Source organism: Ranitomeya imitator, chromosome 3 (assembly GCF_032444005.1).
Source record: "Ranitomeya imitator isolate aRanImi1 chromosome 3, aRanImi1.pri, whole genome shotgun sequence".
NCBI classification, from domain to species: Eukaryota; Metazoa; Chordata; class Amphibia; order Anura; family Dendrobatidae; genus Ranitomeya; species Ranitomeya imitator.
The window spans coordinates 822,242,666-822,531,023 of NC_091284.1; the positions used below are offsets into that span (position 1 = coordinate 822,242,666).

At 43.6% G+C, this 288,358-nt stretch overlaps 1 protein-coding gene across 2 annotated transcripts; it reads left to right on the top strand.

Moving 5' to 3' along the window:
- The first annotated feature begins 10,129 nt into the window (after positions 1-10,129).
- WNT11 (Wnt family member 11) lies at positions 10,130-157,959 on the top strand. Of its 2 annotated transcripts, none has more exons than XM_069759387.1 (6): positions 10,130-10,344; positions 44,685-44,873; positions 85,369-85,604; positions 114,581-114,858; positions 115,004-115,296; positions 156,367-157,959. In XM_069759387.1, the coding sequence occupies exons 2-6, from the start codon at positions 44,797-44,799 to the stop codon at positions 156,539-156,541; spliced, it is 1,059 nt and encodes a 352-aa protein (XP_069615488.1). In that variant the 5' UTR covers positions 10,130-10,344; positions 44,685-44,796; the 3' UTR covers positions 156,542-157,959. The 2 variants fall into 2 exon arrangements, with proteins under 2 accessions (XP_069615488.1, XP_069615489.1); XM_069759388.1 differs by lacking the exon at positions 10,130-10,344 and adding an exon at positions 68,180-68,248 and having other exon boundaries at positions 44,690-44,873.
- Positions 157,960-288,358: the final 130,399 nt, after the last annotated feature.

Below are 288,358 nucleotides of genomic sequence, written 5' to 3' on the forward strand. Positions count from 1 at the left end.
CCAGCAGCAGTTTCCATATTGAGGCACCCATCACTTGGGTGTCCCAATATGGTGGTCGGTGAACTTCTGCCACTTGGAATTCTAGGATATGGTGACATCTGGACAGAACAGGAAATTAAAACATTACAAGGCAATTATATAAATAGATAAGGTGGTGGTGGTAGCAGAAGTAGTAGTGGTGATAGCAGTTGTAGTAGTGGTAGCAGTATTAGTGGTGGTTGTAGTGGTGATGGAGGTAGTAGTGATGGTGGTAGTAGTGGTGGTAGTAGTAGTGGTGATGGTGGTAGCAGTTGTGGTGGTGGTAGTGGTAGTAGTAGTGGTGGTGGTGGTAGTAGTAGTGGTAGTGGTAGTAGTGGTGGTAGCAGTAGTGATGGTGGTAGTAGTGGTGATGGTGGTAGCAGTAGTAGTGGTGGTGGTGGTGTTAGTAGTAGTAGTGATAGTGGTAGTAGTGGTGATGGTGGTAGTGATAGTAGTAGTAGTGGTGGTAGTAATGGTGGTAGTAGTAGTAGTGATGGTGGTAGTAGTAACTACCAGCACCATTACTACTACCATCACCACTACCACCATTACTACGTGGTAGTAGTAGTGGTAGTACTAGTGGTGATGGTGGTAGTAGTAGTAGTAGTAGTACTAGTGGTGATGGTGGTAGTAGTAGTAGTGGTAGTACTAGTGGTGATGGTGGTAGTAGTAGTAGTGGTAGTACTAGTGGTGATGATGGTAGTAGTAGTAGTAGTGGTAGTACTAGTGGTGGTGATAGTAGTAGTGGTAGTACTAGTGGTGATGGTAGTAGTAGTAATGGTAGTACTAGTGGTGGTGATGGCGGTAGTAGTAGTGGTAGTACTAGTGGTGGTGATGGTGGTAGTAGTAGTGGTAGTACTAGTGGTGGTGATAGTAGTAGTAATAGTGGTAGTACTAGTGGTGGTGATAGTAGTAGTAGTAGTGGTAGTACTAGTGGTGGTGATAGTAGCAGTGGTAGTACTAGTGGTGGTGATGGTGGTAGTAGTAGTGGTAGTACTAGTGGTGGTGATAGTAGTAGTAGTAGTGGTAGTACTAGTGGTGGTGATAGTAGTAGTAGTAGTGGTAGTACTAGTGGTGGTGATAGTAGTAGTGGTAGTACTAGTGGTGGTGATGGTGGTAGTAGTAGTGGTAGTACTAGTGGTGGTGATAGTAGTAGTAGTGGTAGTACTAGTGGTGGTGATGGTGGTAGTAGTAGTGGTAGTACTAGTGGTGGTGATGGTGGTAGTAGTAGTGGTAGTACTAGTGGTGGTGATGGTGGTAGTAGTAGTGGTAGTACTAGTGGTGGTGATAGTAGTAGTAGTAGTGGTAGTACTAGTGGTGATGATGGTAGTAGTAGTAGTGGTAGTACTAGTGGTGGTGATAGTAGTAGTAGTAGTGGTAGTACTAGTGGTGGTGATGGTGGTAGTAGTAGTGGTAGTACTAGTGGTGGTGATGGTGGTAGTAGTAGTGGTAGTACTAGTGGTGGTGATAGTAGTAGTAATAGTGGTAGTACTAGTGGTGATGATGGTAGTAGTAGTAGTGGTAGCACTAGTGGTGGTGATAGTAGTAGTGGTAGTACTAGTGGTGATGATGGTAGTAGTAGTAGTGGTAGTACTAGTGGTGGTGATAGTAGTAGTAGTAGTGGTAGTACTAGTGGTGGTGGTGATAGTAGTAGTAGTAGTGGTAGTACTAGTGGTGGTGATGGTGGTAGTAGTAGTGGTAGTACTAGTGGTGATGGTGGTAGTAGTAGTGGTAGTACTAGTGGTGGTGATAGTATTAGTAGTAGTGGTAGTACTAGTGGTGATGATGGTAGTAGTAGTAGTGGTAGTACTAGTGGTGGTGATAGTAGTAGTAGTAGTGGTAGTACTAGTGGTGATGATGGTAGTAGTAGTAGTGGTAGTACTAGTGGTGGTGGTGATAGTAGTAGTAGTAGTGGTAGTACTAGTGGTGGTGATGGTGGTAGTAGTAGTGGTAGTACTAGTGGTGATGGTGGTAGTAGTAGTGGTAGTACTAGTGGTGGTGATAGTAGTAGTAGTAGTGGTAGTACTAGTGGTGATGATGGTAGTAGTAGTAGTGGTAGTACTAGTGGTGATGATGGTAGTAGTAGTAGTGGTAGTACTAGTGGTGATGGTGGTAGTAGTAGTAGTGGTAGTACTAGTGGTGGTGATGGTGGTAGTAGTAGTGGTAGTACTAGTGGTGATGGTGGTAGTAGTAGTGGTAGTACTAGTGGTGGTGATAGTAGTAGTAGTAGTGGTAGTACTAGTGGTGATGATGGTAGTAGTAGTAGTGGTAGTACTAGTGGTGGTGATAGTAGTAGTAGTAGTGGTAGTACTAGTGGTGGTGATGGTGGTAGTAGTAGTGGTAGTACTAGTGGTGGTGATGGTGGTAGTAGTAGTGGTAGTACTAGTGGTGGTGATAGTAGTAGTAGTAGTAGTGGTAGTACTAGTGGTGATGATGGTAGTAGTAGTAGTGGTAGTACTAGTGGTGGTGATAGTAGTAGTAGTAGTGGTAGTACTAGTGGTGATGATGGTAGTAGTAGTAGTGGTAGTACTAGTGGTGGTGATAGTAGTAGTAGTAGTGGTAGTACTAGTGGTGGTGGTGATAGTAGTAGTAGTAGTGGTAGTACTAGTGGTGGTGATGGTGGTAGTAGTAGTGGTAGTACTAGTGGTGATGATGGTAGTAGTAGTAGTGGTAGTACTAGTGGTGGTGGTGATAGTAGTAGTAGTAGTAGTGGTAGTACTAGTGGTGGTGATGGTGGTAGTAGTAGTGGTAGTACTAGTGGTGATGGTGGTAGTAGTAGTGGTAGTACTAGTGGTGGTGATAGTAGTAGTAGTAGTGGTAGTACTAGTGGTGATGATGGTAGTAGTAGTAGTGGTAGTACTAGTGGTGATGATGGTAGTAGTAGTAGTGGTAGTACTAGTGGTGATGGTGGTAGTAGTAGTAGTGGTAGTACTAGTGGTGATGGTGGTAGTAGTAGTAGTGGTAGTACTAGTGGTGATGATGGTAGTAGTAGTAGTGGTGGTAGTACTAGTGGTGGTGATGGTGGTAGTAGTAGTGGTAGTACTAGTGGTGATGATGGTAGTAGTAGTAGTGGTAGTACTAGTGGTGATGATGGTAGTAGTAGTAGTGGTAGTACTAGTGGTGATGGTGGTAGTAGTAGTAGTGGTAGTACTAGTGGTGATGGTGGTAGTAGTAGTGGTAGTACTAGTGGTGGTGATAGTAGTAGTGGTAGTACTAGTGGTGATGGTGATAGTAGTAGTGGTAGTACTAGTGGTGGTGATAGTAGTAGTGGTAGTACTAGTGGTGGTGATGGTGGTAGTAGTAGTGGTATTACTAGTGGTGGTGATAGTAGTAGTGGTAGTACTAGTGGTGGTGATAGTAGTAGTGGTAGTACTAGTGGTGGTGATGGTGGTAGTAGTAGTGGTAGTACTAGTGGTGGTGATAGTAGTAGTGGTAGTACTAGTGGTGGTGATAGTAGTAGTAGTAGTGGTAGTACTAGTGGTGGTGATAGTAGTAGTGGTAGTACTAGTGGTGGTGATAGTAGTAGTAGTAGTGGTAGTACTAGTGGTGGTGATAGTAGTAGTAGTAGTAGTGGTAGTACTAGTGGTGATGATGGTAGTAGTAGTAGTGGTAGTACTAGTGGTGATGGTGGTAGTAGTAGTAGTGGTAGTACTAGTGGTGGTGATAGTAGTAGTAGTGGTAGTACTAGTGGTGGTGATGGTGGTAGTAGTAGTGGTAGTACTAGTGGTGGTGATGGTGGTAGTAGTAGTGGTAGTACTAGTGGTGGTGATAGTAGTAGTGGTAGTACTAGTGGTGGTGATGGTGGTAGTAGTAGTGGTAGTACTAGTGGTGGTGATAGTAGTAGTGGTAGTACTAGTGGTGGTGATAGTAGTAGTGGTAGTACTAGTGGTGGTGATAGTAGTAGTAGTAGTAGTGGTAGTACTAGTGGTGGTGATAGTAGTAGTAGTAGTGGTGATGATGGTAGTAGTAGTAGTGGTAGTACTAGTGGTGGTGGTGGTAGTAGTAGTAGTGGTAGTACTAGTGGTGATGATGGTAGTAGTAGTAGTGGTAGTACTAGTGGTGATGATGGTAGTAGTAGTAGTGGTAGTACTAGTGGTGATGGTGGTAGTAGTAGTAGTGGTAGTACTAGTGGTGGTGATAGTAGTAGTAGTGGTAGTACTAGTGGTGGTGATGGTGGTAGTAGTAGTGGTAGTACTAGTGGTGGTGATGGTGGTAGTAGTAGTGGTAGTACTAGTGGTGGTGATAGTAGTAGTGGTAGTACTAGTGGTGGTGATAGTAGTAATAGTAGTGGTAGTACTAGTGGTGGTGGTGGTGGTAGTAGTAGTGGTAGTACTAGTGGTGGTGATAGTAGTAGTGGTAGTACTAGTGGTGGTGATGGTGGTAGTAGTAGTGGTAGTACTAGTGGTGGTGATGGTGGTAGTAGTAGTGGTAGTACTAGTGGTGGTGATAGTAGTAGTGGTAGTACTAGTGGTGGTGATAGTAGTAATAGTAGTGGTAGTACTAGTGGTGGTGATGGTGGTAGTAGTAGTGGTAGTACTAGTGGTGGTGATAGTAGTAGTGGTAGTACTAGTGGTGGTGATAGTAGTAATAGTAGTGGTAGTACTAGTGGTGGTGATGGTGGTAGTAGTAGTGGTAGTACTAGTGGTGGTGATGGTGGTAGTAGTAGTGGTAGTACTAGTGGTGGTGATGGTGGTAGTAGTAGTGGTAGTACTAGTGGTGGTGATAGTAGTAGTGGTAGTACTAGTGGTGGTGATGGTGGTAGTAGTAGTGGTAGTACTAGTGGTGGTGATGGTGGTAGTAGTAGTGGTAGTACTAGTGGTGGTGATGGTGGTAGTAGTAGTGGTAGTACTAGTGGTGGTGATAGTAGTAGTGGTAGTACTAGTGGTGGTGATGGTGGTAGTAGTAGTGGTAGTACTAGTGGTGGTGATAGTAGTCGTGGTAGTACTAGTGGTGGTGATGGTGGTAATAGTAGTGGTAGTACTAGTGGTGGTGATAGTAGTAGTAGTAGTAGTGGTAGTACTAGTGGTGGTGATAGTAGTAGTAGTAGTGGTGATGATGGTAGTAGTAGTAGTGGTAGTACTAGTGGTGGTGGTGGTAGTAGTAGTAGTGGTAGTACTAGTGGTGATGATGGTAGTAGTAGTAGTGGTAGTACTAGTGGTGATGATGGTAGTAGTAGTAGTGGTAGTACTAGTGGTGATGGTGGTAGTAGTAGTAGTGGTAGTACTAGTGGTGGTGATAGTAGTAGTAGTGGTAGTACTAGTGGTGGTGATGGTGGTAGTAGTAGTGGTAGTACTAGTGGTGGTGATGGTGGTAGTAGTAGTGGTAGTACTAGTGGTGGTGATAGTAGTAGTGGTAGTACTAGTGGTGGTGATAGTAGTAATAGTAGTGGTAGTACTAGTGGTGGTGGTGGTGGTAGTAGTAGTGGTAGTACTAGTGGTGGTGATAGTAGTAGTGGTAGTACTAGTGGTGGTGATGGTGGTAGTAGTAGTGGTAGTACTAGTGGTGGTGATGGTGGTAGTAGTAGTGGTAGTACTAGTGGTGGTGATAGTAGTAGTGGTAGTACTAGTGGTGGTGATAGTAGTAATAGTAGTGGTAGTACTAGTGGTGGTGATGGTGGTAGTAGTAGTGGTAGTACTAGTGGTGGTGATAGTAGTAGTGGTAGTACTAGTGGTGGTGATAGTAGTAATAGTAGTGGTAGTACTAGTGGTGGTGATGGTGGTAGTAGTAGTGGTAGTACTAGTGGTGGTGATGGTGGTAGTAGTAGTGGTAGTACTAGTGGTGGTGATGGTGGTAGTAGTAGTGGTAGTACTAGTGGTGGTGATAGTAGTAGTGGTAGTACTAGTGGTGGTGATGGTGGTAGTAGTAGTGGTAGTACTAGTGGTGGTGATGGTGGTAGTAGTAGTGGTAGTACTAGTGGTGGTGATGGTGGTAGTAGTAGTGGTAGTACTAGTGGTGGTGATAGTAGTAGTGGTAGTACTAGTGGTGGTGATGGTGGTAGTAGTAGTGGTAGTACTAGTGGTGGTGATAGTAGTCGTGGTAGTACTAGTGGTGGTGATGGTGGTAATAGTAGTGGTAGTACTAGTGGTGGTGATAGTAGTAGTGGTAGTACTAGTGGTGGTGATAGTAGTAATAGTAGTGGTAGTACTAGTGGTGGTGATAGTAGTAATAGTAGTGGTAGTACTAGTGGTGGTGATAGTAGTAGTAGTAGTGGTAGTACTAGTGGTGATGATGGTAGTAGTAGTAGTGGTAGTACTAGTGGTGATGATGGTAGTAGTAGTAGTGGTAGTACTAGTGGTGATGGTGGTAGTAGTAGTAGTGGTAGTACTAGTGGTGATGGTGGTAGTAGTAGTAGTGGTAGTACTAGTGGTGATGATGGTAGTAGTAGTAGTGGTGGTAGTACTAGTGGTGGTGATGGTGGTAGTAGTAGTGGTAGTACTAGTGGTGATGATGGTAGTAGTAGTAGTGGTAGTACTAGTGGTGATGATGGTAGTAGTAGTAGTGGTAGTACTAGTGGTGATGGTGGTAGTAGTAGTAGTGGTAGTACTAGTGGTGATGGTGGTAGTAGTAGTGGTAGTACTAGTGGTGGTGATAGTAGTAGTGGTAGTACTAGTGGTGATGGTGATAGTAGTAGTGGTAGTACTAGTGGTGGTGATAGTAGTAGTGGTAGTACTAGTGGTGGTGATGGTGGTAGTAGTAGTGGTATTACTAGTGGTGGTGATAGTAGTAGTGGTAGTACTAGTGGTGGTGATAGTAGTAGTGGTAGTACTAGTGGTGGTGATGGTGGTAGTAGTAGTGGTAGTACTAGTGGTGGTGATAGTAGTAGTGGTAGTACTAGTGGTGGTGATAGTAGTAGTAGTAGTGGTAGTACTAGTGGTGGTGATAGTAGTAGTGGTAGTACTAGTGGTGGTGATAGTAGTAGTAGTAGTGGTAGTACTAGTGGTGGTGATAGTAGTAGTAGTAGTGGTAGTACTAGTGGTGATGATGGTAGTAGTAGTAGTGGTAGTACTAGTGGTGATGGTGGTAGTAGTAGTAGTGGTAGTACTAGTGGTGGTGATAGTAGTAGTAGTGGTAGTACTAGTGGTGGTGATGGTGGTAGTAGTAGTGGTAGTACTAGTGGTGGTGATGGTGGTAGTAGTAGTGGTAGTACTAGTGGTGGTGATAGTAGTAGTGGTAGTACTAGTGGTGGTGATGGTGGTAGTAGTAGTGGTAGTACTAGTGGTGGTGATAGTAGTAGTGGTAGTACTAGTGGTGGTGATAGTAGTAGTGGTAGTACTAGTGGTGGTGATAGTAGTAATGGTAGTACTAGTGGTGGTGATAGTAGTAGTAGTAGTGGTGATGATGGTAGTAGTAGTAGTGGTAGTACTAGTGGTGGTGGTGGTAGTAGTAGTAGTGGTAGTACTAGTGGTGATGATGGTAGTAGTAGTAGTGGTAGTACTAGTGGTGATGATGGTAGTAGTAGTAGTGGTAGTACTAGTGGTGATGGTGGTAGTAGTAGTGGTAGTACTAGTGGTGGTGATAGTAGTAGTGGTAGTACTAGTGGTGATGGTGATAGTAGTAGTGGTAGTACTAGTGGTGGTGATAGTAGTAGTGGTAGTACTAGTGGTGGTGATGGTGGTAGTAGTAGTGGTATTACTAGTGGTGGTGATAGTAGTAGTGGTAGTACTAGTGGTGGTGATAGTAGTAGTGGTAGTACTAGTGGTGGTGATGGTGGTAGTAGTAGTGGTAGTACTAGTGGTGGTGATAGTAGTAGTGGTAGTACTAGTGGTGGTGATAGTAGTAGTAGTAGTGGTAGTACTAGTGGTGGTGATAGTAGTAGTGGTAGTACTAGTGGTGGTGATAGTAGTAGTAGTAGTGGTAGTACTAGTGGTGGTGATAGTAGTAGTAGTAGTGGTAGTACTAGTGGTGATGATGGTAGTAGTAGTAGTGGTAGTACTAGTGGTGATGGTGGTAGTAGTAGTAGTGGTAGTACTAGTGGTGGTGATAGTAGTAGTAGTGGTAGTACTAGTGGTGGTGATGGTGGTAGTAGTAGTGGTAGTACTAGTGGTGGTGATGGTGGTAGTAGTAGTGGTAGTACTAGTGGTGGTGATAGTAGTAGTGGTAGTACTAGTGGTGGTGATGGTGGTAGTAGTAGTGGTAGTACTAGTGGTGGTGATAGTAGTATTGGTAGTACTAGTGGTGGTGATAGTAGTAGTAGTAGTGGTAGTACTAGTGGTGGTGATAGTAGTAGTAGTAGTGGTGATGATGGTAGTAGTAGTAGTGGTAGTACTAGTGGTGGTGGTGGTAGTAGTAGTAGTGGTAGTACTAGTGGTGATGATGGTAGTAGTAGTGGTAGTACTAGTGGTGATGATGGTAGTAGTAGTAGTGGTAGTACTAGTGGTGATGGTGGTAGTAGTAGTAGTGGTAGTACTAGTGGTGGTGATAGTAGTAGTAGTGGTAGTACTAGTGGTGGTGATGGTGGTAGTAGTAGTGGTAGTACTAGTGGTGGTGATAGTGGTAGTAGTAGTGGTAGTACTAGTGGTGGTGATAGTAGTAGTGGTAGTACTAGTGGTGGTGATAGTAGTAATAGTAGTGGTAGTACTAGTGGTGATGGTGGTGGTAGTAGTAGTTGTAGTACTAGTGGTGGTGATAGTAGTAGTGGTAGTACTAGTGGTGGTGATGGTGGTAGTAGTAGTGGTAGTACTAGTGGTGGTGATGGTGGTAGTAGTAGTGGTAGTACTAGTGGTGGTGATAGTAGTAATAGTAGTGGTAGTACTAGTGGTGGTGATGGTGGTAGTAGTAGTGGTAGTACTAGTGGTGGTGATGGTGGTAGTAGTAGTGGTAGTACTAGTGGTGGTGATGGTGGTAGTAGTAGTGGTAGTACTAGTGGTGGTGATAGTAGTAGTGGTAGTACTAGTGGTGGTGATAGTAGTAGTGGTAGTACTAGTGGTGGTGATGGTGGTAGTAGTAGTGGTAGTACTAGTGGTGGTGATGGTAGTAGTAGTAGTGGTAGTACTAGTGGTGGTGATAGTAGTAGTGGTAGTACTAGTGGTGGTGATGGTGGTAGTAGTAGTGGTAGTACTAGTGGTGGTGATAGTAGTAGTGGTAGTACTAGTGGTGGTGATAGTAGTAGTGGTAGTACTAGTGGTGGTGATGGTGGTAGTAGTAGTGGTAGTACTAGTGGTGGTGATAGTAGTAGTGGTAGTACTAGTGGTGGTGATAGTAGTAGTGGTAGTACTAGTGGTGGTGATAGTAGTAGTGGTAGTACTAGTGGTGGTGATGGTGGTAGTAGTAGTGGTAGTACTAGTGGTGGTGGTAGTAGTAGTGGTAGTACTAGTGGTGGTGATAGTAGTAGTGGTAGTACTATTGGTGATGTCTGATGGTGGTAGTAGTAGTGGTAGTACTAGTGGTGGTGATGGTGGTAGTAGTAGTGGTAGTACTAGTGGTGGTGATAGTAGTAATAGTAGTGGTAGTACTAGTGGTGATGTCTGATGGTGGTAGTAGTACGCCTCCTGTTCTTCTATGTCTCCTATCCTGTGGGATCTGTTCCTCAGTAGTCATACACATGATGCTGCCTGTGGATTTCCCCCAGAGTCAGCCTTTTGCCCCCAGTCACCGTGTCTCCTATAGATGGACCCAGAAGCCCCCAGTAGCCCTCAGCAGCTCCCCCTCCCCTGAGCCCCTCTGCAGCAGTTGCCTCTCCCCGCTGACCTGCAGCAGTTGCCTCTCCCCTCTCTGCTGCTGCAGATGCAGGCGGTGCGGAGGAATCTGCACTGAATACATCAAAGTCATTTGTTGCTGCAAATCCGGAGCCTTTGTTATGTTAATGCAGCCTGACATCACTGCTGTGATCAAAGCCAATGACGGCGCATATAAGCGGCTCCTGCCGGTAGCTGGCAGCACTGTGCGCCGGGACAGCGGAGCCGGGACTGAGCCTGCAGAGCGCCGGGAGTGCGGCAGGGAGCGGGGAGCAGGGTGGTGCGGGGAGCAGGGTGCTGGGTGCAGGGTGGTGCGGGGAGCAGGGTGCAGGGTGGTGCGGAGAGCAGGGTGCAGGGTGGTGCGGGGAGCAGGAGGGTGCGGGGTGCGGGGAGCAGGGTGGTGCGGGGAGCAGGGTGGTGCGGGGAGCAGGGTGCAGGGTGGTGCGGGGAGCAGGGTGGTGCGGGGCAGGGTGCAGGGTGGTGCGGGGCAGGGTGCGGGCTGCGCCTCTCGGACCTGGATCTACCCCACTGCCTGCTGCTGTCACCTCTGGCTGGGACTTCTTGCACAGTTCGGACGCTGCCTGGATCTGTGGAGGAGCCCGGGATTCTCTACACTCCCTGCACTGGCTCCTCTCTGGGGCTGCACAGCATGGTGAGTCCTCTGCTGGTTCTCTCTGAAAAACTTCTAAACACGTTTTGGGAACTTTTTGAGGTCAGATGAGATTGTTGGGACCTGAGAATATTAATGTTTCTAGAACTTATGGAGGAAGAGGAGAAAGTAATGGAGCAAAACCCGGAGATCAGAGGCAGCACAGAGAGGAAGGTGGAAAAACCGAGGAGTCCGATCACTGGGAGAAGAGAGAACATCAGAGCAGCTGTCTATGATCTATTATCTATTATCTATCATCTATTATCCATTATCTATCATCTATTATCCATTATCCATTATCCATTATCTTTCTATTATCTATTATCCATTATCTATTATCCATTATCTATCTATCTATCTACCTATCTATTATTTATCATCTATTATCTATCAATCATCTATCTATCTATTATCTATCTATCATCTATCTATCTATTATCTATCTATCTATCTATCATTTATCTATTATCTATCTATCTATCTATCATTTATCTATTATCTATCTATCTATCTATCTATCTATCTATCTATTTTCTATCTATTATCTATTATCCATCTAGCTATTATCTATCTATTATCTATCTATCTATTATCTATCTATTATCTATCTATCTATTATCTATCTATCTATCATCTATTATCTATCTATCTATCTATCTATTATCTATCTATCTATCTATCTATCTATCTATCTATCATCTATCTATCTATCTATCATTTATCTATTATCTATCTATCTATCTATCTATTATTTATCATCTATCTATCTATTATCTATCTATTATCTATCTATTATCTATTATCCATCTGTCTATTATCTATCTATTATTTATCATCTTATCTATCTAGTATCTATATATCTATCATTTTTCTATTATCCATCTGTCTATTCTCTATTTATCTAGCTATACTTCTATCTATCACTATCAGTTATACATTGAATGGTATTTCTTTCCCCGCAGTATTTCATCATTTTCATGTAGATGTGATATGAATATATATCAGCTATAGATGCAGGATCGGACGATATATGAGATAGAATTCGCTGTGATCTGCCTCCAGAGCCGTCGTCCCCTACACTCCATATTCTCTACTGCGCATTTAGTCCTGCAAATATCGCTTCTTTGAATTTGGTAGATTGATGGATTAATAAATGTGTTTTATTTGCATTTTAATGGAGAGCTGCCTTCTTGTATGATCCTATATAATGGAGGTCACTGGTATCTGACCTGGAGACTGGTCCCCAACACAGAATGGAACTGGTGATGCTTTATCCATCTGTTTTTATTCTTTCTGTTGGATAGTGGCAAAAAGATATGTGAATAAAGTCCTACTGACTTTTTCTTTGAAAAGTAGATAAAGAGATAATAGATAGAATGTCGGAAGGGCAGGGTCCTGCCCCCTGTACCAGTCTGTGATTGTTAGTTTACTGTATGTGATATCTGTAAGTTGTATGTAACCCCTTCTCATGTACAGCACGTGCTAGAGAAATAATAATAATAATAATGATAGATATATAGATAATAGATAGATAATAGATCAGTAGATAGTAGACAATGGATACATAGATAAATGATAGATAGATAATAGATGTATAGATAACAGATATATATATAGATAGATAGATAATAGATAGATAATAGATAATAGATAGATAGATAATAGATAATAGATAGATAATAGATAGATAATAGATAATAGATAGATAGATAATAGATAATAGATAGATAATAGATAATAGATAGATAGATAATAGATAAATAATAGATAATACATGATAGATAGATAATAGATAATAGATAGATAGATAGATAGATAATAGATAGATAATAGATAATAGATAGATAGATAATAGATAGATAGATGATAGATAGATAATAGATAATAGATAGATAATAGATAGATAATAGATAGATAAGAGATAGATAATAGATTATAGATAATAGATAGATAATAGATAGATAATAGATAATAGATGATAGATAGATAATAGATGATAGATAATAGATAATAGATGATAGATAATAGATGATAGATAATAGATAATAGATAGATAGATAATAGATAGATAGATAGATAGATAGATAATAGATAGATAATAGACAGATAATAGATAGATAATAAATAGATAATAGATAGATAATAAATAGATAGATAGATAATAGATAGATAATAGATAATAGATAGATAATAGATAGATGATAGATAATAGATAATAGATAGATAATAAATAGATAATAGATAGATAATAAATAGATAGATAGATAATAGATAGATAATAAATAGATGATAGATAATAGATAATAGATAGATAATAAATAGATAATAGATAGATAATAAATAGATAGATAGATAATAGATAGATAATAAATAGACAGCTGACATGGAGCAGGCGGTCTGTGATGGATCCGCATTGGGGAGAACACAGAAGGGGGATGGAAATAACAAAGTGGATGAGGCAGAGCAGTATCAGAGGCTGCAGATAATGGGGCAGAACAATGGGGACAATGTCGGGAGGGTGATGATTACTGGGGGCTGTGCTGGGGGAGATGCAGAGTGTGGGAATTAGCACTGTCCTCTGTATCAGGAGCTGCAGCATCCCAGGCTGTGTGCTGTGCAGCAGGAGGGTCCGCTGTGCTGGGGGGCTACTGGCCTAATGCCTCCATACATATATATCATATGAAATACTGTCTTCTAAACTACTGTATCTAATCCTCTCCTGTGTGATACTGTCTGCTGAGCCGTGTATCTAATCCTATCCCGTGTGATACTGTCTGCTGAGCCGTGTATCTAATCCTCTCCTGTGTGATACTGTCTGCTGAGCCGTGTATCTAATCCTCTCCTGTGTGATACTGTCTGCTGAGCCGTGTATCTAATCCTATCCCGTGTGATACTGTCTGCTGAGCCGTGTATCTAATCCTCTCCTGTGTGATACTGTCTGCTGAGCTGTGTATCTAATCCTATCCTGTGTGATACTGACTGCTGAGCTCTGTATCTAATCCTATCCTGTGTGATAATGTCTGCTGAGCCGTGTATCTAATCCTCTCCTGTGTGATACTGTCTGCTGAGCCGTGTATCTAATCCTCTCCTGTGTGATACTGTCTGCTGAGCCGTGTATCTAATCCTATCCTGTGTGATACTGACTGCTGAGCTGTGTATCTAATCCTATCCTGTGTGATACTGACTGCTGAGCTGTGTATCTAATCCTATCCTGTGTGATACTGTCTGCTGAGCCGTGTATCTAATCCTCTCCTGTGTGATACTGTCTGCTGAGCCGTGTATCTAATCCTCTCCTGTGTGATACTGACTGCTGAGCCGTGTATCTGATCCTATCCTGTGTGATACTGTCTGCTGAGCTGTGTATCTAATCCTCTCCTGTGTGATACTGTCTGCTGAGCCGTGTATCTAATCCTCTCCTGTGTGATACTGTCTGCTGAGCTGTGTATCTAATCCTCTCCTGTGTGATACTGGCTGCTGAGCTGTGTATCTAATCCTATCCTGTGTGATACTGACTGCTGAGCTGTGTATCTAATCCTCTCCTGTGTGATACTGTCTGCTGAGCTGTGTATCTAATCCTCTCCTGTGTGATACTGACTGCTGAGCCGTGTATCTGATCCTATCCTGTGTGATACTGTCTGCTGAGCTGTGTATCTAATCCTCTCCTGTGTGATACTGTCTGCTGAGCCGTGTATCTAATCCTCTCCTGTGTGATACTGTCTGCTGAGCTGTGTATCTAATCCTCTCCTGTGTGATACTGACTGCTGAGCTGTGTATCTAATCCTATCCTGTGTGATACTGACTGCTGAGCTGTGTATCTAATCCTATCCTGTGTGATACTGTCTGCTGAGCCGTGTATCTAATCCTCTCCTGTGTGATACTGTCTGCTGAGCTGTGTATCTGATCCTATCCTGTGTGATACTGTCTGCTGAGCTGTGTATCTAATCCTCTCCTGTGTGATACTGACTGCTGAGCTGTGTATCTAATCCTCTCCTGTGTGATACTGTCTGCTGAGCTGTGTATCTAATCCTCTCCTGTGTGATACTGTCTGCTGAGCTGTGTATCTGATCCTATCCTGTGTGATACTGTCTGCTGAGCTGTGTATCTAATCCTCTCCTGTGTGATACTGTCTGCTGAGCCGTGTATCTGATCCTATCCTGTGTGATACTGTCTGCTGAGCTGTGTATCTAATCCTCTCCTGTGTGATACTGACTGCTGAGCTGTGTATCTAATCCTCTCCTGTGTGATACTGACTGCTGAGCCGTGTATCTAATCCTCTCCTGTGTGATACTGTCTGCTGAGCCGTGTATCTAATCCTCTCCTGTGTGATACTGTCTGCTGAGCTGTGTATCTAATCCTCTCCTGTGTGATACTGGCTGCTGAGCTGTGTATCTAATCCTATCCTGTGTGATACTGACTGCTGAGCTGTGTATCTAATCCTCTCCTGTGTGATACTGTCTGCTGAGCTGTGTATCTAATCCTCTCCTGTGTGATACTGTCTGCTGAGCCGTGTATCTAATCCTATCCTGTGTGATACTGACGGCTGAGCCGTGTATCTAATCCTATCCTGTGTGATACTGACTGCTGAGCTGTGTATCTAATCCTATCCTGTGTGATACTGTCTGCTGAGCTGTGTATCTAATCCTCTCCTGTGTGATACTGACTGCTGAGCTGTGTATCTAATCCTATCCTGTGTGATACTGTCTGCTGAGCTGTGTATCTAATCCTCTCCTGTGTGATACTGTCTGCTGAGCTGTGTATCTAATCCTATCCTGTGTGATACTGTCTGCTGAGCTGTGTATCTAATCCTCTCCTGTGTGATACTGTCTGCTGAGCTGTGTATCTAATCCTCTCCTGTGTGATACTGACTGCTGAGCTGTGTATCTAATCCTCTCCTGTGTGATACTGTCTGCTGAGCTGTGTATCTAATCCTATCCTGTGTGATACTGTCTGCTGAGCTGTGTATCTAATCGTCTCCTGTGTGATACTGTCTGCTGAGCTGTGTATCTAATCCTCTCCTGTGTGATACTGTCTGCTGAGCTGTGTATCTAATCCTCTCCTGTGTGATACTGTCTGCTGAGCTGTGTATCTAATCCTATCCTGTGTGATACTGTCTGCTGAGCTGTGTATCTAATCGTCTCCTGTGTGATACTGTCTGCTGAGCTGTGTATCTAATCCTGTCCTGTGTGATACTGTCTGCTGAGCTGTGTATCTAATCCTATCCTGTGTGATACTGTCTGCTGAGCTGTGTATCTAATCGTCTCCTGTGTGATACTGTCTGCTGAGCTGTGTATCTAATCGTCTCCTGTGTGATACTGTCTGCTGAGCTGTGTATCTAATCGTCTCCTGTGTGATACTGTCTGCTGAGCTGTGTATCTAATCCTCTCCTGTGTGATACTGTCTGCTGAGCTGTGTATCTAATCCTATCCTGTGTGATACTGTCTGCTGAGCTGTGTATCTAATCCTATCCTGTGTGATACTATCTGCTGAGCTGTGTATCTAATCCTCTCCTGTGTGATACTGTCTGCTGAGCTGTGTATCTAATCCTATCCTGTGTGATACTATCTGCTGAGCTGTGTATCTAATCCTCTCCTGTGTGATACTGTCTGCTGAGCTGTGTATCTAATCCTATCCTGTGTGATACTGTCTGCTGATCTGTGTATCTAATCGTCTCCTGTGTGATACTGTCTGCTGAGCTGTGTATCTAATCGTCTCCTGTGTGATACTGTCTGCTGAGCTGTGTATCTAATCCTCTCCTGTGTGATACTGTCTGCTGAGCTGTGTATCTAATCCTATCCTGTGTGATACTGTCTGCTGAGCTGTGTATCTAATCGTCTCCTGTGTGATACTGTCTGCTGAGCCGTGTATCTAATCCTATCCTGTGTGATACTGTCTGCTGAGCTGTGTATCTAATCGTCTCCTGTGTGATACTGTCTGCTGAGCTGTGTATCTAATCCTATCCTGTGTGATACTATCTGCTGAGCTGTGTATCTAATCCTCTCCTGTGTGATACTGACTGCTGAGCTGTGTATCTAATCCTATCCTGTGTGATACTATCTGCTGAGCTGTGTATCTAATCCTCTCCTGTGTGATACTGTCTGCTGAGCTGTGTATCTAATCCTCTCCTGTGTGATACTGTCTGCTGAGCTGTGTATCTAATCCTCTCCTGTGTGATACTGTCTGCTGAGCTGTGTATCTAATCCTCTCCTGTGTGATACTGTCTGCTGAGCTGTGTATCTAATCCTCTCCTGTGTGATACTGTCTGCTGAGCTGTGTATCTAATCCTCTCCTGTGTGATACTGTCTGCTGAGCTGTGTATCTAATCCTCTCCTGTGTGATACTGTCTGCTGAGCTGTGTATCTAATCCTATCCTGTGTGATACTGTCTGCTGAGCTGTGTATCTAATCCTCTCCTGTGTGATACTGACTGCTGAGCCGTGTATCTAATCCTCTCCTGTGTGATACTGTCTGCTGAGCTGTGTATCTAATCCTCTCCTGTGTGATACTGTCTGCTGAGCTGTGTATCTAATCCTCTCCTGTGTGATACTGACTGCTGAGCCGTGTATCTAATCCTCTCCTGTGTGATACTGTCTGCTGAGCTGTGTATCTAATCCTCTCCTGTGTGATACTGTCTGCTGAGCTGTGTATCTAATCCTCTCCTGTGTGATACTGTCTGCTGAGCTGTGTATCTAATCCTATCCTGTGTGATACTGTCTGCTGAGCTGTGTATCTAATCCTCTCCTGTGTGATACTGACTGCTGAGCCGTGTATCTAATCCTCTCCTGTGTGATACTGTCTGCTGAGCTGTGTATCTAATCCTCTCCTGTGTGATACTGACTGCTGAGCTGTGTATCTAATCCTCTCCTGTGTGATACTGTCTGCTGAGCTGTGTATCTAATCCTCTCCTGTGTGATACTGTCTGCTGAGCTGTGTATCTAATCCTCTCCTGTGTGATACTGTCTGCTGAGCTGTGTATCTAATCCTATCCTGTGTGATACTGTCTGCTGAGCTGTGTATCTAATCCTCTCCTGTGTGATACTGACTGCTGAGCCGTGTATCTAATCCTATCCTGTGTGATACTGTCTGCTGAGCTGTGTATCTAATCCTATCCTGTGTGATACTGTCTGCTGAGCTGTGTATCTAATCCTATCCTGTGTGATACTGTCTGCTGAGCTGTGTATCTAATCCTCTCCTGTGTGATACTGACTGCTGAGCTGTGTATCTAATCCTCTCCTGTGTGATACTGTCTGCTGAGCTGTGTATCTAATCCTCTCCTGTGTGATACTGTCTGCTGAGCTGTGTATCTAATCCTACCCTGTGTGATACTGACTGCTGAGCTGTGTATCTAATCCTCTCCTGTGTGATACTGTCTGCTGAGCTGTGTATCTAATCCTCTCCTGTGTGATACTGTCTGCTGAGCTGTGTATCTAATCCTACCCTGTGTGATACTGACTGCTGAGCTGTGTATCTAATCCTCTCCTGTGTGATACTGTCTGCTGAGCTGTGTATCTAATCCTACCCTGTGTGATACTGACTGCTGAGCTGTGTATCTAATCCTCTCCTGTGTGATACTGTCTGCTGAGCTGTGTATCTAATCCTATCCTGTGTTATACTGGCTGCTGAGCTGTGTATCTAATCCTATCCTGTGTGATACTGGCTGCTGAGCTGTGTATCTAATCCTATCCTGTGTGATACTGTCTGCTGAGCTGTGTATCTAATCCTATCCTGTGTGATACTGTCTGCTGAGCTGTGTATATTATCCTATCCTGTGTGATACTGGCTGCTGAGCTGTGTATCTAATCCTATCCTGTGTGATACTGTCTGCTGAGCTGTGTATCTAATCCTATCCTGTGTGATACTGTCTGCTGAGCTGTGTATATTATCCTATCCTGTGCGATACTGACTGCTGAGCTGTGTATCTAATCCTCTCCTGTGTGATACTGGCTGCTGAGCTGTGTATCTAATCCTATCCTGTGTGATACTGTCTGCTGAGCTGTGTATCTAATCCTCTCCTGTGTGATACTGACTGCTGAGCTGTGTATCTAATCCTATCCTGTGTGATACTGTCTGCTGAGCTGTGTATCTAATCCTATCCTGTGTGATACTGTCTGCTGAGCTGTGTATATTATCCTATCCTGTGCGATACTGACTGCTGAGCTGTGTATCTAATCCTCTCCTGTGTGATACTGGCTGCTGAGCTGTGTATCTAATCCTATCCTGTGTGATACTGTCTGCTGAGCTGTGTATCTAATCCTCTCCTGTGTGATACTGACTGCTGAGCTGTGTATCTAATCCTATCCTGTGTGATACTGTCTGCTGAGCTGTGTATCTAATCCTATCCTGTGTGATACTGTCTGCTGAGCTGTGTATCTAATCCTCTCCTGTGTGATACTGACTGCTGAGCCGTGTATCTAATCCTCTCCTGTGTGATACTGTCTGCTGAGCTGTGTATCTAATCCTCTCCTGTGTGATACTGACTGCTGAGCTGTGTATCTAATCCTCTCCTGTGTGATACTGTCTGCTGAGCTGTGTATCTAATCCTCTCCTGTGTGATACTGTCTGCTGAGCTGTGTATCTAATCCTCTCCTGTGTGATACTGTCTGCTGAGCTGTGTATCTAATCCTATCCTGTGTGATACTGTCTGCTGAGCTGTGTATCTAATCCTCTCCTGTGTGATACTGACTGCTGAGCCGTGTATCTAATCCTATCCTGTGTGATACTGTCTGCTGAGCTGTGTATCTAATCCTATCCTGTGTGATACTGTCTGCTGAGCTGTGTATCTAATCCTATCCTGTGTGATACTGTCTGCTGAGCTGTGTATCTAATCCTCTCCTGTGTGATACTGACTGCTGAGCTGTGTATCTAATCCTCTCCTGTGTGATACTGTCTGCTGAGCTGTGTATCTAATCCTCTCCTGTGTGATACTGTCTGCTGAGCTGTGTATCTAATCCTACCCTGTGTGATACTGACTGCTGAGCTGTGTATCTAATCCTCTCCTGTGTGATACTGTCTGCTGAGCTGTGTATCTAATCCTCTCCTGTGTGATACTGTCTGCTGAGCTGTGTATCTAATCCTACCCTGTGTGATACTGACTGCTGAGCTGTGTATCTAATCCTCTCCTGTGTGATACTGTCTGCTGAGCTGTGTATCTAATCCTACCCTGTGTGATACTGACTGCTGAGCTGTGTATCTAATCCTCTCCTGTGTGATACTGTCTGCTGAGCTGTGTATCTAATCCTATCCTGTGTTATACTGGCTGCTGAGCTGTGTATCTAATCCTATCCTGTGTGATACTGGCTGCTGAGCTGTGTATCTAATCCTATCCTGTGTGATACTGTCTGCTGAGCTGTGTATCTAATCCTATCCTGTGTGATACTGTCTGCTGAGCTGTGTATATTATCCTATCCTGTGTGATACTGGCTGCTGAGCTGTGTATCTAATCCTATCCTGTGTGATACTGTCTGCTGAGCTGTGTATCTAATCCTATCCTGTGTGATACTGTCTGCTGAGCTGTGTATATTATCCTATCCTGTGTGATACTGGCTGCTGAGCTGTGTATCTAATCCTATCCTGTGTGATACTGTCTGCTGAGCTGTGTATCTAATCCTCTCCTGTGTGATACTGACTGCTGAGCTGTGTATCTAATCCTATCCTGTGTGATACTGTCTGCTGAGCTGTGTATCTAATCCTATCCTGTGTGATACTGTCTGCTGAGCTGTGTATCTAATCCTCTCCTGTGTGATACTGTCTGCTGAGCTGTGTATCTAATCCTATCCTGTGTGATACTGTCTGCTGAGCTGTGTATCTAATCCTCTCCTGTGTGATACTGACTGCTGAGCTGTGTATCTAATCCTCTCCTGTGTGATACTGTCTGCTGAGCTGTGTATCTAATCCTCTCCTGTGTGATACTGTCTGCTGAGCTGTGTATCTAATCCTACCCTGTGTGATACTGACTGCTGAGCTGTGTATCTAATCCTCTCCTGTGTGATACTGTCTGCTGAGCCGTGTATCTAATCCTCCCCTGTGATACTGTCTGCTGAGCTGCTGTACTGTAGACTTTTCCTCTGATTGTTGCACTCCTGGTTTTGGCACAATTACTGACCGTGTGAACGAGGCCTAATAACTCTTTTCCATTTTATACTGTTGCTTCCGAAATACGGACGTCACACAGATAACAATACGGAGGAAATCTTCCCCATTCCAGAATTCCAGATTATTTTTCATGCGCTCACAAGACCCCGGTCTACAGCTGAAATATTATTATTATTATACATTTTTATAGCGCCATTTATTCCATGGCGCTTTACATGTGAATACGCGGCAAATATAGACAAATACATTAAACATGAGCAGATAACACGGCACACGAGTACATAAGGAGGGAGGACCCTGCCCGCGAGGGCTCACAGTCTGCAGGGGGTGGGTGAGGATACACTAGGAGAGGGAAATATTCTGCGGATATCTGAGGGTCCTAAATTTTAAAGGCACATACACCCAATAATTAGCATTGCAGAGGAGGTTGCAGCCGATGGGGCACAGCGGTGACATTGTGGCTCCGGTATGAAGGGTATCCCCCATGGGGGGGGGGGGGGGGTTGGGGGGGAGGGGAGATTACACAGGGGATCTATTTTAATCACAACAGACATGTGAAGCCTCCACAAGTCCCACTGCGGGGAGGGGGCGACCCGGACATCACTGATAAACATGATGCCCAGCCCCCCCATATGTGTCCGAATAGGGCGAGAGCGGGGGGCTGCAGGGGCCGTCTATTATCTATCTATCTATCTATCTATCTATCTATCTATATCTATTATCTATATCTATTATCTATCTATTATCTATCTATTATCTATCTATTATCTATCTATCTATTATCTATATCTATTATCTATCTATCTATCATCTATATCTATTATCTATCTATTATCTATCTATCTATCTATCTATCTATATCTATTATCTATCTATCTATCTATTATCTATCTATCTATCTATCTATATCTATTATCTATCTATCTATTATCTATCTATTATCTATCTATCTATTATCTATCTATTATCTATCTATCTATATCTATTATCTATATCTATTATCTATCTATCTATTATCTATCTATTATCTATCTATCTATTATCTATCTATCTATCTATCATCTATATCTATTATCTATCTATTATCTATCTATTATCTATCTATCTATTATCTATCTATTATCTATCTATTATCTATCTATTATCTATCTATTATCTATCTATCTATTATCTATCTATTATCTATCTATCTATTATCTATCTATATCTATTATCTATCTATTATCTATCTATTATCTATCTATCTATTATCTATCTATTATCTATCTATATCTATCTATTATCTATATCTATTATCTATATCTATTATCTATCTATATCTATTATCTATACTTATTATCTATCTATTATCTATCTATTATCTATCTATCTATTATCTATCTATTATCTATCTATTATCTATCTATCTATTATCTATCTATTATCTATCTATCTATTATCTATCTATATCTATTATCTATCTATTATCTATCTATTATCTATCTATCTATTATCTATCTATTATCTATCTATATCTATCTATTATCTATATCTATTATCTATATCTATTATCTATCTATATCTATACCTATTATCTATCTATTATCTATCTATCTATCTATCTATCTATATCTATTATCTATCTATTATCGTACAGGTGCTTCTCAGTAAATTAGAATATCATCAAAAAGTGAATTTATTTCAGTTCTTCAATACATAAAGTGAATCTCATATATTATATAGAATCATTACACACAGAGTGATCTATTTCACATGTTTATTTCTGTTAATGTTGATGATTATGGCTTACAGCCAATGAAAACCCAAAAGTCATTATCTCAGTAAATTAGAATACTTTATAACACCAGCTTGAAAAATTGATTTTAACATCCGAATTGTTGTCCTCCTGAAATGTATGTTCAGTAAATGCACTCAATACTTGGTCGCGGCTCCTTTTGCATCAATTACTGCATCACTGCGGCGTGGCATGGAGGCGATCAGCCTGTGGCGCTGCTGAGGGGTTATGGAAGCCCAGGTTGCTTTGATAGCAGCCTTCAGCTCATCTGCATTGTGGGGTCTGGTGTCTCATCTTCCTCTTGACGATTCTCCGTAGATTCTCTATGGGGTTAAGGTCAGGTGACTTTGCTGCCAATCAATCCCAGTGATACTGTTGTTTGTAAACCAGGTATTGGTACTTTTGGCAGTGTGGACAGGGGCCGAGTCCTGCTGGAGAATGACATTTCCATCTCCAAAAAGCTTGTCGGCAGAGGGAAGCATGAAGTGCTCTAAGATGTCCTGGTAGACGGCTGCGCTGACTTTGGTCTTGATAAAACACAGTGGACCTACACCAGCAGATGACATGGCTCCCCAAACCATCACTGATTGTGGACACTTCACACCAGACCTCCAGCAGCTTGGATTGTGGCCTCTCCACTCTTCCTCCAGACTCTGGGACCTGGATTTTCCAAATGAAATGCAAAATTTACTTTCATCTGAACACAACACCTTGGACCCCTGACAACAGTCCGGGTCTTTTCTACTTGGCCCAGATAAGACGCTTCTGGCGTTGTCTATTGGTCATGAGTGGCCGGACACAAGGAATGCGACACTTGTAGCCCATGTCCTGGATACGTCTGTGTGTGGTGAAGCAATGACTCCAGCAGCGTCCGCTCCTTGTGAATCTCCCCCACATTACTGAATGGCCTTTTCTTAACAATCCTTTCCAGGCTGCGGTTATCCCGGTTGCTTGTGCACCTTTTTCTTACACTTTTTCCTTCCACTTTCCATTAATATTCTTGGATACAGCCGGCTTCTGTAGCAATGACCTATTGTGGCTTCTCCTCCTTGTGGAGTGTGTCAGTGACGCCTTCTGGACACCTGTCAGGTCAGCAGTCTTCCCCATGATTGTGGAGCTACTGAAACAGACTAAGGGACCTTTATAAACACTTAGGAGCCTTTACAGGTGTGTTTTCTTAATAATTTTAATTTACTGAGATAATGACTGTTGGGTTCTCATTGGCTGTAAGCCATAATCATCAACATTAACAGAAATAAACACGTGAAATAGATCACTCTGTGTGTAATGACTCTATATAATATAGGAGTTTCACTTTTTGTATAGAGGAACAGAAATAAATTCACCTTGTGATGATATTCGAATTTTGTGAGAAACTCCTGTATATATATATATATATATACAGTGGGGCAAAAAAGTATTTAGTCAGTCAGCAATAGTGCAAGTTCCACCACTTAAAAAGATGAGAGGCGTCTGTAATTTACATCATAGGTAGACCTCAACTATGGGAGACAAACTGAGAAAAAAAAATCCAGAAAATCACATTGTCTGTTTTTTTAACATTTTACTTGCATACTATGGTGGAAAATAAGTATTTGGTCAGAAACAAAATTTCATCTCAATACTTTGTAATATATCCTTTGTTGGCAATGACAGAGGTCAAACGTTTTCTGTAAGTCTTCACAAGGTTGCCACACACTGTTGTTGGTATGTTGGCCCATTCCTCCATGCAGATCTCCTCTAGAGCAGTGATGTTTTTGGCTTTTCGCTTGGCAACACGGACTTTCAACTCCCTCCAAAGGTTTTCTGTAGGGTTGAGATCTGGAGACTGGCTAGGCCACTCCAGGACCTTGAAATGCTTCTTACGAAGCCACTCCTTCGTTGCCCTGGCGGTGTGCTTTGGATCATTGTCATGTTGAAAGACCCAGCTACGTTTCATCTTCAATGCCCTTGCTGATGGAAGGAGGTTTGCACTCAAAATCTCACGATACATGGCCCCATTCATTCTTTCATGTACCCGGATCAGTCGTCCTGGCCCCTTTGCAGAGAAACAGCCCCAAAGCATGATGTTTCCACCACCATGCTTTACAGTAGGTATGGTGTTTGATGGATGCAACTCAGTATTCTTTTTCCTACAAACACGACAAGTGGTGTTTCTACCAAACAGTTCCAGTTTGGTTTCATCAGACCATAGGACATTCTCCCAAAACTCCTCTGGATCATCCAAATGCTCTCTAGCAAACTTCAGACGGGCCCGGACATGTACTGGCTTAAGCAGTGGGACACATCTGGCACTGCAGGATCTGAGTCCATGGTGGCGTAGTGTGTTACTTATGGTAGGCCTTGTTACATTGGTCCCAGCTCTCTGCAGTTCATTCACTAGGTCCCCCCGCGTGGTTCTGGGATTTTTGCTCACCGTTTTTGTGATCATTCTGACCCCACGGGGTGGGATTTTGCGTGGAGCCCCAGATCGAGGGAGATTATCAGTGGTCTTGTATGTCTTCCATTTTCTAATTATTGCTCCCACTGTTGATTTCTTCACTCCAAGCTGGTTGGTTATTGCAGATTCAGTCTTCCCAGCCTGGTGCAGGGCTACAATTTTGTTTCTGGTGTCCTTTGACAGCTCTTTGGTCTTCACCATAGTGGAGTTTGGAGTCAGACTGTTTGAGGGTGTGCACAGGTGTCTTTTTATACTGATAACAAGTTTAAACAGGTGCCATTACTACAGGTAATGAGTGGAGGAAAGAGGAGACTCTTAAAGAAGAAGTTACAGGTCTGTGAGAGCCAGAAATCTTGATTGTTTGTTTCTGACCAAATACTTATTTTCCACCATAATATGCAAAAAAAATGATAAAAAAACAGACAATGTGATTTTCTGGATTTTTTTTTCTCAGTTTGTCTCCCATAGTTGAGGCCTACGTATGATGTAAATTACAGACGCCTCTCATCTTTTTAAGTGGTGGAACTTGCACTATTGCTGACTGACTAAATACTTTTTTGCCTCACTGTATATATATTCTAGATTGTGGCCCAATTCTAATGCATCGGGTATTCTAGAATGCATGTCCCCGTAGTATATGGACAATGATGATTCCAGAATTCGCGGCAGACTGTGCCCGTCGCTGATTGGTCGAGGCAACCTTTATGACATCATCGTCGCCATGGCAACCATTATGACATCTACGTCGATACTGTGCCCGTTGCTGACGCGGGATGTCTACGTCCTTTATGACATCATCGTCGCTGTGCCCATCGTTAATTGGTCGAGGCCTGGCGGCCTCGACCAATCAGAGACGCGGGATTTCCAAGACAGACAGACAGACAGACGGAAAAACCCTTAGACAATTATATATATATAGATATATATATATACCCATCTTCTATCTATATCTATCTTTCTATCCCTTGGTTCACTATTTCTTATTTACTCCCTCCCTTCCTTCTTTCCTTTTCTTCCCTCCTTCCTTCCTCCCTTCCCTTCCTCTTTTCTTCCTTCGTTCCTTTCTCTTTCTTTTTTTCTTTTCTTCCTTTCTTTCTTTCTTTTCTTTCTTTTTCTTCCTTTCTCCTCCCTTCCTTCCTTCCTTCCCTCCCTCCTTCCTTCCTTCCTTCCTTCCATCCCTCCTTACTTCCTGCTTCCTCCCTTCCTTCCTTCCCTCTTTCCCTCCTTCCTTCCTTCACTCCTTCCTTCCTTCCCTCCTTCCTTCCTTCCTTACTTCCTGCTTCCTTCCTTCCTTCCCTCCTTTCCTCCTTCCTTCCATCCTTACTTCCTGCTTCCTCCCTTCCTTCCTTCCCTCTTTCCCTCCTTTCTTCCTTCCCTCCTTCCTTCCTTCCCTCCTTCCTTCCATCCTTGATTCTGACCTTTCATTCACCCCCCACATCCGATCACTGGCTCGCTCTTCTTACCTGCATCTCAAAAACATTTCTAGAATTCGCCCTTTTCTTACTTTCGACTCTGCAAAAACTCTTACTGTTTCACTTATTCATTCTCGTCTGGACTATTGTAACTCTCTACTAATCGGCCTCCCTCTTACCAAACTCTCCCCGCTCCAATCTGTCCTGAATGCTGCTGCCAGGATCATATTCCTCACCAACCGTTACACCGATGCCTCTACCTTGTGCCAGTCATTACACTGGTTACCCATCCACTCAAGAATCCAGTACAAAACTACTACCCTCATCCACAAAGCACTCCATGGCTCAGCACCACCCTACATCTCCTCTCTGGTCTCAGTCTACCACCCTACCCGTGCCCTCCGCTCCGCTGATGACCTCAGGTTAGCATCCTCAATAATCAGAACCTCCCACTCCCGTCTCCAAGACTTTACACGTGCTGCGCCGATTCTTTGGAATGCACTACCTAGGATAATACGATTAATCCCCAATCCCCACAGTTTTAAGCGTGCCCTAAAAACTCATTTGTTCAGACTGGCCTACCGCCTCAATGCATTAACCTAACGATCCCTGTGTGGCCTATATTAAAAAAAAAAAAAAAAATTAATTAACTGGTTCATGCAGCTTTACATGAACACCCAAGCCTTACACTATGGCTGGTCCGAATAACTATAGCAATTGTTACCATCCACCTCTCGTGTCTCCCCTTTTCCTCATAGTTTGTAAGCTTACGAGCAGGGCCCTCACTCCTCTTGGTATCTGTTTTGAACTGTATTTCTGTTATGCTGTAATGTCTATTGTATGTACAAGTCCCCTCTATAATTTGTAAAGCGCTGCGGAATATGTTGGCGCTATATAAATAAAAATTATTATTATTATTATTATTATTATTATCCTTACTTCCTGCTTCCTTCCTTCCTTCCCTCCTTCCCTCCCTCCTTCCTTCCATCCTTACTTCCTTCTTCCTTCCTTCCTTACTTCCTCCTTCCTTCCTTCCCTCCTTCCTTCCCTCCCTCCTTCCCTCCATCCTTACTTCCTGCTTCCTTCCTTCCTTACTTCCTTCCTTCCCTCCTTACTTCCTGCTTCCTTCCCTCCTTCCTTCCTACCATCCCTCCTTCCCTCCTTCCTATCTTCCTTCCATCCATTCCTCCTTACTTCCTGCTTCCTTCCTTCCTTCCATCCCTCCTTACTTCCTGCTTCCTTCCTTCCATCCCTCCTTACTTCCTGCTTCCTTCCCTCCTTCCTATCTTCCTTCCATCCATCCCTCCTTACTTCCTGCTTCCTTCCTTCCTTCCCTCCTTCCTTCCTTCCATCCCTCCTTCCTTCCTTCCCTCCTTCCTTCCTTCCTTCCTTCCTTCCTTCCTTCCTTCCTTCCTTCCTTCCTTCCTTCCTTCCTTCCATCCCTCCTTCCTTCCTTCCCTCCTTCCTTCCTTCCTTCCTTCCCTCCTTCCTTCCTTCCTTCCTTCCTTCCTTCCTCGCACAGAGGTTTTCTTTGAGGTGTTCAAAAAATTGACCACTGTTCTAGTGGAACACTCTGCAGGAAACGCTCCTCCATCTTTTGTGAAAACATTTTTTTAAGTGCTTTGGATGAATTTTTTGGGGAAACGTTTTGATTGGACGGCGCCTGGTTTGGAGCAGATTCCTCCAGGAGACACTTTTTTCTTTTCCCACCAGTTGTTTTTCAGAATGGAAAATGGAAAAAAAAATCACACAAAAGACTGAAAGCCGGAGCAGCTGAGGTCTCGGGAGTGAATGGGAAGAGTCTTTTTAGTATTTTTTAGTGATTTTTTTTAGGCCCTTTCTGGACTGGAGTAAGAATCTTCCATGTTCTCAGTGTGCACAGTGGTGACGTGTTTGCAGAGCAGTGAGGCCCAGAGAGGAGCTCTGCTGATGGTGCAGATGCAGCAGAGGGGAATTTGTTGTTTCCATTTCTGCTCAGTTGACCTGATGTAAGATGGCCTGCAGTCCTATGTAAAACCACATGGGACACATCTTGATATATGAGTTATAGCAAGTAACAAACTCCGCTCTGCTGCATCTGATGTAGCTGATATCATTAATGGAGAACGAATGAGCCGCGTAGAGACGAGCCGCAAGAATTAAAATGATTTCACTAAAATGGGAAATATTCTTCTATATTATTGCTCATGTAGGTCGGTGCATGTGGGACGACTGACAGCCAATGTATCTGACTGACTGAGCTCTGCTGCATCTGAACAAACCTCATCTCTGCCCCATCTGTGTGTTGAGGGATGGAGCTGTCATGTGCTGCACTCACAGCTGCACTGCCTTGTCCCGGAGGAGCCCACACTGGGGATCATCATCTCCCTATGCTACTATGTGCTAATATTTACTACCGCCATCTTGTGGGGCGCAGGAGGCTCATACACCCCGCTGCAGACTAATTCTGTACCGCTATTATATAGACTTCCTTATATATGGCACTATTACTTGTTCTATATATTTTGGTATCTTGTCCGGAGTTTATTATTGTATGTTCGTGTTTTGTAAGGACCATATGGCGGCATTATTCATTGGCTATTGTATGTTGGTATTATGTGTGCACTGTATGGAAGCATTATTCATTGGCTATTGTATGTTATTATTATGTGTGCACTGTATGACGACATTATTCATTGATCATTGTATGTTGGTATTATGTCTGCACTGTATGGCGGCATTATTCATTGGCTATTGTATGAACCAACCACAACTTAAGCACGGACAGCCAAAAAAGTGTACCCACACAGAGAATTACTGAAAAATATAAGCCTTTATTTATGGTGGCAATGGCACAATATTAAAAATAATAGTACGCGAGGACAATAAAAATTGTTTAAAAAATATATAGGATATTAATAAGTGACCTCTGGAAAAATTATTAATGGATATAAATATATTTTGTCACATGTGGTTACAGCCAAAAAAAATATATATATAAACAATATATAAAAAATAATAATCGAATGTATGTTATTATTATGTGTGCACTGTATGGCGACATTATTCATTGGTCATTGTATGTTGGTATTATGTCTGCACTGTATGGCGGCATTATTCATTGGCTATTGTATGTTGGTATTATGTCTGCACTGTATGGCGGCATTATTCATTCGTCATTGTATGTTATTATTATGTGTGCACTGTATGGCGGCATTATTCATTGGCTATTGTATGTTATTATTATGTGTGCACTATATGGCGACATTATTCATTGGTCATTGTATGTTGGTATTATGTCTGCACTGTATGGCAGCATTATTCATTGGCTATTGTATGTTGATATGTGTGCACTGTATGGCGGCATTATTCATTGGTCATTGTATGTTGGTATTATGTGTGCACTGCATGGTGGCATTATTCATTGGCTATTGTATTTTGGTATTATGTGTGCACTGTATGGCGGCATTATTCATTGGCTATTGTATGTTGATATTATGTGTGCACTGTATGGTGGTATTATTCATTGGTCATTGTTGGTATTATGTGTGCACTGTATGATGGCATTATTCATTGGCTATTGTATGTTGATATTATGTGTGCACTGTATGATGGCATTATTCATTGGCTATTGTATTTTGGTATTATGTGTGCACTGTATGGCAGCATTATTCATTGGCTATTGTATGTTGATATTATGTGTGCACTGTATGATGGCATTATTCATTGGCTATTGTATTTTGGTATTATGTGTGCACTGTATGGCGGCATTATTCATTGGTCATTGTATGTTGGTATTATGTGTGCACTGTATAGCAGCATTATTCATTGGCTATTGTATGTTGATATTATGTGTGCACTGTATGGCGGCATTATTCATTGGCTATTGTATGTTGGTATTATGTCTGCACTGTATGGCGGCATTATTCATTGGTCATTGTATGTTATTATTATGTGTGCACTGTATGGCGGCATTATTCATTGACCATTGTATGTTATTATGTGTGCACTGTATGGCGGCATTATTCATTGGCTATTGTATGATATTATGTGTGCACTATATGGCGACATTATTCATTGGTCATTGTATGTTGGTATTATGTCTGCACTGTATGGCAGCATTATTCATTGGCTATAGTATGTTGATATGTGTGCACTGTATGGCGGCATTATTCATTGGTCATTGTATGTTGGTATTATGTGTGCACTGCATGGTGGCATTATTCATTGGCTATTGTTTTTGGTATTATGTGTGCACTGTATGGCGGCATTATTCATTGGCTATTGTATGTTGATATTATGTGTGCACTGTATGGTGGCATTATTCATTGGTCATTGTTGGTATTATGTGTGCACTGTATGATGGCATTATTCATTGGCTATTGTATTTTGTTATTATGTGTGCACTGTATGGCAGCATTATTCATTGGCTATTGAATGTTGATATTATGTGTGCAGTGTATGATGGCATTATTCATTGGCTATTGTATGTTGGTATTATGTGTGCACTGTATGGCGGCATTATTCATTGACTATTGTTTGTTATTATTATGTGTGCACTGTATGGCGGCATTATTCATTGGCTGTTGTATGTTGGTATTATGTGTGCACTGTATGGCGGCATTATTCATTGGCTATTGTATGTTATTATTATGTGTGCACTGTATGGCGACATTATTCATTGGCCATTGTATGTTGGTATTATGTCTGCACTGTATGGCGGCATTATTCATTGGCTATTGTATGTTGGTATTATGTCTGCACTGTATGGCGGCATTATTCATTGGTCATTGTATGCTATTATTATGTGTGCACTGTATGGCGGCATTATTCATTGACTATTGTATGTTATTATGTGTGCACTGTATGGCGGCATTATTCATTGGCTATTGTATGTTATTATTATGTGTGCACTGTATGGCGACATTATTCATTGGTCATTGTATGTTTGTATTATGTCTGCACTGTATGGCAGCATTATTCATTGGCTATTGCATGTTGATATGTGTGCACTGTATGGCGGCATTATTCATTGGTCATTGTATGTTGGTATTATGTGTGCACTGCATGGCGGCATTATTCATTGGCTATTGTATTTTGGTATTATGTGTGCACTGTATGGCGGCATTATTCATTGACTATTGTATGTTGATATTATGTGTGCACTGTATGGTGGCATTATTCATTGGTCATTGTTAGTATTATGTGTGCACTGTATGATGGCATTATTCATTGGCTATTGTATTTTGTTATTATGTGTGTACTGTATGGCGGCATTATTCATTGGCTATTGTATGTTGATATTATGTGTGCACTGTATGATGGCATTATTCATTGGCTATTGTATTTTGGTATTATGTGTGCACTGTATAGCGGTATTATTCATTGGCTATTGTATGTTGATATTATGTGTGCACTGTATGGCGGCATTATTCATTGGTCATTGTATGTTGGTATTATGTGTGCACTGCATGGCGGCATTATTCATTTGTCATTGTATGTTGATATTATGTGTGCACTGTATGGCGGCATTATTCATTGGCTATTGTATGTTGATATTATGTGTGCACTGTATGGTGGCATTATTCATTGGCTATTGTATGTTGATATTATGTGTGCACTGTATGGCGGCATTATTCATTGGTCATTGTATGTTATTATGTGTGCACTGTATGGCGGCATTATTCATTGGTCATTATATGTTGTTATTATTATGTGTGCACTGTATGGCGGCATTATTCATTTGTCATTGTATGTTGATATTATGTGTGCACTGTATGGCGGCATTAGTCATTAGTCATTGTATGTTGGGATTATGTGTTTACTGTAGGGCAGTGTTATGTCAGCACTATGTGGTTGTATTATTTGCTATTTGCTATTATGAAAGCTATGTTTGGTGGCATTTTCTGTTTACTGTAAAGTGTCAGACATTGTGGTAATACATAGCTGAGCTGCAGTGTAAAGCACAGAGGAAAGACTGAGCAGCGTCAGAGATTGTGGTAATACGTAGCTGAGCTGCAGTGTAAAGCACAGAGGAAAGGCTGAGCAGCGTCAGAGATTGTGGTAATTCGTAGCTGAGCTGCAGTGTAAAGCACAGAGGAAAGGCTGAGCAGCATCAGAGATTGTGGTAATACGTAGCTGAGCTGCAGTGTAAAGCACAGAGAAAAGGCTGAGCAGCGTCATAGGGAGATAGATAGAATAAAAGCTGGTAATTCATCTGCCGGCTTCTGTAAAATTACTTCTGCAGGCGCTGACAGGATAGAAGAGATGGATTACCTACAGTAAATACATATAGAATAGGTAAATATATAGATGTCAGTGGCAACTACAATTAGTACAGTGTGTGTGCAAATTAGGGGACATGTATGTATTTAATAAAGGGTTATTTTACGTTAAAAAAAAAGGCGTGGGCTCCCGTGCAATTTTTAAAACCAGCAGATGGAAAGTCAGCAACTGGGGGCAGATGTTTATAGCCTGGGAAAGGGTAATACCTATGGAGCTTCTCAGGCTATTAATCAGCTCACAGCTGTATATTTAGCCTTTACTGGCTATTAAATTAGGGGACCCCCCAAAAAGTGACGTGAGGTCCCCTATAACTAATAACCAGAAAAGGCTATGCAGACAGCTGCGGGCTGATATTAATAGCCTAGGAAGGGGCCATGGATATTGGCCCCCTCTGGCTAAAAACATCAGCACTCAGCCATCCCAGAAAAAGTGCATCTCTAATATGTGCCAAGGCTCGCTCTTCCCACTTGCCCTGTAGCGGTGACAAGTGGGATAATAGTTGTGGGGTTGATGTCACCATCCTGGTTGAAAACTGTATATACCCCAGATATAGATTACGGCGTGGGACAGAACTATGGACAGGTATGGTATATTGTTGGTTTATTATTTTACTTTTATTACATGGGATCGAGGGCGTCACATGAATTAGGAGTAGCAATAAAATGGTAAAACTGTGTTGTGTTTTATTTAATTAAAAGTCTTTATTCTGGCTGTGTCTTTATTTAACATGTACCAACTATAGGATTAGTAATGGATAGGGGTTTTATTGACACTTTCCATTACTAAGCTGGGCTTGATGTCACCTTACAATACAAAGGTGACATCAACCCCACAACTATTATCCCACTTGACACCGCTACAGGGAAAGTGGGAAGAGTGAGGCTAAGTGCCCGAAGTGGTGCATCTTAGAGATGCACTTTTTCTGGGATGGCTGAGTGCTGATGTTTTTAGCCATAGGGGGCCAATATCCATGTCCTCTTCCTAGGCTATTAATATCAGCATGCAGCTGTCTGCATAGCCTTTGCTAGTTATTAATTATAGTGTGAGCCCACATCATTTTTTGGGGGGTTCCCCTATTTTAATAGCCAGTAAAGGATAAGTATACAGCTGTGAGCTGATATTAATAGCCTGGGAAGCTCCATGGGTATTACCCCCTTCCCAGGCTATAAACATCTGCCCCCAGTAGCTGGCTTTCCCTCTGCTGGTTTTGAAAATTGCGTGAGAGCCCATGCCATTTTTTACGTAAAATTACCATTTATTAATTACGTACATGTCCCCTAATTTGCACACACACTGCATTAATTGTGTTTGTCAATACCATCTATATATCTTTATAAAACAACCTTGGACTCCGATAGATAGAGCAGTTACGTTGCATCAGAGTAGACCTGCAGTGTAAAGCACAGTGGCGGACAGAGCAGCGTGTGAAAAGACAGTAACCGTAGACTCCAGCAGACAGTGCAGCTGCGGTCGGGTTTACACGGCTCGGAACGATCAGTGATAGAAAAGTATTGTCCTCGGCAGCACAGGTCCTGTTTACTGTGCATGATGTGCTGCCGAGAGCGAGGACTCATTGCACCACATGAATGAGCATTTTTCACCTTGGTGTGGTGATTGTGACTGACAACTGCCCCATCTCAGGCGGCATTCACATGTTGCGTTTTTTGGGGAATTTTCTAAAATTTTCTGTAAAATTTCCTTTACTCACAACTGACAGAACTTCTGGTTTATGGACGGCTGTAGAACACAAGGGGGCGCTGCCCGTGCTGGCATCTGTGTGGGGGTCGCCTGCTGTACAGGGGGACATGGAAGAGCGGCCCTTTACATGAGGGCGTGCAGGGTGGGGGGCTTCTATCCTACCTGGGGGTGTTGGGGTGGAGGACAGAGAAGACACCGGAAGCTTTATCATGGACGGAGGTGATGTGTCGGGATCCACCTTGGACAGTAGGATCGGCTGGGGCTGACGGGAACGTGTATCCACACCTAGGGGTGCAAGGGCTGAGCTATCTCGCTTAATACCGCCAAGTAGAACAAAATATCTACTGTTCCAAATTAGTTTTTATATAATCTCAATCTTTAATTTTTAATTAATCACACCCCATACTAAAAATTATTAATAAAAAAACCCAAATGAGCAGAGTGGTTATAGATCAGTGCAGACACATCACTAATCCTATATCAAAAGTACAAGAGTTCTGATAATCCCTCATCTTCATCATTAACTAGAAGCTTAACGAGGTAATTTATCAGTCAGCTGTAAGACAGACACTAACGATGCAGCTCAGACATCTCACATTGACCCTTAGTTCACTTACTTACCCCCATGGAAGCATCGATGCAGAAAACGAGATACATCTATACACACCAAGGGCCACTGTATAATCAGAGCGCTCTGCCCAGCAACCAGCACCCGGGCCCAATACATGACCTGAACTGCCGGGAGGCGGGTGACAGCATCCGTGTCCATGATGTAGGGACCTTAATGATTTCTAAATAAAGGGGGAAGACTCCTCTTACAGCCATAGAGTATCTAATCCTATCCTGTGTGATACTGACTGCTGAGTCGTGTATCTAATCCTATCCTGTGTGATACTGACTGCTGAGCTCTGTATCTAATCCTATCCTGTGTGATAATGTCTGCTGAGCCGTGTATCTAATCCTCTCCTGTGTGATACTGTCTGCTGAGCCGTGTATCTAATCCTCTCCTGGGTGATACTGTCTGCTGAGCTGTGTAACCAATCCTATGCTGTGTGATACTGTCTGCTGAGCTCTGTATCTAATCCTATCCTGTGTGATACTGTCTGCTGAGCCGTGTATCTAATCCTCTCCTGTGTGATACTGTCTGCTGAGCTGTGTATCTAATCCTATCCTGTGTGATACTGGCTGCTGAGCCGTGTATCTAATCCTATCCTGTGTGATACTGACTGCTGAGCCGTGTATCTAATCCTATCCTGTGTGATACTGTCTGCTGAGCCGTGTATCTAATCCTCTCCTGTGTGATACTGTCTGCTGAGCTGTGTATCCAATCCTATCCTGTGTGATACTGTCTGCTGAGCCGTGTATCTAATCCTATCCTGTGTGATACTGACTGCTGAGTCGTGTATCTAATCCTATCCTGTGTGATACTGTCTGCTGAGCCATGTATCTAATCTTAAGCCTGTGTGATACTGTCTGCTGAGCCGTGTATCTAATCCTAGCCTGTGTGATACTGACTGCTGAGTTGTGTATCTAATCCTATCCTGTGTGATACTGTCTGCTGAGCTGTGTATCTAATCCTATCCTGTGTGATACTGTCTGCTGAGCTGTGTATCTAATCCTATCCTGTGTGATACTGACTGCTGAGCTGTGTATCTAATCCTATCCTGTGATACTGTGTTCTGAGCTGTGTATCTAATCCTCTCCTGTGTGATACTGACTGCTGAGCCGTGTATCTAATCCCATCCTGTGTGATACTGTCTGCTGAGCTGTGTATCTAATCCTATCCTGTGTGATACTGGCTGCTGAGCCGTGTATCTAATCCCATCCTGTGTGATACTGACTGCTGAGCCGTGTATCTAATCCCATCCTGTGTGTGACACTTTCTCATAGATACAGGAAATACATTGACAACTAGAGAACTATCATATTAGTGTAGTTTTGCCTGCAGTCCTATGTAGCTGCATAGATTGCACATTGTGGTATCAGCTTCGCTTTCAGTTCTCCTCCTCGGCTCTGCCAGCTCCATACAGTGATCACCACCTCATTTACTAAAATGCCTGTGCAGCAATACAGTGCATTATCCAGTAGGGGGCGACAGTGATGCTAAGAGTGGCTGTACTTTCCCTTTAAATAAATTCCCATCTGTTAACTGACTAACAGTAAAGGGGGTCTCCAGAGCCTTATGATGGGAGGGTTGTGTGTTACCGCTGGTTCTCCAACACCTGGTGAGCAGCAGAATGAAGAACAGCGCCATACATATGAGTGTGGCAGTGAGCTATCTATTATCTATTTATTATCTATCTATTATCTATCTATTATCTATCTATTATCTATTTATTATCTATCTATTATCTATTTATTATCTATCTATTATCTATTTATTATCTATCTATTATCTATTTATTATCTATCTATTATCTATTTATTATCTATCTATTATCTATTTATTATCTATCTATTATCTATTTATTATCTATCTATCTATCTATCTATCTATCTATCTATTTATCTATATATTATCTATCTATCTATTATCTATCTATCTATCTATTGTCCAGAAAGATGAAGGCAGCACTCCAGTAGAAAAAATAAGAGTATTTTATTGGCCCATGTGCATACTCTTATTTTTTCTATTGGAGTGCTGCCTTCATCTTTCTGGACAATAGCATGAGGTTTGCTATATACCTGGAAGGATCTTTTGCACCCTCTGTCTTCTTTTGGTGCTGCTTTTTGTTTTCTTTTTCTATATCTATCTATCTATATACACCTCTGGCAAACATTGAGACCACTGAAAAGTGTTCAGTTTGTCTGATTTTTCTCTTTGTAGGTATATTTTTGAGTAAAATGTAAATTGTTCTTTTATTCTATAAACTACTGACGCATTGTCCTGCTGGAAAAAACACTTCTCAGAGGGAATCAACTGTTTTTCCAGGATAACCTTGTATGCGGCTTGATTCATATGTCCTTCACAAAGAACAACCTGCCCAATTCCAGCCTTGCTGAAGCCTCCCCAGATCCAATGTTGTCCTAAATGCCTAATGATGATAAATATGATCCACCTGTGTGTGATCAAGTCTCCGTATAAATGCACCTGCTCTGTGATAGCCTCAGGGTTCTGTGTGAAGCACAGAGAGCATCATGAAGACCAAGGAACACAACAGGCAGGTCCGTGATACTGTTGTGGAGAAGTTTAAAGCCGGATTTGGATACAAAATGATTTCCAAAACTTTAAACATTCCAAGGAGCACTGTACAAGCGATCGTATTGAAATGGAAGGAGTATCATACCACTGCAAATCTACAAAGACCCGGCCGTCCCTCTAAACTTTCATCTCAAACAAGGAGAAGACTGATCAGAGATGCAACCAAGAGGCCCATGATCACTCTGGATGATCTGCAGAGATCTACAGCTGAGGTGGGACAGTCTGTCCATAGGACAACAATCAGTCGTACACTGCACAAATCTGGTCTTTATGGAAGAGTGGCAAGAAGAAAGCCATTTCTCAAAGATATCCATAAAAAGTGTCGCTTAAAGTTTGCAACAAGCCACCTGGGAGACACCAAACATGTGGAAGAAGGTGCTCTGGTCAGATGAGACCAAAATCGGAACTTTTTGGCATCAATGCCAAACAATGTTGTTTGCCAAGGAAGAATGGGCAAGAATTTCAGTCTCTCGATGTACAAAACTGATGGAGACAAACCCCAAGAGACTGGTAATCGCAGCAAAAGGTGGCAGAACAAAGTATTAAGTTAAAGGGGCCGATCTATCTATTATCTATCTATTATCTATCATCTATCTATCTATCTATCTATCCCTTTATCTATTTCATATCTATCTGCAGGGCTTTCAAAAAGTCTTCCTACCCTGTGAACTTTTCCACATTTTTCACATTACACCCACAAACCCAAATGTGTTTTATTGGGATTTATTTGATGCCAACACAAATAACAGGTATTTATGAAGGGTAAGGGAAACAATTCGAGGTTTTCTAATTATTTAAAAAATATAAATCTGAACCTTGTTCCGTGCATTTGTGTTCAGCCCCTGAGTCAGTACTTTGTAGGACCACCTCTCGTTGCAGTCTTTTGGGGTCTGTCTCTTCCAGATTTGCTCATGTAGAGGTGACGTTTTGCCCCTTCTCCTTTGCACACTCGCTGTCGCTCAGTGAGATTGGATGGAGACGTCTATGAACTACACTATTATATTCTTGTCACAGATTCTCTGGGATTTGGGTCTGGACGATGACTGGGCCGTTCACACACAGGAATATGCTCTGAACTAAACCCTCCATTGTAGCTCCGGCAGGATGTTTAGGGTCGTTGTCCTGCTGGAAAGTGAACCTACGCCCCAGGCTCAAGTCTTTTGCAGCCTCTAACAGATTTTCCTCCAGAATTGCCCTGTATTTAGCTCCATTCATCGTCCATTCAACTCTGACCAGCTTCCCCCCCTGCTGAAAAGAAGCCTCCCCACAGCATGATGCTAGCACCACCACCATGTGTGACGGTGGGCATGGTGTTATCATAATCATGTGCAGTGTTAGCTTTGTGCCACACATCGTGTTTTGGAATTAGTACAAAAAGCTCTCCTTTGGCTTCAACTGACCAGAGCCTATTCTTCCACATGCTCACTGTGTCCGCTATATTAGTTTTTTTGCAAGCTGCAAACAGAACTTGTTATGGTTTTGAAAAATATCTTCTTGCTTATCTTCCATAAAGACAAGACTTGTGGAGTATATGACCATTAGTTGTCCTGTGGCAGATTCTCCCCCTGAACTGTTGATTTCTGCAGCTCCTCCAGATTGACCTTCGGCCTCTTGGCTGCTTCTCTGATTATTGCTCTCCATGCTTGAGATGTCAGTTTGGGTAAATGGCCATGTCTTGGTAGGTTTGCAGTTGAACCGTACTCCTTCCATTTTTGAAAGATGGATTAACAATGCGCCATGACTAGTGTTGAGCGATACCGTCCGATACTTGAAAGTATCGGTATCGGATAGTATCGGCCGATACCCGAAAAATATCGGATATCGCCGATACCGATATCCGATACCAATACAAGTCAATGGGACATCAAGTATCGGAAGGTATTCTCATGGTTCCCAGGGTCTGAAGGAGAGGAAACTCTCCTTCAGGCCCTGGGATCCATAGGGATGTGTAAAATAAAGAATTAAAATAAAAAATATTGATATGCTCACCTCTCCGGCGGCCCCTGGACTTCACACTGCTAACCGGGAGGCTTCTTTGTTTAAAAAGCGCGCCTTTCGGACTTGTGAATGACGTCCCGGCTTCTGATTGGTCGCGTGCCGCCCATGTGACCGGCACGCGACCAATCAGAGGCCGCGACGTCATTCGCAGGTCCTCAATTCCTATAATTAGCAGTTTTGTGAATGAGAATGACGTTGCGGCTTCTGATTGGCCGCGTGCCGGTCACATGGGCGGCACGCGACCAATCAGAAGCCGGGACGTCATTCACCGGTCCGAAAGGCGCGCTTTTTAAACAAAGAAGCCTCCCGGATAGCAGCGTGATGTCCAGGGGCCGCCGGAGAGGTGAGCATATCAATATTTTTTATTTTAATTCTTTATTTTCCACATCCCTATTGATTCGATACCGATACCCGATATCACAAAAATATCGGATCTCGGTATCGGAATTCCGATACCGCAAATATCGGCCGATACCCGATACTTGCGGTATCGGAATGCTCAACACTAGCCATGACATGTTCAGAGCTTGGTCTATTTTTTATAGACTAACCCTGCTTTGCTATTCTCCATGATTTTATCCCTGACCTGTCTGGTGAGCTTCTTGATTTTCATGATGCTGTTTGATCCCTAATGTTCTCAAACCTCTGAGGCCCTCACAGAACAGCCGTAGTTATGGAGCGCCCCCAGACACAGGGCCACAAGTCACTCGGTACCGGTCCCTTTCCTTCTGTTCTGCGGTTGTCACGGTGGCTGGACCCGGTCGTGACCCTGCTAAGGGGCGTCCAATGAAAATGGTAGTACAGTCTGTCAGTAGTTCGTGACGCCACCTGTGGTGTTCGGTAAGGGCGACCGACGCTGCTGTGGGGTCCACTGGGGTGATGGAATGGCAGCCAGATGGTATACCTTCCCACAGGTGAAGTATGTCCCCAGGGCTTCCCAGAGTGTAGATGGTGTATGGTGTCAGGTGCAGGCAATAACGAGGACACAGGGTTGCAGTCTCTTTACCTTTTACTGAAGGCTTCAGTACACTCAGTCCAGAGCACGTTCAACCGGGCTATCAGAGACCGGCCGGTCCGATGGGCACATCCAGAGTTTCCTTCGCAGATGGAAATCGTTGCCTACCAATAGCGCCTGTGTGTTGTAGTCCTACCCCGCTGAGCATTCGGAATAGTCCTCACAACTGCTGTTCTCCTTCGGTTCGTTCTCTACAGCTCTCTCTCTCTCTCTCTCTCTCGTTCTTTGGTTCCAGATGTTGCTAGTTTCTAACGTCCCCCAGATAAAGTATGGCTAGAACGCCACCCGTTTGACGGGAAGGCTTGGAGGTCTTCCGGGAACCTAGAGACGCCCCTCTCCCAATGTTGCCCCCTATGTCTTCGTAGGTGTAAAAGGTACACAGCCAACCTATAATCAACTGTCCAGCGGAATTTGAAGTAAGGCCTGAAGTCAGTTACTCCTACGGTGATCCGGCCACCGACTACGCGCCTCAGTAGGATGTTGTCTTCCTCTCTCGGCACGACTCTTACTGGCTCTCCTTTGTGCTGATCTCGTTTACACTGTTCCACAATATCCTTCCCCTCTCGTCTCTTTCTTAGGATACCGTCACGGGGTGTGCAGGCACGGTTCCGTAACGTTCTGCTCTGTTCGCTAGGCACCTGCCAGGTTCCCACGCCTGACAGGAACCCCCCTGTGTCTTCTCCCTGCAACACCCCCTGCCACGGGATGTTGCCTGGTTCCAACCCAGTCAGCTTCTGACTAACTTCCTCCCCAGCCCCTAGTTTTACCAGTGTGAGGAGTGGCCCAATAAATAAAGCCTTTTGCTCCCCCTAGTGGCCGGAGTGTGAAGTGTAATGTGTTCTGGTTATACCTGGTCAGGAGAACTCTTTAGTGCCATCGGTACCGCTACTCGCCTTGGGGCCATACTGCAACGACCAGGTCTCTGGGGCGCTGCACTTATACTGAGGATAAATCACACCCAGGTAGATTCAATGTACGAATTATGTGACTTCTATTCTTTTATCTTATTATATCTATCTTTTTTCCAAAAGAAGGCAGCACAATAGTTCCAGAAATAAAGTGTAACAAAACGTTATTCATGTGGCAAAATACATCAGAGCCGCTCTCATTCCCGATGTATTATGCTGCAGCAGCACCACATGGACCGAATAAAGTCCATAACACTTTGCTTTCTGCATTTGATGTGCTGCCTTCGTTTATGAGAAGTAGAATACATGACGAGATCCTGATGGAATCTTGGAATACTGGGCTTGTAACGAAGGTCCATATTTCTATCTATTATCTATTATCAATCTATTATCTATCTATTATTTGTCTATTATCTATCTATCTATCTATCTAGTATCTATCTATCATCTATCTATCATCTATCTATCTATCTATCTATCTATCTATCTATCTATCTATCTATCTATCTATCTATCTATTATCTATCTATCTATTATCTATCATCTATCTATCTATCTATTATCTATCTATTATTTATCTATTATCTATCTATTATCTATCTATTATTTATCTATTATCTATCTATTAACTATCTATTAACTATCTATTATCTATCTATTAACTATCTATCTATTATCTATCTATTAACTATCTATTATCTATCTATTAACTATATATCTATTGTCTATCTATTATTTATCTATTTATTATCTATCTATTATCTATCTATCTATCTATCATCTATGTATTATCTATCTATCTATTATCTATCTATCTATCTATCTATCATCTATCTATTATCTATCTATCTATCATCTATCTATTATCTATCTATCATCTATCTATTATCTATCTATCTATCTATCTATCTATCTATCTATCTATCTATCTATCTATCTATCTATCTATCATCTATCTATCTATCTATCTATCTAATATCTATCTATCTATCTATCTATCATCTTTCTATCTATCTATCTATCTATCTATCTATCTATCATCTATCTATTATCTATATATCTATTATCTATTATCTATCTAATATCTATCTCTCTACTATCTTTAGATCTATCATCTATTTATCAACTATCTATTATCTAATATCTATATATTATCTATCTATCTATCTATCTATTATTTATATTATCTGTCTATAATCTATATGTTATCTAGTATCTATCTGTCATCTATCTATTATCTATATATTATCTGTTATTTAAAACAAGTTTTTTTATTTAAAATAATTCAATATCCAATCCAAAGTGTCATTGTACTTGGTCTAAAAAATCCTCTGGCTTTATACGCTAGTAAATGAAAACAATTCTTGCTACAATCGGCCACCACTAGAGGGAGCTCACTGCATACAGGTCATACACAGACTTCTATAATAGCACAGTCTGCAGAGTGCTCCCTCTGGTGGTGGCTGATTGCAAGAAGAACTTTATATAGATATAAAATTTGTATGGACTTATCCAAGCCTTAATTGTAAAAGCATAGATATATATATATATAGAAGTTTGCGTTTATATAAAAAAGTCACTTTGTTATATCTATTAGAAAAAGTCCCCCTAAAGAATGTGAGAACATTTCCTTAATAGTGTGTAGACGCGCTGAGGAAGCATCGATCTGCTCAGCCTTGTATGTTTGTGTACCGGAGTAAGAAAGTAAATGAGGCGAAGAGAGAAGAGAAATTACCGTCACCTGATACCTTCCTATATATATTATCAGACACATGTCAACATCTGCTGAGGAGGAGGGATCCTAAATACTGAGCGGGTGCAAGAGGCCGGAGAGAGGGGGCGCCGCACCTCCCTCACCTCCACTGTACTGACAATCACTCACAGTGTGCTGGGATCAGGTCGGGGGTTTACATTTGATTTTTCCTTCTCTGGCATGCAACCCCATATACAGCATAAATAAACAGATATCTGAATCCAACCATATGTAGAAGAGCGAGCAATCAGCGGAGTAATCCAAGCCATACGTTGTCCTTATAGGCAAAGGGAAAGTCTTAAGGGGTATATAGATTTCTTTATGGGAGTGAAATCGAAAATTCACAAACATAAATTACATTACTGTTCCTGAGTTACATCCTGTATTATACTCCAGAGCTGCACTCACTATTCTGCTGGTGCAGTCACTGTGTACATACATTACATTACTGATCCTGAGTTACATCCTGTATTATACCCCAGAGCTGCACTCACTATTCTGCTGGTGCAGTCACTGTGTACATACATTACATTACTGATCCTGAATTACATCCTGTATTATACTCCAGAGCTGCACTCACTATTCTGCTGGTACAGTCACTGTGTACATACATTACATTACTGATCCTGAGTTACATCCTGTATTATACCCCAGAGCTGCACTCACTATTCTGCTGGTGCAGTCACTGTGTACATACATTACATCACTGATCCTGAGTTACATCCTGTATTATACCCCAGAGCTGCACTCACTATTCTGCTGGTGCGGTCACTGTGTACATACATTACATTACCGATCCTGAGTTACATCCTGTATTATACCCCAGAGCTGCACTCACTATTCTGCTGGTAGTCATTGTGTACATACATTACATTACCGATCCTGAGTTACATCCTGTATTATACCCCAGAGCTGCACTCACTATTCTGCTGGTGCGGTCACTGTGTACATACAATACATTACTGATCCTGAGTTACATCCTGTATTATACCCCAGAGCTGCACTCACTATTCTGCTGGTGCGGTCACTGTGTACATACATTACATTACTGATGCTGAGTTACATCCTGTGTTATACCCCAGAGCTGCACTCACTATTCTGCTGGTGCGGTCACTGTGTACATACATTACATTACTGATCCTGAGTTACATCCTGTATTATACCCCAGAGCTGCACTCACTATTCTGCTGGTGCAGTCACTGTGTACATACATTACATTACTGATCCTGAGTTACATCCTGTATTATACTCCAGAGCTGCACTCACTATTCTGCTGGTGCAGTCACTGTGTACATACATTACATTACTGATCCTGAGTTACATCCTGTATTATACTCCAGAGCTGCACTCACTATTCTGCTGGTGCAGTCAAAATGTTTGATGGAGCCCAACAATAAAAATGCATTTAGCCCCTTTAATTCCTGACCATTTTCAATCAGTAACTGAGTGCTGTAAACTGGACAGGAGCATCTGCATTCGGGGGGAGGGAGGGAGTAATTTATGTATTAATTTGATAAGCAGTTATATGACTTTTTTGAGGTCTGTGATGACCATGGAGTCAGAGGTCTATTTTTCACCCCATCCATTCTCCTATATTTGCCACTTACAGAGCAATATAGTCCTCTAGCAAAGTTAGATGTTTATTTGCACCCCCTTAAGTTCCAGGACCATTTGCCCCGCCTACGGTTACACCCCCGCTTAAATTTGTTGTTAAAAGGACATGCTATATTTTTTGCAAACTCTAGAATGACCCTTATGTGATTTATTTTAACCTCCTATACTCTTCCGTAGGTTCCCCTACTGATGCCCATAGTATAACAGCTATACCCCAGCGACATTTCTGGGAATCGTCATCCTTGGATTTTATCTATTTTCCTGCTTTGGATTTTTATTGCTCTTGAAAATGAAGATTCATCTTTTCGTTGGGACTGTATTAACGTTTATTCTTCATACACGGATTTGCCAGAGCATCAAATGGCTGTGAGTATCTCCTCGTACATTATAATGGTATTGTCCAGCTGACTGTCATTATGTAAAACATGGAGAATCTGCTCATATTTTCACAAGAGTCCACCTGTAGGTGAAATGGGTTACTGCAATCTTCTGTAGACTAAAAGAAAAGTGCTTCCCATCCCTCCTGTACCCCCAAATGATCAGCAGATGCTAACTTTCCCATATTAGGGGCTAAGAGAGCTTCTCCTGGGTACTAGGACTTCGAGAGCTTCCCCTGGGTAGTAGGGCTAAGATAGCTGTCTCTGGATAGTAGGGCTAAGAGCGCTGTCCCTGGGTTGGGTAGTAGGGCTAAGAGCGCTCTCCCTGGTAGTAGGGCTAAGAGAGCTGTCCCTGGGTAGTAGGGCTAAGAGAGCTGTCCCTGGGCAGTAGGGCTAAGAGCGCTGTCCCTGGGTAGTAGGGCTAAGAGAGCTGTCCCTGGATAGTAGGGCTAAGAGAGCTGCCCCTGGGTAGTAGGGTTAAGAAAGCTGCCCCTGGATAGTAGGGCTAAGAGAGCTTCCCCTGGGTAGTAGGGCTAAGAGAGCTGTCCCTGAGTAGTAGAGCTAAGATAGCTGTCCCTGTGTCGTATGGCTTAGAGAGCTTCCCCTGGGTAGTAGGGTTAAGATAGCTGTCTCTGGATAGCAGGGCTAAGAGAGCTGTCCCTGGATAGTAGGGCTAAGAGAGCTTCCCCTGGGGAGCAAAGCTAAGAAAGCTTCTCCTGGGTAGTAGGGCTAAGAGAGTTGTCCCTGGGTAGTAGGGCTAAGAGAGCTGTCCATGGTTAGTAGGGCTAAGAGAGCTGCCCCTGGGTAGTAGGGGTAAGAGAGCTGCCCCTGGGTAGTAGGGCTAAGAGACCTGTCCCTGAGTAGTAGGGTTTAGAGAGCTGTCCATGGGTAGTAGGGCTAAGAGAGCTGCCTCTGGGTAGTAGGGCTAAGAGAGCTGTCCCTGGGTAGTAGGGCTAAGACAGCTGTCCCTGGATAGTAGGGCTAAGAGAGCTGCCCCTGGGTAGTAGGGTTAAGAAAGCTGCCCCTGGATAGTAGGGCTAAGAGAGCTTCCCCTGGGTAGTAGGGCTAAGAGAGCTGTCCCTGAGTAGTAGAGCTAAGATAGCTGTCCCTGTGTCGTATGGCTTAGAGAGCTTCCCCTGGGTAGTAGGGTTAAGATAGCTGTCTCTGGATAGCAGGGCTAAGAGAGCTGTCCCTGGATAGTAGGGCTAAGAGAGCTTCCCCTGGGGAGCAAAGCTAAGAAAGCTTCTCCTGGGTAGTAGGGCTAAGAGAGTTGTCCCTGGGTAGTAGGGCTAAGAGAGCTGTCCATGGTTAGTAGGGCTAAGAGAGCTGCCCCTGGGTAGTAGGGGTAAGAGAGCTGCCCCTGGGTAGTAGGGCTAAGAGACCTGTCCCTGAGTAGTAGGGTTTAGAGAGCTGTCCATGGGTAGTAGGGCTAAGAGAGCTGCCTCTGGGTAGTAGGGGTAAGAGAGCTGCCCCTGGGTAGTAGGGCTAAGAGGGCTGTCCCAGGATACTAAGGCAAAAGAGAGCTGTCCCTGGGAACTAGGGCTAAGAGCTCTGGTCTTGGGTAGTAGGGCTAAGAGAGCTTTTCCTGGGTAGTAGGATTAAGATATATGTCACTGGGTAGCAGGGCTAAGAGTGCTGTCCCTTGGTAGTAGGGCTAAGAGCGCTGTCCCTGAGTAGTAGGACTAAGAGAGCAGCCCCTGGGAGGTAGGCCTAAGAGAGTTGTCCCTTGGTATTAGGGCTAAGAGTGCTGTCCCTGGGTAAAGAGACTAAGAGAGTTGTCCCTGGATAGTAGGGCTAAGTGAACTGTCCCTTGGTAGTAGGGCTAAGAGAGTTGTCCCTGGACAGTAGGGCTAAGACAGCTGTCCTAGGGTAGTAGGGCTAAGAGTGCTGTCCATGGGTAGTAGAGCTAAGAGATATACCCCTGGGTAGTAAGGCAATGAGAGCTGTCCCTGGGTAGTAGGTCTAAAAGCGCAGGCTGCCTGTGTTCACCGTTTGTGCTGGCTGACTGCATTCCATTCACCATTTGTGCAGGCTGACTGCGTTCACCATTTGTTTAGGCTGCCTGTGTTCACCATTTGTGCAGGCTGACTGCCTTCACCGTTTGTGCAGGATTCCTGCTGCGATGGTGGGATATGTTATGTGGTTATCATTTTGTGTATATTTATATTTTACTTTTTATCATGGTGTTCTCTTGTAGGAGGAGTTATTTGTAAATTGATGAATTGGTCCTGTACTGTTATCTCTCCACAGGGTCAGTGAAATCGAACCGAGTGAAATCGGCCGATCCTATAAAAAAGTCGGGGTCGGCCGAAACTCGAAACCCAATGCAGTGCATTGGGTTTCCAATGGTTCCCAGGGTCTGAAGGAGAGGAAACTCTCCTTCAGGCCCTGCGATCCATATTTAAGTGTAAAATAAAGAATTAAAATAAAAAATATCGCTGTACTCACCCTCGGACGCGCCCTGGTACTAACCGGGAACCTTCCTTCCTTCGAATCAGCGCTTGCAGGACCTTGCGGTGACGTCGCGGCTTGTGATTGGTCGCGTGACCGCCCATGTGATCGCTCGCGTGACCAATCACAAGCCGCGACGTCACCGCAAGGTCCTGCAAGCGCTGATTCGAAGGAAGAAAGGCTGCCGGTTAGTACCAGGGCGCGTCAGAGGGTGAGTATAGCGATATTTTTCATTTTAATTCTTTATTTTACACTTAATATGGATTCCGATACCGATTTCCGATATCGCAAACATATCGGAACTCGGGATCGGAATTCTGATACCAGATTCAGAAGATCGCCGACTTCATGGCCGACCCCACACAGGGGTCGGGTCGGGTTTCATGAAACCCGACTTTGCCAAGAGTCGGCGACTTCTGAAAATGGCCGATCCGTTTCGCTCAACCCTAGTATTCACTGTTTGTGCAGGCTGAGTGCATTCATTGTTTGTGTTGGCTGACTTCATTCACCGTTTGTGCAGGCTGACTATTCACTGTTTGTGCAGGCTGACTGCATTCATTGTTTGTGCAGTCTGACTGCTTTCACAGCTTGTGCTGGCTGACTGTGTTCACCACTTGTGCTGGCTGACTGCGCTCACTGTTTGTGCAGGCTGACTGCATTCATTGTTTGTGTTAGCTGATTGTATTCACTGTTTGTGCAAGCTGACTGCGTTCACCGTTTGTGCAGGCTGACTGCTTTTACTGTGTGTTCGGGCTGACTGTGTTCATCGTTTGTGCAGACTGACTGCGTTCACTGTGCAGGCTGACTGCGTTCACTGTTTGTGCATCCTGACTGCTTTCAGCTTTTGTGCTGGCTGACTGTGTTCACCATTTGTGCAGGCTGACTGCGTTCACTGTTTGTGCAGGCTGACTGCATCCATTGTTTGTGTTGGCTGACTATTCACTGTTTGTGCAGGCTGACTGCATTCATTGTTTGTGTTGGCTGACTGTATTCACTGTTTGTGTTGGCTGACTGCATTCACCGTTTGTGCAGGCTGACTGTATTCACCGTTTGTGCAGGCTGACTATTCACTGTTTGTGCAGGCTGACTGCATTCATTGTTTGTGCAGTCTGACTGCTTTCACCGCTTGTACTGGCTGACTGTGTTCACCACTTGTGCTGGCTGACTGCGTTCACCGATTGTGCAGGCTGGCTGCGTTCACTGTTTGTGCTGGCTAACTGCATTCATTGTTTGTGTTGGCTGACTGTATTCACTGTTTGTGCAGGCTGACTACATTCATTGTTTGTGTTGGCTGACTGCATTCACCGTTTGTGCAGGCTGACTGCATTCATTATTTGTGTTGGCTGACTGCATTCACCGTTTGTGCAGGCTGACTGTATTCACTGTTTGTGCAGGCTGACTGCATTCATTGCTTGTGCAGTCTGACTGCTTTCACCGCTTGTGCTGGCTGACTTTGTTCACCACTTGTGCTGGCTGACTGCATTCATTGTTTGTGCAGTCTGACTGCTTTCACCGCTTGTGCTGGCTGACTTTGTTCACCACTTGTGCTGGCTGACTGCGTTTACCGTTTGTGCATCCTGACTGCTTTCACCGTTTGTGCAGGCTGACTGTATTCACCATTTGTGGAGGCTGACTGCTTTCACTGTTTGTGCTGGCTAACTGTGTTCACCATTTGTGCAGGCTGACTGCGTTCACTGTTTGTGCTGGCTGACTGTGTTCACCATTTGTGCAGGCTGACTGCGTTCACTGTTTGTGCAGACTGACTGCATTCATTGTTTGTGTTGGCTGACTGTATTCACTGTTTGTGCAGGCTGACTGCATTCATTGATTGTGTTGGCTGACTGTATTCACTGTTTGTGCTGGCTGACTGCGTTCATCGTTTGTGCATCCTGACTGCTTTCACCGTTTGTGCTGGCTGTGTTCACCATTTGTGCAGGCTGACTGCATTCACTGTTTGAGCTGACTGACTGTGTTCACCATTCGTGCAGGCTGACTGCGTTCAGTGTTTGCGCTGGCTGACTGTGTTCACCATTTCTGCAGGCTGACTGCGTTCACTGTGCTGGCTGACTGTGTTCCCCATTTTTGCAGGCTGATTGCATTTATTGTGTTGGCTGTCTGCATTCACTGTTTGTGCAGGCTGACTGCGTTCACTGTTTGTGCAGGCTGACTGCATTCATAGTTTGTGTTGGCTGTCTGCATTCACTGTTTGTGCAGACTGACTGTATTCACTGTTTGTGCAGGCTGACTGCATTCATTGTTTGTGCTGGCTGACTGTGTTTACTGTTTGTGCAGGCTGACTGCGTTCATTGTTTGTGCTGGCTGACTGTGTTCACCATTTGTGCTGGCTGATTGCATTCACTGTTTGTGCTGGCTGACTGTGTTCCCCATTTTTGCAGGCTGATTGCATTTATTGTGTTGGCTGTCTGCATTCACTGTTTGTGCAGGCTGACTGCGTTCACTGTTTGTGCAGGCTGACTGCATTCATAGTTTGTGTTGGCTGTCTGCATTCACTGTTTGTGCAGACTGACTGTATTCACTGTTTGTGCAGGCTGACTGCATTCATTGTTTGTGCAGGCTGACTGCATTCATTGTTTGTGCTGGCTGACTGTGTTTACTGTTTGTGCAGGCTGACTGCGTTCATTGTTTGTGCTGGCTGACTGTGTTCACCATTTGTGCTGGCTGATTGCATTCACTGTTTGTGCTGGCTGACTGTGTTCACCATTTGTGCAGGCTGACTGCATTCACTGTTTGTGCAGGCTGACTGCATTCACTGTTTGTGCAGGCTGACTGCATTCATTGTTTATGTTGGCTGTCTGCATTCATTGTTTGCGCAGTCTGACTGCTTTCACCGCTTGTGCTGGCTGTGTTCACCACTTGTGCTGGCTGACTGCGTTCACCATTTGTGCAGGCCGACTGCGTTCACTGTGCAGGCTTACTGCATTCATTGTTTGTGTTGGCTGACTGCATTCATTGTTTGTGCAGTCTGACTGCTTTCATCGCTTGTGCTGGCTGACTGTGTTCACCACTTGTGCTGGCTGACTGCGTTCACCGTTTGTGCAGGCTGACTGCATTCACTGTTTGTGCTGGCTGACTGCATTCATTGTTTGTGTTGGCTGACTGTATTCACTGTTTGTGCAGGCTGATTGCATTCATTGTTTGTGTTGGCTGACTGTATTCACTGTTTGTGCAGGCTGACTGCATTCATTGTTTGTGTTGGCTGTCTGCATTCACTGTTTGTGCAGGCTGACTGCGTTCACCGTTTGTGCAGGCTGACTGCATTCACTGTTTGTGCAGGCTGACTGCATTCATTGTTTGTGTTGGCTGACTGTATTCACTGTTTGTGCAGGCTGACTGCTTTCACCGTTTGTGCTGGCTGACTGCATTCATTGTTTGTGATGGTTGACTGTATTCACTGTTTGTGCTGGCTGACTGCGTTCACCGTTTGTGCAGGCTGACTGCATTCATTGTTTGTGCTGGCTGACTGCGTTCACCGATTGTGCAGGCTGACTGCATTCATTGTTTCTGTTGGCTGACTGTATTCACTGTTTGTGTTGGCTGACTGTATTCTGTTATGATCTGGTGGTTTAGGAACAACATGAGACAAGCTCTGAAGGAGGTGGTATCTGTACTGACCGCAGACCCTGAACCTAGCAGCGCAACTAGAAATAGCCGTGGGGGGGTACCTGACGCTCCCTAGACCCCTCGGCACAGCCTAAGATCTAACTTGTTTAATGTATTTGTCTATATTTGCCCCGTATTCACATGTAAAGCGCCATGGAATAAATGGCGCTATAAAAATGTATAATAATAATAATAATAATAACTTCCCCTAAAGATGGAAACAGGAAACCTATCTTGCCTCAGAGAAAATCCCCAAAGGAAAGATAGCCCCCCCCACAAATATTGGCGGTGAGAGGAGGGGAAAATAACATACGCAGAGATGAAATCAGATTTTAGCATAGGAGGCCAGTCTAGCTTGATAGATAGGACAGGAAAGGATACTGTGCGGTCAGTATAAATACTACAAAACAATCCACACAGAGTTTACAAAATCTCCACACCTGACTAAAGGTGTGGAGGGTAAATCTGCTTCCCAGAGCTTCCAGCTAACAGAAAAAATCCATAATGACAAGCTGGACAAAAATAGAATGCACAGAACAATAAGTCCACAACATGTGGACTGAAATGAGCAAAGCCAGAACTTATCTTAGCAGAACTGGTCAGGAAACCAGGAGAATCCAAGCAGAGATGTGAATCCAGCCAGAGAACATTGACAAGTGGCATAGGCTGAAGACTAGAGCCAGGTTAAATAGCAGAGCCAGGAGAGACGATTAGTGAAAGCAGCTGCTAAAGCTAAACCCAAGGAGCAGCAGTTCCACTCAAAATCACCAGAGGGAGCCCAAGGGCAGAACTCACAAAAGTGCCATTTACAACCACCGGAGGGAGCCCAAGAACGGAATTCACAACAGTATTCACTGTTTGTGCAGGCTGACTGCATTCACTGTTTGTGCTGGCTGACTGCATTCATTGTTTGTGTTGGCTGTCTGCATTCACTGTTTGTGGTGGCTGACTGTATTCACTGTTTGTGCAGGCTGACTGCGTTCACCGTTTGTGCAGGCTGACTGCGTTCACCGTTTGTGCAGGCTGACTGCATTCATTGTTTGTGTTGGCTGACTGTATTCACTGCTTGTGCTGGCTGACTGCATTCATTGTTTGTGTTGGCTGACTGTATTCACTGTTTGTGCAGGCTGACTGCATTCACTGTTTGTTCTGGCTGACTGCATTCATTGTTTATGTTGGCTGTCTGCATTCACTGTTTGTGCTGGCTGACTGTGTTCACCTTTTGTGCTGGCTGACTGTATTCACTGTTTGTGCTGGCTGACTGTGTTCACTGTTTGTGCAGGCTGACTGCATTCACCGTTTGTGCTGGCTGACTGCGTTCACCGATTGTGCTGGCTGACTGCATTCATTGTTTGTGCAGGCTGACTGCTTTCACCGTGTGTACAGGCTGACTGCATTCACCATTTGTGCTGACTGACTGTATTCACTGTTTGAGCAGGCTGACTGCATTCACCATTTCTGCTGGCTGACTGTATTCACTGTTTGAGCAGGCTGACTGCATTCACCATTTGTGCTGGCTGACTGCATTCACCATTTGTGCTGGCTGACTGTATTCACCATTTGTGCAGGCTGACTGCATTCACTGTTTGTGCAGGCTGACTGCATTCACTGTTTGTGCAGGCTGACTGCATTCATTGTTTATGTTGGCTGTCTGCATTCATTGTTTGCGCAGTCTGACTGCTTTCACCGCTTGTGCTGGCTGACTGTGTTCACCACTTGTGCTGGCTGACTGCGTTCACCATTTGTGCAGGCCGACTGCGTTCACTGTGCAGGCTTACTGCATTCATTGTTTGTGTTGGCTGACTGCATTCATTGTTTGTGCAGTCTGACTGCTTTCATCGCTTGTGCTGGCTGACTGTGTTCACCACTTGTGCTGGCTGACTGCGTTCACCGTTTGTGCAGGCTGACTGCATTCACTGTTTGTGCTGGCTGACTGCATTCATTGTTTGTGTTGGCTGACTGTATTCACTGTTTGTGCAGGCTGATTGCATTCATTGTTTGTGTTGGCTGACTGTATTCACTGTTTGTGCAGGCTGACTGCATTCATTGTTTGTGTTGGCTGTCTGCATTCACTGTTTGTGCAGGCTGACTGCGTTCACCGTTTGTGCAGGCTGACTGCATTCACTGTTTGTGCAGGCTGACTGCATTCATTGTTTGTGTTGGCTGACTGTATTCACTGTTTGTGCAGGCTGACTGCTTTCACCGTTTGTGCTGGCTGACTGCATTCATTGTTTGTGATGGTTGACTGTATTCACTGTTTGTGCTGGCTGACTGCGTTCACCGTTTGTACAGGCTGACTGCATTCATTGTTTGTGCTGGCTGACTGCGTTCACCGATTGTGCAGGCTGACTGCATTCATTGTTTCTGTTGGCTGACTGTATTCACTGTTTGTGTTGGCTGACTGTATTCTGTTATGATCTGGTGGTTTAGGAACAACATGAGACAAGCTCTGAAGGAGGTGGTATCTGTACTGACCGCAGACCCTGAACCTAGCAGCGCAACTAGAAATAGCCGTGGGGGGGTACCTGACGCTCCCTAGACCCCTCGGCACAGCCTAAGATCTAACTTGTTTAATGTATTTGTCTATATTTGCCCCGTATTCACATGTAAAGCGCCATGGAATAAATGGCGCTATAAAAATGTATAATAATAATAATAATAATAACTTCCCCTAAAGATGGAAACAGGAAACCTATCTTGCCTCAGAGAAAATCCCCAAAGGAAAGATAGCCCCCCCCACAAATATTGGCGGTGAGAGGAGGGGAAAATAACATACGCAGAGATGAAATCAGATTTTAGCATAGGAGGCCAGTCTAGCTTGATAGATAGGACAGGAAAGGATACTGTGCGGTCAGTATAAATACTACAAAACAATCCACACAGAGTTTACAAAATCTCCACACCTGACTAAAGGTGTGGAGGGTAAATCTGCTTCCCAGAGCTTCCAGCTAACAGAAAAAATCCATAATGACAAGCTGGACAAAAATAGAATGCACAGAACAATAAGTCCACAACATGTGGACTGAAATGAGCAAAGCCAGAACTTATCTTAGCAGAACTGGTCAGGAAACCAGGAGAATCCAAGCAGAGATGTGAATCCAGCCAGAGAACATTGACAAGTGGCATAGGCTGAAGACTAGAGCCAGGTTAAATAGCAGAGCCAGGAGAGACGATTAGTGAAAGCAGCTGCTAAAGCTAAACCCAAGGAGCAGCAGTTCCACTCAAAATCACCAGAGGGAGCCCAAGGGCAGAACTCACAAAAGTGCCATTTACAACCACCGGAGGGAGCCCAAGAACGGAATTCACAACAGTATTCACTGTTTGTGCAGGCTGACTGCATTCACTGTTTGTGCTGGCTGACTGCATTCATTGTTTGTGTTGGCTGTCTGCATTCACTGTTTGTGGTGGCTGACTGTATTCACTGTTTGTGCAGGCTGACTGCGTTCACCGTTTGTGCAGGCTGACTGCGTTCACCGTTTGTGCAGGCTGACTGCATTCATTGTTTGTGTTGGCTGACTGTATTCACTGCTTGTGCTGGCTGACTGCATTCATTGTTTGTGTTGGCTGACTGTATTCACTGTTTGTGCAGGCTGACTGCATTCACTGTTTGTTCTGGCTGACTGCATTCATTGTTTATGTTGGCTGTCTGCATTCACTGTTTGTGCTGGCTGACTGAGTTCACCTTTTGTGCTGGCTGACTGTATTCACTGTTTGTGCTGGCTGACTGTGTTCACTGTTTGTGCAGGCTGACTGCATTCACCGTTTGTGCTGGCTGACTGCGTTCACCGATTGTGCTGGCTGACTGCATTCATTGTTTGTGCAGGCTGACTGCTTTCACCGTGTGTACAGGCTGACTGCATTCACCATTTGTGCTAACTGACTGTATTCACTGTTTGAGCAGGCTGACTGCATTCACCATTTCTGCTGGCTGACTGTATTCACTGTTTGAGCAGGCTGACTGCATTCACCATTTGTGCTGGCTGACTGCATTCACCATTTGTGCTGGCTGACTGTATTCACTGTTTGTGCAGGCTGACTGCATTTACCGTTTGTGCAGGCTGACTGCATTCATTGTTTGTGCTGGCTGACTGCTTTCACCGTGTGTGCAGGCTGACTGCATTCACCATTTGTGCTGGCTGACTGTATTCACTGTTTGTGCTGGCTGACTGTGTTCACTGTTTGTGCAGGCTGACTGCATTCACCGTTTGTGCTAGCTGACTGCGTTCACCGATTGTGCTGGCTGACTGCATTCATTGTTTGTGCAGGCTGACTGCTTTCACCGTGTGTACACGCTGACTGCATTCACCATTTGTGCTGGCTGACTGTATTCACTGTTTGAGCAGGCTGACTGCATTCACCATTTGTGCTGGCTGACTGTATTCACTGTTTGAGCAGGCTGACTGCATTCACCATTTGTGCTGGCTGACTGCATTCACCATTTGTGCTGGCTGACTGCGTTCACAGTTTGTGCTGGCTGACTGCTTTCACCGTTTGTGCTGGCTGACTGCTTTCACTGTTTGTGCAGGCTGACTGCTTTCACCGTTTGGGACCCAGAAGTGCCCACAAAGTAGTGTCACCGGAGTATGTCAGTATCACAATATATGACTTTACCCAAGTTACTTGCCCCAAGACTAGAGGTTGTAGCGGAGGCCACGAAGACCACGTGTGCCCTATGTTCACAATGCATCTAATCGGTTGTCCCAGCTGCCTTACGTGGTGCCCATTGAACAGGGTCAGCAGAATATCAATATACTGATCCTCAGACGCTTGTAACTTCTACCGAACAGCCACAAGTGAGTGTTATAATACCGCTCTGCTTTATTTCAGCGTCTATATAGAGGTACAGAACTAAATCTGAGACATTTGCCGTTCTCTATGAATATCTATTATTTTAATTTGTATACGGCCATAAAACACGTCCATCTGAACACGGCCTTATGCCAGTGCTCATCAGACAAGTTCGGATTGCTCGGTATTGATAGAGGAGATCAGTGGCCAAATCCCAAAACTTTTTGTCCCATGTTGAAAACTTTTTTTTTTTTTTTTTTAAACGTAAAAAGAAATAATTAAACATTTTTAATATGATTGATTCTATGTAACAATTCATTTAAAGGTGTTAATGTCAACAAGTTGTGGTCTCTCTTCATTTTATGGGGTAGGGAACTTTTTACATTCTTGCATTTTTGCTGAACTTTTCTTCATGCCCTCGGAGGGTCGGGGAGGGACCTTGTATTGTTGGAGGGGTGATGTTATTTGCGAGCCTCTCATTCAGCCTCAATGGGTACAAAAGACGCTTCATTCTGAGGGAGGAATTCAGCTGTGGATAAGCATTAAGCAGAATGATACGGGCGATCAACTCTGCACAAAGCTGCCCCGCCACTGCATTGTGAGCCGGCCGTATAGACAAATGTTACGGTTTTGAAAACATTGGCAGCGAACAATCGGGCATCACTCATGCACCTAATTATTGGAACATATCTGGGAGGCGAAAAAAGAAAAAAAAATAACCTTTTCCATCTTTACTTTCTAATTTGCGTCGTCTTGTTAGACGGATCGGCGTGATTATGGTTGTCTTTACACGTTTTCATAAAGGATCTTGTTCAGGAATTCACTGTTATTCCCGCCGGCTCCCTTTAAGCCACTGCACACAGTTTATGAAAGGCCGCTAATGATATTTGCCGTGCCCGTCGCATGCAAAAACTGGCAGCAATTAATTAACTTGACAGGCAAATGGCACGCCTTAGAACAGAGGATACCTTTGCACCAGAGAGATGTAGAAAAGATGAAATGGTCATTCCAAATTAGCTTGAATATTAAGGCAATTGCTTACAATACAGAGGCAATTGCATAGAGCATGCTGTGAGATATTTAATTTCCCGGGCCATGGGTCCAATATCCCTATAGGGCTGTCAAGTTTGGGCCATACTCCAAACGTGAATGTTGTACATGCGATCAAGTGGCTTTAATTTGACCTCCTCCATCAGTCATAACAGGTGAGTCAAGGCAAGGATCGGTAATCTGGAGGACCCAGCATATCCATTAAATCCAGTGCCTGACCACATGGGATGTGGTGGTTTTCTTACTGCAGGTTTACCCCACTAGTAATGGGGACGTGGCATAGCTAAAGGGGTTCTAAAGTCAAAGCCTCATTTTAAAGAGATTACCTCATCCCTGTGGATGTCGTAGAGTTGTGTCCTGGCCCAAGAAGTCCCAGCGGGCTGGACATGTCTGTAAATGACATGGTTTGCCATTCATGCATTCGGCCAATGCAAGGGAATTGTGTTTTAGATGTAGCAAGGCTGAACAGGTTGCAGTCAGGTAATTTTTTTCTCCTTTAAGGAGGGCCTGTCATGTGCTATAAATGCATAATTATTTTACCTGTTGTCATTCCCGCTGTTCTCCTGAATCTGGAGATGTTTTCCTTTTGTTTATGTGCCTCTCCATTCCTGAGATAAGGCCTTCTCTTCCCTGTATGTAAATCAAGTCTTGTTAGCTAAGGGGTGTGGTCCTGAAGAAAATGAAGAGTAGAAGAACACGCCCACTTTGATAAAAACACCAGATTTACATACAGAGAAGAGAGGCCGATATCTCATGAACGGAGAGGCGCAGGAACAAAAGAAAAACATCGCCGGATTCAGGAGAACAGCGGCATTTACACAAGTTAAAAAAGTACATATTTATGGCAAATGACAGGTTCTTGTGAGATGTCATAATTTGACCAGCAATCCGTTGTTAAAACACAGATTCAAGATACGGCGCTAATATAAATTGTGCCGGGTACCAGCTGTGCAACATCCAGCCCTTGAGGGGTTAATCAGCTTTAGTTGTGAGCGTTCGTGACAGATGAAAGTTTTGATTAGACTGCTATGTGACGTATGAGCTGCAGCCAGATGCACTTTTCCCGCACTCACACCTGTTGGATATTGGCTGGAAATGAATTCATAGACTCGATTTCATGAACTGGAAAAGTTCCCGCATGGGGAGCGGAGTAAAGCGAGATCCATCTGCCTATCCATATCCCGGGCCATTGGGTCCTGGTTTTATGGCATAATACTTTCCAGGCTGGAAATAGGTGGTCCACAGCAAAATTAGTTTATTATTCGTGGTCCAATATAGAGCGCTAGAGAAAGTTGCGTCAAACATAATAGGATGCGGAGCGCGTGCGTTAAGAACCATAATAGATATCTGCCTCTTCCTCCATCTCATATACTAGAAATGTCCATTTCATCTTCTTATTGGATATTATCTTAGGGGAGCGCAGAATCCATCAGCCCCCCACTGTCAAATGATCCAGGAGAACCAGTAACATCCACTGGAGAGCGGTGCAGCTTCTTCTTGGAGTGGCGTAAAGGTGGATCGCATGCCCACCCCGTGGCTAGCTAAAGCAGCCAGCCGCCACTTCCTTTTCATCTCAGTCGCTGCCACCAGTTTCTATGCAGAGCGCCACACTCAAGATGATTTTGTCATCGGCTGCTGTGCTCTGCATCGGCAGCGACTGAGAGGACAGGAGCTGAGCAGTTAATGTATTAAGTCAGCGCTGCACTCTGCTTTCCCGCAGAGCTCTTTACCTCTTCTCTTACTTGAAGTTTTGTGAGAGAAGAGACAGAGACCTGTTTGGTAAGGTGTCCCGAATTTAAAGGAGTTCTTTGTTAAAAAAAAAAAAAAGAAAAAAAGCCAATGCAAGTCAATGAGTGTGAAAAAAAAAATCGCACGGCACACGGACCATGCATGTGCTGTCCGATTTTTACGCACCCATCTGTTAGAAAACCTGACATTTCATCAGTCAAGTACAGTAAATTCACTTTGTTACCCATCAGAATAGGATAGGTAGAAAGATGTCAGTGACATTAGTGTAGTGCATGTGTAGTTTAATGTTCATGGATTTAACTAATAAATAAATGACTTAAAGAAAGAAATTACATGGGGTCCCCCAAAATTTTAATAACCAGCTGAGGGATAGCAGACAGCTGGAGGCTGATGTTTATAGCCTGGGAAGGGGTAATAAACAAGGAGCTTCTCAGGCTATTAATATCAACTCACAACTGTATGCTTAGCCTATACTGGTTAGTAAAATGGGGGGACCCTGTTATGATAGGCAATTCAGGAACACAATGTACATAGCGATCAGAGCACACACAGTGATCTGACAACAACCCAAAATAACAGAACGAGCTCTGAGACGTGGGAACTCTGCAGACCGCAATTCCTGATCCTCTCCAAACACAACTAGAGGCAGCTGTGGATTGCGCCTAACGATCCCTATGCAACTCGGCACAGCCTGAGAAACTAACTAGCCTGAAGATAGAAAAATAAGCCTACCTTGCCTAAGAGAAATACCCCAAAGGAAAGGCAGCCCCCCACATATAATGACTGTGCGTAAGATGAAAAGACAAACGTAGGGATGAAATAGATTCAGCAAAGTGAGGCCCGATATTCTAGACAGAACGAGGATAGGAAAGATAACTTTGCGGTCTACACAAAACCCTAAAGAAAACCACGCAAAGGGGGCAAAAAGACCCTCCGTACCGAACTAACGGCACGGAGGTACACCCCTTGCGTCCCAGAGCTTCCAGCAAAACAAATAGACAAGCTGGACAGAAAAAATAGCAACAAATAGCAAAGAAGCACTTAGCTATGCAGAGCAGCAGGCCACAGGAATGATCCAGAGAAACACAAGTCCAACACTGGAACATTGACAGGAAGCATGGATCAAAGCATTAGGTGGAGTTAAGTAGAGAAGCAGCTAACGACCTCACCAGATCACCTGAGGGAGGAAACTCAGAAGCTGCAGTACCACTTTCCTCCACAAACGGAAGCTCCGAGAGAATCAGCCGAAGTACCACTTGTGACCACAGGAGTGAACTCTGCCACAGAATTCACAACAGTACCCCCCCCCCTTGAGGAGGGGTCACCGAACCCTCACCAGAGCCCCCAGGCTGACCAGGATGAGCCACATGAAAGGCACGAACAAGATCGGGAGCATGGACATCAGAGGCAAAAACCCAGGAATTATCTTCCTGAGCATAACCCTTCCATTTAACCAGATACTGGAGTTTCCGTCTTGAAACACGAGAATCCAAAATCTTCTCCACAATATACTCCAATTCCCCCTCAACCAAAACCGGGGCAGGAGGCTCAACAGATGGAACCATAGGTGCCACGTATCTCCGCAACAATGACCTATGGAATACGTTATGTATGGAAAAAGAATCTGGGAGGGTCAGACGAAAAGACACAGGATTAAGAACCTCAGAAATCCTATACGGACCAATAAAACCAGGTTTAAACTTAGGAGAGGAAACCTTCATAGGAATATGACGAGAAGATAACCAAACCAGATCCCCAACACGAAGTCGGGGACCTACACGGCGTCTGCGATTAGCGAAAAGTTGAGCCTTCTCCTGGGACAAGGTCAAATTGTCCACTACCTGAGTCCAAATCTGCTGCAACCTGTCCACCACAGTATCTACACCAGGACAGTCCAAAGACTCAACCTGCCCTGAAGAGAAACGAGGATGGAACCCAGAATTGCAGAAAAACGGTGAAACCAGGGTAGCCGAGCTGGCCCGATTATTAACGGCGAACTCAGCCAAAGGCAAAAAGGACACCCAGTCATCCTGATCAGCAGAAACAAAGCATCTCAGATATGTTTCCAAGGTCTGATTGGTTAGTTCGGTCTGGCCATTAGTCTGAGGATGGAAAGCCGAGGAAAAAGACAAGTCAATGCCCAACCTACCACAAAAGGCTCGCCAAAACCTCGAAACAAACTGGGAACCTCTGTCAGAAACAATATTCTCTGGAATGCCATGTAAACGAACCACATGCTGGAAGAACAAAGGCACCAAATCAGAGGAGGAAGGCAATTTAGACAAGGGTACCAGATGGACCATCTTAGAAAAGCGATCACAGACCACCCAAATGACTGACATCTTTTGAGAAACGGGAAGGTCAGAAATAAAATCCATAGAGATATGTGTCCAAGGCCTCTTCGGGACCAGCAAGGGCAAAAGCAACCCACTGTCACGAGAACAGCAGGGCTTAGCCCGAGCACAAATCCCACAGGACTGCACAAAAGTACGCACATCCCGCGACAGAGACGGCCACCAAAAGGATCTAGCCACTAACTCTCTGGTACCAAAGATTCCAGGATGACCAGCCAACACCGAACAATGAAGTTCAGAGATAACTCTATTCGTCCACCTATCAGGGACAAACAGTTTCTCCGCTGGGCAACGATCAGGTTTATTAGCCTGAAATTTTTGCAGCACCCGCCGCAAATCAGGGGAGATGGCAGACACAATTACTCCTTCCTTGAGGATACCCGCCGGCTCAGATAAACCCGGAGAGTCGGGCACAAAACTCCTAGACAGAGCATCCGCCTTCACATTTTTAGAGCCCGGAAGGTACGAAATCACAAAGTCAAAACGGGCAAAAAACAACGACCAACGAGCTTGTCTAGGATTCAAGCGCTTGGCAGACTCGAGATAAGTCAAGTTCTTATGATCAGTCAATACCACCACGCGATGCTTAGCTCCTTCAAGCCAATGACGCCACTCCTCGAATGCCCACTTCATGGCCAGCAACTCTCGGTTGCCCACATCATAATTTCGCTCAGCAGGCGAAAACTTCCTGGAAAAGAAAGCGCATGGTTTCATCACTGAGCAATCAGAACCTCTCTGCGACAAAACAGCCCCTGCTCCAATCTCAGAAGCATCAACCTCGACCTGGAAAGGAAGAGAAACATCTGGTTGACACAACACAGGGGCAGAAGAAAAACGACGCTTCAACTCTTGAAAAGCTTCCACAGCAGCAGAAGACCAATTGACCAAATCAGCACCCTCCTTGGTCAAATCGGTCAATGGTTTAGCAATACTAGAGAAATTGCAGATGAAGCGACGATAAAAATTAGCAAAGCCCAGGAACTTTTGCAGACTTTTCAGAGATGTCGGCTGAGTCCAATCATGGATGGCCTGGACCTTAACAGGATCCATCTCGATAGTAGAAGGGGAAAAGATGAACCCCAAAAATGAAACCTTCTGCACACCAAAGAGACACTTTGATCCCTTCACAAACAAAGAATTAGCACGCAGGACCTGAAAAACCGTTCTGACCTGTTTCACATGAGACTCCCAATCATCCGAGAAGATCAAAATGTCATCCAAGTACACAATCAGGAATTTATCCAGGTACTCTCGGAAGATGTCATGCATAAAGGACTGAAACACTGATGGAGCATTGGCAAGTCCGAACGGCATCACTAGATACTCAAAATGACCCTCGGGCGTATTAAATGCAGTTTTCCATTCATCGCCTTGCTTAATTCGCACCAGATTATACGCACCACGAAGATCTATCTTAGTGAACCAACTAGCCCCCTTAATCCGAGCAAACAAGTCAGATAACAATGGCAAGGGGTACTGAAATTTAACCGTGATCTTATTAAGAAGGCGGTAATCTATACAAGGTCTCAGCGAACCATCCTTCTTGGCTACAAAAAAGAACCCTGCTCCTAATGGCGACGATGACGGGCGAATATGCCCCTTCTCCAGGGATTCCTTCACATAACTGCGCATAGCGGTGTGCTCAGGTACGGATAAATTAAACAATCGACCTTTTGGGAATTTACTACCAGGAATCAAATCGATAGCACAATCACAATCCCTATGCGGAGGTAGGGTATCGGACTTGGGCTCATCAAATACATCCCGGTAATCAGACAAGAACTCTGGGACCTCAGAAGGGGTGGATGACGAAATTGACAGAAATGGAACATCACCATGTACCCCCTGACAACCCCAGCTGGACACCGACATGGATTTCCAATCTAATACTGGATTATGGACTTGTAGCCATGGCAACCCCAACACGACCACATCATGCAGATTATGCAACACCAGAAAGCGAATATCCTCCTGATGTGCAGGAGCCATGCACATGGTCAGCTGGGTCCAGTACTGAGGCTTATTCTTGGCCAAAGGTGTAGCATCAATTCCTCTTAATGGAATAGGACACTGCTCCAAGAAACTGTGATATAGAAGATGCTAAGCACAGCCTAAATAGGGGAGGTGCACAGTCATAGGTGCCCAAACCTGAACGTATACAATATAAAGTGACTAGCACACTCCAGGGTGTTGTGATGCAAAAAAGTGGGGATTTATTACATACAGTAAATCACAAACGTTTCGGTCGATACTGGACCTTCATCAGTGTGCTACAAAAAAGGAATTATATACAGAACAAAAAACAATAAATGTGTTGTACATATGAAAGACAAAAACAAAACAGAAACAAAAGTATATACATCACGGAGACACAGGTCATAAAATGAGGAGAGAGAACAATGACCCTGGAGGACATTCAACTTGCGTGGATACAGGTGTATATATATATATACATACATAATTCTTTAAATCATAGGCTGCAAGTTCTAACATGGAAAAGCCGTTGGTACGCTGAGGACATAGGTCCAAGAGGGTGTGGGTGATGTATGGTATTGCCCCGCAGTACGTTGTTGCACTGATTGCAACTCAGGCACGGGAAGGTACCCGTTTTGGGGTTGGCTAGAAAACGCTGAGTTGGGCCAGAGTGTGTGGGGCCAATGTCTGCACGGACTAGGTTATCCTTGATATTACGCGGTCTTTTAAAGCATGGGAGAAAAGGATGTTGAAATTCTTGGATCGTGGGGTATGCTTCTTGAAGAATATGCCAATGTTGGCGAATGGTTCTGTGTAGTTTATAAGCTGCAGGATGGTACTGGTGTACAAATGGGATCCGTGACGTAGCGGATATCCTGTCTCTGGTAGTACTGTTGGCCTGGGCGGTATCAAGGATACGTGGTGGATAACCCCTTTCACGGAATTTTGACCTCATCTCAGTTGTTCTAAGGTCTTTGGTGGCAGGGTCTGAGACTATTTTTGATACCCTGTTTAGTTGTGATTTGGGAATAGATTTTATCATGTTTTTGGGGTGGGGTTTTTTTCCAGCATGTCTGATTGGTAGGTAGCCTTATTTAGCTCCACACACACTCGGCACCATTAGTGTCTGTGACCGTAACCCCGTTTTCTCATCTCTAGATGCAAATCCGAGTAGTCTATTGTTTTTGGGGCCATACAAGTATACAATTATACCTAGGTATGTGTTCACTGTACACCAACTCTCCCCTCGGCATATCACTTCACCACTCGTGTTCCACAAAGTAGTCCTCTCACACTCCCTCTTGGACCTATGTCCTCAGCGTACCAACGGCTTTTCCATGTTAGAACTTGCAGCCTATGATTTAAAGAATTATGTATGTATATATATATATACACCTGTATCCACGCAAGTTGAATGTCCTCCAGGGTCATTGTTCTCTCTCCTCATTTTATGACCTGTGTCTCCGTGATGTATATACTTTTGTTTCTGTTTTGTTTTTGTCTTTCATATGTACAACACATTTATTGTTTTTTGTTCTGTATATAATTCCTTTTTTGTAGCACACTGATGAAGGTCCAGTATCGACCGAAACGTTTGTGATTTACTGTATGTAATAAATCCCCACTTTTTTGCATCACAACACCCTGGAGTGTGCTAGTCACTTTATATTGTATACTGCTCCAAGAAAAACCCACAACGCTTAGCATAATCCAAGTCCATCAAATTCAGGGCAGCGCCCGAATCCACAAACGCCATGACAGAATATGATGACAAAGAGCATATCAAGGTAACGGACAGAAGAAATTTTGACTGTACTGTACCAATGGTGGCAGACCTAGCGAACCGCTTAGAGCGCTTAGGACAATCAGAGATGGCATGAGTGGAATCACCACAGTAGAAACACAGACCATTCAGACGTCTGTGTTCATGCCGTTCAACTCTGGACAAAGTCCTATCGCACTGCATAGGCTTAGGTTTAATCTCAGGTAATACTGCCAAATGGTGCACAGCTTTACGCTCACGCAAGCGTCGACCGATCTGAATGGCCAAAGACATAGATTCATTCAGACCATCAGGCATAGGAAATCCCACCATGACATCTTTAAGGGCTTCAGAGAGACCCTTTCTGAAAATCGCTGCGAGCGCAGCTTCATTCCATTGAGTGAGTACAGACCACTTTCTAAATTTCTGACTGTATACCTCTATCTCATCCTGACCCTGACACAAAGCCAGCAAATTTTTCTCTGCCTGATCCACTGAATTAGGCTCATCGTACAGCAATCCGAGCGCCAGGAAAAACGCATCAATATTACCCAATGCAGGATCTCCCGGCGCAAGGGAAAATGCCCAGTCTTGAGGGTCACCACGCAAAAAAGAAATAATAATTCTCACTTGTTGAGCTGGGTCACCAGAGGAGTGAGGTTTCAAGGCCAAAAACAGTTTGCAATTATTTTTGAAATTCATAAACTTGACTCTATCACCAAAAAACAAATCAGGAATAGGAATTTTTGGTGCTAACATAGGCTTCTGAACCACCAAGTCTTGAATCTTTTGTACATTTATAACGAGATTATCCATTGAAGAGCACAGACCCTGAATATCCATGTCCACACCTGTGTCCTGAACCACCCAAATGTCTAGGGAAAAAAAAGACAAAACACAGTGCAAAGGAAAAAAAAAAATTGTCTCAGAACTTCTTTTTTCCCTCTATTGAGAAACATTAGTACTTTTGGCTTCCTGTACTGTTATGATAGGCAATTCAGGAACACAATGTACATAGCGATCAGAGCACACACAGTGATCTGACAACAACCCAAAATAACAGAACGAGCTCTGAGACGTGGGAACTCTGTAGACCGCAATTCCTAATCCTCTCCAAACACAACTAGAGGCAGCTGTGGATTGCGCCTAATGCTCCCTATGCAACTCGGCACAGCCTGAGAAACTAACTAGCCTGAAGATAGAAAAATAAGCCTACCTTGCCTCAGAGAAATGCCCCAAAGGAAAGGCAGCCCCCCACATATAATGACTGTGAGTAAGATGAAAAGACAAACGTAGGGATGAAATAGATTCAGCAAAGTGAGGCCCGATATTCTAGACAGAACGAGGATAGGAAAGATAACTTTGCGGTCTACACAAAACCCTAAAGAAAACCACGCAAAGGGGGCAAAAAGACCCTCCGTACCGAACTAACGGCACGGAGGTACACCCCTTGCGTCCCAGAGCTTCCAGCAAAACAAATAGACAAGCTGGACAGAAAAAATAGCAACAAATAGCAAAGAAGCACTTAGCTATGCAGAGCAGTAGGCCACAGGAATGATCCAGAGAAACACAAGTCCAACACTGGAACATTGACAGGAAGCATGGATCAAAGCATTAGGTGGAGTTAAGTAGAGAAGCAGCTAACGACCTCACCAGATCACCTGAGGGAGGAAACTCAGAAGCTGCAGTACCACTTTCCTCCACAAACGGAAGCTCCCAGAGAGAATCAGCCGAAGTACCACTTGTGACCACAGGAGTGAACTCTGCCACAGAATTCACAACAGGACCCCCCAAAACATGATGTGGTGCTTCTCTATATATAATAACCAGCAAAGGCTAGGCAGACAGCTTCGGGATGATGGTAATAGGCTAGGAAGGGGCCATGCATATTGCCCCCTCCCAAACTAAGAACATCAGCTCTCAGCCGCATCAGAAATGGTGCATCCATAAGATGCGCCAATTCTGGCACTTAGCCCCGCTCTTCCCACTTGGCCTGGTTTCTGGTAAGTGGGGTAATAGTATTGGGGTTTATGTCATCTTTGTATTGGCAGTTGACATCAAGTCCAGGGGTTAGTAATGGAGAGGCGTCTATAAGATGCCCCCATTACTAATCCCATAGTCATTCCTCAACTCTTTTGTACTCATTTATTTTAAAAAATGAAAAATGAAAAAGCAAAGTTAAACTCATCTGTCCGACAAGAAGATAATAAGCTGATGCCCATGTCCCCTGTAAAAGACAAAAAATAATAAAATACCATAATCCTCACCTGTCCAACGATAAGACAGTGCATTTGTCCCTTGCCATGCTGAACATTGGCATGATGTGAGTGTTCAGCCTGGCATCAAGGAGAGACACTGAGCTGCACTTGATAGCGCAGAATATCTTCCCTCTCCTAGTGTATCCTCACCCACCACCTGCAGACTGTGAGCCCTCGCGGGCAGGGTCCTCCCTCCTTATGTACTCGTGTGCCTTGTTATCTGCTCATGTTTAATGTATTTGTCTATATTTGCCGCGTATTCACATGTAAAGCGCCATGGAATAAATGGCGCTATAAAAAAATGTATAATAATAATAATAGCGCAGAATAAGTGTCTCGCAGTGACGTGAATAAAGTGAGCAGAGTTCATAGCCGATGAACTCCGTTCACCCCACTGACGTCACCACTAGCGGTGTGAGAACTTTTTTTTTTTTTTTAAGTTATTTATGATTTAAAATACAATATGCTTGGGAAGATAAGAGGTTCAACGCTGGACTGATAGAAGGGATTCAGGGTGAGGGGTGCAAAATACTTACCTTGACCCCGGTGCTGATGTCCTCCACCACTTCACTGTCTAATGGGCATGTAACAAGATATTCCCTATTAAATCTTATGGGTGGGCAGCCATAATTAGAGTATTTTTCTCCAGGACATTCTGATTCTCCTTCAGGCTTTCAAACAAATTGTTCATGATTAGAATGAGCGGACCCGTAGAGGTTCCAATTCGGGTGCCCGACCCGAACTTTAGTCCAAAGTTTGGTTTGGGTATCAAAACTGAACCAGAACTCCATTTAAAACAATGGAACTCCGAACACTGCAACAGACTACCGTGAGAAGTCCATGTCCAGCGTTTAACACCAGACACTAACTGTGCCGTACGAACCCCGAACTTTTAACACTAACAGCTGGGCTGTTCACATCAGATTTTGCCGTCTTACCGAGTGGTCCATGCAGAATCTCGGAGACAAGTCAGATATTGAGAAATAAGAAAAAAAAACAGCCTCACAACTCGAATCTTCCGTGAAATAAAAAACCTTTGTCCTTTATTTCATTTGCACAATGTGGACAAGGTTATAAGGGAGAGACGTTAGGAGAACATGCAGAAAAAACAAAAGAGGACTACGGCCGTTTCGCGTCTTGCACGCTTCAACGTGTCCTATATGGTCCTATTCTCCCTTCTAACCTTGTCCACATTGTGCAAATGAAATAGGTTTTTTATTTCACGGAAGATTCTAGTTGTGCGGCTGTTTTTTTCTTATTTCTGGATTACTTCACATGTGTTTTTCAGGAAGCACCTCCACCCACCGTGAATATACCGTGAAGGGTGTCGTTGATTCAGAGACCATCATCTCCACCAGTAAGTCGATATTTTTTGTCTTTATGCCATTCAATTTTTTCTTTTTTTCATTGTGAGGTCAGATATTGATCCAAGTGTCAGATCAAAATAAGCAAAGCAAGTCCAGAGACGTAACTACACTAGGTGCAAGGGTTGCAATCGCACCCGAGCTCTGGGCTTAGGGGGCCCCAAAAGTCCCTTTGTCCTACATGAACAGACCAGTGCTATTACAGACTTGCAATAATTGGGGGCTCTGTTGGAGCTTTTAATTGAGGCCCATGAGCTTCAAGTTACACCAGTGTGCAAGTTTATGGGACTGTGAAAAAAATCGGACAGCAGTTTGATCCGTGTGCTGTCCGTCTTTGCTGGCTGATAGAAGAAGCTGGAGAAACTTTTTTTTTTCTCATCAGTGAAAAAAAAACTGATGAAACTCTGACCTGGACCTGTCGAGGATGAGTAAAGAATAGTTATGTTGTTTTTTTTTTTCTCAACAAACTGTAACTTGGAAAGGGGTTTTCTGAAACAAATGAGTAAAAATACAAAACTTTTTATTTTCTGAAATGTCTTTGCATAAATTTTACTTTTCATAGTAATGAGAGTTGCCCTTTAAATAGTGTAAGGCTTAGTATCCATCCATCCCCTCCGTCAAGAGAATGTCAAATGTTCCGTCTCGGAATGAGCGACATCTCTTGTATCTTCTTACAAAACACGGCGGCTCTTGAAACCGAACGCCCTAAGAGGTTTCACAGATAGGTGCACGGTAATGATCTGATGAAGGAGTATGATCCATGGGAAAGCGTCACCTTTGTTCTCATGAAAAGGGCAATGACATCCGATACCCGGCACCTTGACATGTGAATGGATAGGTGAGGACCCGGTCTATCCAAATATATCACCCACATCCATCTCAGGAGATCCTTCTGCAGCCTGGACCTGACTCATTATCACCTCCCTGCTTCAAAGGCTAAGACCCCGATTAATAACTGGAACACTTCAACGTATCCCAATAATTCTGAGATTATTTTTTCGTGGCACATTGTACTTTATGTTATTTGGTAAATTTAGGATGATATTGTTTATGTTCATTTATGGAAATATAAATATGGTGAACATTTCTCAATCTCCAAATTTTTAATTTGTAGGCCCTTAAGCCATTTCCCATATGTCTACTTTACTCTACATAATTTTTTTAAACATATTTTTTTCTTTAGGAAGTTAGAAGGGTTAAAAGTTGATCAAAATGTTCTAATTTGTCCAACAAAATTTACAAAAATCACTTTTTAGGAACCACCTCCCAATCGAATTGACTTTGAGATGGGGCCTTTATGACATAAAATACTCCAAAGTGACACCATTCTAAAAACTGAACCCCTCAATCTGCTCAAAACGACATTTAAGAAGGTTAGTAACCCTTCAAGTGCTTCATATGAATTAAGGTAATGTGGAAGGAAAAAATGAAAATTTTACTTTTTTTTCACAAAAATTTTACTTTAGCCCCAAATTTAGTATTTTCACAAGGATAACAGGAGAAATGCACCATAACTTTTTTTTTTTTGCAATTTCTCTTGAGTACATCAATACCCATATGTGCTACTGTTTGGATGCACAGCAGGGCTCAGAAGGGAGTAAGCACAATTTGACTTTTGGAGCACAAAATTGTCTGAAATTGATAGCGGACACCATGTCGCCTTTGGAGAGCCGATAATGTGCCTAAAGAGTAGAAACCCCACCAAAATAAGCCATTTTAAAAATTAGACACCTCAAAAAATTTATCTAGATGTGTGGGGAGGAACCTTGAAGGACCCCTAAGTGCTTCACACAATTTTAGCAGACTGAGTCATTAAAATAAAAACTCACATTTTTCCACAAAAAATAATTTATCTAGATGTGTGGTCAGCACCTTGAACCCACAGATGCTTCACAGAATCTGACAACTTCGAACTGTAAAAATGAAAACATTTGATTCTTCCAACAAAAAATGTTGCTTTAGCCCCAAGTTTTTTCATTTTCACAAGTGTGGCAAGAGAAACTGGACCAAACATTTGTTGTGCAATTTCCACTGAGTACACAGATACTCTATATGTGGTGGAAAACTACTGTTTGGGCGCACGGCAGGGCTCGGAGTGGAATGAGTGACGTTTTGGAGCACAGACTTTGATAGTATGGTCTGCCGGCACCATGTTGTGTTTGGAGAGCCCCTAATGTGCCTCAACAGTGGAAATCCCCCACAAGTGACCCCATTTTTGGACACTACATCCCTCAAGAAATGTATATAGAGGCATTATTCTAGTAATTTTAATAATGGTTTTGGTTTTACCGATGTGTGAATTTTAAATGTGGTGTTATGTGTACTTGCAGAGTACATCAGATTATAAACATGTGTTGTGTCAACAGGGTAAAACCAAGAGTTATTAATTTGTGAACGTGTGGTACACTTGGAAGCAATCCTTAAAGCTAAGACCAGGTTTCTCAGGGCAGGTGTCACAATGGTAAATTGTGTCTTTTCGGATTCCCCTCTTGGAGCATACTCTGCACGGTTTTTGTGATCATCCTTTCTTCGCTGTTTGGGGAAAATGTTGATCTGGGATGATACAGGCACTATCAGTTTCAGAAGTGATCCTGGGACCCTCACATTCCTGAGTGCCAAACATTAGGGCCTTGATGACTACCTCCTGAAACTGAAGGAAGGTTCCGTATTGAAACAGCAGAAAAGCATTGTACAGTGCCATCTTCAATGTGCATTGCCAATTTTTTGTACCATACTTTAGGTTTTCGCATGGCACTGTATGTTTTGAGGACCTGATCGGAGAGATCTGCACCCCCCCATGTACTTATTATAATCCAAGATACAATCTGGCTTTCGGACTTGTTGTGTGGTACCTCAGGCAGTGACATGGGAGCTGTTATCACGGTGTATGGTGGTAAAGATAAGAACTTCCCTCTTGTTCTTGTACTTGAATACCAGCATGTTGTCGCTACATTGGGCTCTGCTGTCGCCCTTTCTGAGCAGTTAGCCGCTTAGGGAGTCCTTTCTGCTTTCACACGGTCTTGCATGCGACTGTACCTCTGGCAGAGGGTCTTAAAAAGTGTGCTGCTGGTTTAAAAGTATAGCGGTGATAACCCTGATCCAGCAGTGGGTGCAGCAATTCCCACACAATTTTCCCACTCACTCCCAGGTCAGGAGGATATTCAGGGGGCCAATCTTGGTTTCCTTACCCTTGTAGACCGTGAATCTGTGGGTGTACCTTGAGGTACTCTCGCACAACTTGTACAGTGTAATTCCATACATCGCCCTCTTACTTTGAAATTAACCAGAGATTCATCTATAGTGAAGTCCATTTGGGGGTCTTAGGCCTCAGCCAATATTCTGCTGAAGTGGCCAACTCCCGGCCGAATTTTATATAGATGATCAAAGTTGGGATAGTGTTGGGGAGAACACTGCGCAGTATCACTGCAAAGCAAACAATGTTGGATCGCTTAAAATTGTGTCCTTCTCATGGCCTTATGGAATACTGGTGTACTGTAGTGCATATATCAGTTCTCCAGTATTGCCGAATCTCTGGTTTTCTGACTATGGCCATGTGCAGCACAATGCCCCAAAATCTCATAATTTCTTCTGCATTTACAGGGGTCTATCTGGCATATGATGATGTTGCATTTTGGGTGTATAATTGATGGGTATACAGGTTTGTCTGGGCCACCATAGCATTTATTAATTCCTTGCAGACATTTTTTAAAAAAAAGTCAATTTCAGTGAGGCCTGTAATATCAGACTGGATTCCTGAGCTGCCGATGAAATCCAGAATAACAGGCTGATAATTTTCGTGGGGTGGAGTCCATATGGGATCAATTGCTGTAGGGGTTGCCTCGGTCTTTGGGGATCCCTCCTTACTAGATGAGGAGGAGGAAGAGGAATAGAAGAAAGTGGGATCTTCCTCGCTAGAGATGGGCAAACCCGAACAGTAAAGTTTGGCGTCCGTACCGAACACCTACTGTTCAGGCACGGACACCGAACACGGAGTTCACCGGGAAGCCTAAAAATAGCAGTCCACAGCCACCAAGAAAGGCACATCTATTAGCGCTTTGCCCGGATCTTCCCACTTGCCCTGTAGCGGTGGCAAGTAGGGTTAATATTTGTGGGGTTGATGCCACTTTTGTATTGTCAGGTGACATCGAGCCCACAGCTTAGTAATGGAGAGGCATCTGTAAGACACCTATACATTACTAATCCTATAGTTACATGGTAAATAAAGACACAGCCAGAAAAAAGTCCTTTATTAGAAATAAAACTAAACACAAGTTTCCTTTTTTATTTAAAAATTAAAAAATAATAAACACAGTTATACTCACCAAATGCCTATTCCACCGAAGCCCTTGTTCTTCTGTAATAAAACTAAAATGAAAAAACAACAATATCCCTCACCTCTCCGTCATTCTGTCCCACGCCGTAATCCATGTCTGGGGGAAAAACAGTTTTCAACCTGGACGGTGCCAAGATGTTACCGTCCAGGCTGAGAACCACTGGTGAAAGAGCGCAGCCTCAATGACTGGCGGTGACGTCATAGAGGTTACCTCCGGTCACTGAGGCTCCACTCCCAGCCGGGCTGGACTGCCGTGACCTCAGTGACATCCCTTCTAGCACTGTGAGAAACGTATTTAAATAATTAAAGAATACGGCATTGGGACCCCTCTATTCTTATTAGCCAGCCTTGCTGAAGCTGACAGCTAAGAGTTACAGCTTCCAGCTGTGAGTTTTGCCTGGCTGGTTAACAAAAATACACGCCATATTTTTTTAAATTATTTATTTACAGCGCAGGAGCACCTGATGAATACTCCCATCCGCGGCTCCAGCTCTCGCTGTTAGCAGCGGCAGCAGATGACGGATAACGGGAGCAGTTGTCCCATTAGTTGATACCAGTGACCAGAGGTAAACTTTATACCTCCGATCACAGCGGAGCGCTTACGCTGTCTTTTGACAGCGTGGGAACCGTGGCTCGCTGACCGGCAGGGTTGATTTCACCGGTGATCAGAAGCGGTGTTTGCCACGCTGTCATGTCATTTTTGTATAAAAAAAATAGCGATGTTTATGTGCAAAGGTCACTGTGAAGTGAGGGGGAGGAGGTGAGCTGTGACATCGCCTATTGTGATTGGTGGATCCTGTGTTATCAGCTGAGTATGGAGGCGATATCAGTCAATGTAATCCTGTGTCTGATGGATGGTAATGAGGCAGCTCATTCTGTTCATTGCTGTTAATAAACATGTTCAGTTCCTGAAGCAATACTGTAGAATGTAAAAAATAGCAGGGAGAAAGTTGCTAGCAAGAAGATTTCTATTTTTCATTTATAGTGGTATATACAAAGAAAAAAAAAATTGCCAAAATGAATACCGTAAGTCATTCTCCGTTGACACATTCCATTTAAGGGTCTATTGCCAGAGCCCCCGTAGATTGCAGCAGGGTTGGCGTCACCACCCGGAGCACCTGGGCAAGTACCAGGGCCCTGACAAACGGCTGTCCGGGCATCAGCCCTTCCCCTCAAATACTCACCTCTCCCCATTCCCAGCTGCTCCCGTTTATTCAGTGTCTTCTGACTCTGTGACATCTGAGGACAGAGGTCAGGATGATGTCACTACAGCGCAACCTCTGCCCAGCACTGCAGAGTCAGAAGACGCTGAAGAGACCGGAGCAGCGGGGAAGGAGAAAGATGAATATTTCTTTTTTTATGTATGGAGCATTATATGGGGCCCATTATACTACATGGATCATTATATAGGGCCATTATATATGGTACCCATTATACTATATAGATCATTATATAGGGCCATTATATACTGTATGGAGCACTATATGGGGCCCTTTATACTGTATGGAGCACTTTATGATGCCATTATACTGTATGGAGCAAAATATGGGGTTATTATACTGTATGGGGCACTTTATAATGTCTTTATACTCTATGAAGTAATATATGGGGCCATTATGTACTGTATGGAGCAATATATGGGTCCATTATACTGTTTGGTGCAATATATGAGGCAATTTTATACTGTATAGAGCAATATATGTGGCCCACCATACTGGCCATTATATACTGAATGAAGCATTATATGGGGCCCATTATATACTGTATAGAGTAATATATGGAGCCATTATACTATATAAAGCAAAATATGTGGCCATTCTACTGTATGGAGCAATATATGAGACCATTATATACTGTATGTTGCATTATATGGGGCCCATCATACTGTATAGAGCAATATATGGGGCCATTGTATACTGTATAGAGCAATATATGGGGCTCATTATACTGTATAGAGCAATATATGGGGCCATTATATACTGTATGGAGGACTATGTGGTGTCCATAATACTGTATGGAGCAATACATGGGGCACATTATTCTGTATGGAGGACTATGTTGTGCCCATAATAGTGTATGGTGTACTCTGTGGTGCCCATAATACTGTATAGAGGACTACGTGGTGCCCATAGTACTGTATGGAGGACTATGTGGTGCCCATAATACTGTATGGAGGACTATGTGTTGCCCATAATACTGTATGGAGGACTATGTGGTGCCCATAATACTGTATGGAGGACTATGTGGTGCCCATAATACTGTATGGAGGACTATGTCGTGCCCATAATACTGTATGGAGGACTATGTGGTGCCCATAATACTGTATGGAGGACTATGTGGTGCCCATAAGACTGTATGGAGGACTATGTGGTGCCCATAATATTCTATGGAAAATTATGTGGTGCCCATAATACTGTATGGAGGACTATGTGGTGCCCATAATACTGTATGGAGGACTATGTGGTGACCATAATACTGTGCGAAGGACTATACTGTCCAGTGTAAAATGATAAGTCTGCAGTCACTCTGTGCACTGTGCGATGCGAAGATTCACCGGTTTCTGAGCTATTGTAGAATTTACATTAGTTATTACTAGTGTTGAGCATTCCGATACCGCAAGTATCGGGTATCGGCCGATACTTGCGGTATCGGAATTCCGATACCGAGATCCGATACTTTTGTGGTATCGGGTATCGGTATCGGATACATAGAGATGTGAAAAATAAAGAATTAAAATAAAAAATATTGATATATTTACCTCTCTGGCGGCCCCTGGACTCAGCGCGGGTAACCGGCAGGCTTCGTTGTTCAAAATCAGCGCTTTTAGGACCTGAGAATCACGTCCCGGCTTCTGATTGGTCGCGGGCCGCCCATGTGACCGCCACGCGACCAATCACAAGCCGCGACGTCACCGCAAGCTATTAACGCGCTCATTTTTAAAAATGAGCGCGTTAATGGCTTTCAAAGACGTAGCGGCTTGTGATTGGTCACGTGGCCGCGACCAATCACAAGCCGCGACGTCACCGCAAGCTATTAACGCGCTCATTTTTAAAAAAAATGAGCGCGTTAATGGCTTTCAAAGACGTAGCGGCTTGTGATTGGTCACGTGGCCGCGACCAATCACAAGCCGCGACGTCACCGCAAGCTATTAACGCGCTCATTTTTAAAAATGAGCGCGTTAAAGGCTTTCAAAGACGTAGCGGCTTGTGATTGGTCGCGTGGCCGCGACCAATCACAAGCCGCGACGTCACCGCAAGCTATTAACGCGCTCATTTTTAAAAATGAGCGCGTTAATGACTTTCAAAGACGTAGCGGCTTGTGATTGGTCGCGGCCACGCGACCAATCACAAGCCGCGACATCACCGCAAGCTATTAACGCGCTCATTTTTAAAAATGAGCGCGTTAATGGCTTTCAAAGACGTAGCGGCTTGTGATTGGTCACGTGGCCGCGACCAATCACAAGCCGCGACGTCACCGCAAGCTATTAACGCGCTCATTTTTAAAAAAAATGAGCGCGTTAATGGCTTTCAAAGACGTAGCGGCTTGTGATTGGTCACGTGGCCGCGACCAATCACAAGCCGCGACGTCACCGCAAGCTATTAACGCGCTCATTTTTAAAAATGAGCGCGTTAATGACTTTCAAAGACGCAGCGGCTTGTGATTGGTCGCGGCCACGCGACCAATCACAAGCCGCGACGTCACCGCAAGCTATTAACGCGCTCATTTTTAAAAATGAGCGCGTTAATGGCTTTCAAAGACGTAGCGGCTTGTGATTGGTCGCGTGGCCGCGACCAATCACAAGCCGCGACGTCACCGCAAGCTATTAACGCGCTCATTTTTAAAAATGAGCGCGTTAATGACTTTCAAAGACGTAGCGGCTTGTGATTGGTCGCGGCCACGCGACCAATCACAAGCCGCGACGTCACCGCAAGCTATTAACGCGCTCATTTTTAAAAATGAGCGCGTTAATGGCTTTCAAAGACGTAGCGGCTTGTGATTGGTCGCGGCCATGCGACCAATCACAAGCCGCGACGTCACCGCAAGCTATTAACGCGCTCATTTTTAAAAATGAGCGCGTTAATGGCTTTCAAAGACGTAGCGGCTTGTGATTGGTCGCGTGGCCGCGACCAATCACAAGCCGCGACGTCACCGCAAGCTATTAACGCGCTCATTTTTAAAAATGAGCGCGTTAATGGCTTTCAAAGACGTAGCGGCTTGTGATTGGTCGCGGCCATGCGACCAATCACAAGCCGCGACGTCACCGCAAGCTATTAACGCGCTCATTTTTAAAAATGAGCGCGTTAATGACTTTCAAAGACATAGCGGCTTGTGATTGGTCGCGGCCACGCGACCAATCACAAGCCGCGACGTCACCGCAAGCTATTAACGCGCTCATTTTTAAAAATGAGCGCGTTAATGGCTTTCAAAGACGTAGCGGCTTGTGATTGGTCGCGTGGCCGCGACCAATCACAAGCCGCGACGTCACCGCAAGCTATTAACGCGCTCATTTTTAAAAATGAGCGCGTTAATGACTTTCAAAGACGTAGCGGCTTGTGATTGGTCGCGTGGCCGCGACCAATCACAAGCCGCGACGTCACCGCAAGCTATTAACGCGCTCATTTTTAAAAATGAGCGCGTTAATGACTTTCAAAGACGTAGCGGCTTGTGATTGGTCGCGGCCACGCGACCAATCACAAGCCGCGACGTCACCGCAAGCTATTAACGCGCTCATTTTTAAAAATGAGCGCGTTAATGGCTTTCAAAGACGTAGCGGCTTGTGATTGGTCGCGTGGCCGCGACCAATCACAAGCCGCGACGTCACCGCAAGCTATTAACGCGCTCATTTTTAAAAATGAGCGCGTTAATGACTTTCAAAGACGTAGCGGCTTGTGATTGGTCGCGTGGCCGCGACCAATCACAAGCCGCGACGTCACCGCAAGCTATTAACGCGCTCATTTTTAAAAATGAGCGCGTTAATGACTTTCAAAGACGTAGCGGCTTGTGATTGGTCGCGGCCACGCGACCAATCACAAGCCGCTACGTCTTTGAAAGTCATTAACGCGCTCATTTTTAAAAATGAGCGCGTTAATAGCTTGCGGTGACGTCGCGGCTTGTGATTGGTCGCGTGGCGGTCACATGGGCGGCCCGCGACCAATCAGAAGACGGGACGTGATTCTCAGATCCTAAAAGCGCTGATTTTGAACAAAGAAGCCTGCCGGTTACCCGCGCTGAGTTCAGGGGCCGCCGGAGAGGTAAATATATCAATATTTTTTATTTTAATTCTTTATTTTACACATCCCTATGGATCCCAGGGCCTGAAGGAGAGTTTCCTCTCCTTCAGACCCTGGGAACCATGAGAATACCTTCCGATACTTGATGTCCCATTGACTTGTATTGGTATCGGATATCGGTATCGGCGATATCCGATACTTTTCGGGTATCGGCCGATACTATCCGATACCGATACTTTCAAGTATCGGACGGTATCGCTCAACACTAGTTATTACTCATGTAATGTAAGAAGTGGAATCTTTGACATTGTGCTATACCTTTATTTATCTGCCGTTTCTGTGCATCATGAATCGTGGTATGTGTTAAAGGGGCCACTGCCAATGAAAACCTGGAGCCGGCCAACCATAATTATCTTCCATAATTTCTACACAAGTCGCAGTCGCTCTACTATCTGCCGGGTCCCCTAAAATGAATGATGTTCATCCTGAGCTTTCTGGTGCATGGATTCAACTACAGTTAGAATATGAGTGCCCACATACCCTACTTTACCAAGAATGGTGTTGACGCAATAGGGACGCACGCAGCCGGAAACGCTCCCTTATCCTCCCACCCATGATGGGCCATTTTTGATTGAGGTTTATATTCGTTTTTGGGGGCCTTAATAGGAGCTCATTATATTTTTTTATATCCTGCAGGACTAGAATATTGCAGTGTATAGTACAAGCAATTGCAGGGTCAAGATTCCTGAGGGGGCCTAATTAAAAATATTATGTTTTAACCACCCTCTCTCCTTTTGAAGCTAACCCCCCCCAAAAAAAACATACACAAACTATAAATGCTTATCTTCTATAGATATAATATCGCTGCTTCATCAAAAAAGTCCAACCTGGCAAAAGATAAAGATAATTAAGCCATAAGATAAAAAATAAAAACGTCAGAATTGCAATTTTTCAGAGACTGGAACTTTAAAAAAAAAGTGACCAGAAAGTTATTTGTACCCCAAAATTGGTATTAATAAAACCGCCAGCTCGCCCCACACGAACTAATCCCTCTGACAACTCTTTAAGCGGAAAACTAAAAAAGTTACGGGTCTCAGAAAATGGCGACACAAATCCGGATTTTTTTTTTTTTTACAAAGCTCTGAATTTTTTTTTAACAACTAAAATTAAAAAAACAAAAACTGTACAAGTTTGGTATCAGCTTAATCGAAATGATCTGGAGAATCGTATAACCAGGATGTTTTTACCGCACCATAAGTGACGTAAAAAGAAAACCCATAAAACAATGGCTGACCTAAATTCTTTACTCACTATTTCATTTTTGTTCCCAGTACATTATATGGTTACTAAAAATACGGTTATTCAAAACTATGACTCGTCCCGCAAAAAAAAAAAAAAAGAAGGGACTCATACGGCTATATGGAAAAAAAAAAAAAACAATAATGGAGAGAAAAAAATAGAGCCAAAATTTAAAAAAAATTACTCTGTCATGAAGGAGTTAATGATGTGTGTCACAACTTTGGTGAACAGTAAGGCCGCCGTCACACATGCGAGTTTTACGGACGTAAGAGCGCAGAATCTACGTCCGTAAAACTCGCAAAAAATACGGCACAATTATTCTCTATGCCCCTGCTCCTATTTGCCGTATTTTACTGATCAGTATTATACGGCTTTCTACGGCCGTACAAAATCGCAGCATGCTGCGTTTGTCACCGTACTGCGCAAGAAATACGCCAATGAAAGTCTATGGAAGCGTGAAAAATACGGATTACACACGGACAAGCAGTGTGACTTGCGAGAAATACGCAGCGCTGTTAGAGAGAAAAGCCGGTAATTCAGTGCGGTGTACAGTAAAATCACACTGACAGCTTACAGTAGAATAGGTAGAATAAATGTGTACACATAGAATAGGTATATATATATATATATATATGTCAGTGAGACACATATATGTATATATATTAATATTTATTCCAGCGCTAGACAGCTTGAAAGCCGGTAATTCAATTACCGGCTTTTTCCTTCTCCTTCCTAAAACCCGACATGATTTGAGACATGGTTTACATACAGTAAACCATGTCTTCTCTCCATTTTTTTTGCAGATTCCACACTACTAATGTCAGTAGTGTGTATCTGCAAAATTTGGCCGTTCTAGCTCTTAAAATAAAGGGTTAAATGGCGGAAAAAATTGGCGTGGGCTCCCGCGCAATTTTCTCCGCCAGAGTAGTAAAGCCAGTGACTGAGGGCAGATATTAATAGCCTGGAGAGGGTCCACGGTTATTGGCCCCCCCCTGGCTAAAAATATCTGCCCCCAGCCACCCCAGAAAAGGCACATCTGGAAGATGCGCCTATTCTGGCACTTGGCCACTCTCTTCCCATTCCCGTGTAGCGGTGGGATATGGGGTAATGAAGGGTTAATGCCACCTTGCTATTGTAAGGTGACATTAAGCCTAATTAATAATGGAGAGGCGTCAATTATGACACCTATCCATTATTAATCCAATTGTAGTGAAGGGTTAAATAAAACACAAACACATTATTTAAAATTATTTTAATGAAATAAAAACAATGGTTGTTGCAGTATTTTATTCAACGCCCAATCCAGTCACTGAAGACCCTCGTTCTGTGAGTAAAAAAACATAATAAACCAACAATATACTTACCCTCCGCAGATCTGTAACGTCCAACGATGTAAATCCTTCTGAAGGGGTTAAAACATTTTGCAGCAAGGAGCTGTGCTAATGCAGGCTGCTCCTCGCTGCAAAACCCCAGGGAATGAGGCTAAAAATAGATCAATGATCTATATTTAGCTTCATTTGCGGTGAGGCGCCCTCTGCTGGCTGTTCATAGATCGTGGGAAATTACTTAGAAAGCTCCCAGGCTTTCTAGGTAAGTTCCCACGATCTATGAACAGCCAGCAGAGGGCGCCTCACCGCAAATGAAGCTAAATATAGATCATTGATCTATTTTTAGCCTCATTCCCTGGGGTTTTGCAGCGAGGAGCAGCCTGCATTAGCACAGCTCCTTGCTGCAAAATGTTTTAACCCCTTCAGAAGGATTTACATCGTTGGACGTTACAGATCTGCGGAGGGTAAGTATATTGTTGGTTTATTATGTTTTTTTACTCACAGAACGAGGGTCTTCAGTGACTGGATTGGGCGTTGAATAAAATACTGCAACAACCATTGTTTTTATTTCATTAAAATAATTTTAAATAATGTGTTTGTGTTTTATTTAACCCTTCACTACAATTGGATTAATAATGGATAGGTGTCATAATTGACGCCTCTCCATTATTAATTAGGCTTAATGTCACCTTACAATAGCAAGGTGGCATTAACCCTTCATTACCCCATATCCCACCGCTACACGGGAATGGGAAGAGAGTGGCCAAGTGCCAGAATAGGCGCATCTTCCAGATGTGCCTTTTCTGGGGTGGCTGGGGGCAGGTGTTTTTAGCCAGGGGGGGGCCAATAACCATGGACCCTCTCCAGGCTATTAATATCTGCCCTCAGTCACTGGCTTTACTACTCTGGCGGAGAAAATTGCGCGGGAGCCCACGCCAATTTTTTCCGCCATTTAACCCTTTATTTTAAGAGCTAGAACGGCCAAATTTTGCAGATACACACTACTGACATTAGTAGTGTGGAATCTGCAAAAAAAATGGAGAGAAGACATGGTTTACTGTATGTAAACCATGTCTCAAATCATGTCGGGTTTTAGGAAGGAGAAAGAAAAAGCCGGTAATTGAATTACCGGCTTTCAAGCTGTCTAGCGCTGGAATAAATATTAATATATATACATATATGTGTCTCACTGACATATATATATATATATATACCTATTCTATGTGTACACATTTATTCTACCTATTCTACTGTAAGCTGTCAGTGTGATTTTACTGTACACCGCACTGAATTACCGGCTTTTCTCTCTAATATATGTGTCTACTGACATATATATATATATATATATATATATATATATATATATATATATATATATATATATATATATAGACAGTATATATATATATTTTCTTTTCTTTTTGGGACACATGGATCACTTCTATAGCGGTATGTTGGTTTTGCTAGCCTGCGAGAAAACCACGCAGTACGGATGCCATACGGATTACATACGGAGGATGCCATGCGCAAAAAACGCTGACACACCCTGCCTACGGAGGAGCTACGGACCACTTTTTTCGGGACTTTTCAGCGTATTACGGCCGTAATATACGGACCGTATTGTTTTACGCTGTGTGTGACGCCGGCCTAAGAAGTGACGCGAGAAAGTAATAATAAATTTCCCTCAATGTTTTAATAGAATGGGGCAGATTGGTGAAAACTGAAAGGAAAACGGTGTGTGTTGCCCATAGCAACCAATCACAGTGCAGCTTTCATGTTACCAGAGCAGAATATGAAATGAAAGCTGCTCTGTGATTGGTTGCTATGAACAACATTTTGCACCATGGCTTGCAGAACTGTTTACATACTATAGACATTTATCGACCTAAATACTTGAATGTATAGGGGTACGACCTCTGCGGCCCCTGACGATATAGAGCCTGGTGGTGGTTCTTCAGCAAGGTGAATGAAAGATGTGGACACAGAAGAATGAGTGACCATAGAAGCAGACGTGTACATAGAAATCATGGGGCCCCATAACCTCACCCCTTCTACACCACCTACAACAATACTGTATATATATATATATATATATATACATATATATATATATATATATATTTGGCTAAGTAAGCAGGGTGACAGCGCAGTGGAGCATGCCAACCTACTCTCAAGGACAAGGATAGGGACATGTACTTTGACATGGATACAGTATTTTGTGCTCCTGATGAAGTTCCTTAGTGTTCTTGCCCAACAGAATACCTTTTATAGAGTGTAATGTCCCCCAAAAATGCATCCAACGCAAAGTATGATGTCCCCCACAGTGCCCTCCACTAACACATACAGTATGATAACCCCACAGTGTCTGCAACACATTATGATGCCCCCTCACTGCATCAGGACCACATAGTGCCGCCACACACAGTATGAAGACTTCGTAGCACCCCTCACACAGGATGAGGACCCCACAGTACTCCACACACTGTATCGTGGCCCACAAAACTCCTACCACAGTATGACCCCCTGACTGCCCCTATACACAGAATGATGGCCCTCACAGCTTCCACACACAGCATCAAAGCCACTGCACACACTACTACAGCCCTTTACAGATTGTGAGGCCCCCGACAACCCCCACACACACATAGTATCATGGCCCCAGGGCTCCTGACACATAATAATGCCCTCCACACAGAATTATGGTCCTACACAATATAATTGCCACCACACACAGTATCACAGCCCCCACACACAGTATCATGGCCTCCATACTCAATATGATGCCCCCACAGTTTTCTGAGGATGCAGATACTGTTGAAGTTGAGATGCTGGGGTTGCAGTGCCGCTCACATTAGGCCATAGCTGCCACATAATCTGTCGCTATTAGTGGTTCACCACTACATGCAAGTCACCTTCCATGAACAAATGGAATCGGCATCTCTGTCATTTAGATGTGATTAAATTATGTTCTGCAGAACCTCATAAAATACATCCATTCTGCTGCAGAACCTCAGGATACACATCCTGACTGCTGCAGAAACTCATGATACATATCATGACTGCTGCAGAACCTCATGATACACATCTTGACTGCTGCAGAACCTCATGATACACATCTTGACTGCTGAAGAAACTCATGATACACATCCTGACTGCTGCAGAACTTCATGATACACATCTTGACTGCTGCAGAAACTCACGATATACATCTTGACTGCTGCAGAACCTCATGATACACATCCTGACTGCTGCAGAAACTCATGATACACATCCTGACTTCTGCAGAAACTCATGATACACATCCTGAGTGCTGCAGAACCTCATGATACACATCTTGACTGCTGCAGAACCTCATGATATACATCTTGACTGCTGCAGAACCTCATGATATACATCTTGACTGCTGCAGAACCTCGTGATATACATTTTGACTGCTGAACAACAGTTGTCGCAGTGTGTATGGTTAGAGCCTCTCTGGTTGTTATAACCTGCTACAATATGATGCATATCCAGACAGTAGCTTTTGGCAACATTTCTGAGGAATCATAGCCCATTCCTCTCAAGGAATGGCCCCAGGTCAGCATTATTTTTTTGTGCTGCAGTAGCCTTCACATCCCACCACATCGTTTCTGTGGGGCTTTGGGGTTCAAGCCAGGCGATTATGACGGACACGTCAGAATTTTCCAGGACTTTTTCTGAAAGCAAGTCTTGATAGAATATGAGATATACTTGGGATCATTGTCCTGTAGGAAGGTCCGATGATGCCCGAACTTCAACTTCCTTACAGAAGACATGATGTTTTCTCCAAGGAATTCCTGATACTTGTTTGAATCCATCTTTCCCTCCATAGTTTACAGGTTTCCAGTGTCAAAGGAAGCAAAGCAGCCAGATAGCATCAAAAGCAATCAGCATACTTCACTGTGAGCATTAGAGCAATCAACATATTTCACTGTAGGCATCAGTGTCATTGGATTACTTCAGTGTAGGCATCACCAAGCCACTGCCATGGTTCACTATAGATGTCACCGCGCTACCGCCATGCTTTACTGAAGTCTTCACTTAGCTACCACCATGCTTTACTTTAGTCATCTCCATGCCTCTACCATGCTTCACTGTAGGCATCTCTGAACCACCACCGTGCTTCATTGCATGTGCGAGACTGTGCAGACTGAAACCTCAGTACCTAGTGCCACCAAATCTCGCTGCAGGTGTTTTGCATTACCACGAGGGGTTTTGACCACCTGCTTTCTTAGGAATCTGGTGGTAGCCAGTGACAGCTTCCTCTTTCTAGCACATCCAGGTAGTGTAGCCAGTGTTCCTATCATTCAGAAGTTGTGACCTCCACAGCTTCCTGCTGCATCTCTATGAACATTTAATACCTTTGTATCTTCTTGCATCCTTTTCCTTGTTTCTGCAAGGCACTGATCTCTTCTCATAACTTTTTTGGACCACTCTGACCACTTATTTTAACATCCAATAAAGTAGCACAGTCAGCAAACCCCCAGTAAAACCTGGTGTCTGATGTGTGTAATCTCAGGCACACCTAATTAAGTAATGAATCCCTTGATTATTGCATCCGGTGCTGGAGACAAATGTGCACTCGCCTGGGGGATACTATTTCTGGGTTGAATAATCCTGACACTGCAGTAGTCAGTAATATTGGCATTTTGTAATATATTTGGAGAAACCTCTTGTTATATTAGTTGTGGTGAATTATTTGCATTGTTCTTGTTTGATTGGTTAATTGCAAACAGCAGAAAGTTTGTAAACTTTGCTAATAAACCAAATTTACGGTGCAGGTTGATTCTTTTTAATTGCAGCTACACATCCTGACTGCTGCAGAACCTAATTATATATATCCTGAATGTGGCAGAACTTCGGATTGCATGTTAATTGAGATGCTCTGTGTTCTTTTCTTGCAGAGCATTGTCCAAGACATCTGCCTCCATGGCCTTGAATCAGACCCAGCACTGTAAACAGCTGGATGGTTTGGTCTCTTCCCAGATGCAGCTCTGCCGAAGTAACCTGGAACTGATGCAGACAATCATCCAGGCAGCAAAAGAGGTCAAGAAAACCTGCATCAAAGCCTTCTCCGATATGAGGTGGAACTGTTCGTCCATAGAGCTGGCTCCAAACTTCAATCAGGATTTAGAAAGAGGTAAGATCATGCAATAACTTATAGAAGTGTCCTTATACCCTGATATGTTTGCATAGGAATTACTCATCACCCTATATAAAAGATTCAAGATTCAAGATTCAAAGAAGCTTTATTGGCAGGACCAAATACACATCAGTTTTGCCAAAGCAAGTGTATAGAGGCAATAGGGATAGGGACTGAGGGGATGTTGGGTAGGAGCTGTGGGGGGAGGTGGATGGGGCAGATCCAGGTTGGGGGCTATAGTCCATGGCATAGGGGAGGTGGATGGGGCAGATCCAGGTTGGGGGCTATTGTCCATGGCATAGGGGAGGTGGATGGGGCAGGTTCAGGTTGGGGGCTATAGTCCATGGCATAGGGGAGGTGGATGGGGCAGGTCCATTGTGGGGGCTATAGTCCATGGCATAGGGGAGGTGGATGGGGCAGGTCCAGGTTGGGGGCTATAGTCCATGGCATCATAGTTCTCTTTCTCGCAGTCTATGACATTCGAGAAAGAGAACTATGATGCCATGGACTATAGCCCCCCAAAAGTCACTACTATACTATACTATACTATACTATACTATACTATACTACTATAAAAGTCACTACTATCTTATAGTAAACCCTTTGTTTATGAGCAGCTCTATACTCAGATGTTCAGTGAAGCAGTTCTCACCCCCTCTCACAGCAGGAAGTCCCAGCATGATCTCTAGTGCCAGTTAGCAGATGGATTACAACCAGCCTCATGTAATCAGACTCTTATTTTTCTGTAAAGGTGGAGAAAGTCATCACCACCCACACTCAGCAGTCAGCAAATTCTTCTGTTCTGGCAAGGGTTTTGATTGACAGAAGGCTAGGCTTCTCTATAGCTACAGTGCCACTGAAAGCAGTCAGTTCCACTGCACCCTCTGTAGCCGAGCCTGTACCATGTTAGGACATGAAGTGAGTTTTCTTAGATTGGGCACCTGGTTCTGTGAAAAAAAAAAAATTGATTTCCGAATAAGCCCATTGACTAGTACGATTCTATATACCATTGTGGACTGAGAACGAGTGAATACCAGAACCAAAGAAGTGAACAAATAGAAGATGAAATATCAGTCTTTATTGATCAAATATCAAACTACAAAGATTAAAATCGGATAAAAGGTACTTCACATATACAAGGACACAGAGGAATGACCTGGTAGGAATAGCTACATGACCAAGATTAACTTATCTTTAGGAGGGACTAAGTCAACATAGTAGAGTGGAAAAAATCAACACTCTAGGGTGGTGTTAAATCAACACTGTAGGGTGGGGTCAAATCAACACTGTATGGTGGGGTCAAATCAGCACCGTAGGGTGGGGTCAAATCAGCCCTGTAGGGTGGACCCAAATAAACACTCTAGGGTGGGGTCAAATCAGCTCTGTAGGGTGGGGTCAAATCAGCTCTGTAGGGTAGACCCAAATAAACACTCTAGGGTGGGGTCAAATCATCTTTGTAGGGTGGGGTCAAATCAGCATTGTGGGGTGGACCCAAATGAACACTCTGGGGTGGGGTCAAATAAGCACTGTAGGCTAAACCCAAATAAACACACTGGGCTGAGGTCAAATCTGCATTGTAAGGTGGACCCAAATAAACACTCTAGGGTGGGGTCAAATCAGCTCTGTAGGGTGGGGTCAAATCATCTCTGAAGGGTGGGGTCAAATCAGCTCTGTAGGGTGGACCAAAATAATTACTCTAGGGTGGGTTCAAATCATCTCTGTAGGGTGGGGTCAAACCAGCCCTATAGGGTGGACCCAAATAAACACTCTGGGCTGGGGTCAAATCAGCATTGTGGGGTGGACCCAAATGAACACTCTGGGGTGGGGTCAAATAAGCACTGTAGGCTAAACCCAAATAAACACACTGGGATGAGGTCAAATCTGCATTGTAAGGTGGACCCAAATAAACACTCTAGGGTGGGGTCAAATCAGCTCTGTAGGGTGGGGTCAAATCAGCTCTGTAGGGTGGACCCAAATAATTACTCTAGGGTGGGGTCAAATCATCTCTGTAGGGTGGGGTCAAATCAGCCCTGTAGGGTGGACTCAAATAAACACTCTGGGCTGGGGTCAAATCAGCATTGTGGGGTCGACCCAAATGAACACTCTGGGGTGGGGTCAACTAAGCACTGTAGGCTAAACCCAAATAAACACACTGGGATGGGGTCAGATCTCCAATGTAAGGTGGACCTAAATAAACACTCTAGGGTTGGGTTACATCTGCATTGTAGGGTGGACCCAAATAAGCACTCTGGGGTGGGGTCAAATCAGCACTGTGGGGTAAACCCAAAATAAACTATCTGCGGTGTGGCCAAATGTACTAATGTATGTTTCTAATACTTCTACATGTGGCATATAGTAGAACTCTATTACATAGGGAACAATGGGTCATTGGACTTTGTTACCACCATCCATGTTCAGCAAAACAAGTCAAATTCTGATTAGGAACCTAGAAGTTGCTACATCAAAACTAGAGGAAGGCCGTGTAGATTTCCTTGTTTTGGCTACAAGCAAATGATGCCATCCATCATGATCAGTGATTGTCTGCAACTATAGCTGTGGAGACAGTGACGGACTGAGGAGGGCAATCAGAGATTTATCACTATTTTGAGGTTCGAAACCTCCTCTAAGCTCAGACTTTATTCAGCAATTTTTAATTTTTGCTTAAAAAATATTCAAAAAAGTATCGATCAGGCAGAGTAATTGGTGGCAAAAAGGGCATGCCGTAGGTTTTGGGCTATACTGGACTGGATTATAGGTTGAAGCCTCACTGAGTGAGAGTAAAGGGAGAAAAAAATAAATCTAATGACTGACAGGCTAGGAGGAAGCTGGAGATGGAAAGAAATACGGGAGAAAAACAAAAATGAGATTAAAAGATAAAGAGGGGTGAGCAAGAGGTAGGCACCAAAAACAAAATGAGTCTAGGAGTCATACGTAGATAAAAATAACAAAATTAATATAAATGTCCACAATAAGGAAAAGGTAAAATACAACTTTTTTAATTTGATATGAAATAAAACCTAAAATAAATACTTAAATAAAAGTAAGATTATTTAGAAACCAAAAACTATTAATTTTCTGATGGGATGTAATAAAAACATAAACAAAAAATTGATAAAAATGAAAGGCCAATCATTTTAACCCTAAGGGGAAAATGAAACATGTGTTAAACTATGAGATTAAATAAAGAAAATAATAAAAAAAAGAATAATTTTTTATGAAAGGATGTAAGTGCTATATAAAATGATAAAGAAAATAATAAAAAAAAAGAATATTATTTTATGAAAGGATGTAAGTGCTATAAAAAAAGATTCAAAACTATAAAAATAAAAAAATGCATGCTAAAAAGTTAGCAGATTTCTAGCACGGGTGATCTAGTTCCTGGCCGTGGTTGGGCAAATTTCCATCCAAAGCGTACAGCATCTAAGGAATCTATGATGTTAGTTTGGGCGCATTGGACCCATGATCAGGCCAGAATTTGTGGCCATAATACGGGTGCAAAAACCCTAAAATATTGCAATAGTCTAATATTCTGATGCTGCCCTGTAATGATAAGTCTAAGGAAGGCCACATATTGATCCAGTTCATCATTCTTTCCGCCTTTTTTATTGGAGAAAAAGTTTGTTTTTTAGGCATTTTTATTCTCAAACAAAATTCATTATGGCTTTTGCACCATTTTTATATTACTTTTCTTTCGGTCTTTGTCATTGTTTTTGTATTTGCTGATCAATGTAGACACGGTTTTCATTACCCTGATTTTTTTGGTTACTTGTTTTTGTTTTTACCCTAGTGGAGTACAAAATCTGTTTAATTTAATGTTTATGCAGATGAATACTAAAATGCAACATGTGAAAACTTATTATTATTATTATTTATTATTATAGTGCCATTTATTCCATGGCGCTTTAGGGTATGTGCACACGTATTCTGGAGGACTGCGGATTTTTCCGCAGCGGATTTGGAAAAACCGCAGTGCAAAACCGCTGCGGTTTTTCCTGCAGATTTATCGCGGTTTCTACTGCGGATTCCGCTGCGGCTTTACACCTGCAGTTTTCTATTGGAGCAGGTGTAAAACCGCAGTGGAATCCACACAAAGAATTGACATGTTGCGGAAAATAAACCGCTGCGTTTCCGTGCGTTTTTTTCCGCAGCATGTGCACTGCGGATTTTGTTTCCCATAGGTTAACATGGTACTGTAAACTCATGGGAAACCGCTGCAGAAACGCTGCGGATCCGCAGCTAAATCCGCAGCGTGTGCACATACCCTTACATGTGAGGAGGGGTATACATAATAAAAACAAGAACAATAATCTTGAACAATACAAGTCACAACTGGTACAGGAGGAGAGAGGACCATGACCGCGAGGGCTCACAATCTACAAGGGATGGGTGAGGATACAGTAGGTGAGGGTAGAGCTGGTCATGCAGCGGTTTGGTCGATCGGTGGTTACTGCAGGTTGTAGGCTTGTGGGAAGAGGTGGGTCTTCAGGTTCTTTTTGAAGGTTTCGATGGTAGGCGAGAGTCTGATATGTTGTGGTAGAGGGTTCCAGAATAGGGGTGATGTGCGAGAGAAATCTTGTATGTGATTGTGGGAAGAGGAGATAAGAGGCGAGTAGAGAAGGAGATCTTGTGAGGATCGGAGGTTGCGTGCAGGAAAGTACCGGGAGACGAGGTCACAGATGTATGGAGGAGACAGGTTGTGGATGGCTTTGTATGTCATGGTTAGGGTTTTGTACTGGAGTCTCAGGGTAATGGGGAGCCAGTGACGGGATTGACAGAGGGGAGAGGCCAGGAAAAAGCGGGGGGACAGGTGGATTAGTCGGGCAGCAGAGTTTAGAATAGATTGTAGGGGTGCGAGAGTGTTAGAGGGGAGGCCACAGAGCAGGAGGTTGCAGTAGTTGAGGCGGGAGATGATGAGGGCATGGACTAGGGTTTTTGCAGATTCTTGGTTTAGGAATGTACGGATCCGTGAAATATTTTTGGGTTGAAGTCGGCAGGAAGTGGAAAGGGCTTGGATATGTGGTTTGAAGGAGAGATCAGTGTCAAGGATTACCCCGAGGCAGCGGGCTTGTGGGACTGGGGAGAGTGGGCAGCCGTTTACTGTAATGGATAAGTCCGTTGGGGGGTCGCGTGAGATGGGGGAAAGATGATGAATTCTGTTTTGTCCATGTTAAGTTTTAGAAATCTAGCAGTGGAGAAGGATGAAATAGCGGACAGACATTGAGGGATTCTGGTTAGTAGGGAGGTGATATCTGGTCCAGAGATGTAGATCTGTGTGGTCCTCAGCATAGAGGTGATACTGAAAGCCATGAGATTCTATGAGCTGTCCCAGGCCAAAGGTGTAAATGGAGAAGAGCAGGGGCCCTAGAACTGAACCTTGTGGGACTCCGACAGATAGGGGGCGAGGTGAGGAGGTGGTGTGTGAGTGGGAGACGCTGAATGTCCGGTCTGTTAGGTATGATGAGATCCAGGATAGGGCCAAGTCTGTGATGCCAAGGGATGAGAGGGTTTGTAATAATAGGGAATGGCCCACTGTGTCAAAGGCAGAGGACAGGTCCTGGAGGAGGAGGAGGAGGATAGAGTAGTGTCCCTTGCTCTTGGCGGTTAATAGGTCATTGGTGACCTTAGTTAGGGCAGTTTCAGTGGAGTGGTGTGACCGGAAGCCAGATTGTAAGCGGTCAAAGAGGGAGCAGGAAGAGAGATGGGAGGACAGTTCAAGATGGACGTGTTATTGAAAGGATCATACAACATTTTAGTCTAAAAGGTCACACAAAAAAAGGCAGAAAAGAAAAACAGAAAAAGAAAAACAAGTGAAGTCGAATTCATATACAAATCTACACGACTGGTCTACACAAATGTGTGTGGTGGCTTTTTTTGGACGAAGACAAGATTATCTAAGAACAAATCAAAAAGTAAAAACTTTCCCAAAGTAAAATCTATGTTTTCGTTTTACTTCCCTTCCAAATATAATCTTTGTGCAATTACTGTGAAAAGGATCAGAATGAAGACATAGCCAGTATCGGGTCACTCATGCTTGTTTTGGCCACATGGAAAATCACAGACCTTGGTGTGAACTCTCGACCTTGTGTAGAAATTGCACAAAAAACAAGGGAGTTCCTTTTAAAACCACACTTTGATGACAAGAAAGGGCAGAAAAAAAGACCCGAGCAATGAAGGAATGAATGTGGGGGGTAAAATGCAAAAGGTTAAATAAAAAAAGTAAGAGATATAAGAGGATGAAGGTGTATATCAGCCATTTTTAATTTTGCATTTTTGTCATCAATTTTTCTCTTTTTTTTCTCAAGGAGAGAGGAAGGCAAATACTTCTTAGCTTTTTTTCCCAATCCCATAACATGCATGATATTGATTTGGATTTTTATGTACATCCAGATAATAAATTAAATGAAGAAAAAAAAGGTAACAAAATGTGAAAAAGGGATATTTTTAACAATTAATTAGAAAATCATAAGAGAGGAGAGCAGATACTGATTAAAAAGGATAACACAGCTCTGTGTTTTAGTGATACTCTTAAATATGTGAAAAAAACTGAATCTGCAACTCTCCAAGGATCTGGTATCATATTGTAAAAGTGGAAACTAAAGTACACAATGCAAATTAAATTTAAGTCCTAGAGGATCATTTTAATACTTCCAGGGACGTTTAAGCTCAGTAGAGACGTGTAAGTAGCAAAAAGTACTGACCTTGTACAACAGAATATCCCTTCACAACCAACCATGAGACCGTTCATGTAATACTACCCCTATTATGGAACATGTTCTACTTCAACATTGCTCCCCATGTACACAAATATATGTACTGAAGTCAGGAGTGAGAGGCGTAGCTAGAGGTTCAGCTTTGGGGGCGAGAAACATTTAAATGGGTCCTAACCAGGTAAGTCTGTGTTACACCAATGCCGACGTCCCTGCATGCTCCCTCTACTACCTCCCAGCAGGGACGCCGACATACTTACCGCCTCCACTGGCTCCCTGATTTTTAAAAGGGGCAGCATGCGCACTTGGGAAATGTTCCCAGTCAATGGCTGGGAGGCATCAAGTATATAAGGCACGCTCCCCAGTAGGGAGGGGCCTGAGCAATATTCTCCATTCAGTGGTTTTGTGCAGTGGTTTTAGTGAGTTGCCAGGTCCCTGTGTCCCTTACTGTTTTAGTCTGAACCTTATCCTATAACCCGTTTTGTTTAGCCCTAAATCCTGAAGCCACTTCGGCGGTATCTGTGCCTTGAAGCCGCACCTGTGGTACCTGAATCATAACATCGCACTTGCTTTTCCCGATGATGAAGCTGAACCCACGGTACCTGAACCCTGATTCTGCTCCCTGTGGTACCTGAGCCTGAATCTGCACCGCAATATCTGAACCTTGATGCCACTCCTTCAGTACCTGAGCCTTACACCGCTCCCAAGGTACCTGAGCCTAAATCTGCACCCGCGATACCTGAACCTTGATGTCACTCCTTCTGTACCTGAGCCTTACACCGCTCCCAAGGTACCTGAGCCTGAATCTGCACCCGCGATACCTGAACCTTGATGTCACTCCTTCAGTACCTGAGCCATACACCGCTCCCAAGGTACCTGAGCCTGAAGCCGCACCCATGGTACCTGAACCATGATGTCACTCCTTCAGTACCTGAGCCTTATACCGCTCCCAAGGTACCTGAGCCTGAAGCCGCACCCATGGTACCTGAACCATGATGTCACTTCTTCAGTACCTGAGCCATAAACCGCTCCCAAGGTACCTGAGCCTGAAGCCGCACCCATGGTACCTGAACCATGATGTCACTCCTTCAGTACCTGAGCCTTACACCGCTCCCAAGGTACCTGAGCCTGAAGCCGCACCCATGATACCTGAACCATGATGTCACTTCTTCAGTACCTGAGCCATACACCGCTCCCACGGTACCTGAGCCTGAAGCTGCACCCATGGTACCTGAACCATGATGTCACTTCTTCAGTACCTGAGCCATACACCGCTCCCAAGGTACCTGAGCCTGAAGCCGCACCCATGGTACCTGAACCATGATGTCACTCCTTCAGTACCTGAGCCTTACACCGCTCCCAAGGTACCTGAGCCTGAAGCCGCACCCATGATACCTGAACCATGATGTCACTTCTTCAGTACCTGAGCCATACACCGCTCCCAAGGTACCTGAGCCTGAAGCCGCACCCATGGTACCTGAACCATGATGTCACTTCTTCAGTACCTGAGCCATACACCGCTCCCAAGGTACCTGAGCCTGAAGCCGCACCCATGGTACCTGAACCATGATGTCACTCCTTCAGTACCTGAGCCTTATACCGCTCCCACGGTACCTGAGCCTGAAGCTGCACCCATGGTACCTGAACCATGATGTCACTTCTTCAGTACCTGAGCCATACACCGCTCCCAAGGTACCTGAGCCTGAAGCCGCACCCATGGTACCTGAACCATGATGCCACTCCTTCAGTACCTGAGCCTTACACCGCTCCCACGGTACCTGAGCCTGAAGCTTCACCCATGGTACCTGAACACTGATTCCGCTCACTGTGGTACCTGAGCCTGAATCTGCATCCGCGATACCTGAACCTTGATGCCACTCCTTCGGTACCTGAGCCTGAAGCCGCACCCATGGTACCTGAACCATGATGTCACTCCTTCAGTACCTGAGCCTTATACCGCTCCCACGGTACCTGAGCCTGAAGCTGCACCCATGGTACCTGAACCATGATGTCACTCCTTCAGTACCTGAGCCTTATACCGCTCCCACGGTACCTGAGCCTGAAGCTGCACCCATGGTACCTGAACACTGATTCTGCTCATTGTGGTACCTGAGCCTGAATCTGCACCCGCGATACCTGAACCATGATGTCACTCCTTCAGTACCTGAGCCTTATACCGCTCCCACGGTACCTGAGCCTGAATCTGCACCCGCGATACCTGAACCTTGATGTCACTCCTTCTGTACCTGAGCCTTACACCGCTCCCAAGGTACCTGAGCCTGAAGCCGCACCCATGGTACCTGAACCATGATGTCACTTCTTCAGTACCTGAGCCATACACCGCTCCCAAGGTACCTGAGCCTGAAGCCGCACCCATGATACCTGAACCTTGATGCCACTCCTTCAGTACCTGAGCCTTACACCGCTCCCAAGGTACCTGAGCCTGAAGCTGCACCCATGGTACCTGAACACTGATTCCGCTCACTGTGGTACCTGAGCCTGAATCTGCACCCGCGATACCTGAACCGTGATGCCACTCCTTCAGTACCTGAGCCTTATACCGCTCCCAAGGTACCTGAGCCTGAAGCTGCACCCATGATACCTGAACCATGATGTCACTTCTTCAGTACCTGAGCCATACACCGCTCCCAAGGTACCTGAGCCTGAAGCCGCACCCATGGTACCTGAACCATGATGTCACTCCTTCAGTACCTGAGCCTTACACCGCTCCCAAGGTACCTGAGCCTGAAGCCGCACCCATGATACCTGAACCATGATGTCACTTCTTCAGTACCTGAGCCATACACCGCTCCCACGGTACCTGAGCCTGAAGCTGCACCCATGGTACCTGAACCATGATGTCACTCCTTCAGTACCTGAGCCATACACCGCTCCCAAGGTACCTGAGCCTGAAGCCGCACCCATGATACCTGAACCATGATGTCACTTCTTCAGTACCTGAGCCATACACCGCTCCCAAGGTACCTGAGCCTGAAGCCGCACCCATGGTACCTGAACCATGATGTCACTCCTTCAGTACCTGAGCCATACACCGCTCCCAAGGTACCTGAGCCTGAAGCCGCACCCATGGTACCTGAACCATGATGTCACTTCTTCAGTACCTGAGCCATACACCGCTCCCAAGGTACCTGAGCCTGAAGCCGCACCCATGGTACCTGAACCATGATGTCACTCCTTCAGTACCTGAGCCTTATACCGCTCCCACGGTACCTGAGCCTGAAGCTGCACCCATGGTACCTGAACCATGATGTCACTCCTTCAGTACCTGAGCCTTACACCGCTCCCACGGTACCTGAGCCTGAAGCTTCACCCATGGTACCTGAACACTGATTCCGCTCACTGTGGTACCTGAGCCTGAATCTGCACCCGCGATACCTGAACCATGATGTCACTCCTTCAGTACCTGAGCCTTACACCGCTCCCACGGTACCTGAGCCTGAAGCTGCACCCATGGTACCTGAACACTGATTCCGCTCACTGTGGTACCTGAGCCTGAATCTGCACCCGCGATACCTGAACCTTGATGCCACTCCTTCGGTACCTGAGCCTGAAGCCGCACCCATGGTACCTGAACCATGATGTCACTCCTTCAGTACCTGAGCCTTATACCGCTCCCACGGTACCTGAGCCTGAAGCTGCACCCATGGTACCTGAACACTGATTCTGCTCATTGTGGTACCTGAGCCTGAATCTGCACCCGCGATACCTGAACCATGATGTCACTCCTTCAGTACCTGAGCCTTACACCGCTCCCACGGTACCTGAGCCTGAAGCTGCACCCATGGTACCTGAACACTGATTCCGCTCACTGTGGTACCTGAGCCTGAATCTGCACCGCCATACCTGAACCTTGATGCCACTCCTTCGGTACCTGAGCCTGAAGCCGCACTCGCGGTGCTTGAACTCTGACACAGCTCCTGCGGTTCCTGAACCTGAAGCCACTCCAGCGGCACCAGAACCTGTAACCATTCCTGCCGTACTTGAACCAGCACCAGTGTCTATCCTGTTTAGCGTTCCTGTGTCTGTACAGTCGGAACCTATTCCAGTATTTGAATCCCGTCCTACACAGTGACCTAGAACCCGTGCTGTCTGAACAGTGCCCGAATCGGGCTCTGCCAGTGACTCCAAGTACTTGTCTGCGATTTTGACCCCAGGTGTCAGCTGCTGCAGTTGCAGGGAATTCCCTGGAGTGATACTTGGTGGCTCCCTGCAGCTCAAATCTAACTCCACCATCAGGAGCTCTAGCGAACACCGGGTAGCCACTTCACTACGCCCCTCTTAGGTAAGGCCGGTCCCATGGCACAGTGGGTCCACGAACCACATGTGTTACACCCTGATTGCAACTACAGTGTCGTGCCCTATTATAGGGGAACCTCGCCAGATGACCGCACTGTTACTGAAAACCATATAAAGACCAACACTGTTGTTACCGCCATACGATGACTATATACTGATAGATACCTGTCCTGCAGAATATATAAGAGCTCACAGCACAGTTACAGATGATGACTTACAGCTGACTTTCTTTCCGGTGGAGTCGTTCATTTTTTCCGTTTTTTCCAACTGGCCGAGACCGACATGACGACTTCTCCAGCCAGGACTCGGCTGCAGAGATTACAACAAAGACAAATCTTACTTCTTCAGCCCCATCTCCATCTATTCCCAACCTGCACTAACGCCTCATCCTGCTGATACCCCAATACTGAGCCGCTGCTGTATGTGTCCTTCTTACTGCACCTACTGGTGGTACAAACTGCCCCACATTATACTGCCCACCACTGAGCCCCTTACAAAATAAAATGCCTTTTTTGTGCCCTCTAGAGGTCAAAATTGACCCCTAGAAAAATAGAAAATATTAATGCCCTGTACAAATGCTCTAGAAAACAATGTCTACATTTTGCCTATAACAATAATGTTTCTTAAGAGCCTATTTAATATTCAATAATGTCCCTTGAGTTCTCCTCTATTCATAGTATAATGGACTTACAGCTCTCCTATAACTACTATAATACTGCCCCTGTGTACAATTATATTACTACTATAATACAGCTCATATGTACAAGAATATAACTACTATAATACTGCTCACTATGTACAAGACTATAACTACTATAATACTGCTCCTATATACAAGAATATAACTACTATAATACTGCTCCTATGTACAATTAAATTACTACTATAATACAGCTCATATGTACAAGAATATAACTACTATAATACTGCTCACTATGTACAAGACTATAACTACTATAATACTGCCCCTGTGTACAATTATATTACTACTATAATACAGCTCATATGTACAAGAATATAACTACTATAATACTGCTCACTATGTACAAGACTATAACTACTATAATACTGCCCCTGTGTACAATTATATTACTACTATAATACAGCTCATATGTACAAGAATATAACTACTATAATACTGCTCACTATGTACAAGACTATAACTACTATAATACTGCCCCCTGTGTACAAGAATAAATCTACTATAATACTGCCCCTATGTACAAGAATATAACTACTATAATACTGCCCCTATGTACAAGAATATAACTACTATAATACTGCCCCTATGTGCAGGAATATAACTACTATAATACTGCCCCCCAAGTACAAGACTATAACTACTATAATACTGCCCCCTGTGTACAAGAATATAACTACTATAATACTGCCCCTATGTACAAGAATATAACTACTATAATACTGCTGTTATGTACAAGAATATAACTACTATAATACTGCTCCTATGTACAAGAATATAACTACTATAATACTGCCCCCTATGTACAAGAATATAACTACTATAATACTGCCCCCTATGTACAAGAATATAACTACTATAATACTGCCCCCTATGTACAAGAATATAACTAATATAATACTGCTCCTATGTACAAGAATATAACAACTATAATACTGCTCCTATGTACAAGAATATAACTACTATAATACTGCCCCCTATGTACAAGAATATAACTACTATAATACTGCCCCTATGTACAAGAATATAACTACTATAATACTGCCCCTATGTACAAGAATATACCTAGTATAAAACGAATAAAAGAGAAAAAATAGCATATGGACGGCACTACCCCAACTAAATCCATAATCTTCAGGAAAGCCGGTACTAAAAAGCTATATCATGTCAGCAACAGCCATGGCGAAAAAGATATCGGGTGCAAAACCATGAAATAACATATGTGTCCCAGGTAGCAAAAGAAAAAAGCAGGATGCACTCACCAATCTTCAAAGTAGCAAATTTTATTGAGTCTTCACAATTATAACTTCATGGCCGGGGGAGAAGAAAAGGAGCTCGTGCGAGCAGGGAAGACGACGGCCGTTTCGCGCGGTCCTTGCGCTTCAACGGGTCTGCATGAGTGAGGGCAGAGTGGTGGATGGGATATGGTGGCCAATAAGCCCACCCCCAACATGAACCCACCCACACACCTTCTACCTCACTCATGTCAAGAAATACAAACTAAAAACATGCAGTCGGGTGACATCCGAGTGCAGCCTGAATAAAAACAAGATAAGTTATATACTATTAATCCACATAAATTATGTTTAGGGAAAGAAGAAAAGTTTTTACAAAAAACAGCAGCGATATAAACAATTGTGAGATATCCTACAGTCGGTATTTTAAGCATTATGCAAAAAAGATTTTTTTTTTTTTTTATGCAAAAAAGATTTTTTTATATAAATATATGCTCACTCTTTAAAATAATATACCTAGTATAATACTGCTCCTATGTACAAGAATATAACTACTATAATACTGCTCCCTATCTACAAGAATATAAATACTATAATACTGCCCCCTATATGCAAGAATATAACTACTATAATACTGCTCCTATGTACAAGAATATAACTACTATAATACTGCTCCTATGTACAAGAATATAACTACTATAATACTGCTCCTATGTACAAGAATATAACTACTATAATACTGCTCCTATGTACAAGAATATAACTACTATAATACTGCTCCCTACATAGAATATAACTACTATAATACTGCCCCCTATGTACAAGAATATAACTACTGTAATACTGCTCCTATGTACAAGAATATAACTACTATAATACTGCCCCTATGTACAAGAATATAACTACTATAATACTGCCCCTATGTACAGGAATGTAACTACTATAATACTCCTATGTACAGGAATATAACTACTATAATAATGCTCCTATGTACAAGAATATAACTACTATAATACTATCCCTATGTACAAGAATATAACTACTATAATACTGCCCCTATGTACAGGAATGTAACTACTATAATACTCCTATGTACAGGAATATAACTACTATAATAATGCTCCTATGTACAAGAATATAACTACTATAATACTATCCCTATGTACAAGAATATAACTACTATAATACTGCTCCTTATGTACAAGAATATAACTACTATAATACTGCCCCTATGTACAAGAATATAACTACTATAATACTGCCCCTATGTACAGGAATGTAACTACTATAATACTCCTATGTACAGGAATATAACTACTATAATAATGCTCCTATGTACAAGAATATAACTACTAGAATACTGCCACTATGTATAAGAATATAACTCCTATAATACTGCTCCTATGTACAAGAATATAGCTACTATAATGCTGCCCCTATGTACAAGAATATAACTACTATAATACTGCCCCTATGTATAAGAATATAACTACTATAATACTGCTCCTATGTACAAGAATATAACTACTATAATACTGCTCCTATGTACAAGAATATAACTACTATAATACTGCCCCTATGTACAGGAATGTAACTACTATAATACTCCTATGTACAGGAATATAACTACTATAATAATGCTCCTATGTACAAGAATATAACTACTATAATACTATCCCTATGTACAAGAATATAACTACTATAATACTGCCCCTATGTACAGGAATGTAACTACTATAATACTCCTATGTACAGGAATATAACTACTATAATAATGCTCCTATGTACAAGAATATAACTACTATAATACTATCCCTATGTACAAGAATATAACTACTATAATACTGCTCCTTATGTACAAGAATATAACTACTATAATACTGCCCCTATGTACAAGAATATAACTACTATAATACTGCCCCTATGTACAGGAATGTAACTACTATAATACTCCTATGTACAGGAATATAACTACTATAATAATGCTCCTATGTACAAGAATATAACTACTAGAATACTGCCACTATGTATAAGAATATAACTCCTATAATACTGCTCCTATGTACAAGAATATAGCTACTATAATGCTGCCCCTATGTACAAGAATATAACTACTATAATACTGCCCCTATGTATAAGAATATAACTACTATAATACTGCTCCTATGTACAAGAATATAACTACTATAATACTGCTCCTATGTACAAGAATATAACTACTATAATACTGCTCCTATGTACAAGAATATAACTACTATAATATTGCTCCTATGTACAAGAATATAACTACTATAATACTGCCCCTATGTACAAGAATATAACTACTATAATACTGCCCATATGTACAAGAATATAACTACTATAATACTGCTCCTATGTACAAGAATATAACTACTATAATACTGCCCCTATGTACAAGAATATAACTACTATAATACTGCCCCTATGTACAAGAATATAACTACTATAATACTGCCCCTATGTACAAGAATATAACTACTATAATACTGCCCCTATGTACAAGAATATACCTAGTATAAAACGAATAAAAGAGAAAAAATAGCATATGGACGGCACTACCCCAACTAAATCCATAATCTTCAGGAAAGCCGGTACTAAAAAGCTATATCATGTCAGCAACAGCCATGGCGAAAAAGATATCGGGTGCAAAACCATGAAATAACATATGTGTCCCAGGTAGCAAAAGAAAAAAGCAGGATGCACTCACCAATCTTCAAAGTAGCAAATTTTATTGAGTCTTCACAATTATAACTTCATGGCCGGGGGAGAAGAAAAGGAGCTCGTGCGAGCAGGGAAGACGACGGCCGTTTCGCGCGGTCCTTGCGCTTCAACGGGTCTGCATGAGTGAGGGCAGAGTGGTGGATGGGATATGGTGGCCAATAAGCCCACCCCCAACATGAACCCACCCACACACCTTCTACCTCACTCATGTCAAGAAATACAAACTAAAAACATGCAGTCGGGTGACATCCGAGTGCAGCCTGAATAAAAACAAGATAAGTTATATACTATTAATCCACATAAATTATGTTTAGGGAAAGAAGAAAAGTTTTTACAAAAAACAGCAGCGATATAAACAATTGTGAGATATCCTACAGTCGGTATTTTAAGCATTATGCAAAAAAGATTTTTTTTTTTTTTTATGCAAAAAAGATTTTTTTATATAAATATATGCTCACTCTTTAAAATAATATACCTAGTATAATACTGCTCCTATGTACAAGAATATAACTACTATAATACTGCTCCCTATCTACAAGAATATAAATACTATAATACTGCCCCCTATATGCAAGAATATAACTACTATAATACTGCTCCTATGTACAAGAATATAACTACTATAATACTGCTCCTATGTACAAGAATATAACTACTATAATACTGCTCCTATGTACAAGAATATAACTACTATAATACTGCTCCTATGTACAAGAATATAACTACTATAATACTGCTCCCTACATAGAATATAACTACTATAATACTGCCCCCTATGTACAAGAATATAACTACTGTAATACTGCTCCTATGTACAAGAATATAACTACTATAATACTGCCCCTATGTACAAGAATATAACTACTATAATACTGCCCCTATGTACAGGAATGTAACTACTATAATACTCCTATGTACAGGAATATAACTACTATAATAATGCTCCTATGTACAAGAATATAACTACTATAATACTATCCCTATGTACAAGAATATAACTACTATAATACTGCCCCTATGTACAGGAATGTAACTACTATAATACTCCTATGTACAGGAATATAACTACTATAATAATGCTCCTATGTACAAGAATATAACTACTATAATACTATCCCTATGTACAAGAATATAACTACTATAATACTGCTCCTTATGTACAAGAATATAACTACTATAATACTGCCCCTATGTACAAGAATATAACTACTATAATACTGCCCCTATGTACAGGAATGTAACTACTATAATACTCCTATGTACAGGAATATAACTACTATAATAATGCTCCTATGTACAAGAATATAACTACTAGAATACTGCCACTATGTATAAGAATATAACTCCTATAATACTGCTCCTATGTACAAGAATATAGCTACTATAATGCTGCCCCTATGTACAAGAATATAACTACTATAATACTGCCCCTATGTATAAGAATATAACTACTATAATACTGCTCCTATGTACAAGAATATAACTACTATAATACTGCTCCTATGTACAAGAATATAACTACTATAATACTGCTCCTATGTACAAGAATATAACTACTATAATATTGCTCCTATGTACAAGAATATAACTACTATAATACTGCCCCTATGTACAAGAATATAACTACTATAATACTGCCCATATGTACAAGAATATAACTACTATAATACTGCTCCTATGTACAAGAATATAACTACTATAATACTGCCCCTATGTACAAGAATATAACTACTATAATACTGCCCCCTATGTGCAAGAATATAACTACTATAATACTGTCCCTATATACAAGAATATAACTACTATAATACTGCTCCTGTGTACAAGAATATAACTACTATAATATTGCTCCTATGTACAAGAATATAACTACTATAATACTGCCCCTATGTACAAGAATATAACTACTATAATACTGCCCCTATGTACAGGAATGTAACTACTATAATACTCCTATGTACAGGAATATAACTACTATAATAATGCTCCTATGTACAAGAATATAACTACTAGAATACTGCCACTATGTATAAGAATATAACTCCTATAATACTGCTCCTATGTACAAGAATATAGCTACTATAATGCTGCCCCTATGTACAAGAATATAACTACTATAATACTGCCCCTATGTATAAGAATATAACTACTATAATACTGCCCCCTATATACAAGAATATAACTACTATAATACTGTCCCTATATACAAGAATATAACTACTATAATACTGCTCCTGTGTACAAGAATATAACTACTATAATATTGCTCCTATGTACAAGAATATAACTACTATAATACTGCCCCTATGTATAAGAATATAACTCCTATAATACTGCTCCTATGTACAAGAATATAACTACTATAATACTGCCCCTATGTACAAGAATATAACTACTATAATTCTGTCCCTATATACAAGAATATAACTACTATAATACTGCCCCTATGTATAAGAATATAACTCCTATAATACTGCTCCTATGTACAAGAATATAACTCCTATAATACTGCTCCTATGTACAAGAATATAACTACTATAATACTGCTCCTATGTACAAGAAAATAACTACTATAATACTGCCCCTATGTACAAGAATATAACTACTATAATACTGCCCCTATGTATAAGAATATAACTCCTATAATACTGCTCCTATGTACAAGAATATAACTCCTATAATACTGCTCCTATGTACAAGAATATAACTACTATAATACTGCTCCTATGTACAAGAATATAACTACTATAATATTGCTCCTATGTACAAGAATATAACTACTATAATACTGCCCCTATGTATAAGAATATAACTCCTATAATACTGCCCCTATGTACAAGAATATAACTACTATAATACTGCTCCTATGTAGAAGGATGTAACTATTATAATACTGCTCCTATGTACAAGAATATAACTACTATAATACTGCTCCTATGTAGAAGGATATAACTATTATAATACTGCTCCTATGTACAGGAATATAACTACTATAATACTGCTCCCTATGTACAAGAATATAACTACTATAATACTGCTCCTATGTACAAGAATATAACTACTATAATATTGCTCCTATGTACAAGAATATAACTACTATAATACTGCCCCTATGTATAAGAATATAACTCCTATAATACTGCCCCTATGTACAAGAATATAACTACTATAATACTGCTCCTATGTAGAAGGATGTAACTATTATAATACTGCTCCTATGTACAAGAATATAACTATTATAATACTGCCCCTATGTAGAAGGATATAACTATTATAATACTGCCCCTGTGTAGAAGGATATAACCGCTCACTGATGCACAATATGTCACCATTATAATAATGTGACCTGCATGGTTACATGTATCTTTCTGTATTTGTTAGCTGTCCAGTCTGTTCTGCGGTTGTATGTCTCTCGCGTGTGTTGCAGAGATCAGCGTGACATACTTTAGGTGGAATGGACTCGGTGAATGTCTTAGATGAGATGCCAAACTGTAAAACTCCTGGACAGCAGTCAAGTGTCCCTCACATTCGGCTAGATGACAGAGGTGGCACATGGTCAAACGATTCTAAGGATTCCGTCACTCTCCTAGATACAGATGCCATTTCCAATTCTTCCAATTAAAGGGGTTTTGCATTTTCAGAAAAGTTGTGTCCACAGGCGCAATTTGTTGTTAAAAACAAACAAAAAAACCCTTTGTTCTTCTACCTCTCCACTAGTCTTCACTGGTGTCTGTCAATAGCTCTGCAGCTAATCAGTGAGTCCAAGGGCTTGTGGCATCTACATGGGCATTGCCTTTGAGCTCAGTGATTGGCTGCAGCATTGTCAAAGCGAAGACAACATCAGATACCAAGAGCAGCAGTGTGGACCTGGGGATGGTGAGTAAAACTTTTTTTTTTCTACAACAAACTGCTCCTGGTGAGAGATTTCCTGTAAACTGAACCCCCCTACAATATATGTCAGCGTTACTGTTGCCGTTAACCTTCCTCAAGTTAAGCCCTGATTCAGATTTTTCTGCTGTACGTTATCTTTCTGCTCTTTGCCTGCCATGGTTTGCTGAGAGTTGTAGTTCCTCAGCAGTAGGGGTGTCCTTGCTCTACAGTGAATAAACCCTTCTATTCCATTTCTAATTTCAGACCTGGATTTAGGGCTTTATAGGTTTTCTGTTAACTCTCAGGTTGTAGACTCCCTCACTGCTACTTCCCATCCACAGACTGAATGCCTCTGTAGGGAATATATTTGATGCAACACACTAGACATTGTTTCTTTCTTTGATACTTTGTGATTCGTACAAGGGGCTTCTCACTAAATTAGAATATCATCAAAAAGTTCATTTATTTCAGTTCTTCAATACAAAAAGTGAATCTCATATATTCTATAGAGTCATTACAGACAGAGTGATCTATCTCACTTGTTTATTTCTGTTAATGTTGATGATTATGGCTTACAGCCAATGAAAACCCAAAAGTCATTATCTCAGTAAATTAGAATACTTTATAACACCAGCTTGAAAAAAATGATTTTAAAATCTGAAATGTTGTCCTACTGAAATGTATGATCAGTACATGCCCTCAATACTTGGTCGGGGCTCCTTTTGCATCAATTACTGCATCAATGCGGCGTGGCATGGAGGCGATCAGCCTCTATCATGCATACCAGGATATGGATACCAGGGATGAGGAGGTTATGTATACAGGGATGGGGATGAGGTGACCATGCATACAAGGACAGGGATGTGGAGCCATGCATACAAGGATAGGGATGAGAAGCCATGCATACCAGAATAGGGGATGAGGAGCCATGCATACCAAGATAGGGATGAGGAGGCCATACATACCAGGATAGGGATGAGGAGGCCATACATACCAGGATAGGGATGAGGAGGCCATACATACCAGGATAGGGATGCGGAGCCAATCATGTATACCAGGATAGGGATGAGGAGGCCATACATACCAGGATAGGGATGAGGAGTGTTATGATCTGGTGGCCTAGGACCAGCATGAGACGGACTCTGGAGAAGGTGGTCCCTGTACTGACCGCAAACCCTGAACCTAGCAGCGCAACTAGAAGTAGCCGTGGGGGGTACCTAACACTCCCTAGACCCCTCGGCACAGCCTAAGATCTAACTTCCCCTAAAGACAGAAACAGGAAACCTATCTTATCTTAGAGAAAATCCCCAAAGGATAGATAGCCCCCCACAAATATTGACTGTGAGAAGAGAGGGGAATAACATACGCAGATATGAAATCAGATTTTAGCATAGGAGGCCATACTAGCTAAAAAGAAAGAATAGAACAGAGTACTATGCGGTCAGTATAAAAACACTAGAAATATCCACCACAGAATATACGAAACACCACATCTGACTAAAGACATGGGGGGTATATCTGCATCTCCAGAGACACAGCTTGGCTGCAAAAAATCCTTCACAGACTAAGCTGGACAAGACAAAAACATGAATATGCACAGAACTATAAGGTCCAAAGCAGGTGGACAGCAAAAACAAAGCCAGGACTTATCTTTGTAGAAAAGCACAGCAAACTGGAGAGACCAGCAGGGAAGTGAATCCTCCAAAAACAATGGACAACTGGCAGGGACTAAAGAGTCCTGCAAAGCTATATACCCCAGTCAGTTTTGCAATTAGCAGATACACCTGTCCACTCCTGCAGTCCAGGCACAACTGCATTACCCTCTACAACCACCGGAGGGAGCCCAAAAGCCGAATTCACAACAGTACCCCCCCCCCTTGAGGAGGGGTCACCGAACCCTCACCAGAGCCCCCAGGCCGATCAGGATGAGCCCGATGAAAGGCACGAACCAAATCAACGGCATGGACATCAGAGGCAGAAACTCAAGAATTATCCTCCTGGCCATAACCCTTCCACTTGACAAGGTACTGAAGCTTCCGCCTCGAAAAACGAGAATCCAAAATCTTCTCAAAAACATATTCCAACGCCCCATCGACCAACACAGGGGATGGAGGATCAACAGAGGGAACAACGGGCTTCACATATTTCCGCAACAAAGATCTATGGAAGACATTATGAATTGCAAAAGAGGCCGGAAGCGCCAGGCGAAAGGACACCGGATTAATAATCTCAGAAATCCTATAAGGACCAATAAATCGAGGCTTAAACTTAGGGGAAGAAACCTTCATAGGAACATGACGGGAAGATAACCAAACCAGATCCCCAACCCGAAGCCGGGAACCAACACACCGACGACGGTTAGCAAAATGTTGAGCCTCCTCCTGAGACAGCACCAAATTGTCCACCACATAAGCCCAAATCTGCTGCAACCTGTCGACCACAGAATCCACACCAGGAAGGTCAGAAGGCTCAACCTGCCCAGAAGAAAAACGAGGATGAAAACTAAAATTACAAAAAAAAGGCGAAACCAAAGTAGCCGAACTAGCCCGATTATTAAGGGCAAACTCGGCCAATGGCAAAAAAGCCACCCAATCATCCTGATCAGCAGACACAAAGCATCTCAAATAGGTCTCCAAGGTCTGATTAGTTCGCTCAGTCTAGCCATTTGTCTGAGGATGAAATGCCGAAGAAAAAGACAAATCAATGCCCAGCTTGGCACAAAAGGCCCGCCAAAACCTAGAAACAAACTGGGAACCTCTGTCGGACACAATATTCTCCGGAATACCATGCAAACGTACCACATGCTGAAAAAACAACGGAACCAAATCGGAAGAAGGCAATTTAGGCAAAGGCACCAAATGAACCATCTTAGAAAATCGGTCACAGACAACCCAGATAACCGACATTCGTTGGGAAACAGGAAGATCAGAAATAAAATCCATAGAAATATGTGTCCAGGGCCTCTCGGGGACCGGCAATGGCAAAAGCAACTCACTAGCGCTGGAACAGCAAGGCTTAGCCCGCGCACAAATCCCATCCGCCTTAAAATTCTTAGTACCAGGAGTGTACGAGACCACAAAATCAAAGCGGGAGAAAAACAGGGACCATCGAGCCTGTCTAGGACTCAGCCGTTTGGCAGACTCGAGGTAAATCAGATTCTTATGATCGGTCAGGACCACAATACAGTGCTTGGCCCCCTCAAGCCAATGTCACCACTCCTCAAATGCCCACTTCATAGCCAACAACTCCCGATTGCCGACATCATAATTGCGTTCCGCAGGCGAAAACTTCCGAGAAAAGAAGGCACACGGTTTCAAGGAACCATCAGAATTCCTCTGAGACAAAACGGCCCCTGCCCCAATCTCAGACGCGTCAACCTCAACCTGAAATGGAAGAGAAACATCCGGCTGACGCAACACAGGGGCAGAAGTAAATCGGCGTTTAAGCTCCTGAAAGGCAGAAACAGCTGCGGAGGACCAATTCGTCACATCAGCGCCTTTCTTGGTCAAATCGGTCAGAGGTTTAACCACACTGGAGAAGTTGGCAATGAAACGACGATAAAAATTAGCAAAGCCCAAGAATTTCTGAAGGCTCTTCACAGATGTGGGCTGAATCCAATCATGAATGGCCTGAACCTTAACCGGATCCATTTCTATAGATGAGGGAGAAAAAATGAAACCCAAAAAAGAAACCTTTTGCACTCCAAAGAGGCACTTTGACCCCTTCACAAATAAAACATTATTACGGAGGATCTGAAATACCATTCTGACCTGTTTCACATGAGACTCCCAATCATTGGAAAAAAATCAAAATATCATCCAAATATACAACCATGAATTTATCAAGATAACTCCGAAAGATATCATGCATGAAGGATTGGAACACAGATGGGGCATTAGAGAGTCCGAATGGCATCACAAGGTATTCAAAATGGCCTTCGGGCGTATTAAATGCAGTTTTCCATTCGTCACCCTGCTTGATACGAATAAGATTATATGCCCCTCGAAGGTCAATCTTAGTAAACCAGCTAGACACCTTAATCCTAGCAAACAAATCAGTAAGCAAAGGCAAGGGGTATTGAAATTTGACCGTGATCTTATTCAAGAGGCGATAATCAATACAGGGTCTCAAGGAGCCATCCTTCTTGGCAACAAAAAAGAACCCCGCTCCCAACGGTGAAGAAGATGGCCGAATATGCCCTTTCTCCAAAGACTCCTTAATATTGCTCCGCATGGCGGTATGTTCAGGCACAGACAGGTTGAAAAGTCGGCCCTTGGGGAACTTACAACCTGGAATCAAGTCAATGGCACAATCACAGTCCCTATGCGGTGGAAGGGAACTGGATTTGGGCTCATCAAATACATCCTGGAAGTCTGACAAAAACTCAGGAACTTCAGAAGAGGGGGAAGAGGAAATTGACATCAAAGGAACCTGATCATGAACCCCCTGACAACCCCAACTAGTCACAGACATGGATTTCCAATCTAACACCAGATTATGTAGCTGCAACCATGGAAAACCCAGCACAATATCATCATGCAAATTATGCAACACCAGAAAACGACAATCTTCCTGATGGGCTGGCGTCATGCGCATGGTCAGCTGTGTCCAAAACTGAGGTTTATTTTTAGCCAACGGTGTAGCATCAATGCCCCTCAACGGAATAGGGTTCTGCAAAGGCTGCAAGGGAAAACCACAACGTCTGGCAAATTCTAAGTCCATTAAGTTCAGAGCGGCGCCTGAATCCACAAATGCCATGACAGAAAATGATGATAATGAGCAGATCAAGGTCACAGATAACAGAAATTTAGGTTGTATAGTACTGATGGCAACAGAACTAGCGATTCTCTTTGTACGCTTAGGGCAATCAGAAATAACATGAGCAGAATCGCCGCAGTAAAAACACAACCTATTCTGACGCCTGAATGTTTGACGTTCAGCTCTAGACAAAATCCTATCACACTGCATAGGCTCAGGGCTCCGTTCAGAGGACAACGCCACAGTGTGCACAACTCTGCGCTCGCTCAAGCGCCGATCAATCTGAATGGCCAGAGACATAGAATCACTCAGACCAGCAGGCGTGGGGAACCCCACCATAACATCTTTAACGGATTCAGAAAGACCCTTTCTGAAAATTGCCGCCAAGGCATCCTCATTCCATTTAGTCAGTACAGACCATTTTCTAAATTTCTGGCAATACGATTCTGCCGCTTCTTGACCTTGACACAGAGCTAACAAGATTTTCTCAGCCTGATCCACAGAATTAGGCTCATCATACAACAACCCCAATGCCTGAAAGAACGAATCAACATTAAGCAAAGCAGGATTGCCAGTTTCCAGGGAAAATGCCCAATCCTGTGGGTCACCACGCAGCAGAGATATGATGATTTTAACCTGCTGAATAGGATCACCAGAAGACCGGGGTCTTAATGCAAAAAACAGTTTACAGTTATTTTTGAAACTCAAAAATTTGGATCTGTCACCAAAGAATAAATCAGGAGTGGGAATCTTAGGTTCTAAGGCAGGAGTCTGAACAATAAAATCTGAAATACCCTGTACCATAGCAGCAAGCTGATCCACCCGAGAAACTAACTCCTGAACATTCATGTTAATACTAGATTCCGTAGCCACCCAGAGATAAAGAGGGAGGATAATACCAAACAGGCTAAGGAAAAAAAAATGGCTCAAAAGCTTCCCTCCCTTCTTCTGAGATGCAATTAACTCATTGTTGGCCAGTTGTACTGTTATGATCTTGTGGCCTAGGAGCAGTATGAGATGGACTCTAGAGAAGGTGGTCCCTGTACTGACCGCAAACCCTGAACCTAGCAGCGCAACTAGAAGTAGCCGTGGGGGGTACCTAACACTCCCTAGACCCCTCGGCACAGCCTAAGATCTAACTTCCCCTAAAGACAGAAACAGGAAACCTATCTTATCTTAGAGAAAATCCCCAAAGGATAGATAGCCCCCCACAAATATTGACTGTGAGAGGAGAGGGGAATAACATACGCAGATATGAAATCAGATTTTAGCATAGGAGGCCATACTAGCTAAAAAGAAAGAATAGAACAGAGTACTATGCGGTCAGTATAAAAACACTAGAAATATCCACCACAGAAAATACGAAACACCACATCTGACTAAAGACATGGGGGGTATATCTGCATCTACAGAGACACAGCTTGGCTGCAAAAAATCCTTCACAGACGAAGCTGGACAAGACAAAAACATGAATATGCACAGAACTATAAGGTCCACAGCAGGTGGACAGCAAAAACAAAGCCAGGACTTATCTTTGTAGAAAAGCACAGCAAACTGGAGAGGCCAGCAGGGAAGTGAATCCTCCAAAAACAATGGACAACTGGCAGGGACTAAAGAGTCCTGCAAAGCTATATACCCCAGTCAGTTTTGCAATTAGCAGATACACCTGTCCACTCCTGCAGTCCAGGCTCAACTGCATTACCCTCTACAACCACCGGAGGGAGCCCAAAAGCCGAATTCACAACAGAGGAGGCCATACATACCAGGATAGGGATGAGGAGCCAATCATGTATACCAGGATAGGGATGAGGAGGCCATACATACCAGAATAGGGATGAGGAGGCCATACATACCAGGATAGGGATGAGGAGCCAATCATGTATACCAGGATAGGGATGAGGAGGCCATACATACCAGGATAGGGATGAGGAGGCCATGCATACCAGGATAGGGATGAGGAGCCAATCATGTATACCAGGATAGGGATGAGGAGCCAATCATGTATACCAGGATCGGGATGAGGAGGCCATGCATACGAGGATAGGGATGAGGAGCCAATCATGTATACCAGGATAGGGATGAGGAGCCAATCATGTATACCAGGATAGGGATGAGGAGCCAATCATGTATACCAGGATAGGGATGAGGAGCCAATCATGTATACCAGGATAGGGATGAGGAGACAAGGCATACAAGAATGGAGATGAGGGGATAATGCAAAATTGTTTATCATATTCCAATTTAGTGAGAAGCACTTGTATGTATATATACAGAAATAGTATATGCTAGAAAATAGCGCCAATCTTTTAATTCCTGTATTTTTGAAGTGTAGTCATAAAGAGCGAAAAAACCTTCTAGTGAATTGTGGCACATCATGTTCTCCATGTTTTGCAGAGTCTACAATAATTTGCTAAATGTACTTAGTAAATCTGCCCCACTGTCTCAAGACAAAAACATTAAATATTTCTTTGGGCAAGTTTCACGATTCTTTCAGAAATGTTCTTGCTTACCATTAACACATTTAGGGTGCGGTTCACTCTTGCATTTGCACCTATCTTATTCCAAATTTTTTGGTGTTTTTTGCCTTGTTTTTCATTTGTGCCTTATTTTAATTTACACCTTTTTTAAAGTCTATTTTATGTGTTCATCTTTTTTTAATTTTTTTTATTTTTAGTTATTGTGGATGATGTCTGGGGTTTCTAATAGTTTTCAGCAGATTCATCAATTGCAACTTTTTAAAAAAGTTACAAAATTTTGGTGGAAATGTGCTCCAGTCTCCCCGAATTGATTTTATGTACAATTTTTTGGTGCTAATTTTGGTACATTTTATAGGAACATGTGACTTTTTTTTGCATTAAAAACTGTTAAAGACAAAAATAGATTATGCTTCAAATTCATGAACCCCATGGGCCAATTCGAAAAAATTTGATGAAAAAAACATTAATTCCACAAAGCAAAATAAAAAAAAAGAGAAAGTGACTTACAAAAACCCTCATAAGATGAATAGGGCCCGTTGTGCTCCCTTCACAGTGTTTTCAGTTTTGTACGCAGTCAGTTTGGTAAAATTTGACTAATTTATAAAAATTAGTGTAAGTGTGCTGGAATTTACTGCGCCGGCCTATTAAAAAATGTCTCAATCGAGACATTTTTGGGATCTTTTCCATGATCCTACTGAATTATTCCATTAGTTTTTCATTTCAACATTTTCTTTAATTTCTTTTACATTTTATTTTATTTTTTACTTTTGTTTTTTACAAATTTTTTTTGATGCTTGTTAAATCTTGTTGGGTTTTTTTGCTTGCTTTTTAAATTCTTAATCATTCATTTTGCGGCATTTATTTAATTACTATGTAACAAGTGAATAAATACCCTTCCCCCAAAAATGAAGGCAGTTTGTACTCTCTCCTCATCAGTTCTCAGGAAATTCATAAAAGTGTTCCCCTTTTCCTCCGTAACATTAGCCATCAGAAAGTCATAGACCGTGGCGATCCATCAAGGGTTAGGGGAACTCCTCTTGTGTGAGAAAGCTGCTCTTCATTAGTATTAACGAGTCAAAACCTCTGACTACGAGCATCGTGTTATTCTTTTTCATTATGTGGTTTACAGAAGCTAAACACCGCCAGGAAATGACAACTTTCCTTCACCGAGTACAGAAATATTCGGCACCTCACTTTTTGAGAGCAGCGTTAATAATCTGAGAGTTACTTGTAGTTTGGAGACGATGAAAATGACCAATAAAATGTTCATTTCCGCATTTTTGCCGTCCATTAACTGTGATTAAGTTGGTGTTGGGTCATTGAGTGGCTTCATGACATAAACATTGTTATTTCTGGGATATTCCTTATGAAAATTTCTAGTATTTTTAATTTTTTTTCCTTTTCTCATATTTTTGTTTATTTTTTTTTATAAATCAAAATTAAAGATTTGACCATTTACCCAAATATGTAAGTTGTCCATTCGGTGGTCCTAACTTTGAGAAAACGGTGTAAACATCCTCGAATTTTATGTTTAAAGTGGCCTTCCACCTCTCCCGTGACATCTTCACCATCAGGTACGTTAGGTGTGACCATGCCCAATTGTATTTTTTCTGCGGCAATGATACCAGTGCCAGAGAGGTCTATTATGGCCAATATTTTCCGCAGTCAGCTCATGTCCATAAGGGCTCATGCAGATATCTATTCAAATTAGTCCGATCTTGGACCGCAATCTACGGACTGGCCGGAGGTCTCTTGACCGGAGCAGAAGAGCTTAATATATTTCTATGGGGCTGTGGTGCTCAGGTCAAAAAAAGCCACAACCAGTCCGTGCATTGCAGGCTGAGATAAGACCAATTGGCATGGATGAAACCTTTATAGGTGAAATATGAAACTTGTAGACTTCTTTGAGACTTTGCTGTACCTCCATATTATGGACTGATCGTAGGGTTTTAATACCTATGTTATAAAGGGCACCAAGTGGCGGCAGCGGGAGGGAGTTAGTATTGCTTATTGCATTGACCACATTGGAGAACATTTGTTGAGTTGCTTATAGAGAATGTTTAAAGCCCAACCATGTCCCATGTAGGATCTACAAGTCATGTCTGGTGAGATGATTGGTCAGCTTGACTGAAATACAAGGAATTGATGAATATTTTATTTTTTTTAGGTACAAGAGAATCAGCTTTTTTGTACGCTCTGTCTGCTGCTTCTATAAGCCATACGATTGCCCGGGCTTGCACCGTCGGGGACCTTCCAGGTTGTTCTTGCGGCCCCATACCTGGGGAGCCACTGGACCAAGGTTCTCGTTGGGGAGGATGTGCCGACAACGTGAACTATGGTCTTATGATGGGCTCTAAGTTCTCCGATGCCCCAATGAAGATGAAGAAGTCAGGATCTCAAGCCAATAAGCTAATGCATCTCCACAACAGCGAAGTGGGGAGACAGGTGAGTAGATTCTCCAAGATGGACATACATGTTGGAAACATATTCCTAAAATTAAAAATCTCTGACTTAGTTTTAGGGATGTAAACGTTTATATACTTGTGTCTGTAGATGTTCGAGTTTTTCTAAAAAATTTTTTTTTATTTAGGTGCTGAAATCCTCATTGGAGCTGAAATGTAAATGTCATGGAGTCTCAGGGTCCTGCTCTATTAAGACCTGTTGGAAAGGATTGCTGGAACTTCGAGAGATCGCCTTGGATCTTAAAACCAAGTATCTATCAGCAACAAAGGTAGTTCATCGACCAATGGGTACACGGAAACAGCTGGTGCCAAAAGACCTGGATATTCGGCCGGTGCGGGAGACGGAACTTATATATCTTCAAAGTTCTCCGGATTATTGTCTAAAGAATGAAAAGTTAGGATCTCATGGAACACAAGACCGGTGAGTATGGCTTCAAGCGCAAGCAAAAAAAGTTTTGTAAGAACTCCTCTACAGTTGGTAGACGCCATTGAATTTGGGCCTTCATAGTATGGTGTCCATAGATCTACTGCTCTTTAATAGTTTGGCAAACAATACCCTAACACAATGACCCTGTTTCATCAAGACTAGCATTTCATATGCCAGTCATAATGATGGACCCGCTGGAATAAGATGTACAAGCCACTTAATGAATTCGGTGCATTTTATCAGTGGCATGCGCTTCCATGCACCTTGTTAGAAATGTTACTCTAGTCATAGACTCGAGTAACATTTCTAGTGTAATGTTTGCTGCCACTTTTGATGAATTTGATGGGTGGGCACAGCCAGGTCCTCTCCCGTTCCAGTTCCTCTCCAGGTCCTCCCACTTTGGCGGAGCTGCCCGAAGCTAACGTGAACATATGGATAGTCGCAACATTTTGTGCAACTCTGCATTGCACAAAAATTTTGCAACTTTACAAAGTGTTTTGTATTGGTTTTCTGGTATAAACACTTTGATGTATCGGGGCTATTGTCTTCCAACTATGGTTGATTTCTCACTTTGGTTCGTCCTCTTTCATCCAGAACTAGAGATGAACTAATCGATTTAAGCCGTGTCTTCCGGTGGCTTGCCTCCTCTCTACATCTCCAGTCTTCTCTTCCATCTTCACCCTCGGTGCTGACTAAGCCTCAAGTGATGTCATGACGTCACGGAAGGTCATGCCAACCCTGGAGGTGCCAAGGAGTGAAGAAGAAAGCTGAAGCTAGAGAGGATCCAGTCGAAGTTCAGAGAGAGAGCTGCATCACCAGGACAGGTGATGGGCGAGGTGGATATAATATATTTTTTATTTTTTAACTCCTCCGTTTATTATTCTATGTGATCTGGAGAGACCCTCAGAATATAAATAAAATGGCCGTTACCTACAATTCAATACCCATAGAATAAATTTGGCACAAATCAAATGTTCCAATCAAATTTTAGCGAATCCGATTAATCCAATTTCGGCAGATATGTGGAGTGACTGTCCCAGAGAGAGTTGCAGATTCAAGCCTCATATGTCATCTAGCACTGTTTATGGTGGAGGTCACGGCATGGAAGATGCTTGGCCGGGAGAAGTTTCCACAGGCAATATCCACAGTTTCTCGGGGGGTGAGGTCATCCGCGTAAAAGTCAATGTCTTTCAGAAAGGAGACGCTCTTCTCTACCCATCAATGATGAAAACATTTGCATTTGATGAATTTGATGGGTGGGCACAGCCTGGTCCTCTCCTGTTCCAGTTCCTCTCCAGGTCCTCCCACTTTGGCGGAGCTGCCCAAAGCTAACGTGACCATATGAATAGTCGCAACATTTTGTGCAACTCCGCGTTGCACAAAAATTTTGCAACTTTACAAAGTGTTTTGTATTGGTTTTCTGGTATAAACACTTATGTATCGGGGCTATTGTCTTCCAACTATGGTTGATTTCTCACTTTGGTTCGTCCTCTTTCATCCAGAACTAGAGATTAACTAATCATCACTTTGGCACAAATCAAATGTTCCAACCAAATTTTAGCGAATCCGATGAATCCAATTTCGGCAGATTTGTGGAGTGACTGTCCCGGAGAGAGTTGCAGATTCAAGCCTCATATGTCATCTAGCACTGTTTATGGTGGAGGTCACGGCATGGAAGATGCTTGGCCGGGAGAAGTTTCCACAGGCAATATCCACAGTTTCTCGGGGGGTGAGGTCATCCGCGTAAAAGTCAATGTCTTTCAGAAAGGAGACGCTCTTCTCTACCCATCAATGATGAAAAAATTGCAACAGGATGTATGATTTGTTCATTACATTTTGCAAAACATCTGATTTTTAAAGATGACATTTTTTTTGTAAAAAATTTCAAAATGGTAAAAAAAAATTATAAAATAAAAATATAACAATTTAGGACTTAAAACATGTTCTTTTCAATAATTCAAAAATACATTTTAGTTTTGTTTGTTTTTTTCTCGCATGGAAGAAAACCTATCAAATCGAAAATATGACGTAGATGTAGTTTTTTTTGCTCCTTTAAAGTGTTCAGCATTTATTTTTTGTACATGGACCCCTATTAGCACCGGCTTCAAAAATAAGTTAAAAAAAAATCAGAATTTTTGTCATCAGTCACTGTAGATTTATGTAAAGTACATATAATTGTATAAGATTGCAAAACACTGGATCTGTCAGACATAACAACTTGCCCGCGGTTCTGTAACAACTGGTTTGTGTGTGACTCAAGGTAGACACAGAATTTTTCTGCTGTCTGAACCTCTTAAGTTGCGTCTCACATATTCTCCACACATGATTTGTGTCTGCATATTATGATAATGAAAGGTCCTTACCCACTGTTGAAAGCTGCGGATTCACGGCACGGGTGATGACTCACGACTGCATCAATGGGGTTTGTACAAAATCTGCAGGAAAAAAAATCTGGAGTTTTGGGAAAAAGAGGTTTTAATTAAAAGTGAATCAGAATCTCCAAATCTGTAAATTTATATTGTATCAAAAGTAAAAGCAATAGCCGGCACTCAGGTCTTCTTAAAAAAATTGTTCCATTGATCCAGTAAGATAAAAAGACACAAAAAATGGTTGAAAATAACAACTCAAAAATTAAAAAGGCAGAAAATAAATCCACTACGCTCCCAGGCAACATGTTTCAGACCTGCACGGACCTTTGTTAGACTTGAGAAAGGGACATTTAAGTCTGAAACATGTTGCCTGGGAGCATAGCGGATATTTCTTTTCTGCCTTTTTAATTTTTGTGCTGTTGTGTTCAATGTTAATGTGCATACATTACATTTCTGATCCTGAGTTACATCCTGTATTATACTCCAGAGCTGCACTCACTATTCTGCTGGTGCAGTCACTGTGTACATACATTACATTACTGATCCTGAGTTACCTCATGTATTATACCCCAGAGCTGCACTCACTATTCTGCTGGTGCAGTCACTGTGTACATACATTACATTTCTGATCCTGAGTTACATCCTGTATTATACTCCAGAGCTGCACTCACTATTCTGCTGGTGCAGTCACTGTGTACATACATTACATTACTGATCCTGAGTTACCTCATGTATTATACCCCAGAGCTGCACTCACTATTCTGCTGGTGCAGTCACTGTGTACATACATTACATTTCTGATCCTGAGTTACATCCTGTATTATACTCCAGAGCTGCACTCACTATTCTGCTGGTGCAGTCACTGTGTACATACATTACATTACTGATCCTGAGTTACCTCATGTATTATACCCCAGAGCTGCACTCAGTATTCTGCTGGTGCAGTCACTATGTACATACATTGCATTACTGATCCTGGATTACATCCTGTATTATACTCCAGAGTTGCACTCACTATTCTGCTTGTGCAGTCACTGTGTACATACATTACATTACTGATCCTGAGTTACATCCTGTATTATACCCCAGAGCTGCACTCACTATTCTGCTGGTGCAGTCACTATGTACATACATTACATTACTGATCCTGAGTTACCCCCTGTATTATTCCCCAGAGCTGCACTCACTCTTCTGCTGGTGCAGTCACTGTGTACATACATTACATTACTGATCCTGAGTTACATCCTGTATTATACCCCAGAGCTGCACTCACTATTCTGCTGGTGCAGTCACTGTGTACATACATTACTGATCCTGAGGTACATCCTGTATTATACCCCAGAGCTGCACTCACTATTCTGCTGGTGCAGTCACTGTATACATACATTACATTACTGATCCTGAGTTACATCGTGTATTATACCCCAGAGCTGCACTCACTATTCTGCTGGTGCAGTCACTGTGTGCATACATTACATTACTGATCCTGAGTTACATCCTGTATTATGCCCCAGAGCTGCACTCACTATTCTGCTGGTGCAGTCACTGTTTACATACATTACATTACTGATCCTGAGTTACATCCTGTATTATACCCCAGAGCTGCACTCACTATTCTGCTGGTGCAGTCACTGTGTACATACATTACATTACTGATCCTGAGTTACATCCTGTATTATACTCCAGACCTGCACTGTTATGATGCGGTGGTCTAGGAGCAACATGGAACGAGCTCTGAGGGAAGTGGTAACTGTACTGACCGCAGTCCCTAAGCTCAACACAACACTAGAAGTAGCCGTGGAATGCTCCTAACTCTCCCTAGGCATCTCGTCACAGCCTAACAGCTAACTACCCCTAAAGACAGAAGCAGGAAAACTATCTTGCCTCAGAGAAAATCCCCAAAGGATAGATTAGCCCCCCACAAATAATGAATGTGAGTGGAGAGGAAAAAGACATACACAGAATGAAACCAGGATGAGCACAGGAGGCCAGTCTAGCTTGATAGATAGGACAGGATGGAATACTGTGCGGTCAGTATAAAACACTACAAAAATCCACGCAGAGTTTACAAAAAAATCTCCACACCTGACTAAAGGTGTGGAGGGTAAATCTGCTTCCCAGAGCTTCCAGCAAGACAGAATTAATTCATACTGATTACACTGGACAAACATAGAAAGCATGGAACGGATAAGTCCACAATCTGTGAACAGAAAAGCGCAAGCAAAAACTTAGCTTTGCAGAACGGGTCAGGATAACAGGGAAATCCAAAGAGATGTGAATCCAATCAGGAACCATTTACAAGTGGCACTGACTGAAGGAACCGCCAGGCCTAAATAGCCAGCAGAAGAGACGATAAGTGGAGGCAGCTGATGACAGCTAACTCCAAGGAGCAGCCATACCACTTGAAACCACAAGAGGGAGCCCAAGAGCAGAACTCACAAAAGTGCCACTTACAACCACCGCAGGGAGCCCAAGAGAGGAATTCACAACAGTACCCCTCCCTTGAGGAGGGGTCACCGAACCCTCACCAGAGCCCCAGGCCGATCAGGACGAGCCAAATGAAAAGCACGAACCAAATCGGTGGCATGGACATCGGAGGCAACAACCCAAGAATTATCCTCCTGGCCATAACCCTTCCACTTGACAAGATACTGAAGCCTCCGCCTCGAAAAACGAGAATCCAAAATCTTCTCAACCTCATATTCCAACTCTCCCTCAACCAACACCGGGGCAGGAGGGTCAACCGGGAACAACGGGCACCACATATCTTCGCAACAAAGATCTATGGAAAACATTATGAATGGCAAAAGAGGCTGGAAGAGCCAAACGTAAAGACACCGGATTAATAATTTCAGAAATTTTATAAGGACCAATAAACCGAGGCTTAAACTTAGGGGAAGAAACCTTCATAGGAAAATGACGAGAAGACAACCAAACCAAATCCCCCACACGAAGCCGGGGACCAACACACCGACGGCGGTTAGCAAAACGTTGAGCCCTTTCCTGAGACAACGTCAAATTGTCCACCACATGAGTCCAAATCTGCTGCAGCCTGTCCACCACAGAATCAACACCAGGACAATCAGAAGGCTCAACCTGCCCAGAAGAAAAACGAGGATGAAAACCAAAATTACAAAAGAAAGGTGAAACCAAAGTAGCCGAACTAGCCCGATTATTAAGGGCAAACTCGGCTAACGGCAAGAAAGACACCCAATCATCCTGATCAGCAGACACAAAGCATCTCAAATAGGTCTCCAAGGTCTGATTAGTTCGCTCAGTTTGGCCATTAGTCTGAGGATGAAACGCCGAAGAAAAAGACAAATCAATGCCCATCCTAGCACAAAAGGCCCGCCAAAATCTAGAGACAAACTGAGAACCTCTGTCAGAGACAATATTCTCCGGAATGCCATGCAAATGAACCACATGCTGAAAAAATAATGGAACCAGATCTGAGAAGGAAGGCAACTTAGGCAAAGTTACCAGATGGGCCATTTTAGAGAACCGGTCACAAACAACCCAGATAACAGACATCTTCTGGGAAACAGGAAGATCCGAAATAAAATCCATGGAAATATGCGTCCAGGGCCTCTCAGGGACCGGCAAAGGCAAAAGCAACCCACTAGCGCGGGAACAGCAAGGCTTGGCCCGGGCGCAAGTCCCACAGAACTGCACAAAAGCACGCACATCGCGCGACAAGGAAGGCCACCAAAAGGACCTAGCAACCAAATCTCTGGTACCAAAAATCCCAGGATGACCAGCCAACACTGAACAATGAACCTCAGAAATAACCTTACTTGTCCATCTATCAGGAACAAACAGCTTCCCCACTGGACAGCGGTCAGGCCTATCAGCCTGAAATTCCTGAAGCACCCGCCGCAAATCAGGGGAGATAGCAGAAAGAATCACCCCCTCCTTAAGAATGTCAACCGGCTCAAAGACTCCAGGAGAATCATCTATCCATCTATCAGGAACAAACAGCTTCCCCACTGGACAGCGGTCAGGCCTATCAGCCTGAAATTCCTGAAGCACCCGCCGCAAATCAGGGGAGATAGCAGAAAGAATCACCCCCTCCTTAAGAATGTCAACCGGCTCAAAGACTCCAGGAGAATCAGGCGAAAAACTCCTAGAGAGGGCATCAGCCTTAACATTCTTAGATCCCGGAAGATACGAGACCACAAAATCAAAACGGGAGAAAAACAGGGACCATCGAGCCTGTCTAGGATTCAGCCGCTTGGCCGACTCGAGGTAAATCAGATTCTTATGATCGGTCAGGACCACAACGCGGTGTTTAGCTCCCTCAAGCCAATGTCGCCACTCCTCAAACGCCCACTTCATAGCCAACAACTCCCGATTGCCGACATCATAATTGCGTTCCGCAGGCGAAAACTTTCTGGAAAAAATGCACACGGTTTCATCAAAGAACCATCAGACTCCCTCTGAGACAAAACGGCCCCTGCCCCAATCTCAGAAGCGTCGACCTCAACCTGAAAAGGAAGAGAAACATCCGGCTGACGCAACACAGGGGCAGAAGTAAATCGGCGTTTAAGCTCCTGAAAGGCCTCAACAGCCTCAGAGGACCAATTCGTCACATCAGCGCCTTTCTTCGTCAAATAAGTAAGGGGCTTAACCACACTGGAAAAATTGGCAATGAAACGGCGATAGAAATTAGCAAAGCCCAAAAATTTTTGAAGGCCCTTCACAGATGTGGGTTGGATCCAGTCATGAATAGCTTGGACCTTAACAGGATCCATCTCTATAGACGAGGGAGAAAAAATAAAACCCAAAAAAGAGACCTTCTGAACTCCGAATAGGCACTTAGACCCCTTCACAAATAAAGCATTATCACGAAGGATCTGGAACACCATCCTGACCTGCTTCACATGAGACTTCCAATCATCGGAAAAAAATCAAAATATCATCCAAATATACGACCATGAATTTATCAAGATAATTGCGGAAAATATCATGCATTAAAGACTGGAACACAGATGGAGCATTAGAGAGCCCAAATGGCATCACAAGATATTCAAAATGGCCTTCGGGCGTATTAAATGCAGTTTTCCATTCGTCACCCTGTTTAATATGAACAAGATTATATGCCCCTCGGAGGTCAATCTTAGTAAACCAACTAGCCCCCTTAATCTGAGCAAACAAATCAGTAAGCAAAGGCAAGGGGTATTGGAATTTGACCATGATCTTATTAAGAAGACGATAATCAATACAGGGTCTCAAGGAGCCATCCTTCTTAGCAACAAAAAAGAAACCCGCTCCCAATGGTGACGAAGACGGCCGAATATGCCCCTTCTCCAAAGACTCCTTAGGCTACGTTCACATTAGCGTTGCGCCGCCGTTGCGTCGGCGACGCAGCGGCGACGCGCCCCTATGTTTAACATAGGGGACGCGTGCGTTGTTTTGGTGGCGTTTTTCGCCACGTGCGTCGTTTCCGACGCTAGCGTCGGACGCAAGAAAACGCTACATGTAGCATTTTCTGTGCGTCCGATTTTCGTCAAAAACGACGCACGCGTCGCAAAACGCGCGCGTTTTTGCGCGCGTTTGCGCGCGTTTTTACGTGCGTCGCGCGTTGCGTCGCCGACGCAGGGCGGCGCAACGCTAGTGTGAACCTAGCCTTAACATAACTCCGCATGGCGGCATGCTCTGGCACAGACAGATTGAAAAGTCGGCCCTTAGGGAACTTGCAACCAGGAATCAAGTTAATAGCACAATCACAGTCCCTGTGCGGAGGAAGGGATCTGGACTTGGGCTCATCAAATACATCCTGGAAATCCGACAAAAACTCAGGGACCTCAGAAGAGGGGGAAGAGGAAATTGACATCAAAGGAACGTCACTATGTACCCCTTGACAACCTCAACTAGTCACCGACATAGTTTTTCAATCCAGCACCGGATTATGTTCTGTAACCATGGAAAACCCAGTACAACAACATCATGCAGGTTATGCAACACCAGAAAACGGCAATCTTCCTGATGTGCTGGAGCCAAGTACATAGTCATCTGTGTCCAGTACTGAGGTTTATCCTTGGCCAAGGGTGTAGCATCAATACCCCTCAAAGGAATAGGGCTCTGCAAAGGCTGCAAGGAAAAACCACAGCACCTGGCGAATTCTAAGTCCATTAAGTTCAGGGCAGCGCCTGAATCCACAAATGCCATGACAGAAAAGGACGACAATGAGCAAATCAGGGTCACAGATAAGAGAAATTTAGGCTGTATAGTACTAATGGTAACAGACCTAGCGACTCTCTTAGTACGCTTAGGGCAATCAGAGATAATATGAGCAGAATCACCACAGTAAAAACACAGCCTATTCTGACGTCTGAATTCCTGCCGTTCTGTTCTAGTCAAAATCCTATCACATTGCATAGGTTCTGGACTCTGCTCAGAGGATACTGCCATATGGTGCACAGCTTTGCGCTCGCGCAGACGCCAATCGATCTGAATGGCTAGAGACATAGATTCGCTCAAACCGGCAGGCGTAGGAAAGCCCACCATAACATCTTTAAGGGCTTCAGAAAGACCTTTTCTGAAAATAGCAGCCAGAGCCTCTTCATTCCATTTAGTGAGCACAGACCATTTTCTAAATTTCTGGCAGTATAACTCTGCTGCTTCCTGACCTTGACACAAGGCCAACAGGGTTTTTTCTGCATGATCCACAGAATTTGGTTCGTCATACAATAATCCGAGCGCTTGAAAAAATGCATCTACATTCAATAATGCCGGATCCCCTGTTTCAAGAGAAAAAGCCCAGTCTTGAGGGTCACCACGTAGCAAGGATATGATGATTTTTACTTGCTGAATGAGATCACCAGAAGAACGGGGTTTCAAAGCAAAAAACAATCTGCAGTTATTTTTAAAGTTCAAAAACTTGGATCTGTCCCCAAAAAACAAATCAGGAGTAGGAATTCTAGGCTCTAAAGCCGGAGTCTGGACAACATAGTCCTGGATACTCTGTACTCTTGCAGCAAGTTGATCCACACGAGAAAACAAACCCTGAACATCCATGCCAAAGCATATATCCTGAACCACCCAGATATCAAGAGGAAAAAAAAGACAAACTAGAGCACAGAAAAAAAAATGGTTCAAAACTTTCTTTTCCTTCTTTTGAGATGCATTTAATTCATTTTTGGCCACATGTACTGTTATGATGCGGTGGTCTAGGAGCAACATGGAACGAGCTCTGAGGGAAGTGGTAACTGTACTGACCGCAGTCCCTAAGCTCAACACAACACTAGAAGTAGCCGTGGAATGCTCCAAACTCTCCCTAGGCATCTCGTCACAGCCTAAGAGCTAACTACAGCTAAAGACAGAAGCAGGAAAACTATCTTGCCTCAGAGAAAATCCCCAAAGGATAGATTAGCCCCCCACAAATAATGAATGTGAGTGGAGAGGAAAAAGACATACACAGAATGAAACCAGGATGAGCACAGGAGGCCAGTCTAGCTAGATAGATAGGACAGGATGGAATACTGTGCGGTCAGTATAAAACAATACAAAAATCCACGCAGAGTTTACAAAAAAATCTCCACACCTGACTAAAGGTGTGGAGGGTAAATCTGCTTCCCAGAGCTTCCAGCAAGACAGAATTAATTCATACTGATTACACTGGACAAACATAGAAAGCACGGAACGGATAAGTCCACAATCTGTGAACAGAAAAGCGCAAGCAAAAACTTAGCTTTGCAGAACGGGTCAGGATAACAGAGAAATCCAAAGAGATGTGAATCCAAGCAGGAACCATTTACAAGTGGCACTGGCTGAAGGAACTGTCAGGCCTAAATAGCCAGCAGAAGAGACGATAAGTGGAGGCAGCTGATGACAGCTAACTCCAAGGAGCAGCCATACCACTTGAAACCACAAGAGGGAGCCCAAGAGCAGAACTCACAAAAGTGCCACTTACAACCACCGGAGGGAGCCCAAGAGCGGAATTCACAACAGTGCACTCACTAATCTGCTGGTGCAGTCAATGTGTACATACATTCCTGATCCTGAGTTACATCCTGTATTAAGCCCCAAAGCTGCACTCACTATTCTGCTGGTGCAGTCACTGTGTACATACATTACATTACTGATCCTGAGTTACATCCTGTATTATACCCCAGACCTGCACTCACTATTCTGCTGGTGCAGTCACTGTGTGCATACATTACATTACTGATCCTGAGTTACATCCTGTATTATACCCCAGAGCTGCACTCACTATTCTGCTGGTACAGTCACTGTGTACATACATTACATTACTGATCCTGAGTTACATCCGGTATTATACTCCAGAGCTGCACTCACTATTCTGCTGGTGCAGTCACTGTGTGCATACATTACATTACTGATCCTGAGTTATATCCTGTATTATACCCCAGAGCTGCACTCACTATTCTGCTGGTGCAGTAACTGATCTTGAGTTACATCCTGTATTATACTCCAGAGCTGCGCTCACTATTCTGCTGGTGCAGTCACTGTGTACATATATTACTGATCCTGAGTTACATCCTGTATTATACTCGAGAGCTGCACTCACTATTCTGCTGGTGCAGTCACTGTGTACATACATTACATTACTGATCCTGAGTTACATCCTGTATTATACCCCAGAGCTGCACTCACTATTCTGCTGGTGCAGTCACTGTGTACATACATTACATTACTGATCCTGAGTTACATCCGGTATTATACCCCAGAGCTGCACTCACTATTCTGCTGGTGCAGTCACTGTGTGCATACATTACATTACTGATCCTGAGTTACATCCTGTATTATACCCCAGAGCTGCACTCACTATTCTGCTGGTGCAGTCACTGTGTACATACATTACATTACTGATCCTGAGTTACATCCGGTATTATACTCCAGAGCTGCACTCACTATTCTGCTGGTGCAGTCACTGTGTACGTACATTACATTACTGATCCTGAGTTATATCCTGTATTATACCCCAGAGCTGCACTCACTATTCTGCTGGTGCAGTAACTGATCCTGAGTTACATCCTGTATTATACTCCAGAGCTGCGCTCACTATTCTGCTGGTGCAGTCACTGTGTACATACATTACTGATCCTGAGTTACCTCCTATATTATACCCCAGAGCTGCACTCACTATTCTGCTGGTGCAGTCACGGTGTACATTCTTGGAACCATGCTGATGATGCCCAGTACTGTACGAGACTTTATTTCTTTATTTATTAGTCTTCAGGTTCAGATCGCAGCAGAATTAAATCTTGTTTCAATAGAACTGTAGAACGTTATTAATATCCAGTGGTTCAGAATACTTGTTAGTTCACAGCCGCGCTCCGGACTATTGGACTTTTACCCATTACAATCTCTTTCCTTGACATCTCGTCCTCGCTGCTTTTCTCTCTGGTTACACTACGCCAGCGTTTACGAGCACGTTTTGTTCTGTCCTCGATTACTTTCTTGTGCTGAAAATTGATCTCGAGTTGAATACCCAGAGGATCAAAAAAACATAAAACAATCCCCTGAATTTATGACAGTCAATAAGGAGAGAAAATCCGATCACAGAAAGGGGACGTTGTTTTTCCTTAGCGTTTCAGTCGTCTTGTAGGAACGCACCCTATTAGTTTCCTCTAATGAGGTCTTACCCAGTCCTGGAAAACCCATTATCAGACGTCCGACTGCAGTCATGATGTCAGCAAAATATTGGTAAATACAAACCGTGTCCTGATTGGGGGGATCCGGCCGGGGGTCTGCGCTATCGTCCGCACTCAGTGGGGGAAATATTTCTGTAATAAACATACTTATAATAGAAACCAGGCTTTCCCTGCCGACATCTGCTCGCTTTCTGCTTTTTAAAGAGTCAATACGCTAAAACTTGTTTGCCTCTATATAATCATCACGCGATAAATTATTACTGAACATCTTATACAAATATGTTTTTCATTATAAATATTTAATATATATTTTTTTTAATATAACTGTGCGCATTTAATACTTTTTGAACTATTGCAGTTCTCACACTGGCCACTAGAGCACACATAATAGTCTGACACTTCCTGCAGCTTAATTGTCAGCTTTGCTGTATAGACTGGGACTGAATGAGCAGAGTCATCTCATTATCAGTAGAGGGCAGAGGAGTTAATGATGCTCTAAAGTACTGATGGAGACCTAGAGGATCAGCCGGATGGTAAAACTAGGCTCTGCACGTAACTCCCTTGTATGTTGCAAGATATAGATTGTGGCAAGGAATGTTCATTACTCTCCAAGTTGATGATGGCTGTCTCCATGGGTTTATACATTTTTTAACATCCTACCATCCTGGGGCAGGAGATTGGTTGCCCTCTTCACCCTCACCCGCAGGCTGATTCACTCAATTTCATTAAATTCAGTGCAAATCAAATTGGGTGAGGTTTAAAGGGTAACATCTCTCATTGTGGAGAATGACACGCCGGTGTAAGGAGACTTATAGGCCATGCAATGGGAATGTGAAATTGAACTCTAGTGCCATCTATTGGATTTAGCAATCAATCCTAAATACCAATATTAACCCCTTAAACAGGTTGTCCACTGCTAGGATAACCCCTTCTTGATCTAAATGTTTGGCCCTGATAAGATAAAAAAGCCTATGCTCACCTCCCGCGGTGTCGGCACTTGCGCTTTCGGTGCTCTCGAGCAGTTGTTACGACATGTGTTGCCCGGCTCCCAATCAGCGCTGGCGTCACTGTCTCCGCCTTTGTAGGAATTGAACATTAGGAGGAAGTCCGGGCTGCGGCCACTCTTTAGAGGGTTGATATTGACTTTTAGGATTGCTCTATCCAATAAGTGGCTCTAGAATTTTAGTCCTCTTCCTTCTCCCCGTCTTGTTGCAATGTCACCCATCCTTGTCCCCCTCTTGTAGCATTGTCACCCATCATTTTTCCCATCATGTAGTAATGTCCACATCCTGGTCCTCCTTTTGAAGCAATGTTCCCCATACTTGTCCCCAATCTTGTAGCAATATCCCCTACCCTGGTCCTGCTCTTGTCATAATATTGCCCATCCTGGTCCCCTTCTTGTAACAGTGCCTCCCATCCTTGTCCCACTTTTGTAGCAATGTCCCCATCCATGTAGCTATCTTGTAGCCATGTCTCCCATCCTGGCACCCCTCTTCTAGCAATGCTCCCATCCTCGTCCCCATTTTGTGGTAAATTCAATCAAGTAAATAAGGCAGCACACTGCAGCGCCAAAACATGCAAACATGAAACACGAAAATTGAACTGCATTACTGCACTAGAAATATGAAAAATGAGAGCGTTTAGCGCATAAAAATGGCCAATTTTAAGTGTACTTGGTAGCCACTTTAGGGCATCTCTCGTATACCAGGTCCTACACTTTCCTTCCTCGTTGAGAATAAACGTCTCCATCTGAATGGGTACCTGTGAAAACCTCTTCGTAGACTAAAATTCTCTCTCTCTGTGGAGGGGTAATGGACCTGCTGCGATTAAAACACCTGTGGCTAAGAGGCGGAGTGCTCGGTCAGAAGGCTAAATAATACATTTGAAAAAACTGACCGTCACAAGGATGTAACGGTCAGTTTTTTCAAATGTACATTTTGTGGTACAGTTACCCATCCTTGTCCTCCTCTTGTAGTCATATCCTTCATTCTTGTTCCCAATTTTGTAACAAAGTCTCCTGTTGTGAATTCTGTTGTCGAACTCCCTCTTGTGGTCATGAATGGTACTTCGGACTTCGGCGAGTTCTGTCTATGGGCTCCCTCTGGTGGCTGTGAGTGAAGCTGCTGCTTCTGAGGTTCCTTGCACAGGTGACGTGGTTTATCCTTTGGTTGACTGCTCTATTTAACTCCTCTCAGATCGTTACTCCATGCCAGCTGTCAATGTTTTTGCATTGGTTCAGTTCGCTCCTGGATCTCTCTGGTGACCTGCCTTCTCCTGCAGAAGCTAAGTTCCTGATAGTCATTATTTGTTCACTGTTTTCTTGTCCAGCTGGTTTTCATGATTTTGTCTTGCTAGCTGGAAGCTCTGGGATGCAGAGTGGCCCCTCCGCACCGTGAGTCGGTGCGGAGGTCTTTTTGCACACTCTGCGTGATCTTTTGTAGGTTTTTGTGCTGATCGCAAAGTTACCTTTCCTATCCTCTGTCTATTTAGTAAGTCTGGCCTCCCTTTGCTGAAACCTGTTTCATTGCTGCGTTTGTGACTTTCATCTTTACTCACAGTCAATATATGTGGGGGGCTTCCTTTACCTTTGGGGAATTTCTCTGAGGCAAGGTAGGCTTTATTTTCTATCTCTAGGGCTAGATAGTTCTTAGGCTGTGATGAGGCGCCTAGGTCTGATCAGGAGTGCTCCACGGCTATTTCTAGTGTGTGTGATAGGATTAGGGCTTGCGGTCAGCAGAGCTCCCACATCCCAGAGCTCGTCCTGTATGACGTTTAACTATCAGGTCATTCCGGGTGCTCCTAACCACTAGGTCATAACAGTCTCCCATCCCGGTCCTCAACCTGTAGCAATGTCCCCCATCCGGGTAACCATCTTGTAGCAATTTCCCCCATCCTGGTCTCCCTCTTGTAGTAATGTCCCCCATCCTTGTCTCCCTCTTGTAGTAATGTCCTCATCCTTGTCCCCATCTTATAGTAATGTCCCCTATCCTCGTTCCCCTCTTGTAGTAATGTCCTCATCCTTGTCCCCATCTTGTAGTAATGGCCCTTTCCTGGTATCCTCCTCTTGTAGCAAGGTCCCCCATCCTTGTATCTCCCTCTTGTAGTAATGTCCCCATCCTCGTTTCTCTCTTGTAGTAATGTCCTCATCCTTGTCCCCATCTTGTAGCAAGGTCCTCAATTCTACCGCTCTTCCCATACACATTAATACACATGCTCGCTCTGGGCACACCAACATCAGTAGTCAGCGTCTGATTGGCCGGTTCTGGGTATTTCTGTGCAGAGAGCTGGTCTCTGCGCCACAATATATTTCAATTGAATGGTCATCCAAGAATGCACACTCAGCTGAAAAGAATCGCTGGTGTTAGCGGTCCCCTTGACCAGGCATCGAACACGAGAGTTCCCGTGCTCCTGGCCCGCAGGATGCAGTCTCAGGAGCTGTGTGTTTGAGACCCCTGGGCTAGGACTTCCACTGGGCATCATTGCTAACTTGGCCCCAAGCTGTCACGTGAGTCAAGAAGGACATCATTGACATCCTTTAGGCTTCTCGCAACCACGACACATGATATTGACTTGCTTTGTGCCTCATGTGACTACTCAATGTCTCGTCAGCGGCCCTGCCTGATGGAAGACCAGAAGGGAGCATTTGACCAAAGAGGTGACGATTGGAAGACTGGGCAGGGAGTGGTTCAGCAGCAGTGGGACAGGTACAGGGAGGGCTATGGAAAGGTGAATATAAGAGTTTGGTGTCGTTTTTTAACCCCCTCTCGTCCTTCAGGTGGAAACACAATGGGAAGATCCACCAGTTTCCAAAGCCAGGGGTCTGAAGACCCCTTGTGTTCTCACCACTGAGTTATTCCTTGGGACTGGTGAAGTCCATCGACCGGCTTAGATTCCTACGTATTGTCTATCACTGGAGAAAGTAGTTTCACTTGGACTCAGTCGTTTTCCTAGTAAATGACTGAAAACTGTCAGGTCTCATAGAAGTTTTAGCACAAAAGTCATCAGCATTAATTTCGGCAATTACACATATTTTTATTGCTGGGGTTAGTGCTGCCAGATGGCACCCCGTTCAGTTTACGATTGGAAGAACTGGCCGGACGTTAATGTACTTGGGCTGAGAGTCATTCCGAAGTCTAAGTGCATTAATATGTTCTTATAAATCATCATGACTTCAAAAATAAACACGTAAAAATGGTAACAATTGTATCCTGATTTACCCTTTTGCCACAAGATATTAGAGCTACATTTTTTAGCTTCAAAATGTAGAAGCTATACTTATAGGGAAGCAATTATCAGAAAACGACCTATTGTTTAAATCACGCTGTGTTAAATATATTTCGTTTTACGTATTTATTAAGGTTTTTCTTTATATACAATCTATATTAAAAATCAAAATCTTGCAATTCCAACACCGACCACTGGGGCCTTTTTAGAGTCTAACTTCCTGTTGTTTCAGGAAATGCACATGTACATTAGCTGCAATAAACAAGCCCCGCCCCTATTTTCTATACTGAAGCATCAACTGAGCGTGTACAAAGATCATAGTCAAAGGAGGGAGAGCTGTGACTTCGCCAGTTGTGACTGATGAATCCTGTGTTATCAGATGTGTATAGAGGGGATATCACTCATTGTAATCCTGCCTCTGATGATAAGGAGCCTGCTGAAAACTCTTCCCTGAAAAGAAATTAATAAAATGCCATTGGGAATGAGACTGACTCTCCATTGGTAAAAGATCTTTTTCTTCATTGTCAGATATGGTCAATTTTACGCTTCTTCTAGGGATAGCTTGTATTCCAGGAGATTGAAGTCAAACTTTTTCAATCTTTTCTCCACTCCACTCCCTGCCATCATCTGTCAGGGAAGAATCAGTAGGACTCCACACACATGTGATGTTTGACCGCTGCTACCGAAGACAATGAGTTCGGCCAATGTTTCTCTCTATTTTGTATCGGTCCCTTATATCTATAATGAGAAGTGTACCTGCAGTGTCCGGGCAGCGTGACCCAGTGTATAAAGCAAAGCCCAAAGTAACCAAACATACAGTAAAAATGTTGTAAAATACCATTATTTGTAACTACATGATCCAGTTTCTCACAATCCAGCAATAATTCTGTTACAGGACTGAAAAATAACCAAAAGATAAAACAGATCAATTACATGGATATAACTGCAAAAATATTTCTTCTTATGCACAACAAGACAATAACTACTATAATACTGCTCGCTATGTGCAAGAATATAACTACTATAATACTGCCCCTATGTACAAGAATATAACTACTATAATACTGCCCCTATGTACAAGAATATAACTACTATAATACTGCCCCTATGTACAAGAATATAACTACTATAATACTGCTCCTATGTACAAGAATATAACTACTATAATACTTCTCCTATGTACAAGAATATAACTCCTATAATACTGCCCCTATGTACAAGAATATAACTACTATAATACTGCCCCTATGTACAAGAATATAACTACTATAATACTTCTCCTATGTACAAGAATATAACTACTATAATACTGCCCCCTATGTACAAGAATATAACTACTATAATACTGCCCCAATGTACAAGAATATAACTACTATAATACTGCCCCCTATGTACAGGAATATAACTACTATAATACTGCCCCTATGTACAGGAATATAACTACTATAATACTGCACCTATGTACAAGAATATAGCTATTATAATACTGCTCCTATGTACAAGAATATAACTACTATAATACTGCACCTATGTACAAGAATATAACTACTATAATACTGCTCCTATGTACAAGAATATAACTACTATAATACTGCACCTATGTACAAGAATATAACTACTATAATACTGTTCCTATGTACAAGAATATAACTACTATAATACTGCTCCTATGTACAAGAATACAACTACTATAATACTGCCCCTATGTACAAGAATATAACTACTATAATACTGCCCCTATGTACCAGAATATAACTACTATAATACTGTTCCTATGTACAAGAATATAACAACTATAATACTGCTCCTATGTACAAGAATACAACTACTATAATACTGCCCCTATGTACAAGAATATAACTACTATAATACTGCCCCTATGTACAAGAATATAACTACTATAATACTGCCCCTATGTACAAGAATATAACTACTATAATACTGCCCCTTATGTACAGGAATATAACTACTATAATACTGCCCCTATGTACAAGGATATAACTACTATAATACTGCCCCTATGTACAAGAATATAACTACTATAATACTGCCCCCTATCTACAGGAATATAACTACTATGATACTGCTCCTATGTACAGGAATATAACTACTATAATACTGCCCCTTATGTACAGGAATATAACTACTATAATACTGCCCCTATGTACAAGGATATAACTACTATAGTACTGCCCCTATGTACAAGAATATAACTACTATAATACTGCCCCCTATGTACAAGAATATAACTACTATAATACTGCCCCTATGTACAAGAATATAACTACTATAATACTGCACCTATGTACAAGAATATAACTACTATAATACTTCTCCTATGTACAAGAATATAACTACTATAATACTGCCCCCTATGTACAAGAATATAACTACTATAATACTGCCCCTATGTACAAGAATATAACTACTATAATACTGCCCCCTATGTACAGGAATATAACTACTATAATACTGCCCCCTATGTACAGGAATATAACTACTATAATACTGCACCTATGTACAAGAATATAGCTATTATAATACTGCTCCTATGTACAAGAATATAACTACTATAATACTGCACCTATGTACAAGAATATAACTCCTATAATACTGCTCCTATGTACAAGAATATAACTACTATAATACTGCACCTATGTACAAGAATATAACTACTATAATACTGTTCCTATGTACAAGAATATAACTACTATAATACTGCTCCTATGTACAAGAATACAACTACTATAATACTGCCCCTATGTACAAGAATATAACTACTATAATATTGCCCCTATGTACAAGAATATAACTACAATAATACTGCTCCTATGTACAAGAATATAACTACTATAATACTGTTCCTCTGTACAAGCATATAACAACTATAATACTGCTCCTATGTACAAGAATACAACTACTATAATACTGCCCCTATGTACAAGAATATAACTACTATAATACTGCCCCTATGTACAAGAATATAACTACTATAATACTGCCCCTATGTACAAGAATATAACTACTATAATACTGCCCCTTATGTACAGGAATATAACTACTATAATACTGCCCCTATGTACAAGGATATAACTACTATAATACTGCCCCTATGTACAAGAATATAACTACTATAATACTGCCCCCTATGTACAGGAATATAACTACTATAATACTGCACCTATGCACAAGAATATAGCTATTATAATACTGCTCCTATGTACAAGAATATAACTACTATAATACTGCACCTATGTACAAGAATATAACTACTATAATACTGCCCCTATGTACAAGAATATAACTACTATAATACTGCCCCCTATGTACAGGAATATAACTACTATAATACTGCCCCCTATGTACAGGAATATAACTACTATAATACTGCACCTATGTACAAGAATATAGCTATTATAATACTGCTCCTATGTACAAGAATATAACTACTATAATACTGCACCTTTGTACAAGAATATAACTACTATAATACTGCTCCTATGTACAAGAATACAACTACTATAATACTGCCCCTATGTACAAGAATATAACTACTATAATACTGCCCCTATGTACCAGAATATAACTACTATAATACTGCTCCTATGTACAAGAATATAACTACTATAATACTGTTCCTATGTACAAGAATATAACAACTATAATACTGCTCCTATGTACAAGAATACAACTACTATAATACTGCCCCTATGTACAAGAATATAACTACTATAATACTGCCCCTATGTACAAGAATATAACTACTATAATACTGCCCCTATGTACAAGAATATAACTACTATAATACTGCCCCTTATGTACAGGAATATAACTACTATAATACTGCCCCTATGTACAAGGATATAACTACTATAATACTGCCCCTATGTACAAGAATATAACTACTATAATACTGCCCCCTATGTACAGGAATATAACTACTATGATACTGCTCCTATGTACAGGAATATAACTACTATAATACTGCCCCTTATGTACAGGAATATAACTACTATAATACTGCCCCTATGTACAAGGATATAACTACTATAGTACTGCCCCTATGTACAAGAATATAACTACTATAATAGTGCCCCCTATGTACAAGAATATAACTACTATAATACTGCCCCTATGTACAAGAATATAACTACTATAATACTGCCCCTATGTACAAGAATATAACTACTATAATACTTCTCCTATGTACAAGAATATAACTACTATAATACTGCCCCCTATGTACAAGAATATAACTACTATAATACTGCCCCTATGTACAAGAATATAACTACTATAATACTGCCCCCTATGTACAGGAATATAACTACTATAATACTGCCCCCTATGTACAGGAATATAACTACTATAATACTGCACCTATGTACAAGAATATAGCTATTATAATACTGCTCCTATGTACAAGAATATAACTACTATAATACTGCACCTATGTACAAGAATATAACTCCTATAATACTGCTCCTATGTACAAGAATATAACTACTATAATACTGCACCTATGTACAAGAATATAACTACTATAATACTGTTCCTATGTACAAGAATATAACTACTATAATACTGCTCCTATGTACAAGAATACAACTACTATAATACTGCCCCTATGTACAAGAATATAACTACTATAATACTGCCCCTATGTACAAGAATATAACTACTATAATACTGCTCCTATGTACAAGAATATAACTACTATAATACTGTTCCTATGTACAAGAATATAACAACTATAATACTGCTCCTATGTACAAGAATACAACTACTATAATACTGCCCCTATGTACAAGAATATAACTACTATAATACTGCCCCTATGTACAAGAATATAACTACTATAATACTGCCCCTATGTACAAGAATATAACTACTATAATACTGCCCCTTATGTACAGGAATATAACTACTATAATACTGCCCCTATGTACAAGGATATAACTACTATAATACTGCCCCTATGTACAAGAATATAACTACTATAATACTGCCCCCTATGTACAGGAATATAACTACTATGATACTGCTCCTATGTACAGGAATATAACTACTATGATACTGCCCCTTATGTACAGGAATATAACTACTATAATACTGCCCCTATGTACAAGGATATAACTTCTATAATACTGCCCCTATGTACAAGAATATAACTACTATAATACTGCCCCCTATGTACAAGAATATAACTACTATAATACTGCCCCTATGTACAAGAATATAACTACTATAATACTGCCCCTATGTACAGGAATATAACTACTATAATACTGTCCCCTATGTACAGGAATATAACTACTATAATACTGCACCTATGCACAAGAATATAGCTATTATAATACTGCTCCTATGTACAAGAATATAACTACTATAATACTGCTCCTATGTACAAGAATATAACTACTATAATACTGCCCCCTATGTACAAGAATATAACTACTATAATACTGCCCCCTATGTACAGGAATATAACTACTATAATACTGCCCCTATGTACAAGAATATAACTACTATAATACTGCCCCCTATGTACAAGAATATAACTACTATAATACTGCCCCTATGTACAAGAATATAACTACTATAATACTGTCCCCTATGTACAGGAATATAACTACTATAATACTGCCCCTATGTACAAGAATATAACTACTATAATACTGCCCCCTATGTACAAGAATATAACTACTATAATACTGCCCCTATGTACAAGAATATAACTACTATAATACTGCCCCTATGTACAGGAATATAACTACTATAATACTGTCCCCTATGTACAGGAATATAACTACTATAATACTGCACCTATGCACAAGAATATAGCTATTATAATACTGCACCTATGTACAAGAATATAACTACTATAATACTGCCCCCTATGTACAAGAATATAACTACTATAATACTGCCCCTATGTACAAGAATATAACTACTATAATACTGCCCCTATGTACAAGAATATAACTACTATAATACTTCTCCTATGTACAAGAATATAACTACTATAATACTGCCCCCTATGTACAAGAATATAACTACTATAATACTGCCCCTATGTACAAGAATATAACTACTATAATACTGCCCCCTATGTACAGGAATATAACTACTATAATACTGCCCCCTATGTACAGGAATATAACTACTATAATACTGCACCTATGTACAAGAATATAGCTATTATAATACTGCTCCTATGTACAAGAATATAACTACTATAATACTGCACCTATGTACAAGAATATAACTCCTATAATACTGCTCCTATGTTCAAGAATATAACTACTATAATACTGCACCTATGTACAAGAATATAACTACTATAATACTGTTCCTATGTACAAGAATATAACTACTATAATACTGCTCCTATGTACAAGAATACAACTACTATAATACTGCCCCTATGTACAAGAATATAACTACTATAATACTGCCCCTATGTACAAGAATATAACTACTATAATACTGCTCCTATGTACAAGAATATAACTACTATAATACTGTTCCTATGTACAAGAATATAACAACTATAATACTGCTCCTATGTACAAGAATAAAACTACTATAATACTGCCCCTATGTACAAGAATATAACTACTATAATACTGCCCCTATGTACAAGAATATAACTACTATAATACTGCCCCTATGTACAAGAATATAACTACTATAATACTGCCCCTTATGTACAGGAATATAACTACTATAATACTGCCCCTATGTACAAGGATATAACTACTATAATACTGCCCCTATGTACAAGAATATAACTACTATAATACTGCCCCCTATGTACAGGAATATAACTACTATGATACTGCTCCTATGTACAGGAATATAACTACTATGATACTGCCCCTTATGTACAGGAATATAACTACTATAATACTGCCCCTATGTACAAGGATATAACTTCTATAATACTGCCCCTATGTACAAGAATATAACTACTATAATACTGCCCCCTATGTACAAGAATATAACTACTATAATACTGCCCCTATGTACAAGAATATAACTACTATAATACTGCCCCTATGTACAGGAATATAACTACTATAATACTGTCCCCTATGTACAGGAATATAACTACTATAATACTGCACCTATGCACAAGAATATAGCTATTATAATACTGCTCCTATGTACAAGAATATAACTACTATAATACTGCACCTATGTACAAGAATATAACTACTATAATACTGCCCCTATGTAGAAGAATATAACTACTATAATACTGCCCCTATGTACAGGAATATAACTACTATAATACTGCCCCCTATGTACAGGAATATAACTACTATAATACTGCACCTATGTACAAGAATATAGCTATTATAATACTGCTCCTATGTACAAGAATATAACTACTATAATACTGCACCTATGTACAAGAATATAACTACTATAATACTGCTCCTATGTACAAGAATATAACTACTATAATACTGCACCTTTGTACAAGAATATAACTACTATAATACTGCACCTATGTACAAGAATATAACTACTATAATACTGCTCCTATGTACAAGAATATAACTACTATAATACTGTTCCTATGTACAAGAATATAACTACTATAATACTGCCCCTATGTACAAGAATACAACTACTATAATACTGCCCCTATGTACAAGAATATAACTACTATAATACTGCCCCTATGTACAAGAATATAACTACTATAATACTGCTCCTATGTACAAGAATATAACTACTATAATACTGCTCCTATGTACAAGAATATAACTACTATAATACTGCCCCCCTATGTACAGGAATATAACTACTATAATACTGCCCCTATGTACAAGAATATAACTACTATAATACTGCCCCCTATGTACAGGAATATAACTACTATAATACTGCCCCCTATGTACAGGAATATAACTACTATAATACTGCACCTATGTACAAGAATATAGCTATTATAATACTGCTCCTATGTACAAGAATATAACTACTATAATACTGCACCTATGTACAAGAATATAACTCCTATAATACTGCTCCTATGTTCAAGAATATAACTACTATAATACTGCACCTATGTACAAGAATATAACTACTATAATACTGTTCCTATGTACAAGAATATAACTACTATAATACTGCTCCTATGTACAAGAATACAACTACTATAATACTGCCCCTATGTACAAGAATATAACTACTATAATACTGCCCCTATGTACAAGAATATAACTACTATAATACTGCTCCTATGTACAAGAATATAACTACTATAATACTGTTCCTATGTACAAGAATATAACAACTATAATACTGCTCCTATGTACAAGAATAAAACTACTATAATACTGCCCCTATGTACAAGAATATAACTACTATAATACTGCCCCTATGTACAAGAATATAACTACTATAATACTGCCCCTATGTACAAGAATATAACTACTATAATACTGCCCCTTATGTACAGGAATATAACTACTATAATACTGCCCCTATGTACAAGGATATAACTACTATAATACTGCCCCTATGTACAAGAATATAACTACTATAATACTGCCCCTATGTACAAGAATATAACTACTATAATACTGCCCCTATGTACAAGAATATAACTACTATAATACTGCTCCTATGTACAAGAATATAACTACTATAATACTGTTCCTATGTACAAGAATATAACTACTATAATACTGCCCCTATGTACAAGAATACAACTACTATAATACTGCCCCTATGTACAAGAATATAACTACTATAATACTGCACCTATGTACAAGAATATAACTACTATAATACTGCTCCTATGTACAAGAATATAACTACTATAATACTGTTCCTATGTACAAGAATATAACTACTATAATACTGCCCCTATGTACAAGAATACAACTACTATAATACTGCCCCTATGTACAAGAATATAACTACTATAATACTGCCCCTATGTACAAGAATATAACTACTATAATACTGCTCCTATGTACAAGAATATAACTACTATAATACTGCTCCTATGTACAAGAATATAACTACTATAATACTGCCCCCCTATGTACAGGAATATAACTACTATAATACTGCCCCTATGTACAAGAATATAACTACTATAATACTGCACCTATGTACAAGAATATAACTACTATAATACTGCCCCTATATACAAGAATATAACTACTATAATACTGCCCCTATGTACAAGAATATAACTACTATAATACTGCTCCTATGTACAAGAATATAACTACTATAATACTGCCCCTATATACAAGAATATAACTACTATAATACTGCCCCTATGTACAAGAATATAACTACTATAATACTGCTCCTATGTACAAGAATATAACTATTATAATACTGCCCCCTATGTACAAGAATATAACTACTATAATACTGCTCCTATGTACAAGAATATAACTACTATAATACTGCCCCTATGTACAAGAATATAACTACTATAATACTGCCCCTATGTACAAGAATATAACTACTATAATACTGCTCCTATGTACAAGAATATAACTATTATAATACTGCCCCCTATGTACAAGAATATAACTACTATAATACTGCTCCTATGTACAAGAATATAACTACTATAATACTGCCCCTATGTACAAGAATATAACTACTATAATACTGCCCCTTATGTACAGGAATATAACTACTATAATACTGCCCCTATGTACAAGGATATAACTACTATAATACTGCCCCTATGTACAAGAATATAACTACTATAATACTGCCCCCTATGTACAGGAATATAACTACTATGATACTTCTCCTATGTACAGGAATATAACTACTATAATACTGCCCCTTATGTACAGGAATATAACTACTATAATACTGCCCCTATGTACAAGGATATAACTACTATAATACTGCCCCTATGTACAAGAATATAACTACTATAATACTGCCCCCTATGTACAAGAATATAACTACTATAATACTGCCCCTATGTACAAGAATATAACTACTATAATACTGCCCCCTATGTACAGGAATATAACTACTATAATACTGCCCCCTATGTACAGGAATATAACTACTATAATACTGCACCTATGTACAAGAATATAGCTATTATAATACTGCTCCTATGTACAAGAATATAACTACTATAATACTGCACCTATGTACAAGAATATAACTACAATAATACTGCACCTATGTACAAGAATATAACTACTATAATACTGCTCCTATGTACAAGAATATAACTACTATAATACTGTTCCTATGTACAAGAATATAACTACTATAATACTGCTCCTATGTACAAGAATACAACTACTATAATACTGCCCCTATGTACAAGAATATAACTACTATAATACTGCCCCTATGTACAAGAATATAACTACTATAATACTGCCCCTATGTACAAGAATATAACTACTATAATACTGCTCCTATGTACAAGAATATAACTACTATAATACTGCCCCTAAGTACAAGAATATAACTACTATAATACTGCCCCTATGTACAAGAATATAACTACTATAATACTGCCCCTATGTACAAGAATATAACTACTATAATACTGCCCCTATGTACAAGAATATAACTACTATAATACTGCTCCTATGTACAAGAATATAACTACTATAATACTGCCCCTATGTACAAGAGTATAACTACTATAATACTGTTCCTATGTACAAGAATATAACTACTATAATACTGCTCCTATGTACAAGAATACAACTACTATAATACTGCCCCTATGTACAAGAATATAACTACTATAATACTGCCCCTATGTATAAGAATATAACTACTATAATACTGCCCCTATGTACAAGAATATAACTACTATAATACTGCCCCTTATGTACAGGAATATAACTACTATAATACTGCCCCTATGTACAAGGATATAACTACTATAATACTGCCCCTATGTACAAGAATATAAATACTATAATACTGCCCCCTATGTACAGGAATATAACTACTATAATACTGCTCCTATGTACAGGAATATAACTACTATAATACTGCCCCTTATGTACAGGAATATAACTTCTATAATACTGCCCCTATGTACAAGGATATAACTACTATAATACTGCCCCTATGTACAAGAATATAACTACTATAATACTGCCCCCTATGTACAAGAATATAACTACTATAATACTGCCCCTATGTATAAGAATATAACTACTATAATACTGCCCCTATGTACAAGAATATAACTACTATAATACTGCCCCCCTATGTACAGGAATATAACTACTATAGTACTGCCCCTATGTACAAGAATATAACTACTATAATACTGCCCCTATGTACAAGAATATAACTACTATAATACTGCCCCTATGTACAAGAATATAACTGCTATAATACTGCCCCTATGTACAAGAATATAACTGCTATAATACTGCCCCTATGTACAAGAATATAACTACTATAATACTGCCCCTATGTACAAGAATATAACTACGATAATACTGCCCCTATGTACAAGAATATAACTACTATAATACTGCCCCTATGTACAAGAATATAACTACTATAATACTTCTCCTATGTACAAGGATATAACTACTATAATACTGCCCGTATGTACAAGAATATAACTACTATAATACTGCCCCTATGTACAAGAATATAACTGCTATAATACTGCCCCTATGTACAAGAATATAACTGCTATAATACTGCCCCTATGTACAAGAATATAACTACTATAATACTGCCCCTATGTACAAGAATATAACTACGATAATACTGCCCCTATGTACAAGAATATAACTACTATAATACTGCCCCTATGTACAAGAATATAACTACTATAATACTGCCCCTATGTACAAGAATATAACTACTATAATACTGCCCCTATATACAAGAATATAACTACTATAATACTGCCCCTATGTACAAGAATATAACTACTATAATACTGCTCCTATGTACAAGGATATAACTACTATAATACTGCCCCTATGTACAAGAATATAACTACTATAATACTGCCCCCTATGTACAAGAATATAACTACTATAATACTGCCCCTATGTACAAGAATATAACTACTATAATACTGCCCCTATGTACAAGAATATAACTACTATAATACTGCCCCCCTATGTACAGGAATATAACTACTATAATACTGCCCCTATGTACAAGAATATAACTACTATAATACTGCACCTATGTACAAGAATATAACTACTATAATACTGCCCCTATATACAAGAATATAACTACTATAATACTGCCCCTATGTACAAGAATATAACTACTATAATACTGCTCCTATGTACAAGAATATAACTATTATAATACTGCCCCCTATGTACAAGAATATAACTACTATAATACTGCTCCTATGTACAAGAATATAACTACTATAATACTGCCCCTATGTACAAGAATATAACTACTATAATACTGCCCCTATGTACAAGAATATAACTACTATAATACTGCCCCTATGTACAAGAATATAACTACTATAATACTGCTCCTTTTACAAGAATATAACTACTATAATACTGCCCCTATGTACAAGAATATAACTACTATGATACTGCTCCTTTGTAGATACATGTTACTGATATAAAGCTATCCCTCATAGATAATATGTAAGTGAAGCCTGTATAAATGAAGAAGAGATTCATGGGTACATATAATGGAGGTTATACCTGGGCTGTCCCTGGAGGGTTTTAATGATTTCATCGTTTTCAGGAAGGTAGTGAGGTTACATTGTGTCAGCGGATCTGTGCAGTGTTGCGTTGACCCCCGTGACTCCGCTTCCCGTACGTTCCAGCTTCTCACATAGCCTCTTGGTATTCGCTGATGTTATCATTGACCTGGGCGTCCACACCCTGATATCTGGCCTCAACAATCTCCTCAGTCTGACACGTTGGAGCCGTGCAATGTACATGAACTGTAAATCTCGTGTAGTTTTATTCTGTTTTCCATCGTCCATGGGCTTTGAATTGACAGACATATATATATTTTTATGACCCTCGGTATATTACACAGGAGACGTATGAGCGGTGAAGAACAATATGATTAACTTTACCATAAAATACACATATTGTGCTTGTCAGGATCTGCACGGCTTTTGGTCCTTAATTTATTTTATTTTCTTTAAACGTTCTCAAAAAATCTAAGAAATCTTTAGGATTTTAAAAAATGTCAAGCAAACTGATTTAAAGGAGTATTCCCATCTCAAAGATCCTATTCCAAATAGTAGTAGGTGTAATAATAATAATATTAGCAAATATCTCCTATTAGAAATTTTGTATAGTTTTTCTGATTCGCTACGTCTTATTCCTCATGTGCAGGCGTTGCAGCACCTTAGGTATCCATGGTTACGACCACTGCTATAGTGACAGCTTGTTGCTAGTGGTCGTATCCATGGATACCTAAGCTTCTGCATTCCCGCACATGAGGAAAGAAACATAGCGAACCAGGAAAACTACAGGTCCTTCTCAAAAAATTAGCATATAGTGTTAAATTTCATTATTTACCATAATGTAATGATTACAATTAAACTTTCATATATTATAGATTCATTATCCACCAACTGAAATTTGTCAGGTCTTTTATTGTTTTAATACTGATGATTTTGGCATACAACTCCTGATAAACCAAAAAACCTGTCTCAATAAATTAGCATATTTCACCCATCCAATCAAATAAAAGTGTTTTTTAATAACAAACAAAAAAACCATCAAATAATAATGTTCAGTTATGCACTCAATACTTGGTCGGGAATCCTTTGGCAGAAATGACTGCTTCAATGCGGCGTGGCATGGAGGCAATCAGCCTGTGACACTGCTGAGATGTTATGGAGGCCCAGGATGCTTCAATAGCGGCCTTAAGCTCATCCAGAGTGTTGGGTCTTGCGTCTCTCAACTTTCTCTTCACAATATCCCACAGATTCTCTATGGGGTTCAGGTCAGGAGAGTTGGCAGGCCAATTGAGCACAGTAATACCATGGTCAGTAAACCATTTACCAGTGGTTTTGGCACTGTGAGCAGGTGCCAGGTCGTGCTGAAAAATGAAATCTTCATCTCCATAAAGCATTTCAGCCGATGGAAGCATGAAGTGCTCCAAAATCTCCTGATAGCTAGCTGCATTGACCCTGCCCTTGATGAAACACAGTGGACCAACACCAGCAGCTGACATGGCACCCCACACCATCACTGACTGTGGGTACTTGACACTGGACTTCAGGCATTTTGGCATTTCCTTCTCCCCAGTCTTCCTCCAGACTCTGGCACCTTGATTTCCGAATGACATGCAAAATTTGCTTTCATCAGAAAAAAGTACTTGGGACCACTTAGCAACAGTCCAGTGCTGCTTCTCTGTAGCCCAGGTCAGGCGCCTCTGCCGCTGTTTATGGTTCAAAAGTGGCTTTACCTGGGGAATGCGGCACCTGTAGCCCATTTCCTGCACACGCCTGTGCACGGTGGCTCTGGATGTTTCCACACCAGACTCAGTCCACTGCTTCCTCAGGTTCCCCAAGGTCTGGAATCGGTCCTTCTCCACAATCTTCCTCAGGGTCCGGTCTCCTCTTCTCGTTGTACAGCGTTTTCTGCCACATTGTTTCCTTCCAACAGACTTACCATTGAGGTGCCTTGATACAGCACTCTGGGAACAGCCTATTTGTTGAGAAATTTCTTTCTGGGTCTTACCCTCTTGCTTGAGGGTGTCAATGATGGCCTTCTTGACATCTGTCAGGTCGCTAGTCTTACCCATGATGGGGGTTTTGAGTAATGAACCAGGCAGGGAGTTTATAAAAGCCTCAGGTATCTTTTGCATGTGTTTAGAGTTAATTAGTTGATTCAGAAGATTAGGGTAATAGGTCGTTTAGAGAACCTTTTCTTGATATGCTAATTTATTGAGACAGGTTTTTTGGGTTATCAGGAGTTGTATGCCAAAATCATCAGTATTAAAACAATAAAAGACCTGACAAATTTCAGTTGGTGGATAATGAATCTATAATATATGAAAGTTTAATTGTAATCATTACATTATGGTAAATAATGAAATTTAACACTATATGCTAATTTTTTGAGAAGGACCTGTATACTATATTTTTAATTGGAGGAATTTGCGAATATTATTATTATTACCCCTACTATATATTGGAATAGGATCTTGGAGATGGGAATACCCCTTTAAAGAAACTTTCCGGGCAAAACTGATATAAGGAGGTATTCCATGTACAGAGTCAGGGAATGACACCAGGATATTCTCTGTGGTGGTCATCCTAGGTTTGCCACTTCGTATGCATTTTGCACACTGGGTTCCTTTAAGGCCTCGTTCACACGGTCAGTATTCGGTCAGTATTTTACATCCGTGTTTGTAGCCAAAACCAGGAGTGGAACAATCAGAGGAAAAGTATAATAGAAACATACGCATCACTTCTGCATTTATCACCCACTCCTGGTTTTGACTACAAATACTGATGTATAATACTGACCAAATACTGAACTTGTGAACGAGGCCTAAGTAGAACCTTCACCTTCTTAGTATTTATACATCATACTGGCCAACTTTCACGCACACTCCCCTTTGGTAGACTGTCAACTGTGGTGCATAAAGCATGACGTTAACTTTTTTTTGACCATGCCTTCTTTAGTAGGCTAGGTTCTCACCACGCTAATTCCATGCCCCTCTTACCTGCCCCTTGAATATGAACTTCAAGGGTCATTCTGTTGATGGAGCATCCCAACATCACACACACATGAAAACTTGCTTTCCAGGATGTTTTTGTATCATTATGATGATTTACTGAAGCTTCTGGCAGTCTGTGAAGTCTTTAGTTTTTAAGAACGTTCCATGAGATGTTCAATGGATGTTCCATGAGAGGATGCGAGTAAACTCATCAAAGGTTTAACTTGAAGCTCCTGAGACACAATATAAAATCTAAACTTCTCACGATAATTGGGTGGTCTGCTACAGATTACTGGTCTCTTCATATGGGCTTCAGAGCTCATCATGCCCCATACTTCAACATCTCCAATCATAGGTAGGTCTTTCTCTTGGGCTAGGACATCACATTTGCTACTTACAATTGTGCTCCCGGGATGGGTGTAGACCATAATTATCAACTCTTTCAGGTTTTGTTGAAGCCTGTCCAAACCCTCTAGAAACCAGCTCTTCTAGAAGTTTCTTTCGCGTGACACATTGGGAGCTGGACATATATGACGTGGTGAACAGCAATGGATTTTACAAAGGCGGCATGACCCTGGGTCAAAGTTTCCAGCACCAATTGTACCCGTAGTAGTGTCTATGTCCCAGAGCTGCAGTTTAAAGACTGGGTCCACATATGTCCGGCTCTGGAAACTAATAACGGAACTGGGAAACTAACGAAGGAACTGATCCTATTGTTTGGAATGGGATCATTTCCACCGTTCCGGCACATCAGTTAGTTCCAGGACAGTTGCAGGTGCCTTCACAGGGGCAGGATAACAACATTTCATGTCATTTTGGGATTTGGCCCCAGGCTAGCTCTTTTATTATTATTATTATTATTTATTTATATAGCACCATTGATTCCATGGTGCCGTACATGAGAAGGGGTTACATACAAATTACAGATATCACATACAGTAAACAAACTAACAATGACGGACTGATACAGAGGGGCGAGGACCCTGCCCTTGTGGGCTTACATTCTACAGGATGGTGGGGAAGGAGACAGTAGGTTGAGGGTTGCAGGAGCTCCGGTGTTGGTGAGGCGGTAGCTCCGGTGTTGGTGAGGCGGTAGCTCCGGTGTTGGTGAGGCGGTAGCTCCGGTGTTGGTGAGGCGGTAGCTCCGGTGTTGGTGAGGCGGTAGCTCCGGTGTTGGTGAGGCGGTAGCTCCGGTGTTGGTGAGGCGGTAGCTTCGATAGTGATGAGGCGGCAGCGGTGTCAGTGCAGGCTGTAGGCTTTCCTGAAGAGATGAGTTTTCAGGTTCCGTCTGAAGGATCCGACTGTGGTTGATAGTCGGATAGTCGATAGCTCTTGGGCATAAGTGGTAAAAAAAAAATGCCTGAAGCCAAGTGATGCATTTTTTGGGTTAGGGTTATAAGATTGGAGGTGCATCAGCTTCGAAAAACCAAACCTAATGCAAAAGATGTTTGTAGACCCAGCCTAAACGTTAGCAGGTATGGTCTCCACAATGTTATGTTACCACTTTTTTCCGCTTTCCCCATACCAGTTTCAATGTAACATTCCTAGTGTTTATTCTACACTTTTATTGTCCAGACTTAGTTCAGCTCTGGCTGTGACTGTATAGGACCTGATACCGAGCGGCCACTTCTGTCATGTCCTCTGCAGTTTAGGACGGGGGTGATGGACTTTGGGAAACAGAATATCTTGGCCGTCTCTGTATCTGTGGCTACTTTGTGCATTCTCTCTTTCCTCCATTACTCCTCTTATCATCTCCCCATTGTCTCAGCCTCTCCTTCCCACCGGACACGATGCAACGTTCCTTCTTTTCTTACTTCCAGCCTGATTGTTGAGCTGCACAGATCAATTTCCAGGACCTTCTCCTGTGTATGGCGGATTCTGTCAGGCTCCATTCTTCCTTTTGTCTTCTCACTTAATGTTCTGCACAATTAAATCCTCCGGTGACCCCGGAGAGGTTCACAAACACATATGTCATCTGCCAGGGACCTGAACTGGTTCTGTTAATGCCGCTTATCTCCAGAAAGTACCATTGTATCGTTATTGTTATTATGGTTAATAATATTTATTGTTGTTGCTAGTATTATTACTTACTTGAGTATTTTATATAATAATGCAAAATAAATAAATAAATATATGTATTATATCTTTATCATTAATGATTAGTGATGAGTGAATATATTCGTCACTCGAGATTTCTCGTGCATGCTCGGGGGTCCTTCGAGTATTTTTTTGTGCTCGGAGATTTAGTTTTTATTGCCGCAGATGAATGATTTACATCTGTTAGCCAGCTTGAATACATGTGGGGATTCCCTAGCAACCAGGCAACCCCCACATGTACTTATGCTGGCTAACAGATGTAAATCATTCAGCTGTGGCAATAAAAACTAAATTTCCGAGCACTAAGAAATACTCGGAGGACCCCCGAGCATGCTCGAGAAATCTCGAGTAACGAGTATATTCGCTCATCACTATTAATGGTATAAAATAATATGGATTTTATAATATTTATTATTACTTTTGTGCCATTTTATAAATACTAGTATCAATATGTACATCTAGCTGTGTTTTATAGATTGTTATAAGCTTTTACACATTAGTATTATTTTATATTGTGTAGATTTTTTGGAATTAGTAATATTAGTAGCATTTTATAATATTATAAATTCTATTAGATTTTAGCATTTTTTTTTAACGGGAACTTGCCAGATGATTAAACCCCCCACCCCTCATCAGTGTCATCCATGTGTCCGTCTTTATCATCAGTGTCATCCGTGTGTCCGATTTTATCATCAGTGTCATCCGTGTGTCCGTTTTTATCATCAGTGTCACAAGTGTGTCTGTTTTTATTATCAGTGTCGTTCGTGTTTCCGTTTTTATCATCAGTGTCATCCGTGTGTCCGTTTTTATCATCAGTGTCATCCGTGTATCCGTTTTTATCAACACTGTCATCCATGTGTCCGTTTTTATCATCAGTGTCACCCGTGTGTGCGTTTTTATCATCAGTGTCATCCGTGTGTCCGTCTTTATCATCAGTGTCATCCGTGTGTCCGATTTTATCATCAGTGTCATCCGTGTGTCCGTTTTTATCATCAGTGTCATCCGTGTCTCCGTTTTTATCATCAGTGTCATCCGTGTGTCCGTCTTAATCATCAGTGTCATCCGTGTGTCCGATTTTATCATCAATGTCATCCGTGTGTCCGTTTTTATCATCAGTGTCATCCGTGTATCCGTTTTTATCATCAGTGTCATCCGTGTGTCCGTTTTTTATCATCAGCGTCATCCGTGTGTCCGTTTTTATCATCAGTGTCATCCATGTGTCCGTCTTTATCATCAGTGTCATCCGTGTCCGATTTTATCATCAGTGTCATCCGTGTGTCCGTTTTTATCATCAGTGTCATCCGTGTCTCCGTTTTTATCAGTGTCATCCGTGTGTCCGTCTTTATCATCAGTGTCATCCGTGTGTCCGATTTTATCATCAGTGTCATCCGTGTGTCCGTTTTTATCATCAGTGTCATCCGTGTCTCCGTTTTTATCATCAGTGTCATCCGTGTGTCCGTCTTAATCATCAGTGTCATCCGTGTGTCCGATTTTATCATCAGTGTCATCCGTGTGTCCGTTTTTATCATCAGTGTCATCCGTGTATCCGTTTTTATCATCAGTGTCATCCGTGTGTCCGTTTTTTATCATCAGCGTCATCCGTGTGTCCGTTTTTATCATCAGTGTCATCCATGTGTCCGTCTTTATCATCAGTGTCATCCGTGTCCGATTTTATCATCAGTGTCATCCGTGTGTCCGTTTTTATCATCAGTGTCATCCGTGTCTCCGTTTTTATCAGTGTCATCCGTGTATCCGTCTTTATCATCAGTGTCATCCGTGTGTCCGATTTTATCATCAGTGTCATCCGTGTGTCCGTTTTTATCATCAGTGTCATCCGTGTCCGTTTTTATCATCAGTGTCATCCGTGTGTCCGTTTTTATCATCAGTGTCATCCGTGTGTCCGTCTTTATCATCAGTGTCATCCGTGTGTCCGATTTTATCATCAGTGTCATCCGTGTGTCCGTTTTTATCATCAGTGTCATCCGTGTCTCCGTTTTTATCATCAGTGTCATCCGTGTGTCCGTCTTAATCATCAGTGTCATCCGTGTGTCCGATTTTATCATCAGTGTCATCCGTGTGTCCGTTTTTATCATCAGTGTCATCCGTGTCCGTTTTTATCATCAGTGTCATCCGTGTGTCCGTTTTTATCATCAGTGTCATCCGTGTGTCTGTTTTTTATCATCAGTGTCATCCGTGTTTTTCACTGATTGATAAATAAAGAATTAAAGTACGAAGCTTCTCTAATAATTTGCTATGTCATTCATGGACTGAACACGGACTGACCGCTGACGCCATCCATGTACTGTACGTGTTTTTAATATACCCATAGGCTTGTATTGGTTAAGCAGTGGTTAACAATAATACAGTATTTTTATCTATTAATAACAGCTTATTACTTATATTTTTATTAGAACTAGTAGCAGTTCTAGTCTATAAGAATTGTTATTATTACTAGTATCTTAAGTTACCGTATGTTTATTATTATTAGAAGTTTATTATGGGGCCAAACCTCGCCAGTGTCTTCATCCCAACCCTAACCCATCTCTTCAACCTATCACTAACAACTGGTGTTTTCCCCTCAAGCTTTATACATGCCTCCATCACACCTATCCTCAAAAAGCCCTCTCTTGACCCATCCTCTGTATCTAGCTATCGCCCTATGTCACTTTTCCCCTATGCCTCAAAACTACTGGAACAACACGTCCATCTTGAACTGTCCTCCCATCTATCTTCCTCTTTGACCGCTTACAATCTGGCTTCCGGTCACACCACTCCACTGAAACTGCCCTAACTAAGGTCACCAACGACCTCTTAACCGCCAAGAGCAAGCGACACTACTCTGTCCTCCTCCTCCTGGACCTGTCGGCTGCCTTTGACACAGTGGACCATTCCCTATTACTACAGACCCTCTCATCCCTTGGCATCACAGACTTGGCCCTATCCTGGATCTCATCATACCTAACAGACTGGACATTCAGTGTCTCCCACTCACACACCACCTCCTCACCTCGCCCCTATCTGTCGGAGTCCCGCTAGGTTCAGTTCTAGGCCCCCTGCTCTTCTCCATTTACACCTTTGGCCTGGGACAGCTCATAGATTCTCACGGTTTTCAGTATCATCTCTATGCTGATGACACACAGATCTACATCTCTGGACCAGATATCACCTCCCTACTAACCAGAATCCCTCAATGTCTGTCCGCTAATTCATCCTTCTTCTCCGCTAGATTTCTGAAACTTAACATGGACAAAACAGAATTCATCATCTTTCCCCCATCTCACACGACCTCCCCAACGAACCTATCCATTACAGTAAACGGCTGCCCATTCTCCCCAGTCCCACAAGCTCACTGTAATCCTTGACGCTGATCTCTCCTTCAAACCACATATCCAAACCCTTTCCACTTCGTGCCGCCTTCAACTCAAAAATATTTCACGGATCCGTATATTCCTAAACCAAGAATCTGCAAAAACCCTAGTTTATGCCCTCATCATCTCCCGCCTCGACTACTGTAACCTCCTGCTCTGTGGCCTCTCCTCGAACACTCTCGCACCCCTCCAATCTATTCTAAACTCTGCTGCCCGACTAATCCACCTGTCCCCCCGCTATTCCCCGGCCTCTCCCCTCTGTCAATCCCTTCACTGGCTCCCCATCACCCAGAGACTCCAGTACAAAACCCTAACCATGACATACAAAGCCCTCCACAACCTGTCTCCTCCATACATCTGTGACCTCGTCTCCCGGTACTTTCCTACACGCAACCTCCGATCCTCACAAGATCTCCTTCTCTACTCCCCTCTTATCTCCTCTTCCCACAATCGTATACAAGATTTCTCTCGCACATCACCCCGTCTCTGGAACTCTCTACCACAACATATCAGACTCTCGCCTACCATCGAAACCTTCAAAAAGAACCTGAAGACCCACCTCTTCCGACAAGCCTACAACCTGCAGTAACCACCGATCGACCAGCTCTATCCTCACCTACTGTATCCTCACCCATCCCTTGTAGATTGTGAGCCCTCGCGGGCAGGGTCCTCTCTCCTCCTGTACCAGTTGTGACTTGTATTGTTCAAGATTATTGTACTTGTTTATTATGTATACCCCTCCTCACATGTAAAGCGCCATGGAATAAATGGTGCTATAACAATAAATAATAATAATAATAATTTATAGAATAGGTGGGCTAATTGCTGGGACCCCTACTAATTATAAGAACATGGGTCCTGTGTCACTCGTGTGCATGGAGTGAAGGTGCACATGCATCACCTCTGCTCCATTCACCATCCATGAGAGAGGTGGTCACTGGTCACACATTCTCATTACACACTCTGCCGCAGAGAGGTGGTCACACCTGCTCATTACTATAAAGAGGTGGTCACTCATGCCCATTACCGCAGAGAGGTCGTCACACATGCCCATTACCACAGAGAGTTGGTCAATCATGCCCATTACCGCAGAGAGGTGGTCACACATCTCCATTACCTTAAAGAGGTGGTCACACTTGCCCATTACCACAGAGAGGTGGTCACACATGCCCATTACCGCAGATAGGTGATTACACATTTCCATTACCATAGAGAGGTGGTTACACATGCCCATTACCATAGAGAGGTGGTCACATATGGCCATTACCATAGAGAGGTGGTCACACATGCCCATTACCATAGGGAGGTGGTAACACATGCCCATTACCATAGAGAGGTGGTCACACATGCCCATTACCATAGAGAGGTGGTCACACATTCCCATTACCATAGAGAGGTGGTTACACATGCCCATTACCATAGAGAGGTGGTCACACATATCCATTACCATAGGGAGGTGGTAACACATGCCCATTACCATAGAGAGGTGGTCACACATGCCCATTACCATAGAGAGGTGGTTACACATGCCCATTACCATAGAGAGGTGGTTACACATGCCATTACCATAGAGAGGTGGTCACACATGCCCATTACCATAGAGAGGTGGTTACACATTTCCATTACCATAGGGAGGTGGTAACACATGCTCATTACCATAGAGAGGTGGTTACACATGCCCATTACCGCAGAGAGGTGATTACACATTTCCATTACCATAGAGAGGTGGTTACACATGCCCATTACCATAGAGAGGTGGTCACACATTCCCATTACCATAGAGAGGTGGTTACACATGCCCATTACCATAGAGAGGTGGTCACACATTCCCATTACCATAGAGAGGTGGTTACACATGCCCATTACAATAGGGAGGTGGTAACACATGCCCATTACCATAGAGAGGTGGTCACACATGCCCATTACCATAGAGAGGTGGTTACACATGCCCATTACCGCAGAGAGGTGATTACACATTTTCATTGCCATAGAGAGGTGGTTACACATGCCCATTACCATAGAGAGGTGGTTACACATGCCCATTACCATAGGGAGGTGGTAACACATGCCCATTACCATAGAGAGGTGGTCACACATGCCCATTACCATAGAGAGGTGGTTACACATGCCCATTACCATAGGGAGGTGGTAACACATGCCCATTACCATAGAGAGGTGGTCACACCTGCCCATTACCATAGAGAGGTGGTCACACATGACCATTACCATAGAGAGGTGGTTACACATGCCCATTACCATAGAGAGGTGGTCACACATTCCCATTACCATAGAGAGGTGGTTACACATGCCCATTACCATAGGGAGGTGGTAACACATGCCCATTACCATAGAGAGGTGGTTACACATGCCCATTACCATAGAGAGGTGGTCACACATTCCCATTACCATAGAGAGGTGGTTACACATGCCCATTACCATAGGGAGGTGGTAACACATGCCCATTACCATAGAGAGGTGGTCACACATGCCCATTACCATAGAGAGGTGGTCACACATGCCCATTACCATAGAGAGGTGGTCACACATGCCCATTACCATAGAGAGGTGGTTACACATGCCCATTACCATAGAGAGGTGGTCACACATTCCCATTACCATAGAGAGGTGGTTACACATGCCCATTACCATAGGGAGGTGGTAACACATGCCCATTACCATAGAGAGGTGGTTACACATGCCCATTACCATAGGGAGGTGGTCACACATTCCCATTACCATAGAGAGGTGGTTACACATGCCCATTACCATAGGGAGGTGGTAACACATGCCCATTACCATAGAGAGGTGGTCACACATGCCCATTACCATAGAGAGGTGGTCACACATGCCCATTACCATAGAGAGGTGGTCACACATGCCCATTACCATAGAGAGGTGGTTACACATGCCCATTACCATAGAGAGGTGGTCACACATTCCCATTACCATAGAGAGGTGGTTACACATGCCCATTACCATAGGGAGGTGGTAACACATGCCCATTACCATAGAGAGGTGGTTACACATGCCCATTACCATAGGGAGGTGGTCACACATGCCCATTACCATAGAGAGTTGGTCACACATGCCCATTACCATAGAGAGGTGGTCACACATGCCCATTACCGTAGAGAGGAGGTTACATGTGCCCGCTACAGCAGATATCAATGGCATATGGTTAGAGCAGGGATGGGGGACGATCAGTGCCCCCACAGTTACATTTCTGCTTGTGTGACTCCAGCCGCAGACTATATATAATATACAAATAAATTTGGTTTTCATTGTTTCAAGTTTATGATATCATCCAAATAAAACCTCAATAAAAATGACATGCCCAGCTGTGCATGCCCACATGAAAAAAGGAAAAAGAAAAAATCCTAATAGCAAACAAAAAGGAAAATAAATGGCCAGTGTTTTCCATCTGGTGCCATTACGCTCTGCGCAGTTTCCCATCGTTTGACTTGCACGTTCCATAGAGCGGTGGCATCTGAGGACATTTAAACATCACGTCAGCCGCATTCAGGCCCATACAGAATGTATTATAATCGCCCTGTTGTGGTTGTTTTTGTCTTTTTTTCTTTTTTTTTTGCCGTTGCAGAATTAGATGATGCATCTGCTGCCAGGTTATGTTTGACATTAACTCGCCCGCTGAATGCTCCTTATGCTGAAGGAAAGCGATTAACCCTCCATTGTCTCATTGTTTTCTTTCAGACAATGCAATAAAACCTCTTTTGGAAGCGACAGTTGTGATTTAATGTGCTGCGGCCGAGGATACAACCCTTACACGGACACGGTGGTGGAGCGGTGTCATTGCAAATACCATTGGTGTTGCTATGTAACTTGCAAAAAATGTGAGAGGACCGTGGAGAGATACGTTTGCAAATGAAAATAACAAAAAACAAAAAAAAAAACAAAGCAAAAACAAAAAAAGCACAAAAACAAAAAAAATGTTTTGTATCCGTTCCAGACCTCACGAAAAAAAAAACACGAAAAACCAAAGCACTATCCACGGTCGGAAGTACTTTCTTCTACTAGACAAAGACGTTCAAAATATTGTGCCAAATGAGATATAATAGGAAAATATCAGGACCGACATGAATGTTTTCGAAATGGCAAGAAGAAAAAAGACTACGGTCAGCATTTGGGCCGCCCAACCACCTCCTGGTGCCTGCCATGTTGTAAATAATCATGACTCTTATGTTCATGCAGTGGAGTCGACCTTGGTACTTTTAGTGACCTACTAGCGAAGAATAAGGGATTATTTTTACCTGTGAAATAAAATGCTGGACTGGACTTCAAAGCCCCCTTTAACCCGTATTACTCAATGGGCTCTATCTGGAAAAAAAAAAAGAGTGGAATTCAAAAGATTTCAGGTTCACTTTACTAAAATGTAACTCTGGACTGGAAATACTGTGTATAGAATATTAAGGTATTGGTTAGACCTTAATGGAAGAGGAACATTCAAAAATTCTGCACAAAAAAATAAAGAAAACTTCGGATTTCCTTCCTTTACCAAACTATGGACTGTCTTATAATGCTCTGCATCCAACAGATATTGCCAAGCAAATTTTTGAAATTTTTTTACAGTATTTTTGGATTTCCTGTAACTGAAAAGAAAAGGAAAGAGGATTTTTTTCTAAAAAAAAAACTTTTTAATATAGACTACAAAGTGTCCCCAAACCAGAGTATCATTTTAAAGAGGACTTGTCGTTTGCAACAAATATGTAATCTGTTCTCATGGTGTAAATGCCACTGTTCTCCTGAATTCGGCGATGTTTTTCTTTTGTTCCTGTGCCTCTCCGTTCCTGAGATATGATATTCTTAGGGAAGTGGGCGTGGTGCTCAGCTCTTCTTTGTGGGCGTGTTTATGAGGGCCACGCCCCTAGCCTAACAGGACCAGATTTATGTGCAAGAAAGAGGAGGCCATATCTCAGGAATGAAGAGGCGCAGGAACAAAAGAAAAACATTGCCGGATTCAGGAGAACAGCAGCATTTGCACCGCACAAGAAAATTACATATTTATGACAAGTGACAAGTCCCCTTTAAGTATTGTTTACATTCTTTAGAATTCCATGCATCGAATTCAAAGCATCTCAAGTCAACGCCCAGATATCAGTGTCCTGCCACTGTCGGTGGATGTACAAATTTTTGTTTTGTATGCAGAACCTACAGAGAGAGAGAGATATTTATGAATATAGCGTTCGCTTTCTTTATTCTACCTTTTTATATATATATAATTATAAATGTAAGTAAACCGCTTAAAGTTTGTATGAAATAAAAAAACAAAAAAGGTAAAATATGAAATTATATTTTTATATTCATTATTTTTTATGCTGTTTTTGTGAAATGCCACTTGTACATTTGCAGGTTTTCATGGAGGTAAAAAGTGTAAAATGTTTCCTGGCGGGCAGGTGGGGATTTCATTGCAGCCATAATAATACAGCTTATAGAATAAATAGTGGATTCATACGCATATCCCGACATTTAAAAAAAAAAAAAAATCAAAATTTTTTTTTTTAATTACCTTTTTTTTTCAGTTTTGGAAACCAAATTATGTCAGGAAAAATGTGACTTGCATGGCAAGAACTTGTTCATGAATTTATAGCATTAATGGGAGGGCAAGGATTGATTTTTCGCAAGACCTGAAAATTTGAAGAATACCAATGGATCAACCAACATTTTTTTCTTATTAAAGGTAGCTATTTGGAATTCCTATTAAATTAAATGTTTCGTTCCTGGAGACTACAAACTATATTTTCATATCTTTACCGAGTATGGAGGGTCCTTGGAAGTATTACATTTTTAAAATCTGATAAATTCAAGACAAAAGATGGCGTCAGGGTCAACTCATCTTCAACCGACCACCCAGATCTAATGCTGGAAGGAAGGGGTGAATAGTGCTCACCAATGTGCCGAGACCTGTTTTATGGCAGGTATGTCCTACTATACATAGCAAGTGCTGGGAAGGGGGCATATTAAGCCTTTAAAGAAGAGGAGGTTTTTATTTTTTTATGCTTTAGTTTCTTCTCCTTTTCTTTCAAGAGCCATAATAACTTTTTTATTTTTCTCCTTTATTACATTTTATTTGGGAAGTGTGGGACCGGAAAATGGCAGTTCTGTCATTAAATTAGTTTCTTGGGGTGTATTTAAAGGGTTATTACCAGATTCACATTATTTTTCACAAAGCACAGTATATACATATTTATTGTTATTATTCAGATTAATCACAATATAAAGTTTCTTTCTTGTAACTTTGTGTCTTTTTTCATCTCTATCTGCCTCTCTCTGAATCCAGCTGAAAGGGCAGCCCTATTCTTAGTGGTTAAAAACTACATTTCCCAACCTGCTTCTCCTCGGTGCTGCAGACACCTCTCCCCTCCCCTGTCTGCTCTTGACTTGCCCTACTCCCCTGAGTTAGTGTAGAATTCACCATATGTCTCTGTGCAGCACCCTGCCTGGCTGATTTTATCTTCAGCCATCTACATCAGTTTTGCTGTGTGTGGTTTTACATAATTTTTAGCTGGCGTACAGCAGCCCTAAACTCTCCTGAATTCCTCCACAGTGGCATTATTGAGTGGTTTTGTGCTTGCTGCTGACAGATCAGTTTTGTAAAACTGAAAATGCCGGTCTGTTGATGTTTATGAGAGAAGATAATCGTCTGTCATGTGCATCAACAGAGAAGCATATACACTTTCATATCACTGGCCTCTCAGTAGAAGGCAACAAACACGGCTCAACTAATCTCAGCCCCTGTATACAGTCAAATCCTGCAGTATATCACTCCTTGTAACTGCCAGAAAATGGAGCATATTAACCACCAAACAATTCAAAGTATTAAAAAAGTATAATAACATATTGCATAAATAAAGGCAATCAATGTATCACATATAAATAAACAAAGCTATATGAGTTCGGCCAAGGTACACTGGTAAACAAAGGTGTTATATCACATAGATATGACATGGAGAAAAATAGTTATTATATCCTAGCTCATATGCACATTACCCCCATCAAAACATTATTATGAATAAAGAAACAATGTAACATTTCTTGTATACACCATCCAGGGGAATAGCACATCCCTACTGCTCTATAAGTGTTGTGAATTCTGTGGCTGAATTCACTCCTGTGGTCACAAGTGGTACTGCAGCTTCTGGGCTTCCTTCCTCAGGTGTTCTGGTGAGCTCATTAGCTGCTTCGTTACTTAACTCCACCTGATGCTGCTATCCTTGCTCCTAGTCAATGTTCCAGTGTTGGATCTGAGCTTCTCCTGGTTGTTCCTGTGTCCTGCTGCTCTGTATAGCTAAGTGCTTTTTTGCTATTTTGTTGTTTTTTTTTCTGTCCAGCTTGTCTTTTGTTTTGCTGGAAGCTCTGAGACGCAAAGGGTGTACCGCCGTGCCGTTAGTCCGGGACGGTGGGTCTTTTTGCCCCCTTTGCGTGGTTTTTGCTTAAGGGTTTTTTGTAGACTGCAAAGTTCGCTTTACTGTCCTCGCTCTGTCTAAGATTATCGGGCCCCACTTTGCTGAATCTATTTCATCCCTACGTTTTGTCTTTTCATCTTACTCATAGTCATTATATGTGGGGGGCTGCCTTTTCCTTTGGGGTATTTCTCTGGGGGCAAGTCAGGCCTATTTTTCTGTCTTCAGGCTAGCTAGTTTCTTAGGTTGTGCCGAGTTGCCTAGGTAGTTGTTAGGCGCAATCCACAGCCACTTTTAGTTGTGTTTAGGATAGGATCAGGTGTGTGGTCTACAGAGTTTCCACGTCTCAGAGCTCGTTTCTTGTTTTTGGGTATTTGTCAGATCACTGTGTGCGCTCTGATCGCTAAGCACACTGTGTTTCTGGATTGCCTTCATAACACCTTTCATTAGCAGACATAACAGTACTAGGAGCCATCTAATGATTCTCAATAGAGGGAAAGAAAAAGTTCTGACATCATTTTTTTTTTTCTCTGCTCTGTGTTCACCTTTTTTTTTTTTCCCCTAGACATTTGGGTGTTTCTGGACACAGGTGTGGACATGGATATTCAGGGTCTGTGCTATTCAATGGATAATCTCGTTATAAATGTACAAAAAATTCAAGATACTATTGATCAGAAATATATGCTAGAACCAAGAATTCCTATTCCTGATTTGTTTTTTGGAGATAGAACGAAGTTTCTAAGTTTCAAAAATAATTGTAAGCTATTTCTGGCCTTGAAACCTCATTCTTCTGGTAATCCTAGTCAACAGGTTTTGATTATTATTTCTTTTTTGCGCGGCGACCCCCAAGACTGGGCATTTTCTCTTGCGCCAGGAGACCCTGCATTGAGTAGTGTCGATGCGTTTTTCCTGGCACTTGGATTACTGTACGATGAGCCTAATTCAGTGGATCAGGCTGAGAAAAATTTGCTGGCTTTGTGCCAGGGTCAGGATGATATAGAAGTATATTGTCAGAAATTTAGGAAATGGTCAGTACTCACTCAGTGGAATGAATCTGCGCTGGCAGCTTTGTTCAGAAAGGGTCTCTCTGAGGCTCTTAAGGATGTCATGGTGGGATTTCCTATGCCTGCTGGTTTGAATGAGTCTTTGTCTTTGGCCATTCAGATCAGTCGACGCTTGCGCGAGCGTAAATCTGTGCACCATTTGGCGGTACTGCCTGAGGTTAAACCTGAGCCTATGCAGTGCGATAGGACTATGACTAGAGTTGAACGGCAGGAATACAGACGTCTGAATGGTCTGTGTTTCTACTGTGGTGATTCCACTCATGCTATTTCTAATTGTCCTAAGCGCACTAAGCGGTCCGCTAGGTCTGCCGTCATTGGTACTGTACAGTCCAAATTCCTTCTGTCCATTACCTTGATATGCTCTTTGTCGTCGTTTTCTGTCATGGCGTTTGTGGATTCAGGCGCTGCCCTGAATCTGATGGATTTGGATTATGCTAAACGTTGTGGGTTTTTCTTGGAGCCTTTGCAGTGTCCTATTCCATTGAGAGGAATTGATGCTACACCTTTGGCCAAGAATAAACCTCAGTACTGGGCCCAGCTGACCATGTGTATGGCTCCTGCACATCAGGAAGTTATTCGCTTTCTGGTGTTGCATAATCTGCATGATGTGGTCGTGTTGGGGTTGCCATGGCTACAAACCCATAATCCAGTATTGGATTGGAATTCCATGTCGGTATCCAGCTGGGGTTGTCAGGGGGTACATGGTGATGTTCCATTTTTGTCGATTTCGTCATCCACCCCTTCTGAGGTCCCAGAGTTCTTGTCTGATTATCAGGATGTATTTGAAGAGCCCAAGTCCGATGCCCTACCTCCGCATAGGGACTGTGATTGTGCTATCAATTTGATTCCTGGTAGTAAATTCCCTAAAGGTCGATTATTTAATTTATCCAAAACGAAAAAATAGAAAGCAGCACAGCCCGATATAAAGTGGCCAGATGGAGTCACTGGGTGGACCCGTAGAAGCGCTGGTGCAGGCGCGAAACGGCTGTTGTCCTCTCCCCCGCTCACCTCCTTCATTTTGTTTCCCCCGTGCCGTGAAGATGGTCTCACACTTACTTGAATAAAGAGGTAAAGCCCGCTTTACAGGATCGGTGAGTGTTGCCGCGTCTTTCTTCATTTTTTGATCTATTTAATTTATCCGTGCCCGAACACGCCGCTATGCGCAGTTATGTGAAGGAATCCCTAGAGAAGGGACATATTCGCCCATCGTCATCACCACTGGGAGCAGGGTTCTTCTTTGTAGCCAAGAAGGATGGTTCACTGAGACCGTGTATTGATTACCGCCTTCTTAATAAGATCACTGTTAAATTTCAGTATCCCTTGCCATTGTTATCTGACTTGTTTGCTCGGATTAAGGGGGCTAGTTGGTTCACTAAGATAGATCTTCGTGGTGCGTATAATCTGGTGAGAATCAGGCAAGGAGATGAATGGAAAACTGCATTCAATACGCCCGAGGGTCATTTTGAGTATCTAGTGATGCCGTTCGGACTTGCCAATGCTCCATCAGTGTTTCAATCCTTTATGCATGACATCTTCCGTGAGTACCTGGATAAATTCCTGATTGTTTACTTGGATGACATTTTGATCTTCTCAGATGATTGGGAGTCTCATGTGAAGCAGGTCAGAATGGTTTTTCAGGTCCTGCGTGCTAACTCTTTGTTTGTGAAGGGATCAAAGTGTCTCTTCGGTGTGCAGAAAGTTTCATTTTTGGGGTTCATCTTTACCCCTTCTACTGTCGAGATGGATCCAGTTAAGGTCCAAGCCATCCAGGATTGGATTCAGCCGACATCTCTGAAAAGTCTGCAAAAGTTCCTGGGCTTTGCTAATTTTTATCGTCGCTTCATCTGTAATTTTTCTAGCATTGCCAAACCATTGACCGATTTGACCAAGAAGGGTGCTGATTTGGTTAATTGGTCTTCTGCTGCTGTGGAAGCTTTTCAAGAGTTGAAGCGTCGTTTTTGTTCTGCCCCTGTGTTGTGTCAGCCAGATGTTTCTCTTCCGTTCCAGGTCGAGGTTGATGCTTCTGAGATTGGAGCAGGGGCGGTTTTGTCACAGAGAGGTTCTGATTGCTCAGTGATGAAACCATGTGCTTTCTTTTCCAGGAAGTTTTCGGCCGCTGAGCGTAATTATGATGTGGGCAACCGAGAGTTGCTGGCCATGAAGTGGGCATTCGAGGAGTGGCGTCATTGGCTTGAAGGAGCTAAGCATCGCGTGGTGGTATTGACTGATCATAAGAACTTGACTTATCTCGAGTCTGCCAAGCGCTTGAATCCTAGACAGGCCCGTTGGTCGTTATTTTTTGCCCGCTTCGACTTTGTGATTTCGTACCTTCCGGGCTCTAAAAATGTGAAGGCGGATGCTCTGTCTAGGAGTTTTGTGCCCGACTCTCCGGGTTTATCTGAGCCAGCGGGTATCCTCAAGGAAGGAGTCATTGTGTCTGCCATCTCCCCTGATTTGCGGCGGGTGCTGCAAAGATTTCAGGCGAATAAACCTGATCGTTGTCCAGCGGAGAAACTGTTCGTCCCTGATAGGTGGACTAATAAACTTATCTCTGAACTTCATTGTTCGGTGTTGGCTGGTCATCCTGGAATCTTTGGTACCAGAGAGTTAGTGGCTAGATCCTTCTGGTGGCCATCTCTGTCACGGGATGTACGTACTTTTGTGCAGTCCTGTGGGATTTGTGCTAGGGCTAAGCCCTCCTGTTCTCGTGCCAGTGGGTTGCTTTTGCCCTTGCCGGTCCCAAAGAGGCCTTGGACACATATTTCGATGGATTTCATTTCTGACCTTCCCGTTTCTCAAAAGATGTCAGTTATTTGGGTGGTCTGTGATCGCTTTTCTAAGATGGTCCATCTGGTGCCCTTGGCTAAATTGCCTTCCTCCTCTGATTTGGTACCTTTGTTCTTTCAGCATGTGGTTCGGTTGCATGGCATTCCTGAGAATATTGTTTCTGACAGAGGTTCCCAGTTTGTTTCAAGGTTCTGGCGAGCCTTTTGTGGTAGGATGGGCATTGACCTATCCTTTTCCTCGGCTTTCCATCCTCAGACTAATGGCCAGACCGAACGAACCAATCAGACCTTGGAAACATATCTGAGATGTTTTGTTTCTGCAGACCAGGATGATTGGGTGTCCTTTTTGCCGTTGGCTGAGTTCGCCCTTAATAATCGGGCCAGCTCGGCTACCTTGGTTTCTCCATTTTTTTGCAATTCTGGGTTCCATCCTCGTTTCTTTTCAGGACAGGTTGAGTCTTCGGACTGTCCTGGTGTGGATTCTGTGGTGGACAGGTTGCAGCAGATCTGGACTCAGGTAGTGGACAATTTGACCTTGTCCCAGGAGAAGGCTCAACTTTTTGCTAATCGCAGACGCCGTGTGGGTCCCCGACTTCGTGTTGGGGATCTGGTTTGGTTATCTTCTCGTCATATTCCTATGAAGGTTTCCTCTCCTAAATTTAAACCTCGTTTTATTGGTCCGTATAGGATTTCTGAGATTCTCAATCCTGTGTCTTTTCGTCTGACCCTCCCAGACTCCTTTTCCATACATAATGTATTCCATAGGTCGTTGTTGCGGAGATACGTGGCACCTATGGTTCCATCTGTTGAGCCTCCTGCCCCGGTTTTGGTGGAGGGGGAATTGGAGTATATTGTGGAGAAGATTTTGGATTCTCGTGTTTCTAGACGGAAACTTCAGTATCTGGTTAAATGGAAGGGTTATGCTCAGGAAGATAATTCCTGGGTTTTTGCCTCTGATGTTCATGCTCCCGATCTTGTTCGTGCCTTTCATGCGGCTCATCCTGGTAGGCCTGGGGGATCTGGTGAGGGTTCGGTGACCCCTCCTCAAGGGGGGGGTACTGTTGTGAATTCTGTGGCTGAATTCACTCCTGTGGTCACAAGTGGTACTGCAGCTTCTGGGCTTCCTTCCTCAGGTGTTCTGGTGAGCTCATTAGCTGCTTCGTTACTTAACTCCACCTGATGCTGCTATCCTTGCTCCTAGTCAATGTTCCAGTGTTGGATCTGAGCTTCTCCTGGTTGTTCCTGTGTCCTGCTGCTCTGTATAGCTAAGTGCTTTTTTGCTATTTTGTTGTTTTTTTTTCTGTCCAGCTTGTCTTTTGTTTTGCTGGAAGCTCTGAGACGCAAAGGGTGTACCGCCGTGCCGTTAGTCCGGCACGGTGGGTCTTTTTGCCCCCTTTGCGTGGTTTTTGCTTTAGGGTTTTTTGTAGACTGCAAAGTTCGCTTTACTGTCCTCGCTCTGTCTAAGATTATCGGGCCCCACTTTGCTGAATCTATTTCATCCCTACGTTTTGTCTTTTCATCTTACTCACAGTCATTATATGTGGGGGGCTGCCTTTTCCTTTGGGGTATTTCTCTGGGGGCAAGTCAGGCCTATTTTTCTGTCTTCAGGCTAGCTAGTTTCTTAGGTTGTGCCGAGTTGCCTAGGTAGTTGTTAGGCGCAATCCACAGCCACTTTTAGTTGTGTTTAGGATAGGATCAGGTGTGTGGTCTACAGAGTTTCCACGTCTCAGAGCTCGTTTCTTTGTTTTTGGGTATTTGTCAGATCACTGTGTGCGCTCTGATCGCTAGGCACACTGTGTCTCTGGATTGCCTTCATAACACCTTTCATTAGCAGACATAACATATAAGTAAATTATAGTTAGCTTTCAACATGATTTGCCTGGCCACTGACCACTCAGAATCATTGTAGCAGAGGGACTATTGCTAACATTCAGTGATCCTTACCCATGTCAATATCCATAGGTGCAAACATGAGCCCCTACGCGCGTTTCGCTTCCGCTTCCTTGGGGGGGGGGGGCAGGGTGATACTAGTCTCCCCACTATCCTCCTTAAATACCCCTCAGTAGAACACCATTGATGGCGCATTTTTCCGGTGATACGAGCGCCGCATGCCGCAACACATCCGGCGTCAAAATGGCGATGCAGTTCACGGGGAAATCCCCGATGACGTTAATGAACCGTATACGTCACAAGTAGGCGCCGGAAGTGATGCCGCGCTGCAGCCCGAGCCGGGGTTAGGTGCTCCGGTGACATAAATATACTATCATATTAAAGGTGATCTTCCCACAAAAACGCCATGTTGTTTATGGGCAGCGCAACCACTTAGTATCAAAATCTAGTGTCCCCCACTATCCGTGGATCAGTAATTAGGTGCGGCAATGATAAGAAATATTATTTAAAGTGCAAGTTCATGAGAGATAAATAAAAAACTATAAGGTAAGATAACCATATTGTAAAAAATATGATTGCATACATAGACATATATTCAATATAAGTGCACAATGTAAACTGAAAAATACAATAATCAAATAATGTAAAAATGAAAAATAGTGAAGATGAAAATAACCATTAAAAATTAGAAACAATCAATACATAGAGATTACCATTCTATTCTATTACCATTCTATTACCATTTTCTGGTAGCTGCATGGTTTATGGGTGCTCTAAAGGGTACATACCCATGTTAGTCCTGGCGAACAATCCCAGGACTTTGCTATAGACTATGGTATCTGTGTTTCTCAGTTTATCACTCCTTTCAGCTCCTTTATACACAAACCTCATCTTACAGTATATCCTTTTAGCCCTTTTTAATCATATCCTTGAGTGTTTTGCTTCTCTCAACCCCATTATATACAGCCCCAAACTGCAGTATAACATCTCACCCCCTCGATATATTAAACTGTAGTATGTCCCTTCCACTCTTCTATATACACCCCCATTCTGTAGTATAAAATCTCAGTCCCTCTATAAGCAGCCCCATCCTGCAGCATATCCTTTCAGCCCCTTTATATACAGCCCCATCCTGCAGTATATTCTCTCTTCTCAGCGCTTCTACAGAAGATATAAAAAGTCTGTTAAAATGCAAGGTTTTTGTTTTGTCTAACAAAATCATACCCAGAAGAATCATATCATAACTTTTTACACTTTTAATGATGCCCATAATCTGTACAAATCCATTGAGAAACAAAGTGATATCATTTTGAGAAGGGAAGAAAAATAAAAAAAACTAAAATAATGTGGTTGCATCACTCTTATAATTGGGGATCTGGTTGTAGAGACATTGTTTCCAAGGTTCAAGAGTGCTTTGGAAAGAATTTATCTCTGGATTTGCTGGTAACTCGGCGGGAAGTTGCCCCAAGGAAGCACCGGAGCCTGTGGAGTGGTGCAAAGGGAATTACTATTGCAGACACTGGGGATGTGTTTGTGTTCAGAATTAGCCAATCACATTTCAACTAATGTTAAATAGTAGTGCACTGATTCTGATTAACCCCATGTAAAGTTCAGCTGTGCCATCAGAAGTTTCCTGCCATTTTCTTAGTTGCGTTTTACAGCAAAAGTCAAAACCCATAAACAGCTTACAACACAGCAAATGGATCTCATTGTTGAAATTTATCAGTCAGGAGAGGGTACAATTTTTTTTCCAAGGCATTAGACATTCCTTTGAACACTCTAACAATGGTCATCAAGAAGTGGCTTAAATGTGGTACAATAGTGACTTTACCATCTGTAGATCTGGATGTCCCTCAAAAATTGATGAATAGGAAAAATAAAATTGATTCAGGGGCAGCCAAGATGCCAACAGCAACATTAAAGGAGCTGTAAGAATTTCTGGTTGGCTACTGCATGTGATAACAATCTTCTATATTGATTTGTCTGGCCTTCGGGGTAGGTCGGTAAGCCTGAAGGTTTTATTTTCAAAGAAAAACATCCAAGCCAAGTTATGTTTTGCCAAAACCTACATCAAGCCTTCCAAAAGCATGCCGGAAACATATTATGGTTTGATGAGGCCAAGGTTGAAATTTTTGGCCTTAATTCCAAAAGGTATGTTTGGCACACAACCAAAACTTTGCATCACCAAAAGAGCACCATACCCACAGTGAATCATGGTGGAGGCAGCATTATGCGTTGGGACTGTTTTTCGGCAGCTGGAACTGAGGCATTAGTCAGGGTGAAGGGAATTCTGAACAGTCAAAATATCAGTTAATTTTGCAACAAAACCTTCAAGCCTCAGCTTAAAATCTGAATATGGAGAGAGATTTTATCTTTCAGCACAAAGACCCTGGGAATACATCCAAATCAACAACTGAATTTCTTTACCAGAGTTTTGAAATGACCCAGCCAGAGCCCAGACCTCAATCCAATTGAAAATCTGTGGGTGACCTGAAGAGGGCGCTGTACACAGAAGATGACCTAGTAAACTGACAGATGTTAAGCTACTGCAAAGAAGAGGGGACAAAGATCACCAATTCTAGGTGTGCCATGCTGGTAGACTCCGACCTAAAGAGACTGAATGCTTTCATATAGTCAAAGGGATCTTCACCAAAGTACTAGTACTTATTTTATTTCTTTAACTGTCTTTTCCCACTAAAAAAAGATTTCAGTGTGTTTTAGAATTAAATTATACTGATTATGAATAGCAATAAATGTGGAAAAAGTTCTGAAATGATTCATCTTGGTATGATTTTTTTACATGCCAAGAATCTTGTATTTTAACATGGCTGTGTACTGTAGACTTTTTTTTTTTAATATCCACTGTATTTACAGGCCCATCCTGCAGAATATCATTCCTCTCAGCCCCCTGTATACAGCCCCACCTTACAGTATATCTTTCCTTTCAGCCCCTGTATATAGCCCCATCCTATTGCTCATCTCAGCGCCTCTATTTAGCGCCCCATCCTGAAGTATTACTCTCTTCTCAGCCCCCTATATACAGCCCGATCCTTCAGTTTATCTTACCTCAGAGCCCCTCTATACAGAGCATTATCTTGCAGTATATCTCTCTTTTCAGCCCCTCTATACACAGCCCATCTTGCAGTACATTGCTCTTCTTTCCAGCAAACATGCATTACTGCTTTCAGGTATGATCTCAGCACTTTAATGAAGGTGGCTCAACAACTTTCCGTGACATTAACCCTTTACAGTAGAAGTTCCCTCTAGATGCCTATCAGAAGCCCAGAGAAGCACATGTTGGACCACGAGCACTGGAAATACTACATGATGGTTCCATTTGCAACTTGAGGTTACATAGATCTTGAAGGGGGGGGCATCCTTTAGGGGATGATCTGTGCAAAACATGGCAAAATTAGAAATGAGTTATATTATCTCAACGGAATAAATATATGGGTACCTTATTATGAGACCACATTGTCGTTTTGGGAATAACCCTTTAACATACGGTTTTACTAACTATAGATAGGACTTTTATGGACTTGACACTACTGAATGTGTATTTTTTTGCATTTTTTTTTGGTATACTTTTATTTGGGGAAAAGGAGAGTGATTTAAACTTTTAGATTTATTTTTATATTTTTTCCTATACAGATTTTTTTTTTTTTTTTTTAGTCCCCCCCCCCTCCACCTAGGTTTTGAAACTTTGATCATACTAAATATTGCAATAGAACGGTACCACACATAGTAGAAATAACGTCCTCCTAGGAAGCCCAGCCCAAGGCTGGGCTTCATAGGATGACCAAGATTGTAACCATGTAGCCTTGAGAAGGCCATTTGCAGCCACGTTAGCTCATCTGTTCCATTCCATCACAGTGGCTAAGCAGCAGAGAACTGAGCTATCTCCGGTTGCTGCTGTTACAGGCAGATAATGGCTGTACAATACAGCCACCATCTACACACCCACACAGTTCATACAACAACATACAGATAAGATCTCTCGGAGAGGTAAGAAAAATATCACGGTAATGACATTTATTGGAAGTAGTTACTCTGTAAGTCAAGTGGTGTCCAGGACTACAACATTGATGGCTTTTCCTTAGAATAAGTGGGGGTTCTCCAGCCATCACCCACACCAATCTGCCACTAGCAGGTTTCGTGGTGGGTGGAAATACACCATGTACCCATCAACTCATCATACAGGCTAGTAGACATTCTCCACTCAACTCCCACTGAAATGATGAACACGAACATCGTCTACAAACTGTTCCTACTGCCGAATTCTACCAAAAGTTGCGGTTGATCGCTAAGGATTTCAGACATCAACACCTGTCCACCTGTGACCAACTCAACAGTCGCACACCACCGTCCACTGCAAGATGAGAAGAAATGAGACCCAACGGGGGATCCAGGCAGTGATATCGAGGATCAGCAGGCATTGGTGGGCAAGACTACTGTATACGTTTGCTTCAATCTTTGTGGACCCCAATTTAGGTAAAATAAAGGGGTGGACAAGCCCTTTAGGCGTCTCTTTGTGCTCTCCTTCCTCTTCAGGACCATTCGTTTCTTGGCCTTGCGTTTCAGATGTTACGTTCTGTTGGATACTTTGTGTCTGGTTTGATACTTTTTCCGGATTCTGTGATTCTTCCCATTGTTAAATTCTTCAATAGTTATTTTAACTTGTTGAGAAATATTAAAGGTTTCATTTTCTTTATGTGGTGGTGTTCGCCTGGAAGCACTCATTTTATAAATTAGATTTTAATTTTACTTACAGGATATTTACAAAAAACAAGCCCAAAAATTATCCCCCTGACCAGGCAAATTTTCTTTTATATATATATATATATATATATATATATATATATATATATATATATATATATATGTATATGTATATGTAAAATAAGGATCTCTAAAAAAAAAAAAATTCTCGTTCAGTTATTTGAATAAATTTTGCTACTTTTTTCGATGATATGTGACATCTAATTTTTATGTTTTATATTCATACTTTTCGTTTTATTCTTCAGAAAAAAAGAATAGGAATAAAGAAAAATATGAACATTTTAATTTGCCAAGGGATGAATACATTTTACATTTCACTTCTCTTACATTAACTATCTTTACATATCAGATTTGTTAGTTTTTTTCGTACAGGTTTAGTGGCTTTCTTTTTTAATTTTGTTTTCTTTTTTTATGCCTTTTCTATCTTGTTTTTATTTCACCTTTTGTGCCTCCCATAAGGTGATAAAAGACTTTTTTGGGGGGTACTTTGACATTTCAATACATTTTTTATTATTTATTATTTCCTCTGTAACTGGGGTTGCCATATTAGCCGCAGCTACAGGTTAAATTCGGTCTCCTGAGTCCACTGATGAGCTGATCTGGGTCTGCTAAGATCCAGCACCTCCTGATATTCCCTTTCACCGAGCGAGTCGGTACTTTCCAGGACCACCTCTCGCTGCAATTACTGCTGCAAGTCTTTTGGGGTCTATCTCTATCAGATTTGAACATATAGAGGTGACTTTTTTGCCCCTTCTTCTCACACACTTGCTCTCGCTCAGTGAGATTGGATGGAAACATCTGTGAACAGCAATTTTCACATCTTGCCACAGATTCTCAATGGGATTTCGGTCTGGACTGTGACTGGGTCTTTCGCACACATGAATATGCTCTGATCTAACCCATCCATTGTAGCCTTGGCAAGATGTTTAGGGTTGTCCTGCTGGAAGGTGAAACTACGTCTCAGTCTCAAGTCTTTTTCAGCCTCTAATATGTTTTGCCCTGGATTCAGCTCCTTCAATCTTACCATCAACTCTGATCAGCTTCCCTGCCCCTGCTGAAGAAAAGCCTCCCCACAGCAGTATGCTGCTATTCCCATGTTTGACGGTGGGGATGGTGTTTTCAGCATGATGTGCATTGTTAGTGTTCTACCACACATAGCATTTTTCATTCAGCCTTAAAAGTTCTATTTGGGTTTCCTACAACGAGTCCTTTCTATCACATGTTCGCTGTGTCCTTTACATGGCTTTCTGCAAACTGCAAAGAGGATTTCTAATGGCTTTCAAAAATGCCTTTCTTCTTGCCTCTCATCCATAAAGGCCAGATTTGTGGAGCATACGACTAATAGTTGTCCTGTGGACAAATTCTCCCCCCTGAACTGTGGATCTCTGCACCTCCTCCAGAGTGACCTTGGGCCTCTTGGCTGCTTCTGTAATTAGTGTCCGCCTTGCATGGAGTGTCAGTGTAGGTTTGCAGTTGTACCGTACTTCTTCCATTTTTGGATGGATTGAACAGTTTTCTGTGAAATGTTCAGAGCTTGGGCCGTTTTTTCTATAACCTAATTCTGATTTACTCTTCTCCACAGCTTTATCCCTGACCTGTCTGGTGAGCTCCTTGGTTTTCATGATGCTATTTGATCCCTAATGTTCTCACACAAACCTCTGCAGCCTTCACAGCACAGCTGTAGTTATACTGAGAAGCAATCACATTTCTGGAGGCGATTGGTCACTCAAGATTTTATTTAGGGGTATCAGACTACAGGGGCCGAATACAAATCCACGTCACAATTTTCAGATTTATATTGCTAAAATAATTAGAAAACCTCGTATCATTTCTTTTTTGCTTCACGATTATTTGCTACAATATTGTACATACAATTAGGTTCTGTAGAAGGACGTAGATCTGGGGATTTATTATGATGGAATATAGGCTGAACTGGATGGACAAATGTCTTTTTTCGGCCTTACTAACTATATTACTATGTTACTTTGTTTTGGTACCATGTAAAATCCCAATAATATACATTTATGTTTGAGGATGTAACATGAAAAAATGTGGAAACACCCACAGGGTATGAATTCTTTTTCAAGGGACTATAGATGTGGTTTCTGCTCTAAAAAGGTGTTTTATTCTGTTACTCAAACCGCTAGATTAAAATAAGCTCCGATCCTGGCTACATAATTCTGCCGTTGGCACAAACTGTGCTCGTTCGATGCTGCAAGCAGAGGCAGCTTTGTCTGTGAAGCATGGTGGAGCACACGGAAATCCTGAGATCTGGCCATATTCAGAGCAGCACTTGCAAGCTGTATAGCAAAGAGGTTGTAAGCACTGCACTCCTTGCCTAGGAGACTAGCCAGCACTAATAGATTGCAGAAGTGGCCGGTAACCAAGGCAATGATCTTTAAACTGCAATTAACAATCCCTCTGTTCTTAAGAAAATAGAGGATTTTTTTTTTAAAGAAGTAAAGTGCAAAATAGCCCATTTTTACAAGCACTTTGCAACTTTACCTATCCAAAAAGATGGGTCCACCCCTTTAAATAAAAATTTGCACTTCGCTATTTGAATTTGCTCCATAAATGAAAATGAATACCTGGATTCACAAGTCATGTATGAAAAAAAATACTTTAACCACCATGGCTTCATATTGGCTTCCCAGGTAAACTAAGGACAGAACTGACACAGATGTAACACTGTTGAACCTTTGGGGTGGAGTAACATTTTACCTCTATGAATCATTGTTTTTTAGCAATTAAATTTAATCAAGAAACCATTGTAGTCACATAGCTGCAGGATTGGAACAAGGTTAGAAAAACACAGATTAATAATCATAAAAGCGATGAAACAACTTTAATTAAAAAGATGGCAGTGATAACATCTGCAGATAGAGGATTGCTACATCGCACCTCCCAGCTATTTACTGTAGTCACCGGCACCAGACAACAAAGTCAGCTTTATGTATCTGTCTAGTGTCTGTCTGAGGACCGCATAGGATAAAGGGAGAGAGGCTGAGCACGGGATATCTACAGTCATGGCCAAAAGTATTGACACCCCTGCAATTCTGTCAGATAATACTCATTTTCTTCCTGAAAATGATTGCAAACACAAATTCTTTGGTATTATTATCTTCATTTAATTTGTCTTAAATGAAAAAACACAAAAGAGAATGAAGCAAAAAGCAAAACATTGATAATTTCACACAAAACTCCAAAAATGGGCCAGACAAAAGTATTGGCACCCTCAGCCTAATAATTGGTTGCACAACCTTTAGCCAAAATAATTGCGAACAACCGCTTCGGTAACCATCAATGAGTTTCTTACAATGCTCTGCTGGAATTTTAGACCATTCTTCTTTGGCAAACTGCTCCAGGTCCCTGATATTTGAAGGGTGCCTTCTCCAAACTGCCATTTTTAGATCTCTCCACAGGTGTTCTATGGGATTCAGGTCTGGACTCATTGCTGGCCACCTTAGAAGTCTCCAGTGCTTTCTCTCAAACCATTTTCTAGAGCTTTTTGAAGTGTGTTTTGGGTCATTGTCCTGCTGGAAGACCCATGACCTCTGAGGGAGACCCAGCTTTCTCCCACTGGGCCCTACATTATGCTGCAAAATTTGTTGGTAGTCTTCAGACTTCATAATGCCATGCACACCGTCAAGCAGTCCAGTGCCAGAGGCAGCAAAGCAACCCCAAAACATCAGGGAACCTCCGCCATGTTTGACTGTAGGGACAGTGTTCTTTTCTTTGAATGCCTCTTTTTTTCTCCTGTAAACTCTATGTTGATGCCTTTGCCCAAAAAGCTCTACTTTTGTCTCATCTGACCAGAGAACATTCTTCCAAAACGTTTTAGGCTTTTTCAGGTAAGTTTTGGCAAACTCCAGCCTGGCTTTTTTATGTCTCGGGGTAAGAAGTGGGGTCTTCCTGGGTCTCCTACCATATAGTGCCTTTTCATTCAGACGCCGACGGATAGTACGGGTTGACACTGTTGTACCCTCGGACCGCAGGGCAGCTTGAACTTGTTTGGATGTTAGTCAAGGTTCTTTATCCAACATCCGCACAATCTTACGTTGAAATCTCTTGTCAATTTTTCTTTTCCGTCCACATCTAGGGAGGTTAGCCACAGTGCCATGGGCTTTACACTTCTTGATGACACTGCACACGGTAGACACAGGAACATTCAGGTCTTTGGAGATGGACTTGTAGCCTTGAGATTGCTCATGCTTCCTCACAATTTGGTTTCTCAAGTCCTCAGACCGTTCTTTGGTCTTCTTTCTTTTCTCCATGCTCAATGTGGTACACACAAGAACACAGGACAGAGGTTGAGTCAACTTTAATCCATGTCAACTGGATGCAAGTGTGATTTAGTTATTGCCAACACCTGTTAGGTGCCACAGGTAAGTTACAGGTGCTGTTAATTACACAAATTACAGAAGCATCACATGATTTTTCGAACTGTGCCAATACTTTTGTCCACCCACTTTTTATGTTTGGTGTGGAATTATATCCAATTTGGCTTTAGGACAATTCTTTTTGTGTTTTTTCATTTAAGACAAATTAACCCCTTAAGCCCCGAGGGTGGTTTGCACGTTAATGACGGGCCAATTTTTACAATTCTGACCACTGTCCCTTTATGAGGTTATAACTCTGGAACGCTTCAACGGATCTTGGCGATTCTGACATTGTTTTCTCGTGACATATTGTACTTCATTTTATTGGTAACATTTATTTGATATAACTTGCGTTTATTTGTGAAAAAAACGGAAATTTGGCGAAAATTTAGAAAATTTCGCAATTTTCCAACTTTAAATTTTTATGCCCTTAAATCACAGAGATATGTCACGCAAAATACTTAATAAGTAAGTAACATTTCCCACATGTCTACTTTACATCAGCACAATTTTGGAACCAAAATTTTTTTTTGTTAGGGAGTTATAAGGGTTAAAAGTTGACCAGCAATTTCTCATTTTTACAACACCATTTTTTTTTAGGGACCACATCTCATTTGATGTCATTTTGAGGGGTCTATATGATAGAAAATACCCAAGTGTGACACCATTCTAAAAACTGCACCCCTCAAGGTGCTCAAAACCACATTCAAGAAGTTTATTAACCCTTCAGGGGTTTCACAGGAATTTTTGGAATGTTTAAATAAAAATGAATATTTAACTTTTTTTCACACAAAATTTATTTCAGCTCCAATTTGTTTTATTTTACCAAGGGTAACAGGATAAAATGGATGCCAAACATTGTTGTACAATCTGTACTGAGTACGATGATACCCCATATGTGGGGGTAAACCACTGTTTGGGCGCATGGCAGAGCTCGGAAGGAAAGGAGTGCCATTTGACTTTTCAATGCAAAATTGACAGGAATTGAGATGGGACGCCATGTTGCGTTTGGAGAGCCCCTCATGTGCCTAAACATTGAAACCCCCCACAAGTGACACCATTTTGGAAAGTAGACACCCTAAGGAACTTATCTAGATGTGTGGTGACCACTTTGGCCCACCAATTGCTTCACAGAAGTTTATAATGCAGAGCCGTAAAAATAAAAAATCATATTTTCACAAAAATGATCTTTTCGCACCCAATTTTTTATTTTCCCAAGAGTAAGAGAAGAAATTGGACCTCAAAAATTGTTGGCCAATTTGTCCTGAGTACGCTGATACCCCATATATGGGTGTAAACCATTGTTTGGGCGTATGGCAGAGCTCGGAAGGGAAGGAGCGCCATTTTACTTTTCAATGCAAAATTGACTGGAATTGAGATGGGATGCCATGTTGCGTTTGGAGAGCCCCTGATGTGCCTAAACATTGAAATCCCCACAAGTGACACCATTTTGGAAAGTAGACCCCTTAAGGAACTTATCTAGAGGTGTGGTGAGCACTTTGACCCAACACGTGCTTCACAGAAGTTTATAATGCAGAGCCGTAAAAATAAAAAATCATATTTTTTCACAAAAATAATCTTTTCGCCACCAATTTTTTATTTTCCCAAGGGTAAGAGAAGAAATTAGACCACAAAAGTTGTTGTGCAATTTGTCCTGAGTGCGACGATACCCCATATGTGGGGGTAAACCACTTTTTGGGTGCATAGCAGAGCTCGGAAGGGAAGGAGCGCCATTTGACTTTTCAATGCAAAATTGACTGGAATTAAGATGGGACGCCATGTTGGTTTGGAGAGCCCCTGATGTGCCTAAACATTAAAACCCCCCACAAGTGACACCATTTTGGAAACTAGACCCCCTAAGGAACTTATCTAGATGTGTTTTGAGAGCTTTGAACCCCCAAGTGTTTCACTACAGTTTATAACGCAGAGCCGTTAAAATATTTTTTTTTTTTTCGCAAAAATTATTTTTTAGCCCCCAGTTTTGTATTTTCACAATGGTAACAGAATAAATTGGACCCCAAAAGTTGTTGTCCAATTTGTCCTGAGTACGCTGATACCCCATATGTGGGGGGGAACCACTGTTTGGGCGCATGGCAGAGCTCGGAAGGGAAGGAGCGCCATTTGGAATGCAGACTTAGATGGATTGGTCTGCAGGAGTCACGTTGCATTTGCAGAGCCCCTGATGTACCCAAACAGTACAAACCCCCCACAAGTGACCCCATATTAGAAACTAGACCTCCCAAGGAACTTATCTAGATGTGTTGTGAGAACTTTGAACCCCTAAGTGTTTCACTACAGTTTATAACGCAGAGCCGTGAAAATAAAAATTCTTTTTTTTTTCACAAAAATGATTTTTTAGCCCCCAGCTTTGTATTTTTACAAGGGTAACAGAATAAATTGGACCCCAAAAGTTGTTGTTCAATTTGTCCTGAGTACGCTGATACCCCATATGTGGGGGGGAACCACTGTTTGGGCGCATGGCAGAGCTCGGAAGGGAAGGAGCGCCATTTGGAATGCAGACTTAGATGGATTGGTCTGCAGGAGTCACGTTGCATTTGCAGAGCCCCTGATGTACCCAAACAGTACAACCCCCCCACAAGTGACCCTATATTAGAAACTAGACCTCCCAAGGAACTTATCTAGATGTGTTGTGAGAACTTTGAACCCCTAAATGTTTCACTACAGTTTATAACGCAGAGCCGTGAAAATAAAAATTCTTTTTTTTTTTCACAAAAATGATTTTTTAGCCCCCAGCTTTGTATTTTTACAAGGGTAACAGAATAAATTGGACCCCAAAAGTTGTTGTTCAATTTGTCCTGAGTACGCTGATACCCCATATGTGGGGGGGAACCACTGTTTGGGCGCATGGCAGAGCTCGGAAGGGAAGGAGCGCCATTTGGAATGCAGACTTAGATGGATTGGTCTGCAGGCGTCACGTTGCATTTGCAGAGCCCCTGATGTACCCAAACAGTAGAAACCACCCACAAGTGACCTCATATTGGAAACTAGACCTCCCACGGAACTTATCTAGATGTGTTGTGAAAACTTTGAACCCCCAAGTGTTTCACTACAGTTTACAACGCAGAGCCGTGAAAATAAAAAATCCTTTTTTTTCCCACAAAAATGATTTTTAGCCCCCCAAATTTTTATTTTCCCAAGGATAACAAGAGAACTTGGACCCAAAAAGTTGTTGTCCAATTTGTCTCGAGTACGATAATACCCCATATGTTGGTGGGCGCTACTGAGATAAGGGGATCGGCCCGGTGGTGCAGCTATCTACCATGCCAACATGCTGATATCTTATGCAAGCTAAGTAACCCTTTGTCATCTGGATGTACTCCTGATGAACCCCTTTTCATTAGAAGGGGAGAAACGCGTTGAGTAGAAAAGGGATATGCATATTAACTTCTGTGTGAAATAGAAGGTGATTTATGGATCTGGTTAGCACGTGTGTCACAACAAACAAGTGTATGGGGGGACGATGTGTGGCTACTCTGCACTGAGTATCTACTGAGAGCTGCAGCTTGATCGCTATTATGACTGTATGGGATATGCTTGACATTACAGCAAATACATCTTCCCTATTGTCATCATAACATCTGGTGACCGTAATACATATATAGCTAGACCAAGATCACATGTGTATTTGTTTAGTCTCTTTGTGACATCCCTACCTGTTGTCTATATCGTCTTGCCTAAATAATAATTTTGATGTATATATATATTAAGTAAGGGACACAGACTACCAAGTCAGGTGAGACCCTTAGATCTAGTTAGATATTTTACTGACATTTTCATGTCCTTCCAAGCTATCCATATTTAATTATTGTTTGAGTGAGATTTTCTCTCCTGACCCTACTTAGGGCATAAAAGGGATAGCAGGGCTAGTCGACGAGGAGCGGGGGCGCCACGGCGCAGGATAATAGGGTGCCAACCTCCGCTGACAGGTAGGGAGTATTGAGAAAGCGTAGGGCTTGGCACCACCCGGCCTTTCCTATAGTACGCTTGCATCTACTTGGTGTTGGTGTTGTCAAGTGCACATTTATGATTTTAATATATATCAATAAAGGATAAAATTTTTAGAATATTTTTCTTTTCTTTGGGGATTTTTTTCTGTGAGTCCCATATGTTGGGGTAAACCCCTGTTTGGGCGCACGGGAGAGCTCGGAAGTGAAGGAGCACTGTTTTACTTTTTCAATGCAGAATTGGCTGGAATTGAGATTGGACGCCATGTCGCGTTTGGAGAGCCCCTGATGTGCCTAAACAGTGGAAACCCCCCAATTATAAATGAAACCCTAATCCAAACGCACCCCTAACCCTAATCCCAACTGTAACCCTAACCACACACCTAACCCTGACACACCCCTAATTCTAATCCCAACCCTAATCCCAACCGTAAATGTAATCCAAACCCTAACCCTAGCCCTAACCCTAGCCCTAACCCTAGCCCTAACCCTAGCCCTAACCCTAATGGGAAAATGGAAATAAATACATTTTTTTAAATTTTATTATTTTTCCCTAAGGCTAGGTTCACATTGCGTTAGGGAAATCCGTTTAGCACTAGGGGATTGCGCTAACGCAATGTCTTTTTAGGTGTCGTGTTTAGTGGTCGCGTTAACGTCCCCGCTCTGGAAGATCGGGGATCGGACCTCGGGCTCGCCGCGGACGCTGCAAGCAGCGTCTGAGGCGCGCCACAAAAGAATGGCACCTTGCTAGCGCGAGCCGAGAATGGCACGCTCTAGCGATGCGCTACACCCGAAAATCACATTGCTGTCAATGGTTGTGCTAACGGACCCATTGCACGGCGTTAATTGTGACATTTTCGCCGTGCAACGCTGTCCGTTAGCGTTAACCCATTAACGCAATGTGAACCTAGCCTAACTAAGGGGGTGATGAAGGGGGGTTTGATTTACTTTTATAGCGTTTTTTATATCGGATTTCTATGATTGGCAGCCGTCACACACTAAAAGACGCTTTTTATAGCAAAAAAGTTTTTGCGTCTCCACATTTTGAGACCTATAATTTTTCCATATTTTGGTCCACAGAGTCATGTGAGGTCTTGTTTTTTGCGGGACGAGTTGACGTTTTTATCGGTTACATTTTCGGACACGTGACAGTTTTTGATCGCTTTTTATTCCGATTTTTTGTGAGGCAGAATGACCAAAAACCAGCTATTCATGAATTTCTTTTGGGGGAGGCGTTTATACCGTTCCGCGTTTGGTAAAATTGATGAAGCAGTTTTATTCTACTTTTTCACTTTGTCCCAGGGGGGGACATCACAGATCACCGATCTGACAGTGTGCACAGCACTCTGTTAGATCGGTGATCTGACATACAGCCGGGCAGGATTAGAGCTGCAGCTGCAGCCTGATCCTGACCCGGAAGTGCTCCCTGCAGGACCCGGATGCAGCCCGGTGGCCATTTTGGATCCGGGGACTGCAGGGAGAAGACGCTCGGTACACGGTGAGTACATCACCGTGCACCGATCGTCTCAGGGAAGCCCGCAGGGAGCCCCCTCCCTGCACGATGCTTCCCTGCACTGCCGGCACACCGCGATCATCTTTGATCGCGGTGTGACGGGGGTTAATGTGCCAGGAGCGGTCCGTGACCGCTCCTGGCACATAGTGCCGGATGTCAGCTGCGATAGGCAGCTGACACCCAGCCGCGATCGGCCGCGCTCCCCCCTTGAGCGCGGCCGATCGCATATGACGTACTATCCCGTCACTGGGAATTAAGTCCCAGGTCACCTGGACGGGATAGTACGTCATATGGGATTAAGGGGTTAAATGAAGATAATAATAACAAAGAATTTGTGTTTGCAATCATTTTCAGGAAGAAACTGAGTGTTATCTGACAGAATTGCAGGGGTGTCAATACTTTTGGCCACAACTGTACTTTACTATTTAATATAATATTTTCATTTAAAAAGCTGCTTAACCGCTGCCGGGAATCATGAAGAAAACTTGTGAGTCTTTGTCCACTCCGAAAGAAAGCCTGTGAATCTCGTTCCTCCACCAAGAGAAAGTCTGTGAGTCCGGCTAACTCTTCAAAGATAAAGCTTGGGAGTCCTTCTTCCTCCTCCCACTGATAAAGAAAGCCTGTGAGTCCTGCTGCCTCCTCTCACTGATAAAGAAAGCCTGTAAGTTCTGATTCCTGTCACTGATAAAGAGAGCCTGTGAGTCCTGCTTCCTCCTCCCACTGATAAAGCTTGATTCCTGTTTTCTCCTCCCACTGATAAAGCCTGAGAGTCCTGCTTTCGCCACCCAGTCATAAAGAAAGCCTCTAAGTCCTGCTTCCCTATCTCACTTATAGAGAAAGCCTGTAAGCTCTGATTCCTGTCACTGATAAAGAAAGCCTCTAAGTCCTGCTTCCTTAACTCACTCATAGAGAAAGCCTGTGAGCTCTGCTTCTCTCACCCACTCATAGAGAAAACCTGTGAGTCCTACTTCTGTCAACCACTCACAGAGAAAGCCTGTGAGTTCTTCTGTCACTCACTCATAGAGAAAGCCTGACAGTTCTTCTGTCAACCACTCACAGAGAAAGCCTGTGAGTTCTTCTGTCAACCACTCACAGAGTAAGCCTGTGAGTTCTTCTGTCACTCACTCATAGAGAAAGCCTGACAGTTCTTCTGTCATCCACTCATAGAGAAAGCCTGTGAGTCCTACTTCTGTCAACCACTCACAGAGAAAGCCTGTGAGTTCTTCTGTCAACCACTCACAGAGAAAGCCTTTGAGTCCTACTTCTGTCACTCACTCACAGAGAAAGCCTGAGAGTTCTTCTTCTGTCACCCACTCACAGAGAAAGCCTGTGAGTCCAGCTTCTGTCACCCACTCACAGAGAAAGCCTGTGAGTTCTTCTGTCAACCACTCACAGAGAAAGCCTTTGAGTCCTACTTCTGTCACTCACTCACAGAGAAAGCCTGAGAGTTCTTCTTCTGTCACCCACTCACAGAGAAAGCCTGTGAGTCCAGCTTCTGTCACCCACTCACAGAGAAAGCCTGTGAGTTTTTCTTCTGTCACCCACTCACAGAGAAAGCCTGTGAGTCCTGCTTCTGTCACCCACTCACAGAGAAAGCCTGTGAGTCCTGCTTCTGTCACCCACTCACAGAGAAAGCCTGTGAGTCCTACTTCCTTTTCACATTTGACTTGCTATCTCAATTTTATGCTTCCCTGTGCCAGTGGCTTTTGTGAAAAGCTGGGAGGATTAATTTACTAATGCAAGAAGAGGTGGCACCAAAGCAGTTAATTAGTAACAAGTGGAAGTCAGTATGGACGACTTGCCATCACAATAGCTGGCTAATGGCTGCTGCAATCATGGGACTGAATGACAAAACATCACGTACTAAGAACATGAAACATTTTACTAAAGTCTTCAAAAGTGACAGTAATTATTCAAAAACAATCAGGACCAGAAAGCAAAAATAAATATACACAACCTAAAATGTAGCATTTTACAGTTTTGGTAATAAAACGAGAAAACAACATGTTTGAGGAAGCAAGCGTACCCCGCATGGCGCAGCTCTTCCTTGAGGTTCCAACCAAAAGAACTTCAGAAGGCAAATTCACACATTTATGCAACCTTGATTTTATTCAAAAGTTTACACAACCTTGTCAGTGTCTGTCGTAGAAAATATGTGCGAACATTAAAATTCCAGAAAAAAAAAAAGTCCTGTACGCCTTAGAAGATAAGAAACATATGTCAATAGTCTTATATTAACCACTTGTACTCAGTGAAAGGGCAGACGTGTTTTCCCTCGAGAGGGGATGACGTCAGATGAAATATTAGAACTCAATTTTTTTTCCGTTCTTCAAAAAAATTGTTCAAGAATTTCATCAAATCCTTTAAATTAAAACCAACAGTGCGGTAGTCAAAATTAACCATGTTCCATGGAGTGGCTGAGGGCTGAAATAAAAGGACCTCTGTGAAGACCGGCGTAGACTCGACGATCTGTCTGTCTTGCTCATGTGTGAAATAAAAAGAAAAAAATGAAAACAGAAATTGTTGAATTTTTGCTTTTAAAGAGTTTTATTAATCCTCGAGAACATGATCTTCAGAATCGGAGCCGATGTATTTTCTAATAAATGCTACACGTATTATTTTACATTTTCAAAGTCGATGTAAGAAGAGAAAAAAAAAACAACATAAGGCAGATTAGTATTTTATATTTTTGGTGCATGTCTATAGCCAGAGTCAACACAAAGAGCGTGAAATTGCATTCTGTGAAATTTTAAAATAAAATTAAAGAATTAATGATTGAAAAACTTTTATATTTTTGTAATGAATGACTACAAAAATGAATTTAAATTCAAACAGGAAAAATGGTCCAAATTTGGACACGGTCAACAGGCATTTCCAATTACATAAATAAACGGCTGAAAATAATTTTTTCAATTTTTTGAATGGCGGAAAAATAAAAATTGAAAGCCAAATTTAGACACCAATTTTGGAACAATTTTTCCCAAAATTTTACAAAAAAAAATAACATACAGTAACAAGGAAAAGATTTCTAAAAATGTTCTAGAGTTAAGGAGATCTTGAGTTCAGTCTGGCTTTCACCAAATTTTCATTCTTTAGATGATTATCCCCACCGATGTTCTCAATTTTAGAGGTTCCTGCAGTTGGCAAACCACCAAGCTCTTTTTGCCTATAATGGGTCTATGGCTTCCCTACCGTCCTATTTTCCATGGGATTTCCAAAGAAAATGGACCATAAAAGGGGCTTGGCTTGTGCTTATGTGCCCCAAAGTGAGAATTTCTTGGAAGGGTTAGACTTCAAGAGTAGAAACCCATCTAATTTTGCCATTTCGAAAATGTATAAGAGACAAAATCACATCTATTTATATAATTACCTTAAATTGTCTGTCATCCACTTCCATCTGGACTTCCTCGAATCCCACAATCCACCACGCCGCACCGGAAGTCCACCGACCGCCATATTGGAATACGCAAGTGTTGGGTATTCCAATATGGCACCCGCTGGTGGTACCAGGCCCTTGCGCTGGACCACCAGCGGGTCATCACCGGACCCCCCGCTGCTGGGACTCCCCCGCCCGATGGGCCTCCATCTAGTAATTTGATAAATTCCAGGACCCTTTTATTTATGATTCAGCTCTTTTAGATCTACCAATTTAATTTTTTGGAAATTTACCAAAATTCTGATACTAGGAAATTGGCGATTATATGTAACCAGACTGATCAATGTTGGCAATTAATTGGTCCAAAAATTAGGACCAATTAGTTTTTTGTTTTTGGTTTAGATTTTTTAGGGTTTTTATTATTATACCAGATTCTCCTTATTTTTATTTTAAGATATATCAGCATTATACTAATGTTTGGTTTTCTGCTCGTGTCATTTCATGGAAGGAATGACTTTTTTTTTTAGAATCTGGATTGGAAATCTGGGGAAAATGTGTGTAAATCGGTTAGTAACTGGCTTAGTGATAGAAAGCAGAGGGTGGTTATTATTATTATTATTATTATTATTATACATTTTTATAGCGCCATTTATTCCATGGCGCTTTACATGTGAATACGGGGCAAATATAGACAAATACATTAAACATGAGCAGATAACAAGGCACACGAGTACATAAGGAGGGAGGACCCTGCCCGCGAGGGCTCACAGTCTGCAGGGGGTGGGTGAGGATACACTAGGAGAGGGAAGAGCTGGCTGTACGGCTGTTCAGTAGGTTGAGGATCACTGCAGGCTGTAGGCTTGTCGGAAGAGATGAGTCTTCAGGTTCTTTTTGAATGTTTCTATGGTAGGCGCAAGTCTGATGTGTTGGGGTAGAGAGTTCCAGAGTATGGGGGAAGCACGGGAGAAGTCTTGGATGCGGTTATGGGAAGAAGAGATGAGAGGGGAGTAGAGAAGGAGGTCTTGGGAGGATCGGAGGTCGCGTGTAGGTAGGTACCGGGAGACCATGTCACAGATGTATGGAGGAGACAGGTTGTGGATGGCTTTGTATGTCAGTGTGAGGGTTTTGAACTGGAGTCTCTGGGCGATAGGAAGCCAGTGAAGGGCTTGACACAGGGGAGAGGCTGGGGAATAGCGGGGGGACAGGTGGATTAGTCGGGCAGCAGAGTGTAGGATGGATTGGAGCGGTGCCAGAGTGCTAGAGGGGAGTCCAGAGAGTAGGAGGTTGCAGTAGTCGAGGCGGGAGATGATAAGGGCATGCACTAGCGTTTTTGCAGTGTTGCGGTCAAGGAAAGCACGGATCCGGGAAATATTTTTGAGTTTGAGACGACAGGAGGAGGCAAGGGCTTGGATATGTGGCTTGAAAGAGAGGGCAGAGTCGAGGATCACCCCGAGGCACCGGGCGTGTGGGACTGGGGATAGTGAGCAGCCATTGACATTGATGGATAGGTCTGGTGGAGGGGTAGAGTGAGATGGGGGAAAGATGATGAATTCTGTTTTGTCCATGTTCAGTTGTAGAAAGCGAGCAGAAAAGAAGGCTGAAATGGCAGACAGACAGTGCGGGATTTTGGTAAGCAAGGAGGAGAGGTCAGGTCCGGAGAGGTAGATCTGCGTGTCGTCAGCGTAGAGATGGTACTGCATACCGTGGGATTCTATGAGCTGTCCCAGGCCGAAAGTGTAGATGGAGAAGAGTAGGGGTCCTAGAACAGAGCCTTGAGGAACACCGACTGACAAGGGGCGAAGTGAGGAGGTGGTGTGGGGGAGGGAGACACTGAATGTTCGGTCTGTCAGATATGACGAGATCCAGGAAAGGGCCAAGTCTGTGATGCCAAGGGATGGGAGGATTTGTAGCAAAAGGGAGTGATCTACAGTGTCAAAGGCAGAAGACAAGTCCAGGAGAAGGAGGACAGAGTAGTGTCGCTTGCTCCTGGCAGTTAGTAGGTCATTGGTGACTTTAGTTAGGGCAGTTTCAGTTGAGTGATGGGAACGGAAGCCTGATTGTAACCGATCAAAGAGGGAGCAGGAGGAGAAGTGGGAGGACAGTTCAAGATGGACGTGTTGCTCCAGCAATTTGGAGGCATAAGGGAGAAGAGATATTGGGCGATAGCTAGACACAGAGGATGGGTCGAGGGAGGGCTTTTTGAGGATGGGTGTGATCTTGGCATGCTTGAAGGATGAGGGAAAGACACCTGTTGTGAGTGAGAGGTTGAAGAGGTGCTTTAGGGTTGGGATGAAGACCGTGGAAAGGTTAGGGATGAGGTGGGAATAAATGGTATAGTCTCTAACTGGGTCGCTGTGACCAGTGGGGTACCGCAGGGGTCAGTATTGGGACCTGTTCTCTTCAACATATTCATTAATGATCTGGTAGAAGGTTTACACAGTAAAATATCGATATTTGCAGATGATACAAAACTATGTAAAGCAGTTAATACAAGAGAAGATAGTATTCTGCTACAGATGGATCTGGATAAGTTGGAAACTTGGGCTGAAAGGTGGCAGATGAGGTTTAACAATGATAAATGTAAGGTTATACACATGGGAAGAGGGAATCAATATCACCATTACACACTGAACGGGAAACCACTGGGTAAATCTGACAGGGAGAAGGACTTGGGGATCCTAGTTAATGATAAACTTACCTGGAGCAGCCAGTGCCAGGCAGCAGCTGCCAAGGCAAACAGGATCATGGGGTGCATTAAAAGAGGTCTGGATACACATGATGAGAGCATTATACTGCCTCTGTACAAATCCCTAGTTAGACCGCACATGGAGTACTGTGTCCAGTTTTGGGCACCGGTGCTCAGGAAGGATATAATGGAACTAGAGAGAGTACAAAGGAGGGCAACAAAATTAATAAAGGGGATGGGAGAACTACAATACCCAGATAGATTAGCGAAATTAGGATTATTTAGTCTAGAAAAAAGACGACTGAGGGGCGATCTAATAACCATGTATAAGTATATAAGGGGACAATACAAATATCTCGCTGAGGATCTGTTTATACCAAGGAAGGTGACGGGCACAAGGGGGCATTCTTTGCGTCTGGAGGAGAGAAGGTTTTTCCACCAACATAGAAGAGGATTCTTTACTGTTAGGGCAGTGAGAATCTGGAATTGCTTGCCTGAGGAGGTGGTGATGGCGAACTCAGTCGAGGGGTTCAAGAGAGGCCTGGATGTCTTCCTGGAGCAGAACAATATTGTATCATACAATTATTAGGTTCTGTAGAAGGACGTAGATCTGGGGATTTATTATGATGGAATATAGGCTGAACTGGATGGACAAATGTCTTTTTTCGGCCTTACTAACTATGTTACTATGTTACTATGTTACTATGATTCTCACGGCGGCGTTACCCCTCTGTATACCTGGCCCCACGGATCCTATTCTCTACATTACTTCATGTGTTGTAAAGTCTACAGAAATTTCTCATAAATATCAGAGTGTGTAAATGGTCCCGGCAGAGCTCGGTTACACTATGAAGCATTCTGGAGAGCGCAGTTTATCAGCCCCGGGGGAAGTCATATAGTTGGTGAGGCTGAAAAAGACACAAGCCTTTCTTCCCATGGAAAGAAAATATCCATTTGAAAAGGATTTTTCCACTGTTATTTCTGCGAGAGATGAAAATTACATCCTGACTGCAGTAGAAGCAGAGCAAAAGATACTAAACCGAGGGGCATTGGGGGTGGAGGGTGAGAGGGTGATGAAGTGGAGGGACCTATAAGTTACATAAACGTGGTGCCTACCAGAAGAGGAAAATGAGGGGCATGGTCAGCCATCAAAATATAAATAATAACCGTAGCTAAAAAGTATAAATCAATATAAATAAAAAATCTAAAACAAATATGTAAAATAAAATATTAAATAAAAAATATATATATATATAAAAAAATAAAATGAAATATAAATATAAAATATAACAAATGAAAACTAAAAATAATTAAAATATAAAAATATATATGTAAAATAAAATATAAAGTAATAACATATAATATGAAAATATAAATACTTAAAATATAAAAAAATGACCATATGTAAAAACTATAAAATAATATAAATAAAAATAACTAAATATCAAATTAAAAAAGTCATACAATATATTAATCAAGCATAAAAATATAAAGTTAAACCATAATATAAAATAATAAAAACACATTTAATTAAAATCTAAAAAATATAAATGTAAAATAAAATATTCAATAATAACATAAAATATATATATATATATATATAAAGAGAATATTAAAATAACCATATATAAAAATATAGCATTATATAAATAAAAATAGTAAAATAAAAAATATAAAATAATAATAATAAAATCAAATATAAAAATATAAAATATAATATACAAATATAAAATAACAAAATTATATATAAAAATATGTATGTAAAATAAAATATAAAATAACAAAATATTAAGATAAAATATGAGTAAAAAATGAAATATAAAAATAAACATAAAATGATAGAATTAAAAATAACAGTATGAAAATATATAAAAATATAAACACAGAATATAATAGAAAATCTAGAATAAAAATATTAAAAAATATATAAAATAATCATATAAAATATAGATAAAAACACAAAAAATAACTACACAGTAATGTCAAACTGTTTTTACAACTATAAAAAGTAACACGATTCAAAACATTAAAGGGAAACTACACCCCAAATTAAAACTCCACTCTTTAAAGAGTAACCCTGCCTAGTAGTGTAAAAAGCTAAAATCACTCAAAAAATTAAAGGGGAATACCACTCAAATTGTGAAAAGGACAACACTGCCCAAAAGCAATTAGAACCACGTTACAACATTGCTCCATCCGTAATGTCAAAAGGGAACTTCAACAATATGATAATGGGTGTCTATACTAAAAAATGTAAAAAGAATAATTCTACCAAATTCCACCTCCATGTTAAAAAGGATGACGCTACTCAATAATTTTCAAAGGGACTGTCACAAAAAAAAAAGATTAAAAATGTAAGCGTAAAAAAACACCCAAAATATTAATGGTAACAAAACTCAAATTGTTAGAAGGTAACATGACCCGCGCTGTTAGAAGGCAACTCCAGCCAGAATGTTAAACGGTGCTGCATCCATCCATCCATGTGTTAAAAGATAAAGATAACTCCGCCAAATCTGTTCAAAGGGTAACCGCAACCACATGTGAAATGGCAACACTTCTAAAGTGTTAAAAGATGGGACTGTCCAAAATGTTTAATGGTTACACCACGTTGCAGAGTTGTCACACCGACGTGTAAGAGATTGCCACCAAAAATGTAAAAAGGAAACCGCACTCAAAATGTTACCAGGTAACGCCATTCAGATAGTCTAAAAAAGTAACTTTTTTTCCTAATTTTAAAGGGTAAATCCAAAATGTTAAACATTAAAGCCAAAAGTTAACTACATCACTTACAGTTACAAAGTAACTTCAACCACAGAGGAAATGTTACACCGCCCAAAAAGGTAAAAAAAAAAGTGCTAAATGGGAACGCCACAAAAATAGATCAAAAAGTAATAATACTCCAAAAGAGTGAAAAGTAACTCACCTGATCCCTGAGCCACCAGGGATAATAATTCTGTTAAAATTAATTTTTCACAGTTCGGAAATATAATCCCTGGTGGTCTAGTGTAGTAATAAGAACCATCCCAGTGCCTACCGGTCATTATTAAAGGGTTATTCCCAGCTTCATAGAAGGATATTGCCGGATAGAGCTGATAAATACAAGCATTTTGCAATTTACTGCTTATTAGATCTTGAGATATTAACACTTCTTTTGTTCACAGCTCGTTGCATCGGAGTCTAGCCACCACTGCTGTCTAGCTTGTAAGCACTGTGCTGAAGCTGACCGTGATTAGGAGGTAACAGCAATCCGTATTAGCTTTAACATTTGCTTACAAGCTCGGAAGCAGAGAGCTTGTAAGCACTGCACATGTTCTATCTAGCAGCAGTGGTCGGTCTCTTAGGCAACAAAAAATAAATAAAAGAAAGTGTTAATGTACCTTAACCCCTTCGCGACATGCGCCGTACTAGTACTGCGCTGCCGGCACTGCATTAGTGCCAGCAGCAGTACTAGTACGGCGCACCGATCACCGCGGTCTCGCGCTGAGCGCCGCGGTGATCGGGTGCGGGTGTCAGCTGTATACGACAGCTGACACCCCGCAGCAATGCCCACGATCGGCGCTATCGCCGATCGCGGGCATTTAACCCCTCTGATGCCGCTGTCAGTAGTGACAGCGGCATAGAGGGGGATCGCGCAGGGACGGGGGCTCCCTGCGCTCTCCCACCGGAGCAACGCAATGAGATCGCGTTGCTCCGGTGACCCGGAAGGAGTCCCCGGATCCAAGATGGCCGCCGGACTCCTTCCGGGTCATGAAGTGACCTGGCTAGCCGGCGCCTGCTGAGAGCAGGCGCTGGAAGCCAGCTAAGCTGCCTGTCAGATCAACGATCTGATCTAATACAGAGATGTCCCACCCTGGGACAATGTTAGAAAGTAAAAAAAAAAAAAAAATAGAATGTGTAAAAAAAAATAAAAAAAAATACCCAAATTAAAAAAAAAAAACATTTCCCAATAAATCCATTTATTTATGTAAAAAAAAAACAAAACAACAAATGTACACATATTTGGTATCGCCGCGTCCGTAACGACCCGCTCTATAAAACTATCCCACTAGTTAACCCCTTCAGTGAACACCGCAAAAAAAAAAAAAAACAAGGCAAAAAACAACGCTTTATTATCATACAGGCGAACAAAAAGTGGAATAACACGCGATCAAAACGACAGATATAAATAACCATGGTACCGCTGAAAACGTCATCTTGTCCCGCAAAAAAAAAGCCACCATACAGCATCATCAGCAGAAAAATAAAAAAGTTATAGCTCTGAGAATAATGCAATGCAAAAACAATTATTTTTTTATATAAAATAGTTTTTATTGTGTAAAAGCACCAAAACATAAAAAAAATTACATAAATGAGGTATCGCTGTAATCGTACTGACCCGAAGAATAAAACTGCTTTATCCATTTTACCACACGTGGAACGGTATAAACGCCCCCCCTAAAAGAAATTCAGGAATTGCTGTTTTTTGTTCATTCCGCCTCCCAAAAATCGGAATAAAAAGCGATCAAAAAATGTCATCTGCCCGAAAATGTTACCAATAAAAACGTCAACTCGTTCCGCAAAAAACAAGACCTTATATGACTCTGTGGGCCAAAATATGGATAAATTATAGCTCTCAAAATGTGGTGATGCAAAAACTATTTTTTGCAATAAAAAGCGTCTTTTAGTGTGTGACAGCTGCCAATCATAAAAATCCGCCAAAAGAACGCTATAAAAGTAAATCAAACCCCCCTTCATCACCCCCTTAGTTAGGGAAAAATAATAAAATGTAAAAAAATGTATTTATTTCCATTTTCCCATTAGTGCTAGGGTTAGGGCTAGGGTTAGGGCTAGGGTTAGGGCTAGGGCTAGGGTTAGGGCTAGGGTTAGGGCTAGGGTTAGGGCTAGGGCTAGGGTTAGGGTTAGGGCTAGGGTTAGGGTTGGGGTTAGGGTTTCAGTTATAATTGGGGGTTCCACTGTTTAGGCACATCAGGGGCTCTCCAAACGCGACATGGCGTCCGATCTCAATTCCAGCCAATTCTGCTTTGAAAAAGTAAAACAGGGCTCCTTCCCTTCCGAGTTCTCCTGTGTGCCCAAACAGTGGTTCCCCCCAACATATGGGGTATCAGCGTTCTCAGGACAAGTTGGACAACAACTTTTGGGGTCCAATTTGTCCTGTTACCCTTGGGAAAATAAAAACATAGGGGATAAAATATCATTTTCGTGGAAAAAAAAATATTTTTTATTTTCACGGCTCTGCGTTATAAACTGTAGTGAAACACTTGTTGGTTCAAAGCTCTCACAACACATCTAGATAAGTTCCTTGGGGGGTCTAGTTTCCAATATGGGATCACTTGTGGGTGGTTTCTACTGTTTAGGTACATTAGGGGCTCTGCAAATGCAACATGACGCCTGCAGACCAATCCATCTAAGTCTGCATTTCAAATGGCGCTCCTTCCCTTCCGAGCTCTGCCGTGCACCCAAACAGTGGTTCCCCCCAACATATGGGGTATCAGCGTACTCAGGACAAATTGGACAATAACATTTGTGGTCCAATTTCTCCTGTTACCCTTGGGGAAAAAAATTGCGGGCTAAAACATCATTTTGTGGAAAGAAATAATGATTTTTTAATTTTCACAATGCTACATTCTAAACTTTAGTGAAACAATTGGGGGTTAAAAGTGCACAACCACACATCTAGATAAGTTCCTTAGGGGGTCTTCTTTCCAAAATGGGGTCACTTGTGGGGGGTTTCCACTGTTAAGGCACGTCAGGGGCTCTCCAAATGCGACATGGCGTCCGATCTCAATTCCAGCCAATTTTGCATTGAAAAGTCAAATGGCACTCCTTCCCTTCCGAGCTCTGCCATGCGCTCAAACAGTGGTTTATCCCCATATATGAAGTATCGACGTACTCAGGACAAATTGCACAACAACTTTTGGGGTCCAATTTATCCTTTTACCCTTGGGAAAATAAAAAATTTGGGGCAAAAAGATCATTTTTTGTGAAAATTAATAAAAAATTTTTTTTTACGGCTCTACATTATAAACTTCTGTGAAGCACTTGGAGGTTCAAAGTGCTCACCACACATCTAGATTAGTTCCTTAGGGTGTCTACTTTCCAAAATGGTGTCACTTGTGGGGGTTTCCACTGTTTAGGCACATCAGGGGCTCTCCAATCGTGACATGGGCTCCGATCTCAATTCCAGCAAATCTTGCATTGAAAAGTCAAATGGCGCTCCTTCCCTTCCGAGCTCTGCCATGTGCCCAAATAGTGGTTTACCCCCACATATGGGGTATCGGCGTACTCAGGACAAATTGTACAACGACTTTTGTGGTCCAATTTCTCCTGTTACCCTTGGTAAAATGAAACAAATTGGACCTGAAGTAAAAATTTTGTGAAAAAAAAGTTAAATGTTCAATTTTTTTAAACATTCAAAAAATTCCTGTGAAGCACCTGAAGGGTTAATAAACCTTTTGAATGTGGTTTTGAGTACCTTGAGGGGTGCAGTTTTTAGAATGGTGTCACTTTTGGGCATTTTCTGTCATATAGACCCCTCAAAGTCACTTCAAGTGTGAGGTGGTCCGTAAAAAAATGGTTTTGCAAATTTTGTTGCAAAAATGAGAAATCGCTGGTCAACTTTTAACCCTTATAACGTCCTAACAAAAAAAAATTATGTTTCCAAAATTGTGCTGATGTAAAGCAGACATGTGGGAAATGTTGTTTATTAACTATATTATGTGATATAACTCTCTAATTTAAGGGCATAAAAACTAAGAGTTTGAAAATTGCTAAATTTTCATAATTTCCGACAAATTTTTGTTTTTTTCACAAATAAATGCAAGTCATATCGAAGAAGTTTTACCACTATCATGAAGTACAATATGTCACGAGAAAACAGTGTCAGAATCACCAGGATCCGTTGAAGCGTTTCAGAGTTATGACCTCATAAAGTGACAGTGGTCAGAATTGTAAAAATTGGCCCTGTCACTTAGGTGAAAACAGGCTTTGGGGTGAAGGGGTTAAATGGCTGAAAATTTTAAGAAGAAGTAAATTACGAAATTGCTTGGATTTACTAGCTCTCTCCAGGAATACCCAATTATGAAGACGGGAACAACTCTTTAAAGGTATTTTCTGGTTTTGGAAAACCCAAGCTTCAGCTTCATCTAAGATTTCCTGATACTGAAAAAGGTTGTCCGGTCCACATTGATAAGTCTGCAGGCTCTCTGTGTGACTGAAGGCTTATGAATTCCCTCAGTGCGCACAAGGTGCGATGCGAAGATTCGCCTGTTTCCGACCCGGGAGGGTATGTATGAGTTATACATATTCCGGGTCAAAGGGTGTGGCCTCACTCTTCCTAAACTTGTATTGAGTGAGGCCACGCCCTCTAGTAGGACACACCCATTGGCCAGATGGAGTGCCGCCTCCGCTCCATACGAGTGCATGGAGCAAGGCTGTGCCCACTGGCCTGGAGTATGTATAACTCATATTTACCCTTCGGTCCTGGGTTGAAAACATGCAAATCCTGACAGCTCACAGTACGTGCACTGGGGGATTCCTAAGTCTGCAGTCACAAAGAGCGACTGCAAATGTATTGATTTGGACTGGACAACCCCTTTAAATGGAATCTATAAGTAGGATCGACCCTCCAATGCCAACTTTAACTTACAATAAGTTCTGGAGGCAGATTCTAATACAGCTCAGTGGAGGTCTGGTAGAGTAACGTGGACCATCCTATTGCCTACTGCACCGGTGGACACAGACAGAAGAGGCCCCTGTGCAAGGACAGTATCTGGGCCCTTTGCAGTCCAATAGCTCATTATAATGCACAACTCCACCAGTTTTGGAAGTGGAAATGGGCCCCTCACCTCTTGGGCCCCTGTGTGGCTGCTCAGATTGCACCAATGATATGTTCGGCCCTGGCCTACTGGTCACAATGAAAGTATCACCTTCATATATGTATATTCTCGGGTAGCACTTTTTGCAATTTATTGCTTATAAAACTTACAGCTCATTTACATATTAAGAAAAATGTGAATTTCTCTGGAATAAGATCTCAGATATCAAGGTATCAGCTTTGTTCAGCTTTGCCCTCAACAATATGCAGGTTTCCAGTGTCAGAGGAAGAAAAGGAGCCCAAGAGAATCACCAAGCCACCACGATGTTTCACAGTAGGCATTACAAAGCTACCACCAGGTCTAACCTTATACCTTGCCAAGCTTCAGCCATACTTCACTGTAGACATTTCCGAGCCACCGCCATGATTCACTCTAAACATCACCCAGCCACCGCTATCCTTCAATATAGACATCACCGATCCTCCACCAAGCTTCACTGTAGGCATACTGTTGATCGATATGGCTGAAAAGTTCTAGTTTTGTTCCATTGCTCCACAGAACAGAATTTCCAAACACCTGTGGGTTATTCTATCGTTTTTAGCATGCCAACTCTTTGGAGCTTTTGGATAGGTAGAGGTGACGTTTTGGAGTCCAGACATGGACCTTCATTGTTTAATAAGCACCTTACTATGGAAACTGAAACCTCAGTGCTTGCCTCCACCAAATCTTGCTGCAGATCTTTTTGAGGGATTTTGACCACCTGCCTCCTCAGGAATCTGGTGTCAGTCGGTGACCATTCTTTTTGACGTGTCCACGTATTGTAGCCAGTGTTCCTATAACTTTGAACTTGTGAACTCTACTTCTTGCTGGTTCTCTAGAAACATTAAATGCATTTGTATCTTTTTGTATTCTTTTTCTTATTTGTATAAGGCAGTGACATCTTCTATTCTCTTATATCTTGTCACGTTCTGAACCACTCTTTTGACAATGCAAGAATATTAATGACCCAGGGAGACCATTGTCTATGAGAAAGCTGCTAGAAGCTGGTCTACGAATAACATCTGCAGCAGATTATAACAACCAGAGGGGCAGCAGGTCATAACAGTCAGAGGGGCTCTACTAAGTATTAGAGATGCTTGTCATGAATAGATAATCAATTCTGCCACTTTCATAAATATTTATCCCCTAAAACAGGGGTAGGGAACCTTTTTCCGGCCGGGGGCCATTTGGAAGTTTCTATCATCATTCGGGGGCCACACAAAAATGATCACCTTAATAATTAGCCTGGTATATTTAGTCAAACAATTGTATTATGGTAACTCACCCTTAATGTGATGGCTGGAGCTGCTTCTCTTTGGTGCAGCTGTGATGTTACTGATCATGTTGCTTCTCACAGCTGTTTTTCCAGGTTTATGTCGGCCAGGAGAGCAGCCAACTTTTTGTCATAATAAGTTTTGCAAATCATATACATCACATAGGAGATGCTGGGACTACTGTATATACATCACATAGGAGATGCTGAGACAGGTGTATATACACCACATAGGAGGTGATGGGACTGATGTATATACACCGCATAGGAGACACTGTGACTGCTGTCTATACATCACATAGGTGACGCTGAGACTGCTGTATCTACATATCTACATCACATAGAGGACGCTGAGACAGCTGTATATACATCACATAAGAGACGCTGGGACTACTGTACATACATAACATAGGAAACATTGAGACTGCTGTATATACATCTCCTAGGAGACAGAGGGACTGTTGAATATACATCACACAGGAGACACTGGGACTGCTGTATATACATCACATAGGAGAAGCTGGGTCTGCTGTATATACATCACATAGGAGACACTGGGACTGTTGTACATACATAACATAGGAAACATTAAGACTGCTGTGTATGCATCACAGGAGACTCTGGGGTCATATAAATTACAAGAGGGGTGGGAGGGCATAGACATCACAGGAGATGCTGGGACATATTCATCATCGGGGAGGCTGGGGAGAATAGACATCACTGAGGGGCTATATACATCACTAGGAAACACAGACAGCACTGGGGGTATATATGTCCCTGGGGGAATATACATCACTGGTGGGGTCACATACATCACTGGGGGCTATATACAGCACTGGGGGCTATATACATCACAGGTGGGGGGATATACAGCACATTTGGGGTAAATGCAATACTGGGGAATATACACATCACTTGGGGGCACATAATACCCTGGGGGAGTATACAGCACTGGGGAGGGGCGATATACAGCACTGGAGGGATAGGTATCGCTGGGGAGACACAGATCACCGGGGGGGGGAACAAAGATCACAGGGGGCTCATAGCTGGGGGGCACAGAGATCACAGAGGAGCACATAGCTGGAGTTGACAGAAATCACAGAGGGCACAGAGATCACATGGGAGCACAAATATCACAGGGAGTACATAGCAGGGGGCACAGAGATCACAAGGGGCACAAAGCTGGGAGCCACATAGATCACAGGGGTGCAAATAGCTGGGGGGCACAGAGATTACAGGGGGCACATAACTGGGGGGCACAGAGATCACAGGGGGGAACAGAGATCACAAGAGGCACATAGCTGGGGGCACAGATCACAGGGGGCATAGAGATCACATCGGGGAAACATAGCTGAGGGGCACAGAGATGACAGGGGAGTACAAAGCTGGAGGGCACCTAGATCACAGGGGGGCATACAGCTGGAGGGCACAGAGATCACAGTGGGACATATAGGAATGGGGCAAAGAGATCACAGGTGGGGGCACACAGCTGGGGCCACAGAGATCACAGAGGAGCAAATACCTGGGAGGCACAGAGATCACAGGGGGGTATATAGTTGGGGGGCACAGAAATCACATGGGGGCACATAGCTGGGGTAACAGAGATCACGGGGCACAGATCACCAGCAGACCGGCACAGAGCTGCCAGCACAGAGATCCCTGGGAAGGCACAGAGCTGCTGGCACCAAAATCGCTCTGGACTCTCTGGCAGCAGCTCCTCTTCCAGGACAGGAGCGCATTGGGCGCTAACCTCGCCCACCATGGTGCTAAACCCAACCACCCAGATGACTTCATCATTCAAGTGCAGAAAGGCAGCATTCTGTAATGAACGCTGCGTGCAGTGCACTTGGGGGTTAAAGGGCCGACAGCCGGCAGGATACGGTTGCCACCAGAGCATTGTGGATTCCGGGGACCTGCCGTGGGCCACATGAAAAGTCATCACGGGCAGGTGCATGCGGCCCGCGGGCCGGAGGTTCCCCACCTCTGCCCTAAAGCATCAAAATTAGGGGCAGAGCATTTATGCAAAAGGCCCTGTATTTGCTTAGATGTAAGTTTAACAAGTATCCAAAGAACAACAGAAATCCCTATGTCAGGTACCGTCCGTCCTTTTGTAAAGCATGCTAGATCAATTCAGTAATATATTATTTTGCAGAGCCCTTTGGCATCTCCTGGCCCCAGAGCCCACACGCCTCCTACGGGTTTGGACTGAAAATTTTCTGTCCTCTCAAAAAACTGCTGGCAGCTCAGAACCGTTCATCTCAGGTATCAGCCCCTGGTTACTTTCTGCCTAACATATTGCAAATCAGCTTTGAATAGAATCAATCACAGTTTCCTCTGGATCGGGGCCGGAAGCAAAGCTTAAGAGTGCTGGAACCTCCTCACCCTGGCAGCTGCTGCCGCTCTCACATTTTCCAGACAAAGTTGTAAAGAAAAAAAAAAATTACAGAAAGTTTTATCCTAAAAGACAAGAAGCGTCCTGCAGGCTGGTGGAGAGCGGAACAAGAGATGTGCGCGGCGCAGGCGTCTGGTCGGGATTTTCACTTTTGTCACAATGGCCAAGAATGGAATTTAGATTTACAGAACACTTCACGACTAAACGTTGACTTCCTACTGGAGATTTATGGATTACGGAGCTCAAATTTTTACACGTTTTTGTCAAATAACTGAGAAAGCGGAATTATTTATTTCACTAAATGCCCTTGGCATCAAGTTTCTTTTTTGTTTACTTTCTTTATAAAGTTTGGTATTGTTTATTTGTTCTTTTTACTTTTTTTGTAAAGTTTGGATTTTGTTTTTTGTTTTTTTACTTTAGATGTCATTTATTGAAAATATAATTTAATATTTCTTTTTTGCTACGGTCTTCCTCTGATTCTCTGTACTCCGGCTCAAAAGAAGGTCGTGCAAAACCAGGCAGTAGCAGGTGTCGCCAAAAATCTGCTACTGATCAAATTGTCATGTATCAATCTGCGGGAAGAGCATAAACCCAGATTAGAATGACATTTTTTTTTATTTCAGCCATATGAAACCTCAAAAGTCAGATCAAGTGGAAAAATCAGGTCATTCTTGGAATGATTGTCTGATGCTTCCTGTTCATCAATACGGCAGTTCACTCTGGCAGATTGCAACGCGCAGATATGTAACGTTGCGAGTAGATGTGTAGAGATGGACGAACCCAAAGTGTAAAGTTTGGGGGTTCGCACCGGACGCCTAGTGTCCAGTGGTCAACTCCGAGCACAAACTTCTCCCAGAAGTCCGTTTTAGTGTTCGGCATTCCAAGAAGACAGAGAGAGAACTCTGCTTCCTTTGGTAGCCCCCTTATAGGACTGTTCTACAGAACGTTGGTTCCCACTGACTTCTATGGGGTTCTGGTTCTAGTTCAGGTATAGTTCTGGACTAAAGTTCGACATTGGACTATGAGCAAGACGTCCGGCTACAGGTGATTCATTGACCTCATTCCTCCGCTCTCAAAGGCCATCATGGTGCAGAGTAAGTCGGCCACGGACACTGGAATGGAGGTCTGTCCTCTTCAGTGATGAGTTTCAATTTTGTCTTGGCGCAATGATAGCCGAATACTGATCTGGAGACCACATGGACAACACCATGAAGAGGCCATCACATGGGAACATGACACCAGTCCTACCCCCGAGGTTATAGCGTAGGGTTTGCATACAACAAAGCCAAAAAGGCATTTCGGCACATCCATGATAATCCATAGAATCACATGCGTTTCTGGCATACCTGTGCCCTTAGAATTTAGCATAATTAAATACAAGTTATCTCACGCTGCCGTCATCAAAAATGATTTATGTCCTTACAGATGAATTCATCTTCTTCCATCAATATACCAAATTAAAACCATAAATTAATAAAACAGGAAAATTGTCTATTGCACTGATCCTAATAAATTTATATTCCTCATGACAAATTAAAAAGAAAAATAGACTTAATAAATAACAAAATTCATGCCATTTGGAAATGTAGTATCTGATTTCCAAGCCCTAATTGTTTCAGTCAATAATTTTTTTCTCCGGTCACCACCACAAATCGATTTTCTATACCAAAAAACTGCAAAAACGGTGCCTGGAAAAAGCATTCACCCACAAACTTAAATGTAAGTTATTGGAGTTTTATGTGACACCAACACAAAGTAACAAGTGTTTGTGATGTGTAAAGGGAATGATAAGAGATTATCTAAATATTTTAAATATATAAATCTGAAAATTGTACCATGCATTTATATTCAGCCACCTGTAGTTTCATAGCCCTAAATAAAATCCTGAGTGAATAATTGCCTCCAGAAGTCACATAATTAGTGCATTGCGTCCACCTGAGTGTGATTTCTTCTCAGTATAACTACAGCTGCTTTGTGAAGGCCTCAAGAGTTTGTGTGAGAACATTAGAGCTCAAACAGCGTCATGAAAACCAAGGAGCCCACCAGACAGATCAGGGATAAAGTAGTGGAGAAAAGTAAAGCTGGGTTAGGTTATAGAAAAAAATTGCTCAAGTTCTGAACATCTCACGGAGCTCTGTTCAATCCATCACCGATAAATGGAATGAGTGGAACAGGCGGACACGAGAGGTGGTGAGTTCTCCTTCCATGGAAGTTTTCAAACAGAGGCTGGACAGACATCTGTCGGATGATTTAGTGAACCTTGCTTTGAGCAGGGGATTGGACCAGATGACCCAGGAGGTCCCTTCCAACTCTATCATTCTATGATTCTCTGATTATCGCACAATTGGAAACCTAGCAAGACATGGCCGTCCACCTTCACTGACATCCCAAACAAGGAGAGCATTAATTAGAGAATCAGCCAAGAGGCACATGGTTATTCTGGAGGAGCTGTAGAGATCAACAGTTCAGGTGGGAGAATCTGTTCACAGGACAACTATTAGACATATACTCTACAAGTCTAGCCATTATTATTATTATTATTTATTGTTATAGCGCCATTTTTTCCATGGCGCTTTACATGTGAGGAGGGGTATACATAATAAAATACAAGTCATAACTGGTACAGGAGGAGAGAGGATCCTGCCCGCGAAGGCTCTACAAGGGATGGGTGAGAATACAGTAGGTGAGGATAGAGCTGGTCATGCAGCGGTTTGGTCGATCGGTGGTCACTGCAGGTTGTAGGCTTGTCGGAAGAGGTGGGTCTTCAGGTTCTTTTTGAAGGTTTTGATGGTAGGTGAGAGTCTGATGTGTTGTGGTAGAGGGTTCCAGAGTAGGGGGGATACACGAGAGAAATCTTGTATGTGATTGTGGGAAGAGGAGATAAGAGGGGAGTAGAGAAGGAGATCTTGTGAGGATCGGAGGTTGCGGGTAGGTAAGTACCGGGAGACGAGGTCACAGATGTACGGAGGAGACAGGTTGTGGATGGCTTTGTATGTCATGGTTAGGGTTTTGTAGTGGAGTCTCTGGGCAATGGGGAGCCAGTGAAGGGATTGACAGAGGTGAGAGGCCGGGGAATAGCGGGGGGACAGGTGGATTAGTCGGGCAGCAGAGTTTAGAATAGATTGGAGGGGTGCGAGAGTGTTAGAGGGGAGGCCACAGAGCAGGAGGTTGCAGTAGTCAAGGCGAGAGATGATGAGGGCATGGACTAGGGTTTTTGCAGATTCACGGTTGAGGAATGAACGGATTCGTGAAATATTTTTGAGTTGAAAGCGGCAGGAAGTGGAAAGGGCTTGGATATGTGGTTTGAAGGAGAGATCAGCGTCAAGGATTACCCCGAGGCAGCGAGCTTGTGGGACTGGGGAGAGTGGGCAGCCATTTACTGTAATGGATAGGTTCGTTGGGGGGGTCGCGTGAGATGGGGGAAAGATGATGAATTCTGTTTTGTCCATGTTAAGTTTCAGAAATCTAGCGGAGAAGGATGAAATAGCGGACAGACATTGAGGGATTCTGGTTAGTAGGGAGGTGATATCTGGTCCAGAGATGTAGATCTGTGTGTCATCAGCATAGAGATGATGCTGAAAGCCATGAGATTCTATGAGCTGTCCCAGGTCAGAGGTGTAAATGGAGAAGAGCAGGGGCCCAAGGACTGAACCTTGTGGGACTCCGACAGATAGAGGGCGAGGTGAGTAGGTGGTGTGTGAGTGGGAGACGCTGAATGTCCGGTCTGTTAGGCATGATGAGATCCAGGATAGGGCCAAGTCTGCGATGCCAAGGGATGAGAGGGTTTGTAATAATAGGGAATTGTCCACTGTGTCAAAGGCAGCCGACAGGTCGAGGAGGAGGAGGACAGAGTAGTGTCGCTTGCTCTTGGTGGTTAAGAGGTCATTGGTGACTTTAGTTAGGGCAGTTTCGGTGGAATGGTGTGACCGCAAGCCAGATTGTAGGCGGTCAAAGAGGGAGCAAGAAGAGAGATGGGAGGACAGTTCAAGGTAAATGTGTTGTTCCAGTAGTTTGGAGGCATAGGGGAGAAGTGATATAGGGCGATAGCTAGATACAGAGGATGGGTCAAGAGAGGGCTTTTTGAGGATAGTTGTGATGGAGGCATGTAATATCCGGAGCCACAGCGTGACCTGCACCTATAGAACCATTGGGCTCTGTGGTGCCGTAACTTTCTTTAGGCTTCTATCAGTAATGTACAGAACATGACAGTTACCGCCTGTGAATACTCCCATCATCCAGCCCCCTGCACTGCTCCATGGCTGCGGTAATTGCACAGGGGGTACAGTCAGGGGTGGATTAAGGGTAGCCAGGGCCCCGGGCTGTTCAGACACTGTGGGCCCCTCCCCCCGGTCATGTGACGGGGGTCATGTGACGGGGGTCATGTGACGGGGGTCATGTGACGGGGGTCATGTGACGGGGGTCATGATATACCCGAACCAGATTATTCCAGAAAAATGGCCGGGCCCTACTCTACTGTAACCTATTAAATATTTGTTAGAATCTGCAATACAATTTAGGTATATTTTGACCAATAATATCACATACAAGGAACAAATACCACCGCACCATGACCAGACCACAAATTACAACCACAGTGATCGAATAATATCACATACAAGGAACAAATACCACCGCGCCATGACCAGACCACAAATTACAACCACAGTGATCGAATAATATCACATACAAGGAACAAATACCACCGCACCATGTCAAGACCACATATTACCACCACTTGGTGACCAAATATCACATACAAGGGACAAATACCACAACACCATTTCCAGACCACATATTACCACCACATAGTGACTGAATACTACAATACTGATCAGTAAAAAACAACAACACAATACTATCACCATAAGTGCCAGTATTCACAGGAGATCTGTACTTAGTATGCAGTGTCTGTGTAGAGGTAATACAGAGATCACTGGTGGTATTATACACAGGACCTCTATATAGTATACAGTGTATAGTGTCAGTGTATAGGTAACACTGACTCACCAGTGACGTCACTAGGTGAAGTCCTTCATCTTTCATCCAGCACAGACCGCCATCATTTCTTCCAGCCAGGACTCGTTTCTACAGGAAATAACACAGTTATCTCGAGCTCCGCTTGCAGAACACATTACTTAATTTTTCACAACTTCTACATTACACCACATGAAGAAAAAAAGGCAATATACTGTCACTCTGCACAGTAACAGGACCGACCCCCATTTAAAACAGTATACTCAAAAAATAAAATAAATACATCACTGCAGTAATAATATCCCTTAATTAGCCCCTATGGTAATAATATTCCACATCCTGGCCCCGTGTGTCTCATTCCTGGCTCCAGCCATATGTTCTCGCATCCTGCCCTCATGAGTATCCATTCTACCCCATATGATCTCCACATCATGCCCCATATGTATCCATCGTATCCATCCTGCCCCATGATCCAATCCTGCCCCATGTCTTTCATTCTGCCCCGTGTCTCCAATCATGCCCCGTGTCTACATTCTGCCCATGCCTCCAGTCGTGCCCCCAGTGTGTCCAGCAATCTGCCCCAGTATGCCCAGCATATTGCCCCAGTGTCCAGCAATCTGCCCCAGTGTCTCCAGCATATTGCCCCCAGTGTGTCCAGCATTGCTCCCAGACAGTGTGCACAGCAATCTGCCCCAGTGTGTCCAGCAATCTGCCCCAGTGTGTCCAGCATATTACCCCAGTGTGTCCAGCAATCTGCCCCAGTATGTCCAGCATATTGCCCCAGTGTGTCCAGCATATTGCCCCCAGACAGTGTGTCCAGCAATCTGCCCCAGTGCGTCCAGCATTGCCCCCAGACAGTGTGTCCAGAATATTACCACCAGTGTGTCCAGCAATCTGCCCCAGTATGTCCAGCATTTCCCCCAGTATGTCAAGCATTTCCCCCAGTGTCTCCAGCATTGCCCCAGTGTCTCCAGCAATCTGCCCCAGTGTCTCCAGCAATCTGCCCCAGTGTCTCCAGCAATCTGCCCCAGTGTCCTCCAGCATTGCCCCAGTGTCCTCCAGCATTGCCCCAGTGTCTCCAGCAATCTGCCTCAGTGTCCTCCAGCAATCTGCCTCAGTGTCCTCCAGCATTGCCCCACTGTCCTCCAGCATTGCCCCAGTGTCCTCCAGCAATCTGCCCCAGTGTCCTCCAGCAATCTGCCCCATAGTGTCCTCCAGCAATCTGCCCCAGTGTCTCCAGCAATCTGCCCCAGTGTCCTCCAACATTGCCCCAGTGTCCTCCAGCATTGCTCCAGTGCCCTCCAGCAATCTGCCCCAGTGTCCTCCAGCATTGCCCCAGTGTCCTCCAGCATTGCCCCAGTGTCCTCCAGCAATCTGCCCCAGTGTCCTCCAGCATTGCCCCAGTGTCTCCAGCAATCTGCCTCAGTGTCCTCCAGCATTGCCCCAGTGTCCTCCAGCATTGCCCCAGTGTCCTCCAGCATTGCCCCAGTGTCCTCCAGCCATCTGCCCCAGTGTCTCCAGCATATTGCCCCCAGTGTGTCCAGCATTGCCCCCAGACAGTGTGTCCAGCAATCTGCCCCAGTGTGTCCAGCAATCTGCCCCAGTGTGTCCAGCATATTACCCCCAGTGTGTCCAGCAATCTGCCCCAGTATGTCCAGCATATTGCCCCAGTGTGTCCAGCATATTGCCCCCAGACAGTGTGTCCAGCAATCTGCCCCAGTGCGTCCAGCATTGCCCCCCAGACAGTGTGTCCAGAATATTACCACCAGTGTGTCCAGCAATCTGCCCCAGTATGTCCAGCATTTCCCCCAGTATGTCCAGCATTTCCCCCAGTGTCTCCAGCATTGCCCCAGTGTCTCCAGCAATCTGCCCCAGTGTCTCCAGCAATCTGCCCCAGTGTCCTCCAGCATTGCCCCAGTGTCCTCCAGCATTGCCCCAGTGTCTCCAGCAATCTGCCTCAGTGTCCTCCAGCAATCTGCCTCAGTGTCCTCCAGCATTGCCCCAGTGTCCTCCAGCATTGCCCCAGTGTCCTCCAGCAATCTGCCCCAGTGTCCTCCAGCAATCTGCCCCACAGTGTCCTCCAGCAATCTGCCCCAGTGTCTCCAGCAATCTGCCCCAGTGTCCTCCAACATTGCCCCAGTGTCCTCCAGTATTGCTCCAGTGTCCTCCAGCAATCTGCCCCAGTGTCCTCCAGCATTGCCCCAGTGTCCTCCAGCAATCTGCCCCAGTGTCCTCCAGCATTGCCCCAGTGTCTCCAGCAATCTGCCTCAGTGTCCTCCAGCATTGCCCCAGTGTCCTCCAGCATTGCCCCAGTGTCCTCCAGCATTGCTCCAGTGTCCTCCAGCCATCTGCCCCAGTGTCTCCAGCATATTGCCCCCAGTGTGTCCAGCATTGCCCCCAGACAGTGTGTCCAGCCATCTGCCCCAGTGTGTCCAGCAATCTGCCCCAGTGTGTCCAGCATATTACCCCCAGTGTGTCCAGCAATCTGCCCCAGTATGTCCAGCATATTGCCCCAGTGTGTCCAGCATATTGCCCCCAGACAGTGTGTCTAGCAATCTGCCCCAGTGCGTCCAGCATTGCCCCCAGACAGTGTGTCCAGAATATTACCACCAGTGTGTCCAGCAATCTGCCCCAGTATGTCCAGCATTTCCCCCAGTATGTCCAGCATTTCCCCCAGTGTCTCCAGCAATCTGCCCGTGTCTACAGCAATCTGCCCCAGTGTCCTCCAGCAATCTGCCCCAGTGTCTCCAGCAATCTGCCCCAGTGTCTCCAGCAATCTGCCCCAGTGTCCTCCAGCATTGCCCCAGTGTCCTCCAGCATTGCCCCAGTGTCTCCAGCAATCTGTCTCAGTGTCCTCCAGCAATCTGCCTCAGTGTCCTCCAGCATTGCCCCAGTGTCCTCCAGCATTGCCCCAGTGTCCTCCAGCAATCTGCCCCAGTGTCCTCCAGCAATCTGCCCCACAGTGTCCTCCAGCAATCTGCCCCAGTGTCTCCAGCAATCTGCCCCAGTGTCTCCAGCAATCTGCCCCAGTGTCCTCCAGCATTGCCCCAGTGTCCTCCAGAATTGCCCCAGTGTCTCCAGCAATCTGCCTCAGTGTCCTCCAGCAATCTGCCTCAGTGTCCTCCAGCACTGCCCCAGTGTCCTCCAGCATTGCCCCAGTGTCCTCCAGCAATCTGCCCCAGTGTCCTCCAGCAATCTGCCCCAGTGTCTCCAGCAATCTGCCCCAGTGTCTCCAGCAATCTGCCTCAGTGTCCTCCAGCAATCTGCCTCAGTGTCCTCCAGCATTGCCCCAGTGTCCTCCAGCATTGCCCCAGTGTCCTCCAGCAATCTGCCCCAGTGTCCTCCAGCAATCTGCCCCAGTGTCTCCAGCAATCTGCCCCAGTGTCCTCCAACATTGCCCCAGTGTCCTCCAGCATTGCTCCAGTGCCCTCCAGCAATCTGCCCCAGTGTCCTCCAGCATTGCCCCAGTGTCCTCCAGCAATCTGCCCCAGTGTCCTCCAGCATTGCCCCAGTGTCTCCAGCAATCTGCCTCAGTGTCCTCCAGCATTGCCCCAGTGTCCTACAGCATTGCCCCAGTGTCCTCCAGCATTGCCCCAGTGTCCTCCAGCCATCTGCCCCAGTGTCTCCAGCATATTGCCCCCAGTGTGTCCAGCATTGCCCCCAGACAGTGTGTCCAGCAATCTGCCCCAGTGTGTCCAGCAATCTGCCCCAGTGTGTCCAGCATATTACCCCCAGTGTGTCCAGCAATCTGCCCCAGTATGTCCATCATATTGCCCCAGTGTGTCCAGCATATTGCCCCCAGACAGTGTGTCCAGCAATCTGCCCCAGTGCGTCCAGCATTGCCCCCCAGACAGTGTGTCCAGAATATTACCACCAGTGTGTCCAGCAATCTGCCCCAGTATGTCCAGCATTTCCCCCAGTATGTCCAGCATTTCCCCCATTGTCTCCAGCATTGCCCCAGTGTCTCCAGCAATCTGCCCCAGTGTCTCCAGCAATCTGCCCCAGTGTCCTCCAGCATTGCCCCAGTGTCCTCCAGCATTGCCCCAGTGTCTCCAGCAATCTGCCCCAGTGTCCTCCAGCAATCTGCCTCAGTGTCCTCCAGCATTGCCCCAGTGTCCTCCAGCATTGCCCCAGTGTCCTCCAGCAATCTGCCCCAGTGTCCTCCAGCAATCTGCCCCACAGTGTCCTCCAGCAATCTGCCCCAGTGTCTCCAGCAATCTGCCCCAGTGTCCTCCAGCATTGCCCCAGTGTCCTCCAGCATTGCCCCAGTGTCCTCCAGCAATCTGCCCCAGTGTCCTCCAGCATTGCCCCAGTGTCTCCAGCAATCTGTCTCAGTGTCCTCCAGCAATCTGCCTCAGTGTCCTCCAGCATTGCCCCAGTGTCCTCCAGCATTGCCCCAGTGTCCTCCAGCAATCTGCCCCAGTGTCCTCCAGCAATCTGCCCCACAGTGTCCTCCAGCAATCTGCCCCAGTGTCTCCAGCAATCTGCCTCAGTGTCCTCCAGCAATCTGCCTCAGTGTCCTCCAGCATTGCCCCAGTGTCCTCCAGCATTGCCCCAGTGTCCTCCAGCAATCTGCCCCAGTGTCCTCCAGCAATCTGCCCCAGTGTCTCCAGCAATCTGCCCCAGTGTCCTCCAACATTGCCCCAGTGTCCTCCAGCATTGCTCCAGTGCCCTCCAGCAATCTGCCCCAGTGTCCTCCAGCATTGCCCCAGTGTCCTCCAGCAATCTGCCCCAGTGTCCTCCAGCATTGCCCCAGTGTCTCCAGCAATCTGCCTCAGTGTCCTCCAGCATTGCCCCAGTGTCCTACAGCATTGCCCCAGTGTCCTCCAGCATTGCCCCAGTGTCCTCCAGCAATCTGCCTCAGTGTCCTCCAGCACTGCCCCAGTGTCCTCCAGCATTGCCCCAGTGTCCTCCAGCAATCTGCCCCAGTGTCCTCCAGCAATCTGCCCCAGTGTCTCCAGCAATCTGCCCCAGTGTCTCCAGCAATCTGCCTCAGTGTCCTCCAGCAATCTGCCTCAGTGTCCTCCAGCATTGCCCCAGTGTCCTCCAGCATTGCCCCAGTGTCCTCCAGCAATCTGCCCCAGTGTCCTCCAGCAATCTGCCCCAGTGTCTCCAGCAATCTGCCCCAGTGTCCTCCAACATTGCCCCAGTGTCCTCCAGCATTGCTCCAGTGCCCTCCAGCAATCTGCCCCAGTGTCCTCCAGCATTGCCCCAGTGTCCTCCAGCAATCTGCCCCAGTGTCCTCCAGCATTGCCCCAGTGTCTCCAGCAATCTGCCTCAGTGTCCTCCAGCATTGCCCCAGTGTCCTACAGCATTGCCCCAGTGTCCTCCAGCATTGCCCCAGTGTCCTCCAGCCATCTGCCCCAGTGTCTCCAGCATATTGCCCCCAGTGTGTCCAGCATTGCCCCCAGACAGTGTGTCCAGCAATCTGCCCCAGTGTGTCCAGCAATCTGCCCCAGTGTGTCCAGCATATTACCCCCAGTGTGTCCAGCAATCTGCCCCAGTATGTCCATCATATTGCCCCAGTGTGTCCAGCATATTGCCCCCAGACAGTGTGTCCAGCAATCTGCCCCAGTGCGTCCAGCATTGCCCCCCAGACAGTGTGTCCAGAATATTACCACCAGTGTGTCCAGCAATCTGCCCCAGTATGTCCAGCATTTCCCCCAGTATGTCCAGCATTTCCCCCATTGTCTCCAGCATTGCCCCAGTGTCTCCAGCAATCTGCCCCAGTGTCTCCAGCAATCTGCCCCAGTGTCCTCCAGCATTGCCCCAGTGTCCTCCAGCATTGCCCCAGTGTCTCCAGCAATCTGCCCCAGTGTCCTCCAGCAATCTGCCTCAGTGTCCTCCAGCATTGCCCCAGTGTCCTCCAGCATTGCCCCAGTGTCCTCCAGCAATCTGCCCCAGTGTCCTCCAGCAATCTGCCCCACAGTGTCCTCCAGCAATCTGCCCCAGTGTCTCCAGCAATCTGCCCCAGTGTCCTCCAGCATTGCCCCAGTGTCCTCCAGCATTGCCCCAGTGTCCTCCAGCAATCTGCCCCAGTGTCCTCCAGCATTGCCCCAGTGTCTCCAGCAATCTGTCTCAGTGTCCTCCAGCAATCTGCCTCAGTGTCCTCCAGCATTGCCCCAGTGTCCTCCAGCATTGCCCCAGTGTCCTCCAGCAATCTGCCCCAGTGTCCTCCAGCAATCTGCCCCACAGTGTCCTCCAGCAATCTGCCCCAGTGTCTCCAGCAATCTGCCTCAGTGTCCTCCAGCAATCTGCCTCAGTGTCCTCCAGCATTGCCCCAGTGTCCTCCAGCATTGCCCCAGTGTCCTCCAGCAATCTGCCCCAGTGTCCTCCAGCAATCTGCCCCAGTGTCTCCAGCAATCTGCCCCAGTGTCCTCCAACATTGCCCCAGTGTCCTCCAGCATTGCCCCAGTGTCCTCCAGCAATCTGCCCCAGTGTCCTCCAGCAATCTGCCCCAGTGTCTCCAGCAATCTGCCCCAGTGTCCTCCAACATTGCCCCAGTGTCCTCCAGCATTGCCCCAGTGTCCTCCAGCAATCTGCCCCAGTGTCCTCCAGCATTGCCCCAGTGTCTCCAGCAATCTGCCTCAGTGTCCTCCAGCATTGCCCCAGTGTCCTACAGCATTGCCCCAGTGTCCTCCAGCATTGCCCCAGTGTCCTCCAGCCATCTGCCCCAGTGTCTCCAGCATATTGCCCCAGTGTGTCCAGCATTGCCCCCAGACAGTGTGTCCAGCAATCTGCCCCAGTGTGTCCAGCAAACTGCCCCAGTGTGTCCAGCATATTACCCCCAGTGTGTCCAGCAATCTGCCCCAGTATGTCCATCATATTGCCCCAGTGTGTCCAGCATATTGCCCCCAGACAGTGTGTCCAGCAATCTGCCCCAGTGCGTCCAGCATTGCCCCCAGACAGTGTGTCCAGAATATTACCACCAGTGTGTCCAGCAATCTGCCCCAGTATGTCCAGCATTTCCCCCAGTATGTCCAGCATTTCCCCCAGTGTCTCCAGCATTGCCCCAGTGTCTCCAGCAATCTGCCCCAGTGTCTCCAGCAATCTGCCCCAGTGTCCTCCAGCATTGCCCCAGTGTCCTCCAGCATTGCCCCAGTGTCTCCAGCAATCTGCCCCAGTGTCCTCCAGCAATCTGCCTCAGTGTCCTCCAGCATTGCCCCAGTGTCCTCCAGCATTGCCCCAGTGTCCTCCAGCAATCTGCCCCAGTGTCCTCCAGCAATCTGCCCCACAGTGTCCTCCAGCAATCTGCCCCAGTGTCTCCAGCAATCTGCCCCAGTGTCCTCCAGCATTGCCCCAGTGTCCTCCAGCATTGCCCCAGTGTCCTCCAGCAATCTGCCCCAGTGTCCTCCAGCATTGCCCCAGTGTCTCCAGCAATCTGCCTCAGTGTCCTCCAGCATTGCCCCAGTGTCCTCCAGCATTGCCCCAGTGTCCTCCAGCATTGCCCCAGTGTCCTCCAGCAATCTGCCCCAGTGTCCTCCAGCAATCTGCCCCACAGTGTCCTCCAGCAATCTGCCCCAGTGTCTCCAGCAATCTGCCCCAGTGTCCTCCAACATTGCCCCAGTGTCCTCCAGCATTGCTCCAGTGCCCTCCAGCAATCTGCCCCAGTGTCCTCCAGCATTGCCCCAGTGTCCTCCAGCATTGCCCCAGTGTCCTCCAGCAATCTGCCCCAGTGTCCTCCAGCATTGCCCCAGTGTCCTCCAGCATTGCCCCAGTGTCCTCCAGCATTGCCCCACTGTCCTCCAGCCATCTGCCCCAGTGTCTCCAGCATATTGCCCCCAGTGTGTCCAGCATTGCCCCGAGACAGTGTGTCCAGCAATCTGCCCCAGTGTGTCCAGCAATCTGCCCCAGTGTGTCCAGCATATTACCCCCAGTGTGTCCAGCAATCTGCCCCAGTATGTCCAGCATATTGCCCCAGTGTGTCCAGCATATTGCCCCCAGACAGTGTGTCCAGCAATCTGCCCCAGTGCGTCCAGCATTGCCCCCCAGACAGTGTGTCCAGAATATTACCACCAGTGTGTCCAGCAATCTGCCCCAGTATGTCCAGCATTTCCCCCAGTATGTCCAGCATTTCCCCCAGTGTCTCCAGCATTGCCCCAGTGTCTCCAGCAATCTGCCCCAGTGTCTCCAGCAATCTGCCCCAGTGTCTCCAGCAATCTGCCCCAGTGTCCTCCAGCATTGCCCCAGTGTCCTCCAGCATTGCCCCAGTGTCTCCAGCAATCTGCCTCAGTGTCCTCCAGCATTGCCCCAGTGTCCTCCAGCATTGCCCCAGTGTCCTCCAGCAATCTGCCCCAGTGTCCTCCAGCAATCTGCCCCAGTGTCTCCAGCAATCTGCCCCAGTGTCCTCCAACATTGCCCCAGTGTCCTCCAGCATTGCTCCAGTGCCCTCCAACAATCTGCCCCAGTGTCCTCCAGCATTGCCCCAGTGTCCTCCAGCAATCTGCCCCAGAGTCCTCCAGCATTGCCCCAGTGTCTCCAGCAATCTGCCTCAGTGTCCTCCAGCATTGCCCCAGTGTCCTACAGCATTGCCCCAGTGTCCTCCAGCATTGCCCCAGTGTCCTCCAGCCATCTGCCCCAGTGTCTCCAGCATATTGCCCCCAGTGTGTCCAGCATTGCCCCCAGACAGTGTGTCCAGCAATCTGCCCCAGTGTGTCCAGCAATCTGCCCCAGTGTGTCCAGCATATTACCCCCAGTGTGTCCAGCAATCTGCCCCAGTATGTCCATCATATTGCCCCAGTGTGTCCAGCATATTGCCCCCAGACAGTGTGTCCAGCAATCTGCCCCAGTGCGTCCAGCATTGCCCCCAGACAGTGTGTCCAGAATATTACCACCAGTGTGTCCAGCAATCTGCCCCAGTATGTCCAGCATTTCCCCCAGTATGTCCAGCATTTCCCCCAGTGTCTCCAGCATTGCCCCAGTGTCTCCAGCAATCTGCCCCAGTGTCTCCAGCAATCTGCCCCAGTGTCCTCCAGCATTGCCCCAGTGTCCTCCAGCATTGCCCCAGTGTCTCCAGCAATCTGCCCCAGTGTCCTCCAGCAATCTGCCTCAGTGTCCTCCAGCATTGCCCCAGTGTCCTCCAGCATTGCCCCAGTGTCCTCCAGCAATCTGCCCCAGTGTCCTCCAGCAATCTGCCCCACAGTGTCCTCCAGCAATCTGCCCCAGTGTCTCCAGCCATCTGCCCCAGTGTCCTCCAGCATTGCCCCAGTGTCCTCCAGCATTGCCCCAGTGTCTCCAGCAATCTGCCTCAGTGTCCTCCAGCAATCTGCCTCAGTGTCCTCCAGCATTGCCCCAGTGTCCTCCAGCATTGCCCCAGTGTCCTCCAGCAATCTGCCCCAGTGTCCTCCAGCAATCTGCCCCATAGTGTCCTCCAGCAATCTGCCCCAGTGTCTCCAGCAATCTGCCCCAGTGTCCTCCAACATTGCCCCAGTGTCCTCCAGCATTGCTCCAGTGCCCTCCAGCAATCTGCCCCAGTGTCCTCCAGCATTGCCCCAGTGTCCTCCAGCATTGCCCCAGTGTCCTCCAGCAATCTGCCCCAGTGTCCTCCAGCATTGCCCCAGTGTCTCCAGCAATCTGCCTCAGTGTCCTCCAGCATTGCCCCAGTGTCCTCCAGCATTGCCCCAGTGTCCTCCAGCATTGCCCCAGTGTCCTCCAGCCATCTGCCCCAGTGTCTCCAGCATATTGCCCCCAGTGTGTCCAGCATTGCCCCCAGACAGTGTGTCCAGCAATCTGCCCCAGTGTGTCCAGCAATCTGCCCCAGTGTGTCCAGCATATTACCCCCAGTGTGTCCAGCAATCTGCCCCAGTATGTCCATCATATTGCCCCAGTGTGTCCAGCATATTGCCCCCAGACAGTGTGTCCAGCAATCTGCCCCAGTGCGTCCAGCATTGCCCCCAGACAGTGTGTCCAGAATATTACCACCAGTGTGTCCAGCAATCTGCCCCAGTATGTCCAGCATTTCCCCCAGTATGTCCAGCATTTCCCCCAGTGTCTCCAGCATTGCCCCAGTGTCTCCAGCAATCTGCCCCAGTGTCTCCAGCAATCTGCCCCAGTGTCCTCCAGCATTGCCCCAGTGTCCTCCAGCATTGCCCCAGTGTCTCCAGCAATCTGCCCCAGTGTCCTCCAGCAATCTGCCTCAGTGTCCTCCAGCATTGCCCCAGTGTCCTCCAGCATTGCCCCAGTGTCCTCCAGCAATCTGCCCCAGTGTCCTCCAGCAATCTGCCCCACAGTGTCCTCCAGCAATCTGCCCCAGTGTCTCCAGCCATCTGCCCCAGTGTCCTCCAGCATTGCCCCAGTGTCCTCCAGCATTGCCCCAGTGTCTCCAGCAATCTGCCTCAGTGTCCTCCAGCAATCTGCCTCAGTGTCCTCCAGCATTGCCCCAGTGTCCTCCAGCATTGCCCCAGTGTCCTCCAGCAATCTGCCCCAGTGTCCTCCAGCAATCTGCCCCATAGTGTCCTCCAGCAATCTGCCCCAGTGTCTCCAGCAATCTGCCCCAGTGTCCTCCAACATTGCCCCAGTGTCCTCCAGCATTGCTCCAGTGCCCTCCAGCAATCTGCCCCAGTGTCCTCCAGCATTGCCCCAGTGTCCTCCAGCATTGCCCCAGTGTCCTCCAGCAATCTGCCCCAGTGTCCTCCAGCATTGCCCCAGTGTCTCCAGCAATCTGCCTCAGTGTCCTCCAGCATTGCCCCAGTGTCCTCCAGCATTGCCCCAGTGTCCTCCAGCATTGCCCCAGTGTCCTCCAGCCATCTGCCCCAGTGTCTCCAGCATATTGCCCCCAGTGTGTCCAGCATTGCCCCCAGACAGTGTGTCCAGCAATCTGCCCCAGTGTGTCCAGCAATCTGCCCCAGTGTGTCCAGCATATTACCCCCAGTGTGTCCAGCAATCTGCCCCAGTATGTCCAGCATATTGCCCCAGTGTGTCCAGCATATTGCCCCCAGACAGTGTGTCCAGCAATCTGCCCCAGTGCGTCCAGCATTGCCCCCCAGACAGTGTGTCCAGAATATTACCACCAGTGTGTCCAGCAATCTGCCCCAGTATGTCCAGCATTTCCCCCAGTATGTCCAGCATTTCCCCCAGTGTCTCCAGCATTGCCCCAGTGTCTCCAGCAATCTGCCCCAGTGTCTCCAGCAATCTGCCCCAGTGTCTCCAGCAATCTGCCCCAGTGTCCTCCAGCATTGCCCCAGTGTCCTCCAGCATTGCCCCAGTGTCTCCAGCAATCTGCCTCAGTGTCCTCCAGCAATCTGCCTCAGTGTCCTCCAGCATTGCCCCAGTGTCCTCCAGCATTGCCCCAGTGTCCTCCAGCAATCTGCCCCAGTGTCCTCCAGCAATCTGCCCCACAGTGTCCTCCAGCAATCTGCCCCAGTGTCTCCAGCAATCTGCCCCAGTGTCCTCCAACATTGCCTCAGTGTCCTCCAGCATTGCTCCAGTGTCCTCCAGCAATCTGCCCCAGTGTCCTCTAGCATTGCCCCAGTGTCCTCCAGCATTGCCCCAGTGTCCTCCAGCAATCTGCCCCAGTGTCCTCCAGCATTGCCCCAGTGTCTCCAGCAATCTGCCTCAGTGTCCTCTAGCATTGCCCCAGTGTCCTCCAGCATTGCCCCAGTGTCCTCCAGCATTGCTCCAGTGTCCTCCAGCCATCTGCCCCAGTGTCTCCAGCATATTGCCCCCAGTGTGTCCAGCATTGCCCCCTGACAGTGTGTCCAGCCATCTGCCCCAGTGTGTCCAGCAATCTGCCCCAGTGTGTCCAGCATATTACCCCCAGTGTGTCCAGCAATCTGCCCCAGTATGTCCAGCATATTGCCCCAGTGTGTCCAGCATATTGCCCCCAGACAGTGTGTCCAGCAATCTGCCCCAGTGCGTCCAGCATTGCCCCCAGACAGTGTGTCCAGAATATTACCACCAGTGTGTCCAGCAATCTGCCCCAGTATGTCCAGCATTTCCCCCAGTATGTCCAGCATTTCCCCCAGTGTCTCCAGCAATCTGCCCGTGTCTCCAGCAATCTGCCCCAGTGTCCTCCAGCAATCTGCCCCAGTGTCTCCAGCAATCTGCCCCAGTGTCTCCAGCAATCTGCCACAGTGTCTCCAGCAATCTGCCCCAGTGTCCTCCAGCATTGCCCAAGTGTCCTCCAGCATTGCCCCAGTGTCTCCAGCAATCTGCCTCAGTGTCCTCCAGCAATCTGCCTCAGTGTCCTCCAGCATTGCCCCAGTGTCCTCCAGCATTGCCCCAGTGTCCTCCAGCAATCTGCCCCAGTGTCCTCCAGCAATCTGCCCCACAGTGTCCTCCAGCAATCTGCCCCAGTGTCTCCAGCAATCTGCCCCAGTGTCTCCAGCAATCTGCCCCAGTGTCTCCAGCAATCTGCCCCAGTGTCCTCCAGCATTGCCCCAGTGTCCTCCAGCATTGCCCCAGTGTCTCCAGCAATCTGCCTCAGTGTCCTCCAGCAATCTGCCTCAGTGTCCTCCAGCATTGCCCCAGTGTCCTCCAGCAATCTGCCCCAGTGTCCTCCAGCAATCTGCCCCACAGTGTCCTCCAGCAATCTGCCCCAGTGTCTCCAGCAATCTGCCCCAGTGTCCTCCAACATTGCCCCAGTGTCCTCCAGCATTGCTCCAGTGCCCTCCAGCAATCTGCCCCAGTGTCCTCCAGCATTGCCCCAGTGTCCTCCAGCATTGCCCCAGTGTTCTCCAGCAATCTGCCCCAGTGTCCTCCAGCATTGCCCCAGTGTCTCCAGCAATCTGCCTCAGTGTTCTCCAGCATTGCCCCAGTGTCCTCCAGCATTGCCCCAGTGTCCTCCAGCATTGCCCCAGTGTCCTCCAGCCATCTGCCCCAGTGTCTCCAGCATATTGCCCCCAGTGTGTCCAGCATTGCCCCCAGACAGTGTGTCCAGCAATCTGCCCCAGTGTGTCCAGCAATCTGTCCCAGTGTGTCCAGCATATTACCCCCAGTGTGTCCAGCAATCTGCCCCAGTATGTCCAGCATATTGCCCCAGTGTGTCCAGCATATTGCCCCCAGACAGTGTGTCCAGCAATCTGCCCCAGTGCGTCCAGCGTTGCCCCCCAGACAGTGTGTCCAGAATATTACCACCAGTGTGTCCAGCAATCTGCCCCAGTATGTCCAGCATTTCCCCCAGTATGTCCAGCATTTCCCCCAGTGTCTCCAGCATTGCCCCAGTGTCTCCAGCAATCTGCCCCAGTGTCTCCAGCAATCTGCCCCAGTGTCCTCCAGCATTGCCCCAGTGTCCTCCAGCATTGCCCCAGTGTCTCCAGCAATCTGCCTCAGTGTCCTCCAGCAATCTGCCTCGGTGTCCTCCAGCATTGCCCCAGTGTCCTCCAGCATTGCCCCAGTGTCCTCCAGCAATCTGCCCCAGTGTCCTCCAGCAATCTGCCCCACAGTGTCCTCCAGCAATCTGCCCCAGCGTCTCCAGCAATCTGCCCTAGTGTCCTCCAGCATTGCCCCAGTGTCCTCCAGCATTGCCCCAGTGTCTCCAGCAATCTGCCTCAGTGTCCTCCAGCATTAGCCCAGTGTCCTCCAGCATTGCCCCAGTGTCCTCCAGCATTGCCCCAGTGTCCTCCAGCCATCTGCCCCAGTGTCCTCCAGCCATCTGCCCCAGTGTCCTCCAGCAATCTGCCCCAGTGTCCTCCAGCATTGCCCCAGTTGTTGTGAATTCTGTGGCTGAATTCACTCCTGTGGTCACAAGTGGTACTGCAGCTTCTGAGCTTCCTCCCTCAGGTGTTCTGGTGAGCTCGTTAACTGCTTCATTACTTAACTCCGCCTGATGCTGCTATCCTTGCTCCTTGTCAATGTTTCAGTGTTGGATCTGAGCTTCTCCTGATTGTTCCTGTGACCTGCTGCTCTGTATAGCTAAGTGCTTTTTGCTTTTTTGTTGTTTTTTTTTCTGTCCAGCTAGTCTTTTGTTTTGCTGGAAGCTCTGAGACGCAAAGGGTGTACCGCCGTGCCGTTAGTTCGGCACGGTGGGTTTTTTTTTGCCCCCTTTGCGTGGTTTTGCTTTAGGGTTTTTTGTAGACTGCAAAGTTCGCTTTACTGTCCTCGCTCTGTCCTAGAATATCGGGCCCCACTTTGCTGAATCTATTTCATCCCTACGTTTTGTCTTTTCATCTTACTCACAGTCATTATATGTGGGGGGCTGCCTTTTCCTTTGGGGAATTTCTCTGGGGCAAGTCAGGCCTATTTTTCTATCTTCAGGCTAGCTAGTTTCTTAGGCTGTGCCGAGTTGCCTAGGTAGTTGTTAGGCGCAATCCACAGCCGCTTTTAGTTGTGTTTAGGATAGGATCAGGTGTGCAGTCTACAGAGTTTCCACGTCTCAGAGCTCGTTCTTGTATTTTTGGGTATTGGTCAGATCACTGTGTGCGCTCTGATCGCTAAGCACACTGTGTTTCTGTATTGCCTTCATAACACCTGTCATTAGCAAACATAACACCCAGTGTCCTCCAGCATTGCTCCAGTGTCCTCCAGCATTGCCCCAGTGTCCTCCAGCATTGCCCCAGTGTCCTCCAGCAATCTGCCCCAGTGTCCTTCAGCATTGCCCCAGTGTCTCCAGCAATCTGCCTCAGTGTCCTTCAGCATTGCCCCAGTGTCCTCCAGCCATCTGTCCCAGTGTCCTCCAGCCATCTACCCCAGTGTCCTCCAGCAATCTGCCCCAGTGTCCTCCAGCCATCTGCCCCAGTGTCCTCCAGCCATCTGCCCCAGTGTCCTCCAGCATTGCCCCATTGTCCTCCAGCATTGCCCCAGTGTCCTCCAGCAATCTGCCCCAGTGTCCTCCAGTCATCTGCCCCAGTGTCCTCCAGCATTGCCCCAGTGTCCTCCAGCATTGCCCCAGTGTCCTCCAGCAATCTGCCCCAGTGTCCTCCAGCAATCTGCCCCAGTGTCCTCCAGCAATCTGCCCCAGTGTCCTCCAGCATTGCCCCAGTGTCCTCCAGCATTGCCCCAGTGTCCTCCAGCAATCTGCCCCAGTGTCCTCCAGCAATCTGCCCCAGTGTCCTCCAGCAATCTGCCCCAGTGTCCTCCAGCAATCTGCCCCAGTGTCCTCCAGCAATCTGCCCCAGTGTCCTCCAGCATTGCCCCAGTGTCCTCCAGCAATCTGCTCCAGTGTCCTCCAGCAATCTGCCCCAGTGTCCTCCAGCAATCTGCCCCAGTGTCCTCCAGCATTGCCCCAGTGTCCTCCAGCAATCTGCCCCAGTGTCCTCCAGCTTTGCCCCAGTGTCCTCCAGCATTGCCCTCAGTGTGTCCACCGTTATAAAAAAAAAAAAACAAAAAAAAAAACAAAGTCTCCTCACCTGTCCGCGCTCCAGCGGTGAGCTCCCTCCAACAGAGCACATTCGCCGGCGACTGACAATGATGTCAGACGCCGGCGACGTGTGCGCCTGCGGCCGACATCAGCCGCCAGCCTCCAATTGGCTGGCGGCTGTTGTTAACTATTGACGTGCGGGCGCGCGCCCGCACGTCAATAGGAAACCGCCGCAGCGCCGGAAGGGGCCCGGTGAGCAGATGAGAAGGGGCACGATGCGGGCCCCCTCTCTCTGCCCACCGGGTACGGCGGGGGGGGGCACATAAATGCCGGCAGCTGCCGCCGGCATTCACAGATGATTATCAGAGGGTCAATCTGTGCGGTAGCCCAGGGCCCCCCCAGACCACTGGGCCCTGGGCTACCGCCCATATTCACCCTCTGATAATCCGCCCCTGGGTACAGTGTGGAGGATATGATTTACACGTGCAGTGGAATGTGTGTAATAGATCAGAGGACGCCCCCGGGTGCAGGTCACGACTCCAAAACCAGGGAGGAAAACAATCAGTTTAGTTCTGCCGAATGTTGCCAACAATTAAACATTAACTGGACAGAAACCTGTTAGAGCTGAAGATGAATTCTCCCCTAGATAAAAGCTGGGACATAAGAATGTGTTCTGGCACCAGACTAAGTGGAGAAAAATCACACAAACAGACAACCCCAACACCAGCAAATACACATCACATGTAACCTAACGGCTACAGCCACTTCTGAGAGACATTGTGCAAAGTCAATAAATACATTTCAGCTACATAAAAAGTTATACAACTTATACTGACCCAGAGTTACATCTTGTATTATACCCCAGAGCTGCACTCACTATTCTGCTGGTGCAGTCACTGTGTACATACATTACATTACTGATCCTGAGTTATATCCTGTATTATACCCCAGAGCTGCACTCACTATTCTGCTGGTGCAGTCACTGTGTACATACATTACTGATCCTGAGTTACATCCTGTATTATACTCCAGAGCTGCACTCACTATTCTGCTGGTGCAGTCACTGTGTACATACATTACATTACTGATCCTGAGTTACCTCCTGTACTATACTCCAGAGCTGCACTCACTATTCTGCTGGTGCAGTCACTGTGTACATACATTATATTACTGATCCTGAGTAGTGTTGAGCGATACCGTCCGATACTTGAAAGTATCGGTATCGGATAGTATCGGCCGATACCCGAAAAATATCGGATATCGCCGATACCGATATCCGATACCAATACAAGTCAATGGGACATCAAGTATCGGAAGGTATTCTCATGGTTCCCAGGGTCTGAAGGAGAGGAAACTCTCCTTCAGACCCTGGGATCCATAGGGATGTGTAAAATAAAGAATTAAAATAAAAAATATTGATATATTTACCTCTCCGGCGGCCCCTGAACTCAGCGCGGGTAACCGGCAGGCTTCTTTGTTCAAAATCAGCGCTTTTAGCACCTGAGAATCACGTCCCGGCTTCTGATTGGTCGCGGGCCGCCCATGTGACCGCCACGCGACCAATCACAAGCCGCGACCAATCACAAGCCGCTACGTCTTTGAAAGTCATTAACGCGCTCATTTTTAAAAATGAGCGCGTTAATAGCTTGCGGTGACGTCGCGCTTGTGATTGGTCGCGTGGCTGCGACCAATCACAAGCCGCTACGTCTTTGAAAGTCATTAACGCGCTCATTTTTAAAAATAAGCGCGTTAATAGCTTGCGGTGACGTCGCGGCTTGTGATTGGTCGCGGCCCCGCGACCAATCACAAGCCGCTACGTCTTTGAAAGTCATTAACGCGCTCATTTTTCAAAAATGAGCGCGCTAATAGCTTGCGGTGACGTCGCGGCTTGTGATTGGTCGCGTGGCGGTCACATGGGCGGCCCGCGACCAATCAGAAGCCGGGACGTGATTCTCAGGTCCTAAAAGCGCTGATTTTGAACAAGGAAGCCTGCCGGTTACCCGCGCTGAGTCCAGGGGCCGCCGGAGAGGTAAATATATCAACATTTTTTATTTTAATTCTTTATTTTACACATCTCTATGTATCCGATACCGATACCCGATACCACAAAAGTATCGGATCTCGGTATCGGAATTCCGATACCGCAAGTATCGGCCGATACCCGATACTTGCGGTATCGGAATGCTCAACACTAATCCTGAGTTATATCCTGTATTATACCCCAGAGCTGCACTCACTATTCTGCTGGTGCAGTCACTGTGTACATACATTACATTACTGATCCTGAGTTACCTCCTGTATTATACTCCAGAGCTGCACTCACTATTCTGCTGGTGCAGTCGTAGTGTACATACATTACATTACTGATCCTGAGTTACATCCTGTATTATACTCCAGAGCTGCACTCACTATTCTGCTGGTGCAGTCACTGTGTACATACATTACATTACTGATCCTGAGTTACATCCTGTATTATACCCCAGAGCTGCACTCACTATTCTGCTGGTGCAGTCACTGTGTACATACATTACATTACTGATCCTGAGTTACCTCCTGTATTATACTCCAGAGCTGCACTCACTATTCTGCTGGTGCAGTCACTGTGTACATACATTACATTACTGATCCTGAGTTACATCCTGTATTATACTCCAGAGCTCCACTCACTATTCAGCTGGTGCAGTCACTGTGTACATACATTACATTACTGATCCTGAGTTACATCCTGTATTATACTCCGGAGCTGCACTCACTATTCTGCTGGTGCAATCACTGTATACATACATTACATTACTGATCCTGAGTTACATCCTGTATTATACTCCAGAGCTGCACTCACTATTCTGCTGGTGCAGTCACTGTGTACATACATTACATTATTGATCCTGAGTTACATCCTGCATTATACTCCAGAGCTGCACTCACTATTCTGCTGGTGCAGTCACTGGGTACATACATTACATTACTGATCCTGAGTTACATCTTGTATTATACCCCAGAGCTGCACTCACTATTCTGCTGGTGCAGTCACTGTGTACATACATTACATTACTGATCCTGAGTTACATCCTGTATTATACTCCAGAGCTGCACTCACTATTCTGCTGGTGCAGTCACTGTGTACATACATTACATTACTGATCCTGAGTTACATCCTGTATTATACTCCAGAGCTGCACTCACTATTCTGCTGGTGCAGTCACTGTATACATACATTACATTACTGATCCTGAGTTACATCCTGTAATATACTCCAGAGCTGCACTCACTATTCTGCTGTTGCAGTCACTGTGTACATACATTATATTACTGACCCCGAGTTACATCTTGTATTATACCCCAGAGCTGCACTCACTATTCTGCTGGTGGAGTCACTGTGTACATACATTACATTACTGATCCTGAGTTACATCTTGTATTATACCCCAGAGCTGCACTCACTATTCTGCTTGTGCAGTCACTGTTTACATCCATTACATTACTGATCCTGAGTTACATCTTGTATTATACCCCAGAGCTGCACTCACTATTCTGCTGGTGCAGTCACTGTGTACATACATTACATTACTGATCCTGAGTTACATCCTGTGTTATACTCCAGAGCTGCACTCACTATTCTGCTGGTGCAGTCACTGTGTACATACATTTCTGATCCTGAGTTCCATCCTGCATTATACTCCAGAGCTGCACTCACTATTCTGCTGGTGCAGTCACTGTGTACATACATTACATTACTGATCCTGAGTTACATTCTGTATCATACCCCAGAGCTGCACTCACTATTCTGCTGGTGCAGTCACTGTGTACATACATTACATTACTGATCTTGAGTTACATCCTGTAATATACTCCAGAGCTGCACTCACTATTCTGCTGGTGCAGTCACTGTGTACATACATTACATTACTGATCCTGAGTTACATCCTGTATTATACTCCAGAGCTGCACTCACTATTCTGCTGGTGCAGTCACCGTGTACATACATTACTGATCCCGAGGTACCTCCTGTATTATACTCCAGAGCTGCACTCACTATTCTGCTGGTGCAGTCACTGTGTACATACATTACATTTCTGATACTGAGTTCCATCCTGCATTATACTCCAGAGCTGCACTCACTATTCTGATGGTGCAGTCACTGTGTACATACATTACATTACTGATCCTGAGTTACATCCTGTATTATACCCCAGAGCTGCAGTCACTATTCTGCTGGTGCAGTCACTGTGTACATACATTACATTACTGATCCTGAGTTACCTCCTGTATTATTCTCCAGAGCTGCACTCACTATTCTGCTGGTGCAGTCGCCGTGTACATACATTACATTACTGATCCTGAGTTACATCCTGTATTATACTCCAGAGCTGCACTCACTATTCTGCTGGTGCAGTCACTGTGTACATACATTACATTACTGACCCTGAGTTACATCCTGTGTTATACTCCAGAGCTGCACTCACTATTCTGCTGGTGCAGTCACCGTGTACATACATTACATTACTGATCCTGAGTTACATCCTGTATTATACTCCAGAGCTGCACTCACTATTCTGCTGGTGCAGTCACTGTGTACATAGATTACATTACTGATGCTGAGTTACATCCTGTATTATACTCCAGAGCTGCACTCACTATTCTGCTGGTGCAGTCACTGTGTACATACATTACATTACTGATCCTGAGTTACATCCTGTATTATACTCAAGAGCTGCACTCACTATTCTGCTGGTGCAGTCACTGTGTACATACATTACATTACTGATCCTGAGTTACATCCTGTATTATACCCCAGAGCTGCACTCACTATTCTGCTGGTGCAGTCACTGTGTACATACATTACATTACTGATCCTGAGTTACCTCCTGTATTATACTCCAGAGCTGCACTCACTATTCTGCTGGTGCAGTCACTGTGTACATACATTACATTACTGATCCTGAGTTACATCCTGTATTATACCCCAGAGCTGCACTCACTATTCTGCTGGTGCAGTCACTGTGTACATACATTACATTACTGATCCTGAGTTACATCCTGTATTATACTCCAGAGCTGCACTCACTATTCTGCTGGTGTAGTCACTGTGTACATACATTACATTACTGATCCTGAGTTACATCCTGTATTATTCTCCAGAGCTGCACTCACTATTCTGCTGGTGCAGTCGTAGTGTACATACATTACATTACTGATCCTGAGTTACATCCTGTATTATACTCCAGAGCTGCACTCACTATTCTGCTGGTGCAGTCACTGTGTACATACATTACATTACTGATCCTGAGTTACATCCTGTATTATACTCCAGAGCTGCACTCACTATTCTGCTAGTGCAGTCACTGTGTACATACATAACATTACTGATCCTGAGTTACATCCTGTATTATACCCCAGAGCTGCACTCACTCTTCTGCTGGTGCAGTCGCAGTGTACATACATTACATTACTGATCCTGAGTTACCTCCTGTATTATACCCCAGAGCTGCACTCACTATTCTGCTGGTGTAGTCACTGTGTACATACATTACATTACTGATCCTGAGTTACATCCTGTATTATATCCCAGAGCTGCGCTCACTATTCTGCTGGTGCAGTCACTGTGTACATACATTACATTACTGATCCTGAGTTACATCCTGTATTATACCCAGAGCTGCACTCACTATTCTGCTGGTGCAGTCACTGTGTATATACATTTCTGATCCTGTAGGTCATGAGGACAGGAGAATGAACCTCTTTCAGGCATTAGGAGGGTTTTAGAGTCAGTGCAGGGATTTGTACAGCGGTTTGGCAGAAGAAGAGCAATGAGTGAGGTAATGGCGTCTGGCACTGGGATTTGGGATGGATACAAGTCGGTGAAGGTGGGACTGAGGCTGTGCCAGCGATAAGGTGGTTCCTCTGCTTAAGTTGGGATGTGATGAAAGAGGGAATTACAATGTTACGAGCAGCAGCCGATTATTGTTGTCCTCCCGCACGTCTCATCTTACCTTGTTATGGTACACGGGCTGGATACACAATACACACAGCGCACTGCAACAATAGGATCAGTCAACAGCTCTTTCAGCCCTATACAGTGCAGTTATAGATGCCACATTGGTTACTGATATCATGTACAGTGCTTAAAAGTTTGTGAACCCTTCAGAATTTTCCTGCATAAATTTGACTTAAAACAACATCAGATTTTCACACAAGTCCTAAAAGATGATAAAGAGAAACAAACCTAGCAAAGGAGTCACTCATATCAGACTTTGTCTTTATTTATCGAGAGAAATTATGGAATATCACACGTCTGAGAGTGGTAAAAGTATGTGACCCCTTTGCTCTCAGTATCTGGTGTGACGTCACGTGCAGCAATCACTGCATCTAAACGTTTCCAGTAATTGCCGATTCGTCCTGCACATCGGATGGAGGAGTTTTAGCCCGTTCCTCAGTACAAAACCTCTTCACCTCTGTTATGTTGTTGGTTTTCTCCCATGATCTGCTTGGATCTGATCCGTCAACAATATTTCTGTAGTAAATTAAGTCAGGACAGTGACTTGGCCATTCCACAACTTTGAAAAGGAACCTGTGACTTGATACTCACCTTCCAACTGTGGCCAGCGTTAGAGCCAGAAACGTTTTTCAGAAAACACATACCGGTAATTTAAAGTTCTGGCCTGGAGAGATGAGATGACCCTTGAGGTGGCTTCTCCCCACCTGGCAGCAGGTGATTCACAAGTCTCTCCACGTTTCACAGATGGTATGGAGTTTTATGCTTATTCTCACCAATGAGCCATCGATACAAAATATGTATCTAACATGATAGGATTCCTGATGGTCAACTTCCTTTTCGGAACTGCTTGTAGAGGACAACACTTACACAATGTTTAATGGATTCTCATCGGTTGAAGTGAGGGTTGTTAATGTTTCATTTTTAACACTAAATATGGAAATTCTCCAAAGTATCAATAACCACAAGGGTCCCATTAATTGATGCATTATGAGTCATCCTTGTAACCCAATGGGCATCCATCCATCTAAAGAACTGTCCTCCACTCTTGGTATTTCTGAAATCCAATCCAAATCTTTTGGCTACATCTTCCTGTTACCATAATTATCTGACCTTTGGCATTGACCACTGACTCTTTAATTCTTCAACTTCATCTGCTGGTTGGCAAACTGGTCAACTGGCCATTACTTGTGGCCTTGACCTAAGGAGTGACCTTGACCAAGTTCCATACTTCCAAGAAGGTAAGGACTTTCTTATATGTTGCCTGTGCCTTTTTTTTACCATTGTAGTCAACTTTTTGTTTCATTTTCTTTCAACCATTCAGTCAAGTCTTAGAAGAGTTCTGCACCGTTAGAAGAACTGTCCTTCACATTTGGCATTTCTGATATCCAATCCAAACTTTTGGCTGAATCTTCCTGTTACCATAGTTGTCTGACCTTTGGCTTGATCACTGACTCTTTAATTCTTCAACTTCATCTACTGGTTGGCAAACTGGTCAACTGGCCATGACTGGTGGCCTTGACCTAAGGAGTGACCTTGACCAAGTTCCATACTTCCAAGAAGGAAAAGACTTTCTTATATGCTGCCTGTGCCATTTTTTTTTTACCATTGTAGTCAACTTTTTGTTTCATTTTCTTTCAACCATTCAGTCAAGTCTTAGAAGAGTTGTGCACCGTTAGAAGAACTGTCCTTCACTTTTGGCATTTCTGATATCCAATCCAAACGTTTGGCTACATCTTCCTGTTACCATAGTTGTCTGACCTTTGGCTTGATCCCTGACTCTTTAATTCTTCAACTTCATCTACCGGTTGGCAAACTGCTCAACTGGCCATTACTGGTGGCCTTGACCTAAGGAGTGACCTTGACCAAGTTCCATACTTCCAAGAAGGTAAGGACTTTCTTATATGCTGCCTGTGCCTTTTTTTACCATTGTAGTCAACTTTTTGTTTAATCTTTTTTCAACCCTTCGGTCAAGTGTTAGAAGAGTTCTCCACCGTTTTCTTCTTCTCCACTCAACTTTTCATCTTCATTATCGGCCAAGCTGATAATCTAGTTATAAAATCCCACCAACCAGTCATGATTCACATTAGTCTAACTCTTGAAGGATTTCGCTCTCCGGTTCAGTTCCTTACAATAACAATGTGAGTATTGTGAATCGAGACACTGAGAAGAATGAGAACCATTAAGATAGAGATGGACGGGATCCACGGTAATGATTTTAGAGAATGATGGAGTCCATGCTCCTGTTTGTGACGGTATCTGTCAGTGCTCGCTATCATGGCATAGCAGAATTCAGCCGCTGTGCCAAGTTCTGCCCTGACTAATGAGCTCATACCTTGGACAGTTTTGGGATTTTATTATGCATGTGCAGAGAGAAGCGGGAACAGATACTCTAACTGTACAGAGAATATTTCGAAATCTGTCACATAATTGCTTCCTGTGTCCCGGGTACTGCTCGCTGCATATGGTCCTGTTTAATCCTTCTCAATTATTTCACATTTAAAGTATAAAAAAATAAAATAAAAATAAAAAAAATAGATGACACTCAGAAAACATCCATCACACGTAAGGATATATTGGAGGAGCGGACGCCCAGCCATGCTCGGCTTTATTAAATCCATATGTCTTGCTGTAACAAGTCCTGTTTCGCAGAGTCTATAAAAATTAAGATTTGAAGGCAATAAAAGGCACATTTGCTGTTATCTCTAGAATTTTTTTACACTTGCGCTATGTGGGACGGAGAGAATGTATCATGGCGGCCTTGAAAAAAGCCAGAAAAGTTACTACTCAAAAACTGGTGTTTCACAAATATTCCTGAGGAATATTTCCCGAAAAGCCAGGAAGGGACAGAGGAGTCTAATGGAGGAAAGAGGAGTCTGATGGAGGACAGAGGAGTCTGGAGGAGTACAGAGGAGTCTGGTGGAGGACAGAGGAATCTGGAGTAGTACAGAGGAGTCTGGTGGAGGACAGAGGAAACTGGAGGAAGACTGCTGAGTCAGGAGGGGACTGAGGAGTCCGGAAGGGACAGAGGAGTCTGATGGAGGACAGAGGAGTCTGGAGGGGAACAGAGGACTCTGGTGGAGTACAGAGGAGTCTGATGGAGGACAGAGGAGTCTGGAGGAGTACAGAGGAGTCTGGTGGAGGACAGAGGAATCTGGAGGAGTACAGAGGAGTCTGGTGGAGGACAGAGGAAACTGGAAGGGAACAGAGGAGTCTGGTGGAGGACAGAGGAGTCTGGAAGGGAACAGAGGAGTCTGGTGGAGGACAGAGGAGTCTTATGGAGGATAGAGGAGTCTGGAGGAGTACAGAAGAGTCTGGTGGATGACAGAGAAGTCTGGAGGAAGACTGCTGAGTCAGGAGGGGACAGAGGAGTCTGATGGAGGACAGAGGAATCTGGAGGAAGACTGCTGAGTCAGGAGGGGACAGAGGAGTCAGGAAGGGACAGAGGAGTCTGATGGAGGACAGAAGAATCTGCATGGGAAAAGAGGAGTCTAGAGGAAGACTGCTGAGTCAGGAGGGGACAAAGGAGTCAGGAAGAGACAGATGAGTCTGATGAATGACAGAGGAATCTGGATGGGAACAGAGGAGTCTGGTGGAGGACAGTTGAGTCAGGAAGGGACAGAGGAGTCTGATGGAGGACGAAGAGTCTTGAGGGGAAGTGAGGAGTCTGGTGGAGGACAGAGGAGTGTGGAGGATAATATAGTAGTCTGGAGGGGGATGAAGAGTCTGTAGGAAGGCTGAGATGTCTATTCGAAGATAGCTGAGTCAGGAGAGAACAAAGCAGTCTGAAGGGGACAGAAGAGTCAGAAGGGAGCAGAGGAGCCTGGAGGGGATCAGATGAGTCTGGAGGAGAATAAAGTAGTCTGGAGAGGGACAGATGACTTTGTAGGGACACAGAGGAGTCTATAGGGGGACAGAGTAGTCTGGAGAAGGGCAGATGAGTCAGGAGGGGACAAAGGAGTCTGGAGAAGTATATTAGAATCTGGAGAACAGAGTAGTCTGGCTGAGGATAGAGAAGTCTGGAGGAAAGAGGAGTCTAGAGGGGGAAAGAGGAATCTGGAGGAGCATAGTAGAGTCTACAGGGGACAGAGAAGTTTGGAGGAGGACAGAGGAGTCTGGAGGAGGAAAGAAGAGTTTGGAGGGGAACAGTGAAGTCTGGAGGAGCATAGAAGAGTCTGCAGGGGACAGAAAATTTGGTGGAGGATAGAGAGTCTGGAGGAGGAAAGAAGAGTTTGGAGGGGGTCAGTTGAGTCTGCAGCAGCATAGAGGAGTCTGGAGGGGAAATAGAAGTTTGGTGGAGGATAGAGGAGTCTGAAGGAGGAAAAAGGAGACTGGAGGGGGTTCCGGGACATAGTGCGGCTGCGCATGCGCACTAATGCTTTTCGGCTTTGCCTGCAGTTGGGCAAAGCATACTGCGCGTGCGCAAGGCAAGATTGCATTGCGCACGCGTGAACTACGGAGGAAACAGACTCATATTCAAGATAATACTGCGCCAGCGGGAGAGGAAGGGGTGAATGAAAGGAGAGAAAACACCGCCCATCGGACCGGACAGAGAGCCCGCCAAATTCAGGTGACAGAGTCCCTTTAATAATAATAGTAACAATAATAATTTATCATTATTATTATTATTATTATACTCATCCTGCAAAACAAAACTTTTAAACAGCTACATTGGTGGGAAAATAAAAAGTTATGGCTCATTGAAGGTGGGAATGACAAAAATGAAGATAAATACTTGGTCATTTGAACTCAAACAGGACTAGTGATTAAGGGGTTAAAGATGTAATGAACGATTAATACACCATGGCCATTTTGATCAAATACTGCTCTACACCTGTGCTTGGGTTGCTTTCGATGCTGCAGCTCAGCTAAAATAAAATGAATAGGACTGAGATGCAATACCACACACAACCAGCGGGCAGGTGTGGCGCTATTTCTGGATCAAAGCATACACGTTTTTTCTAATCCCTCAACCCATTGCAGTGCAGAGACCACCTCTTAGCCCACTACCATGATCGAGGTATCTCCAACAGACCAGATCACTGTCTGAAGAATTAAACCTCCATTTCTTCTCAGACGTTGCAAACACAACGATAGAATAATCCGCTGTGAACTTGGCCAAAGTGTCTCTGATATTCTATCTCCAGAGTTATTAGTAGATTCAGGGTTTTGCTTTTTGGTTATCCAAATTTGAAATTTGAAACAGAATTGTAAAATTTGCCAGTTTTTGGGGGATCTGAAGTCATTAGCAGATCTCGGAGTTGTATAAATATATTGTATTATGTTTCCGCTGCTCCGTGCGTTGATGGATACCAGATGAGACAATTAGCTTGATAAATGGAGGCTCCTTCAGACATTTCTAGCGTGCCTCCCCGCAAACATCCATTCACCAGGGGAAATATTTTTGCTAAAAGTAATAACCCATCAATGTGTCTCCTGGACTAGGCATTAACTGTTTACATCAAAGGGGTCCGATAGCCAAGTGTATATCTATATGGGTTGGGTATGTGTTGGTTAATAAAACATTCAGGCTCCATGTGTTCAAGAAAAAGTGTTTATGATGTTAGATGTCATATAAACATACTGTAAAAAAAGGAAGGACAAGGTTATAGAAAAATGCAGTATCAGCAGGGGCTGACTGGCAAATTTTAGCCTGGGGGGCAAGTACACAGCAGTGGCCCATGAGTAGCGGCCCATCCTTAAAGGGGTTGTCGGATCTTAAAGGGAACCTGTCACCCCGAAAATCGCGGGTGAGGTAAGCCCACCGGCATCAGGGGCTTATCTACAGCATTCTGTAATGCTGTAGATAAGCCCCCGATGTTACCTGAAAAAGGAGAAAAAGACGTTATATTATACTCACCCAGGGGCGGTCCCGCTGCTGGTCAGGTCGGATGGGCGTCTCCGGTCCGCTGCGGCGCCTCCCATCTTCTTTCCATGACGTCCTCTTCTGATCTTCAGCCACGGCTCCGGCGCAGGCGTACTTTGCTCTGCCCTGTTGAGGGCAGACAAAGTACTGCAGTGCGCAGGCGCCGGGCCTCTGACCTTTCCGGCGCCTGTGCACTGCAGTACTTTGTCTGCCCTCAACAGGGCAGAGCAAAGTACGCCTGCGCCGGAGCCGTGGCTGAAGATCAGAAGAGGACGTCTTGGAAAGAAGATAGGAGGTGCCGCAGCGGACCGGAGACGCCCATCCGACCTGACCAGCAGCGGGACCGCCCCTGGGTGAGTATAATCTAACGTCTTTTTCTCCTTTTTCAGGTAACATCGGGGGCTTATCTACAGCATTATAGAATGCTGTAGATAAGCCCCTGATGCCGGTGGGCTTACCTCACCCGCGAATTTCGGGGTGACAGGTTCCCTTTAAGCTACATGTCTACAGTCACTATGTGTGAATCCTCATATCGTGCGCACTATGCTCTGTGAGGATTCTCCGGTGCCTGCGCCGGGAACAGGTTGTCCTGTGACGGCAAACATGCGAGATATATATATATATATATATATAAAACACACACGCACAGTCCCAATGTATAATTGACACACGCACAGCCCCACTGTATATATAGTGCACACACGCACAATCCCACTGTATAATCACACACACACACACACGGCTGGACAGGGACAAAAAAGCAGCCCTGCCACAAAAAACCCCACCAGTCCACATACTCAAACACTCCCCACCCCCGAAAAGTGAATTTTGCTATACTTTGTCCTGCCCTTCAACACTCCTCTTAAAGGCGTTATTTGAAGAGCTACATGTGAATGGCGCCGAAGTGCGCATGATCGACCACAGGTCCATTTACATGGTGCTCTTTAGCCACGTAGCATATTGCCCAGCCACGTAGTTTACGTAGTATATTGCCCAGCTACGCACAGAGCCACGTAGTATACAGCACAGAGCCACGTAGTATACAGCACAGAGCCACGTAGTATACAGCACAGAGCCACGTTGTATACAGCACAGAGCCACGTAGTATACTGCCCAGCCACGTAACTGGGCAGTATACTACGTGGCTGGGCAATATACTACGTGACTGGCCAATATACTACGTGGCTCTGTGCTGTATACTACGTGACTGGCCAATATACTACGTGGCTCTGTGCTTTATACTACGTGAATGGGCAATATACTACATGGCTGGGCAATATACTACGTGGCTGGGCAGTATGCCCAGTTACGTAGTATACAGCACAATCACGTAGTATATTGACCAGTCACGTAGTATACAGCACAATCACGTAGTATATTGGCCAGTCACGTAGTATGCACCATATCCCTGTTAAAAAAAAAAAGAATTAAAATAAAAAATAGTTACATACTCACCTCCTGGAGCCTCCGGATCGAAGCGTCCGTTCCCCGATGCTTGGCGTGCAGTCCGGTCTGAAGATTGCATTGCGGTCTCGCGAGAACGTACGTCATCATCTCGCGAGACCGCAATGCATGCAGCGGTCACCGGGACGTCGCGCGGAGCGGAAAAGGCCGGTTCCTGATCCGGGGGGGCCACCGGAGGGTGAGTATGTAACTATTTTTTATTTTTTTATTATTTTTAACATTAGATATTTTTACTATTCATGCTGCATAGGCAGCATGAATAGTAAAAATGTGGTCACACAGGGTTAATAGCGGCGGTAACCGAGTGCGTTACACCGCAGTCAATGCTGCCATTAACCCTGTGTGAGCGCTGACCGGAGGGGAGTATGCGGACGCCAAGCACTGACTGCGGGGAGTAAGGAGCGGCCATTTTCTTCCGGACTGTGGCCGTCGCTGATTGGTCGCGGCAGCTATGACAGGCAGCTGGCGAGACCAATCAGCGAATGAATAACCGTGACAGAAAGAAAGAAGGACAGACGGAAGTGACCCTTAGACAATTATATACTGTATATATATATATATAATATATATATATATATATATATATATACATATTTAAGACAGCATTATACTATATTATGATGCATACATCACATAAGAGACACCGCGACTGCTGAATATATATCACATTGAAACTACTGTATATACAATATATAGTTGATACTGCGACTGATGTGTATAGTTGTAGTATCACCTATATATTGTATGTGATACTGTGACTGCTGTACATACATACATTATATAGGTGAAACTGATTATATATATATATATATATATATGTTTCACCTATATAATGTATGTACAGCAGTCACATTATCACATACAATATATAGGTGATACTACAACTATACACATCAGTAGCAGTATTGCCTATATATAGACTGCTGTATATACATTATATAGGTGATATTGCGATTATATACAGCAGTAGCAGCCAGTATCACCTATATAATGTATATATAGCAATCTGTATCTTATATATGTGGGCAATACTGCTACTGATGTGTATATACGTTATATAGGTGATACTGCTGTGTATACAGTGGTGTGATATATACACACACCCCACAGTGTCACCTATATAAGGTATATACGCATCAGTAGCAGTGTCACCTATATAACATATAGACTGCTATACGTACATTACATAGGTGGTATAGCGATTATATACAGCAGTATCACCTATATAATGTATATATAGCAGTCTATACACATTATATAGGTGCAACTGCTGTTTATAATCACTATACCACCTATATAATTTACGTATAGCAGTCTATATGTTATATAGGCAATACTGCTACTGATGTATATATGTTATATAGATGATACTGCTGTTGTGTATACATGTACATATATATATACATAAACACACCCCACAGTGTCACCTATATAAGGTATATATATGCATCAGTAGCTGTCACCTATATAAGATATAGATTGCTATACATACATTATATAGGTAGTATAGTGATTATACACAGCAGTATCACCTATATAATGCATATATAGCAGTCTATACACATTATATAGGTGCAACTGCTGTATATACATAAAAAAAATTCATCTTAGGAGTTGGGACGACTAACCCAGGTCCCTGGTGAGGTCGGGAGGATGAAGGGCTGAGGTGGGACGGGTCCTGGCCAGCGTCGACGATGAAGAGAATCCCAGGCAGACAGGCAGTGGTGAGCAGCCAGTTTTCTCTGACGCTGGTGCAGGCCGGCCAGCGTCAGACGCACACACAGTCAGGTGGAGCCTGGAGGCGCCCTATGCGCGCGCGCGGGACATTTCAAATCTTTCGTGGTCTGATCTCCTGGCTGTGTGCCTGCGCTCAGCTGGCACAGGCAGCAGACGAGCGCGCGCAGGACCTAGGAACGCGGCCGTGCTCGTGCACTAGCACGGCCGCCGCGGCGCTTCTCAGCCGCCGGCAATGCGCGCGCGCACACACAGGACCTCCGACCTGCCTTTACAAGATTTAAAGGGCCGGCTGGCGGAAATCGCTGCCGGTCCTCCAGCGGCCCTGTCCAGCTGCTCAGGCACCGGCCCGGGGGGCATATGCATTCCTGCCACCCGGCCCAGTCCGCCCCTGAGTATCAGGCTACCAGATAAGGCAGGAGAAGGCTATTAGATAAAGTAGGAACAGGTTATTAGCTAAGGCAGGAGCAGGCTGTTATGTGACAACCCAGGTTCCTGGTTGTCACAGTGGCATTGCTTTCCTCACAGGGAGAGTGATGTCACGCTTGGAAGCAAGGGAGGATGTTCTTTATAAGGTACACGCAAGCCTGCAACATGTTCACACTCCAGACCAGAAGGGGGAGCTCTGATCCAGCTTATGGGTGGCTCCCCTATATATATATATATATTCTGGTCTGGAGGGAAAGTTAGTGAGTCTGTCAGAGAGACAGAGAAGAGAGTAGTCAGACAGTGAGAGTCAGAAGGAATGAAGGGGCCGTGCAGACATGAGGGTGCTGCAGCTCTAGGAAAAGGGAAAGAGAAAGAAGAACGGATTGTAGAGGGAGTGTAGGAGAAGTGAAGCACAGGAGAGTGAGACCTAGGGAGAATAGCTGCGACTGAGCTACCTCCTTGCAGAGCGCAGACACCAGTAGCCAGAAAACCAAGGTTGTGAGGGACTCCAAGACTCACAGCAGAAACTGGCAGGACGGCTGGACTTCATGTCACCTGTCCGCCCTAACACCTGGAGACACAGTGGTGCATAGAGCCTGGGTCATGATAGAGACCCTGTAAAAAGGCTCAAGCCACCTGTCATACGGGTTAGTGTCCCACCTTAAGGAGGACAGAGAGAACAGTAAGGACCTTGACAAAAGCCACAGGCAGCAAGGGACTACACCACAGCGCTAGTAGGAAGGCTTCTAACTCCACCTGGTAAAGGGGATTCCAGAATCGCTTCCAAGCCGGCCGGAGCCTGCCTGTACCTGTGATCTGGTGCCCCGGACTGTGGCTGCCTGAAGTCTTCAGTAAACCAGGTAAAGAGACTGTAAACCTGTGTCCTCTGTTTCTTTCTACACTACTCACATCTCCATCTAAACACCGGGAGCCCTGGGGACCCAGCTTCACCTTTGGGAAGCCATACCATCCCTGCTGCCACAACATCACCCCAGAGGACCCCTTTAAGCAGCGTGAGTCATCCCTCACCGAATACCACAGGTGGCGTCACGAACACAAACTTTATTCAAACCCCTTTTACATGGGCGCCCAGGACCACGGACCAGGTCGCCGCCGTTACACATCCGTTTAAGTACCATTTTTGGAGTCACGAACAGGATGGACCGATCCAGTAAACTGGGTCTTGTGCGCCTCAGAGACTGTGTTTAACTGTGAACTGTGAATTGCCGCCAAAACTGCCGCCAGGTACGGCAAGATATCAAGCGGAGGTCACCTGGAGGAGAGGAAGCAGGAAGCTGTCCCAGCCAGTGGGAGAAAGAAGAAGACCTGCTGTCAGCGATGAACCCGGATGTTCTTGGAGCCGAAGTGAAAGAGCTGTGCTGTCAGCTCCGGCAGTGTTGGTTCCGCATAGCCGCAAAAGCGTGGGAGCAGCGACGGAGCCAGCTTCTGGGATCTTAGCCTGTAACGGAGGAGTCCGGCACCAGAGACACGGCAGTGGCAGGTAAGAAGACCGACCCTGCCCCGATAGCCGAGGACACCCTGATAGGGCCCGTAGATGCTTCGCCACCCCTACCACCTGTCCGGATGTGCAGATACCTCCGCAGCCCCGCTACAGCCGACGAGGGTGACCCAGGAGACACATGGAGAATGGGTGACCTTCCGGTGGGAGCACTCCGGCACAAACCTGATGGGGTTCCCCGGGGAGGCCCAGGCTGAGGGAGAATGTCTGGAGGTTATCAGGCAGAAGGAATACTGCTGGCAGCAGGCGCTCAAACAGGAGCAGGAGGACAGAGAGAAGGACCTCTGATGCAGGGCCATAGAGGAAAGAAATTTGAGAGCAAAGGCAAATGTTGAATGTGTTGCACTTTAAGAAAGTGATAATGTTTAGTGTTGATTTTGTTAGTCTTTTCGTAACCTGTACTGTTGTTTTTCTTTCCCAGTCCGGGAGTACTGGATTTAGGGGAGGGGGGGAGTGTGACACCCCAGGTTCCTGGTTGTCACAGTGGCATTGCTTTCCTCATGGGGAGAGTGATGTCACGCTTGGAAGCGAGGGAGGATCTTCTTTATCAGGTACACACAAGCATGCAACATGTTCACACTCCAGGCCAGAAGGGGGACCTCTGATCCAGCTTATGGGTAGCTCCCCTATATATATATTCTGGTCTGGAGGTAAAGTTAGTGAGTCTGTCAGACAGAAAAGAGAGCAGTCGGTGAGAGTCAGAAGGACTGAAGGGACCGTGCAGCCATGAGGGTGCTGCAGCTCCTGGAAAAGGAAAAGAGGAAGATGAACGCATTGTAGAGAGCGTGTAGGAGAAGTGAAGCACAGCAGAATGAGACCTGGGGAGAATAGCTGAGACTGAGATATCTCCCTGCAGAGGGTAGACACCGGTATCCGGAAGACCAAGGTTGTGAGGGACTCCAAGACTCACAGCAGAAACCGGCAGGACAGCTGGACTACATGTCACCTGTCCGCCCTATCACCTGGAGACAAAGTGGCACACAGAGCCCGGGTCGTGATAGAGACCCTGTAAAAAGGCTCGAGCCACCTTTCATGTGGGTTAGTGTCCTACCTTAAGGAGGACAGAAAGAACAGTGAGGACCTTGACAGAAACCACAGGCAGCAAGGGCCTACACCACAGAGCTAGAAGGAAGGCTTCTAACTCCACCTGGTAAAAAGGGACTCAACTCGCTTCCAAGCCTGCCGAACCTGCCTGTACCTGTGATCTGGTGCCATGGACTGTGGCTGCCTGAAGTCTTCAGTAAGCCAGGTAAAGAGACTGCAAACCTGTGTCCTCCGTTTCTTTCTACACCACCCATCATCTTCACCTACACACCGGGAGCCCTGGGGACCCAGCTTCACCTGTGGGAAGCTATACCATCCCTGCTGCCACATCACCCCAAAGGACCCCTTTAAGCAGCGTCGGTCATCCCTGATCGAATACCATAGGTGGCATCACGAACACAAACTTTATTCAAACCCCTTTTACATGGGCATCCAGGGCCACAGATCGGGTTGCCGCCATGACACATCACTTTAAGTACCGGACCCGGTACCGAGTACCCCACGGCCCTGGCAGGCGCTCCAGTTACAAAAGGCAGGAGCAGGCTATTAGATAAGACAGGAACAGGCTAATAGATAAGGCAGGATTGGGTTATTAGATAAGGCAGGAGCAGGTTATTAGATAAGGCAGGAGCAGGCTATTAGATAAAGCAGGAGCAGGCTATTAGATAAAGCAGGAGCAGGCTATTAGATAAGGCAGGAGCAGGTTATTAGATAAGGCAGGAACAGGTTATTAGATAAGGCAGGAGCAGGCTATTAGATAAGGCAGGAACAGGCTATTAGATAAGGCAGGGGCAGGCTATTAGATAAGGCAGGAGCGGCTATTAGATAAGGCAGGAGCAGGATATTGGATAATGCAGGAGTAGGTTATTAGATAAGGCAGGAGCAGGCTAATAGATAAAGCAGTAGCAGGTTATTAGATAAGGCAGGAGCAGGCTATTAGATAAGGCAGGAGCAGGTTATTAGATAAGGCAGGAGCAGGATATTAGATAAGGAGGAGCAGGGTATTAGATAAAGCAGGAGCAGGCTATTAAATAAGGCAGGAGCAGGTTATTAGATAAGGCAGGAGCAGGATATTAGATAAGGAGGAGCAGGGTATTAGATAAAGCAGGAGCAGGCTATTAGATAAGGCAGGAGCAGGCTATTAGATAAGGCAGGAGCAGGCTATTAGATAAGGCAGGAGCAGGCTATTAGCTAAGGCAGGAGCAGGATATTAGATTAGGCAGGAGCCGGTTATAAGATAAGGCAGGAGCAGGCTATTAGATAAAGCAGGAGCAGGATATTAGATTAGGCAGGAGCCGGTTATAAGATAAGGCAGGAGCAGGCTGATAAGGCAAAAGCATGCTAATAGATAAGGCAGGAGCAGGATATTAGATAAGGAGGAGCAGGTTATTAGATTAGGCAGGAGCCGGTTATTAGATAAGGCAGGAGCAGGATATTAGATAAGGCAGGAGCAGGCTATTAGATAAGGCAGGAGCAGGTTATTAGATAAAGCAGGAGCAGGCTATTAGATAAGGCAGGAGCAGGCTATTAGATAAGGCAGGAGCAGGATATTGGATAATGCAGGAGCAGGTTATTAGATAATGCAGGAGCATGTTATTAAGAAGAGGATTCTTTACTGTTAGGGCAGTGAGAATCTGGAATTGCTTGCCTGAGGAGGTGGTGATGGCGAACTCAGTCGAGGGGTTCAAGAGAGGCCTGGATGTCTTCCTGGAGCAGAACAATATTGTATCATACAATTAGGTTCTGTAGAAGGACGTAGATCTGGGGATTTATTATGATGGAATATAGGCTGAACTGGATGGACAAATGTCTTTTTTCGGCCTTACTATGTTACTATGTTACTATGTTACTATGTTATTAGATAAGGTGGGAGCAGGATATTTAATAAGGTGGGAGCAGGCTGTTAGATAAGGCAGGAGCAGGCTATTAGATAAGGCAGGAGCAGGCTATTAGATAAGGCAGGAGCAGGCTATTAGATAAGGCAGGAGCAGGATATTAGATAAGGCAGGGACAGGCTATTAGATAAGGCAGGAGCAGGATATTAGATAAGGCAGGGACAGGCTATTAGATAAGGCAGGAGCAGGCTATTAGATAAGGCAGGAGCAGGATATTAGATAAGGCAGGGACAAGCTATTAGATAAGGCAGGAGCAGGCTATTAGATAAGGCAGGAGCAGGTTATTAGATAAGGCAGGAGCAGGCTATTAGATAAGGCAGGAGCAGGCTATTAGATAAGGCAGGAGCAGGTTATTAGATAAGGCAGGAGCAGGCTATTAGATAAGGCAGGAGCAGGCTATTAGATAAGGCAGGAGCAGGTTATTAGATAAGACAGGAGCAGGCTATTAGATAAGGCAGGAGCAGGTTATTAGATAAGGCAGGAGCAGGATATTAGATAAGGCAGGAGCAGGCTATTAGATAAGGCAGGAGCAGGCTATTAGATAAGGCAGGAGCAGGTTATTAGATAAGGCAGGGACAGGCTATTAGATAAGGCAGGAGCAGGCTATTAGATAAGGCAGGAGCAGGTTATTAGATAAGACAGGAGCAGGCTATTAGATAAGGCAGGAGCAGGCTATTAGATAAGGCAGGAGCAGGTTATTAGATAAGGCAGGGACAGGCTATTAGATAAGGCAGGAGCAGGTTATTAGATAAGGCAGGGACAGGCTATTAGATAAGGCAGGAGCAGGCTATTAGATAAGGTAGGAGCAGGTTATTAGATAAGGCAGGAGCAGGCTATTAGATAAGGCAGGAGCAGGCTATTAGATAAGGCAGGAGCAGGTTATTAGATAAGGCAGGAGCAGGCTATTATATTAGGCAGGAGCAGGATATTGGATAATGCAGGAGCAAGATATTAGATAAGGCAGGAGCAGGCTATTAGATAAGGCAGGAGCAGGTTATTAGATAAGGCAGGAGCAGGCTATTAGATAAGGCAGGAGCAGGCTATTAGATAAGGCAGGAGCAGGTTATTAGATAAGACAGGAGCAGGCTATTAGATAAGGCAGGAGCAGGTTATTAGATAAGGCAGGAGCAGGATATTAGATAAGGCAGGAGCAGGCTATTAGATAAGGCAGGAGCAGGCTATTAGATAAGGCAGGAGCAGGTTATTAGATAAGGCAGGGACAGGCTATTAGATAAGGCAGGAGCAGGCTATTAGATAAGGCAGGAGCAGGTTATTAGATAAGACAGGAGCAGGCTATTAGATAAGGCAGGAGCAGGCTATTAGATAAGGCAGGAGCAGGTTATTAGATAAGGCAGGGACAGGCTATTAGATAAGGCAGGAGCAGGTTATTAGATAAGGCAGGGACAGGCTATTAGATAAGGCAGGAGCAGGCTATTAGATAAGGTAGGAGCAGGTTATTAGATAAGGCAGGAGCAGGCTATTAGATAAGGCAGGAGCAGGCTATTAGATAAGGCAGGAGCAGGTTATTAGATAAGGCAGGAGCAGGCTATTATATTAGGCAGGAGCAGGATATTGGATAATGCAGGAGCAAGATATTAGATAAGGCAGGAGCAGGCTATTAGATAAGGCAGGAGCAGGTTATTAGATAAGGCAGGAGCAGGCTATTAGATAAGGCAGGAGCAGGCTATTAGATAAGGCAGGAGCAGGCTATTAGATAAGGCAGGAGCAGGCTATTAGATAAGGCAGGAGCAGGTTATTAGATAAGACAGGAGCAGGTTATTAGATAAGGCAGGGACAGGCTATTAGATAAGGCAGGAGCAGGTTATTAGATAAGGCAGGGACAGGCTATTAGATAAGGCAGGAGCAGGCTATTAGATAAGGCAGGAGCAGGTTATTAGATAAGGCAGGAGCAGGCTATTAGATAAGGCAGGAGCAGGCTATTAGATAAGGCAGGAGCAGGTTATTAGATAAGGCAGGAGCAGGCTATTAGATTAGGCAGGAGCAGGATATTGGATAATGCAGGAGCAGGCTATTAGATTAGGCAGGAGCAGGATATTGGATAATGCAGGAGCAAGATATTAGATAAGGCAGGAGCAGGCTATTAGATAAGGCAGGAGCAGGTTATTAGATAAGGCAGGAGCAGGCTATTAGATAAGGCAGGAGCAGGCTATTAGATAAGGCAGGAGCAGGCTATTAGATAAGGCAGGAGCAGGCTATTAGATAAGGCAGGAGCAGGATATTAGATAAGGCAGGAGCAGGCTATTAGATAAGGCAGGAGCAGGCTATTAGATAAGGCAGGAGCAGGATATTAGATAAGGCAGGAGCAGGCTATTAGATAAGGCAGGAGCAGGATATTAGATAAGGCAGGGACAGGCTATTAGATAAGGCAGGAGCAAGCTATTTGGATAAGGCAGGAGCAGGATATTAGATAAGGCAGGGACAGGCTATTAGATAAGGCAGGAGCAGACTATTAGATAAGGCAGGAGCAGGTTATTAGATAAGGCAGGAGCAGGCTATTAGATAAGGCAGGAGCAGGCTATTAGATAAGGCAGGAGCAGGTTATTAGATAAGACAGGAGCAGGCTATTAGATAAGGCAGGAGCAGGTTATTAGATAAGGCAGGAGCAGGATATTAGATAAGGCAGGAGCAGGCTATTAGATAAGGCAGGAGCAGGCTATTAGATAAGGCAGGAGCAGGCTATTAGATAAGGCAGGAGCAGGTTATTAGATAAGGCAGGAGCAGGATATTAGATAAGGCTGGAGCAGGCTATTAGATAAGGCAGGAGCAGGTTATTAGATAAGGCAGGGACAGGCTATTAGATAAGGCAGGAGCAGGCTATTAGATATGGCAGGAGCAGGTTATTAGATAAGACAGGAGCAGGCTATTAGATAAGGCAGGAGCAGGCTATTAGATAAGGCAGGAGCAGGCTATTAGATAAGGCAGGAGCAGGTTATTAGATAAGGCAGGAGCAGGCTATTAGATAAGGCAGGAGCAGGCTATTAGATAAGGCAGGAGCAGGATATTAGATAAGGCAGGAGCAGGCTATTAGATAAGGCAGGAGCAGGATATTAGATAAGGCAGGAACAGGCTATTAGATAAGGCAGGAGCAAGCTATTTGGATAAGGCAGGAGCAGGATATTAGATAAGGCAGGGACAGGCTATTAGATAAGGCAGGAGCAGGTTATTAGATAAGGCAGGAGCAGGCTATTAGATAAGGCAGGAGCAGGCTATTAGATAAGGCAGGAGCAGGTTATTAGATAAGACAGGAGCAGGTTATTAGATAAGGCAGGAGCAGGATATTAGATAAGGCAGGAGCAGGCTATTAGATAAGGCAGGAGCAGGCTATTAGATAAGGCAGGAGCAGGCTATTAGATAAGGCAGGAGCAGGTTATTAGATAAGGCAGGAGCAGGATATTAGATAAGGCTGGAGCAGGCTATTAGATAAGGCAGGAGCAGGTTATTAGATAAGGCAGGGACAGGCTATTAGATAAGGCAGGAGCAGGCTATTAGATAAGGCAGGAGCAGGTTATTAGATAAGACAGGAGCAGGCTATTAGATAAGGCAGGAGCAGGCTATTAGATAAGGCAGGAGCAGGTTCTTAGATAAGGCAGGGACAGGCTATTAGATAAGGCAGGAGCAGGTTATTAGATAAGGCAGGGACAGGCTATTAGATAAGGCAGGAGCAGGTTATTAGATAAGGCAGGAGCAGGTTATTAGATAAGGCAGGAGCAGGTTATTAGATAAGGCAGGAGCAGGCTATTAGATAAGGCAGGAGCAGGTTATTAGACAAGGCAGGGACAGGCTATTAGATAAGGCAGGAGCAGGCTATTAGATTAGGCAGGAGCAGGCTATTAGATAAGGCAGGAGCAGGATATTAGATAAGGCAGGGACAGGCTATTAGATAAGGCAGGAGCAGGCTATTAGATAAGGCAGGAGCAGGTTATTAGATAAGGCAGGAGCAGGCTATTAGATAAGGCAGGAGCAGGTTATTAGATAAGGCAGGAGCAGGCTATTAGATTAGGCAGGAGCAGGATATTGGATAATGCAGGAGCAAGATATTAGATAAGGCAGGAGCAGGCTATTAGATAAGGCAGGAGCAGGTTATTAGATAAGGCAGGAGCAGGCTATTAGATAAGGCAGGAGCAGGCTATTAGATAAGGCAGGAGCAGGTTATTAGATAAGGCAGGGACAGGCTATTAGATAAGGCAGGAGCAGGCTATTAGATAAGGCAGGAGCAGGTTATTAGATAAGACAGGAGCAGGCTATTAGATAAGGCAGGAGCAGGTTATTAGATAAGGCAGGGACAGGCTATTAGATAAGGCAGGAGCAGGTTATTAGATAAGGCAGGAGCAGGTTATTAGATAAGGCAGGAGCAGGCTATTAGATAAGGCAGGGGCAGGCTATTAGATAAGGCAGGAGCAGGCTATTAGATAAGGCAGGAGCAGGTTATTAGATAAGACAGGAGCAGGCTATTAGATAAGGCAGGAGCAGGTTATTAGATAAGGCAGGGACAGGCTATTAGATAAGGCAGGAGCAGGTTATTAGATAAGACAGGAGCAGGCTATTAGATAAGGCAGGAGCAGGTTATTAGATAAGGCAGGAACAGGTTATTAGATAAGGCAGGAGCAGGATATTAGATAAGGCAGGAGCAGGCTATTAGATAAGGCAGGAGCAGGCTATTAGATAAGGCAGGAGCAGGCTATTAGATAAGGCAGGAGCAGGCTATTAGATAAGGCAGGAGCAGGTTATTAGATAAGACAGGAGCAGGCTATTAGATAAGGCAGGAGCAGGTTATTAGATAAGACAGGAGCAGGCTATTAGATAAGGCAGGAGCAGGTTATTAGATAAGGCAGGGACAGGCTATTAGATAAGGCAGGAGCAGGTTATTAGATAAGGCAGGAGCAGGCTATTAGATTAGGCAGGAGCAGGATATTGGATAATGCAGGAGCAAGATATTAGATAAGGCAGGAGCAGGCTATTAGATAAGGCAGGAGCAGGTTATTAGATAAGGCAGGAGCAGGCTATTAGATAAGGCAGGAGCAGGCTATTAGATAAGGCAGGAGCAGGTTATTAGATAAGGCAGGGACAGGCTATTAGATAAGGCAGGAGCAGGCTATTAGATAAGGCAGGAGCACGCTATTAGATAAGGCAGGAGCAGGTTATTAGATAAGACAGGAGCAGGCTATTAGATAAGGCAGGAGCAGGTTATTAGATAAGGCAGGGACAGGCTATTAGATAAGGCAGGAGCAGGTTATTAGATAAGGCAGGAGCAGGCTATTAGATTAGGCAGGAGCAGGATATTGGATAATGCAGGAGCAAGATATTAGATAAGGCAGGAGCAGGCTATTAGATAAGGCAGGAGCAGGTTATTAGATAAGGCAGGAGCAGGCTATTAGATAAGGCAGGAGCAGGCTATTAGATAAGGCAGGAGCAGGTTATTAGATAAGGCAGGGACAGGCTATTAGATAAGGCAGGAGCAGGCTATTAGATAAGGCAGGAGCAGGTTATTAGATAAGACAGGAGCAGGCTATTAGATAAGGCAGGAGCAGGTTATTAGATAAGGCAGGGACAGGCTATTAGATAAGGCAGGAGCAGGTTATTAGATAAGGCAGGAGCAGGTTATTAGATAAGGCAGGAACAGGTTATTGGATAAGGCAGGAGCAGGATATTAGATAAGGCAGGAGCAGGCTATTAGATAAGGTAGGAGCAGGCTATTAGATAAGGCAGGGGCAGGATATTAGATAAGGCAGGAGCAGGCTATTAGATAAGGCAGGAGCAGGCTATTAGATAAGGCAGGAGCAGGTTTTTAGATAAGACAGGAGAAGGCTATTAGATAAGGCAGGAGCACGTTATTAGATAAGGCAGGGACAGGCTATTAGATAAGGCAGGAGCAGGTTATTAGATAAGACAGGAGCAGGCTATTAGATAAGGCAGGAGCAGGTTATTAGATAAGGCAGGAGCAGGATATTAGATAAGGCAGGGACAGGCTATTAGATAAGGCAGGAGCAGGTTATTAGATAAGGCAGGGACAGGCTATTAGATAAGGCAGGAGCAGGCTATTAGATAAGGCAGGAGCAGGCTATTAGATAAGACAGGAGCAGGATATTAGATAAGGCAGGAGCAGGCTATTAGATAAGGCAGGAGCAGGTTATTGGATAAGGCAGGAGCAGGTTATTAGATAAGGCAGGGACAGGCTATTAGATAAGGCAGGAGCAGGTTATTAGATAAGGAAGGAGCAGGTTATTAGATAAGGCAGGAGCAGGTTATTAGATAAGGCAGGAGCAGGCTATTAGATAAGGCAGGAGCAGGTTATTAGATAAGGCAAGGACAGGCTATTAGATAAGGCAGGAGCAGGCTATTAGATTAGGCAGGAGCAGGCTATTAGATAGGGCAGGAGCAGGTTATTAGATAAGGCAGGAGCAGGCTATTAGATAAGGCAGGAGCAGGCTATTAGATAAGGCAGGAGCAGGTTATTAGATAAGGCAGGGACAGGCTATTAGATAAGGCAGGAGCAGGCTATTAGATAAGGAAGGAGCAGGTTATTAGATAAGGCAGGAGCAGGCTATTAGATTAGGCAGGAGCAGGATATTGGATAATGCAGGAGCAAGATATTAGATAAGGCAGGAGCAGGCTATTAGATAAGGCAGGAGCAGGTTATTAGATATGGCAGGGACAGGCTATTAGATAAGGCAGGAGCAGGCTATTAGATAAGGCAGGAGCAGGTTATTAGATAAGACAGGAGCAGGCTATTAGATAAGGCAGGAGCAGGTTATTAGATAAGGCAGGGACAGACTATTAGATAAGGCAGGAGCAGGCTATTAGATAAGGCAGGAGCAGGTTATTAGATAAGGCAGGAGCAGGATATTAGATAAGGCAGGAGCAGGCTATTAGATAAGGCAGGAGCAGGCTATTAGATAAGGCAGGAGCAGGCTATTAGATAAGGCAGGAGCAGGTTATTAGATAAGGCAGGAGCAGGATATTAGATAAGGCTGGAGCAGGCTATTAGATAAGGCAGGAGCAGGTTATTAGATAAGGCAGGGACAGGCTATTAGATAAGGCAGGAGCAGGCTATTAGATAAGGCAGGAGCAGGTTATTAGATAAGACAGGAGCAGGCTATTAGATAAGGCAGGAGCAGGCTATTAGATAAGGCAGGAGCAGGTTATTAGATAAGGCAGGGACAGGCTATTAGATAAGGCAGGAGCAGGTTATTAGATAAGGCAGGGACAGGCTATTAGATAAGGCAGGAGCAGGTTATTAGATAAGGCAGGAGCAGGTTATTAGATAAGGCAGGAGCAGGTTATTAGACAAGGCAGGGACAGGCTATTAGATAAGGCAGGAGCAGGTTATTAGATAAGGCAGGAGCAGGCTATTAGATAAGGCAGGAGCAGGTTATTAGACAAGGCAGGGACAGGCTATTAGATAAGGCAGGAGCAGGCTATTAGATTAGGCAGGAGCAGGCTATTAGATAAGGCAGGAGCAGGATATTAGATAAGGCAGGGACAGGCTATTAGATAAGGCAGGAGCAGGCTATTAGATAAGGCAGGAGCAGGTTATTAGATAAGGCAGGAGCAGGCTATTAGATAAGGCAGGAGCAGGCTATTAGATAAGGCAGGAGCAGGTTATTAGATAAGGCAGGAGCAGGCTGTTAGATTAGGCAGGAGCAGGCTATTAGATAAGGCAGGAGCAGGTTATTAGATAAGACAGGAGCAGGCTAATAGATAAGGCAGGAGCAGGTTATTAGATAAGGCAGGGACAGGCTATTAGATAAGGCAGGAGCAGGTTATTAGATAAGGCAGGAGCAGGCTATTAGATAAGGCAGAAGCAGGCTATTAGATAAGGCAGGAGCAGGTTATTAGATAAGGCAGGGACAGGCTATTAGATAAGGCAGGAGCAGGCTATTAGATAAGGCAGGAGCAGGTTATTAGATAAGACAGGAGCAGGCTAATAGATAAGGCAGGAGCAGGTTATTAGATAAGGCAGGGACAGGCTATTAGATAAGGCAGGAGCAGGTTATTAGATAAGGCAGGAGCAGGTTATTAGATAAGGCAGGAGCAGGCTATTAGATAAGGCAGGAGCAGGCTATTAGATAAGGCAGGGGCAGGCTATTAGATAAGGCAGGAGCAGGCTATTAGATAAGGCAGGAGCAGGTTATTAGATAAGACAGGAGCAGGCTATTAGATAAGGCAGGAGCAGGTTATTAGATAAGGCAGGGACAGGCTATTAGATAAGGCAGGAGCAGGTTATTAGATAAGACAGGAGCAGGCTATTAGATAAGGCAGGAGCAGGTTATTAGATAAGGCAGGAACAGGTTATTGGATAAGGCAGGAGCAGGATATTAGATAAGGCAGGAGCAGGCTATTAGATAAGGCAGGGGCAGGCTATTAGATAAGGCAGGGACAGGCTATTAGATAAGGCAGGAGCAGGTTATTAGATAAGACAGGAGCAGGCTATTAGATAAGGCAGGAGCAGGTTATTAGATAAGACAGGAGCAGGCTATTAGATAAGGCAGGAGCAGGTTATTAGATAAGGCAGGGGCAGGTTATTAGATAAGGCAGGGACAGGCTATTAGATAAGGCAGGAGCAGGCTATTAGATTAGGCAGGAGCAGGATATTGGATAATGCAGGAGCAAGATATTAGATAAGGCAGGAGCAGGCTATTAGATAAGGCAGGAGCAGGTTATTAGATAAGGCAGGAGCAGGCTATTAGATAAGGCAGGAGCAGGCTATTAGATAAGGCAGGAGCAGGTTATTAGATAAGGCAGGGACAGGCTATTAGATAAGGCAGGAGCAGGCTATTAGATAAGGCAGGAGCAGGCTATTAGATAAGGCAGGGACAGGCTATTAGATAAGGCAGGAGCAGGCTATTAGATAAGGCAGGAGCAGGTTATTAGATAAGGCAGGGACAGGCTATTAGATAAGGCAGGAGCAGGTTATTAGATAAGGCAGGAGCAGGCTATTAGATTAGGCAGGAGCAGGATATTGGATAATGCAGGAGCAAGATATTAGATAAGGCAGGAGCAGGCTATTAGATAAGGCAGGAGCAGGTTATTAGATAAGGCTGGAGCAGGCTATTAGATAAGGCAGGAGCAGGATATTGGATAATGCAGGAGCAAGATATTAGATAAGGCAGGAGCAGGCTATTAGATAAGGCAGGAGCAGGTTATTAGATAAGGCAGGAGCAGGCTATTAGATAAGGCAGGAGCAGGCTATTAGATAAGGCAGGAGCAGGTTATTAGATAAGGCAGGGACAGGCTATTAGATAAGGCAGGAGCAGGTTATTAGATAAGGCAGGAGCAGGTTATTAGATAAGGCAGGAGCAGGCTATTAGATAAGGCAGGAGCAGGCTATTAGATAAGGCAGGGGCAGGCTATTAGATAAGGCAGGAGCAGGCTATTAGATAAGGCAGGAGCAGGCTATTAGATAAGGCAGGAGCAGGCTATTAGATAAGGCAGGAGCAGGTTATTAGATAAGGCAGGGACAGGCTATTAGATAAGGCAGGAGCAGGTTATTAGATAAGACAGGAGCAGGCTATTAGATAAGGCAGGAGCAGGTTATTAGATAAGGCAGGGACAGGCTATTAGATAAGGCAGGAACAGGTTATTGGATAAGGCAGGAGCAGGATATTAGATAAGGCAGGAGCAGGCTATTAGATAAGGCAGGAGCAGGCTATTAGATAAGGCAGGGGCAGGCTATTAGATAAGGCAGGAGCAGGCTATTAGATAAGGCAGGAGCAGGTTATTAGATAAGACAGGAGCAGGCTATTAGATAAGGCAGGAGCAGGTTATTAGATAAGGCAGGGACAGGCTATTAGATAAGGCAGGAGCAGGTTATTAGATAAGACAGGAGCAGGCTATTAGATAAGGCAGGAGCAGGTTATTAGATAAGGCAGGAACAGGTTATTGGATAAGGCAGGAGCAGGATATTAGATAAGGCAGGAGCAGGTTATTAGATAAGGCAGGGACAGGCTATTAGATAAGGCAGGAGCAGGGTATTAGAAAAGGCAGGAGCAGGCTGATAAGGCAAAACCATGCTAATAGATAAGGCAGGAGCAGGTTATTAGATCAGGCAGGAGCAGGCTATTAGATAAGGCAGGAGCTGGTTATTAGATTAGGCAGGAACCGGTTATAAGATAATGTAGGAGCAGGCTATTAGATAAGGCAGGAGCAGGGTATTAGATAAGGCAGGAGCAGGCTATTAGATAAGGCAGGAGCAGGATATTAGATAAGGCAGGAGCAGGTTATTAGATAAGGCAGGGACAGGCTATTAGATAAGGCAGGAGCAGGTTATTAGATAAGGCAGGAGCAGGATATTAGATAAGGCAGGAGCAGGATATTAGATAAGGCAGGAGCAGGTTATTAGATAAGGCAGGGACAGGCTATTAGATAAGGCAGGAGCAGGCTATTAGATAAGGCAGGGACAGGCTATTAGATAAGGCAGGAGCAGGCTATTAGATAAGGCAGGAGCAGGTTATTAGATAAGGCAGGAGCAGGCTATTAGATAAGGCAGGAGCAGGCTATTAGATAAGGCAGGAGCAGGTTATTAGATAAGGCAGGAGCAGGCTATTAGATTAGACAGGAGCAGGATATTGGATAATGCAGGAGCAGGATATTAGATAAGGCAGGAGCAGGCTGTTAGATAAGGCAGGAGCAGGCTATTAGATAAGGCAGGAGCAGGTTATTAGATAAGGCAGGGACAGGCTATTAGATAAGGCAGGAGCAGGCTATTAGATAAGGCAGGAGCAGGTTATTAGATAAGACAGGAGCAGGCTATTAGATAAGGCAGGAGCAGGTTATTAGATAAGGCAGGGACAGGCTATTGGATAAGGCAGGAGCAGGTTATTAGATAAGGCAGGAGCAGGCTATTAGATAAGGCAGGAGCAGGATATTAGGTAAGGCAGGAGCAGGATATTAGATAAGGCAGGAGCAGGTTATTAGATAAGGCAGGGACAGGCTATTAGATAAGGCAGGAGCAGGCTATTAGATAAGGCAGGAGCAGGTTATTAGATAAGACAGGAGCAGGCTATTAGATAAGGCAGGAGCACGTTATTAGATAAGGCAGGGACAGGCTATTAGATAAGGCAGGAGCAGGTTATTAGATAAGACAGGAGCAGGCTATTAGATAAGGCAGGAGCAGGTTATTAGATAAGGCAGGAACAGGTTATTGGATAAGGCAGGAGCAGGATATTAGATAAGGCAGGAGCAGGCTATTAGATAAGGCAGGAGCAGGTTATTAGATAAGGCAGGAGCTGGTTATTAGATTAGGCAGGAACCGGTTATAAGATAATGTAGGAGCAGGCTATTAGATAAGGCAGGAGCAGGGTATTAGATAAGGCAGGAGCAGGCTATTAGATAAGGCAGGAGCAGGATATTAGATAAGGCAGGAGCAGGTTATTAGATAAGGCAGGGACAGGCTATTAGATAAGGCAGGAGCAGATTATTAGATAAGGCAGGAGCAGGTTATTAGATAAGGCAGGAGCAGGTTATTAGATAAGGCAGGAGCAGGTTATTAGATAAGGCAGGGACAGGCTATTAGATAAGGCAGGAGCAGGTTATTAGATAAGGCAGGAGCAGGATATTAGATTAGGCAGGAGCAGGCTATTAGATAAGGCAGGAGCAGGATATTAGATAAGGCAGGGACAGGCTATTAGATAAGGCAGGAGCAGGCTATTAGATACGGCAGGAGCAGGTTATTAGATAAGGCAGGAGCAGGCTATTAGATTAGGCAGGAGCAGGCTATTAGATAAGGCAGGAGCAGGATATTAGATAAGGCAGGGACAGGCTATTAGATAAGGCAGGAGCAGGCTATTAGATAAGGCAGGAGCAGGTTATTAGATAAGGCAGGAGCAGGCTATTAGATAAGGCAGGAGCAGGCTATTAGATAAGGCAGGAGCAGGTTATTAGATAAGGCAGGAGCAGGCTATTAGATTAGGCAGGAGCAGGATATTGGATAATGCAGGAGCAGGATATTAGATAAGGCAGGAGCAGGCTGTTAGATAAGGCAGGAGCAGGCTATTAGATAAGGCAGGAGCAGGCTATTAGATAAGGCAGGAGCAGGTTATTAGATAAGGCAGGGACAGGCTATTAGATAAGGCAGGAGCAGGCTATTAGATAAGGCAGGAGCAGGTTATTAGATAAGACAGGAGCAGGCTATTAGATAAGGCAGGAGCAGGTTATTAGATAAGGCAGGGACAGGCTATTGGATAAGGCAGGAGCAGGTTATTAGATAAGGCAGGAGCAGGCTATTAGATAAGGCAGGAGCAGGATATTAGGTAAGGCAGGAGCAGGATATTAGATAAGGCAGGAGCAGGTTATTAGATAAGGCAGGGACAGGCTATTAGATAAGGCAGGAGCAGGCTATTAGATAAGGCAGGAGCAGGTTATTAGATAAGACAGGAGCAGGCTATTAGATAAGGCAGGAGCACGTTATTAGATAAGGCAGGGACAGGCTATTAGATAAGGCAGGAGCAGGTTATTAGATAAGACAGGAACAGGCTATTAGATAAGGCAGGAGCAGGTTATTAGATAAGGCAGGAACAGGTTATTGGATAAGGCAGGAGCAGGATATTAGATAAGGCAGGAGCAGGCTATTAGATAAGGCAGGAGCAGGTTATTAGATAAGGCAGGAGCAGGCTATTAGATTAGGCAGGAGCAGGGTATTAGAAAAGGCAGGAGCAGGCTGATAAGGCAAAACCATGCTAATAGATAAGGCAGGAGCAGGTTATTAAATCAGGCAGGAGCAGGCTATTAGATAAGGCAGGAGCAGTTTATTAGATTAGGCAGGAACCGGTTATAAGATAATGCAGGAGCAGGCTATTAGATAAGGCAGGAGCAGGGTATTAGATAAGGCAGGAGCAGGGTATTAGATAAGGCAGGAGCAGGCTATTAGATAAGGCAGGTGCAGGATATTAGATAATGCAGGAGCAGGCTATTAGATAAGGCAGGGGCAGGCTATTGGATAATGCAGGAGCAGGATCTTAGATAATGCAGGAGCAGGCTATTAGATAAGGCAGGAGCAGGTTATTAGATAAGGCAGGAGCAGGCTATTAGATAAGGCAGGAGCAGGTTATTAGATAAGGCAGGAGCAGGATATTAGATAAGGCAGGAGCAGGTTATTAGATAAGGCAGGAGCAGGTTATTAGATAAGGCAGGAGCAGGATATTAGATAAGGCAGGAGCAGGTTATTAGATAAGACAGGAGCAGGCTGTTAGATAAGGCAGGAGCAGGCTATTACATTAAGCAAGAGCATGTTATTAGGTTAAGGTCACACATAACGATTTCTTTAACGATATCGTAGCTTTTTGTGATGTAGCAATGATATCGTTAACAAAATCGTTATGTGTGACAGCTACCAACGATCAGGCCCCTGCTGGGAGATCGTTGGTCGCTGGGAATGATCAGGACCTTTAAATGGTCGCTGATCACCGGCTGTCATCGCTGAATCGGCGTGTGTGACACCGATCCAGCGATGTGTTCACTGGTAAGGCTTCTTTCACACTTCAGTTGTGTGGCGTCAGTTAGGTCCGACATCGTGGCGGATCGACGGATCCGTCAAATTTGGTGAAAAAACTGTTCTAACGGATCCGTTTTTTTGACGGATCAGCTGCCCTGATCCGTTAAAAAAACGGATCCGTTAGAACCGTTGCGACCGTTTTTACATCCGTTGTAACCGTTTTTTGACGGATCCGTTTTTTAAAAGGGGAGGATTTCAATGTGATTGGCTACTGGAAACTACTGGAAAACTATATATAGCGTGTATTTACACCACATCTTTGAAAGGTTGTAGAGAAAGTGGCAGAAATGGAAGGAGTCCTGGCGAACATTGCAAAGATCTATGCGGATTTTACTTTTGAGGCAAATCAGTTGGCAGTCAGCGTTCGAGAGAGGGAGGAAGAAAGACTGCGCATCCTACGGCAGCGGCGGAAGAGAAGGCTGTGGATCCATCCCATCACAGCACAACGCATGACCCGTGGTGTTTATTCCACGCTTTACATGGAACTAAGGGAAAACCCTCAGAAGTTCTTCAATTATGTGAGGATGAAAGCTGAAAATTTCGAGTTTTTATTGGGCCATGTGGAAGACTCTATACGGAGACGAGACACCTAGATGCGCTTCTCCATATCACCAGCGGAGCGTCTCATGGTGACTATTCGGTAAGTAATTTTTTTTTTAAATGATTCTCATTCATCAGACTTATAACTGTAATGTTGTTTTTTGAATTTTTTTATTAATTATTGTCTTTTCCTTTTGTTAACAGATTCCTTGCAACTGGAGAGTCGTTCTCATCCCTCCATTTTCAGTTTCGGTTTGGGATATCCACCATCTCGGGGATCATCAGAGAGACCTGCCGGGCATTGGGGGAGTGCCTACAAGTGGAATACATCCCAGAGCCATCACAGGAGAGGTGGCTGGAGATTGCCCAAAATTTTCATCAAATTTGCCAGTTCCCAAATTGCGTCGGAGCAGTTGATGGGAAGCACATACGGATCGTCAAACCTTCAGGCTCTGGATCACAGTTTTATAACTATAAGAAGTACTTCTCTATTGTGTTGATGGCCATAGCCGATGCACAATGTAAGTTCATCGCTGTGGATATTGGTGCATATGGACGCGCAAATGATTCACAAATCTTTAAAAATTCACCAATGGGGCGCCGTTTATATGGAGAGACATTTGACTTTCCGCCCCCTAGACCTCTCCCTGGAACCACTAGTCCACCATTACCATTTGTTTGTGTTGGAGATGATGCCTTCCAGCTTTCCCCACACTTGCTGAAACCCTTTGGAAGTAGTGGACTGACCCAGAGGAAAAAAATTTACAATTACCGCTTAACCAGAGCACGAAGAGTAGTGGAATGTGCTTTTGGCATCTTAACTGCCAAATGGAGAGTCCTGCTAACTGCAATTAAACTGCAGACTGAAACTGTCGATGATGTGGTCAAAGCGTGCGTTGTCCTGCACAATTTTGTTTTATCAAAAGAACAAGTTTCCCTGGAGGATAATGTTTCAGAAAGCACCTTACGGGATTACCAAAACCCCACTTTTCGCAGTCCAGTAGCAGTCTCCAGAATGCGGGACAGTTTTGCAGACTACTTCATGTCTCCTGCAGGATCCGTTGACTGGCAGTATGATATGGTGTAAAAAAATTTTTCTTTTTACACTTGTAAAAATACCATTTTTTGTTTGCTTACAAAATCTTTGTACTTTTATGCAGCATCGTATGTTTTGCAACGGTACCCTTTAAACACTGTTTATTGTTACTATTACCATAACCTTGATGGCTTAAAAACTTTTTTTTAAAAAAAAGAGAAAGACAATAAAATTGTTTTTAAACCAAAAAACTGTTTATTTATTTACAGATTCTCATAGTTTGGGGTGGAGATAGTAGCGGAGGGGCTGACAGGGCGGACCACGTCGAGAGTGGGGGACAGGACATCACGGGGAGGAACAGAAGTGGAATGGGTGGTGAAAACATGAGGTTGTGTAGAGAGTTGAGGTGCTGATGTGGTGTGTGGGAGGTATGAAGGTGTTGGTGGGATTGGGAACGGAGAAGTTAAAGGGGAAGAATGGAAAGGGGACGGTAAAAACTGTGAAAGACTAAGGGGGGAAGGAACAAATGACGAAGGAGTAGAATGGACGGGAGGAGGACGGACAGGAGGAGGACGGACGGGAGGATAGACGGTGGCTTGAGAGGGGAAAGGTGTTGAAACATGAAGGGTAGGTGGAGGGGCATGGGACATCGCCTGCGCTAGAGCAGTGTGGCAGCCTTGCATCACATGCATCTGCAGGTCAGGAGTTAGATTTTCCATGTGCCTGAGGACCGACTGAAAAAAACAGTGCCTTGGTGACTGGTTTGCATCTGATTGCATCCTATTAAGACGACTGCTGAGTTCAAGTATGCTTTTATTAAGCATATTGTACCCAGCAGACGTTTGCTCACTCAAAAGCTTGATGGCACTGTGAAAGGATGCATTCAGCTGCAAAAAGTCAGGCGCATAGCTCCTTTCCTGACCTCTCTGGCGCTGCCGTCCTGACCACAAAGTTGGTCTAGATGTTGCGGCAGTGGCAGAGGGGTGGGGTAAAGGGAACTCTAACTCATCACCTGCAGCTTCAACTGACGAAGTCCGCCCTGCTGCTCCAGCGCTGGTGGATGAGGCTGAGGGATCAAACGAAAGGGAAGGTGCAGAAACAGAGGGGTCGACGTGGTCCCCGGTGGCGGACTCTTGAGGGATCGCTCCAGAGGGGTGCAACTCTGATGCAGGCTCCCGAGTGCTGCAGAAAGTGCTGTTAAAGAAGAAAAAAAAAAATTAGTATCTGGATATTACAATTGCCCTTGCTGCAAAAAAAATTGAAGGTTACACATTTTTACAGTTTGACTGAAAATATGTGGTGTTGAATATTTACCTTCTGCTCAGCAGCGTCGACCGGAGGAACGACAGGGCTCTGGCATGTTTGTATCTGCTCCTGCGTCCTCTAGATCCACTCGGGGCCCGCATCTCCTTATTAAACTCCCTCTTGACCGCCACCGCACGATAATCCTGTTACCTGGAAAGAGAAAGTAAAAATTGGTTACTATACACCACATTAAATCATGCTAACATAAGGTTATGAAGTGTGAATGCTTACGCGCTAGATCCTGGGCCCCAGCATCGAGTTCCTCCCAGTTATCCATAACAGCACTGCACACTTCCTCCCATAGCCGTCGGGTGATTAACTGGTCAGCATGGCGGCGGTCCGACATGTTCCACAGCGGCTCCCGACTTTGTACTGCTTCGATGAGGGTGTCCACGTCAATGCCCTCCTCTTCATCATCTTGTTCGGGAGCACGCTGTGAAGCCTAACAAAAAGATAAGAATAAAAAGGGAAAGATTACAACACATGAATTTTACATTTTACTAAACACCAAACCAAAAAGGAACTTACTCTTCGGCGACCGCCGCGATTATCATTCCGACGACTATGGGAGGTGCTTTGAGGAGCTCTACGTCGAGCCCCGGATTGTGAAGACTAATTAAAAAAAATAAAAAATAAAATTAATAATGTTCTTTGATAGAGGCATATGTATTGTGTGCTGTGTTGAATGTTTGTGTTGGGTGTAGTGTGTTGTATGTGAGGATCGGTCTGTTCAAAACTTACACTATGCGCTCCCGCTCCTTGTATTTCTCCACCCTGTCCGTCTCCTTCTGTAAGCCCCTCTGCTTCATCCTCCTGTGAATACAGAACACATAAAGGGTTAAAAAACTATTACCATAGTTGTACCCCAAAAAAATATTTTAGAAGGGGAAAAAAAAAGACACCTCAGTTTGCTGCTGATGTGCTGGGGGGCTCTCAGAAGAAGACATTATGGTCTTGTGTCAATCTTGGGTTGGTCAGTCCCTTGCGTCCCTCTTGGTCCCTAGGATCTGTAAGTATACAGAGAGTTCTAAGCTACTATACAAAAGGATAGATGCAGCTGTAGGAACTTTACACTTACATCTTTTTTAAAAACTTTTAGATTTCCTCCAACACAAAATGAAAAAAAATTTTTTAACCGTCATACTTTATATGGTAGATATGCTTGATGCACAAGCTGCCAAACCCTCTAGCCCCTGTTTCCCCACCAAAAAAACCCCCAAAAAAACCCTTTAAAGCAACACCAAAACTTAAATTGATATGCGCAATGCGCATGTTGGTAAAACCTGTTATGGCTGGCAATCAGGCAACACAGCGTGCAGTAATCAGCGCACATACAGAGATCTGGCAATAACCAAAAACAATAGGACAAGCTCTGAGACGTGGAATCTCTGTAGACTGCAGTACCTGATCTATCCTCACACAACTATAAGCAGCAGTGGATTGCGCCTAACAACTACCTATGCAACTCGGCACTGCCTGAGGAGCTGACTAGCCTGAAGATAGAAATACAAGCCTGACTTACCTCAGAGAAATACCCCAAAGGAATAGGCAGCCCCCCACATATAATGACTGTTAGCAAGATGAAAAGACAAACGTAGGAATGAAATAGATTCAGCAAAGTGAGGCCCGATATTCTAGACAGAGCGAGGATAGCAAAGAGAACTATGCAGTCTACAAAAAACCCTAAAACGAAAACCACGCAAAGGGGCAAAAAGACCCACCGTGCCGAACTAACAGCACGGCGGTGCACCCCTTTGCTTCTCAGAGCTTCCAGCAAAAGTTAATAGCAAGCTGGACAGAAAAAACAGAAAACAAACTAGAAGCACTTATCTAGCAGAGCAGCAGGCCCAAGGAAAGATGCAGTAGCTCAGATCCAACACTGGAACATTGACAAGGAGCAAGGAAGACAAACTCAGGTGGAGCTAAATAGCAAGGCAGCCAACGAGCTCACCAAAACACCTGAGGGAGGAAGCCCAGAGACTGCAATACCACTTGTGACCACAGAAGTGAACTCAGCCACAGAATTCACAACAGTACCCCCCCCCTTGAGGAGGGGTCACCGAACCCTCACCAGAACCCCCAGGCCAACCAGGATGAGCCACATGAAAGGCACGAACAAGATCTGGGGCATGGACATCAGAGGCAAAAACCCAGGAATTATCTTCCTGAGCATAACCCTTCCATTTGACCAGATACTGGAGTTTCCGTCTAGAGACACGAGAATCCAAAATCTTCTCCACAATATACTCCAATTCCCCCTCCACCAAAACAGGGGCAGGAGGCTCCACAGATGGAACCATAGGTGCCACGTATCTCCTCAACAACGACCTATGGAATACATTATGTATGGAAAAGGAGTCTGGGAGGGTCAGACGAAAAGACACCGGATTGAGAATCTCAGAAATCCTATACGGACCAATAAAACGAGGTTTAAATTTAGGAGAGGAAACCTTCATAGGAATATGACGAGAAGATAACCAAACCAGATCCCCAACACGAAGTCGGGGTCCCACACGGCGTCTGCGATTAGCGAAAAGCTGAGCCTTCTCCTGGGACAAGGTCAAATTGTCCACCACCTGAGTCCAGATCTGCTGCAACCTGTCCACCACAGAATCCACACCAGGACAGTCCGAAGACTCAACCTGTCCTGAAGAGAAACGAGGATGGAACCCAGAATTGCAGAAAAATGGAGAGACCAAGGTAGCCGAGCTGGCCCGATTATTAAGGGCGAACTCAGCCAACGGCAAAAATGACACCCAATCATCCTGGTCAGCGGAAACAAAACATCTCAGATATGTTTCCAAGGTCTGATTGGTTCGTTCGGTCTGGCCATTAGTCTGAGGATGGAAGGCCGAGGAGAAAGATAGGTCAATGCCCATCCTACCACAAAAGGCTCGCCAGAACCTCGAGACAAACTGGGAACCTCTGTCAGAAACAATATTCTCAGGAATGCCATGTAAACGAACCACATGCTGGAAGAACAAAGGCACCAAATCAGAGGAGGAAGGCAATTTAACCAAGGGCACCAGATGGACCATTTTAGAAAAGCGATCACAGACCACCCAAATGACCGACATTTTTTGAGAAACGGGAAGGTCAGAAATGAAATCCATCGAAATATGTGTCCAAGGCCTCTTCGGGACCGGCAAGGGCAAAAGCAACCCACTGGCACGTGAACAGCAGGGCTTAGCCCTAGCACAAATTCCACAGGACTGCACAAAAGCACGCACATCCCGTGACAGAGATGGCCACCAGAAGGATCTAGCAACCAACTCCCTGGTACCAAAGATTTCTGGATGACCGGCCAGCACCGAACAATGAAGTTCAGAGATAACTTTACTAGTCCACCTATCAGGGACGAACAGTTTCTCGGCCGGACAACGATCAGGTTTATTAGCCTGAAATTTCTGCAACACTCTCCGCAAATCAGGGGAGATGGCAGACACAATGACTCCTTCCTTGAGGATACTCGCCGGCTCAGATAACCCCGGAGAGTCGGGCACAAAACTCCTAGACAGAGCATCCGCCTTCACATTTTTAGAGCCCGGAAGGTATGAAACCACAAAATCAAAACGAGCAAAAAATAACGACCAACGGGCCTGTCTAGGATTCAAGCGCTTGGCAGACTCAAGATAAGTAAGGTTCTTATGATCAGTCAAAACCACCACGCGATGCTTAGCACCCTCAAGCCAATGACGCCACTCCTCGAATGCCCACTTCATGGCCAGCAACTCTCGGTTGCCCACATCATAGTTACGCTCAGCAGCAGAAAATTTCCTGGAAAAGAAAGCACATGGTTTGAACACTGAGCAACCAGAACCTCTCTGTGACAAAACCGCCCCTGCACCAATCTCAGAAGCATCAACCTCGACCTGGAACGGAAGAGAAACATCAGGTTGACACAACACAGGGGCACAGCAAAAACGACGCTTCAACTCCTGAAAAGCTTCCACGGCAGCAGAAGACCAATTAACCAAATCAGCACCCTTCTTGGTCAAATCGGTCAATGGTCTGGCAATGCTAGAAAAATTACAGATGAAGCGACGATAAAAATTAGCAAAGCCCAGGAATTTCTGCAGACTTTTTAGAGATGTCGGCTGAGTCCAATCCTGGATGGCCTGAACCTTAACCGGATCCATCTCGATAGTAGAAGGGGAAAAGATGAACCCCAAAAATGAAACTTTCTGCACACCGAAGAGACACTTTGATCCCTTCACGAACAAGGAATTAGCACGCAGTACCTGGAAAACCATTCTGACTTGCTTCACATGAGACTCCCAATCATCAGAGAAGATCAAAATGTCATCCAAGTAAACAATCAAGAATTTATCCAGATACTCACGGAAAATGTCATGCATAAAAGACTGAAAAACAGATGGAGCATTGGCAAGTCCAAACGGCATCACCAGATACTCAAAATGACCCTCGGGCGTATTAAATGCCGTTTTCCATTCATCTCCTTGCCTGATTCTCACCAGATTATACGCACCACGAAGATCTATCTTGGTGAACCAACTAGCCCCCTTAATCCGAGCAAACAAGTCAGAAATCAATGGCAAGGGATACTGAAACTTAACAGTGATCTTATTAAGAAGGCGGTAAGCAATACACGGTCTTAGCGAACCATCCTTCTTGGCTACAAAAAAGAACCCTGCTCCCAATGGTGACGACGATGGGCGAATATGTCCCTTCTCCAGGGACTCCTTCACATAACTGCGCATAGCGGTGTGTTCAGGTACGGACAAATTAAATAAACGACCCTTAGGGAATTTACTACCAGGAATCAAATCGATAGCACAATCACAATTCCTATGCGGAGGTAGGGCATCAGACTTGGACTCTTCAAATACATCCTGAAAGTCCGACAAGAACTCTGGGATGTCAGAAGGAATGGATGACGAAATAGACAAAAATGGAACATCACCATGTACTCCCTGACAACCCCAGCTGGTTACCGACATAGAGTTCCAATCCAATACTGGATTATGGGTTTGTAGCCATGGCAACCCCAACACGACCACATCATGCAAATTATGCAGTACCAGAAAGCGAATAACTTCCTGATGTGCAGGAGCCATGCACATGGTCAGCTGGGCCCAGTACTGAGGCTTATTCTTGGCCAAAGGTGTAGCATCAATTCCTCTCAACGGAATAGGACACCGCAAAGGCTCCAAGAAAAATCCACAACGTTTAGCATAATCCAAATCCATCAGATTCAGGGCAGCGCCTGAATCCACAAACGCCATGACAGAATACGATGACAAAGAGCACATTAAGGTAATGGACAAAAGGAATTTGGACTGTACAGTACCAATAACGGCAGAGCTATCGAACCGCCTAGTGCGTTTAGGACAATTAGAAATAGCATGAGTAGAATCACCACAATAGAAACACAGTCTGTTCAGACGTCTGTGTTCTTGCCGTTCTACTTTAGTCATAGTCCTGTCGCACTGCATAGGCTCAGGTTTACTCTCAGACAATACCGCCAGATGGTGCACAGATTTACGCTCGTGCAAGCGACGACCGATCTGAATGGCCAAGGACATGGACTCATTCAAACCAGCAGGCATAGGAAATCCCACCATTACATCCTTAAGAGCTTCAGAGAGACCCTTTCTGAACAAAGCCGCTAGTGCAGATTCATTCCACAGAGTGAGTACTGACCACTTTCTAAATTTCTGACAATATACTTCTATATCATCCTGACCCTGGCATAAAGCCAGCAGATTTTTCTCAGCCTGATCCACTGAATTAGGCTCATCGTAAAGCAATCCGAGCGCCAGGAAAAACGCATCGACACTACTCAATGCAGGGTCTCCTGGCGCAAGAGAAAACGCCCAGTCCTGTGGGTCGCCGCGCAAAAAAGAAATAATAATCAAAACCTGTTGAATAGGATTACCAGAAGAATGAGGTTTCAAGGCCAAAAATAGCTTACAATTATTTTTGAAGCTCAGGAACTTAGTTCTGTCACCAAAAAACAAATCAGGAATCGGAATTCTTGGTTCTAGCATCGATTTCTGATCAATAGTATCTTGAATCTTTTGTACATTTACAACGAGATTATCCATTGAGGAGCACAGAGCCTGAATATCCATGTCCACAGCTGTGTCCTGAAGCACTCTAATGTCTAGGGGAAAAAAAAGACTGAAGACAGAACTAAGAAAAAAAAATGATGTCAGGATTTCTTTTTTCCCTCTATTGGGAATCATTGGTAGGGCTCCTTGTACTGTTATGGCTGGCAATCAGGCAACACAGCGTGCAGTAATCAGCGCACATACAGAGATCTGGCAATAACCAAAAACAATAGGACAAGCTCTGAGACGTGGAATCTCTGTAGACTGCAGTACCTGATCTATCCTCACACAACTATAAGCAGCAGTGGATTGCGCCTAACAACTACCTATGCAACTCGGCACTGCCTGAGGAGCTGACTAGCCTGAAGATAGAAATACAAGCCTGACTTACCTCAGAGAAATACCCCAAAGGAATAGGCAGCCCCCCACATATAATGACTGTTAGCAAGATGAAAAGACAAACGTAGGAATGAAATAGATTCAGCAAAGTGAGGCCCGATATTCTAGACAGAGCGAGGATAGCAAAGAGAACTATGCAGTCTACAAAAAACCCTAAAACGAAAACCACGCAAAGGGGCAAAAAGACCCACCGTGCCGAACTAACAGCACGGCGGTGCACCCCTTTGCTTCTCAGAGCTTCCAGCAAAAGTTAATAGCAAGCTGGACAGAAAAAACAGAAAACAAACTAGAAGCACTTATCTAGCAGAGCAGCAGGCCCAAGGAAAGATGCAGTAGCTCAGATCCAACACTGGAACATTGACAAGGAGCAAGGAAGACAAACTCAGGTGGAGCTAAATAGCAAGGCAGCCAACGAGCTCACCAAAACACCTGAGGGAGGAAGCCCAGAGACTGCAATACCACTTGTGACCACAGAAGTGAACTCAGCCACAGAATTCACAACAAAAACCCACCTAAACAAAGTTTCACCTTATAAAAAATGTTCCTCATTCGAAATTAAAATACCAATTCCCAAAATTGTTAATTATGATTACCCTACAGTTTGTATTTTCTAAAACAAGATAACATTCTATAGCAAAGATTTGCATTACACATTTGTATATACAGTGGGGCAAAAAAGTATTTAGTCAGTCAGCAATAGTGCAAGTTCCACCACTTAAAAAGATGAGAGGCGTCTGTAATTTACATCATAGGTAGACCTCAACTATGGGAGACAAACTGAGAAAAAAAATCCAGAAAATCACATTGTCTGTTTTTTTTTAACATTTTCTTTGCATATTATGGTGGAAAATAAGTATTTGGTCAGAAACAAAATTTCATCTCAATACTTTGTAATATATCCTTTGTTGGCAATGACAGAGGTCAAACGTTTTCTGTAAGTCTTCACAAGGTTGCCACACACTGTTATTGGTATGTTGGCCCATTCCTCCATGCAGATCTCCTCTAGAGCAGTGATATTTTTGGCTTTTCGCTTGGCAACACGGACTTTCAACTCCCTCCAAAGGTTTTCTATAGGGTTGAGATCTGGAGACTGGCTAGGCCACTCCAGGACCTTTAAATGCTTCTTACGAAGCCACTCCTTCGTTGCCCTGGTGGTGTGCTTTGGATCATTGTTATGTTGAAAGACCCAGCCACGTTTCATCTTCAATGCCCTTGCTGATGGAAGGAGGTTTGCACTCAAAATCTCACGATACATGGCCCCATTCATTCTTTCATGTACCCGGATCAGTCGTCCTGGCCCCTTCGCAGAGAAACAGCCCCAAAGCATGATGTATCCACCACCATGCTTTACAGTAGGTATGGTGTTTGATGGATGCAACTCAGTATTATTTTTCCTCCAAACACGACAAGTTGTGTTTCTACCAAACAGTTCCAGTTTGGTTTCATCAGACCATAGGACATTCTCCCAAAACTCCTCTGGATCATCCAAATGCTCTCTAGCAAACTTCAGACGGGCCCGGACATGTACTGGCTTAAGCAGTGGGACACGTCTGGCACTGCAGGATCTGAGTCCATGGTGGCGTAGTGTGTTACTTATGGTAGGCCTTGTTACATTGGTCCCAGCTCTCTGCAGTTCATTCACTAGGTCCCCCCGCGTGGTTCTGGGATTTTTGCTCACCGTTCTTGTGATCATTCTGACCCCACGGGGTGGGATTTTGCGTGGAGCCCCAGATCGAGGGAGATTATCAGTGGTCTTGTATGTCTTCCATTTTCTAATTATTGCTCCCACTGTTGATTTCTTCACTCCAAGCTGGTTGGCTATTGCAGATTCAGTCTTCCCAGCCTGGTGCAGGGCTACAATTTTGTTTCTGGTGTCCTTTGACAGCTCTTTGGTCTTCACCATAGTGGAGTTTGGAGTCAGACTGTTTGAGGGTGTGCACAGGTGTCTTTTTATACTGATAACAAGTTTAAACAGGTGCCATTACTACAGGTAATGAGTGGAGGAAAGAGGAGACTCTTAAAGAAGAAGTTACAGGTCTGTGAGAGCCAGAAATCTTGATTGTTTGTTTCTGACCAAATACTTATTTTCCACCATAATATGCAAAATAAATGATAAAAAAACAGACAATGTGATTTTCTGGATTTTTTTTTCTCAGTTTGTCTCCCATAGTTGAGGTCTACCTATGATGTAAATTACAGACGCCTCTCATCTTTTTAAGTGGTGGAACTTGCACTATTGCTGACTGACTAAATACTTTTTTGCCCCACTGTATAACCTTTACTGCATGTTTACCCAATATTACATTTATCTTGAAATGAGACTACTGACAGTTTTGTGAAATTTTTATTACTATATTTTTAAAAATTTTTTTTTTTTTTATGGTACAGTAGGAGCTACACTGCTCTTTATTTGAAATACAAGTACAGTATGGAGAACAACAAAAATGCAGAACACATCGCACATCATTTATACACACACACACACAAAACACATTTTACACCTCAGCTATTCAAAATAACAGCATAGTATGAAAAACATATAAACAGGGCAGGCAGGCGCACGCACACAAGCACGCACGCACACAAGCACGCACGCACACAAGCACGCACGCACACAAGCACACAAGCACGCACGCACACAAGCACGCACGCACACAAGCACGCACGCACACAAGCACGCACGCACGCTGGATGGCAGTACTCACATGGCTGTCTCAGGCAGGGTCTGGCTGGCAGGGCCTGGCTTGCAAGGTCTTGCTTGCTGGGTCTGGCAGGGTGTCTATGGCTTGCAGGGCCTCTCTGGCTGGCAGGGCCTGGCTTGCAAGGTCTTGCTTGCTGGGTCTGGCAGGGTGTCTATGGCTTGCTGGGCCTCTCTGGCTGGCTGGCAGGGCCTCTCTGGCTGGCAGGGCCTCTCTGGCTGGCTGGCAGGGCCTGGCTCGCAAGGTCTTGCTGGCAGGGTCTGGCTGGGTCTCTCTTGCATGGAAGGGTCTCTCTTGTTGGCTGGTACATTTGGGAATGACCTGTCCTCTTTATATAGTTTTTGGGTTGTCTGGGCAAAGTATCCACTTTTTGGAGCATGCTCAATCAAAAAAAGCGGATTGAGGCGACGGATCCGCCAAAAAGCGGATCGCGACGGATCTGTCGCCCATAGGCGCCTATTCTAAAAAAAGCCGGACGCGACGGATCCGCCGCGGTCCGCCTTTTTGGCGGCGCCAAAAAACGTTACAAAGTCCGTCAATGTCTAGACAACGTCCGCCAAATATCGACGGATCCGTCGCATGGCGGATGGAACGGACGACCATCCGCCACAATCCGTCTCTAATGCAAGTCAATGGGAAAATAGCGGATCCGCAAAAAAAAAATGGCGGATCCGTCATTTGACGAAAATGGCGGTTTTTGACTGACGCCGAAAGACTGAAGTGTGAAAGAGGCCTTACCAGGGTAAATATCGGGTTACTAAGCGCAGGGCCTCCTGCCTTATCTAATATCCTGCTCCTGCCTTATCTAATATCCTGCTCCTGCCTTATCTAATATCCTGCTGCTGCCTTATCTAATAGGCTGCTCCTGCCTTAAGGTACCGTTACACTTAGCGATTTACCAACGATCACGACCAGCGATACGACCTGGCCGTGATCGTTGGTAAGTCGTTGTGTGGTCGCTGGGGAGCTGTCACACAGACAGCTCTCCAGCGACCAACGATGCCGAAGTCCCCGGGTAACCAGGGTAAACATCGGGTTACTAAGTGCAGGGCCGCGCTTAGTAACCCGATATTTACCCTGGTTACCATTGTAAAAGTAAAAAAAAAAAAACAGTACATACTCACATTGTCTGTCACGTCCCCAGGCGTCAGCTTCCTGCACTGACTGTGTCAGCGCCGGCCGGCCGTAAAGCAGAGCACAGCGGTGACATCACCGCTGTGCTCTGCTTTACGGCCGGCGCTCAGAGTCAGTGCGGGAAGGTGACACCGGGGGACGTGACAGGCATACCGCAGCTATGCATGTCACACGGAATGCTTAAAGGGAATGTGTCAGCAGAAAATGACAAATTAAGATATGTTTTTGTATTACATGTAGTTTTTTTTATTTTACCGTATTAGTCATGTGGGACACAAACAAAATTAGTCATTTTACAATCTCTACATCGACTACTATGCTATTTCAGTCCCACATTTGTCCTTTCAGGAAGAGTTTTCAGCAGTTTCCTTATCATCAAAGTACTCATTATAAATAATCTCAGGTAACATCTCTATACATAGCTAATAACACAGGATCCACCAATCACAATAGGTGATGTCACAGCTCTCCTGCTCCCCCTCTATTCAGTGACCTTTGCACTACAGATGATAGGGGTCACAATCTTTCCATTGCTGCTAATGTACATTTAAAGAAACATCAGGACATTAGAGTGTAAAAAGCCCCAGTGGCGGTGACATTTACATGTTGTGGCACCAGTGGGGCTTCCATTCCTTTGCCTATTGACTAGCCAACAACTGGATTGTGATGTGCAAGTGGGTTCCTATCTGCGCCATGTTTGTGCCCTCATGATGTGAAGCATGTGGCCGGCCTTCACTGGAGATCATGATTTTTTTACTTCTCTGGACCATCATTCTTCTAGATGTCCCAAATTGTCTAAAGAGCAGAATATAACTTTACTCCAGTCCTTTGCACTCCGATCATTGTTCTTTGTGTAGACTTACATTCTGCAGGGATTGGACTGTAGACAATTGGGGTAAAGTTATTTTCTCCGATGAAGCCCCCTTCACACTGTTTGGGACATCTAGAAGAGTGATTGGGGGAAAAAGAGGTGAGTCCTCTGAGAAGCCTCCTGAGACAAGCGATGTGTGGTGGGCTTTTCATCCATGGATGGTCTCACTCACAATTTTGCCTAAGATCACTGACTAAAGAATGGGATCTAAACATCCTCCAAGGGCAAGTTCTACCATCTTCCAGGAGAAATGTGATGTTGATGCTTTTTCAGCATGATGAGACCACATCGCAAGGCCAAAGTGATAGCTAGATAACTAAGTGCCTTGGTGGACAAAATATGACATTTTCGATTGATGGCCAGGAAACTCCCCAGATCTCAATCCCATTGAGACCCTGTGGTCAATCCTCAAAATCTGTGAGGACAAATAAAAACACAGAAATTGTGATAACCTCCAAGAAACGCTGAGTTATGAAGTTGTGATATCATAGCATATATAGCTCCTACTCTCGTCAGATACTACACGCTTGGCTCTCACGTCCATTTCCTGGAGGTTCTTCACTCCTCGTACACCCACACAGCAGTCCGTGATCCCACTGCACACATTTCCTATATGACCAGACTCCCGATCTCTGCGTTTCCAGCTCCTGAACTGGACCACGGCCAAATCCTCCTTCCGAAGTTCTCTGTGGAGTGAATGAATCTGGTGCATTCCTCCATCATGTCCAACACTGTGCAAACATCGGGGGCGACATATCTACAATGTGCAGAAGAATCCTACATGTTTGCTTACGTGCATCCTACTGGGTTTCCATGAGGTGCAACCCATACAGAAGCCATGGAAAGGTTTCCTTTAAGATAATTTGCGGGTTTTTTCTTTCTTTTTTTTTGTTATTCCTATGATTGATTAGAGTTATTTTTAAACAATGAAGGAATGTAAAATAGTTTAAAAAAAAATCACATATCGGTGGGTAGGATTTGGACACATGATAAGATGACAGCTGATCACAGAGGGAACCACAGGATCAGCGGTTCCTATAGGTTTTCCACTTTCTGCAGCGCCACCACAGGGCACAGTAAGTATTACACAGTAACCACTTAAATCAATGGTCTTAATGGTTTTAATACTTGAGACAGGTTAGGACCGTCCCGATGGGTACGCCTTGTCGCACATAATAGCTTTAACCAATTCCCCTATGGTATTTACATGTATTATTAGCAGTTACTGATTTACCTGGTGTAGGGGATATGCTCATTTTTGTTTTTTTCTTGGGATCTGTCTATGAAATGGCCACAGTGTGAACGTGCTCTTACACTTTCCATGTATACTGTTGTGAATTCTGTTGTCGGGCTCCCTCCTGTGGTCATGAATGGTACTTCGGCTGGTTCTGTCCATGGACTTTCTCTGGTGGCTGTGGGTGTTTCTGAGTTTCCTTCCACAGGTGACGAGGTTAATTCGTTAGCTGCTGCTCTATTTAACTCCACTTAGATCTTTGCTCCATGCCACCTGTCGATGTTCCAGTATTGGTCTAGTTCACTCCTGGATCGTTGTTGTGACCTGTCTTCCCATCAGAAGCTAAGTTCCTGCTTGTATTTTCTTTGGTTTGCTATTTTTCTGTCCAGCTTGCTATTCTGATTGTTGTCTTGCTTGCTGGAAGCTCTGGGACGCAAAGGGAGCGCCTCCGCACCGTGAGTCGGTGCAGAGGGTCTTTTTGCGCCCTCTGCGTGGTCTTTTTGTAGGTTTTTGTGCTGACCGCAAAGCTATCTTTCCTATCCTCAGTCTGTTCAGTAAGTCGCGCCTCACTTTGCTAAATCTATTTCATCTCTGTGTTTGTATTTTCATCTTTACTCACAGTCATTATATGTGGGGGGCTGCATTTTCCTTTGGGGAATTTCTCTGAGGCAAGGTAGGCTTTATTTTTCTATCTTCAGGGCTAGCTAGTTTCTCAGGCTGTGCCGAGTTGCATAGGGAGCGTTAGGCGCAATCCACGGCTATTTCTAGTGTGGTTGATAGGATTAGGGATTGCGGTCAGCAGAGTTCCCACGTCCCAGAGCTCGTCCTATATTATTAGTAACTATCGGGTCATTCCGTGTGCTCTTAACCACCAGGTCCATTATTGTCCTGACCACCAGGTCATAACAGTATACTAACCTATCATACAGCTCAGTTTTTTGGTTTTGCTTAAATGTCTGTCTGGGTCAAGGTCATTAAGAAAGATAATGATCCTGAATAGGGGACCCACCTATAATAACTTTAAATTGAAGGCTGTGGAAAAAATTATTTTAAAAAATGCATATTTTCATTATTTATACTGAAAAACATTTGCAACAATTGTACCACTTGCAAGAGACCCCCACTTATCATTAGAAGAGGGGTCCGGAGTCCTCCTCCCGTAGCAGATGTATGAAGCTATTTCTATGCAGCTGTCAGGTCCGGGTCAGGAGAGCCGACGGCCAGTCCGAGCATTGCGTTGAGATCCTCGTCAGAGTTATATGCCTGCTAACAAATAATGAATGAATTAATTAATTAATTAATTAAATCACTCATTTATTTATTTAATTTGTGAATTTCTCATTAGTTTTGCATACAATATGTTATTCTACAGAAGCTTTTTTATTTTTTACTTTTTAGGTAATATTTAGTAAAACATGTTATTATCTGCTATTTGGTGTTATTTGATACAGTTTATTATATACCGTGTGTTATTATTTTAAGCTAACAAAAAAATAACATCCATTGTAAGTTAAAAGCATTATAGCTTGAGTCCATATAGAAATATAGAAATATATGCAAATGGAGTTTATAGAAAACTTGTAATCAATTTTTAAGCCTCACAATGTCAATCTAAAATAAGAAAAAAGAAACCTTGAATTGAATGTGATCTGCAGTACCTGAGAACGGCCACTACATAGTGTGTGGCGCTGTGCTGTTTCTGATTTGTACACTGTGTCCATCCAGCGTCCGCGGAGCCTGCACACTGTGTACATCCCGCATCCGGGGAGCCTGCGCACAGCCGATCAAGGCGGGTGTCAGACTGCTACCGATCCGATATCGATGACCTAAGTCTAAGGATATCGTCGTCCGAACTACTAGACTTTCTATAACATGCGTAAATGTTCCCATCTGAATCACTTCACCAATATGATGTCAGATTATCCTTTATAACAAGCATCAAGCAGAGAATACATTTATAGAATAATCACTGCTTGTACTGAAAATAATCCTAAAATCGTGATTATTTACAGTAAAAGCATTGAGTATAAATACATTGCTGTGAATGAATGAAGAGTCAGTCTTATCTTGCAGAATTATAACTTATCTTACGTATAGGCCATAAAAGTCTGATTTATGCTACCTCGGTTTCAACCAGTTCTCCACATTGAGTTATATGGGGTTTCCGAAAATGGGACCACACTGAGCAATTCTTGTAAGTTCCATAAGAATGAATGTAGAATGCTGCACATTGAGGGACCCAGATCTACTATACATTTATGGAAATTATAAGTGAATAAAGGTATACGCTAAGAACACCCCTTTAACGAATCTATTCTGCTCTTAGGTATATCTTTTGGGTGATTTTGTTTTGCAATTTTTCCACCTGGGGTAAATGCCGCTGTTCTCCTGAATCCGGCGATGTTTTCCTTTTCTTCCTGCTCCTCTCCGTTCATGAGATACAATACTTTTACCTTGTATCTAAATCTAGTCTTTTTTTTTTTAGCCAAGTGGGCGTGTTACTTAATTCTTCCCTGTGGGTGTAGTCTTGAAGACAATGCCCAGTTGGCTAAAAGATTATATTTTTATACAGGGAAGAGAGGGCGATATCTCGGGAATGGAGAGGCGCAGGAACAAAAGAAAAACATCACCGGATTCAGGAGAACGGCGGCGTTTCCACCAGGTACAAAACGTGCACATTTATGACATTTAAAACTTTGATAATAGCTATGCTTCAGCATAAAATAACATTCGTGTGATCTTCGTCGTTTCTTGATGGAAGGGGCGAATTAAAATCCTTTGGTTAATAAAAAAAAAAAGTTGAATAGGATAGGAAACAGATTTTCCCATAGACTCGTACTGGCATGACCAGCGTCTGCTTATTATTCCGTCTCCGTGACTTATATATCTTGTCAGCTCCAGCAAATTTGTAGATGCTGTCCGCAATCCGCACTTACAGTCTGATCAGATAACAAGGGGCAGATGAATTAGCTGAGCCTTACAAATAAAGCTCCAACCATTCTTCAAAGTGATTTAGTTTCCTGATCAACATCACAGAAACCAGAGGAAAAAAAGCAAGATTTGCCTTATTGCTCCCGTGGAATTCGGGTGAAGTCAGCAGCGCTGGGATGTATGGGTTTTACCACAATTATCAGGAAAATCATGTCTGGATAAGGGAAAATGGAGACTTAAAATATAATACAATATGTATAAATATATCATTGTATTACAAAGGTAGAGAGCAAATGGTATAGATAAATGTACGTGAAATATAAAAAGATAATAAATAAACAATGTAAATATCTCAATACAAATAATATAACAATTGGTGTCTCCAAATTTACAACAAAATGCTACTTTTTTCGACTATTACAGTTTCAGAATTACCGGTATTATTGCTTTAGTACTTAGTAGATCCCCTCTGGCTGTTATGACCTGCTGTCCTTCTGGCTGTTATGACCTGCTGCAGATGTGATTCACAAGCAGACACCAGCTTCTGGAAGTGTTGCTGAGGATTCATAGTCCATTTCTCATATACAATGGATTCCAGGTCACTAATGTTCTTAGGTTTTCGAGAAAACGGTTCAAAAAAGCTAAGAGAAGAGATCAATGCCTTTTACAAAGAAGGAAAGAATTCAAAAAGATACAAAGTCATTGAATGTTCCTAGATATATAGCAGGAAGCAGAGTTCACAAGTTGAAAGTCTTAGGGTACCGTCACACTATACGATTTACCTACGATCACGACCAGCGATATGACCTGGCCGTTATCGTAGGTAAATCGTAGTGTGGTCGCTGGGGAGCTGTCACACAGACAGCTCTCCAGCGACCAACGATGCCGAGGTCCCTGGGTAACCAGGGTAAACATCGGGTAACTAAGCGCAGGACCGCGCTTAGTTACCCGATGTTTACCCTGGTTACAAGCGTTAAACTAAAAAAAAACCAAACAGCACATACTTACATTCTGGTGTCCGTCACGTCCCTTGCCGTCTCTGCTTCCCGCACTGTGACTGCCGGCCGTAAAGTGAAAGTGAAAGCACAGCCGCTGTGCTCTGCTTTCACTTTACGGCCGGCAGTCACAGTGCGGGAAGCAGACGGCAAGGGACCTGACGGACACCAGAATGTAAGTATGTGCTGTTTGTTTTTTTTTAGTTTAACGCTTGTAACCAGGGTAAACATCGGGTAACTAAGCGCGGTCCTGCGCTTAGTTACCCGATGTTTACCCTGGTTACAAGCGAACGCATCGCTGGATCGCATCGCTAGATCGCTAGATCGGTGTCACACACACCGATCTAGCGATGACAGCGGGAGATCCAGCGATGAAAGAAAGTTCTAAACGATCTGCTACGATGTACGATTCTCAGCAGGATCCCTGATCGCTGCTGCGTGTCAGACACAGCGATATCGTAACGATATCGCTGGAACGTCACGAATCGTACCGTCGTAGCGATCGAAATGTTATAGTGTGACGGTACCCTTAAGGACACTGGTTACACTATCTGGATGTGGTAGAACGAGGGAGTGGGCACCAGCTGCCGTCAGATTTCTGAGGAGGCAGGTAATCAAAATCCCTTGAATGACTGCAAAAGACCTGGTGGCAGCAGGCCCTAAAGTTTCAGTTTGCACAGCAGTGCGCATAATAAATGCTCAAGGTCTTCATGTCCGAGCTCTGAGAAGTCACTTCTACTGACTCAAAAGCACAAGAAAGTTGTGTCCAATCTGCTGAAACCATAATAAGGCACAGAAATTCTGAGATTCTTTTCTGTGGAGCGATGAAACGAAACTGTGACTCTTTAAGCCTATGGAGACACAAAAGAGAATAGTAAAACCAAAAACACTCAGTTTGAAAAAATGTTGCAGTAATCCGCAAGTGCTAGTAAAAGATGTAAAAAACAGGGTATTTGGTTGATACGTTTTTTGCAAAAAATGTATACTAAGCTGCTCTACCAATCTTCACGGTATACCCTTATCAGAGCAGTCCCAACTAATGTATGCAATCCCTATCTGATGTATTTAAAAACCTGATCATCTGTATATAACCTGTGTGAACAGGGTTCAGAGAGGAAAAATCCATGTGTGCATACAGGGTAGAACAGCTTTTGTGCAGATAGCCCAAGAGGAGTGGTGGAACTCCCCAGTCTTGTAGACACAAGAGAACAATTATGGAAACAGGAACACATGGGCTACTTGCACAGTGAACAAGTCTGTATGATCATGTTCACACACCACCAAGAAACCTGAAGACACAAAAGAGAATAGTAAAACCAAAAACACTCAGTTTGAAAAAATGTTGCAGTAATCCGCAAGTGCTAGTAAAAGATGTAAAAAACAGGGTATTTGGTTGATACGTTTTTTGCAAAAAATGTATACTAAGCTGCTCTACCAATCTTCACGGTATACCCTTATCAGAGCAGTCCCAACTAATGTATGCAATCCCTATCTGATGTATTTAAAAACCTGATCATCTGTATATAACCTGTGTGAACAGGGTTCAGAGAGGAAAAATCCATGTGTGCATACAGGGTAGAACAGCTTTTGTGCAGATAGCCCAAGAGGAGTGGTGGAACTCCCCAGTCTTGTAGACACAAGAGAACAATTATGGAAACAGGAACACATGGGCTACTTGCACAGTGAACAAGTCTGTATGATCATGTTCACACACCACCAAGAAACCTGAAGACACAAAAGAGAATAGTAAAACCAAAAACACTCAGTTTGAAAAAATGTTGCAGTAATCCGCAAGTGCTAGTAAAAGATGTAAAAAACAGGGTATTTGGTTGATACGTTTTTTGCAAAAAATGTATACTAAGCTGCTCTACCAATCTTCACGGTATACCCTTATCAGAGCAGTCCCAACTAATGTATGCAATCCCTATCTGATGTATTTAAAAACCTGATCATCTGTATATAACCTGTGTGAACAGGGTTCAGAGAGGAAAAATCCATGTGTGCATACAGGGTAGAACAGCTTTTGTGCAGATAGCCCAAGAGGAGTGGTGGAACTCCCCAGTCTTGTAGACACAAGAGAACAATTATGGAAACAGGAACACATGGGCTACTTGCACAGTGAACAAGTCTGTATGATCATGTTCACACACCACCAAGAAACCTGAAGACACAAAAGAGAATAGTAAAACCAAAAACACTCAGTTTGAAAAAATGTTGCAGTAATCCGCAAGTGCTAGTAAAAGATGTAAAAAACAGGGTATTTGGTTGATACGTTTTTTGCAAAAAATGTATACTAAGCTGCTCTACCAATCTTCACGGTATACCCTTATCAGAGCAGTCCCAACTAATGTATGCAATCCCTATCTGATGTATTTAAAAACCTGATCATCTGTATATAACCTGTGTGAACAGGGTTCAGAGAGGAAAAATCCATGTGTGCATACAGGGTAGAACAGCTTTTGTGCAGATAGCCCAAGAGGAGTGGTGGAACTCCCCAGTCTTGTAGACACAAGAGAACAATTATGGAAACAGGAACACATGGGCTACTTGCACAGTGAACAAGTCTGTATGATCATGTTCACACACCACCAAGAAACCTGAAGACACAAAAGAGAATAGTAAAACCAAAAACACTCAGTTTGAAAAAATGTTGCAGTAATCCGCAAGTGCTAGTAAAAGATGTAAAAAACAGGGTATTTGGTTGATACGTTTTTTGCAAAAAATGTATACTAAGCTGCTCTACCAATCTTCACGGTATACCCTTATCAGAGCAGTCCCAACTAATGTATGCAATCCCTATCTGATGTATTTAAAAACCTGATCATCTGTATATAACCTGTGTGAACAGGGTTCAGAGAGGAAAAATCCATGTGTGCATACAGGGTAGAACAGCTTTTGTGCAGATAGCCCAAGAGGAGTGGTGGAACTCCCCAGTCTTGTAGACACAAGAGAACAATTATGGAAACAGGAACACATGGGCTACTTGCACAGTGAACAAGTCTGTATGATCATGTTCACACACCACCAAGAAACCTGAAGACACAAAAGAGAATAGTAAAACCAAAAACACTCAGTTTGAAAAAATGTTGCAGTAATCCGCAAGTGCTAGTAAAAGATGTAAAAAACAGGGTATTTGGTTGATACGTTTTTTGCAAAAAATGTATACTAAGCTGCTCTACCAATCTTCACGGTATACCCTTATCAGAGCAGTCCCAACTAATGTATGCAATCCCTATCTGATGTATTTAAAAACCTGATCATCTGTATATAACCTGTGTGAACAGGGTTCAGAGAGGAAAAATCCATGTGTGCATACAGGGTAGAACAGCTTTTGTGCAGATAGCCCAAGAGGAGTGGTGGAACTCCCCAGTCTTGTAGACACAAGAGAACAATTATGGAAACAGGAACACATGGGCTACTTGCACAGTGAACAAGTCTGTATGATCATGTTCACACACCACCAAGAAACCTGAAGACACAAAAGAGAATAGTAAAACCAAAAACACTCAGTTTGAAAAAATGTTGCAGTAATCCGCAAGTGCTAGTAAAAGATGTAAAAAACAGGGTATTTGGTTGATACGTTTTTTGCAAAAAATGTATACTAAGCTGCTCTACCAATCTTCACGGTATACCCTTATCAGAGCAGTCCCAACTAATGTATGCAATCCCTATCTGATGTATTTAAAAACCTGATCATCTGTATATAACCTGTGTGAACAGGGTTCAGAGAGGAAAAATCCATGTGTGCATACAGGGTAGAACAGCTTTTGTGCAGATAGCCCAAGAGGAGTGGTGGAACTCCCCAGTCTTGTAGACACAAGAGAACAATTATGGAAACAGGAACACATGGGCTACTTGCACAGTGAACAAGTCTGTATGATCATGTTCACACACCACCAAGAAACCTGAAGACACAAAAGAGAATAGTAAAACCAAAAACACTCAGTTTGAAAAAATGTTGCAGTAATCCGCAAGTGCTAGTAAAAGATGTAAAAAACAGGGTATTTGGTTGATACGTTTTTTGCAAAAAATGTATACTAAGCTGCTCTACCAATCTTCACGGTATACCCTTATCAGAGCAGTCCCAACTAATGTATGCAATCCCTATCTGATGTATTTAAAAACCTGATCATCTGTATATAACCTGTGTGAACAGGGTTCAGAGAGGAAAAATCCATGTGTGCATACAGGGTAGAACAGCTTTTGTGCAGATAGCCCAAGAGGAGTGGTGGAACTCCCCAGTCTTGTAGACACAAGAGAACAATTATGGAAACAGGAACACATGGGCTACTTGCACAGTGAACAAGTCTGTATGATCATGTTCACACACCACCAAGAAACCTGAAGACACAAAAGAGAATAGTAAAACCAAAAACACTCAGTTTGAAAAAATGTTGCAGTAATCCGCAAGTGCTAGTAAAAGATGTAAAAAACAGGGTATTTGGTTGATACGTTTTTTGCAAAAAATGTATACTAAGCTGCTCTACCAATCTTCACGGTATACCCTTATCAGAGCAGTCCCAACTAATGTATGCAATCCCTATCTGATGTATTTAAAAACCTGATCATCTGTATATAACCTGTGTGAACAGGGTTCAGAGAGGAAAAATCCATGTGTGCATACAGGGTAGAACAGCTTTTGTGCAGATAGCCCAAGAGGAGTGGTGGAACTCCCCAGTCTTGTAGACACAAGAGAACAATTATGGAAACAGGAACACATGGGCTACTTGCACAGTGAACAAGTCTGTATGATCATGTTCACACACCACCAAGAAACCTGAAGACACAAAAGAGAATAGTAAAACCAAAAACACTCAGTTTGAAAAAATGTTGCAGTAATCCGCAAGTGCTAGTAAAAGATGTAAAAAACAGGGTATTTGGTTGATACGTTTTTTGCAAAAAATGTATACTAAGCTGCTCTACCAATCTTCACGGTATACCCTTATCAGAGCAGTCCCAACTAATGTATGCAATCCCTATCTGATGTATTTAAAAACCTGATCATCTGTATATAACCTGTGTGAACAGGGTTCAGAGAGGAAAAATCCATGTGTGCATACAGGGTAGAACAGCTTTTGTGCAGATAGCCCAAGAGGAGTGGTGGAACTCCCCAGTCTTGTAGACACAAGAGAACAATTATGGAAACAGGAACACATGGGCTACTTGCACAGTGAACAAGTCTGTATGATCATGTTCACACACCACCAAGAAACCTGAAGACACAAAAGAGAATAGTAAAACCAAAAACACTCAGTTTGAAAAAATGTTGCAGTAATCCGCAAGTGCTAGTAAAAGATGTAAAAAACAGGGTATTTGGTTGATACGTTTTTTGCAAAAAATGTATACTAAGCTGCTCTACCAATCTTCACGGTATACCCTTATCAGAGCAGTCCCAACTAATGTATGCAATCCCTATCTGATGTATTTAAAAACCTGATCATCTGTATATAACCTGTGTGAACAGGGTTCAGAGAGGAAAAATCCATGTGTGCATACAGGGTAGAACAGCTTTTGTGCAGATAGCCCAAGAGGAGTGGTGGAACTCCCCAGTCTTGTAGACACAAGAGAACAATTATGGAAACAGGAACACATGGGCTACTTGCACAGTGAACAAGTCTGTATGATCATGTTCACACACCACCAAGAAACCTGAAGACACAAAAGAGAATAGTAAAACCAAAAACACTCAGTTTGAAAAAATGTTGCAGTAATCCGCAAGTGCTAGTAAAAGATGTAAAAAACAGGGTATTTGGTTGATACGTTTTTTGCAAAAAATGTATACTAAGCTGCTCTACCAATCTTCACGGTATACCCTTATCAGAGCAGTCCCAACTAATGTATGCAATCCCTATCTGATGTATTTAAAAACCTGATCATCTGTATATAACCTGTGTGAACAGGGTTCAGAGAGGAAAAATCCATGTGTGCATACAGGGTAGAACAGCTTTTGTGCAGATAGCCCAAGAGGAGTGGTGGAACTCCCCAGTCTTGTAGACACAAGAGAACAATTATGGAAACAGGAACACATGGGCTACTTGCACAGTGAACAAGTCTGTATGATCATGTTCACACACCACCAAGAAACCTGAAGACACAAAAGAGAATAGTAAAACCAAAAACACTCAGTTTGAAAAAATGTTGCAGTAATCCGCAAGTGCTAGTAAAAGATGTAAAAAACAGGGTATTTGGTTGATACGTTTTTTGCAAAAAATGTATACTAAGCTGCTCTACCAATCTTCACGGTATACCCTTATCAGAGCAGTCCCAACTAATGTATGCAATCCCTATCTGATGTATTTAAAAACCTGATCATCTGTATATAACCTGTGTGAACAGGGTTCAGAGAGGAAAAATCCATGTGTGCATACAGGGTAGAACAGCTTTTGTGCAGATAGCCCAAGAGGAGTGGTGGAACTCCCCAGTCTTGTAGACACAAGAGAACAATTATGGAAACAGGAACACATGGGCTACTTGCACAGTGAACAAGTCTGTATGATCATGTTCACACACCACCAAGAAACCTGAAGACACAAAAGAGAATAGTAAAACCAAAAACACTCAGTTTGAAAAAATGTTGCAGTAATCCGCAAGTGCTAGTAAAAGATGTAAAAAACAGGGTATTTGGTTGATACGTTTTTTGCAAAAAATGTATACTAAGCTGCTCTACCAATCTTCACGGTATACCCTTATCAGAGCAGTCCCAACTAATGTATGCAATCCCTATCTGATGTATTTAAAAACCTGATCATCTGTATATAACCTGTGTGAACAGGGTTCAGAGAGGAAAAATCCATGTGTGCATACAGGGTAGAACAGCTTTTGTGCAGATAGCCCAAGAGGAGTGGTGGAACTCCCCAGTCTTGTAGACACAAGAGAACAATTATGGAAACAGGAACACATGGGCTACTTGCACAGTGAACAAGTCTGTATGATCATGTTCACACACCACCAAGAAACCTGAAGACACAAAAGAGAATAGTAAAACCAAAAACACTCAGTTTGAAAAAATGTTGCAGTAATCCGCAAGTGCTAGTAAAAGATGTAAAAAACAGGGTATTTGGTTGATACGTTTTTTGCAAAAAATGTATACTAAGCTGCTCTACCAATCTTCACGGTATACCCTTATCAGAGCAGTCCCAACTAATGTATGCAATCCCTATCTGATGTATTTAAAAACCTGATCATCTGTATATAACCTGTGTGAACAGGGTTCAGAGAGGAAAAATCCATGTGTGCATACAGGGTAGAACAGCTTTTGTGCAGATAGCCCAAGAGGAGTGGTGGAACTCCCCAGTCTTGTAGACACAAGAGAACAATTATGGAAACAGGAACACATGGGCTACTTGCACAGTGAACAAGTCTGTATGATCATGTTCACACACCACCAAGAAACCTGAAGACACAAAAGAGAATAGTAAAACCAAAAACACTCAGTTTGAAAAAATGTTGCAGTAATCCGCAAGTGCTAGTAAAAGATGTAAAAAACAGGGTATTTGGTTGATACGTTTTTTTGCAAAAAATGTATACTAAGCTGCTCTACCAATCTTCACACATGGATTTTTCCTCTCTGAACCCTGTTCACACAGGTTATATACAGATGATCAGGTTTTTAAATACATCAGATAGGGATTGCATACATTAGTTGGGACTGCTCTGATAAGGGTATACCGTGAAGATTGGTAGAGCAGCTTAGTATACATTTTTTGCAAAAAACGTATCAACCAAATACCCTGTTTTTTACATCTTTTACTAGCACTTGCGGATTACTGCAACATTTTTTCAAACTGAGTGTTTTTGGTTTTACTATTCTCTTTTGTGTCTTCAGGTTTCTTGGTGGTGTGTGAACATGATCATACAGACTTGTTCACTGTGCAAGTAGCCCATGTGTTCCTGTTTCCATAATTGTTCTCTTGTGTCTACAAGACTGGGGAGTTCCACCACTCCTCTTGGGCTATCTGCACAAAAGCTGTTCTACCCTGTATGCACACATGGATTTTTCCTCTCTGAACCCTGTTCACACAGGTTATATACAGATGATCAGGTTTTTAAATACATCAGATAGGGATTGCATACATTAGTTGGGACTGCTCTGATAAGGGTATACCGTGAAGATTGGTAGAGCAGCTTAGTATACATTTTTTGCAAAAAACGTATCAACCAAATACCCTGTTTTTTACATCTTTTACTAGCACTTGCGGATTACTGCAACATTTTTTCAAACTGAGTGTTTTTGGTTTTACTATTCTCTTTTGTGTCTTCAGGTTTCTTGGTGGTGTGTGAACATGATCATACAGACTTGTTCACTGTGCAAGTAGCCCATGTGTTCCTGTTTCCATAATTGTTCTCTTGTGTCTACAAGACTGGGGAGTTCCACCACTCCTCTTGGGCTATCTGCACAAAAGCTGTTCTACCCTGTATGCACACATGGATTTTTCCTCTCTGAACCCTGTTCACACAGGTTATATACAGATGATCAGGTTTTTAAATACATCAGATAGGGATTGCATACATTAGTTGGGACTGCTCTGATAAGGGTATACCGTGAAGATTGGTAGAGCAGCTTAGTATACATTTTTTGCAAAAAACGTATCAACCAAATACCCTGTTTTTTACATCTTTTACTAGCACTTGCGGATTACTGCAACATTTTTTCAAACTGAGTGTTTTTGGTTTTACTATTCTCTTTTGTGTCTTCAGGTTTCTTGGTGGTGTGTGAACATGATCATACAGACTTGTTCACTGTGCAAGTAGCCCATGTGTTCCTGTTTCCATAATTGTTCTCTTGTGTCTACAAGACTGGGGAGTTCCACCACTCCTCTTGGGCTATCTGCACAAAAGCTGTTCTACCCTGTATGCACACATGGATTTTTCCTCTCTGAACCCTGTTCACACAGGTTATATACAGATGATCAGGTTTTTAAATACATCAGATAGGGATTGCATACATTAGTTGGGACTGCTCTGATAAGGGTATACCGTGAAGATTGGTAGAGCAGCTTAGTATACATTTTTTGCAAAAAACGTATCAACCAAATACCCTGTTTTTTACATCTTTTACTAGCACTTGCGGATTACTGCAACATTTTTTCAAACTGAGTGTTTTTGGTTTTACTATTCTCTTTTGTGTCTTCAGGTTTCTTGGTGGTGTGTGAACATGATCATACAGACTTGTTCACTGTGCAAGTAGCCCATGTGTTCCTGTTTCCATAATTGTTCTCTTGTGTCTACAAGACTGGGGAGTTCCACCACTCCTCTTGGGCTATCTGCACAAAAGCTGTTCTACCCTGTATGCACACATGGATTTTTCCTCTCTGAACCCTGTTCACACAGGTTATATACAGATGATCAGGTTTTTAAATACATCAGATAGGGATTGCATACATTAGTTGGGACTGCTCTGATAAGGGTATACCGTGAAGATTGGTAGAGCAGCTTAGTATACATTTTTTGCAAAAAACGTATCAACCAAATACCCTGTTTTTTACATCTTTTACTAGCACTTGCGGATTACTGCAACATTTTTTCAAACTGAGTGTTTTTGGTTTTACTATTCTCTTTTGTGTCTTCAGGTTTCTTGGTGGTGTGTGAACATGATCATACAGACTTGTTCACTGTGCAAGTAGCCCATGTGTTCCTGTTTCCATAATTGTTCTCTTGTGTCTACAAGACTGGGGAGTTCCACCACTCCTCTTGGGCTATCTGCACAAAAGCTGTTCTACCCTGTATGCACACATGGATTTTTCCTCTCTGAACCCTGTTCACACAGGTTATATACAGATGATCAGGTTTTTAAATACATCAGATAGGGATTGCATACATTAGTTGGGACTGCTCTGATAAGGGTATACCGTGAAGATTGGTAGAGCAGCTTAGTATACATTTTTTGCAAAAAACGTATCAACCAAATACCCTGTTTTTTACATCTTTTACTAGCACTTGCGGATTACTGCAACATTTTTTCAAACTGAGTGTTTTTGGTTTTACTATTCTCTTTTGTGTCTTCAGGTTTCTTGGTGGTGTGTGAACATGATCATACAGACTTGTTCACTGTGCAAGTAGCCCATGTGTTCCTGTTTCCATAATTGTTCTCTTGTGTCTACAAGACTGGGGAGTTCCACCACTCCTCTTGGGCTATCTGCACAAAAGCTGTTCTACCCTGTATGCACACATGGATTTTTCCTCTCTGAACCCTGTTCACACAGGTTATATACAGATGATCAGGTTTTTAAATACATCAGATAGGGATTGCATACATTAGTTGGGACTGCTCTGATAAGGGTATACCGTGAAGATTGGTAGAGCAGCTTAGTATACATTTTTTGCAAAAAACGTATCAACCAAATACCCTGTTTTTTACATCTTTTACTAGCACTTGCGGATTACTGCAACATTTTTTCAAACTGAGTGTTTTTGGTTTTACTATTCTCTTTTGTGTCTTCAGGTTTCTTGGTGGTGTGTGAACATGATCATACAGACTTGTTCACTGTGCAAGTAGCCCATGTGTTCCTGTTTCCATAATTGTTCTCTTGTGTCTACAAGACTGGGGAGTTCCACCACTCCTCTTGGGCTATCTGCACAAAAGCTGTTCTACCCTGTATGCACACATGGATTTTTCCTCTCTGAACCCTGTTCACACAGGTTATATACAGATGATCAGGTTTTTAAATACATCAGATAGGGATTGCATACATTAGTTGGGACTGCTCTGATAAGGGTATACCGTGAAGATTGGTAGAGCAGCTTAGTATACATTTTTTGCAAAAAACGTATCAACCAAATACCCTGTTTTTTACATCTTTTACTAGCACTTGCGGATTACTGCAACATTTTTTCAAACTGAGTGTTTTTGGTTTTACTATTCTCTTTTGTGTCTTCAGGTTTCTTGGTGGTGTGTGAACATGATCATACAGACTTGTTCACTGTGCAAGTAGCCCATGTGTTCCTGTTTCCATAATTGTTCTCTTGTGTCTACAAGACTGGGGAGTTCCACCACTCCTCTTGGGCTATCTGCACAAAAGCTGTTCTACCCTGTATGCACACATGGATTTTTCCTCTCTGAACCCTGTTCACACAGGTTATATACAGATGATCAGGTTTTTAAATACATCAGATAGGGATTGCATACATTAGTTGGGACTGCTCTGATAAGGGTATACCGTGAAGATTGGTAGAGCAGCTTAGTATACATTTTTTGCAAAAAACGTATCAACCAAATACCCTGTTTTTTACATCTTTTACTAGCACTTGCGGATTACTGCAACATTTTTTCAAACTGAGTGTTTTTGGTTTTACTATTCTCTTTTGTGTCTTCAGGTTTCTTGGTGGTGTGTGAACATGATCATACAGACTTGTTCACTGTGCAAGTAGCCCATGTGTTCCTGTTTCCATAATTGTTCTCTTGTGTCTACAAGACTGGGGAGTTCCACCACTCCTCTTGGGCTATCTGCACAAAAGCTGTTCTACCCTGTATGCACACATGGATTTTTCCTCTCTGAACCCTGTTCACACAGGTTATATACAGATGATCAGGTTTTTAAATACATCAGATAGGGATTGCATACATTAGTTGGGACTGCTCTGATAAGGGTATACCGTGAAGATTGGTAGAGCAGCTTAGTATACATTTTTTGCAAAAAACGTATCAACCAAATACCCTGTTTTTTACATCTTTTACTAGCACTTGCGGATTACTGCAACATTTTTTCAAACTGAGTGTTTTTGGTTTTACTATTCTCTTTTGTGTCTTCAGGTTTCTTGGTGGTGTGTGAACATGATCATACAGACTTGTTCACTGTGCAAGTAGCACATGTGTTCCTGTTTCCATAATTGTTCTCTTGTGTCTACAAGACTGGGGAGTTCCACCACTCCTCTTGGGCTATCTGCACAAAAGCTGTTCTACCCTGTATGCACACATGGATTTTTCCTCTCTGAACCCTGTTCACACAGGTTATATACAGATGATCAGGTTTTTAAATACATCAGATAGGGATTGCATACATTAGTTGGGACTGCTCTGATAAGGGTATACCGTGAAGATTGGTAGAGCAGCTTAGTATACATTTTTTGCAAAAAACGTATCAACCAAATACCCTGTTTTTTACATCTTTTACTAGCACTTGCGGATTACTGCAACATTTTTTCAAACTGAGTGTTTTTGGTTTTACTATTCTCTTTTGTGTCTTCAGGTTTCTTGGTGGTGTGTGAACATGATCATACAGACTTGTTCACTGTGCAAGTAGCCCATGTGTTCCTGTTTCCATAATTGTTCTCTTGTGTCTACAAGACTGGGGAGTTCCACCACTCCTCTTGGGCTATCTGCACAAAAGCTGTTCTACCCTGTATGCACACATGGATTTTTCCTCTCTGAACCCTGTTCACACAGGTTATATACAGATGATCAGGTTTTTAAATACATCAGATAGGGATTGCATACATTAGTTGGGACTGCTCTGATAAGGGTATACCGTGAAGATTGGTAGAGCAGCTTAGTATACATTTTTTGCAAAAAACGTATCAACCAAATACCCTGTTTTTTACATCTTTTACTAGCACTTGCGGATTACTGCAACATTTTTTCAAACTGAGTGTTTTTGGTTTTACTATTCTCTTTTGTGTCTTCAGGTTTCTTGGTGGTGTGTGAACATGATCATACAGACTTGTTCACTGTGCAAGTAGCCCATGTGTTCCTGTTTCCATAATTGTTCTCTTGTGTCTACAAGACTGGGGAGTTCCACCACTCCTCTTGGGCTATCTGCACAAAAGCTGTTCTACCCTGTATGCACACATGGATTTTTCCTCTCTGAACCCTGTTCACACAGGTTATATACAGATGATCAGGTTTTTAAATACATCAGATAGGGATTGCATACATTAGTTGGGACTGCTCTGATAAGGGTATACCGTGAAGATTGGTAGAGCAGCTTAGTATACATTTTTTGCAAAAAACGTATCAACCAAATACCCTGTTTTTTACATCTTTTACTAGCACTTGCGGATTACTGCAACATTTTTTCAAACTGAGTGTTTTTGGTTTTACTATTCTCTTTTGTGTCTTCAGGTTTCTTGGTGGTGTGTGAACATGATCATACAGACTTGTTCACTGTGCAAGTAGCCCATGTGTTCCTGTTTCCATAATTGTTCTCTTGTGTCTACAAGACTGGGGAGTTCCACCACTCCTCTTGGGCTATCTGCACAAAAGCTGTTCTACCCTGTATGCACACATGGATTTTTCCTCTCTGAACCCTGTTCACACAGGTTATATACAGATGATCAGGTTTTTAAATACATCAGATAGGGATTGCATACATTAGTTGGGACTGCTCTGATAAGGGTATACCGTGAAGATTGGTAGAGCAGCTTAGTATACATTTTTTGCAAAAAACGTATCAACCAAATACCCTGTTTTTTACATCTTTTACTAGCACTTGCGGATTACTGCAACATTTTTTCAAACTGAGTGTTTTTGGTTTTACTATTCTCTTTTGTGTCTTCAGGTTTCTTGGTGGTGTGTGAACATGATCATACAGACTTGTTCACTGTGCAAGTAGCCCATGTGTTCCTGTTTCCATAATTGTTCTCTTGTGTCTACAAGACTGGGGAGTTCCACCACTCCTCTTGGGCTATCTGCACAAAAGCTGTTCTACCCTGTATGCACACATGGATTTTTCCTCTCTGAACCCTGTTCACACAGGTTATATACAGATGATCAGGTTTTTAAATACATCAGATAGGGATTGCATACATTAGTTGGGACTGCTCTGATAAGGGTATACCGTGAAGATTGGTAGAGCAGCTTAGTATACATTTTTTGCAAAAAACGTATCAACCAAATACCCTGTTTTTTACATCTTTTACTAGCACTTGCGGATTACTGCAACATTTTTTCAAACTGAGTGTTTTTGGTTTTACTATTCTCTTTTGTGTCTTCAGGTTTCTTGGTGGTGTGTGAACATGATCATACAGACTTGTTCACTGTGCAAGTAGCCCATGTGTTCCTGTTTCCATAATTGTTCTCTTGTGTCTACAAGACTGGGGAGTTCCACCACTCCTCTTGGGCTATCTGCACAAAAGCTGTTCTACCCTGTATGCACACATGGATTTTTCCTCTCTGAACCCTGTTCACACAGGTTATATACAGATGATCAGGTTTTTAAATACATCAGATAGGGATTGCATACATTAGTTGGGACTGCTCTGATAAGGGTATACCGTGAAGATTGGTAGAGCAGCTTAGTATACATTTTTTGCAAAAAACGTATCAACCAAATACCCTGTTTTTTACATCTTTTACTAGCACTTGCGGATTACTGCAACATTTTTTCAAACTGAGTGTTTTTGGTTTTACTATTCTCTTTTGTGTCTTCAGGTTTCTTGGTGGTGTGTGAACATGATCATACAGACTTGTTCACTGTGCAAGTAGCCCATGTGTTCCTGTTTCCATAATTGTTCTCTTGTGTCTACAAGACTGGGGAGTTCCACCACTCCTCTTGGGCTATCTGCACAAAAGCTGTTCTACCCTGTATGCACACATGGATTTTTCCTCTCTGAACCCTGTTCACACAGGTTATATACAGATGATCAGGTTTTTAAATACATCAGATAGGGATTGCATACATTAGTTGGGACTGCTCTGATAAGGGTATACCGTGAAGATTGGTAGAGCAGCTTAGTATACATTTTTTGCAAAAAACGTATCAACCAAATACCCTGTTTTTTACATCTTTTACTAGCACTTGCGGATTACTGCAACATTTTTTCAAACTGAGTGTTTTTGGTTTTACTATTCTCTTTTGTGTCTTCAGGTTTCTTGGTGGTGTGTGAACATGATCATACAGACTTGTTCACTGTGCAAGTAGCCCATGTGTTCCTGTTTCCATAATTGTTCTCTTGTGTCTACAAGACTGGGGAGTTCCACCACTCCTCTTGGGCTATCTGCACAAAAGCTGTTCTACCCTGTATGCACACATGGATTTTTCCTCTCTGAACCCTGTTCACACAGGTTATATACAGATGATCAGGTTTTTAAATACATCAGATAGGGATTGCATACATTAGTTGGGACTGCTCTGATAAGGGTATACCGTGAAGATTGGTAGAGCAGCTTAGTATACATTTTTTGCAAAAAACGTATCAACCAAATACCCTGTTTTTTACATCTTTTACTAGCACTTGCGGATTACTGCAACATTTTTTCAAACTGAGTGTTTTTGGTTTTACTATTCTCTTTTGTGTCTTCAGGTTTCTTGGTGGTGTGTGAACATGATCATACAGACTTGTTCACTGTGCAAGTAGCCCATGTGTTCCTGTTTCCATAATTGTTCTCTTGTGTCTACAAGACTGGGGAGTTCCACCACTCCTCTTGGGCTATCTGCACAAAAGCTGTTCTACCCTGTATGCACACATGGATTTTTCCTCTCTGAACCCTGTTCACACAGGTTATATACAGATGATCAGGTTTTTAAATACATCAGATAGGGATTGCATACATTAGTTGGGACTGCTCTGATAAGGGTATACCGTGAAGATTGGTAGAGCAGCTTAGTATACATTTTTTGCAAAAAACGTATCAACCAAATACCCTGTTTTTTACATCTTTTACTAGCACTTGCGGATTACTGCAACATTTTTTCAAACTGAGTGTTTTTGGTTTTACTATTCTCTTTTGTGTCTTCAGGTTTCTTGGTGGTGTGTGAACATGATCATACAGACTTGTTCACTGTGCAAGTAGCCCATGTGTTCCTGTTTCTTTAAGCCTATGGACTAATGGTACAGCCTGAGGAGGAAAAGTAAAGCATACTCTAAAAAAAAATCCGCCTACAGTGATCTATGGAGAAGGATTATTGATAACTATAATAAAACATAACGGTGGCTTGGTGATACCTAGATTAAAGCCTGACAGTGGCACAGAAATGTCTACAGTGAAGCAAGAAAGCAAGATGGTAGCCAAGTTGTGCCTACAGTAAAGCATGGTGGTGGCTTGGTGATGTCTGCAGTGAAGCATGGTGGTGGCTCAGTGATGTCTGCAGTGAGGCATGGCAGTGGCTCGGTGATGCCTACAGTAAAGCATGATGGTGGGTCAGTCATGCCAGGTGAATCTTGACAGTGGCCGTGATTACTATTATTATTATTATAATTATTATTGTTATTTATTATTATAGTGCCATTTATTACATGGCGCTTTACATGTGAAAAAGGGCTCATAATCTACAAGTGATGGGTGAGGAAACAGTGGTTTGGTCGATCGGTGGTTCCTGCAGGTTGTAGGCTTGCCGGAAGAGGTAGGTCTTCATGTTTTCTTTGAAGCTTTCCATGGTAGGCGAGAATCTGATATGTTGGGGTAGAGAGTTCCAGAGTATGGGGGATGCGCGGGAGAAATCTTGTATGCGATCTTTGGAAAGGAGATAAGAGGGGAGTAGACAAGGAGATCTTGTGAGGATCGGAGGTTACGTGCAGGTAAGTACCGGGAGACGAGGTCACAGATGTATGGAGGAGACAGGTTGTGGATGGCTTTCTACGTTATGGTTAGGATTTTGAACTGGAGTCTCTGGGTAACGGGGAGCCAGTGAAGGGATTGACAGAGGAGAGAGGCCGGGGAATAGCGGGGGGACAGGTGGATTAGCCGGGCAACAAAGTTTAGAATAGATTGGAGGGGTGAGAGAGTGTTTGAAGGGAGGCCACAAAAATGGAGGTTGCAGTAGTCAAGGCGGGAGATGATGAGGGCATGGACTAGGATTTTTGCAGATTCATGGTTGAGGAATGTACGAATTGTGAAATATTTTTGAGTTGAAGTCAGCAGGAAGTGGAAAGGGCTTGGATATGTGGTTTGATAGAGAGATCAGAGTCAATGATTACCCCGAGGCAGCGAGCTTGTGGGACTTGGGATAGAGAGCAGCCTTTTAATTTAATCAATACGGCCAGTTGTGGGGGGCAAGTTAGAAGGGGGAAAGATGATGAATTCTGTTTGTCCATATTAAATTTTAGAAGTCTATTGGAGCAGATATATGAAATAGTAGATATACATTCTGGGATTTTGGTTAGTAGGGAAGTGATATTGGGTCCATAGATGTAGATCTGTGTGTCATCAGCATAGAGGTGATACTGAAAGCCTTGGGACTCTATGAGCTGTCCAAGGCTGGGGGTGTAAATGGAGAAGAGCAGGGGTGCTAGGACTGAACCTTGGGGGACACTGACACATAGGGGGCGAGGTGAGTATGGTGGTGTGATGAGATCCAACATAGGGCCAAGTCTGTGATGCCAAGAGATGAGAGGGTCTGTAGTAATAGGGAATGTTCCACTGTATCAAAGGCACAGTGACAGGTCCAGAAGGAGGAGGACAGAGTAGTGGTGCTTGGCTTTGGCGGTTAGTAGGTCAATTGTGACTTTAGTCAGGGCAGTTTCAGCAGAATGCAGCGATGAAAGCCAGTAAACAGTCAAAGAGGGAGTAGGAGGA

Excerpts from the sequence above, each read along its gene's own strand:
- WNT11 (XM_069759387.1), top strand. The coding sequence starts at position 44,797 with ATGAAGATTCATCTTTTCGTTGGGACTGTATTAACGTTTATTCTTCAT. Across the intron at positions 44,874-85,368 it reads TGCCAGAGCATCAAATGGCT|AGCATTGTCCAAGACATCTG; the intron begins GTGAGTATCTCC and ends CTTTTCTTGCAG. Across the intron at positions 85,605-114,580 it reads CAATCAGGATTTAGAAAGAG|GTACAAGAGAATCAGCTTTT; the intron begins GTAAGATCATGC and ends TATTTTTTTTAG.